Below are 281,308 nucleotides of genomic sequence, written 5' to 3'. Positions count from 1 at the left end.
GGATCACCTCTTCGGTCACCTGGTCGTAGAGCTTTCTCTCTCTTCTGGATTTGATTTGGGTTTGTTTCATACGGCTGAATCAGAGAGAGATGGTGTGGTTTCAGTGCGAGGATTGCGGAGACAACCTCAAGAAACCCAAGGTTTTGGGTCACTTTAACTGCTGCTCTGCTCGAAAGGTCTCTTCTTTCCCTATCTAAGACTCTGGTTGGTTGCCGATAAAGTTTGGGTTTTGACTTGTCGGGTTGCTAATATTGTCGCTGTTGTTGTTGTTGTTCTTGTTGATGCTTCAGCTTTCGTGCATTGATTGCGGAGAGACATTTGGGAGAGAAGCCGTTCAGGGTCACACACAATGTATGACTGAGGCGGTGAGCGCTCATTGTTTGGATTACGAATCGAACGGTTTGGATTAGGAAATATTTTGAATTCAAGGGTTTGGTTTCTTTGTTTTTGTTTGCAGGAAAAATACGGTCCCAAGGGGGCACAAGGGAAACCTTTGAATGGTGGGGGAGCCAAGCCCATCAACAACAAGGATGGAAAGCAGCAACCCGATTTTGATATTACTGTCGGGCTGACTAAGCGATTTCCATGGTTTTGTAGGTATGTTCATCTCATCCCAGTTTGTTCATAATCTTTTATTTGTGTGTTTGTTTAGAGGTCATATCAAAAGATTGCGGTGCATTTGAAATCAATGGTCCGAATTGATCCAACTAGTTCGATTGAAGAAATGCATCATCTGATCATATGTATGATATACTCTTTAGCGAGGTTTTCGTTGTTTGCAGTCAGTTTTCTTTTCGTGATTGGGATCTGATCATAGGTTGCTGGATATATATTTGTACTTTCAGTCTTTGCAATACTAAAGCCACTAGTGAGCAGACCTTGCTGCTGCATGCTGAAGGAAAGAAGCACAGGGCAAAAGCCCGAGCCATCCATGCAGCAAAGCAGCAGCCTAAGCAGCCGGAAGAATCTGTTCCGGATACAGAACCTCCACCCAAGGACACTCCCAAGGGTGAAGTTCTTGAGAATAAACAAATAGAAGAACCTAAATCGCATGATGCGTCTAGAGTCAATACCGAACAACAAAGTCCTGAAGCAGAGACTTACACCTTGCTGAAAAATAAAAAGAGAAAGCTTGATGCATCCAAGAACGATGAATCAAGCAAGAAGACTAAGGATAATACATCAGATGAAGTAGGAAATGGCAAAGTGGTTCAGAGTGGGAAGACAGAAGCAAATGGGAAAGAGGGAGAACTTACTACGAAAACAAAGTGGAAGAAGTTGATTACATCAACCCTAAAATGGGTATGAAATCTGAGTAAAATCGTTTCTTGCTTTACGCTAAAATTGTGCAATGCATCATGCTACTTTTAAAAAGAGAAAAAGAAAGTAAGTATTCTCCATTTTTCATTTATATGCATTTGTTTTACGTCATTGCCAGTTTTTCAGTGTAAATTTGATCTGCGTTATTATTCATGGGTGCAGAACGATGGAGTCCTGAAGATGAGGAAATTGAAAAAACTTGTGCTGAAGGCTCTCGAAGAATCCGGCATAACAGATGACGAAACCAAACTGAGTAAGAAGCTTGAGCACAAGGTTTGCGGCCAATCCAATGTTTATTTGTTCATCTTTATTCATGATCCGCAAACTAGTAGTATCAACTTGTCTTCGACGCATCCCTTACATTATTTTTTGGTGCCAGATCAATTCGAGCTCCAAATTTAGAGTCGACAACAAGTATGTTCATTTGGCTGCCAAGGATTAAAGTGCGTCAGTTTGAAGCGGAGTGTGACTAGGGGATTTCAGCGTAGTATATTGGCCTTATCCCTTCATTCAAATTCAGATTCGAACGCAGAGTCACAAGTATAGGACGCGGAGGAGCTTAGGTTACATCTACATTTTCTAATCATTTCTTCCGTTTGAAAAGTTTTCGGAAGAAATATCCCTGTCATTAATTCTTCAATTCTCTATGAATCGACATTGTGATGATTGTCCGTAGTAAAAGATGCGTTCTTAATTTGTTTTGTGTTTCGGAGAGAAAGCTTAATCTAAAACTTAATGTTTATCTTCACCAACAAGGTCATGAAATAACAAGAAGATGGTAAAATACCAGTCCTCTGTACTTAAGGTACTATGTTTTCAGGCAACGGGTGATGATAACTGCGGCGAGTGTAGAACGGAAACGCTTTGATTCAGCTCCAACTCCCCTCTACAGTCGACAAGGTTGATGCCTTTGGAATGAGACTGATTTGCAATCTGTTCCACTCCGGTCATCTGATCATAAGACTTCACCTTCCAAAGTCGAGAGTCAATCAAATATCCCATGTTATTGGTCACCTATGTTGCACAACGACACGTGATACGCCAACATAGCGACATAAAAATTTTCAAAAAATGAAGACATGAACACGGTTAGAACACGGCAATTAAAATATAATGAACTTATTATATATATATATATATATATATTAAAAACAATACTTTGAATTCATAATATAATTAAACGGATGCGAATGGAGAGAAAGAGGACCTGTCAACAAACTTTTAGGTTTTAGAAAAAGGACTGAAGAGTAGGTCGCAAACTTTAGGTTTTAGAAAGTTTCAATATTTACAAAATTATCCCAAAATGTCTTTGACGTTTACAAAAAATCTCCGTGTCTAAACCTACTTTTTGCAGCCTTCACAGTGGATAGAGACCTTCAACCCTATGTCTGTAAAACAGAGAAGAAGATGTTATAAACATGTGAAAGTTGTAATCTTTTGTAATTGGTGTTGTTCCCGGGCGCGTCCGAGGCATGTCGGGTGTCAGACACTCTGGAGAGAAAAATGGCGGAAAGCGCCAATTGGTTGAAGGTTATGTTCATTCGCTCGAGTACTAACTCAACCACAGATCGAATTGGCACTCGGGAATGAAGAAGACGAAATCCTCGGTGTGTCCGTGCAACAGTCAGTCATAAAAAACGAATAAGTCTCATGTATGTTGGTTGCAAGCATGACCAGACATGTCAACAAATCAGATTTTGATCCGAATTCGATACTAGTATAAACGGATCCGAATTAATACAACATAGTGGGTAGTGTGTCCTTGTAATGGGGGCTCAGGGCCTTGGTTAGGCTCTGTCATGTAACCATAACTTTAATGATGTGCTTAATTACAAATTCACGCTACTAGGCTCGTTAAGTTTGTCATTTAGTGAGCTAAGCTGATGGAAAGCTCGTACAAAGGTCAAGTTCTGGTTTCGGCAACTGAAATGCGTTCAAAGTTTAAAGATGACACATATCTGTATTTCACCTCCATAAAATTCTGTTTAATTACAAAGTTTACAAACACAAATACTCGTCTCGCCGCCATTTGTTCATACAAATATGAATATACAAATACGGTAGCTCATAATCATCCAAATCTTGTACTCTTGATGTCTAAAGAATTGTATGGGAAGTTCAGGTTCTTTTCATCTATTCCTTTCCTTTTTTTCATTTACCTCCCTTTCCACCGGAAAAAAACAAAAACAAAAAAACGTTAGTATTTGTGTCCTTACGGGGCCCTTCCAATCCCACTGATTTCTTCATGCTTGTGAAGATGTTGCTGGCACGCTTCCGATTGAGCAAATCTAGAACATCCGAAACAATGCTATGATCAACAGCACGACAGCACAAACTAGTGCCTGCAACAATTGGATAATTATGCCAATTAATTATCTGATACATGGTTGAAGATGTAAACTTTAAACTGCAGAAACACTCTAGAATGGAAACACGTAATCGAAAGAAAGAGAGAGATATACAGCAATTGCAGAGGCGGCTAGTCCTGCTCGCTCCCTAGGATCCTTCCGATAGTAATTTCCAAAATAGAGAACTGTGGCATAGTACCACATTAATGGGAATACGAAGCCTAAAAGAAACCTGTGGTGCAAGATACAGGAGTGAGACAAGGAATAATGAAAACAGAGGAGGTATAGAGGAATTAAAGATACTCACGAAAACCATCCTATACCACAGCCAAAGCATGGAAGCTGTTTCTCGTATATTCCTGACGGAAAGTCCTCTGCATCTCTAATTAGGGAATATTTGCCTTTTTCAGGATCTGCAGCATCTTTTGCTTGCCCTACCATGACCATAATATCCCTCACTTGTCTGGATAAACAGTTGATATAAAAGATCCAGTAGCTATAAAGATCTTGTTTATCGACAGAAATAGAAATTACATGTATCCGGGATCAGATTCATGACACTTTAAAATTACAACTGCATGCCAGCCCAGTATTTGATCAGGAAGTCTTTTAACACAATCATCAATTCTAGCATGCTGATACATTCTCCCACTAATAGGTTGTAACCAAGCTGATTAGTGCTGGAAGTTGATACAACTAGAGGCATTCCAGTTTAAGTACAATGTTAAAAATTATCTATACAACAAACTATCATGGATGGAAACAGTAAATGAATGACTAAAAATACAATTCGATAGAACAAACACATTCCATAGTCCATGAGAGGAAGATTGATCCTTGTCACAGATAATTCTGAAAGCACTTATAAGTTATAAGTTGCGAAACCCAAATAGGCTTCGCTAAAGAAAATGTGAAAACAAGATCCTACCTTTAAATATTGAATAATATCGAGCTGATGGTCTCAAACGTTCAAGATGCTTTTCGGATGGTGATTTCACTAGCTCAAGGTCGTTTCTCAAACCTACTGCTGAAGCATCTGCAACACCAATAAATCTTGTATCAGAGTAAGGAAGTAGTAAATTCATGACTGGTCATGTCAACTTAATCGTTTTAGTTCTGAACAAGTAAATATAGTCATAATTTATTATATGCAAAGAAGATTAAGCCCGAGGAATCAAGAGAAGTTTGCATACTTTGATCCATGCGTCCTACAGCAGAATTGCAGATGAATACGAGGAGTCAAAATCCTGAATTCTGTTACCACACCTTTGTATGCCTGTTCCACAAAATTAGAACTTCAGTTCATATCCAATTTATCCCGGATTTTTATTTTGGTCATGATCTTTGAGAAAACATTCATCTTTACTTGCTCGCATAACAAACATAAAACTTGAACTAAAGTTTGCAACTGCTTGGAGCTAAACAAGCCCTCCCTTATATGCTTAAAAATAATTTAGAAATCACCTTTCTCATAGCATGCAAATTCATTCCATACAAATTAAGGCATATTACGGGAATCGGGATCATTAGCTTAAACCGGAATTGAGCACAAGCAATTGATTGTGGCTAATCAAGCACTCCCCTTATTATGGTTAAAAAGGATTCACAAATCACCTTTCTCGGGGCATACAAATTCATTCAGTACAAAATTATAGCCTACTAAGGGATCGTTCACTTAAACCGGAACTGAACACACGGGTGGATTGGACCCAGCAACATTGCTATTCTCCAGCTCAGGTGGACATACGACACAGGATTTACATGGTACTATGATGGACAACTACTTGGAACAACAAAACCTTAGTTCTTGTGAGTGGTGTCCTAAAAAATTTCATTAACTATTAACCCATATCTAATTATCTATGCAAGTGCTGCAAAAACTTCCACAATTATTCCAAATCACCCCAATTCAGCTCATAAATCATTGAACTAAGAAATCCAAAATTCAAGCACACACAATCATATCAAGACAAATTATTGAATACCCATCAAGTATTAACAAGAAAGTTAGGCAAAGCTTTGAACTTTATGCAAATCCCAACAAACCCACAAGAGAAAAACAGTTTATTCAAACAAATCAATCATAAAAATTGAAAGAAAATCTGCAGATAGAAGAGCTGGAAGAGAAGAAGGAACTTACCCAATGATTTGCAGGAACTGGGGAGCAAAATTCCAATGAATTTTGTCCTCCACAGATCAAAAATTCAGAGGGGATCTTTGTGAATTAGAGAGAGAGAGGGAGAGAGAGGTCTTGTATATGTCAAGCAAGGCTCCCTTCAGCATTAAACAACTGAAAGCTCAGAAAAATTGACTACTCCTTTTTTGGTCTATTGTCTTTTGAAAAATAGAACAAATAAATTACAGTTACATACTTATCAAAATATTAAAAGAAGTTTTTTTTTAATTTTTTTATATATAATATATATATATATTTTTTAATTTTCTTAGGGTTTTGGTTTTATTAATAAAGTTTTTTATTTGCAGAATGGTTGGTGGAGGAACCAAAGATTTTGATTGGATGATAGTCAAAAAGACACCTAAGCCCATCGTATTTGACTCTCAATTTTCTGCGGAACTATGCAATATGATTGGTCGGAGGCTTCAGGGCCTTAGAGCTCCCACAGTTGACATGTCATTTTTGCGTTGTTTTTGTTTTTCTATTTTCCGGTTTATGCGCAGGCAATGATTGGAAAGAAATTATGCTACTAACCCAGATTATCTTTAATTTTAAAATTTAAATTTGTAAAAAATACTATGTTGGATAATCTCTGAAGTCCAAGTATATGAATAACGATTTAAAACAAAATTGCACCTTAACCTTTTCATTAAAATTTGAAACTTCAAAAAACTAGTGTGCATAGAACTTTATTGACTATGTTCAAGAATGTAATGCATACACGCGACATTTATTAATTTACGATTATCATTGCAAATGTCAATTCGACTAGTTGCTTGAAGATATATATATATATGGGTGAACTGCTAATTTTGTTTTTGAATTATTACATCAGTGAAAATTAGGTTTTTAAACTATTTTTTCAGAAAAATCAGTAATTAAATTACAAAAATCTACAAATTATACCCTTAATATTATTTGAAGTTTCTATATTCAATATTAACAATTTAAGTCACGTTACTTACATGTGATTCATATTGGATTGTAGATTAATAATTTTTCATAAAGAAATAGTGTATGGAGTTAACTTTGGAGAATAAATTGGTAGTTTTTCATATGAAATAGTGTAAGTTAACTTTGGATGATAAATTAGAATTCGCAACCTATATGAAATGTTAAGGATTTATAGGTGAGAAAATGACAGTATTACACTCTAAAGTGTGTCAAGTGTTTTAAGTTGACGAAAAATTGGATATAGCTTTAATTATGATAGTAGGGATGAAATTAACAATTTTTGATAGATTTAGGGACTTATTTTATCACAAAAATTTCACTGACCTAATTTTCATTGAGATGATAGTTCATGAACTAAATTGAAACTTCACCCTATATCTATTGACTATGATATGGATGCTTATATGTATTTATTGACAATGTTATGGATGTTTTTTTTTCTTCAAATTTTTAAATATTTTTTAAAAGGACAACTGGTGGCAAGCGACAGTTATCCACCCATTTTGGGGGCTGGAAAGACTCACAGAGACATTTTAACCTCCTCCTGACCACATTCAAATAGATTCATCAGTTTGGAGTCTCGAACCCGAGACCTCCTTGTTGTTTTTTATGTTATGGATGATAACCTCTTGTGAGTTGTGGCGTATATTTTTTACCATGTATGAATAAATAAAGCTCTAAGAATATGATACTACTTTATGGTTTTCTTGTTTTTACAATAATTTCATTACTTTTAATATCAATTTTGATTTTTTGACCTAAATGAAATTAGTCCATCAATATTATCAAGGTGGTTAATAGGCTCACACCATATGAACACATCAATATGGGATCCACCTTTATATGTGTTACTACTTAAAACATCTCAAATGACGATTGATTGTAGGTTTTTTTTTGTTTTTGTGAACCGAATATTATATATAGGTTTTGTAGTTAAAATTGTCTCTATGATTAACATAACTTCTCACTTTGATTTCTGACAATAAAAATCGATAGAAATGGTCCCTGAGTTTGTCCACCGTAAATCATTTTGGTGATTTCGTGAAAAATCTGTCATTAAATGAAAATAGTGGTTTGACAAAATTACCCTTAAAAAGATGGTCACATAGCCGTTCATGTGACAATAAAAAATTACATCATGGTTACATGACAGTCCAACAACTTTCAATATAAAGAGGAAAAATTTTAGAGTAGTAAACTTGAATCAATGGGAAGAAGTAGAAGGAAGGCCATTTGGTTTGGCGGTTAGCTTGCCCAACAAATTAAAGGATGATTATACAATCTAATGGTCAGAATTTGGTTGTTGACTTTTTGATTGATCAACAGATACAATTTCCTTAATTAATTAACCTTCACCATCTAAAGCAAAGGGGGTATGCATCCTTCAAGTTACTTAGGTTGCAAGTAACCATGAATTAATTTGTTTAACTATTCATCATACTTTTGAGGTTCAATGATCGCTGATTGACCTTGAAAGTTGGTGTGATCTGATTGAAAAGATATAATCTCAAACCATCAATTTATAAATTTATAAACTTGTCTCGTATATAAGCATAAATCTATTCACGTTTTTATTTTGTCATTTTAAATTTAAAATTGAATTCTACTATCATTTTGTTCTTTCATATAACTTGAGTTAAGAATTATGCTTGAATTTTATCAGTTATCTTTCTGCGCACTTTCTCTATTCGCGTTAGTTAAACTTCGTCAAGTTTTACATCCAATATAATAGGTAGCTTTTTCATTGAAGAAATTTAAGAATGCATAAAAGTTACAATTGTTTGTGGCAAAATAAAAAACGAAATTTACATTTGTTGGTTGAGTTTTATTGGGTCACCAAGCAAATCAGGCTTTTGAATGGACAACAAAACCAGTTCATATTTGAATTGAAACCTACAAAAAAACCGATAAGCACATTTAAGCCCATGAAAAATCAACCACCACCTTCCAACGTAATACGGATATACTGGTACGGTGATATTTATTAAAAAAAGACACGATCTTTCAAATGACACGTTTAGTATACTTCCGTGCTAAGAAATAAAAGATTATAATTTGAACAACGTCGTTTAAAATTGACACGAAACGATACGGTGCAGTATAACTCGGTGACTCACCCCTGCAAGTTGTTCTCACACTAGTTAGAAGCCAAGTAGCTAAATATCCAGGTTTCTCTAGAACGCCAAACTCCATACCCAAGCCACGTTTCCTCTTTCTCTCTCTCCTTTCCTATTTATTTCTCCTCGGCGCCTGAAATTTCAGTTCTTCCCTTCCTATCAGTGCTTCACTTCCCAAGAATTTCCAGGGAGGAGGGAAAGTTGAAAAATGGGGGATGAAAGGGGTTCCTTACACGTGTCAGACAGTAACAGTCTCGACCACCACGACAACGATGATCAGAGCCGTACGCTGGACATATACCCTCTCAGCAGCTACTACTTCGCTTCCAAGGAAGCCATTCCTGTCAAGGACGAAACTCCAGCTGATCGTCTTCGCAGATTGAAGTCCAAGTACTTATTTTTTTTCTTGGGTTTTTATTTATTAATTTGTGTATTTTCAATTGGGTTTCCTTTATTTTTCATAAATTTTTGCTTAAAAAAATTGAAATGTTAATTTTGGTTTTGTGGTGGTTGAAATATAGTTATGCTGCTTATGGACTGAGGACTTGTGTGGAAGCAGTTATTCTGGTTGGTCCCTTGTCCTTCTGAAGCAACCTGTTTTATTATTTATTTATTTATATTCGAGCGATATTCTAATTAATCTAATCTAATGTAAACTACGGGGGGAGAGGGATTTCGATATCTAAAATGCGATTAAATTTGGAATTGGCTTTCACCATAATTCAGGTTGAGTTGTTCAAACATCCTCATGTGCTGCTCTTGCAAATAAGAAACTGCATTTTTAAGCTTCCCGGGGGTCGCTTAAGACCCGGCGAATCAGGTGAATTGAACTCATCAGTTTCGTCGAAATAAGTGCGAGATTTCATGTGAGGTTACGCTAAAATGGGATTTGTTTGAACCCGCAGAGATCGACGGACTGAAACGGAAGCTGTCGAGGAAGCTTTGTATCAATGCAGATGGTGATGGGATTCCTTGGGAGGTAAGGAAAATGGAATATGTTTGTTTTGTTTTGGGGGTGGTTTTCAGATCGAAAAATTGGTGGTAATTGTTGCTTCATTGTTTAGGTTGGGGAGTGTCTTGGGGTATGGTGGAGGCACGACTTCGAAACATTGCTCTGTCGAGACTTGCCACCTCGAGTTGAAAACCCAAAGGTAGCTTCTTTGGTCTCCCTCTCAGTCTCATATGTGTTAATAATGGTTAACTAACTACACGATGTGGCAACCGATCTGTTAATGCCCATCCTAATTGATGTATAGAAGAGTGCTAGGATCAGTTGCCTGCGCGGTGGTGCTGATTTGGCTGTGCTTTGTGGCTAGGATCAGCCCGCCTGGGTGTGCAACTGATCGTAGCACTCCCTTGATGTATAATATATTATGTCATCGACTCATCAGTTAATGTGTTATGAAAATATGGTATTCCTAACAAGGCTGCTTCAACTGGGTAGCCAAGAAGTATGATTTCTTATGTTTATGTCGTTATGTAGGAGTGCACCAAACTATTCATCGTGAAGTTACCAGATTGTCGGAAGTTCATTGCGCCAAAAAACCAAAAATTGCTCGCTATACCCTTGTGCCAGATCGCCAAAAACAACGAGGTAAATGATCTTAAAATTTGTGTCCGTACATGTTTATGAGTGTGTACGAGTGTTTGAACATGTGATGGAGATTGAATCAGATCAGTATATTGTGTTGTGTTCCACAGACTTATGGACCTGTAATATCAGGTGTTCCGGAGATGCTATCAACGTTTACCATCAACATTATCGATGATTAAGATCGTTTTGATCGCCATTGTAGAGTATGCGGTGTGGTTTGCAGACAAGGATTGGCAGTAAAAATGTGTGTTGGAGAAAGTTGTTCACTAGGAAGCTAGCTATCTCTCTGTAAATCTTGACAAACGTTTGTGTATGTATTTCGTGTGTAGATTTCGTAAAGGAGGAGGTGTTGAAGACACCAATATAAATGATACTTGTTATGTTTGGCCTGAGTTTTATTCCTTCTTCAACTTCTATTTCTGACGACGGCTTTCTTGGAGAATTAACATTTAAAAGAAGAAAGATTGTCGTCTATGGAAATCGGAAGTTGAAAAATGAAGGTTACCTCTTCACTGAACTGAAATTTCACGACTACGCGATTGTACTCTGCCCTGGTGTGTGATGCAGTTTTCCCCCATCAAATCTCTTAACTTTCTCAACTTCATCCCACCTGCCTTATTCTGCATAAACACTTGACAGCAACGCATAATTCCTCGAATTCCATGGTTCGAGATTGATAAGCTCTTTAGCTGCGAGTTCCGCGAGCTCTACTTCACCGTGAGTAGAGCAAGCACCTAGCAGTGCACCCAATAAAGCAGCATTCGGTTTCGTAGGCATACTCAATTAAACTCATGAGCCTCCCTCACCCGTCTGCTTTGCCCGAGACATCGACCACACATCCGTAGTGCTCTAGTTTTGGATCAATTTGGTGAGTTATATTCATTGAAGCAAACAAATCCTTTCCCTTCTCCACCAAGCCTGCATGAGCACAACATGTTAAAACCCCCACAAATGTTGCATCGTTAGGTCTCTCACCTTTGCTCATCATCTCCTCGAACTAGTTGATGTTCGCCTTTCCCATTAAAAGCGTATCCCCAAATCAGAGTGTTCCAGGAAACAACGTTTCTCAAAATTTGGCGAAAAACACTACAAGCAGCATCCAAGTCTCCTCATTTACAATAGAAGTTTATATGTGAATTCCCCCACAGATGCAACTTTTTGCAGAAGTCCTTTAGAATCCGTATAAGTGTATCCATTTCCCTACATCAACAGCTCCCAAATGAGCACAAGCAGGCAAAACCGAAACCACAGTCGCTTCACCTGGGATCTCACGAAAAAGTTACAAACCCTCGCTATCTCGTCCACTATGCGCTAAGCACGAACTCATTGAGTTCCAAGAAACAACATTCCGTTCACCCGTCTGACTAAACAAACACAACCCCGTACTGACATCACCCGTTTTGCAAAACCCACGAACCATCAAATTCCAAACGATAACAATAATTTCTCTGAGACAAAGCATCAAACACCTTCAGTAACCCCAATCGAACTAAAACATGCAAACCCAACTCTCAGAATCTGTCCATGGACACACTGGTGTAATCGCAAATGTTGGAGCACGACTTGAGCAACGGCGCGTAAGTATACTCCTCGGGGCGAATTCCCCGGTCTTTCACGAGAGAGAAAATGTATACGGATCGTTCAAAGGGTTTGCAGAGTGAGAATCCTTTGATCATGGAGTTGAATAGGAGGATGTTGGGGTAGCAGATTTGATCGAAAACGCGATTTACGTAGCTCATTTTGTTGAGTGACCAACAAACGGAGACGAAGTGGGCGAGACTTGGTTGACTTGGCCAAGGCCATGACGGAGGAGGAGGGCGTGGATTTGGTGGAGACGGGTTCGGGTTTTGTGGCAGTGGAGGAGGCGGAGAACATGCCGCTCCGCTTCACGGCAAGCTCTGCTCATGGTTGTAGAGTGGAGCTCAGGAGTACTTGGGTGGGTGAAGTTTGAGATGGGGAGTTGGCGGGAACCGGTAGTTAAACGGTAACTGTAATTCAGAAGGGAATGCGGTTTTTGACGACAACTCAAAGGACGTCGTAGAAGAAATAAGGCCAAGGGAATCTCATCAATTCTAGCATCCTGGGAATTACACTGGAAAACTATGTGATGAGATATGCGCCCTAAAGCTTAAATCCTAAGCCATGTGTATCATACAAATTATGATTTTGATGTGCGGTGTCATTCTCTTCAAAAAGACGCGTCATAAGCTAATACGCACAGTTTTATTCCCGTTACTCAATTTGCGTATTTTGATCGATCTTCAATTCATTCCGTCATCTGGTTAAGTTCATCATCTTGTACAGATAAAAAAGTATGTCGCAATGAAATTATTAGTGTGTTTAACATCTTACCAGCTATGTATTGTGCTTCTAGTGGCATCGTAGTTTGTCTTCTTTCATGACATGGTGTTCTTGCACATCAACATGGTGGGAGCATCATAAAAGTAACGTTGTTTCTTGTTGATCATGTTTACCAATCATTTATCTTCTTCTGCCGACATATTTTCTATCCTCATCCTAAGTAGAAAAGGCCAAAAGTCACAACTAAAACGACGTCGTGTACTCTCTTCTATTACAAAAAAATATCAAGCCACACAAGGCAAGACTTCAAGTCCTGAGGTCCATGTGGTAGCTCCTTGAATTCTTTGGCCCCTACCACTTACAGTCACATCAGCTTTCTTATATGACAAGCCATTGGGGCCACGCGGTCTGTATCACTTACCCTCCACCAAGTACATGCACCAAGGTTAGTCGTGTTAGTGACACTCGTTTATGTACGTTTTCGTTAATGGTATGCTTGAATAGTTATTCATCTGTTGATGTCACGCTTGTATAGTTATTTACATCTGTTTACGAATTGTTTATACTCGCTTGGATATATAGTGAATTAACATCCATTGACAAATTTTAAGGGTTACCTCCCACATACAAGTGCATGCACGAATGTCAGTTTTAAACTGTGTTAGCGACAATCATTGATGCACGCTTAGATAATTGATTACATTATTCATAAATTGTGAAAGTCAGTTTCAAAATTATGTTAGCAACAATCGTTCATGCATGCTTAGATAATTGATTGCATTATTGACAAATTGTGAAATCTGCTTTCATCAATAACCGATCATCTACGTGGACGAGCTGTAAATGAAAGTAGTATATTTGTCATGCATGACACACCAATCCTACGTAATTCATAAAAAACTATTACCATTTGTATTCTGTGGCATCACAATTACCAACTAACAAACAACTATTCAAAGCAAAGTGTGAACGAAAGATTTGTCAACTTCTATTTTCAAGTCTATTTCAAGTTAGTCAATTGTGTGAATTAGGAATGAGGATCCCCTCCGGATCCTCTTTGTGAGTATCCCAAAAATCCTCAAATTGTGTCTATTCATCATACATCATACGATCAGAAATCATTTTATATACTTTATTTAAAATTAAATATGAATAGTACTTGACAAAAATTGACCGCACGATATACAATAAACAGACACGATTTAAAAATCTCACAAAAAAGATCCGGAGAGGATCCTCGTGAATTAGTTCATCTACATTTCATATATTATCATCATTTTCACGTGCCTTGACTTTTCTTTTTCATTTTTCATAAAATAAAAGTTATGCAATCTTCCTCTCATTCTCGGTATGCGGCTTAAGGCTAGAACAGCATGCGTGTCTTGTACATTTAAGTTAAAATTTTACTTAATATTTAGATTTTTTTATGTAATCAATATTTTATTTTAAACTAATTTATATTGTGTAAAAAACTTTGAAGTCGAATGCTTGAAGGTTGACAATAAAGTTATTTATTCGAATGTTATTTAAATTGTTGTTCAAGGGTTTAGATTTGTTTTTTGGTCAATATTCAACAGTTTAGATTAGTCATGTGAAATCATAATATATGATAAGATTGTTTTAAGAGATCGAGTTTCAAACTTTACATCTTAGTCAAAATTAAGAGCATCTATCCTAAGCAGTCGAAATTTCGAGTTTCAATTTCCTCTACCCTTATATCATCTGTATTAAAATAAAACTACATTTAAGTGAGAGTTAAGAATTTAAGAATTGAAATTAATATAAAATATATAGTAATATTAGGAAGATCAACTTTATAGACTAAAATTGTAAACTATATGATTTGACACTAATATAAAATAGGGAACTTTCATGAAAATGGTTTGGGTTAAGTTTATTTTAACCAAAAACCATGCTATAACTTTATTTAATGAAAAAAATTAAGGGTTAATCTCAGTTTTACTACTATGAAGTTTCTTGGTTTTTAACATTTGTTATATAAAGTTTTTTTCATCCTAGAGTGGTACCTAAAGTGACACACCCCAACCGAGATCGAGGCATGTTGACCATCACATGAGAGTGACGTAGCCATGTGTACAGTGCAAAAACAATAATGATAATAGAGAATGAAAACCAACTCATAAGAGTACTAGTTAAGACAAGTGCTAGAATATGTGTGAATACACAATCAGAGCGTAAGTAGCCTAAGTTCAGTCCAAAAGACAAATACTAATTAAACGACACCCAAAGATGCCCTACATTTGTGATAGTCTGTCAGAACCTCCAATCAATCCTCGTGAGCCACCAACGAACAAGCTTATCTAAAACTGGAGGGGTACAAAACAGAAAGTGTGAATGGGCAAAAAAAAGCTTTTCAAAATCATTTCATTTATCAAATACTCTAACCCCTCGCCGTAAAACATGTATAACTTTCCCAGAAATAGAATATATATATATATATATATATATATATATATATATATATATATATCAATTCATGCTTCACATATCCATAATTATAAGTATGTCATGCCAAATATAAAACAGAATAAGTAACTCAGGTGAAAACATGTTCATGGGAAATAACATATTAGCTAGAACCCCTGCATGGGTTTGTACGGCTGAATTCATAGCTCATTAGTCAATCTAGCCGGAGTCACCGTAAGTGACCTATACGGCACTACACTGCACATGAGTCGGAACCACTGTAATGGTCTATACGACAGGATTTGGTGTAATATAATTATGCTCATTGCTACGTTCTCATTATAGCTGTGCGATAAATCGCTAGTCACCTACAAGTCGGAACCACCTATAATGGTCTGTACGACAAGACTGTGCACTTAAATTTGATCCAATGTGAGCATATGGTGCGGGAGGTGACATCATAAACAGGCATGTACCATATCTCTGGCTAAAATCACAATCACCCGGGGTGCAGGTTTATGAGCTCTCAATCACGTCTCACATTATCAATATCTCATATAATAAAACATAACTCACCTGGTACTTACCTAAGCGTCCACAACACCAATTCATATTATGCATCATATACTAATTCATATGCTGATTATAAATTTAGATGCATGGCATTTCAAAGCATACTTTCATTTAAACACATTTTCTGGGAAAATATCAAGTATATAAATATATACTGAAAACCAAAAGCCCACTCACTAGTATGTCGAAGGGTTGTAGCCCCCGAGTCGTCCTTGACTGCGCTCGTCCTCGAGATAAGTCTCCCCTATATGCGAAACAACTATAAAAACATTAATTTAAAGCACATAACAAAAACTAGCTAATAATTTCTCATTCATTGCTCAAATGGGGTGTTTAAATATACCAACGTGATCTACACAACCTCACAAACATCCCCATATTTTTTGAAAATTTTTCCGACGTCCCACGTGCCGGCGAAGGCACGCCCAGACGCGCCCCCACACGCTGCCAACCCTGACGGAATCCTTAACCACCGTTAGGGAATATTCCGCTAAAAATTAGAATATTATGTTAAAACTAACCTGACACCGTTAGTTGCCGTTAGGAATATTCTGTCAACTATGACAGAATATTCTTCTTTATTCTCCGGTGAACCTCGTCGGTCGCCGTCGTCGTCGAAAAATTGGAAAATGTTTAAACCTTCATTTCTCTTCCATTTCTCAACCAAATTTCATGAAATCTTAACCAAAATGAAGCTTAGGACTAGAAGAACACAATCTTACCAATTTCAAGCTCCAAAAATCATGGGATCTCGCCGGAGAAAGCACGATACTTCCGCCCAAATTTCAAACTCGCCAAACTTGACTTCCCGACATCCAAAGCACCTCGTTTTTCTTCTCCGAGCTTCGTGAAGATGTTCTAAAGCTTCCTAGAGGCTTAAAATCTTAAAAAACTTCACATTTATGTGTGCATGAACAGTACCTCGAATCTGGGTTCTCGGGAAAGCGAGGGTTTCACGTCTAAAGAAAGGTATGGTTGTGATCCTTAGCTTGCCAATAACTCAAAGACATTAACTTTAGCCTCGATCCGTGAGTGATCAAGGGGTTTTGAAACTGGTCCGTACGTTGTACGGAAAATGGAAAGAAACCCGGAAGGAAGGAGAGAGAGAGTGTGTGTGTGTCCACGTGGGTCACCAACAAAATCTTACTTCTAATTGGGTCCAATTAATTAGGAATAGAACTAATTGGTCCTCAAGCTTAAGTCTAACTCACACTCCACAATAAAACTCAACATCCAAAGGTATATAAGTAATTTCACGCCGTCGAAAATAAATATTTCGGGACGGGCTATCACATAAAGTCATAATTTTGAGACACTTTCATACATCCATTAAGGTTGATGTTAAATGGTGACATGACGCCTATATGGACAATGACTGGGTGCCACGTGTCAATACAGGGCCACATGAATATTAAAAAAATTTAAAAATAGAAAGAAAAAAAAAATTGGGTTAAATCTCTATCCACTCCTCACCTACCCCACCTTCCCCTTCCCTGATATCCACCCGCCACCATCCCTTTTCCCCTTCCCCTTCCCAAAACCCCCCAAACAACCCTCTCTCCATTCTCTCTCCACGGCCGACACCCAGAATGCGAACCCGGATCAGGAAACTCTGCCTGCCGTAAGCTCTTGTTCGAGCCACCGCTTACATCGTTGTCTCTCCGGAGAAGATGACAGAGTTTCTTGATCTTGATGAGAGCTTGGCACACGCACAAGCCGACCCACCGCAAGAGAAGTTCGATTTCATAATGCAGTTGAGGATTGACGAAATCAATAGCAGTTTGATCCCTATTCTTCCGCGTGCTCATCTGGGTTCAAATTGCGATATTTTCTGCAAAGATTTCCTTCTGGTGTTCGTGCATCCCACCTATTTGATCCAATGTATAAGTCAAGATCTTTTCCTGAGGTTATAAGTTTCTCTGAAGATTTTCTTGTCTTTTTTCTTCTCATTTGGTGATTTGGTGAAATGGGTTATGGTGGAATTTTTGTTTAGAAGAATGATTGTTACAATGAAATGGGTTATGGTGGTTCGACAAAAAAGAAAGAAAAGGTTATGGTGGAATTTTGGAATGGAGAGAGAAGGGAGGAAAGATTGTTTGGGGGGTTTTGGGGAAGGGGACGGGGAAAAGGGATGGCGGCGGGTGGGTATTAGGGAATGGGAAGGTGGGGTGGGTGAGGGGTGGGATAGAGATTAGCCCAATATATTTTTTATTTCTACTTTAATTTTTTTAATTTTTTAATATTCACGTGGGCCTATATTGACACGTGGTGCCCAGTTATTATATACATGGGCTCCGCATCACCATTTAACGACAGATTTAACAGTAACCTTAACAAATGTATGAAAGTATCTCAAAATTATGACTTTAGGTACCACTCTGGGATGCAAAAAACTTCATGTACCAAATGTTAAAAACAAAAAAACTTCAGGGTAGTAAACTGATATTAACCTTATTAATGAAAAACAATTAAATTTTAATGAAAAGAACACAATTAATTTTTTTTATTTTAAAAAAAATCAGACGTGTGGACCTGTGCGTCGATCACCAACACTGTTTATGAAACTGAACAGTACTACACTATTTATTGGTCCAGTTTCATAAATATCGTCTAGTTCTTGATCCATTTCCATAAATAGTGCATAGTTCTTGGTCATGTTTCATAAATATTGCCTAGTTATTGGGTCCAGTTTCATAAATAATGTATAGTAGTTGATACAGTTTCATAAATAGTATCTATTTCTTGGTTCGGTTTCATAAACAGTGCCTAGTTGTTGGTCCACTTTCATAAATAGTGCCTAGTTCTTGGTCATGTTTCATAAATAGTGTATAGTTCTTGGTCCAGTTTCATAAATAGTTTCCACCTATTAGTTTAGTTTTAGAAATAGTGCCTAATTCTTGATTTCGTTTCATAAATAGTGTCTACTTATTGGTTTAGTTTTATAAATAGTGTCTACTTATTAGTCTAGTTTTTATAAATAGTGTCTACTTATTAGTCTAGTTTCATCAATAATGTCTACTTATTGGTCAAATTTTATAAATAGTGTCTAATTCTTAGTTTAGTTTCATAAGGTTTGAAACTTAGACCATTTTTGGTCCTGTAAAAGCACCAATTGCGATAAAAGCGATGAATCTAGAAGTGATCATTTAGATCAAAACCTTGAGAAGATTATGTTATGAGTAATTATATTTAAAAAGCTGTTTTCAATTACCAAATTAAAATTCTCTCACATTTTTTACATGGCTACAATAATAAATGTAGCTCTCCATTCATTATTTTTTGAGCTTGTGTGTCATTTTGGAAAAAAAATTCCCTTATGCCCGTAACACAAGTGGTACTCCACGTATTATTATGTAATTGGTGGGAAATTTTATTTTGTATGTTATTAATTTTTTAATACAAGAATCTCACCACTTGTATAGAGACACGTGGAGTACCATCCCGTGTTCTGAACAAATTGAAAAATCTTTCGTCATCTTGACTACTATTGGGAAACAACACCACAAAAATAAAAATGGGGAATGTAATTGAATTTGAAGTTTTTTTCTTATTCTAAGCTAAAAAAATATCTCTTAATGTAGCTGACAATGGGAGAAAAAAGGGGAACGTACCCAGCTCAAGTTGGGTTTTTTGTGTTTTTTTATTTTTATTTTTATCATTAAATAAAATTAATAACTGATTTTTTATTATTATTAAAATGCAAAGATTTAAATTTTTTTTATTTATTATTTTATAAAATAAACATGTTATCCAACACTTAATAATAATGCAACCATTATCTTTACAAAATTTGAACTAATCTTTTATTTTAATTTAGAAAAAAAGACCGAAGGGTGAAATACATTAAGGAAAAGTCAACGGTCCCCATCTTCTTCCCCATTTGCTCTCTGAAGTTTTGAGGAGTCTCCACCAAAATTTTCCAACAGTAGAAACGCCAGTACTCGTCCAAGAGGGTCCTACCTTTATTACCTTAGTTTAAATAAAACAACTTAGGTCGACATTCTGTAAAATTCTAAGACTGCCTTCAAATCAGAATCTGTCGAGACCAAAAGCAGAAGCACCAGAAGAAGTGCTTCGATCAACAACAAGAAGCGAAAACAAGGAAATTTCAAATAGTCATGAAGAAAGGAAGCTTAGGATCCAACCTCAAGCTCACTCTCCCTCCTCCTGATGAAGTTTCCATCTCTAAGTTCTTGTAATTCTCTCTCTCTCTCTCTCTCTCTCTCTCTCTCTCTCTCTCTATATATATATATATATATATATTGTATTTATATATTATGGGTTTTGTGGTCTGGCAGGACACAAAGCGGTACGTTCATGGATGGGGATCTCCTGGTTAATAGAGAAGGGGTTCGGATCGTTTCTCATAGAGAAGTTGAAGTTGTAAGCTACTTTTCAAATATCACACCTTTAATTTTGTGAAATGTAAAGATTGAACCTTTGAACTGAATTGGGTCGGAATTTTGGCAATTTAATGAGCATTGTTATGATTAGGAAAATGGGATTTGCTTATTATTCAAATTTATGCACTGTGATGTTGTGAATTGTGAATTTCATATAAGAATAGGTTTTTGATGTGTTTTTGGTTGTGAATGTGAATTTGAATGCAAATGCTCAGCCACCACCTATTCAAGCATCAGACAACCAGATGATTTTAGCCGATCTCGACGCGATTAAAGTTATTGGCAAGGGAAATGGTGGGGTTGTGCAACTGGTTCAGCACAAATGGACTCATCAGTTTTTTGCATTAAAGGTATGGCGGAAGGCCCTTATGATTTTCAAATAATTTGTTCTTGTTTTCCCTATTCAAGTAAGTCCTCGTGACCGTAAGAAGGTTGGTATCGTTTTGTGGTCTTCGTATGATTGTGTTGTGCCTTGACACCATTTTGATTTACCAAATATGTGTGCATGCGCGTGCGTGTGTTAGCCTGAAGATAGATTTCCAAAAGTGAAGCTGTAAGCTGCAATCATGTGTTCGAGTCTTGAGATGGGTAAAGTTGAGTAGTGGAGGTCTCTTATAGAGCTATTTCAAAATTCTTACTATTTCAGAAACTTCTTTGAATTAAGATTTCTTAATTATAAACACCATTCCTTACATGTTTGAAATTCACACTATTAAGAATTATCTTCATGCTTTTGTAGATTGTAGAGATATCCACTGATATGCCTTCGAACGGATATTTCTGCATATTGTGTTGTATTCTTTATGTTGCCCTTGCTCCAACAATGTTTTATGCTTTATCCCAATTTCAGGTAATTCAGATGAACATTGAAGAGTCTATCCGCAAGCAGATTGCACAGGAGTTGAAGATTAATCAATCGTCACAATGTCCAAACATTGTTGTATGTTACCAGTCCTTCTATGAAAATGGTACCATTTCAATCATCCTAGAGTACATGGATGGTGGGTCTTTGGCAGATCTTCTGAAGAAGGTCAAAACAATTCCAGAGTTTTATCTTGCTGCCATTTGTAAGCAGGCAAGTTACCTCACATTTATGATGCGACCTGAAACTCTCCGTCTTTGATATATACTAATTAAAACATGTTGTTTTCTCCCGTCTTGTTGGTGCAGGTGCTGCAGGGTTTGTGTTACCTTCATCATGAAAAGCACATCATCCATCGGGACTTCAAACCCTCTAATTTGTTAATCAATCATAGGGGAGAAATTAAGATAACAGACTTTGGTGTGAGTGCAATAAAGGCAAGCACGTCCGAACAGGCAAATACATTTGTTGGCACATACAACTATATGTCGGTGAGTTAATTAGTTATATCGTATAACAAGAATTTATGCCTTTCAGGGCTATTGAGGTGTAGGCACTAACTGTTTCTATTAAAATTTGTTTTGCAGCCAGAGAGAATTGTCGGTAGCAATTATAGCTACAAAAGTGACATTTGGAGCTTGGGGTTAGTACTGCTGGAGTGTGCAACAGGTCAATTCCCATATACACCACCAGATCAAAGTGAAGCATGGGATAACTTTTTTGAGCTTATGAGTGCCATTGTTGAACAACCACCACCTTGTGCACCTTCTGATCAATTTTCTCCAGAGTTCTGCTCATTTATTTCTGCATGGTAAGATCTTACATTTGCCGGTTCAGTATTAAGTTTGTGATGTTCTGAGGAAATTCTTTTGGTTAAGGTGTGTTTCATTAGCTCAATTGAAGTTTTTGGTGTACATTATCACTTGTAAGTTGTAACACACGGCTCCTTATCTTCTTATCTTATAATTTAGGTTCGTAATAGAATTCAAGAACAAACAAGTGTATTCTCTGTCATTGTTTAATTTATTTTCAGTCATTATTTGTTTTTTCTTTTGTCATTTCTGTTCATTTCCAAATTAAAACTTGGGTTTCTTTTTCACTTCTGCTGTTATTGATTTCCAGTCATTGTGGTGTCTGTCGATGAAGTTGCTGTTTTTAACTTTGTTGACGTTTATTTCTTGTTTTCCTGTTTATCTCGAATGTTTTCCCCGTTCTATTTCTAATTCTTTGAGGTTGCTAACGCTACCTTGGGGGCCTCTTCTTTATCTCAGTGTACAGAAAGAACCTAAGGATAGATTGTCGGCTCAGGATCTCCTGGTATGACCTGTGAAACCCTTTTTCTTTATGTACAAGTTTTCTGGATTTTGTGGATACTTCCAATCTAATGTGGTGTTCTTCTATATTTTCTCTTTTTGTTTGATTTCAGAGACATCCTTTCATCAGCATGTACGATGACGTGCATATTGACCTTTCCTCTTACTTCACCGAAGCAGGATCTCCCCTTGCAACATTTTAAAACCTAGCCGGTATGTGCAAATCTGAGTTTCAGAACATATCTTGGACTCACTATTGAAACTGAAATACAAAAATTCCTTGCTTTTCTTCATAAATGTAATTTGGTCTCGTGAATGAAGACCATCGCGGAAATGAAGAATCACTGCCATGATGTGTCATCATTAGTATTTTGCTGTGCTGTGAATTTCTTTTTGTATGGTAGATGAATATGAAGCTTCTTTTTATGACATTTTATGTCCAATATTTATACCATACTCATTTTTTTTCTTGAAGCTCCTTTACTTGAGATGTTTGAAGTTTCGTAGTGCTTCTAGCCTCTAGAAAACCCACCAAGATTTTTAATTATTCAGAAAGAAACAGGAGTAAACTACAGAATCTAAAATTGAATTAGAACTAGATCTAATGTATGCCTAGACACCTTGTTCAACTAAAGATTGGCTTGTAGAATGACTCTTCTGCTCTCTGCTTGCCTATTACAGGATGTGGACTGCCGGTGTTACGGTGTTAGGGGCCATGGATGTACTGTCACGAGTAAACTTTCTTTCGATTTTAGTTCCCTCGGTAGCATAAGCGTGGTTTTGTAATTGACAAATTATTTTTACTTGGAATTTTGGATTTCCTTGCAAACTAGTCATACTTCTTCCTGCCACACTGCAAACTAGGCAATTTAACGCCTGAAAGCGAGCAGCTTTCCCTAAATTTGAGGTTTATACCGGATCCAGAAGTAGTATTTTATGTTCAAATATTCTGTTTGTTACTCGTCAAATGCACTTGAAAATCAGTTCATCTGTCTAGCGTCGAAAGCATTTGTTCGTCCTTTACGATTGCAAATTCATTCATCTATGTCTTGTAATTTACCTTCTGTGCAAGCTCATTTCTTATGGATTGTCGTTAATGCGGTTGAATTGTTAGAGAGATTATCAAACAAGAAGGAAAGGAGAGTAGAAAAACACCATTATAATTCATTAGACTTCTGTGTCTGTAGAAATTGATAATATAGTAAGAACAAAGCAAAGGAGGGCAAAATAATTATTGTAGGGCTATAGTTGTAGAGAGATTTTTCGATGTGATTGTCACACCGTCGTATGATATTAGCAATCAATCTATCGTTCACACAATTAACAACGCAATGTGACGGTCACATTCAATATTTTCTCCACGCATCACTAAACCCAGGTGAAAAACTTAAAAAAGGGTTGAGTCGTTTGAGGATTATATAATATTGTAATATACTGGCATGAATCTCAGATTACCAAATCATAGTTCGAATTAGGGTTTTTTCTTAAACTTCCTTGTGGATTTCAAGTCTACTACTACAACAGTGATGTTGTCCTTGCTCCCCTTTTGCATGGCAAGCTTTGAGAGGTACTCTGCTGCAGATTGGGCAGCAGGATCAGCTCCCTCACCCCGTTCCGTTGACATGGTATCACTGTACTTCTTGTGCCACAGAAGGATCCGCCTTCGTGCAATGTCGCAGGCCTCCTGGTTTGTGATGAAATCCCACAGCCCGTCGCTGGCTAGAATTAGGCACTCGTCTTCTTTTTCTCGAGAAACAAACACCACTTCTGGATCAGGTATAATCCATGGTTTCATGTATCTGTCACCTGATCAGATTAAATACCTTCATCAACAAGAGATCCAAATACAAATGGTGCAATGCATTCAAAATCAAACTTTCGAAAACTCATACCAATTGACCTTGACATCGCAAGAACACCGCAAACACGAGAACCATTCCACTGTATGACCTTGCCTCCTGCGGCCTCTATCCTTGCATATTCATCTTCTCTATTTGGCTGAAAACCAGAACAAAACCTAATCAGTTTTTCTAGAATGTCAACTTCATAAGAGAAACTTAGGTGCGACCGGTAAACCCTTGTGACTCTCTCTCCCCTCACATGACACATGCATGAGGGGGGAGAGAGGCGCAAGGTGATAAGTATCTGGTTGTACCTATGATTTTGCGAGATGCAAAATGGATGAAATAATGGAAAACTAAAAAAATTAAAGGCCTTGCCTTGTGGTCTACTGACAAAGGCACAGGAACTTTTCCTCTGCACAATACTGCTCTCGAATCGCCACAGTTTGACACGATAATATGCGTTGGACGAATCACTGCGACTACAGCAGTTGATCCGACGGTTTCAGGAGCTATAGGTTGGAGAAGGCCTCCTGGAGCTCCCCCAGAAGAAGCATCAGTTTTGCTCACATCTGTGCCTCTTGGAGCTCCTCCAATCTCAGCATCCACTTTCAAGAAACTATTGGAGAAGGCCTCCTTCCACCTCTCCTGCCAACCCTCCTCCGCATTGCTTCGGTCATCTAAGCCTGTTTTCGCGACTTCTAGCTCTTCGGCCAATGCAGAATGCATGCGTTCGCGACAATAATTAGCAACCTGCAGAATTGAAGAAAAACCAAGTTGAGGATTCGACACGAAGCTCTTGATGAAAGCAAAAACAGAAATACTATAGGATAAAAATTCGAATTTCAGTGAAGTCAGCATACCTGAGAACCTCCATGTCCATCATATACTCCAAAAAAATGAGCAGTTAAGTCACTTGGGTTTTGATTCATGCCATTCAAGACACTGTCATCCATCAGCATTTGAACCGGAACCTGGGAAAATCGTGGTACAACTGCAACGTCATCTTCCATCTCCGGTCTCCTTCCAATGATAGACGTGTAGCCCCAAAGGGGTACACGATCCAAATCCAAAACTCTCCGACTGCAGCTTGTTCTGCACATTTTCTCATCCCCAGTGGCCGAAAAAAGCGAGGTGGATGCAGCACAAGTACTCGATCCATCGCCAACGCGATCACACGTTGGCCTGAACTTATTATATTCCTGACTTCCCCGATTCACGACTTCCACTCCCCGTTTTTCATCATGAGGACTATTAAATAACAAGGGTGAAGCATTTGCTATTAGTTTGAGGCCCGTAATTTCCATCTGGGATTTTACTGCTGACTCCTCATGGATCAAATTACCTAGCCTGTATGGAACAGCAACTGCCTGAGCTAAATCGTCCATGGATTTAACCTTCACCTTCCAAACTCAACTTACAAAATTACCAGTCTTCAGTTACCGCCTTCAGTAAAAATCAAATCTTTTGTGATCTAATTCAAAAACATGAACATTTAGAAAATGGGAAGTTGAAATTACAGAATATACATATATATAGAAAAACTTGAGAAATCTTTCAACTTCTTCAAGTCTCTAGAGAACCAAAACCTTCAAACTTTTTACCAACCAACTGATCTCACAAGAAAAGAAGAAAGCTTTGTCCTATTTATAGCAGACAAAAGTCAGAAAAAGAAAAACCCAGAAAGGAAAGTGATTGAAAAGCTCAGTTCCCTGGATCAAAAGCAACTCATATCAGCCTCTTGAAACTTGGTTCTCTCTCTCCGGTGGAACTTTCATGTTTAACCAACTTCAACAACTTAAATAAAAAGCAGATGAAAAAGTTAAGCTGAGTCACCAACTACTTTTATTTCGATCTCTCTCTCAACGATTCTCACTTCGGCACGAGACTGGTGGCTCATGCGATTAATAGCATTTACCCTTGCACCCCAAGAGTTTTGGAAACGTATCAGAAAATACTAGACACAAGAAACAAAGGTGTTCGATGGTGAGTTTCTTCACTCAACTATGTTCTCAGCTCCGTAACGACTTGTAGCTCAAGCGATTAGGACAGCTGGCACCCGAATAGTTCTTGACAAAGAAACAAAAGGTGTTTGATCTGATGGGCTTCCTCGCAGTTTTCAAAACTCTGCATGCAGATTTCAGGTGGGAAGACTGAGGGGAAAGTGGCAAAAAGAAGAAGAAGCGTAAAAGGAAGGCGTGAAAATGCAGCGTGTTGGATTTATATATAAATAACTTGGAAAAATTATATTAAAAAAAATTTGGAAAAATTTGGAAAGGAGAAACACACACGTGTTCATGATATGCCAAAGAACGGAATTAACCAAAGCAAGGCATCTATACTTTACACCTTTTTCCAAAAAAAATTACACACCTACCTTATCAACTTAATAAATAAAATAATAAATAAATAAAATATCCCAATATACAAGAATCATATCTTTCAAAAGGTGATTCGTAAGACTATTTACCTAGAATAATTATTAGAAAGACATTTTACCAAAGGATAATATTAGGTAGACTAAAATTATAGACTAAATTTGAAAACTAAATGATGTCACAAATAAGAAATAAGCACGTTAATCAATATTTAAGTAAGGGTAATGCTAAAGAGACTAGATTTGGAGACTAAATTTGCAAACTAAATGATGTGTCACCAATAAGAATAAGCACGTTTATCAACGTTTAAATAATAAACTAATCATCAACTTCTATGTCTTTTAGTTTCCAAAACTTTCTTTACAAATTTAGTCTCTCTAGCATTACCCCTTAAGTAATAATTTAATCATCAATTTTCATGTCATTTAGTTTACAAAATTTAGTCTCCTAGCATTACCATTATCCAAAATGATCATTGAGATTGACATGACCCTTACTTTGGTCCATGATTTTGAAAATCAATAGAAGTGGTCCCTAAGTTTGTCCACTGTCAATCGTTTTGATCATTTTGTGAGTCTCCGTTAAATTGAGAGTTTTTTTGTCCAACAAACCCCTCTACTTGCTTTTCCATTTAACCGAGATTTTTCATGGAATGACCTAAATGATTGGCAGTAGACAAACTCAGGAACCATTTTAGTTAAAAAGCCCATAAGAAATGTTGACTCTAAAGGTGACCTCACAGTTCAACGTCAATTTTCGTGCCAACATTATTATAAAATATTGTGCCAAAAACATGAGATGGCAGAGAGTCTCACTTTTGAGAGATTCTTTTGGACCATATTTACAAATTATGTGATACGCCACTAATAGGAAATAAACACGGTAATCAACACTTAAATAATAGTTCAATCATTAACAATCACGTTGTATGATTTACAAAATAGAATTTAAATAAATGATCTCTCTAGCATTACTAAAAAACAAAAAGAAAATATAAACAATGTAAGACCATCCCAAGGAATTGTGTTAAGCATAAACAATGTAGTAGTTTGGCATCCTAGCAAAAGACTCCATTATTTTAGCATATTTATAAGACACGTATGTGAATAATGTATCTCTATATTATAATATATCTATCTATCTATCTATCTTGGAAGGGATACAATCATACAAGAGTGATGAAATATTCCCTTAACTTGCACAATACGGTGAGTTGAATATTTAAGAATCAATATATCCCTTATTTTCTTTGAATTAATTGGTTGAGCAATTGAATTGGGTGGATCATTTAATCAAATTAAACTTTAATCAAATTTAAGAACTAAGGGGAAGAGTTCCCCGTTTTAATAAAACCGTAAAAGAGTTTTGAACGCACGATCTATTTTAACATTATGGAGACGTAAAATTGAGTTTGTTACATCGATAAATTAATGGATGAAATAACCGAATAAAAACACAAAAAGCAGAATCTTTACACACAAGTCAAACCGATCAGGACTGTTAAGCAACTTTTAAAGAAAGAAGGGAAGTTCGAACCTTCGCCACTTGATATTCCAAAAAATTAAGAAAAATAAGACCGACTTATCAACTCACATCCTTTTTTTTATTACCACACAAAGACTCTCGCATGCGTTAATTTGTTTTTAATAGTCGACAAAGAGTCCAGGTTCTCTTGGAGGCATAAATAAAACTAAACAACCAACCCCAAAGAAGTTGCATTGTGTAACACTATATCCAAATGGATAATGTTTGGCTCTCTCGAAGAATTTACTTGTTTCTTCACTTACAATTAGCGCATATTTATTGTCTGAATATTATAATAAAAATCGTTCATTATTTTTATCATCATATAAAGATCATAAACAAAAATTATTCAATTTGAAACAAATGAATGTTATAAAAAAGATGCTATTTGCTATCAAAATCATTGATTGATTTAATCTTTGGATGATGATAAAAAAAAATTGAACGCTTTCAAATATTTTATTCAGATGATAAATATTTGTTAATTGTAAATGACGAAACAAGTAAATGCCTAGTTAGAATACAATGGGGATACAAGCATTATCTTATTAAAATCCCGTGACTGAAAATTAAAATCCATTTTCTTTTTCCATGCACTATTAACCCTGTCACGTCATGACTATGAAATTTTGGTTTTCGGAAATCTGGCTCTGAAATTTGGTTTAGGGTTTGGAGTGCAAGGTGACGCGGCAGATTACGGTGGAGTGTTGTGTTGCGTTGGGGGAGATGTACAAAACTCTCTCTCTCCCCCTTTCCTTTCTCTCTCTACATGTTTTAGACAGGGATGGGTTCGTTCATTAATGCTGAGAATCCTTTAATCCTGTGCGTTTATCGTTCATTCTACAGTCAATTTTTATCAGATATTATTTATATTCAATTTTAAATAATGAATTATAAAATGACAGAATTAAAGAATTCTCGAAATTCTTACAAAGAGAATCCGATAAGGATTCTATTGTGTGTTGTGTGACACGTGCATTGGAGAACACACACACAGAAAATTACCAATCTTGTGGGGGGTTTTTTTCTTGCCACGACTTCCGTGCCAAAAAACCGTTTGACACGAATTGGAACATGGAACCGACACGCAAGCAGCAGAGTGTCCAAGCACAAAACTTGGTAATCCGTCTCGCTCAAATAAAAGTTGGTAGAAACGCCGATTCTGTGGGCTACGCTGGAAAATGCATTTGAAAACAGCACAGTAAATACAAGACGCATTTGATGAGTGGTTTTTATAAATGATTTAACTTCACCCGTGCAATTTCAACTACACGTCTACAACCCCAAATCTAGGCAGATTCGTACGCGTTTCGGGGAGTATATCACTCGTCACGTGACATGATCCTTGATTACATCAAGTGTTATGCTCATATGGAATACGCAATTTACCGTATCATAGTGACAACACCCGCCCCGCCAAGGCCCGATGCCAAAAGTAATCGGCCAATAGACCCAACCGGGAAGAACATGGGTGGATGAAACATTAGTGCTTCATCTCCACCCCATGTTACCTTTCTGATATCTGAAAACCTGGCCAGAAGCATGCAAGTAAAACTTTCAATTTTCGGATAGAATGATAGAGTTGACGAAATAAGAATTCGATCAAGTCCCTTCAACAACTGAAACAGTATAAATCAAAGGTTCCCGACTGTAGAATACACCATGGGTATGATACTGCTAAACTAAGATACTTTTGGAGGCCGAAACGCACAAGCGACACGTATGAAGCGTTGCCTAGAAAACCATCTACTGAAGAACTGCAGATTAGACTCAATGATCTCTACTTTACATATCTCTGATCATCCTAATGTTTTATATAAGGGGGGAACCACAGGGCTGCAGCGCAAGCGCACATATCAGTAAGATGGGAACAAGAAATGAGCCACCTTGCAAAGGAAACTAGGCCACAAATCAACATGATTCAGGAAACAGAGACACTACCAGATTCAAACCTGAGAACAACGTCTACAACAACAACAAAGCCTTTTCCCACTAAGTGGGGTCGGCTATATGAATCCTAGAACGCCATTGTGATTGGTTTTGTGTCAGCTATATGAAACTTGAGAACAACGTCAAAAATAAAAAAAAGCTCTATCTCGTTAAAAGCTTTTACTATTCCCCTTCCAACACAATAATTACTATCTACATCAACGAAACACCAAAAAAGATTGGATAATGAAAGCACTGGGAGACAATTAAACATTAATTTGGGTTTTGAATTCTTAAATTCACTCACAATAATTGAATGTGTAGGGAATGAAGTAAACACAAGGTATAAACACATTTCAAGTTTCAAAGTTCAAACTAAATAAAACCAGAATCAAGTAAGCGCAAGGCATAACGCAAGCCTGGAGGAGTGAGCCGAGCATCATATTTGAGATGATACAGCAATAAACCTCGAACAAGTTGAGCACCAATGCGGTGCAAAAGCAAAGAAATCTTAGGAGTAAAGACTTACCTCAGCTGTCTGAAATCAAGGTCCACAAGAGCACTTCTCTTGAAGTTCATCTAAGCATATCTCCAGGTACAGTATATCATATCAAAAAGGTATACCCAGTCTACTGAATTGAAATCTACAGAAAATGATGTCCGATTAGAAGCATAACAAAAATGGGGAAGGAAACTTTTATACCATCAGTAAGGCTTGTCGGTATACTCACCAAAAGTAATAAAGTGTGCCGGAAACTGTGTTAGAGAAGACCGGAACCTCAAAGGGGCATTCTCCGAAGATATCTGTGGAACAATCATAAACCAATAGAGATACAGAAGGCCAAACCTCAAATAATGAGTTTGTCAGCTAGAGAGTAATACATTAAATTAAGAGCTGATTTTATTAGGAAAATAAAATGTATGTACAAGAGGGCGTTGTTCTCTGAACGCTACAGGCAGGATACACTGTTTGCTAAGATATAATCACTAAGCCATACTAACTGGTGCCTTGAACAAAAAGATCTTTACAGTCAAAGACACCAACTTAATACAAGAGCAAAATCCAAAACATCCGAAAGGTTCACTCAAAATTAAACTTGTGCAGGAGCCTACAAAAGAATCTATATAACCTAACTGTGGACCGATAGCCAAACGACTATGCATGTGTAGCGGGGACTGTGGATAATCCAATGACTATTCTTATCACTGGTCATTTCTTGAAACAGTAATTTTGTTTCATTTGTCAATAGTATAATGAACAAGACTATACAGAGAAAACTTCAAACCATCATATTTAAGTCTGAGAGGTCATCCATTGGAATTTCAAGACCCATAAAATCATGATCTTGTAAATTGTCATCATCGATATTCAACCACGAACCCAAATCCTGTCCTTGGCCATCAATATCATCAGGGCCACCCAATACATCCATTCCCGGTAATTGCAGGTGAGACAGGTCAATGGGGTCCTCCATTACATCCATGGCAAACTCATCCTTATCCTTGGCATTGTTACTGGTAGTCATTTCACCTGACTTTGATCCAGATGGCAATGCTGGTTTAGGTTGCTCTGATGGCTTGCCAAGGAGGCCATTCACTGAAATAGATAGTTGAGTTTTCTGCTTAGGCTTCGTCTTTGACTTTCTTTCCCCCTTGACATTAGATACCGCTGGCCGACCACTTTTTGTAGTTCCATTTCTAGACTGCACCTCCCTGTTGTGCCCTTTTCCGTCTCTATCCCTCTCACTCCTCTTTCCTTTTGCACTGCTCGTTAAAGAACCTCCCATACCCGATGCAGCATTTGAAGTTCCAATATTATTCCCTACGGCATCAAGTGATAATTCCCTCTTCTTGACCCTGTTGGACCACGTCTCTTCTCTACCAGCAGTTTGTTCAGTTAAGTTATTTAAAGGTTGAAGCACATCTGAAAGGATGACATTAAGATTATCCACATTCTGACTAAACTGTGAAATGCTTGGCTGGGAACCCATGGAAGCTGCAGAAGAGACAATAACAAATATATAAAAAATGACACTTCAATCAATAGAGAATGAAAAAGAAAGGGAAGAAAATATCCAGAGTGCAGAGTCCTTCATCCCTTTATGCAATTGATTACACAAGTAACAGAAGAAAATGCATAAAAAATATCCAGAGTGCAGAGTCCTTCATCCCTTTATGCAATTGATTACACAAGTAATAGAAGAAAATGCATCGGAAGATAATGGAACAGAAAGCACATTCACAAATATTAATTCAGAGGCACAAGAAGAAATACCGGAAACTCTGGAGGCACTACCACCCTCTGCAATAGCCTCTGCTTGTCCCGTGCCAGAAAGAAGTATATCCCTATATAAGGGTTCACTGAAACAGCTTTTCCCTGTCTTTTCAAATTCATGACATCGGTCTAACGTCCGCTTAACAAATGCTAAGGAAGCTTGCTTGGCCATTTTATTACTGGAGCTTTTCCCACCAGTAGCATTAGGACCCCAAGAATTCTATCACAAAAATATATATGTTAAAGACAGCAAGCCAGAACTTTGACAAATAAATCAGAGCTACATCCCATACTAATAAGAACTAAAAGACAGCAAGCAAGAGTTTTGACAGTAAAGGGCAGTAGAGGGCCATCCTAAGAAACAGTCTTTATTTTTATGGATCTTATGGATAAGTTAGACGTTACAGCTCTAGGCCTCAGTTACTACACCTAAATTTGCAACCTGAAAACCTTACAAGGAGTAATTGCATGGCAAGAAAATATGACGATGAAAGGAGTAATTGCATGGCAAGAAAATATGACGATGAAAGGTCAAAGAAATTACCATATACTTTTCGTAAGCCATTCCAACAAGTTTGTCAAGGGCACGCTGTTCAAGCTCCCTATAGGAAACCAAATTGAATCGTTATATCATTATGAACAGAAGGTTAAGCAAAATAACCACAGGATAAAGGATTAATTACTTTTCTCGGAATTCTTCTGCTATGGAGGCAGACCTCATCAGTCTATCAAGCAAGCCTTTCTTCATGGAGACCTGGTACATAGGAAAAAAAAACATTAAATGGAAACCTTAACAACAGAGTTCATAACAAAATCAAATGCGCAGCAACTAAAAACTGTTCCAATACATCCAAAACGATTAATTTCTTTAAGCTCCTCCTATCCATATCCATTCCACAATTCATTATAATACAGAGTCATTCTATATATGAAAATACCTGTTCATGGTGCTTCTCCTCTAGTTTCCTGATTTCCTCATCAATTCCTTCATCCTCCGTCTGTGTCATATCAGGCTTGACAAAGATTATGCAAAAACATGTATAATTAATAAACCATATTACAGGATAAAATATATAATTCTGAAACATTTCAGCATAAAAGGAGCGATGCACTTCTAACCCCATCAGCAGAAGGAAATGATAAAAAAAAAAAAAGCTTCAAAAGGAAAAGCTTGTTATGATACGTCAAGTAAAACCAAAGAAAGCAAAACTAGTGTCTTCTAGAAGCATACCTCTAGTTCAGGAAAAATTCCAACACTTTGAACCTCCAGGAGAAGTTTTTCATCAAACGACATGTTACCATACTGAAATTCTGAACAGGACAGTCCAGGCATCACTGCTGGGTCTGAAAGGAAACCATTTCGTGAATGACCAAAGTCCGAATTGATTGCTTTGTTTGGGATGCCCACTACACCTGGCTCATCATATTCTGGTTTCCCAGTAATCCTATAACCATTAAAAGCAGTATGCCCAGCAAACTGAATGTTATCTTGTGATTGATAATCCAAACCATTGGATTCCACCTCTGCATCCAGATCGAAATCAACTCCATATGAATCAAATGTAACGTCTTCATTTACACTGCTAGAATCCTCCTCTGCAATCAACGCTGCTAAGAGTCTCTGACAGAGGGGAATTGCAGCATGATCTCCAGTTCCTGGGACAAATTGTTCTGGACGAAAGTCACCTCTCCTTGGTTCACATTCAACTCTTTCATGCCCATTAGCAACAGTAGTGCTACCATCTACACTAGAAGGAACTTGAGCTGGAGTTGTCACATAAGATTCAATGTTGCCCTGGTAAATCAATAGAAAATTAGAAGTCCTCATTATCCATAGCAGAGACGGGCATTGCTGACTCTTGAATATAAATGCCAAGTAAAACATCTCTGTGAAATGACAGTGTTTACAGACATCATTTTTCAAGAAAATAATAACATATATTCCTTTCTCCCCCCTAATTAAAGCAGGCTATCACCTGTTGCTTCAGGAAAGCTATGTCGGCATCAGATAGCAAACTAAAATATGGCTCCATTTGCGTCCAAAATGTACTGGAGAAGCAACGAGCTGCAGCAATAATAGAACTATTAATTCAACAAAAATTAAATGTTGGAATAGGATAAAAACAAAAGTTATCAATGAGAAAGGCACCAGAATTAACAACAGCATTTGCAGCAGCCAAAAGCTCTTCATGACCATCACCTGATCCAACTTAGGAAATTGAAACAAGAGTGAATAAGGAACAAAAACACTAAAGTAAACAAAGATAAAGTCAAAAAGTTATTCCTTCAGAAATTTAAAAGTTTCCCTACCGACAAAATCTGCCGCTGCATTGATTGCTGTGTGCTTTTGACGTGTATAGGGCTTTCGATCAGAGAGTCTCCTAGTTGGCGGTCGGCCTGCCTTGCTGTGTAACAAGTTATATTTAAATATGAGTCAATCCCAAATACTAACTGTTCAGAATAAACAGGATATCATTTGACAGTCAGAAAAGTATACAGAAGTACAATATTTAAACCTTTCACTCTTGTCAAAACCAAGTCTGGAACTTCTTAGCTGTTTTGCTGTTCCAACATTTCCAACCTTCTCAACCGTCATTGGCATGAGAGTCCTTGTGGAACCAAAACCTCGCCCTGTCCTCCCTTGCCTCCGAACACCATCTCCAAGGTCTTCCCCAGTAACCAGCTTATTCTTTCTTGATGGCAAGACCAGAGTGGACACCTTTTGAACATTCTGTCCAACTTTCTCATCTATCTCATCAGTCTTTTTGCCTTTATCTCTGGATTTAATCTCAGCAGCTCCCGACTCCTCGCTTTCGGATAGTGCAGCAGAAGACAAAGGATCAGCTTTTAACTTAACCTGCTGAGTAGAACTTCCAGGCAGGCGTTTGGTAAATCCCAGCCCAATGTCACTACCAGTAACATCAGATGGACTATCCATAGGAGTGGTTTCCTCATTACTTGAAACAATAGGAACAAAATTTGATCGCCTTGCAGTACGGGAGATCTTTTGTGGTCTCTGGCCAGCCCATTGAGCAACAGGTGGAGATGAAGATCGTGCTGATGACATGCGTTTGCGATTGTTAGCTCCAACGGCAGCAGGGGGCTTGTTCGTACAATGAGAAATTTCCCAATCATTAGGAACATTTGCTCGATTAACAACTGGGGACAACTTGGGTGCCACACCTGAGCCTGATCGTGGAGCCCGAACAGAAGCATTCATCTTTGTGCTTGAGGTAGGACTCGCTGAATTGAAATCATCACGGACACTTGCCCTGAAAGAAATACAGTATAAAAGAAAGACATCAACACAGTCTTATAGAGGAAAGAACACAAATTAGTAAATAAATAGGAGGAACTGAGGTATAGATCTATAAGCAGTTTTAGGCCCTTAACAACCACCAGAACACCACTCCAAAAGATAACCACACAAGAAAATACTATGGATGATATGCTTACTTATTAACAGCTCTGTGGTTCGCCCTTTCCTTATCTGTACCAATAGGGCGATCTCTCTTATCAGTGATAAGGGAAGGGTTGTCTGGTTCAGTCTTAGGGATGGATGAACGAAAGCCCAAGCCAGTTGGTTGCAAGATTCCGTCTAACTTTCCGACTCCAACAACTCCATTAGTGACTCCTGGCCTATAAAAATACAAGGTGTTAGCATTTCCTCTCAGGCAGTATATCACAAAAAGCAATCATCAACATAAAATAAATATGCAAAATTTCATTGAAATAACATGTCAACAACAAGAAGATTGATCCCTCGAGTCACCCAATTTAGAAAAAGTTTTCATATGACAGAAAAAACCTTTCGCTCTCTGTACTATGAGTTGAAAGCCCAGAAGAGAGTCCTGGGCTATCCATTCCAGCTCCAATCATGGGGTTCATTCTAGTCAATAATCGCAGAAGTTTAAACAATCACTACTGGTAGACAAAGGACTCCACAATGATACAGATATCCTTCGGGCAATTGTTAACACCAAGCACATCGCCCTTTTTATCATCAAATAAAAGGCATAATTTTCCCAGAATATCTAAACACGGTTTTTCAGATTCAGAGAATTGTGAGTATTTTCATATCATGCACTAACATTTTTTTCCTCATTTGACCGAAAAATATTAACATGTTTTCCATAAATAATTGGACAATACAACTCAAATGGAAACATGAAAAGGAAGAAATAGTATGCATTTTACATATGGGAACAAAAACAACTTAACCATACAATTAGGTGTCATTCTTTTTTCTGATTCATCCTACCCTTTTACAACTTTAGAGGGTGCTGTCAAGTTGTGTCTACAAGTTCTCTCTTATCATCAATATCCAAATAGAGATGGTGGAAAAAAAAAGTGTAAAATTAAACCTGATATTTGCATAACCATTAGGTGCATAAAATACAACCTTGGCACTTTTAAATTCTACATATGTTGTGCAACTTCAATACAGAAATGGTGATTGAATGGTAACAAACAATAACTTGCACAACGTATAAAGAGCTACTACATCCACTATGGATCCTCAGTGGAAGTATATAAACAATAAGCATAAGGTTGTTAGCATTGAAAATCACTGAGACTTTTTTACCAGTAAGTTGACCTAAAAGGAATTACTTGTTCCAAGTTCCTTTTAGAAATAAAAATCTAAATACTGCGAAAATGCCTATCAAATTAACCTAAAACATGGAGGGATACAATATTTTAGGCAGTCTGTCCTTATGGGAAGAGCAAATTGTTATTTAAGAAGTCCTACCTGAACCCATGGGAGTCAATATTTGACCTTGAACGCACATCATTCACAGGCCTCTGCTGCATTCCCTGTTTAGTTTCACGGTAGCCATCAATTGGTTTACTGGATACCATACTTGGAGAAGCATCTGGCTTTATCCCAGAACGCTTCTTCTTCATTTTTGACTTTTCCCAGCCATCAACACTATTAGATAAATTTCGATCCTCTCCCTGAACTGCACCACTACTTGCAAGCCTCAGCATTTCCCTATCCCTGTCTACAATCACGGATGGCCGCACAAGAGAAGTACTCCGCACATCCATCTACAGTTATCATAATTATGTCAGTCTTCCCTTAGAGGAGTTACAATGCAGCAAATACTAATAGTGGAACTTAAAGATCACAACAGACATTATCAATCAAACTTGCATGGATTACCAGGTGGGATGCACATGATTAAAAGCACAAAAAACCAATGCAATGTGCAACACAGTCCACAGCTTGAGAACAATAAAACAGTGCTAACTAGCATGCATAATCATAATTATATGCAATCATGTATGCACTACAATGCCGAGAAAAATGAAAAAGAAGTAGACGACATATCAAAACCTACTAAAATGCACAAAAACAAACTACCTTTCAATACCATGTCCCCACTCATTCAAGTAAAGAAATCTTCCCATGCATGACATTTCAAGTGATATTTAAGTGGAAGAAGTTCCATATTAGATCAAGGTTAACCATCCGAATAAGCCCATAAACCCAGTAGCAAAATACAGTAATCAAAACAGCTTACGATGATTTCTAAGGAATCTTTAGACAAAATGCAGTTTAGTCAGAACCACAACTACAACAGTTCCTTGAAGCTAATTCTAAACAAAACATTCATTACAGTACTCAAGATATTATTACTATTATAATTATTATTATACGAACAAGGCGAGGGAAGAAAGCAAATGTAGCAGAATTTTTCCAAAATACAAACCCTCATATCCACCAAAGCAGTACGAGTGCGTTTGTTCGGGATAGAGTTCTTAGTCCTTTCTTCAGACTTTTGCTGCTCAAGTTCGAAACCACCAGTGACAGTATGACTCTGAATACCAATCTTGCCCATATTTGTCCCCAGGACTGACCGATCACTCGATAACACTGAACTAGAACGTTCATTAGAAAAGCCTTCTGTTCTTGATCTCTTCTTAGATGGTACGCTTGGGAAAACCTTGTTGAACGCAGATAAGTATTCATTGAAAGTTTTTACACGTTCCCTGTAAAATTATTTGATGTTATGCAGTAGTTAAAAGTTACAACTACAAACCAAACTGCAAAATATACACAAATATACCTGGCCTTAATAGAGCTTTCACGCAGACCAGCCTTAACTCGTTTTATTTCCTCCGGAATAGGAGATGGTAGCAACTTTCCTTTTACTGAAGCAGATGGAGATTCATCAGGTGAAACATTAAGAGCGACACTCACAAATCTTTTCAAGTCCCCTTGTCTGCTAGACTTGTGCTCTGGAGCAACCAACTTTTGATCAAAGCGCAAACACTGGAAGAAGTTCGTTACATCTCCTTGTGTTATTGCAGACGTGCTTCTTGACATGTTTGGAAGTGAAGATAAAATTGGATTTTCAATGCTTTCACGAAAGCTACCAGATCTATCCAATGCAGTAGCTATGTGGGATCCTCGCTGTCCACTGGTGTATAATGGTCTATCCGGGCTACCAGACGAGAGATCAAACTTGCTAGAAGTTGCCATCGCATCAATTTCCACACTCTATCCGTATCACAAAGCCATAAAATACAGAGGTGCATGACAATGACAGGGCGCAACAGCACATAAAACCCAAACTCTCACCTGAAACAGATAAGGATCATAAGATAAGAAGCCAAATCCCTGTTCTTTTTTTCCAAACTAATGATTTCAGCTATCATAGGATGGGTAGTCATTTTAAATCCTTAATACTGATATAAAAGAAAGAACGATGGGAAACATAACACGAAGTAGCCAATTGCGAAAAGTATAAACAAGAAACTGGACTGAGATGCATAAACCATACAGAACATTTATTGTGGATTTCTTCGTTCAAGGGTAAAACAAGTCGAAAAGATCACAGTTAAAAGTAAGAGTACATTTAATTTCAGAGTACTGGTCCACAGACTACTAACCTAAACATAAAGGATTAAAACAATCTTGCAAGCTCCACAATCCAAAAGGAAGAAGGAAAGAAATTAAGCCTTACATTAGAAGTTCAATCTTGTTACATCCATAAAAGCAAATTCATAAAAGCAAATTGGCACATTAGAAGTTCAATCTTGTTACATCCATAAAAGCAAATTCATAAAAGCAAATTGGCGAAGCAACCCACACGAGAAGGTTTATCAACATATCCTAATATATAAGCAACCAAGCAATTAGCCGAGAAACCATGAGACCATCATAAACCGGACACACAGTGAACAAAAATAAATGCAACTGATGTGTATGCCATTTGAGAATTTTGCACAGGAACCGAAACCTAAGAATATCATTATGGGGTGCAGCTCCATTAATGTTAACATTATTCCGATCAACACAATGATATTTGATTAAGATCAATAAATTCATGCACAAAACTTGACATGTTACATATATACCAAAGACAATTACTACCTTGTACTCAAGAATTAACTTTTTAGAAGGAGATCAAACACTTACACACACAAAAATAAATTTAAAAACTAGACTAGCAGAATCAGATAAGTTGACAGTAAATAGAAAGCATTCTAACTTCAACCATGCACAATTTACTGTACTGGGGTAATATTCCATTCCTGGGAGTTTGACAATGATTTGGTTAAGCTTCTTGAGGTATGGCTTCTCCAGGTAACTCCTTAGTTACCCAATCAAACAATCGCTAGAAAGATTATCCTTTAGTCAAACTCCTCCCAGGTCTATCCCTGTACTTCCACAGTTTGCTACTAATGTTCATTAGGATAAGAACACACCAAAGATCTAAGGAAAATCATATCAGCTAACATTTAAATGAAGTCATTGCTGATACCATTTAATTATGAGTTTCGAAGTTCCGGTTGACCCTCCATAAGCAGCTCATTGACCAATAAATAGTAACTAAGTTAATGAACAAACTAAATGGAACAACACATGATATCACCAACACCCATATGATGGCTCAATTAACATTCGTCATGACCTTAGAATAATCAAAATCGACTCATCATTCTATTTAACCTTAAAAAAAAAACTTGAGATAATTAAATTAGTACAGCTATCTCGAAGTGACAATGTAGTCACCATAGGTACCTTTTACATTTATCATCTTCCCTTCTTTGGAAATAAAAAATTCCCTGACTACACTTTTTTCGGAGGCGGATTATTCCAGCTGATGTATGATTCGGAAGTTCAATGCCTTTCGCGCTAAAATTTCACTCAACGAGACAACTATTTCCTAATATGTCTTCAATTATTCTCCATTCTAATCAACAAAATGTACCTGTCAAAACAGATACTCGGTCACATAAAATTTTCAAATTTTGGTCTACTCTTAAGATTTTTGAGCTTCATTGCTTTCTAAGCTCAAATTTATCTATAATTTCACTTCAATAATAAATAAATAAAACCTTAAAAACCCCAAAAAAATTTCGCAGATAGAAAATGGAAACCCTAAAAGTTGAATGCACGAAACCCTAGATAAATTAAGCATTACAAACCTTCAATCACACTTCAAAAATTAAACCCAAAATTCGACACGCATAACTTAAATCAAGCAAAACTAAATCGAAACCGAAGTTCAGAATTCAAATCTTATACCTTTCAAAAATCGGAGACAATGATGTCCAATTGGCGGCCAAGCAAGCGCGATTCTTTGATTTGGGGATTCGTCGATACGTCCGGAATCGAATATTCCAAGGGTTCTAATTAGAGTTCCGAGCTCGAAATCGAAGGTTCGTACACAGCCAAGGAGGACGAAGAAGAACCCTGTGTTTTGATCGGCAATGGAAATGGGGGACGGTTAAATTACTGTCATACCCATGTTTCGTTTTACCGATGAGTTAAAGTGGGCGTTGGGCGGGGGTAATTTGGGAACAATGATGTTGTCAAAACAGCTACAGAGAGTTTTCAATGAATGTATGTAAACATATATGTAATAATATATGCATGTATGATTGTTTGTAGGTTTATATATATACATATAGGCACATGGGATGAATTTACAATTTAGGAAGCGACAATTATTGAGCAATTTGAAGAAACAAAATATTAATTTATGAAAAGATATAATTAAAATCAAGTTTTTACAGTTAAAAAAAGTGATGTAATTATGGTTTTCGATCATGATGTTGATTGAGTGATGGTTAACTAAAAACGTTACAGTATATATTTCGCTCGACTTAATAGCACATCACATAGTGTCAGAGAGTACCAAAATATAACACGTATAACCAATGTTACACAATATGTACGGGTTTTTCCGTACGATTTAGGATTGAGATGTTTGTGCATTTATTATAATTTAAGTTGATTTGTTGTTGTTACACAAAAGGTAAAGAAATTTCACATCCTAATCTTTATAGTAATATCATTAAAATGTTTACCTAGTTTTGGACAAGTTTTCTTATTTGGTTTCATTGGTACATCCCCCTTCAAATGGTAAAATATGCAGTTTCACCATCACTGCTATTTTATCGCTTTAAAATTATCCTTACACCGCCCAAAGTAGTTCAACATGAAAAATGACCGGGACATCTAATTACAACAAAACAGACAAAAACGTTTCAAATCGTTGCAAAACAATGTCAGAGTAGTTTAGCATAGGAAATGTTCTTTTTTCATTCATTCGTACAAGAAGTAAAGGGGCAGTTCAGATTCATTTGGACTTTAAATTGTCCTAAACTAAATAAAGCACGAGTCCCTTTAACTCGCGATAGGCTGTGCCATCCGACCATTACAACGTGACAAGAAACAACGTTTGATGTTTGCTTCGAATGTCACTCTTCCTATCTAACCGTGTCATGCAATGGAGGACTTGCATGAAACAAGGACGCTTGGATCGCTATGTGTCAAACTAATCATATGAATTCAAATGAAAACGTTAAAATATGTGGCAACATGCAAAAAATTTGGAACTCAGCCACCTTGTCAGTTCCCGCCACTCTTTGCATTAGTCTGGTGGTTTGTTTTGTTCCAAAAGAAAAGCATTTTGGCGGCGATTGTTGTATTGAATCTTGGTTATCTACGATTTGGTAAAAAAAGAAAGTTATATATTGAGGACAGGGGAAAAGTTTTTCTCTTGTACCGTCGAGGTTTCCTAGAAAGGAAAAAAAAAGGGCATAAAGAAGCCAAACTGCACTCAGCTGCAATCAATTTTATATGAAATAAGAGATATAAGTATTGGGAAGATATGGGACTATAAGATTTCAACATCAATAACATCCTCAAATTTAGGACTCAAAACCTCAGTTTTTTCATGTTTCGGCAACCGTAATTTTCTATAGACAATCAAGAGAAGAAAGATCGAAAACTGCCACAAGCGAAGGCACATTTTGAATGCCAACCTGGGTAGCCAAGACCTTGACAAAACTCTCACACCTACTGGGATACAAAAGGCTCTCAAGATCTACTAGTACTACTCCTACAAAACCAACCCATCCAACGGGTCATCTTGAAGCGTCTTCAACATTACTACTGTACACTGTTCTGCAAGATGTAGCTGTCAACTGTGTTGATCATGTGGGTGAAAACCTAACCGGAAAAAACAAGCAGGTGTGCCCAGCATGTTCCTAGAAGGGCTCTATCCGCCTGTCATACTAGATGCTACGAGTCACTCTGACATGACATCCTCTGATGCAGCAAGTACCTGAGCTTCCATGTCGTACGAGGAATACTTAGTGGAGTAGTCCAGTACAGAATCACCTGGACAGGTACACAGTAAATTATTACGGGCACATTACAAACAAAATTTACAGTCAATGAGACCAGTTCGGGTCAGGATTTATTACTTTGAGAAGAGTCAACAGATGTCCGGTTCAGCGATGTACTTCTCTTTAGATCTGTAACAGTAATGAGCATAATCCAGGAAATTTAGCAGATGAAGTTGGTCATTAAATTAAAACTTGGTAGCATATTGCGCATAGAAAGACAAAGGCAAAAAGAGATGTGAAGAAAATTGTACTGCGGTACAATGCATACCAGATGAATGATGCAACCCTTTGACAGCCTCAAAATTCTTGTATGTGTAGCCAACAAAACTGAGATCTTTAGGAGTCAACAACGTCTGCAAAGAAAGATACAGAACAAGCACAAAGTGTCACGGAAACTACTTTACATAAATCAAAACTAATATAACACAAATTTTCTTTCCGTGTTTTCCCTTCTCCAAGAGTAAAAATGTTCCTTCATACAAGATCATGAAAATAAGCACACTGGGCCTCCAAAAAAAGATTAGTTGATATTTTAGATAAGTTCAAACCCCCAAAAATATAAAGAAAATTTGTTTTATTAATCTAGTATGTCAAAATGTACCCTTTTACACGTTTACATTACAAAAGCCATCACCAGATTATGAATTGACATTGCACCACTTTAAGTCTCCGTTCTCTTTTGGCTATGAGAAACATACCTTTCTCATTGGTCCAGATCCAGTTCTTCCAGGTGCTGGTGGATCCACCTGCAGCACAGTTGAATTTTAGACACAAAGGCACAATCCAGTACCTCACTACTAGCGACTAGTATAGGTTGGATGTTTTCGTGAGCAGTAAGCCAACAGGAGTATATTTGACACCTTACCTCATCATACTTCATAAAGTTTTGAGTATCAAGTTCATCATTGACCTCTGGTTTAAATGCTGCCTCCGTCTCGTAAAGTCTGTCCCATGCAATATCTCTAAACCAAGGATGAGCCTGATCCATTTAAAATACGAGGACTTATTTCATTAAGAATGGCGTAACAATGTGAGGGTAAAACCATAAAAGTCATCGGAAATAGAGGGGAAATACCTTAATTTGGTCTGCTCTACAAAGTCTATTTTCAACATCGCAAAGGAACCTACCGATCAGATCCTTTGCTTCAGGTGTCAACCTTGCCTCGACAGGAAATTTCAAGTGATTTTTCCAATGTACAATCTGCATACATTCTTCCATATGTCAGGTTATGCACGAGATATGAATATATCAATAAAACTTCAGTAAGAAATGTAGAACTCCGCAAATGTTACTGCTTCAGAAACAATTTGTAAATTCAACTTTCTTGAGAAAAACATGTGAGACAAACGCAACCTGGCGAGTTATGTTGAAATTAATCTTACTGCAGTCTAATTATTGTGAAAACCATGCAACAATGAAAACTATGAGATAGTATACACTTGAATCAGAAAATATAAGCAAAATATATGCTGACTACGTAACCTTTCTGCATGTTGTGACTGGATCATCAGAGTAAAATGGAGGATAACCAACCAGCATCTCATACATTATTGCACCAAGTGACCACCTACAAGCAGGAATTGGGTGAGAAATAGAATTCACAAACGAACTTGCTCACACATATTTTAGCTACTATAACAATCCAATAATGCTCCAACATCGTGGACTCACCAGTCACACTCCATGCCGTATCCTTTCTTCAACAATACCTCTGGAGCGATGTAATCTGGAGTTCCAACTGTAGAAAATGCCTACCATTGAAACAAAGGAAATGGCATTAAACATTGCATCTTAAATCTACAAAGTGTTAATTATATACAAATAGCAAATGTTTGTTGCTTGCACTTTATCCAGTCAAGAATCTAAGAGTAAGACTGTAAGAGAGGTGAAATTCCACATTAGAATATAAAGGAAACGATCATTTGACTACCAATTTTCTCCTGTTTATCTGCCAATGCTGAAGTTGCTCAAGCGGGCTTTTCCAGCGCCTCCCATTTTTGGTTTCTGGGAAGGATTCATCAATATCCATTGTCTCATGCAGGTTCTCATCATCAAGCACTTCATTTTCATTTATGGAAGATAAATTTGAGCAATCAAGAGGCTTGCAAAGACCAAAATCAGAAAGCTTCATGTGACCATTTTTGTCTAACAGAAGATTGTCTGGTTTTATGTCTCTGAAAAAAAAACATAGACGTAGCAAATGCAAGAGTTACATTATGTTATCTTGATGTACCATTTATTAATATAACACACTTTAACAGAATGCAGCTTCCAATGTTGGCAAGCCTGTGACCAAAAGGATAAACCAACCTGTGAATGTAGTTATGTTTGTGAATAGATTCTATGGCCAGAACACATTGCGCAATGTAAAATCTAGCAATAGTTTCAGTCAAAGACTCTTCTCTGATAAGCAAAGTCATCATGTCACCACCAGGTAGATATTCCATGACTAGATACAAGTATTCAGCATCTTGAAAGGAATAGTAAAGTTTCACAATGCAATGACTGGCAACCTCTGCAAGCAAATTCCTTTCAGCTCTAACATGTTCAACCTACATTGTGGATAGACAACCAGTGAGTACAAGATTTACACTAGAAGTAATGGATGAAAATTTGAGAACCTTAAATCGAAGTTCCTCTTTCCCTTAAGGTAAAAGAGGTTAAAATTAAATCAATTCTTGATGTGCAATATAATTACCTGCCCCCTACTGAGCATTTCTGACTTCTTCAACTTTTTCATGGCGTAAATATTGCCAGATTTCTTCTCCCGGCACAGTCTAACCTGCAAAATATTAATAGAAATATTGTATCAAGAAATTATCAAACATAAACCAAAGAAAAAAACTACAACAAAGAAAATGAAACAAATAACCATCATATTTGTTTTAGAAGTAATCAGCATACTGTAACAGTAAACAACTCGAGGTCAAGGGTAACAGAAACAAGCTTATACTCACTTTCTCTGTATATTAATAAGTTGACAAGGAAAATAAAAATCTTTTAAACCTAGCACCTATGCAAGTTATAAGAGATGCATATATCTACCTCTCCGAAGGCCCCTCTCCCAATTATGGCCAAAAGGTCAAAATCATCTACACAAATCTTGTGCCTTTTAAGGCGAATGTATTGAGTCTCTGTGCGCTCCAAATCCTTCAACAAATTGATCTGTTCCTCCTCTGGTACATGTTCAGATGCCAACTTCTTTTCCAGCACCGAGCGCCTGGAAACAATGAACACATTTGAGGGCACATATCAAGATCAATGACAGAACCTTTATCCTCTAACCATTGCCAATTTCACTTTAATTACCAGTGGTGGAGGCACATCACAACTAGTGGACTCTAAAAACATATAAAAAAACAAGAACATATTCAGCACTAGCGATATAAAGTTTATGTGGCATGAATGCAACAGTGTTTGAAGTAAAACTGCCATAATGGACACTGGAAACAGAACAGACCAGGCATTAAAGATAACATTGATGAAAAACACTGCAGAAATAACCATATTAACAGGCGATTCTATTGCCTAAGAACTCAACATTTTAGCTTTTTCAGCAGTCTCTTCCAGTGACTCTACCATGCGCAAGTTGAAATATTAACACAAATTATACCTGATGGAATGGCATGAAAAAAACACAAACGAGAAACAATCCAAACAATCCATAAAGAACCAATGACAACCACCACCCATTTTATGTTATGAAACATGTCTCTCGCTTATTGCTAAACCAAAGGGGCTCAATCACACAGTCAACCGCCAAATAATGCACAATAAATATCTTTCTCAATTTGTTCACAGTTGCACCCAGTTTAGTTCTTCTAAGGTGATTAAAGTCATAACAAACCAATAACAAAATACTTTTCCAACTAAGGATTTGCGGATAATATAATTACGAAGCCTCAAAACTATAATTATTCATCACTATGCAGTTCTTTAATAATTTGCAAATGTCATTCTGCAAAATCAGCACCCAAAATCTTATCATGTTTGATATTCCTTATAAGGTTGCTATCATCATTAGCTCCCCTGGTAGAAAAAATCTAAACACAATTCGACTCGGTGATAAGCATAACTTAACAATATTTACTTCCACTTCATGAAAGCATATGCATTCCAAAAGCACAATGATTTGGGAATTTCCAATGAACCCCATTTCCCAAAAAACCAATCAAATTCCAACTCTTTCCAGGAATGCAATTCCAGGGCAGTCAAAGAAACACCGTCATTTCTCAGGAAAATCAAGGCTTTCCATTCCAAACAAAAGAAAAAAATCAAATACCCAGAATAAAAAACAATTCTGATCGCAAAAACACCAGCTGAAATTGCAAAAACAAGAACTGGGCAAGACAGAAAGATCCTTAAAAACATTAAATTCAACAAAAGGAAATGTCTTTTTTCCCTACCTCTGTTTACGGTCCTGGATGTGCTTCATCTGAGCCTTGTAGTGGCTCTCTATGAACTGCTTTGCCGCAGCCACCCTCTCCAGGGTCAGGCTGGACCCCACCTGCCCGTTCTCCTCCTCCTCCGCCGCCTCCACCGCCATGGGCCCCGCCTCGTCCCTCTCCATCTGCTTATGGTTCTCCATCCTCTCCCTCTCTACCTCTCTCTATGGCTTGAGAAATTTGGATGATTGTGACGAGTGACAACGAAGCGAAAACCCCGGGACGAATGAGAATACGAGACCCCTCCAAAAACAGCTTCTACAACCAATTTTTATATTTCTCTCCACCAACGTCTAATTTGTCTGTCTGACACGTGTCCATGTCCAGTTGGCTGTTCCTGGGTTCCTACAGTTGGACTCTCTTTGGTGGCATTTCTCAGGTGGTACAGCATGTTACAACTAAATATATTCTCTTTATATTAAACAAAAGGAATTAACCAAATTTTATTCCTTAATTGACAAATAATCATATTTTGGAAAGAAAAAAAAAATTATAATTAGTCATATACTTAGAAAGTGATTTGTAAATTCATGTTCTTAATGCTGCAATGGCAGCACAAGATTTCCATATGTGAAAGTCTCGAAAAGAAAAATTCACATGTGAAAAGATGCACTGAGAAATTTCTAAAAATGGAAATCAAATGTTTCACAGTTGTTGGTAGGCAGGTTTCGAAGTGAAAGACTAAATCTGCACAGTTTTTAGCTGTCGTAGTCTTATCTGCTGCCTCACTAATGAAAGAAATCCAATCTGTCAACATGGTTGGAGATTGCCAGAGTAGAATTTGAAACCAAACATTTTGCAGGTGCAATGAACTTTCTTGATGAGAGTCATTTAATAAAAGGAAAACATGAAGGTTCATGAATTAGGGGAGGTAATGGAAATGCTCCCAAAATGTTATAACTTGCATGTCAAGGATGTATATGCATGTCCGTTCATATGTATTTGTCTTTACAGGTGGAATGTATACTTTTGTGTCGATCTGTATCATTATGGAGGAATGTATACATATTTTTGTCTATCTGTATCATCACGGGGGAAATGTATATACCTTTATGTCTATCTGTATTGTCACATAATGAATGTATACACCTTTGTGTCTATCTGTATCGTCACGGGAGAAATGTATGCACATTTGTATTTATATGTTTGTCATGAAAGGAATGTATTGCACTTTTTTCTCTGTCTGCGTCCTCACGAGAGGCATGTATGCACTTTTGTGTCTATTTGTAACATCACGAAAGAAATGTATACACATTTGTCTCTATTTGTATTATCATGAGAGGGATGTATACACCTTTGTGTCTATCTATATCACCACGGAAGGAATGTGTACACATCTGTCTCTATCTATATCATCACGGAAGAAATGTACACACCATCTCTATCTGTTTCATCACAAAAGGAATGTATACACCTTTGTCTCTATGTGTCATCTCACTCATCAACTTGATTACGTAAGTGAGGAGAAAGATCGACACAAAAGTGTATACACCTGAGACACCAAATTAATTTCCGAATTAGAGAGAAAAATCTACTTGTGCCTTGATGTTACCATGTTTATAGTTAGTTTTATAGATTTTACTTTCTTAATGATAATCTTCTCTTCAGTAAATGATAATCAAGCAAAAACAGAGAAGCTCTGTTAGATTACTGCAAATGTATTGAAAGACTCAGATATTGTAAATCGACTTCAAAATGCAGACTAGCAAAAATCCAACTGGCCAAAAACATCTCACAACAAGGTTTCCACCACTCCCTAAACTACAAGCAGAAACTCTTACCGATCCACGGTTGATATCTTTGTCTTTCTCATCACGATATAAGTGAACAAACAACCGGTTACAAAGCCGATTCTACCCGAAACAAGACTAATGGAAATTAGAAAAATCTAGTGAAGGTGATTAATTAGTTGATAAAATAGACTTGTAGTCTCCCCCATCAACGCCAACTTGCCAAGAAAGAGTTGGTTAAAGTCAAAGAGCAGAGGAGACCAGGCAAGCAAATAGTTCAAAGGTGAGAGGAAAGTGGGGGCGGAGCAACACAAACCATAATTGTTGTTGTGACAAAGTAGGGGAAACCGCGTTGCAATCAGTTTGTTGGACAAAGAGTTGATAAAACCTATGACTGCAAAAGAGATTGTAAGGTTGAAAATTAGGAATTTATGATGCACCATCACAAATTCTGTGGAACTTGGTATTTTGGGGCCTGCCTAGTTTAATAGCCTGATATGGCCAAGATGTAAAAGTTACATGATTGACTACGGGAAGAATCTTACTTATCTTCCATTGGATTTTTTTTCTGTGTCTATCTCTCGAAACATGAACAGCTGAGCACAATACGAGAAGGATGCAATGTTGTACACAATTGGTAACATAAGTGATCAAGCACGTGACATGAAAGATGTGAGGTTGTATACAACCGGTGATACAAGAAATTGTCTCTTGACAACCTAATTTGAAAATTTTGAGTAGGATTATAGTTATTCAAACTTTGGAGTAAAAGAGATATGTGCACAATTATATACAATTTGTGATATGACATATTTCCTCTTCAATAACATAATCAAGAATCGCATCTAGTTATATTGCTCAAACGTGCATCTTAAAGAGATAGGTACAAAGTTATATACAACTAGTGATACATCAACTTTTCTGTCGACATCATAATTAAAAATGTCAGTTGGTGTCTGGTGACACGACAATTATCTCTTCGGCAATGAATCATAAATGAAAATCTTGACTAGCTTTATAGTCGCTCAAATTTCATAATCAGAGGGAAAGAAGCACAATCACAATGATAAACATTTGGTGATACGACAGATTTCACCTTCAACAACGTAATAAAAGGTCTCAGCTAGTCTTATGGTCGCTCAAACTTCAAAATCAGATTTAGAATTTCAGATAGCAAAAAAGAAGGAAATATATTTAGAATGGTTAAATAGACAGAAGGTGGGTAAATGCTTATATACACAAAGCTAAACAAAGCCAAACTATATATATCCCTATATCATCTTTTCCTCTATAATATGACTAGAACAAAAGCTGAACTCAAAACCCCCCTATAGAAAACCAGAACCGGTGCCTGCAGCAAGGCCATGGTGCAACAAATTATGAGCAATATGATCCCTCGCCTGCACCGATCCCGCCGACCTCAGACTATTTTCCGGCGTTGCCACATCGTCGAAGAGCTCGAACTCGAACTCGGGATCGAGCTCATCATTCCTCATTGCACAAATATTGTGCAAAACACAGCAAGCCCCAAGCACAACAGGCAAGTCCTGCAGCTTGATCTCAGTCCTCTTCTGCAAGCAAGACCACCTCCCTTTGAGGTTTGCAAATGCATCTTTAGCCACCCTTTCCACTTCTCCGATTTTCTCATTGAATGCGTGCTGGGTCCACGTCAAGTTCTGGTGGGTGTAAGGAACCAGCACCCAATCCATCAGTGGAAACCCAGCATTTCCCACAACCCACACATCCTTCAAGAGTCCTCTGTTTGCTCTCTGGAACAATGCAGACTTCTCCAGGACCTGATCGTCCGGCATCGAACCCGGCCAGCCGATGCAAACGTCGGTGAAAACGCCTCTCGGATCGACAACCCCTTGAACCGTGACCGAATACGAAGTTTTCTGGTTGCGTTCCGTGTGCCGCTTGTTGAAATACGCAGCCACATTCACCTTTGGAGCAATAATTGATATGTGGGTGGTGTACATAGACCCAGCAACATTTGGAATTCCGGAAGTGGCCTCGAACTCCTCCTTGATCTCCTGCATCCTGCCCTCGTCCGGCCACTGGAGAAATTTGTGCATCAAGACAGTCTTGATGGCAACGCAAACTTCCAGAACCAGCTTGTGGCAGGTGGAGATTCCCAGCCCGAAACGTCTCGAAACCTCCCGGAGCGGCTCCCCGGTGGCAAGCCGATATATGCACACCGCCACGCGTTGGCGCACCGGAATTGCCTCGCGCAGCATTGTGTTCTTCTTAAAAACCGCCGACTCCAGCTCCGCGCAGATCATGTCGAACGTCCCCTTGCTCATCCGAAAAGCTTTTCGAAACTCCTCCTCCGAAACGTCTGGGCGGCCCAAATTCTCCCACCACACCTTGGGCCTGTCCTTCACCCAAAGCCTCCGGTGCGGACCCGGGATCATAGCACTCGAACTCGGGTCCGGACCGGCCGCGGAGGCCTCAGCTGCAGCAGCGGAAGAGGACTGTCGACTCCGTTTCGCCCTAGACAGGTCCGATTCGTCGGATTGAGAATGGTGCTGCTGAAGATCAGAGTAGTACTCCTCCATAGCTCGAGTCTTCTGCCTGTGATTATCTTCAAGCATCGATCTTTCCTGCTGGGCTTCGACCAAGTAGCTCTCCTGTTCCAGCTTCTCCTCCTCGTCCAGCAGAATCAGCGAGGCAAGTATGTCGCTCATTGCCCCCGGAGCAGCTCCAGCGCCGCCACCATGGTTGTTTCCATCGTCCTTTCTCCGCTTCTTCAGGGTGTGATTCCCGCCAATTATGTCGAATTCGTCCATGTCAGACAACAGGGTATAGAAATGGGAGTCATCTTCTTGACTAAGTAATGGGAACGGAGTAATTTCCATGAAAGGTCTGAACTTTGGTGGTGGGATGAAAGGTGTTTGATGAAATGCCTGTGTGAACTTGAATTTCGAGCTTGGAGGTGAACTGGTAGATATGGAGATGTTGGCTGGAGGAGTTGAACTGGAGGGGAGGCATATTTATATCTGTGCGAGGCGTGTATGCAGGTGTGAACGCGGAGTGGGGGACCTTTTGACTGAGACTTGACCTTTTTGGACGAGTGCTTTTACGCGGTTGGGATTTTGGGGGGACGGTGGTTTTTTGTATTGACGTTGGGAATTTGGAAGTGGGGAGGGAAGGAAATGGGGAAGTTTCGTTTTGGGGGAAGGAAGAAGGAAAGAGGGAAAAAGAGGGAGAATAAGTGAAATAGTGACTTTGCTTGTACCCAATTGCTAAATGACTTTTGTTGCCAAAAAGCTCCCCCAAAGATTCACTATTTTGTGTTTTGGATATGCTTCAGAGTTTTCCTTCTCAATGAAATCTGTGAAAAGCTAGTTCGTAAACTTAAATGGCTGTAGTCGTTTACAAGCTAACGATGAGGCATCGAGTGAATTTGAATGTTTCGCGCCAAAGAAGGTTTTTGAATTAAATTGTTCAGGTTTTGTCGTACGTATATTTATAGAATTCGTAACGGTAAAATTAGTAGGGTTATTGAGTGAACTTTGAATACACATGTGATCATCCGCAAGCAATGAATATGAAAATAGTTTAATTGTTTTGCGCCAAAGAAGGTTTGAAGTAAACTGTTTTGGATCTTTTGTTTTACGGTATTAATATTTTATGGAATTTGTAACGGTAAAAGCAAAAATGTTATAAACTAATCATTTGCAAGCCATTAGGGATTGTGAGAAAATTTGAATCTTTTGCGCGAAGGAAGGCTTCCAACTAAACTATTCAGTAAACGCTCACTACATGTAATCATTTGCAAGCGATGAGCTATCGAGTAAATGTACTTAAGATTGGGTTTTAATTTTTTTTTTTTAGGGAAGTTTGATGTAACGTGAAAATTTAATTAACTAAGCCAAAAAAATTGACGTGAATTGTCGGCCCCAAATTTATTGAAGGCATTTGCTTACTCAAAAACACAAACTCATATAATTTAAATTTATGTATTTACTAAATTCATAAACATAGTCGCTGTTATTTTACTAAGAATTTTTTGAAAAATAGCAAAATGATGAATATTAATGTTATATCCGTAGGGATTTTGCACCGAACATCCTCTATTTTTAGTTAGGCGTTTATCATGGTGTCTGAATCTAAAAATTTGATGAGAAATAAAAAACTATCAACCTGTGCCTCATTTGGATACTCAAGAGACGATTTCATGTTCAGATTCGTTCAATAATGGAAAATACTAGGTTTGAGAGCTTAAAAAAAATGATGATGAGTGGGTTTAGTTATTAAATATGACATTTGGTGGTGGTTAAAAAAGTGTTTAACATAAATAAATTAAAATTTAAAGGGACAAACTAGTTATTTCGTATTAAAAGTTTAAAGGGATTAATTTCAAAAGATTGAGGGGTGGGAACCGAATTATCCTAAAATTAAAGGACAAAACCATCAACCATCATCTTTTTACAATGTACTATAAATGAGCGTTATTACGGTGCTGTTAAAACGTCATCTGCACGAATTAGTACTGACACAAAAGGATTTTCGATCCATTCTAATGAAACCCTACCTCACAATTTACTTTCACTTTTTACTTTTTATTTGCGATTGTTTTAGTCAACTTCTCTTTTATTTACAACCAACAATTTCGAACCATAAAAAACAACTACCAGTAAGTGAAACAGGGAGCTATCTTGTTTTTTATAAAGCGATATTCTAACTAAAATTGCTATTTACACATCTATTTTTATTTTTTTACATATCTTTATTATTTTTTTATCGTTGATCTTCAATTTATTCGATCCAACGATTGAAAATTGAGAATGCTGTGTAAGAAGTAGAAATAAGTATGTTTGCAAGTGGTCCAATATTCTAATTGATGCAATTGGTTGAGTGACTCCCCTGGTTTCTATCTCCATCGTCCTCCCAAGACCCATTGGCTCCTCTTACATCACCAATGGATAGGATGTTGTGTTTCTACCAACATGTTCCAGGTTTGAAATTTCTCCTCTCCTAATTTATTGTAATAGTTTTAAACTCTTTTCATCCCCTTAATGATAATAAATTTTAAAAAAATGGATGGGTGGATAGCACTACCCAATTCTAATTTATGAATGAAGGAGAATAAGATATGTACAAAGAGCAATGCTAGGGAGACTAATTATTTAAATTAAAATTTGTAATCCATATAACGTGAATGTTGATAATTGGATTATTATTAAGTATTGATTAATGTGCTTATTTACTATCAATGACACATCACATGATTTATAAATTTGGTCTAAAAAGTTCATTTACCTAGCATTACTCATTTACAAAAGAGGAAGTACATTTTTCTAGCCAACTTGGCTACACTCCGATATGTCTGAGAACTACTATATTAAAACTAAATTCAGTAATTTTTTTTTTGCCATTTAACTAATAAATGCATGTCACTGTTAAATTTAGCATAATATTTTTTTTTAATACTGACATGAAAAATGTTAAACTATAAAATAACATAAAATCATTGAAGATTTCCACTTTAAAAACATCTGCTTAGGATTTCCTTTACATGAAATTCATGTTCTTTTTTTTTTTTTTTGGAAACTGAAATTCATGTTCTTTGTTGTTAATGAAGTTCTTTCTCTCTAGGCTTTAGCTTTTAGTTTCTATAGACTTCGATTTATTTCCAAGATTAAAGTGGCTTATTTTTAAAGGAAAACTAATGAAAAGGGCTTGAAAACTTTGAGTTTTAATGATAAGGACAAAATAAAGGGTAAAGTGAATAGTACCAGGATTGACTTTTTAGTGTAAAAATGTGGTTTTTCGTTAAAGTGAACAGTACCGAGTGCTTTTCGTTAAAGTTCCCTATTTTTAATCACATTGACCCAAAAACTATTGGTCAACGTTGTTAATTTCAAAATTACATGTGATTGATAGTTACATAATTGTTTAAGTACAAGTCTGAAAGAAGAACAAAACGGTACATGTTTGAAGACTAGCATGCGGTACGTACGCCATGACTCACACACCTACATCATCGGCTGTTTGACATTTTACATGTCGACTTAAAACATTGCAATCGCAACCCAAATAAATTATAACCATAATTATTTACATGTATTTAGCGTGAATTATTTTGCAATCCAACACAGTTCACCAAAAATATAAAAATGAAATCAAATAACTCAAACGCCAGTTCGCTATATTAGTTTGACCGTCTCATTCCACTTGAGATTGAATTCGTAAGTTAAAGTAATTTATAATTCAAATTTGCAACATTTTCAATAGAGATAAAAAAAAATTAATAAAAAAGACTTAGAAATTTTAAGTTTTAATGAAAATGATAAAATAAAAGGTAAAATGAATAGTATTAGAATTAACTTTTTGGCATAAAAATATAATTTTTTATTAAAATAAAAAGTACCGTAAATTTTTCGTTAAAATTCTCTAAAAAAATAGTGACGACTAAAGCATGATCTCATTCGCTGGCCATCCCCCTTAGGTTTTTGAGTTTTGTATTGTTTTATTAGCAGCTTGACTTGCATGTCAGTTGTCAACAGATTTTATAGTCTTCTTCCCTTTGGAATTATTGACTTTTAATTTATTTGTGATATGATATCAGGCTTATAATTAATTAAAATACCCATATATATTAGTCTCTATTTTTTTATCAAGTGGTTGAAAAGCCAGCTCTTAGATTGTTATAATTATTTTTCAATGGCCAATGCAATTTTATTCATAATTAACCAAATTAGGCACGGACATAGGACCTTACCGTGTCACGATGAGTGAGATACGAACATAAAAATATTACAAAATTGTAGTAATGATCTCTCGATTAAAATTTAATTAGAGCAATAATTTCTTAACAAAAAATCTATAATTATTGGTCCCTTAATTAGGGGTGGGTTTGATTCCTTTCGGTTCGGTTTGATTTTTCCTCGGTTTTTTTCGGTTTAGTTTTTTTCAGTTTCGGTTTTTTCCGGTTCGATTCAGTTTTTTCCTTTAAAAAAAAAATAATATGGATATTGGTAAATTAGCCCAAAAGAGGACCTGCCAATTTAGCCCAAAAGACCCAACAAACGGTAAAGGCCCAAGCCATAAAATACAAAAAAAAAAAAAACTGGGCTTCTACTGAAGCACTCGCCGCCACCAACCAACCGATGCCTCACCGATTGCAACATTCAGCCATGAGCACCTGTCCGAACACAGCCAAACAGACGAGAACCAAGGGTTTTAATAAAGAGTAAATACCCAAAAACCAAAGATCTTTACCACATAGACAAATCCAAGAACAACATCAGCAAATTTTTGTTCAAAAATTCATCACTTAACCTCGAAAATAAACAATTGAGACTTGTTGGTTTATTCGGATACAAAATTATGAAATGAACTAATACTAATCTTCCATAAGAACAAGCAAAGTAAAAGTGAATGCATAAGCAAATTTCAGAAAAAACAAAGCAAAAACAGAACCAAACCTGCAATGCCGGCAAGGCTCACTTCACCGCACCATCCAGCGTGTGCCGCGTGTTGATGAGCGCGCCTCTCTCCTCCGACCTCTGTTCCCTGTGCATAAGGAAGACGAGGCCCATGTGGTTCGCAGGACCTTCAAGAGCCACGAGGGCAAGGTCGTCCAGGTCCACCGCCGCAAATGGGTCATCCACATCGAGCGAATCACCCGCGAGAAGGTCAATGGCTCCACGGTAGGAGAGAGAGAGAGAGAAAGACTGAGAAGACAGAACTAGGAGTAGATGAAATGGGAGAGTAAATGGGGCAGCTAGGGTTTTGTGTTTGGAAATCTTATAATGAATTAAAGATCCAGAATCAGTATAAATATTTTACTAGTACAATTTTAGCAACAGAAAGCCTGTTGTCAAGTTGGCTGAAACAAACACTCTCAACCAAGAGGTAAGGAGTTCGAAACACCTTGCCTCTAGGTTTTGAGTATTTATATATGATTTATATAATTAATATATATTAAATAATTATATAAATCGGTTCGGTTTGGTTCACTTAGTTTGGTTTGATTTTTTTCGGCTTTGGTTCGGTGTTCAGCTTGGTTTTTTTTTAGTTTTTTGAACCCATCCTTACGCTTAACTCCTCAAAACGTGCAATTATGATCATTTTCATCAACTCCGTCAAAATGAGTCATCTTAGAAGAATTATTGCTACAGTTGGGTTAAAGTTAATATACCATTGTTCCAATTGGGTTAAAGTTGAGGGACCAATTTCTCCAATTGGTTTAAATTTGAGGGATAATTTCTCCAATTTTTCTCATTTAGTCTCCTATATTTGCCCTTTAATTCAGTCTCATGTGCGTGGCACGTGACTCATTTTAATGGAAGTTTTAACGGAGTTGACGAAAAAGATTATAACTGCACGTTTTGATAAGTAAATAGATCAATGGTCATGAATTTTTAGTTGATAGATTATTACTCCAATTGAGTTAAAGTCTTTCACCATTGCTACAATTTTCTGAAAATATTATTTTCGTGACACATAAATCATCAATACTACAATCCATAACATGTTTAGTTTAAGAGTGAGGTACTACATTATTACAAGTTATTATAAAGGGAACTTTAACGAAAAGCTCATGGTACTGTTCATTTTAACAAAAAATCACATTTTTACACTAAAAAGTCAATCTTGGTACCATTCACTTTACCATTTATTTTGTCTTTATCATTAAAACTCAAAGTTTTTAAGCCATTTTCTTTAGTTTTCCTTATTATAAGGGGTGTGATATCCACACACCCCATCTTACTTCTCACACATCTTTTTAATTTTCGACCGTCGGATCGGATGAATTGAAGAAGATCAACGGACATAAATTATCAAGGGGTGTGTGGATAGCACACCCCTATTATAAACCCAAGAAGTTTACCTAAGCCTTAAGAAGAATATGTGTTTTTACTGAAACTCGGTGATATTACTTGTCTTTAAGCACTTAGTACAATTGGTGTACCTTTCTTTTTTATTTATTTATTATTTTTAAAACATGTGTTCACATTATACAAGTGTTTTGCAAGTGATCATATATGTTTTTGAGTACATTGATATTTTTGCACTAAGAAGAGGGGAAGTTTGGCAAATATGCTCAATGGGCAGCCTAATTTGGTATCGAATTCGTCATTCACGAAATTCGAACCTAAGACCTCTCACTTTCAAGTGAAGAGGAATACTATCAGATCGTAGTACTGAGTGACATATATATGTTACTATATCAATCATAACAACTGACAAGAAGTGAAGAAAATGACATGTAAAAATTATTCTCTTTATTAGAACCAAGCCTAGAAATTAAAAGCCATCATGTGGGAAAATCAATTCTTTATGGGGGGCAAATGTGAAATTTAACCTCTCACAGTTTCTCTCTAGAAACCTAGATTTAAACCTTTTATTCGGCTTCAACTTTCAGCCGCCGACCCTTACTCTTGCTTGGGGTAGGTAGCAACCCGCAACTTCCTAATTTTTTCAGTCTCATTCTTCCCTCTTATTCCCCTTCTTCTCCCCTTCCCTCATTTGCCTTTTTCTTCTTTTCCTCCCCCATCACTTCCTCTGCTCCACCCATTCCCTGCATCCATCTCTTATTCTCCTCTTTCCAGTCTCTTTCTTTTGTTTTATTCTTGATTCTTTCTGAGTTTATCTCAGTTTTTCCTGAGCTGGATCTCAACTATCCCATGAGCTTGTTTTAGATCTAGGCTTCTTGCCACTTATCCGGCATCTTTTGCCTACTTTTACTGTTTTCTGTCTTTTAACTTTCTGTCATCCTTCCTCCTTAGTTATGATCACACCCCACCATGTACTCGGATAGGCGGGCTACAATTAGGAATGGGATACCAAATCCACTTCCCTCCTTCACTCCCTACCCTCCCTAAACGGCATACATATGCCATAACCCTATTGAGGCCAAGTGTTGGGTATTTTACATACCCCCTTAGCCTCATCCTCTACCCATATAATACTTTGTTTGTATACATTTGCAAGGGCTCGTGAAGGAGAATTGGATTTGGTGTCTACTTTCTTGGTTCGGAGTTTGGCCTACTCCGAGGACGTGACGACAACAACGACATGGTATTTGTTGATGGAGATTCGGGTTTTTTTATTGTCTGTTTTCTGCTGCCTTCGTGTCTAAGCTTATGTGGGCCTCGTGTTGTACTACATAGTATTACGGTCTAATGATACTTATCTTCACTTGTAAATTAGAGGTTTGAGGTTTGATTTTAAACCATATTATTGCTAGCCTATTGTGAGGCTAAGCTCACCCATCTTTTTTAACGTACATAATATCATTTGTTAAAAAAAAAAGAGGGAACTGTTATTAGCACTCTAAAAATCTCATTTTACATTTCTCACAAATGTATTTTTCTAATTATAGAAAATTTGGAGTACCAAATGAGATTTTTGAAATGATAATAACAATTCCCAAAATAATAACCCCAAAACATAAAGTAATGGCTCGTGATTTTTCTAATATTTTCTAATTTATTTATTTTATTAGTATATCTGCAAAAACATTGCGAGGTAGGAACTGTAGGGAGGGCCTGGCCACAAAGAACACAAGAAACAGACAAAAACCCAGATGAGCAGCTGCTCTTCCATGGCTTCCCTTCTCATCCCACCTCCCACCCTTCCCCTCCAACTCAAGGTAAATTTTATTATATCACGCATTTTTCATTCTTCTTTTATTTATTTATGATTACGATTTAATTTTACTTTATTTAATTTGGGTTTTGTTTATTTGATCGATTGCAGGAAGATGGGATTAGAGTCAGCACTCTACTTACGAACCCATCATCTAAAATTGACCGGACCGGTCTGAGAAGTTGCAGGCGTCACGGACGGTGTTCTGTGGCGAAAGCTAAGGCGACCGTTGAAGAAGATGTACTGGAGAAGCAATCAGTCGGTGCTCAGGACAAAAATGGTAACTCTTCTTATTCTTTGGTCACTTTTATTTGATTGCCAAAAATTGTCTTCTAAGTTGGGTCGTGGAAATTTGGGAATTTGGTGTGACTGAGACTTGTAAAATGATAAAATCCATGGCAATAAAGATAAATTTTTTGTGATTGTTTGTTGTTTTAAGAAAAGATACGAAGTATTTGGTCTTAACGAAAACTTGACGCAAAATCGAGCGTAGTTACGCTCTAAGGTTCATACAGCCTAGCTTAGTAAGATAAAACTTTGTTGTTGTTGTTTATTGTTTTAAGAACTTCAATTTCGTGTTGCATCCCCAACCTCATACTACTTAGTACTACAGTCTAGTGATATTCCTCCTTTCTTTGTAAGTGAGCGGTCTTAAGTTTGTTGGCGGGTTTGAACTACATTATTACTAGCCTATTGTAAGGCTAAACCCACCCCTCCCTACGTAGAGAATATTGTTTGTTAAAAAAAAAACCTTTAATTTCACGTTTGAGTTTCGGATGAACCATTTTAAGTTATTTTTTGTATGATCGTACAATGTTTTGAACAAGATTCTAAAAAACGCTAGGCGCTAGTCGGACGGTGGGTTAGCGCCTAGCGCCTAGGCGGATTTAGGTAATTTTTTTATATATTATATGAATTAATTAAATTTACTATATCAGATGTAAATAATTATTGAATAATATGTTATTTCTTATAGAAGAACATACATATGTGAATGTTTTATGTACATATCTAATATGTTTGCCTAGGAAAAAAAAACAAAATATTATCTAAATGATTTATAATTTATAATTTATATAACATTTATATACATATAATATACATCCCAAACTTTTAAAACTAAAAGAAAAAACCCATGGGTGGTTTCATATTTAAAACCATCTGATGAGTGGGTGGTTTCATAATTAAAACCATCGGACTCTTTCACATCACCCAAGAACCCATCACCAGCTTTTGAATTTCGTTTCTTCTTCTTTACCCTTTCATAACCTAATCTTTTAGTCTCTCTCTCTCTATCTCTCTCTCTCTTGGCACTCTCTTCCCTTATGCCTCATCTTCGTTCTTCTTCTTCGGCCTTTCACTTTCAGAACCTCAAAATTGGATCTCAAATCCAATTTGCGCCACCACAGATTGAAATGTTTAATACTCTCTCTCTCTCTCTCTTCCCTCATCTTCACAGAGACACAGAAATTCCCTGAAGCTCTGCTGCTATGTACGAGATCGGAAGTTGTAGATCCGGTTGTGAAAATTGCAGCGAGATTCAAACCGTCTAGAAGGCCGCCTAGCGCCACCTAGTGAGCGCCTAGGCGGCCGCCTAAGTCCTCCCCGCCTAATTGAATGTTTTGGTCTAAATCGAGTTGGAGCTCCGCCGCCCAGCGCCTAGGCGTTGCCTAGGCCGATTTTTAGAACACTGGTTTTGAATAAAACATCCTATTTAAACAAAAAGTGAACTTTAATTGCATGATGTGATATCGTTTCACACACTCTAATTTGCGTGCTTAACTCAATCTTTGGGACATGTTTGTTTTGAACACTGGTTGCCTCATTACATGAAAGGACCAACCTTTCTTATGTATCTACAAATCACAGTTTAACACATATGTTACAAAATATTCTAAAAGTTAGTTTGAAGCAGTGTGCTCCCTCTCCACTCTTTATTGTAGACTATGGCTCGAATCACAGAAAGACAAGTTTTTGTATGCGTGTCAAGTTTCAACTGTGATTTGTCTATAAGGAGAAACGCATGTCGCTCATGTTACCCTAAATTAGATTTTCCTTGGTAGTGCTGCATATGCATTCTCTGATGCGTCTTACTTGTTCATCTTTTGATTCTCATGCAGATTTTGGAGTTGTTAGTGTCCACCATGTCGGATTGCTGTGTGAAGACCTTGAAAGATCTCTCAGCTTTTACCAGAACATTTTGGGTAAAATTTTCAAAATTCTCATCTTTTACTTGCATATTAAAAGTACATGATTTGACATCATTGATGGATAAAAAAAAAATAGGGCTTGAAATAAATGAGGCAAGGCCACATGATAAGCTCCCCTACAGAGGTGCTTGGTTATGGGTTGGTTCAGAGATGATTCATCTCATGGAACTTCCAAATCCCGACCCTTTGACCGGAAGACCAACGCATGGAGGCCGCGACCGCCATACTTGTATTGCAATCCGGGATGTGTCTAAGCTGAAAGCAATCCTCGATGATGCTGGTAAGCTTTAGCTTTCCTCATCTGCAGTTCATATCATTTTCAATAACATGTCGGACGGATGTTGATCTATGGAAGGAATGTGGGCGACTTATACTGCTATCTGCTTCTGCAGGTATCCCCTACACGCTGAGCAAGTCCGGGAGGCCGGCGATTTTCACTCGAGACCCGGATGCAAATGCTCTGGAGTTTACTCAAGTTTAATAGCTGAGAATTGCAGCATCCATATCGTAACCAGCTTTATATGTTGATCCCAGCTAATAGAGATTATAGAGTGTGTACAGATTGTTTATACATTTGAAAGCTGATTGTTATATGGACTGTTGGCGTAAAAAGCTACACTATCAGATTATGATCATATAATAAAGTACTTAATTTGCAATGTTTGAATGGTTGGAGTAACTTGGTAAGTAGTCACAGCTTTTCTTTCTTCAAAGAGATGTATGAAGTTGCTGGTCGTCGGGGTCTTGGAATGGACGGTAGAGGAGTCCATGCCGCCATCTTCCAAGATCGAATTCTAGGTGGTTGTCACCCACAGGGAGTGGCGGCTAGAAAAAAGAAATTGCCTAGGTCGAGGGGTAATTCGAGATCGAATTCTAGGTGGTTGTCACCTAGCTCGTTTGGTTGTGCTTTTGAAAGAGTCAAAATCGTTTCCTAATGAGTAAAAGCGCTTTAGTTTTAAAAAATGATCGTTTGGCAAATACTTTAAAAGTACTTTTAGTTAAAAGTAGAAGCACTAATAAACATTTTCTAAGAAGCATTTCCTAGGTGCTTCCTCCTAAAAGTGCTACGCATAGAAAACAAGGGAAGCGCTTTGCTTCCTTTAATGATTTTTATTTAAATTTCCGAATTATCCCTATTTTTTAATTTGCAAAGTCTAAAATGTCATTACACTTGGAAAAAAACATCAAAATTGCCATCACCAATTTTTTCTAGGTTTGCACGTTAAAAACCTAGAAGTCTTTTTATTTTCATAATATTTTGGTGGCTAGAGAAGTGATCTTGGTCTCCATCTTTTCCTCTCCATCTTCCCCAAATCTCTCTACATCTCCATCGCCTGAAATTCTTGTGGAGGTATGTTTGCTATTTCTTATCTTAAAATTTGTATGTAGTGTGTGAATTTGATTGTTGGTATGTATTTTTATCAAAATTGTTGTGATTTTTGAACTACACAAAAATAATTTTAGGGTATAGTGATTGTTCATTGACATTCCAATGCTATTTTCTGCATTTTTTTATACATTCTTCAGAGTCACTCTAGGTACGGGCGGGTGATCTAGTTTGTTGCTAGGTATCATTGTGAACATATATTTACAACTTAGTTTGCTTCGAAAATTAATTTGTAAATACTACATGAAAATTAATTTGTAAATACTACATGCATTTGAGCAAGTTAAATATTTCTAATCAGGTTATTGTTAGAGCGAAATTTCCTACGGGAAGAAATACCTCTACAAATTTGTTGTCCGCAATCCTCACGTTCGCCGAATCCTTCGTTAGAGGTGTCCTCGAATAGTCTTCCTCCATAGCTTGCCTGTGTGGGGTTGCAAGAGATACTCCTACGGTCAAGTTAGGCAATTGATTTTCTATTCTCTGGTTTCTCTCGAGTTCTCCTTACGTCCCTTGTTCTTTGGCTCCTCTCCCTATTTATAGGATTACATGATTGAGGATCAAGTACCACGACCTGTCCTCCTTTCCCACTTCCTTCGTGGTCCTCCGTCATATGACTGTGTGCTTTGGGAACAAGTACCATGACCTGTCTTCCTCTCCCACTTCTCCTCCGTAGTGGGAGCAGTTATCTAGGCACGTTCCTCTTGCGTCTGTAGGGGTAGTTATCTAGACACATTTCCCTTGCGTCTGTAGGGGTAGTTATCTAGACACGTTTCCCTTGCGTCTGTATTTTTCTTGTGGGCTTTCCTCACAGTTTATCTTGCACAACACCTTCTCCTTAGACGATTGGTATTGGCCCATGAGTCGAAACCGAATTTTATCCTCCCACAATGCCCCCCTTTTCCTTTTTTTTTACGTTTGTAAAATAGGGGAAAACTAATTTTTTCGATCATGAGGCCTTGAAACTATATTCTTTAAGCCAAGCTAAAATCATTTCTTGCTAAGGCCAAATTTGTAGAAGTTATTTTTTCCAAAGGCCAAATTTACTGACGCCTAAACCATAATTTACGACCACTGCATAACTTGTTAAGGCCGACAGACATCTTTGCATGCTTTATGAACGCCAACCGACATCTTACTACGGTTTACGAAAGTGGACTAATATGATTTACGAACGAGGGTTGACACCTTGTTGCGAAAGTGGACTAATATATGATTTAAGAAAGTGGACCGACACTTTTGTGTGACTTACGAATGAGGGTTTATGAAAGTGGACTGAACACATTCGTATGATTTACGAACGTGGATTTACGAAAGTGGACCACTTTCGTGTGACTTATGAATGAGGATTTACGAAAGTGGACTAACATATGATTTAAGAAAATGGACTGACACTTTTGTATGACTTACAAACGAGGATTTATGGACTGACACGATCTACAAAAGTTGAAAGTTGACATCTTTGTATGATTTATGAACGAGGATTTACGAAAGTGGACTGACACTTTTGTATGGCTCACGAACGAGGATTTACGAAAATTGACTGACATCATATATTTATGTATATTTATTATATAAATATCTAGGAGGAGGATTGTCTGCCCTCCAAGTTTCGGTGCCCTTCCATGCCCTCCTGTTTTGTGTGGTCACGGTTAGGCCACATTAATATTTTATATTATTTTTTATAGAGATAATAAGACAAAAATGAATAATAATATAAAATATTAACGTGATTTAACCGTGACCACACAATCAGGAGGGCATGGGAGGGCACGGGAACTTGGAGGGTAGACAATCCTCCTCCAAATATCTATCCCATCTTGTCAGCACACCTAGTTTGTTTCCTTCTCACACGTATGATCCATAATGCTGTTTCCTCCTCACACATAGCTGCACACCTAGCCTGCATGTCTGCATCTACACACACACACATATATATATACACACGTGTGGCTCCAAAGCTTGGTTGTTCACCTGCACATAGTGTGCTTTATCTGCACGCCTAGTTTGCACATATATATCTACACACGCGCGCGCGTGCGCATATATATATGTGTGTGTGTATGTATATGTGTGTATGTATATGTGTACACACATATCTGGACGCCTAGTTTGTACGTATATATATGTGTGTATGTATATGTGTACACACATATCTGGACGCCTAGTTTGTACATATATATATGTATATGTATACGTATATGTATATGTATATGTGCGCTCGTGCATATATATATATATGTGTATATGTATATGTATACACACATATCTGGACGCCTAGTTTGCACCCATATATATGTATATGTATATGTATATGTATATATGTGTGGCTCCAAAGCCTGGCTGTTCACCTGCACATAGTGTGTTTTATCTGCACGCCTAGTTTGCACATATAGGCTCACCGACCGACATTTACACACACATCCCGCATGTGCATATCTTTGCTCAACAACATGCGTATCTCTGTACACACTTTTTCGTACCTTTATATATATATATATATATCTCCCTCTCTCTCTTTCTCTCTCTCTCTCTCTATACACACACATATATACATATTGGTGTGTAATTACTTGGGCTCAACATATTTCATATCTCTAACTTTGGAACATGTGCTTCGGAACAAGCTTTTTTCTTTCGCTCTCGTTGTCAAATCTACGTCTTCCGTCACCTAGATGGTGACTACACATTGAAATATATATGAAAAAATGACACCTTACTTTCACGTCCTATCCCATCCATCAGGTTGTCTATAGCTTTTGTCCTCTAAATTGGAGTTTCATCTATCCTATAGGGTTGGAAATTTACATCCAAACTTCATATGCCCTCATTTCTCTTCTTATAAATTGAATTTCTCCAATCCTGGCTTTTCTTCACTTCCTTTGCTCAGTTATCCACCAAGTTTATGATTTCTCGTTTCAGATTGGCCTATTGGCTTACAGGTAATTTTTCCATTTCAAACTCCTCCTGTGGGAATCTTTCAAACATTCCACTTATGTTTATAGGTACAAATTCCTCTTCTTGTCTTCTCGAATCAATTTCGGCCGGCAAGTCTCCCATCCCATTCCTCATGTTAGGACGTACACATTGGTCTAAATATGGAGTATCACCACACTTTGAAATCGTCAAGGTTCGTGACCAATGCCACGTTCCAGATGACATGCACATCAGCCCACTTCCCACCGGAGCCGACATGTACTCGGGCTCCGGTATCCCAATTTAATCTATCGTTTGTCTCTAGACCATTTGGGGACCATTAGTTTTCCACTCCACCCCATGATTCATCTCATCTTATTCTTCACAAATACTCACCCTATGCAACTGAACCCGAACTCTTACTTGGTTATGTCGACCTTCCTGGCATTGGGTCTGAAGCTAGGCGTATCCTTAGGTTTGAAAGACTTCCTCTATCTTTTCGACTTAACCACCATTAAGGGCGAAACTAGTTTCTTTAATTTTAAATTTAGGTATCGCAAGAAATTCTTGTCATTGGATCCCTCGAAAGCCAGAGATTGGAAGAACCACCCTCTTCTGATTTTAGGGAACTGGAAGGCTCCTGAGCTGTCTCAACTATTTATCTATTCTACTTTTGGTCATAAACCTGGTATATAAATTTACTTTTGCTATCAGTTTTTCGACAGATATGTAAACATAACTTACCATGAGTTTCTTTTGCAGCTTTATCGGATGGTCCCAAACAAATAATCTCCAAAGGTCAAAAGTGTTGGCTAAAGAAGTTTATGACGAAGAAAATATGGAGCTCTAGAGAAGTTGCTAGCACTCTTACTCAAATCACTTCTTTCCACAACTCTTTCATTTAGTTCCCGTATTGCTTAGTTGATCGGTCGTTGCCCCCAGATCCCTTGCTTAAATCTATCTTCGTTCTTGATATTGAGCTTCAATTTAACATAGACTCTCCCATACTTATGACCGACTCCCAAACAGAGGGCTCAGAAGAAGGAGACAAAGGAGAAGAAGATGAGGAGACATGGCAAACAGACACAGATTCTGACTCGAATTATTCTCCCATAATGGCTTCACCACCTTCTGACATTCCACTACCCCCCTGCATTGCATCGCCTCATCGTGATCTTCCAGTGCCCAGAATTGCAGGCAGGTCAGATAAACGTCCTCTGGCGGATAGGCCCAAAAAGCCTAGGCGTGGTTCACCGACTATCTTTGGTACAACCCTTAGACCCATGCAATGGCAATCGGTTCCTCCCACATTCGGCTCTGCTAGTGGTGATGGTTCCAACAATTCATCTCAAGCTTGGAGGCTTGAATTCACAAAAAGAGATGGGAGTTTCGTCACCCTTGGCGATGATCTATTGGGTAATGCAAACGCCACTACTGCTGTGGCGAGAGGCTTACTCATCTTAATGATGCCAGTCGCTTTGAGGTAATGCTCGATGACGATGTCGACTCCTATGAATCTCATTGTCTTATGAAGGTATTCTCTCATTCTCTCACGTTTCATCATTTTTGTGACCTTTAACCCTACCGTTGTTTTCAGATGGCTCTACTTCAAAGGGAAAAATTAGATAGACTGGCTGCTAGGTTGGAATCCTTTAGCCTTAAACAGTAGTAGGTCAGAAAGTGTCAGGCTAGACTTTACGAATATGAGGAAGAGATCACAGGTTTGAAGGGAGCTCGCGATGTTGTGACGTCTGAAGTACGCTGCACGAAGAAAGAGTTGGTTGAGGTCAAGCAAGCGAGGGCCACTAAGCGTGAGATGAACATGCAACAAATACGCAAAGAGATGGCCTCTAGCTTCATATTTAGTTGGGTACAAAGCCAGCAATGTCCGAAACATCGATTTGTAGCTGATCTTGACGTGTATGAGTGGTACGAGGCGATGGATCCTAAGGATTGGAGACCCTCAAACCAACCTGCTTCTTCTGATCCTATCCTAAGCAGCGGGTTTAGGCTTTGGAGGCTTTCAATTTGGCTATCGTTTTGGCGCTCAGTAACTCATGCAATCGCGTGATCTATTCTTATGGGCTAAAACCCTATTTGTGTTTGTGATCCATTCTCATGGGCTAAAACCCCATTTGTGTTTGTATTTACCGTATTTTACTTATTATATCTGTTTGTATTTTTGCGTAATTGTCGTTCGCAAGTTGGGCATTCGCCCTTCCATTGCCCCAACCCTTCATAGCCGTTTCTTTTGATTTTCAATTTTAACTGAATGTGATCAATATCATTTATCCTTAAATTTGAGTTTTCAAACGAGAGATTAACTTATCACAATAAGATACGATCATCTTAGATTTTGAATTCTTATTTCTAGCAACCTCGAATTGTCTATATATAAAGCGGTGTTTGAGAGCCAGTAGGTAGTATCTGGATCACATGGTTAACAATTGAAGAGTGAAGCTCAACTACCGGCTCTATGCTGATGTCCCAAAAAAAGAAAGCTCCTGGAAGGGTTCTAGGAATGTTATCGAGCTATGTTATAATTCATCTTCTCGTTCGCCAATGAGGGTTTCTCACTCTTCTGAAGTCCTTAACACTTTTTGTGAATCCACGTACCGGTCTCGAACAAGGTCGGGTGGAAAATAGGCTTTAGACTTCGTTGTCGGTGGAAGGATTTCTCCAAGGCTGAAATATACCACTCGAGCTCATAATTCTGTTATTGATAGAATGGTCTCTTCGGGAAGGAGTTACGCGACTTGGGCTTTTGACTCTATCGCTCATTCTCCTGACCCTTATGCAAGAGATGAAGCGGGCCCTTCTCGCGCACATTCCCGTCGCCACCTATGCTATCCCTAGTGCTTCAACTATTCCTTGCTATTGGACGAGCGTGAAACTCTGAAGGGATACTTGCAACACGTTGAACACCAAGTGGATTGTCTCAGGGGGGATTTGATGGTTGCTGATCGTGCCGTGTCTGTTGCTCACTCACATGGCATACATGATGGTTTTAAATAGGGCATTCACTATTTTTGCTCCAAGAAGAAAGAGGCATTTCCCTCCGTAAACTGGGATAGTCTCTCCACCTCGTTAGACTAGATGTCATTTTGCTTGTAATAAGTTGGGCCCTTAGGTCCAACCACTACTAGGATATCTAGTAGTGATGTTGTCTTTGTTTTCACCTTCTATTAGTAGGTTTACTTCTTTTTTCATTCTTATCTTTTATCGCACTATGTATCCAACATCCAAGAGGTTTTCCTCTTTTAAATAAATGATATTCCCTTTTACGGCAGGAAAACAATGTCCCATTGCTTGAGCTTTTACTTTTGCACATGTAATGCCTCATTCACGACGTGTTCGAGGAGGAAAATCGGATTTATTAAATTCGCCCTTTCGTTATCGATCTCAAAACCGTTCAACCTTGAATTCTACTCTTAATCAGTTTTTTACCTATTTGATCTTGGATTTTCGATCTTGGTCGACCTTTGCTCATTCGATCTTTGTTTTCTTTTCCCGCTCGATCTTAGATTTCGATCTTGATTGGGTCTTTGCCCATGGGCTTTCCTTTCCTACTCGATCTTAGATTTTTGATCTTGATTGGGCATTTGCCCATTCAATCTTGGGCTTTCTTTTCCCACTCGATCTTAAATTCTCGATCTTGACTGTGTCTCCGCCCATCCGCTCTTAGGTTTTCTTTTCCTACTCGATCTTAGATTCTCGATCTTGATTGGGACTCCTCTTATCCAATCTTGGGTTTTCTTTTCCCACTCGATCTTATGTTTTTTATCTTGATTCAATCCCAATCCATGGTTTATGCTCTTCAGCTTTAGACTTTAGTCGAAGATTCGAATGAAATGCAACTTTATTTATCATACAATAAGGAGATGTTAAGAGACATCTAGGGATACACTATTTAACATGCAAGGAAGACAAGAAGGGATTTATCCTTCAACATTGCTGGAAACAGAAATTTAAATACAGAAAACATAAACACAAAAAGCTAAATGTGGTACTTTCTCAAATGAATTGCATTCCATGGGCGTGACACATACTGACCTGTTTCAACATGCCTGAGTTTATAAGTTCCCTTTCCGAAGGTTTCGGTCACCTCATATGGTCATTCCCATATGCGTCTAAGCTCCATTGCATTTAAATCTTTTGTGTTTTCCATGACCTTTCTCAATACCCATTCACTTACCTTGAACTTTTTTTACTTGACCCATTTGTTGAAGTAAGTGGCAACTTGGTTCTGGTAGTTCGCAAGTCGTAGTGCGGCGATTTCCCTTTGTTCCTCGACTAAGTTAAGGTTATGGGCTAGTTGTTGATCGTTCTGGCCATTTTCCACAACTGATGTTCTAATCGTAGGTAGACCGACTTCTGTGGGGATAACTGCTTCAGTGTTATATTCGAGAGAGAATGGGATTTCTCTTATTGGTTTCCATTTTGTGGTACGATATGCCCACAATACATTGGGGAGTTCCTCATGCCACTTTCCTTTGCGATGTTCCAACTTTTTCTTTAAGCAATAAGAAATCGTTCGATTTGTCTTCTCCACTTGGCCATTACCATGGGGATAACTTCTAGAAGAGAATTGTAATATGATTCATTTCTCTGTGCAATAACTTCTAAATCTTTGATTGTCGAACTGTGTCCCATTATCCATCACAATCGCCTTTGGTATGCCAAACTAGCATATAATGTTTCGCCATACGAATCTTACAACGTCATCTTGTGTAATAGAAATGTACGCTTCTGCTTCCACCCACTTAGTGAAGTAGTCTGTGGCGAAAAAGACGAACTTGTTATTCCCGGACGCCCTTAGCAACAGGCCTACGATGTCCATTCCTCATTTAATGAATGGCCAGGGTCCTACGATTGGATTGAATTCTTCGGCAGGTTGTCTAACAACTGGTGCATATTTCTGGCATTTGTCGCACTTTCTTACATACTGCTCTGCGTCTCAAGCCATGTACGGCCAGAAGTAGCCTTGGGTTAATGCTCGATGCACTAAACTTCTTCCTCCAAAGTGATTCCCACACATTCCTTTATGTAATTCTCTTAAGACCCATTCAGATTGCCTTGGATTTAAGCACCTGAGGCATGGTCCTGAGAATGACCTCCTATAGAGCGTGTCATTAAGGATTGCATATCTTATTGTTTTTATTCGGAGTTTTCTCGCTTCCACATGATTTTCTGGCTGGATCCCTTTTGTCAAGTAGTTTATGATTGGTGTCATCTAACAGTCATCATCTTCAGCTTGAGCCTGCTCTAGCAACGAGTTATCAAGTCTCGCCCCTTGCCCATCTACCTGCATCACATTTGATCTCACTACCCCGATACTCGGGGAGTACAAACATTCTACTTTGGTTACCCGTAGGTTCTCTTGTACGGTAAACGCCGCACACGCTAGTTGATCCATTTTTTTGTTCATTTTTCTAGGTATTTGCTTCAGCTCGAAATACTTGAATCCATTCGCCAGCCTTTTAACCAGCTACTGATATGCTTCTATCCTCGCATTTTTAGTTGTATACTCTTTAGTGGCTTGGCTGACGATAAGTTATGAATCATTATGCACGGTGATACGATTTATCTTCAATTGTTTCGCAAGTTTGAGGCTTAGTATCAGAGCTTCGTATTCCGCCACATTGTTGATGCAGGAAAATCCAGCCGAACCGAACGCTCTGAGTCTACACCTTCAGAAGAAATTAAAATGATCCCTGCCCCAGCTCCTACTTGATTGGATGACCCATCCACATACAGCTCCCACTTGGTCTCATTAAGGTCGACTTCCGTAATTTCCTCGCATTCACCCTGCAAACTTTCACGAGGATAACACTCTACAAGAAAGTCAACAATTACCTGTTCTTTAGTTGTGCTTCGAGGCCGATACTTTATGTCAAATGAACTAAGGTCGATGGCCCACTTCGTAATTCTTCCCGATAAGTCCAGTTTAGATAAGATAACCCTGATTGGTAGATTAGTTAACACCACAATGGTGTCTGCCTCGAAGTACTGACATATCTTCTTCTTTGCGGTTATTAAGGCCATCATCACCTTCTCAATGGGTGAATACCTCTTCTATGCATAAATTAAACTTTTGCTCAAGTAAAATATGGGTTGTTGAACTGAGCCTTCTTCTCTGAATAACGCAGCACTTACTACCCTTTCGTTTATGGCCAGGTACATGCACATCGGCTCACCTTGCTTGGGGATAGTTAACAATAATAGGCTTGTGAGATACTTCTTCAGTTGTTCGAAAGCTTCCCTTTGCTCATGCCCCCACACACTTCCTCTCCTGTTTTGTATGGCTTGAAAAAAAGGTTCACATTGATTGAATGATCGTGAAATGAAACGGATAAGGGCAACAACTCGCCTAGTTAACACTTGAATGTCTCTAGGTGTTATTAGATCCGACATGTTACACAAAGCTTCAACTTTCACTGGGTTTGGTTCAATGCCTCGTTTGTTCACTATGTGCCCTAAGAACTGCCCAGATGATACACCGAATGCACATTTTTCCGAGTTTAGCCGCATGCGATATCTTCTCAATACGTTGAAAATGTTGTGTAGATGATCGATGTGTTGGCACCTTTCTCGGCTTTTGACAACCATATCGTCAATGTAAACCTCCATTGTATTTCCAATTTGATTTTTAAACATCTTGTTCACTAACCTTTGATAAGTCGAGTTGGCATTCTTGAGTTCAAAAGGCATGACGATGTAACAATACAACCTACGCTTAGTGATAAAAGCAGCTTTCTCTTGATCTTTAATAACCATAGGAATTTGGTTAGAACTGGAATAAGCGTTTAAGAAAGACAACAATGCATACCCGGCAGTAACATCCACCATCTGGTCAATTTTTGGAATTGGAAAACAGTCTTTCTGGCATACCATGTTCAGGTTGGTGTAATCCACATATACGTGCCATTTTTCTTTTTCTTTCTTGCCTACCACCATGACATTTGAAACCCAAGTTGGGCACCAGACATCACGAATGAATCCAACTTTGAGGGGTCTATCGACTTCTACACTGATAATCTGATTTCGCTCTAGCGTAAATCTCCTCTATTTTTGTCGGTGTGGAGGACAACTCGTATCCACATTCAGCTGGTGACATGCCACTTCCGGGTCAATTCCTGTCATGTCCCTATGGAACCATGCAAAAACATTAGTGTTGCTCCTCAGAAATTTCAACAACTCTTCGACTTCCGTATCAGATAGAAGGAAGCCCACCCATATTTGTTTATCAGGATCGGTTGAATCTAAAACCTCTTCCCTCAGTGGTTTTATAGTCGGGGGTTCTTGATGGTCACTTTTCTGATCTTGTTGTGGTGGGTCCTCCGCTAATTGCTATAATGGTTTATTCTCATGAAAGTCCAAGCTCTGTTGTACTTCCCTGGTTATCTTGATGTTTGTTGCCATGCTGTAGCACTTTCTGGCCTGCAGCTGATCCCCTTTAATGTCGATTGTTGTTTGACCATCTGTCGACAAACACCTCATTACTTGACATCTGGTTGACGCTTCCCCATCCATTCGATGGATCCAGTCCCTTCCCATAATGGCATTATACGCACTTGGTGCGTTGATGATGACAAAAGTGACGAAAATAGTCTTACCTACTGCAGTGACGGGAAGAGTCACGTCTCAAATGGGCTGGGCTTTAGTTCCTTCAAACGCACAGATGGGAGTTGGATTTGGCCTTATCTTTTTCTCGGTTAATTCCATCATTCCAAATGTGCTCCAAAATAAAACGTCTGTGCTGTTCCCCCCATCAATCATTATCTTTTTCACTCTTGAATTGGCAACGCGTAGCGTCATGACCAGTGCATCATTGTGAGGGAATTAAATTCCTTCGAGGTCTTTTTGGCTAAAGGAGATGACTCTGAAATTCTCTAATGCTTTGGACGCTTCAGGGGTTGATGTTATGCTGTGCACGCGTCTAAACTTCTCAGCTTCTCGACTTTGCGATCGAGAGCGTGCTTCGCGTCCCTTAGGAGGTTGAGGTCCACCATGTATGACATTGATGTCCAACAACCTTTCATCTGCCCCGATGTTTCCTATTATTGCTTTAAGTCCTTTGTGAACGATGATTTGTGGATCTTTCTGGCCGTTTCTAAGGCAAGTTTCACCGGGGTCTATGGTTTGTATCCCTTCACAATCTTCTCAATTTGTTCTTACAGATCAACATCTTTTACTTTTTTCGATCCTTTTCCCTTATGATCCTCTTCGCCCTGATTTTTCATCACTTCATCACAATTGCTGGATGACGCGCTACTAGAGCTACCCTCCTTATCTTCCTCTTCTGCACGCTATCTCTTGGTGCCGATCACATCTTCCACTATGTTTCTCGTTTCAGCCTTCTTCAACGCCTCATCTGTTGTTTTTTTTTATTTTAGGCAATTCCCTTGTTAGTTTTCTAAATTGTTCCATGGCGAGACTAGGTTCACTATTTTGGGATTGAGACCTCGCATGCACGGATCGAGTCCCTGCATCTCTAGAGGGATCTGGAACTTCTTGTGTGGATCTAGTCATGTTTGTAGCTTGATTTTGTTTCGGTTCCTGCAGACAGCGCCAACTGTTGGAGCGAAATTTCCTACTAGAAAAATACCTCCACAGATTTGTTGACCACAATCCTTACATTCGTCGAATCCTTCGTTAGAGGTGTCCCTGAATAGCCTTCCTCCATAGCTTGCCTAGGCGGGGTACCTGCAAGAGATACTCCTACGCTCAAGTCAGTCAATTGATAGGATTGCATGATTAAGGATCAAGTACCACGACCTGTCCTCATTTCCCACTTCTTTTGTGGTCCTCCGTCATATGATTGCATGCTTTGGAAACAAGTACCATGACTTGTCTTCCTCTCCCACTTCTCCTCCGTAGTGGGGGTAGTTATCTAGGCACATTCCCCTTGCCTCTGTAGGGGGTAGTTATCTAGACACGTTTCCCTTGTGTTTGTATATTTCTTGTGGGCTTTCCTCATAGTTTATCTTGCGCAACACCTTCTCATTGGACGATTGGTATTGGCTTATAAGTTGAAACCCGATTTTATCCTCCCACAGTTACTCAAAGGCCTTCATGTTTGAAGGCTTGTATTGCTGTCGAGATTTGATGCCGCATTAACGATTGTAGATACTACTAATAGCAAATTAACTTCCACTGATAACAGAAAGCAACACTATGAATTTATTGTTAATGGTTACATATCATGCATTATCTATACAAATACTAGATACATATTCAGTGGTGTTAGCAATGGTGTAAGCAGTGGCGCACTGCAGTCTTGGAAGCAACGGTGTAGTGCATTATTATATATAACAAATACTAGTTACAAATCTTGCATTATTGCTTTTAATTTACTTTTGTGTTGTTTGCTAGGATGTAAGTAGTGGTGTATGCTCTTATTATGTGCTATGGTTTTTTTTTTTTTTTTTTTTTTTTTTCCACTTCTCTTTATAGATATGTCTAATAATATAGCTAAAGATATACAAGATCATGGAGAAGGTAATGAAAAAAAGAGCAAGGCAATGTGGGATGATGCAAGTGTTGGGATATTTACAAGTGTTTGTGTAGCTGAGACATTAGCCGGAAATCAAATAGGTGGTCATCTTAATAGAATTGGATGGAAAAATGTTATTAAAAAATTTAATGACCTTACTCAAAGGTCATATGTTCATAAACAACTCAAGAACAAATGGACTGCACTTAAGAAAGAATGGCAATTGTGGGCATCATTAGTTGGAAAAGAGACTGGCTTAGGATGAGATCTTGTGAAGCAAACTATCATTGCAAGTGATGAATGGTGGGAGAAAAAAGTGAAGGTGAGAACTTATTATCTCATATCCATGGAAATCTAACTTCATATTTATGTTCTTTTATCATAATTTGTTAATTGTAGTTGGTCATATTTAAGGAAAATTCTAAAGTTGAGAAATATTGAAATAGTGGACTGAAAAATGTTGACTAACTAGACATTTTGTTTAAAGAATGAGCTGTTACATGTGTAGGTGCATGGGCACCCTCACAAGGGTTGATGAGTAATAATGTCCAGAAAGCTCCAACAGGTGAACAAAATGACGGTCAAGATGATTTGGAGAATGACATAGATAGGGGCTTGACAACATAGCCGATGAAGGAGCAAAAAGAACAAGAGATTCCAAAAGAGTTGGAATTGGGGCCAAGATGATAAAACAATTAGATGGTATTTTAGAAGTTGTAAACAATTGTTCTAAGAGCACAGATAAGCCTGGTTATAGCATTGAGGAAGTGATGCAAGTTTTGGAAGGAATGCATGAAGTTGTGCATGATGATGAGCTCTTTATGAAATCGGCTGATATCTTCACTGAAAGAAAAATAGAGAGATGTTTGTTGCATTGAAGCAATCTAACCGACAAATCATGTGGCTCAAGAGCAAGAAAATTTGATTCGTCACATTTATCTTAGGATTATATTTTTCGACATGTTTTTTTTTTGGGTGGTTGAATAAGTATTTATTATGTAATGAATTGGTTTTATTATGTAATGGATTGGTTACACATATGTGCCTTTAATATCTTTAATTATATAATTTTTTAGAACTTTATTCAGAATGTGATCTTTATTTTTGCCATGATTATATATTCCTCTTGTATTAAGATTTTCTTTTATGTTTACAGATATGAGTTCTAGTAGCAATGACAGTAACAATACAAACAACTCTACTGATGGAAGTGATGATGAATTTTATCAACTGGTTTCTGCAAGCTGTGTCACGGCTGTCTCTGAATGGTTAAAGTAAGTTGACAAAGAATCTTGTAGGACTTCTTCGTATATGGGATATAGATGGGTAATGGAAGTTTTAAATGGTCATCCTATAAGATGCCATGAACAATTTAGGATGGAACATGTTTTTAAGGACTTGTTAGAGACTTTGAAGCGTGATTATGGCTTAAAAAGAATTGGAGATACAACACTGGAAGAAGCATTAGCAATGTTTCTTAGCACATTAGTTCATGGGCACACTAATAGGATGGTCCAAGAGAGGTTTCAACGCTCTGGAAAGACTGTTTCTAGGTGGTTTGGGATACTATTAGATGTTGTTTCTCACTTGGCTACTGATATTATATGTCCACATGATCGGCAATTCAAGAGAGTATCAAATAAAATTAAGGATGACAATCGGTATTGGCCATATTTTAAAGGTTGCATAGGGGTAATTGACGGAACACATGTCCCAGTTGTGGTGCCTAGAGAAATGCAAGTGCCATAAATAGGTAGAAAAGGAAATACAACTCAATGTTATGGCTATATGTGATTTTAATATGTGTTTTACATTTGTCTAGGTTGGATGGGAGGGTGTTGCTCATGATTCACGTATATTCATGGAGGCCTTGAGAAGACCAGAATTGAAATTTCCTTATCCCCCTTCTGGTTAGTAATCAACCTTAGTCCTATATGAATGTGTTTATTTATTTATTATCTTATGAACACAAAAATCTTTATATTTTTCTTTTCAATTATGGTGTAGGCAAATATTATTTAGTTGATCTTGGATATCCACATATGAATGGATATATTGGACCTTATAACGATGAACGATATCATCTTCCTGAATTTCGACGTGGGAGTCAGCCAAGAGGGAAAAAAGAGATATTTAATCAGAGGCATTCATCCCTAAGATGCACAATAGAAAGAACTTTTGGTGTTTGGAAAAATAGATGGACAATGATTCGTCTCATGCGTAACTTCCCTTTTGAAAAACAGGTACAAATTGTTGTTGCTTCAATGACCTTACACAATTTTATTAGGAAGCATTCCATGACAAATCAAGAGTTCCAACCTTATGATGATGATGATGAGCTACTTCCGCCTAGACATGAGGAAGATCATAAAGATGAAGAAATTGTTGATAAAAATTTTACTCATAGGCGAGAGATGGATGTTGAACGAAAAAAGGATTGCTAATCTTCTTATATCTAGTTAATGCTTATTTCACATTTGATTGTCATGCAACTATAACGTGTCATTTTGTTTTTAAGAAACAAACATATATTCTTAATAAGTATGTATCATTTTGTTAGTGATCGTTGTTTTTTGTAATTGAATTTTCATCAACCCTTAATCAAGTTGTATGCTAATTATATACAAAAAATACTTATGCAAAAATTATTGAGAATTATTAATGAAAGCGCCTTTTCATTTTGTTGATGCACAAAATCAGTGAGGACTTTGGTATAACAGAAAGTGTTAAGTTTGTGACCTTCGCTAGATTGCTCCGGTCACTAGTGTGGATAAGTATTTAAATGGATAGAGACAGGGAAGCAAACACAAGATGTACGTGGTTCACCCAGATTGGCTACGTCCACGGAGTAGAGGAGTTCTCATTAATTGTGAAGGGTTTACACAAGTACATAAGTTCAAGCTCTCCTTTAGTGAGTATTAGTGAATGATTGAGTACAAATGACATTAGGAAATATTGTGAGAGAATGATCTCTATTTATAGAAGAGAGTTTATAGTTTCATTCTAACATTGACACGTGTTGTGATTGGCTTCTGATGTTAACACGTGTCGCGCTATAATTGGCTTCTGATGTCGACACGTGTCGCGCTGTGATTGGTCTCCTGGTTGGAGGGAAACTCTTATGGGTCCTTGATGGTATAACGTTGATCGGTGCTCAGTAGTTTCGGGATTGGTCAAGTATGATACAAACACATTTGACAATCAAACACACTATTTAATATAAAAAACGCTTCTATCCAATACAAAAGCGCTTAGTTGGTTACATGCCAAACAACAAACTACTTCCTCATAGAAGCGCTATTGAAAAGTGCTACAAACAAAAAGCGCTATTGAGTAATAGTGCTTTGTAGAGTAGCACATTGAAAGAGTCAAAAGCGCTTCCTAATAAGTAAAAGTGCTTTAGTTATAAAAAATGGTCGTTGGGCAAATATTTTAAAAGTGCTTTTAGTTAAAAGTAGAAGCACTAATAAACATTTTCTAAGAAGCACCTCCTAGGTGCTTCCTCCTAAAAGTGCTACGCAGAGAAAACAAGGGAAGCACTTTGCTCCCTTTAATGAATTTTTTTCAACTCCCGAATTATCCCTATTTTTTAATTTGCAAAGTCTAAAATGTCATTACACTTGGAAAAAACATCAAAATTGCCATCACCAATTTTTTCTAGGTTTGCACGTTAAAAACCTAGAAGTCTTTTTATTTTCATAATATTTTGGTGGCTAGAGAAGTCATCTTGGTCTCCATCTCTTCCTCTCCATCTTCCCCAAATCTCTCTGCATCTCCATCACCTGAAATTCTTGTGGAGGTATGTTTGCTATTTCTTATCTTAAAATTTGTATGTAGTGTGTGAATTTGATTGTTGGTATGGTATTTTTATCAAAATTGTTGTGATTTTTGAACTACATGAAAAATAATTTTAGGGTTTAGTGATCGTTCATCGACATTTCAATGGTATTTTCTGTTTTTTTTTTAAATTCTTCAGAATCACTCTAGGTACGGGCGGGTGATCTAGTTTGTTGGTAGGTATCATTGTGAACATATATTTACAACTTAGTTTGCTTCGAAAATTAATTTGTAAATACTACATGAAAATTAATTTGTAAATACTACATGCATTTGAGCAGGTTAAATATTTCTAAGCAGGTTACTGTTGGAGCGAAATTTCCTACGGGAAGAAATACCTCCACAGATTTGTTGACCGCAATTCTCATGTTCGCTGAATCTTTCGTTAGAGGTGTCCCCGAATAGTCTTCCTCCGTAGCTTGCTTGGGCGGGGTACCTGCAAGAGATACTCCGACACTTAAGTCAGTCAATTGATTTTCTATTCTCTGTTTCTCTCGGGTTCTCCTTACATACCTTGTTCTTTGGCTCATTTCCTTATTTATAGGATTACATGATTGAGGATCAAGTACCATGACCTGTCCTCCTTTCCCACTTCCTTCGTGGTCCTCTGTCATATGACTGCATGCTTTGGGAACAAGTACCACGACCTGTCTTCCTCTCTCACTTTTCCTCCGTAGTGGTGGCTGTTATCTAGGCACGTGCTCCTTGCGTCTGTAGGGGGTAGTGATCTAGACACGTTTCCCTTGCGTCTGTAGGGGTAGTTATCTGGACATGTTTCCCTTGCGTCTGTATATTTCATGTGGGCTTTCCTCACAGTTTATCTTGCACAACACCTTCTCCTTGGACGATTCGTATTGGCCCATGAGTCGAAACCGGATTTTATCCTCCCACAGTGCCCCATTTTCCCCTTTTTTACGTATGTAAAATAGGGGAAAACTGAGTTTTTCAATCATGAGGCCTTGAAACTATATTCTTTACTAAAATCACTTCTTGCTAAGGCCAAATTTGTGAAAGTTATTTTTTCCAAAGGCCAAATTTACTGACGCCTAAACCATAATTTACGACCACCGCATAACTTGTTAAGGCCAATAGACATCTTTGCATGCTTTATGAACGCCAACTGACATCTTACTACGGTTTACGAAGTGGACTGATATGATTTAGGGTTGACACCTTGTTGTGAAAGTGGACTAATATATTATTTAAGAAAGTGGACTGACACTTTCGTGTGACTTACGAACGAGGATTTACGAAAGTGGATTGACACTTTCACATGATTTACGAATGAGGATTTGCAAAAGTGGATTGACACTTTCGTGTGACTTACGAACGAGGACTTTCGCATGATTTACGAATGAGGATTTGCAAAAGTGGATTGACACTTTCGTGTGACTTACGAACGAGGATTTACGAAAGTGGATTGAACACCTTCGTATAATTTACGAAAGTGGACTGACACTTTCATGTGACTTACGAATGAGGATTTTACGAAAGTGTATTGAACACCTTTGTATGATTTACGAACGAGGATTTACAAAGGTGGACTGACATATGATTTAAGAAAATGGATTGACATTTTCGTATGACTTACAAACTAGGATTTACGAAAGTGGACTGACACAATCTACAAAAGTTGAAAGTTGACACCTTCGTATGATTTACGAACGAGGATTTACAAAAGTGGACTGATACTTTCGTATGGCTCACGAATGAGGATGTAGGAAAGTTGACTGACACATACACATACATATACGTATATATGTTTATTGTATAAATTTCTATCCCATCTTGTCTGCACACCTAGTTTGTTTCCTTCTCACACATACGATCCATAATACTGTTTCCTACTCACACATACAATCCATAATACCGTTTCCTCCTCACACATAGCTGCACACCTAGCCTGCATGTCTGCATCTATACACACACACACACACACACACACACACACACACACACACAGAGGGGCGGATTTACAGAGGGATCCGGGTGGTCCCGGGACCCTCCAAAGTTCTGGAGAAAGGCTTGAGAGGACCTTCGAGGACCCCCCGATAATCTGGGCAGTTTGTGCTGGCTGGGTTTATATGCACAATCGACGGTGCGGTGGCTGCAGCTCGCGAAGAAGACGAGTCCTCTTGTTTTCTCTGTTTCTCTTTTAACCTAACACGTTGTCGTTTTTAAAATCTTGACTTTAATAAAACGGTGCGTTGCTGTTTTTTTCTTTTGGGGAAAGGTTGCGTAATTGTTTGCTTTCCCTTTTTTTTTTTTTTTTTTTTAGATCTGATTTTTTTTCTCCTTTTTTGGGTCAGATTTTTTCTCTTCTAAAACTAAAACCCCACAAACTCCAACATATCTTTACTGTTATATAGAATACTCGTGCCCTGATAATTTTATTTTATCCTAAAACCAAAGCAACTCATCTAAACACTACATTAATGAAATCCTATTTATCGATCAAAAGAAGGTAAAAAGATATGTTCTACCACAAAATAAAATCATGGGTAGTAAATTAAATTCACACAAACTAAATTTTACAGTTTTTTTCAAAGCCTCACCCAAAGATGAACTGCCGTGGGGCATATGCTAGTATTAATTATAAAAACACTTATTAAGGGCAGTTAGATAACCATCTTATTTTTAGTTTTTATTTTTTTTACACTTTTTTAATTTTGTTTTACTTTTTTTCTCTACCATAGGATTAAAATTAAACGATGAGTGAATGTGATTTTCTTGAACCCTAGAGTCTAGGAGAACAAGACTTGTGTTGTTTGTACCAACATTTATAAATGAAAGTGATGGTTTAATGTTTCAATGTTGTTTTCATCTAATTTTTTTTTTTTTTAACATTTACTTTAGGACCACCCGAAGTTAATATCTTGGATCCGCCACTGCACACACACACACATATATATACAAGTGTGGCTCCAAAGCTTGGTTGTTCACCTGCACATAGTGTGCTTTATCTGCACGCCTAGTTTGCACATATAGGCTTACCGACACACACACACACACACACACATGTGGACATCTTTGCTCACCAACATGAGTATATCTGCACACACTTTTTCATACCTTTATATATATCTCTATACACACCCATATATACATATTGGTGTGTCATTACTTGGGCTCAACATATTTCATATCTTCAACTTTGGAACATGTGTTTTTCGAAGCTTTCTTTTTTCGCTCTTGTTGTCAAATCTATGCCTCCTGTCACCTAGATGGTGACTACACATTGAAATATATATGAGAAAATGACACCTTACTTACACGTCCTATCCCATCCATTAGGTTGTCTATAGCTTTTGTCCTCTAATTTGGAGTTTCATCTATCCTACTTAAGCCATCTCCAACTGAAGGGTCCAGAGGGCCGAAAATAGCCTGAAAACTGTCTCTAACCTAGGGCTAGGACAGAGGGCTGTGGAATCTGAGAGGGCCCCACGGAATCCGAAAGGGCCAAAGGCCTAGAGGGCTAGCCACTTCCAGCCAACCCCAGGCTGGCCAGAATTTTTTTAAATGTGTCGGATTTCCTGTCGATTAAAACCGATAGGAATACATTCTATTACTTAATATAAATGACCGACAGTAATACATTTATACTAAATAATATAAATGTAACCTAACCGACAACAATTCTTAATAAAAAATTCAAATGCAACGGCTAGTCATTCAAATGCAACAGCTAGCTGACTAGCCGTTGCATTTGATTTTTTTTTTACAGTTTTATTATTATTTTTATTTACAAAATTTTTCATTTAACTTCTATTTTTTCCTATAACTTTTATTTTACAAAATTTGTTTCATATTTTTTTAAAATTCCATTTTTTCCTATAACTTCTATTTCACAAAATTTGTTTCATTTTATTTTAAATTCTTAGCCGTTGGATTTGAATTTAAGTTGTAGTTTTTAAAAAATAAATTATGTTTGGCCTTATGGCCCTTTGACCCTCGGTTAGAGACGGTTTTTTGTGACATGGCTAAAACGAGCCCTCTGGCCCTCTAGCCCTTGGTTGGAGACGGAGGCAAATATGACCATGTATTGTTCATTAAAATATTAATATCTTGGAAGATCTTGGAGGGCTAGAGAGCTAAAACGAGCCCTCTGGCCAGCCATCGTTTGGAGATGGCCTTAGGGTTGAAAATTTACTTCCAAACTTCATATGCCCTCATTTCTCTTCTTATAAATTGAATTTCTCCAATCCTCGCTTAGGCACTTGGGTTATCACAAGAGGTTGGGGCTCGTCGGAGCAAGAAAAAGCTCTGATTCCGCTCGTCGGATTTCACCAGACTAGCCATGTTAGACTTGAAACTCGAGAGGTCGGGGCTCATCGGAGCAAGAAAAAGCTATGATTCAGCTAGTGAGACCAGCCTAATCCTACTTAGGCACTTGGGTTACTTCCAGCTTAGACACATCCCGGATTGCAATACAAGTATATATGGCTGAATTTCGACCTGCAAAATTTGGCATAGAAATAGGTATCAAAATTTCAGATAAGTTAAAAGCAACGAGAGAGCATCCATGACAAAAAACCAATGCAATCAAAATTTCTTATCAACTGCATCAGCTCATATTCAAGGTAGTAACAAAATTTGTTACATTTCAGTTTGTTAAAAGGAATTGCCACTCGTCTAAAGTCATAGGCTAGATTAGATGGATGGCAAGGATTATAAGTTGTTAGTGTGCGACTCTCTCTCCTCGTGTAACCGATAGTGAGATCAGATCCCTACCGGCTGGCTCTCTTCACGTAATATGTGTATGAATGAATGAATGTGTGAATGAGGTCATGGCCTCTGTAATTCTCTCTGCAATTCTCTTCCATTTCCAGCTTCTTTCTTCTTCATTGCATTCATCATTTTTAATCATTCTGTGTGTCTAACTCTCCGTAAAACTTCACTCACAAGTTCAAATACACTAACATGGCCTCAGAGTTAGGTTGCATTTCTGGGCGTCAGAATCTGTGAAATCTGACGCGCCCCGACCTCTCGAGATTCAAGTCTAACATGGCTGGTCTGGTGGTAGAGAGCAACGAGCTCCGATTTTCAATGGCAACAGCTTCGACTTCTGGCAAATCAGAATGAAGACCATTTTCCGATCCCATGAGCTGTGGAATCTGGTTGAGAAGGGTTTTGCTACTCCAGCGAAGGAGGAAGAGGTCACATATGTTGATATATAACCCTTGAGCTAATATCTTGGAGCTAAAGTTACAAATTTTGATTTTCCTTTTATGTGCTTTATCTTGCTGATGTAATCTGAGCCATTGGATCATAGTCCAAGTGGTCTCTTCTCTAGCATAGGATCTAAGTGATATAACAAGACAAGTGGCATCATCTCATAGGATGATAGCAATGTATGGTTGAGATTGTGTTGTGTATTGGTGAGTGAAGGATCTCCCTTCCTCTACATACATAACGGTTACAAATGTATTTTTGGATATAGAGTGAAATCGAAGAGACACATTTCGATCTTCTTTTCTCTCATTTCTCTGTTTTGTTCTTCAACCTCCAACACAGAGATCTCCATTGAAAAACACATAAAACACAAACTCTAATATGGCCTCAGAGCCAGGTTCGGTTATCTAAACTGGGCGTAAATCTGTGAAAAGAAAACTGGAATTGATTCGAGCTGCAATCTAGCTCATACGACGATCGAGGTGGTGTGATTTCTTGAATCCGATGTCTAACATGGCAGGATCAGGCACTGCTGAGCTTCGCACACCAGTTTTCAATGGAGAAAATTATGAGTTCTGGAGCATTCGAATGAAAACCATTCTGAAATCTCATGGGTTATGGGATCTCGTTGAAAATGGGTTCGATGCTTCAGATCCAAAGAAGGAGAAGAAGAAGATAGAAGAGATCGAGGTCACGAAAGTGGAGAAGTCGACGTTAGCTGAAATCCTGATGAAGGATGCTCGTGCACTTGGGTTGATCCAAGGTGCTGTCTCAGACCAAATTTTCCCCAGAATTGTGAACGAAGAGACCTCAAAGGGTGCTTGGGACATTTTGAAGCAAGAGTTCAGAGGAGATAAGCAAGTAAGGAGCGTAAAATTGCAAGGTTTGCGTCGAGAATTTGAATATACTCGCATGAAAGATAGTGAATCCTTATCTGTATATCTCACTAGATTGTTTGATATAATGAATCAAATGAAGAGTTATGGTGAGGATCTGTCTAGAGAGAGAGTTGTGCAAAAATTGTTGATTAGTTTGCCTAGATCATATGATCCTATTTGCTCCGTAATTGAACATTCTAAGGACCTTGAAACTCTTGAGATTCAAGAGGTAGTTGCTTCTCTGAAAAGTTTTGAACTCAGATTGGATAGACATGCTGAAAATTCTACTGAACGAGCTTTTGCTAGTCTAAATGTTGGAGGTAAAAACTCTAAGGGAATAGGTTATTCTGGAAATCAAAAGTTTCAGAAAAACTGGAAATTCAAAGGAAAGAAGTGGGATAATAAGCCAAATTTTGTTCAAAGACCAAATGTCTCTAATGATGGAAACAAGACAGCTTGTAGACACTGTGATAAATTGCATTATGGCAAATGTTGGTTTGAAGGGAAGCCAAAATGCACAGGTTGTGGGAAACTTGGGCATGTGATCAGAGACTGCCATGGAAACAAAAATATACAGAAGGTGAACTATGTAAACCATGTTGAAGAAACTGGTACCCTGTTCTATGCATGCAATGCTATGACAGATGTGAAGGTGAATCATTCATGGTACATTGATAGTGGTTGTAGTAACCACATGACAGGTGATGAAAGGTTACTAATCAACATCCAAAGGAATCTGACTTCCAGGGTGAAGATGGGAACTGGAGAGATTGTTCAGGTTGCAGGAAAGGGGACTCTTGTTATAGAGACCAAATTGGGAAGAAAGCACATTCAAGAAGTGATGCTTGTTCCTGGACTTGAAGAGAATCTGCTAAGTGTTGGACAGATGATGGAGCACGGGTACTATCTATTGTTTGGAGGAAATATTGTGAGTATCTTCGATGGTTGGTCAATGGATAATCTTGTGGTTAGAGTGCAGATGACAAACAACAGGTGTTTTCCTCTTACAATGATGCCAGCAAATCAGATAGCCTTGAAAGCAAGTGTGACACACTGTATGCAGATATGGCATAAGCGTTTGGGGCATCTAAATAACAGAAGCATCAAAATGCTTGAAGATCAAGAAATGGTTCATGGATTGCCTCATTTGGAGAAAACCTCTGTTGTGTGTGAAGGCTGCATGCTAGGAAAGCAACACAGAGAGTCTTTTCCATCAAAATCAGCTTGGAGAGCAAAATTTCCTTTGGAATTGGTTCACACAGATATCTGTGGACCAATGCAAACTGAATCTATCTCTGGAAATAAGTACTTTCTGTTGTTCACTGATGATTGTACTAGGATGTCTTGGGTATATTTTCTCAGAAACAAGTCAAGTGCATTTGATTGTTTCAAGAAGTTTAAAGCAATGACAGAGTTGCAGTGTGGATATAAGGTGAAATGTCTAAGGAGTGATCGGGGTGGAGAGTTCTTATCAACTGAATTTGATAGTTACTGCAATGAGCTTGGAATTCAAAGGCAATTAACCATGGCATATTCTCCTCAACAGAATGGAGTAGCTGAGAGGAAGAATAGGACTGTGGTGGAAATGGCAAAGTCTATGATGCATGAAAAGGGTCTTTCTTATGCATTTTGGGCAGAGGCTGTGAACACTGCAGTCTACATACTTAATAGATGTCCCTCAAAGTCCCTCAAGAAGATAACTCCATTTGAAGCATACACTGGTAGAAAACCAGGCATTGCACACTTGAAGATCTTTGGGTCACTATGCTATGTGCACATTCCCTCAACACTAAGGCATAAGCTTGAAGAAAATAGTCGCAAGTGTATTTTTGTAGGCTATGGAATCTGTGAAAAAGGGTACATAGTGTTTGATCCAAGTTCTAATAAGATCATCCTGTCTAGAGATGTACACTTTGATGAGAATGCTTCATGGGAGTGGGAGAACACTGATAAGAGTGAAATACAAGTTCCCATGATTATTGAGAATCAAATGGCAGATTGTAGTGAAGGACAGAATCAAGTGGAAGTATGTGAACCAAGATAATTCTTGGATACATCAACTCAAGTGGAGGATGTTGTTGCATCACTAAGTGAGAATGTTTTCGAAAGTTCTCAAACAACTGATCACACACCACAGAAATGGAGAAGTGTAAATGAGATCATGGCTCAGTGTAACATGTGCATTGTAGAACCTGAAAACTATGAAGATGCTATTCTAGATGAGTCATGGGAAAATGCAATGAAATCTGAGCTTGAAATGATTGAGAAGAACAACACATGAGAGCTAGTTGATAGACCATTTGACAAGCCAATCATTGGTGTTAAGTGGGTCTATAAAACCAAGTTGAACCTTGATGGATCCGTGTAGAAAAACAAGGCCAGACTGGTGGCAAAAGGTTATTCCCAAAAGCCTGGGATAGACTACAATGAAACATTCGCCCCGGTTGCAAGATTAGATACTATTAGGACCTTGATAGCACTTGCTGCACAGAATGAATGGAATCTATATCAGTTGGATGTAAAATCTGCTTTTCTGAATGGAACTTTGAATGAGGAGGTTTATGTTGAGCAGCCACAAGGTTTTGTGAAGGAGAAGGAAGAAACCAAGGTGTATAAGTTGAACAAGGCTCTGTATGGGTTGAAGCAAGCTCCGAGAGCTTGGTATGATGAGATAGATTCCTATTTCGGCAAGGCAGGTTTCAAGAAGAGTTCTAGTGAAGCAACACTTTATGTCAAAACTAGTGAAGCTACATGTATCATTATTGTTTCACTCTATGTGGACGATATTGTATATACTGGAAGTTGTCCAAAACTACTCGAAGAGTTCAAAAATGACATGATGCAGCATTATGAGATGACTGATATGGGGTTACTTCATCATTTTCTTGGCATGGGAGTAGTGCAAACAGATAAAAACATTTTTATCCACCAGAGAAAATATGCAATGAAGCTTATTGAGAAATTTGGGATGAAAGATTGCAAATCAGTGGCAACACCACTGGCTGTGAATGAGAAGTTATGCAAGACAGATGGTAGTGAAGCAGCAAATGAAAGTGAATATAGACAAGTTGTAGGTAGCTTGTTATACTTGACTGCTACAAGGCCGGATATAATGTTTGCTTCTAGTTTACTTGCTAGATTCATGCATAACCCCACAAAGAAACACATAGGAACAGCCAAAAGGGTGTTGAGATATATTCAGGGCACTCTTGATTTTGGAATTGAATTTGTAAAAGGGAAGACAACTACTCTGATAGGGTACTGTGATAGTGACTGGGCAGGAAGTGAGGATGACATGAGAAGCACCTCAGAATATGCATTTACACTTGGATCCGGTATGTTTTCATGGGCATCAATCAAACAAAACACAGTGGCACTGTCCACTGCAGAAGCAGAATATGTCAGTGCTGCAGAAGCAACATCACATGCTAAATGGCTAAGGTTTGTGCTTGAAGATTTTGGTGAGGAGCAAGTGGAAGGCACACCAATTCTGTGCGACAACACTTCAGCCATAGCAATGGCAAAGAATCCAGTTCTACACCAGAGAACTAGGCATATCAGTAGGAAATTTCATTTTATCAGGGAAGCTATCCAAACAAAGGAGATTGAACTTGTCTACTGCAAAACAGAAGACCAGATTGCAGATATACTGACCAAGGCTCTGTCAAAAGATCGATTTGTCTACCTAAGAGATCTACTTGGTGTGAAATCAGCTAAAGGGTTAGAAGGGAGTGTTGATATATAACCCTTGAGCTAATATCTTGGAGCTAAAGTTACAAATTTTGATTTTCCTTTTATGTGCTTTATCTTGCTGATGTAATCTGAGCCATTGGATCATAGTCCAAGTGGTCTCTTCTCTAGCATAGGATCTAAGTGATATAACAAGACAAGTGGCATCATCTCATAGGATGATAGCAATGTATGGTTGAGATTGTGTTGTGTATTGGTGAGTGAAGGATCTCCCTTCCTCTACATACATAACGGTTACAAATGTATTTTTGGATATAGAGTGAAATCGAAGAGACACATTTCGATCTTCTTCTCTCTCATTTCTCTGTTTTGTTCTTCAACCTCCAACACAGAGATCTCCATTGAAAAACACATAAAACACAAACTCTAATAACATAAGCTAAGAATAAGCTCTTGCGAGAGAATCTGATGAAGGATGCTAGAGCACTTGGCATCATTCAAGGTGCCGTTTCAGATCAAATATTCTTGAGAATCGCTACCCAGGAGACTGCAAAGGCAGCTTGGGGTATTTAGCAAGCAAGAATTTATTGGTGATAAACAAGTAAGATCCGTAAAACTTCAAGGTCTTAGATGAGATTTTGAATATACTAGGATGAATGATGATGATTCATTGTTTGTGTATTTGGCTAAACAGTTTAATTTGATTAACCAAAGAAGAAGTTATGGTGATGATTTGAGTAACCAACGAATCGTTCAGAAGTTGTTGATTAGTCTACCTCAAACCCACGATGGTGTTGCCTCAGTCTCCTTTAATGTCTCCAAATGCTTTGCTTTCTCTTCAGTGGCAATTTTTCTGTGTTTCCTCACTTTTAGGGTCAGCATTCACTCTGCTTGTTTCATCAACGCATTCACAAGAAGAAAGTAATTGCACCTAGAAGTATAGAGAAGATAAAGATAATGGATTAAAGAAAAGACAAATTATAATATCACATCCAACATCATATTCATTTTAATCGTCTTACACCGTTGTAGTTTTATATAAAAATTTACTAAACATAAACTGCTTTATTGTACAACTATTTATTCTTACAACGCAGTCGAATCAATTTTTATAAAAGCACACCAATAAAGACCGTCACATAAAATATCCAAAGTTGATTAAGTTGAAGCGGGCCAAGTTTCAAGGACCCGAGTGAACTCGTCCAAGCACTTTTTGTTCAACTCTACGTTGCCAAATATCTCCTTCATGGCCCGTGCATTTGCCCGTACTAACTCGCCCTCTTTCTCCACCATCACTCGCCTAATCAACTCGGCCACCGAGTCACTCGTAAACGACCCATCTCGCTCGTCCCTCGGTATCTCCAACCCAACCTGCTTTTCGTGCATTAGTCTCGCGTTCAACCCTTGGTCCGAATTTGCACCCGAAAACAAAATCAAAACCCTCCCAAACCCTAATGCTTCAATAATTGAACTCCAACCGCAATGAGTTAGGAATCCTCCAACTGAGATATGACCCAAAATCTTACGTTGTGGGGCCCAACCCCTCCACACAAAGCCCCGACCGTCCACTCGGGTTTCAAATCCGAGTGGAAGGATATTAGACCCCAACGCGCCCTCCACTAACGGGCGATTGTTGACCACCCAAATAAAGGGCAACCCCGATTTCTCTATCCCGTGAGCCAACTCGTGCATAAGCTCTTGACTCAGAGTCACCTCGGTGCCGAGTGCGATGTAAACCACCGAGTTCGGTTTCTTATTTTCGAGCCACTCTCTCAACACTTCCCACTTCTCATCCGCTCCATCGTTAGTGCCGCCGGGCTGATGCGGTGCTGAGCTGGTCGGCAGCAGCCCGAGTGGAACAACGGGTTTGCCGTATAAATTTCTGAGCAGACTCACCGCGTCAGATTCAACCTCGGTGCAGCTCCGTATAGTCACAAAATTACAATCTTGAACCGTAACCGCGAGCCTCTGAAAATCGGAGACATTGTCGTCCATGCAATCCCAATGACTCACCATCTCGTGCAGCTTATAAGCGACGGTGGAAGGATAGTCGAACCACTCGGGAACGACCGTAAAGTCCTCCGGCCGCCGGCGTTTATCGCCGAGTAACTCAGACGGAGGACCGCCGAAAGCTAAGGAAGTGGCGTTGATGATGCTGAAGAAGACCGAATTGACTCCGAGCTGAGTGGCGACTTGGGGCAGCCAGTAGCAAATAACGTCGTGGACGACCCAGTTGACGCCCGAGTGTTGGACGAAATGCGTGACTGCAGGCTTGAGCAAGTCGTAGGCTTTTTTGAGGTAGGGCACTTTGTTGATTGGTAGCTGGGAGGTGGACTCGACGGATTCAGGTAAGCCGTCGACGGCGGGGAGAGGAAGCTCAACGAAATCGATGAGTAGGGAAAGGGAGGATGACCGGAGGCGATTGATGTTTTGGGGGGTGGAGATGAAGGAGATTTGGTGACCTTTTTGAGCTAAGAACTTGGAGACCTCGAGAAATGGCATCAGGTGGCCGTAGGCTAGCCATGGGAACATGGCGATGTGAAGTTTCTTCTCATCTTTGCGCTCCATGTCTGAGAGGAGGGACTCTCAGGCCTTTGATATCAGAAGTTGTAATTAAAGGGGCAGTAAGAAAAGGTACCATGTTGGCCAATTTATTGGATTGGTTATGATGGGGGTGATTAATTAGCCTCTAAACACGTAATTAATCACTCATGGTGCCTGTGATTAATATTTTCATGGCTAATCTTTAGCCGCGGGTCTAGATGGTGGTGATGATGATAAAACAGTAATCCACACTTAAACTTGTTGGATGGTTTGACAAGGTGGTGGTGGCGACGTGATTCTACGTAGAATTATTGACATGGTGATACTATGCATGCAGAAAGGTTAGGTGGTTAGGGGCCCACGTGCAGAAATGCGAGTTGGCGTTTTCCAATCACACCCACGTGCAGAAATGCACGTGCAGAAATGCGAGTTGGCGTTTTCCAATCACACCCATGTGTAGAAATGCGAGTTGGCGTTTTCCAATCAGAGTTATTCAGCTGTCAGGTAGCTTATGGCCAATTTGAAGATGTTAGGTCATTTCCAATTGAAAGCTAGCTAGATTGTCAGTTTTAGCCATCTGGTTCTCAAATATATTAATATTTTAATAAGCAATACATGATCATATTTGTTTTCATCTCCAACTGAGGGCCAAAGAGCTATATAATTCATTTTAACTCGGTCACAAAAAACCGTCTCCAACCGAAGATCAAAAGGTCATAGGGCTCATTCAAGTGGTAGTAGGCTAGCCGTGGAACATGGCGTTGTGAAGTTTCTTCTCATCTTTGCGCTCCATGTGTGAGAGGAAAGACTGTCAGGCATTTGATAATGCCATGTGTCTATGGGTTTTCAATGGACTGAGTGGGTTTGCATGAATTTTAATCATGGCTTTTTATTAATTAAAGTAGGAATAATGTTATTCATAACATGTTTTTGTACCACATTTTCAATCTTAGGTGATATTTGATGTGGATAGCCACATCATTTGAATTAATCAAAATTTTAAATTTAGTTCATTATTTAATAAACTAATAATTAAGAAAAACTAGTTAATTAAATGATGATTGTAGTATACGAAAAGTCTTTCTCCTTCATTTCCTTGGGTTTTGCAAAATTTTCAAATGATATGACTGTTCACATCAGATGTCACCTAAGGTGGTATAGAAATTTGGTATAAAAACATGATATCAATAGCATGACTCTTAAAGCAATAGTCCATGTGAACATGGCCTTCTAAAGCGATGGTGATGTTATTGATAGGTGGTCAAAAATGGATTTGGATCCTTTCCTGAGCCAATGGAGAGGATCCTCCTGACCAACCATTGTGGGCTGTTGGATTTTTATCCAACGGCTACAAACAGGGGGGGTCCCTTTAAAGTTATAATAATTATAGCCGTTAGATTTTCATCCAACGGTCCACAATGGTTGGTCAGGAGGATCCTCTCCATTGGCTCAAGAGAGGATCCAAATTTGTCAAAAATGACATTGAAATTAACAAGATGGGGACTTAGTGTTGTCAGGTTGGTAAAGAATTGATGATGGGATTAGTAATTTGGGTAAAAGACTGTTTACTACCCTCATGTTTCGTGGTTTTCAACATTTAGTACATCAAGTTTTTTTCGTCTCAGATTCATACCTAAAGTGTAAATTTTGGGACAGTCTCATACATTCGTTAGTCAAACTGTTAAGTCTCCCGTTAACTGTGACATGGCGCACTAACTGGGCACCACGTGTCATCCACGTTTTTTTTTTCTTTTTTTTCTTTTCGTCTTCCTTCTTCTTCTTCTTCTTCCTCCGACTGTAACTTTTTTTTTCCTTCCTCCTTCTCCTTCTTCCTTCCTCATTCCTTCCCTTTCTTCCCATTCTTCCTTTTTCCTTCTTCTTCCTCCGAATCTACCCAGATTCAGTTTTTTCCTTTTTTTTTTCTTTTTTTTCTTTTTTTTTCTTCTTTCTTCTTCTTCTTCTTCCTCCGAATCTAGGGGAAGATGAAAGTTTTTTTTTTTTTTTTTTTGAGGAAGAAGAAGAAGAAGAAGAAGAAGAAGAAGGAAGGAAGGAGGAGGAAGAAGGGGAAGGAAGAAGGAGAAGAAGGAGGAAGAAAAAAAAAAGTTGCAGTCGGAGGAAGAAGAAGAAGAAGAAGAAGAAGGAAAAAAAAAAACTTCCCTAGATTTCGGAGGAAGAAGAAGAAGAAGGAGAAGAAGAAGAAAGGAAAAAAAAAAAAAAAACTTGCCCAGATTTCGGAGGAAGAAGAAGAAGAAGGAAAAGAAGAAGGAAGAAGAAGGAAGAAGGAGAAGGAGGAAGAAAAAAAAAATTGCGGTCAGAGGAAGAAGAAGAAGAAGAAGGAAGAAGAAAAGAAAAGAAAGAAAAAAGAAAAAAAACGTGGATGACACGTGGCGCCTAGTCAGTGCGCCACGTCACAATTAACGGGAGACTTAACAGTTTGGCTAACGGATGTATGAGACTGTCCCAAAATTTATACTTTAGGTATGAATCTGAGACGAAAAAAACTTGATGTACTAAATGTTGAAAACCACAAAACATGAAGGTAGTAAACAGTCTTTTACCCTAGTAATTTAGTATGCATGCAGAAATGTGAGGTGGTTAGATGCTTTAAAGGGAAGGGGATCATTTTCAAATCCCTTCCACCTAATCCCCTTCATCAAACAATCCGGATTCTTGAAATTTGATTTAAAGACTAAAGTTATTTTAACTTTTAAAGTGGGCCTTGTTTTTAGCGGTTTGATCAAATTTCAAGGGTCCAGATTGTTTGATGAGAATGATTAGATGGAAGGGATCCAGTGGATCCCTTTCCCTTTAAAGGAATATTCAGGGTGTCCATGACATTAGATTGTCTCCCATTATAGCCAACTTTGGTGACTCATTTAAATGTCTTAAAGGAATATTCGAGTTTTTAAAATAATATTGTCTGTAATGAAAAATTGTTATAGTATAATCTTCAAATATAAACATGCAAGACTCATTAAGCTTTGTAAAAACCCTTTGAAAAACCATGCAACTCTTAAGAGGGTGATGTTTGCCTTAAGTGAAATTACAATTTCTAATCACAAGAAGCACTCCTCAATTTCAGGGTGATGTTTCCAACAAAAATTGCATCAAATTACTTGTCTAAATACTCTAATGGTCGTGAATCATTAAGATGATTAGATAGTTTAAACACGGTGATTAATAATTCAAAACAAGCATGTATCCATTCAGAAGAAATTAATAAAATCACATATTCATGCTAAGGCTCATGGCTTCGCCCTAGCAAAAGAACTAGTTACGAACAATCATAATAAAAACTAAAGAAAATATCATTACCTAGAAAAATGATTGAAAACACCTTGTAGGTAAAAAGTCTGTAATTCTCCAACCATAATGCGTGTGTTTTCCCCCTCTTAGCTAAGAAGCTTTATTTGTGCTACTACAAAGTAAAACCCTACCTAGAGAATGTCTTAGAATAAAACTATGAAACATAATAAAATAATAAACTAGCAAATAAAAGATTTCCTATTTGAACTGAAATTCATACTTCTCAGAAAATCAGACTTTTGACCAACCAAATTAACTCCGATTTGATCCCAAAAGGTTTATTTTGAAAGCTTAAGTCGCCCCCAACAAATCATTAGAAGGAATCTTCTTCAAAATATGACATCTTAACCTCCAAAATGTCCAAAACGTCCAAAAACGTCAATATGGAAAAGCTGCGCATTGGGCCTTTATTTCATTGCCACGGTCAAACGGTTCAGTAGAAAAACCTGAAACTTTGATACAATTATCTTAACACACTCACAAACATCTTCCAATTAGAATTGCTCCACAATTCGTCTGCTTGACTACTTTATGCTCAAGAGGAAGTTGAATATCCTACTTTAGAAATATAGTTCAAAGTATCAAAATCTCACCAAATTAATCAATAAAACTAATAATAAAATTAGAGTAAAATATACAGTAAAATATCGGCTCATCAAACAGTATCAAACAAATTGCCCCATCTACTATATCCTTAACCAAACACTCGATTGTAACTCTTAGGAACTAATGTGTCATATGCTTAGGGGGCATTCTTTCAAGTCTTGAGGTGACTTGCGAGGGCCTTTTTGCAGTCCAATGGGCTATACATGATCCTATCATGTCTGCTCTCATCCCTTTACAATTTAAGGCTTGGATCACTTCGATGAAATGATTTATTCGAAGGAACAAGACATCTTCAAACCACCAAATGTCAGCTGCATCTTGAAACCTCGAGTTCTCTGCATTGTTTGGCAGAACATTGAAGCTCTGTACTTCATCAGTTTCAGAACTAAATGCATTAAGGTTTGTACAAGTTGTTGACTTTGTATTTTAGGTAGGATCCCTAATTGATATGTAATCACTTGTAATTAGTTTTCTTTCCTTTTATGTTAGGGTTGTACACCTATAAGTTCCTCTTATAGAGAAGAATATCATAATTAAAAGCTTTCTCTTCTTGGCATCAGAGCCAGGTCGAAAAAAGGAAAAAAAAAAAACCCCATAGCTGTGATAGCACTGTTGCGGCTCAGCCGTGTGTGGTGCGTCGACCTCGATCAGTGAGCGACTGTTGTCATTGCTACCCTCTGTGAATTTGAAACGAACAACGAGCGACGTCGTTGTTGCTGACCCGAATTCATCAAATCGTTTCACTTTCTGATTTGATTTGAAGCCGTGAAGGATTGCACAGATTGCAACCCAACGGACTTGTGTTGTTGCGCCGTACCCGACTTAAGGTCCGACTGACCCAGGATTGCATGCCCGCTACTCATCACATTCTTGTTGCACTGTTGCACAGACTACCACCGGACAACCGCAGTTTCTGACCCACAGACCCGCTACACCATAAACCAGACCTCGATCAAACCCGCTTGCATCCACATCTGAACCCAAATTTGTAGCCGCTGTTGCCCTACGTTGCTGCAGTCCAACCCGTTTGCATCTAGACCTTGTTCCTGCATTCGCACAGTTGCACCTTGTTTCTGCACTCGTGTTTTGCAGGTTCTTTCTGGAGCAGCCCACGTAGAAAGGAGGGAAAGAATAAAGGAAAAAAGAACAAATAGAAAAGGGCAAAAGGAAAAGGGGAATCAGAATTAGTGGTGTTGAAAAAAGAAAAATTGGGCTATTTGATTAAGGCCCACACGACAAAGAAAAATTGTGGTTTTTTTTTAGATTATTATTATTTGTAATTGTTGTTGGGCTATCCTTCTTGTTAGCCCGTGCAAATTGACACTTCTTGGGCTTGGTTTGCTTGGAAATTTGGGCTTTATCAATCACCGAGTGACGTATTGATTGAAGTTGCTTGGGAATGGCAGTTTGGACTTGTGATTATACTAATACAGGTAACAATGGTACGGCTTTAAAGGTTTCTACCTCTGTTACGAATAATACATGGATAATTGATTTTGGTGCTACTGAACATATGACTTGTGATCAATGGTACGGCTTTAAAGGTTTCCACCACAACTGTCGTCAGTGTCGTCAATGGTAATCCTGCCCCTGTTATTGGGGAAGGAACCGTCTCCCTTTCAGATACCCTTAGTCTTGATACCATACTTGTTGTGCCTTCTTTTGACTATAATTTATTATCTGTTGCTCAAATAACTGTCGTCCTACATTGTCTTGTGATTTTTTGGCTTTTTTTGTGTGTTTTTAAGGACATTCGGACTTGCAAGACGATTGGTTATGGTATTAGGAAAGGGAAGCTCTACTACTTGGAGCTGACATCAAACAGTTCTCGAATGTTGACTCAAGCTCTTGCAATGGACGGAAATCCGGGGGATAGGAATAAAGCTTCGGAGGTTTGGTTGTGGCATCGTCGACTTGGACATGCTTCTTTCGGCTATCTACGGAGGTTGTTTCCTAGCCTATTTGTTAAGCATGATGTTTCTAGTTTTAAATGTGGTGTTTGTGAACTAGCTAAAAGTCATTGTGCTTCGTTTCCATCCAGTTTGAATAAAAGTTCTGTTCCATTTATGATAATTCATTCTGATATTTGGGGTCCATCTAAAACTGCTACATTTGGTAGTGCTCATTGGTTCGATACTTTTATTGATGACTGCACATGTATGACTTGGGTTTGTTTGATGAAATCCAAATGTGAAGTTACTTCTTTGTTTCAACAGTTTTACAAAATGATACAAGTACAATATAAGTCACAAATGCAGGTTCTCAAGAGTGATAATGGTGGCGAATACGTTAACTCTGAACTTCGTGCCTTTCTTGATCATCATGGGATTGTTCATCAAACTACATGTCCATACACTCCACAACAAAATGGGGTTGCCGAACGCAAGAACCGTCAGCTTCTGGAGGTTGTTCGTGCCTCTTTACTTGAGGCTTGTCTCCCGTTATCCTATTGGGGAGAAGCTCTCACCTCAGCTGTGTATCTCATTAATCGTGTTCCATCCCGATCGGTTGATTTTCAGACACCCCTTCAGGCACTTTCTTCACATGTTGATGCTCATGCAATCCCTAATCTTCCACCTCATGTGTTTGGTTGTGTGGCCTTCGTTCATCTTCATAAACAACAGCGAAGTAAGCTTGAACCTCGAGCCTTACGATGTGTGTTTGTGGGGTATGCATCAAGGCAGAAAGGATACCGTTGTTATCACCCACCGACGAATAAGTTGTTTGTCACTATGGATGTTGCGTTTCATGAGAATGATATGTACTTTGCCAATCCCGAGTCTTCATTTCAGGGGGAGAATTAGAAAGAAGTTCAAACTCTTAATTATACTATTCCAGATATAGATAGAGTGAATGATTTGGATTTAAGTGGTGACGTCTTGGAAATAAGTGGTGATCATTCACACGAAAATAATGATGTGAATGAATTGGAATTAAGTGGTAATGTCTTGGAGACAAGTGGTGATCATTCACATGGAAACAATGTTGAAAACCTTGAAAGGGACGAGTCAACATCGCTAGATAACTCACTGCCTGATAGCTCACTGCCAGTTTCCTCACCACCGGACAACCCTGTGTCGCCAGCTACCTCACAGTCGATCTTGAGTCCCAATAACCATAATCAATCGTCTTCGATCCCGGATGCACCACCACCACGTCGTCTCCCTGATCACATCAACTGAGGTATTCCTAAACTTACTTATGAAGCCGACCCTAAATGTAAAACTAGGTATCCGGTGATTAAGCCCAACCCTGAGTCTAATGTGTTATACCCGTTAAGTAATTATGTGTCTACCAGTCACCTGTCAGAATCAAATAAGTCGTTTATGCATTAATTATCTACTGTATCTATTCCTAACAGTGTGCATGAGGCTTTAACTGATCCACATTGGCAAGTAGCAATGAATGAAAAGTTGAAGTCTTTGAAGAAGAATGTTACCTGGGAGATCACAGATTTGCCAGCTGGCAAGAAACCTGTAGGATGCAAATGGGTATATACTGTGAAATACAAAGCAGATGGGACGGTGGATCGTTTCAAGGTAAGACTGGTAGCAAAAGGATACACTCAAAAATATGGAATCGACTGCACATATACATTTGCACCTGTAGCCAAGATCAACACAGTTCGTGTTTTGTTGTCCTTGGCTGCAAATCTTAATTAGTCCTTACAACAGTTCGATGTAAAGAACGCCTTCTTGCATGGAGACTTGACAGAAGAGATTTATATGGATCTTCCACCGGGATGTAATGCTCCAGATAAATACAAAAGAAAAGTGTGCAGGTTGAAGAAATCCTTGTATGGCTTGAAGCAGTCCCATCGAGCATGGTTCGGAAGATTCACAAAATCTATGAGAGCATTTGGTTACAGACAAAGTAACTCTGATCATACTTTGTTCTTGAAAAGACAGAATGGGAAGCTTACTGCACTTATTGTGTATGTAGACGATATGGTGGTAACATGTAATGATTCGGAAGAATGTGCGGCCTTGCAAAGATACCTGTCTACAGAATTTGAAATGAAGGACCTTGGATCCCTGAAATATTTTTTAGGGATTGAGGTGTCGAGAAGCAGTTCTTGAATTTTCTTGTCTCAGAGGAAGTATATTATTGATTTGTTGCACGAAACTGGCATGTCAGCTTGTCAGCCAGTAGCTACACCATTAGAAGAAGAATTGAAGCTTAGTGTTGATCCTAATCAAATACCAGTTGACAAAGGAAGATACCAAAGGTTAGTAGGCCGTTTGATGTATTTGGCACACACAAGACCGGACCTTGCTTATGCCTTGAGTGTAGTGAGTCAATACATGCATGATCTTGGAGAACAACATATGAATGCCGTGATGAGAATATTGCGATATTTGAAGGGAAGTCCGGGCAAAGGAATTTTGTTTAAGAGGAATAATCACTTTAGTGTTGAAGGTTATACTGATGCAGACTGGGCAGGTTCCATTGATGATAGACGATTAACATCAGGTTACTTTACGTTTGTTGGGGGTAACTTGGTTACATGGAGAAGTAAGAAACAGAATGTGGTTGCCCGTTCTAGTGCAGTAGCAAAATATAGAGGTATGGCTTTGGGGATTTGTGAAATTTTGTGGCTTAAGCTTCTGTTAAGCGATTTGGGTATACAACATGATCAGCTCATGAAATTATTTTGTGATAATAAAGCTACTCGTGACATTGCACATAATCCGGTACAACATGATAGAACAAAGCATGTTGAAGTTGATCGGTTCTTCATCAAAGAAAAATTGGAAGGGAAAATAATTAAAGTACCGGCGATAAGAACAGAAAATCAGTTGGCAGATATCCTCACGAAAGCTATTTCGAGTCACAAGTTTTCAAGTTTCTTACACAAGTTGGGCATGAACGACATATATGCACCAACTTGAGGGGGAGTGTTGACTTTTGTATTTTAGGTAGGATCCCTAATTGATATGTAATCCCATGTAATCACTTGTAATTAGTTTTCTTTCCTTTTATGTTAGGGTTGTACACCTATAAATTCCTCTTATAGAGAAGAATATCATAATTAAAAGCATTCTCTTCCATCCAAGCAATGGCTTCCGTGCTCCATTTTGACATTTTCAACTTTTTAGTGAACAAAGAGATCGATTCTTAGCTTCTCAAAATCTGGAATGTGTCTTTCCAAGAAGAAAATATCAAAAAGCTCGAAAAAGTCAAAGTTTTGGAAATCAGATTTCCTTGTTCAAAATCATCACTCATTTCCAAGAAATGTGCAGCGCAATACAGCGGATCTATGTTGGCAGCGGTTAGATCAACCTTCCAACCATAACAGAACTTGACTACAAATTCGAAAACTTTTGCTTCGCCTGGAAGATTGTCTAACTGGATTCTGGGGCTGGCATCTCTCCCTACACTAATTCTTTAGAATACTATTTGATTCAAGTAACCACTTCTCATGACCATGGGAAACTTGTGCAAGTAAAAGTTGGAGTCACCAACTTGTATGATCAAATCATTTGCCACTTTTGTCCTAACAAACCTTAATACCATCTTATACTCAGATATGATTGAGTACCCTCCACCCTTGTCTCGAATTCCCATAAGGTAGTTGAATTCAAAACCAACAACAACAATTGCATCATTATAAAAACCACCTAAAATCTGCAGTGCATCAACCAGTTGAGCAGTAGCATTTGTTTCCACCGAAGTGGTTTCAACTTCCCTTGAAGATTTCAAATTAAAGAGCCCTTGAATAGTTGTTCCGCCTTTGTCACACATGGACACATGGAAGCCAAACTCCAAAGAAACAATTTTGAATGTTTGCTGCATTCCAACAAACACATGGTGGGCATACATTCCAACCGATTCTTTTTGGCATTCATCCTTAAGTATTGATGGCTATGCTTTCATAAACTGATAGGAACCCACAAAACCCACTACCATTATCTTGGATTCATCATTTTTTTTATCACAAAATTATGAACAACCAGTTCAATTTTGTCCCAAGGATTCGTGGTACCAGTTTGAAAAATTCACCATTACAAACAAGAAATGTAGAATTGTAAGCATCTTTGACCTGAAATTTGGAAGTAAAATGCCCAGTAATAAGTGTACCCCTCGAGTCAGAAATCGGCATATGATAGCCAAATTAAAGAACATAAGTATTTGTTGAGTGCGGCAATTCGTCGAACATGTTGTGGCCCAAGCAAACGCCAACTACTTCTGCTAGAATTAACATCTGTTTCGCAACAAGAATGAAACCCATGTCGAAACGGATCTGAAAATCTATAATAATTCCATCAGATATAGAAAAATTAGGAGACTTGAATCTTTCTTTGATAGAATCAACCATTTCGTACCCATGATCTGTGAAATTCGACTTTTGCACATTAGATACAAGGAATGCAAAACCCAGAATGCAAGTAGAATCAAGAAGTAGCCTTGTTGCTGGTAGTAATGATTGAAAGCCAAGAATTGGTAAGAGGCTTCGCGTTGCTTGTCGTTGTGGTATTTGTTGCGAACCTTCTTGAATTTCTTCAATGTGGGTCGCAAATAAGGACAGCTCTTAGGCTTGTATCTCTGACGAAACTGAGAGAAGAACTCGTCTGCTTTCTCTCGGGCCTGAATCTTTTCCTCGTGGAAGGATTGAAGCTTGAGAATGACTTGATTCAATTTCACAAGGGAGATAGGAGATGTCATCTTGATGAATGGCTGATGCACCGGTGCAGCTGTAGAAGATTCACCACTATATTTCGCCATAAGCAACTACAATTGAAGAAGAATTAAATCCTGGGTAGTCCTGAATTCATTCCGAAATTTGGCCCGAGAAGTCTTGAATCCATCGAACTTGGTTTTCAGATTGGAAACTCTTGATTCCATGGTCTTATATGATGTTTACCACGTTATACAATAGAGAAGGATTGAGAGGAACGAACGACTAGCTGATTGTACAAAAAGAAGGTATAACAGAACAACAATACAATTCATTAACTGCCTTTCTTCTCTTGGCATCCTAACAGAAGATACTAAAAATTATGTCCGAGCATTACTGTAGAATTTGAAATTGTATGAATAATTATGTTGGAAAAACTACCAAAGTGAAATCTAGTACAATTTGTAGATTTCTTACTCTGCATTAGTATTTAAATTTGAACTAATGAATGTATCTATAACTTTCTAGAAGTGTTTAAATTGAAGATAATAGATATAAAACTCAGGTTTCAAAGTGTACTAAAACATTGATTAATCTAAACAGAACTATCTGAGCAGAGCAAACAATAGTATTTCCTCTTGAAATATCCTTGTCTTGTTACTTTACAAAGCTAATTTGTTCTAAAAGATTGAAAGTAAGTGGCTTTCATTTTTGAAATGCCATAACATGAGTAGATTAAAGAAAGATCTTAGGAAAATTCGTTTATATCTTGACCTGAAGTTTAAGAGTTGTTCTAATAGTATTCTGGTCTACCAGTCGAACTACACCCCGAAGGTGTTACCTTTGAGCATATCTATAATCTTTCATACGCTATATGCAAAGAAGACCCTTGAAGAGGTTATGGAATCCGAAGTTCCATATTTGAGTTCAACTTTGCGCTTTGTTGTATTTAGCTCATTGCATTAGACATGACATCTCTTTCGTTGTTGATCTATTGGTAAAAATGCAGCACATCGCCTACACGCATTCACTGAATTGATATTAAAGACGTTTTCAGGATCCTCAAAGGTACTATGATTTGGGCTAATCCCAACGCATCCTGAGCGGATTCGACCCCGTTGATCCTCGAAACGATGCTTGCCTTATTTTTTATGTTGATGTAGGTTACTTATCAAACCCACGCAAGGCACATCCCCAAATGGTTAGGCCATCTCCAACCGAAGGGTCCAGAGGGCCAAAAGGCCGAAAATAATCCGAAAACCGTCTCCAACCGAGGGTTAGGCTAGAGGCCTTGTGAGCCCCATAGAATCTGAAAGGGCCAAAGGGCTGGCCAGAAATTCCAGCAATCCTGTCGGATATAACTGACATGAATATATTTCATATAATATAAATATATTCTTGTTGGTTATATCCGACAGGAATGCTTAAACAAAAATTTGAATTCTAGCCGTTAATTTTGATTATATATATATATATATTTTTTTTTTTACAGTTTTATTTAATTTTTTTATTTACAAATTTTTTTCTATAACTTCTATTTTACAAAATTTGTTTCATATTTTTTTTAAATTCTATTTTTTTCCCTATAACTTCTATTTTTCAAAATTTGTTTCACATTTTTTTTAAATTCCATTTTTTCCTATAACTTCTATTTCACAAAATTTGTTTCATTTTTTTTTTTAAATTCTATTTTTTTTCCTATAACTGACGTCACTTAACTGTTGGATTTGAATTTAAGTTGTAGTTTTTAAATAATAAATTATGTTTGGCCCATGGCTCTTCGACCTTCGGTTGGAGACTGTTTTTTGTGATAGAGCTAAAACGAGCCTTATGACCCTTTGACCCTCGGTTGAAGATGGAGGCAAATATGGCCATGTACTGTTCATTAAAATATTAATATCTTAGAGGCTAGAGGGTTAAAACGAGCCTCTGTCGAGCCTTCGGTTGGAGATGGCCTTATGTCTTTACCATTAAGGATATCATAATATCTTAGAGGTTCACGATATGACCTTAGTTGCGAAATCTTCAAACTATTCCAAGACTCACCTAACTTTAGTACGCCACACATGAGGCATGGTTGAGAGCTCTTGTTGAGAGGAACAAACAACTGGCTGATACCTATGTTAGAACTCTGCTCTACATCTTCTATGATTGTACAAAGAGAAGGTATAACAGAACAACAATACAATTCATCAACTGCCTTTCTTCTCTTACAATGTACTATTTATGCTAATACCCAACTCTAACTGTCAACGCAAGATGAGCATCCTAACAGAAGATACTAAAAGTTATGTCTGTGCCTTACTGTAGAATTTGAAATTGAATGAATAATTATGTTGGAAAAACTACCAAAGTTAAATCTAATACAATTAGTAGATTTCTAACTCTACATCAGTATTTAAATTTGAACTATGTTGTGACATATGTTCTAATACATATTGTGATTGTGTAAGTCCCAAGTAGAGATAGATTAGGAATCCTTTGGGATCTAGAAGATCTTTCCTAATAGACTTTGTATTACTTAGAGAGCAAGTTTTTCTCCTCTTTATTACTATAAATAAAGGCACAAAGACTGGGGAATCAACACATAATTCCTCAAGTCTATTCTCCACTCTCTTTCTCTTTATGCCGCACCCTTTAGTATAGGCCATAACATGTTATCAGCACGTTCGTCGCGCTGTGCTAAAGAGAATTTATTCGTCTTCAATTGGATGAGTATTACGTTTCAATTATTTTAATTGATTAAATTTTGATTTTCTTGAATTCATATACTTTTATTGATTCAATTTATTTTCTTATGTTGAAGTGATGCAAGCTTTGGAGATGGAAAGCCAAAATTGAAGGAATAATTTTTTGCATCAAAACAGTTCACCAATATTATCACGCAATCAGGTTCTTCCAAAACAACGGTTTTTATCTCGATATTTTTGCAGCCCTGATAGCATGAACATTCACCATAATGCATGACCCAACTTTACGTTTTTTGAATTCTAGATTCTACATAAATTGTGTATGCATTATATTCATAATCTTGTTGAATTATGTGAATTGATATTGTGATATTACTATGAATTATTATATGCAATTGAATTTAATTGAATTGAAAAAACTAAAAAATTAAAAATATGCTAGGGTTTTGGTGGAAATCCAACGAGCAGCTGAGTTCCCTTATGCCGAGCCACAAGCCATAAGCCAAGAAGGCCTGCAGCCCTCCATTGAACCCAGAATGTGACACCCATGGCGTCATCCATGTCTTTTTTTGGCTTAGACTTGTGCACGACCCCACAACCAACTCCAATGACCTGCAGTCATCGTTGATGAAATCCCGATTTCGAATCCGTGGGTTTTTTGCTCTTCGGCGTTAAAAGTAACCATTTCCATCACTCATGCATGGCTCTCCGTTGGAACCTGACTTTCTCTGATGGTCCCGACCCAGAACATAACTGCCAGAAGCGGCAGCGCTTGTCTTCCCTTCCTGTGAGCTCACCCAACAGCAGTTGGGATGTTTTCTTGGTCCACCCGAGCCCAATTGGGCCTTAGTTCTTCCTAGCCTGAAAAAAAAAACAGTTTTTTTTTCATTCCTTTGGGCTCATTGCTTTGGCTTGGCCCGCATAACCTCAGCTCGTGGGGCTATGATGTCTTAGTACACAGCGAAACACACGATCGCTGCCGTTTTGGATTGTTGGATCTTGCACAATTCAAGGCCTACTTCTTGTACTGCTCGGCCTGAATTGACCCCAGCCTAATTTTTTGGGTTTGGGCTTCCCGATTCTATTTTTTTTAAAGCCCATGTGGGCATTGGTCCAGCTTCGGCCACCAATTGTATTGCCTATTTTTTTTTAGGCCTTATGGGTTTTAAATTTTTTCACCCAACTTTTAATTTTGGCCATTAAGGCCAAATAATTAAATTATAATTCTAGACATGAAGATTTATTTGCACAGTTTTGTATATATTACGTTTGTTTGCATGTATTATGAACTTGAAGTTCATATTTCCGAACCCGAAGTTTCAGAAAAGTACCATAGAAACCTGAAGTTTCTTAATGCGTAATACTCATGTTGAGACCCGAAGTTCTCCATGCTTAAATCTGTTTAAATCAAACCATGTCTCGAATATCATCTTCTACCATATTAAATGATTTTTGTTTATGTGTGTTGTAATTATAAAAAATATCTTGGTTAGTTTTTACTTGTAATGGTGATCCATAAATTGAAGAGTACTTCTTAGTTTCATAATTTATAGATTTATATGCTAAAAGATCATATCCATATTGTTTTTTATAATTATCCTTTTGATTCAATAATAAATCCGTTTCAATTTTTGTTTTTTTTTCGTAGTGAATTAATTCATCTTTTTCATATAAATCACACAAATCTTTATATAAATCTTTATTTTGAGCTATACAGTTCAATATATTTCGCCATTTTTGTGGTACTACTCTAGACCATTTAATTTGAGATACATCACATTGATATTGATAATGACTCCTTAACCAATTTGTCCATTGATTCATTCCAGAATTGCGAAGATTCTTAGGTCTTAAAAGACGTGACACCTTACTTGACTATGACTAGTTGCGCAACCATATCACATAATAAGAGCATACACCACTAATTCCATCCTAGCTAACAACACAAAAGTAAATTAAAAGCAATAATGCAAGATTTGTAACAAGTATTTGTTATATATAACAATGCACTACACCGTTGCTTCCAAAACTGCAGTGTGCCACTACTTACACCATTGCTAACACCACTGCATATGTATCTAGTATTTGTATAGATAATGTAGGATATGTAACCATTAACAATAAATTCATTAGTGCTGCTTTCTGTTGTCATTGGAAGTTTGCTATTAGTAGTATCTACAATTGTTAATACGGCATCAAATCTCGACAGCAATAGAAGCCTTCAAACATGAAGGCCTTTGAGAAACTGTGGGGGGATAAAATTCGGAACTCATGAGCCAATACTAATCGTCCAAGGAGAAGGTGTTGTGCAAGATAAATTATAAGGAAAGCCCACAAGAAATATATAGACGCAAGGGAAACATGTCTAGATAACTACCCCTACAGACACAAGGGGAACATGCCTAGATAACTACCCCCACTACGGAAGAGAAGTGGGAGAGGAAGACAGGTCGTGGTACTTGTTCCTAAGGCATGCAATCATATGCTGGAGGACCACGAAGGAAGTGGAAAAGGAGGACATGTCGTGGTATTTAATCCTCAATCATGTAATCTCATAAATAGGGAGATGAGCCAAAGAACAAGGGACGTAAGGAGAACCTGAGAGAAACCAGAGAATAGAAAATCAATTGACTGACTTGAGCATCGGAGTATCTCTTGCAGGTACCTCGCCCAGGCAAGCTACGAAGGAAGACTATTCGGGGACATCTTTAACGAATGATTTGGCGAACGTGAGGATTGCGGTCAACAAATCTGTGGAGGTATTTCTTCTTTTAGGAAATTTCGCTTCAACATTTGGCGCCATTTGTGGGAACCGAAACAAAATCAAGCTACAAATATGATTGGATCCGCACAAGAAGTTTTGAATCCTTCCGGAGATGCAAAGACTCGATTGGTGCATGGGAGATCTCAATCCCAAAATAGTGAACCCAATCTGGCCATGGAACAATTTAGAAGGCTAACAAGGGAATTGCATGAAACAAAAAAGACAGTAGATGAGGAGTTGAAGAAGGCTGAAGCGAGAAACATAGTGGAAGATGTGACTGGCACCAAGAGATAGTGTACAGAATAGGAAGATAAGAAGGGCAGCTCTAGTAGCGCGTAATTCAGCAAATGTGTTGAGGTGACGAAAAATCAGGGCGAAGAGAAACACAAGGGAAAATGATCAAAAAAGGTAAAAGATGTTGATTTGCGAGAACAAATTGACAAGATTGTGAAGGTATACAAGCCACATACCCCGACAGAACTTGCCTTAGAAGCGGCCAGAGGGATCTGCAAATCACCGTTCAAAGATGACTTAAAGCAATAGTGGACCCCAACCTCCTAAGGGACGTGAAGCACGCTCTTGGTCGCAAAGACAAGAAGCTAGAAGTCTAGACTCGTGCATAACATAACATCAGCCCCTGAAGTATCCAAAGAATTAGAGAATTTTAGAGTCATCTCCATTAGCTTGAAGGAATTCAATTCCCCCACAATGACGTACTGGTCATGATGCTATGCGTTGCCAATTCAAGAGTGAAAAGGATAATGATTGATGGGAGGAGCATCACATACGTTTTATTTTGGAGCACATTTAGAATGATGGAATTAAACAAGAAAGAGATAAGGCCAAATCAAACTCCCATCTATACATTTGAAAGAACTAAAGCCCGGCCCATTGGAGACGTGATTCTTCCCATCACTACAGCAGGTAAGACTCTTTTCGTCACTTTTGTCATCATCGACGCACCAAGTGCATATAATGCCATTATGGGAATTGACTGGATCCATCGAATGGATGGGGAAGCGTAAACCAGATGTCAAGTAATGAGGTGTTTGTTAATGGATGGTTAAACGACAATCAACATCAAAGGGGATTAGCTGGAGGCCAAAAAATGCTACAGCATGGCAACAAACATCAAGACAACCAAGAAAGTACAACGCAACTCGGACTTGCATGAGAATAAACCATTATAGCAATTAGTGGAGGACCCACCACAATAGGATAAAAAAAGTGACGATCAAGAACCCTCGACTATAGAACCACTGAGGGAAAAGATTTTGGATCTAACCAATCCTGCGAAACGAATATGGGTGGGCTCTATCCTATCTAATATGGAGCAACACTGATGTTTTTGCATGGTCCCATAGGGACATGCCAGGAATTGACCTGGAAGTGGCATGTTACCAGCTGAATGTGGATCCAAGTTGTCCTCCACATCGACAAAAGCAGAGGAGATTTGCACCAAAGCGAAATCAGATTATTAGTACAGAAGTTGATAGACTCCTCGAAGTCGAATGTCGTAGTGGTAGGCAAGAAAGAAAAAGGAAAATGGCGCGTGTGTGTGGATTACACCAACTTGAACAGGGTATGCTGGAAAGATTGTTTTCCAATTCCAAAAATTGACTGGACGGTGGATGCTAAGGCCGGGTACGCATTGTTGTCTTTCTTAGACGCTTATTCCAGTTATAACCAAATTTCTATTATTGTTGAAGATCAAGAGAAAACTGCTTTTATCACTGAGCGTGGGTTGTATTGTTACACCGTCATACCTATCAGACTCGAGAATGCTGGCTCGACTTATCAAAGGTTAGTGAACAAGATGTTTAAAAATCAAATTGGAAATACAATGGAGGTTTACATTGACGATATGGTCGTCAAAAGCCAAGAAAGGTGCCAACACATTGATCATCTACACAACACAACGTATTAAGAAGATATTGCATGCGACTAAACCCAGTAAAATGTGCATTTGGTGTATCATCTAGGCAGTTCTTAGGGCACATAGTGAACAAACGAGGCATTGAACCAAATCTAGCGAAAGTTGAAGCCTTGTGTAACATGCCAGATCCAATAACACCTAGAGACATTCAAGTGTTTATACCGTGAAGCTGTTGTTTATTTATATAGTCTTGTTGACATATACTTAGACTTTGTTTCATGTTGGAAGCATTCATGTTGAAGCTTTGAACCCGAGTGTTTCATTGCTAGGAATGTAAGAGGACTAGGCTGAGTTGTCTAAATCACCTCTTTATTGAATTCATGCCAAATAGTCTTCGTTACATAGGATGTCGAACGGCTGAAGCTTAACACTTGTACAATGTGAGTTTACTTGTAATAGTACTTCAAGTGATCAGCGTTCCATGGACGGCCAAGGGTCTTGCCATCGGATCTTTTAAGCTTGTAGGAGCCAGGACGACTGATGCCAACAACTTCAAACGGTCGATCCCAGTTTGGACAAGTGTTCTTTCACTCGGGACTCTGTCGCAGAGTAATCTTTTCTTCAATACCCAGTCCCCCACTTTGAAAGAATGAGGTTTGACCCTTAAGTCATAGTAGTTAGAGATGTGCTGTTTGTAGACGACATTCCTCAAGTGAGCCTGGTTTCTGTGTTCCTCAACTAAATCTAAGTTGAGGGTAAGTTGTTTGTCATTTTCACTTTGCACGTAGTTTTGGACTGGGAACGTTGCTTGCTCAAGCTCAACTAGGACAACTGCCTATGTACCAAAGGCAAGTGAGGATGGGGTTTCTCCTGTTAATGTCCGATACGAAGTGCGGTATGACCAAAGAACTTAGGGTACAAATTCTGGCCAATAACCTTTAGCCTTGTCCAAGTTGGTTTTCAAAGTTCGCTTGATTATTTTCTTGATGGCTTCAACTTGTCCATTAGACTGTGGATGAGCTGGGGAGGCAAAACATAAGTTGATGTTAAACTTAGAGCAGAACATCCTGAACTTATTATTGTCAAACTGTCACCCGTTGTCAGTGACTATCGCATTGGGAATGCCGAATCTGCAAAAGATGTTCTTCCATACAAAGTCTTCTATTTTTGCCTCAGTAATGGTTGCTAAAGGTTCTACCCCACTTTGTGAAGTAGTCAACTGCAACGATTGCATAGTGAACATTGCCCTTCCCTACAGGCATTGGACCGATCAAATCAAGTCCCCATTGGGCGAAAGGCCAAGGGCTAATCATAGGAGTGAGCGGCTCGGGAGGGGAGTGAGGAATAGTTACGTAGCGTTGACACTTATCACATGAGTGGGATATTCTGGTGGCATTTTGGTGGAGTGTTATCCAGTAATATCCTTGGCGAAAAGCCTTGTGTCCTAGGGATCGAGATCCAGCATGATCTCTGTAGACTCCTTCATGTATTTCCCGAACGATAGTTTCCGCCTCTGCGGACGTAAGGCATCTTAGATATGGTAGGTTAAAACCTCGCTTGTAGAGTTAGTCATTAATGATCAAGTAACGGGTAGCCTTGTATTGAATCTGCTTAGCTTGGACTTTGTCATTTGGAAGGGTGCCATGAGTAAGGAATCTATAAATCGGGGTAATCCAACTATCCCTCTGTTGTAAGTTGCACACTTCCGCAGCCATGGTGCTTGATGCTGCTAACAATTCGACCTGAATTTTTCTCCCAATCTTGTCTTCCACCGCTGAGGCGAGGCGAGCCAAAGCATCTGCATGACTGTTTGCCGCTCGAGGAATTTTGGTGATCTGGTAGTGGAAGTGCTGGAGCAACAATTGTGTTTATGCCAGATATGCTGCCATGGAGCTATCCTTAGCGTCAAAGTTGTTGGTGACTTGGTTAACCACCAATTGGGAGTCACTGAAGATATCAATTCATTTAACCTCAAGGTGTTTGGCCAAACGTAAGCCTGCTAGGAGGGCTTCATATTCGGCCTCATTGTTCCACTCCTTGAATTTAAAACGAAGAGCATACTCCATCGCCATTTTGCAGGGGTCGTAAGGACTAGTCCTGCTCCACAACGCTGTTGGTTGGACGAGCCATCAACATATAGACTCCATGTTGGGGATGTTGGTTCTATTTTCTGAGCTTTTGAGGGTAATGAAACCACTTATTTAGGCGTACAAACAATGTCAACAGGATATGTGAAGTCGGCGATGAAGTCTGTCACTGCTTGGCCCTTCTTAGCTAGCTTTGGTTGGTATGAGATGTCAAACTCACCCAATGCTATCACCCATTTGACCATTCACCCGAAAGTGTCAGGACTTTGGAGTATCTGTCGAAGAGGATGGTTGGTAAGCACGATGATGGAGTGTGCTTGGAAGTAAGGGTGAAGTTTTCGAGCAGACATGACCAATGCTAAAGCCAATTTCTCAATGTTAGAGTATCGTGTCTCCGTATCTTGTAAGGCCTTGCTAGCATAGTAGACAGGCTGTTCGACATTACCATCATTTCGAATGAGAATGGAACTTACTGCTGAAGCCGATACCGACAGATAGATAATGAGAGTGTCACCAACCTCAGGTTGGAGAGCAGAGGGGCTTTACTCATGTAGTCTTTGAGGTTCTTGAATGCCTCAGCACATTCATCAGTCCATGTAATGTACTTCTTACTTCCCTTAAGTGCTTTGAAGAAATGAGCACATCTGTCTGTGGCTTTAGAGATGAACCTAGTTAAGGCTGCCACCTTGCCAGTAAGGCTCTGGATGTATTTCGAAGTTACTGGTTCCTTCATATCGAGGATTGCTTTGATCTTCTGAGGATTAGCCTCAATGCCTCGTTGGCTTATCATAAAGCCTAAGAATTTACCAGAGCCTATGTCGAAGGCACATTTGTTGGGGTTCAACCTCATTCAATACCTCTTCAAAATGGTGAAAGTTTTAGATAGGTTGGTGATGTGCTGGTCAACATGTTTGCTCTTGACTAGCATATCATCAACGTAAACTTCCATACTCTTCCTAATCTGTTCGGCGAACATTGAATTGACCAGTCTCTGATAAGTCGCTCCTGCATTCTTTAGGCCGAAGGGCATGACTTTATAGCAAAACAGTCATCTGTCAGTAGTGAAGGTTGTGTGTTCTTGGTGCAGAGGGTTCATGAGGATTTGGTTGTATCCTGAGTAAGCATCCATGAAGCTCAGGAGTTCACACCCTGCCGTAGAGTCTATAAGTCTGTCTATGAGAGGGAAAGGAAAGCTATCATTCGGGCATCCTTTGTTTAGGTCGGTGTAATCGACACATATTCTCCACAAGACCTTTTGGAGCAGGAGACTTTCCTTGGTCGGATTCTTCTTAACAAAGACAACATTTGCTACCCACGTTGGATAATTGACTTCGCGGATGAAGCCTATGCTTTTGAGTTTTTCAACTTCTGCCTTCATTACCTCATACCATTCAGCGTCATAAGATCTTCGTTTCTGTCTCACTAGCTTAGTTTTGGGGTCAATACTTAAGCGATGACAGATTATATCGGGAGAGATGCCTGGCATGTCCTCGTATGACCAGGTGAAGACCTCAGTGTTCTCTTGAAAAAAAAAAGATCAATGCCAACCGAATGGGTGGTGACAAGGTGGTACCAATCTTCACCATGCGATCTAGATAATCTTTTGAGATAGAGACCTTCTTCAACTCTTCAGCGGGTTGTGCTTGCTGGGTGAAAAAGTCATCTCGAGGATCGTCAGGTTGATTGTTGCCACCGTGAAGATCCAAGTTGGCTTCGTCTGGGCTGGTCTTTATGACTTGGTCATGTATAGAAAGGGTTTCCTTGGGCACATGCAGGTGCTATTGCTTGACCAAAGTGTTGTAACATGATCGTGCACTAAGTTGATCTCCTTTGATGTAACCATTGCCATAGGGGGTTGGAAATTTCATCAACAACATATGTGTGGATACCATGACCTTGAGATCATTGATGCCTGTGCGTCCGAAGATGTCATTGTATGCCGTTGGGCAATCAACCAGCAAGATGTTAATTGTAATGGTAGCTGTGTAAGGGCCTATACCAATGGTGAAAGGTAAGTGTATGCTCCCCAAAGGTTGCACGATATCTCCGGAGAAGCTCATCAGAGGGGAAATCGAGCGGTCAAGCAAGTGTTCAGCTACATTAAGTGCCCTGAAAGCTTCAGCAAACATGATATTGACCGAAGCCCCCATGTCTACCAGGATTCGTCGTACTTCAAAGTTGGCTATGTGAGCTTCCACGATTAGTGGGTCATTGTGAGGGTAGATGATACCTTTTTCTGTTGGAAATGTGCCCTAAAACCAATCATGTGATGATACTTTACGAACATTTCACATGTTAAACTAATCTAGTTTAATATCAAGGGCAAAGATTATTGTTTTAAGCCGTCTCATATAAATGTTCTATACTTAAACGATAAGTCCAAGGAATATGTAATTAGGAGAATGTAATTTAAACAAGTTAGATTTATGAGACCATTCTCTTTCGTATACATATCCTAAACGTTCTTGATCATAGGATTGCCAATTGGGCATTGACAGTCCGTTAAGATCAGTATGTGCTATGTCTTCTCTTAGTGAGAGTGACTGGTCTCGAGTCATTGGTATGACTGACACCAAGACAAGTACGTAGGTGCTCAATAAGGAATGAGTTCACTGAACACGATCAACGAAGAGTTCTCATACTCATGTCACATGAGAACTCATGGTTGGGATAATGCAAAGTAGTCCTTTGACCTGAGGCATCATAGTTGTCTTGTGGTTAGGTCCTTGATCTTTGATTATGTCAAAGTCACTCCATTCGCGGGTGTCCACGACATAGTTGGGGTTAAGCCGCTTAGCCATGGAGGCAAGTGAATGCACAACAAAGGATCTCTAACCTTCAAACTGTTTAAGGGAGAATACTCTATGATGTGATTAAGAATCTCTGGCCAGAGTATGAATGAGATTTAAGAAGTCGTTCCAAATCACATTCAAGGTAATCATATAAGTAAATGAATCACATTGGATAGTTGACATGAATAAACTATCAAACCAAACAATGTGGTCAAGAGTATTGTATTAGAGAAAGACCGTATTGCATTGTAATCCTAAACTGAATAGGTTCTCCACCTCTTCTGATTAGCTTGGGTAACCATGATATACTGCTAGGTGTCACTCATGGTTTGTGAAAGCCCTAAACGTGTATAATCACTAAAGGGAGAATTGAAAGTAAGTTTCAATTCACAATCGATTTGAAAGAGTTCTAATCGCCCACTGCCTCGCTAAAAGGAACCTAATGGATCGTACACCGTGTTAGGTAGAGATTGAAGAAACAAAGGAGGTGAGTAAGGATAATTAAATGGTTTAATTATTTATGGCAAGGATTAATTAATATGTTAATTAATCAAACGAATAAAGTTCGTTAAAAGACCACGGGTTAGTTTTGGGCCTCAAGGCCCAATGGGCTTCGAACGTCAAGCCCATTGACTTAAGTTGTATGACAACTTAATGACAAATAATTCACAAAGGCCTAAAAAGCCCAATGAAACCCTATGGCCGGCCATATTGATAAAGGAGTGGGTTTTGGACTTAATTACAAGTTTACCACTCCAATGAATATAGGTATAAATATGACTTTATAGCTAAAATTCATTTAGGGTTTCTTTTGGAGAAAAGATGAGAACATAAGCTCTCTTTTCTCTCTAAGAGGCCGGCCACCCTAGAGGAATTGAGCTAGCAATCTTACTTCCTCTAGGTCACTCATTTCTTCATCAATCGTTCCTTGGTGTGGAGACTTAGAGGTTTTCAACTTTGAGAACTTGGAGAAACCAATTCTTCCATCCAAATCCATGGAGATAAGAAGCAAGGAATGAAGGCCCTATCTCTTGGGTGATTATCCTTTGCTTATGCAAAGAGGAATCAACAAAGGTATAAATTTCTCAACTCACTTTGTTTTGAGTTGAGTCTTGGTTCACCTAACTACTAGGCTTTGAATTTCATGGGTAATGTTTTGTTTTTGAGTGCATGCAAGCATGATTCCGCCTTTAATTGTTAATTGCATGCTATATAGATGTTGCTCAAATGAACATGTTTTTCACAAAATTTCTTTCGCTTTCTTCCTCAGGGTAGAAACATATTGGATCCCAATTAGGCTTTTGATACTTACCTCCCTTGATGTCTTCCACATGAAACATTTGGTGGCCAGACCTTAAAGCTCGTTCACTATTTTTCATGACCTTGTTGGAAGATTTAGATATGGGTGTGCCACCACTTATGGAATATATCACATTTACCTGGCATTGGTTACGGTTACCCCTTGGAGGGTGAATGAGGAATTGATCAATTTTTCCTTCACGTGCCAAAACTTCAATATGATCACGAAGGGTAATACACTTCTCGCCGTCATGGCCATTATGCTCGTGGTAACAGCAAAACGTGCCCGTATTCTTCGTGGGCTTGTAATCCGGGTGCCTCGGCTTTGGCTTTGGTATCAAGTGTGCTATGCTGGGGTAAATGGCCACACATGTGGCATTCAAAGGTGTGTATACCTCATACCTCGGGGTAGGGGCTGTCCTGACACGTGTTTGACCCACTGTGTTGACTACCTGGGGTCAGGGATTATCATAGTGATACCCTTTGTTATCACGGTAGTGTCCCTTACACTTTTTACTAAAATGAGACTGGTGAGGATGGAAATCTTTCCTTTTGCCTTGAGATTGATATGTCTGTTGACTTGGCAAAGTATTAAGTAAGGCAAGGGGAGGCACCGATGTCGTTTGGAAGGTTGAGGTCTTCTCATTTGGTTGGATCTAGCTTCTATTCCCTACTTGCTGATAAGGGGTGGTTGTGGGGGGTTTCCCTTGATATGTCCTTGCCTCGGCGGAGGCGTGGTTGTAAGCATGTGCCATCACCTCAGAGTAAGTCTTCCAAGTGTTAGCATTGATCATGTACTTGAAGAAACAATCACGTAGGCCTGCCGTGAAGGCTTTGAGGGCAGTCTTGTCATCTGCCTTAGCGCAGCGAGAATACTCATGGCTGAAACGACTAGCATACTCTCGTAGTGACTCGTCCGGTTTCTGGCGAATAGTGTACAAGTCATCTGCAGAATGTAAACGATCGGTCTGGAAGATGTGTTGAGAGACAAACATTTTCCTTAGTTCCTCAAATGAGTCTACTGTCTCAGGTGGAAGACGACAATACCAGTTTAGAGCTCCGCCAGAGAGGGTGGAAGGGAAAAGAAGATATCGTTCTTTGTCGGTGTGCATCCGATATGCCATGGTGGACTCAAAGAGGTTAAGGTGTTCAATTGGGTCCTCCCTTCCAGTATAGAGTTGTAAACCAAGCTTTTGTTTTGTCTTCGCTTGAAGGGGGTGTCAAGGATCCTCCTTGTGAGAGGGCCAGGCCTGGGTTGGTTCCAGTCAGGTATCTCGGCCTGACGTGCGGCCTTCAACTTGTTTACTTCCTCAAGGAGCTGTAAGACAAGGGGGTCTTGAGTGGAGTCCTGTACCACTGAGATTTTCTTTTGTAAGTCTCCATCGCCTCTTTGAAGTAGGAAAGTTTAAGCAAGGGCGTGTGATTTTTCCTTGGACTCGCCGTACTGACTTCTTGGGCGAGTCTGTCGGAATACCTCAGAGTCCTATGTACCTTCATGTTCCTTTAGGACATGTCGTTCCTTCCCTAGATTGGCAGCTAGCCTGGGTCGTGGGAGGGGACCGAGTCTTTCAGAAACCCTTGGGTCATTGATCTTCGAGCATATATGGAGGGGATTCTCTCGATGTTGCTTTAGGAAGTCTTGGCAGTCACGATAAACGGCTTTCGATCCTTCCAACCCTTTTGCAATGAGGTGTCTTCCTCTACTTCTCCTGCTTCGGGTCGAAGCAGCTGGGTTGAGAGAAGTCTCATGTTGATCAATGTTTTGATGATTAGCTCGCTCCTCATCAAGGATACCCATGTCGAAGGAAGATGACCCTCCGTGTTGGGGGGCACCCAGATGATGGTTGATGTCCACAGAGGCAACAAGCTCGCGTGTTTGAGTACGCATAGTTTCGTGGAGCGTCTCAAAGAGATTCTCATACTGCTCCTGGAGGACCTCATTCTTCATTGCTATTTTGTTGTTTTGAGCTTCTAGCTCATCGACTATAGCTTGAAGAGCAACCCTCTTTCCTTCCTTCTTTCGTTGCTTCACACTAGGTGCAAGAGGGGTGTCATTCTGTGTACTGTGGATTTTGAAGAGCAACCCTCTTTCCTTCCCTCTTTTCTTACAATTTCCGTGGTTTTTATTCAATTTTTATTGATATCGATTATATCCCAATATTTCCATCGAAATTTCCGTGTTTTTGGACTACCGATATTTTCGATATCATCGATTTTTTATACCTTGCTTTTGATCACCTGGTTGGTGATAATAGCGGCAAGCTGCCGAATAGTTTATTTTGTAGTACTGGACGTACTTTTGATCACCTGGTTGGTGATAATAAAGGGTCTGGCTCTTTTGGACATATGGGCCTTCGCCCTCCACATAACATTCCAGCCCATTATTTTGAGCTTGCCCTTTTTTTTTTTGGATTACCCTATGATGGGGTTATACAGATGTCTCCGAACAACAACAACAACAACAAAGCCTTTTCCCACTAAGTGGGGTCGGCTATATGAATCCTAGAACGCCATTGCGCTCGGTTTTGTGTCATGTCCTCCGTTAGATCCAAGTACTCAAGTCTTTTCTTAGGGTCTCTTCCAAAGTTTTCCTAGGTCTTCCTCTACCCCTTCGGCCCTGAACCTCTGTCCCGTAGTCACATTTTCGAACCGGAGCGTCAGTAGGCCTTCTTTGCACATGTCCAAACCACCGGAACCGATTTGCTCTCATATTTCCTTCAATTTTGGCTACTCCTACTTTACCTCGGATAACCTCATTCCCAATCTTATCCTTTCTCGTGTGCCCATACATCCCACGAAGCATCCTCATCTTCGTTACACCCATGTTGTGTACGTTGATGCTTCACCGCCCAACATTCTGTGCCATACAACATCGCTGGCCTTATTGTCGTCCTATAAAATTTTCCATTGAGCTTCAGTGGCCTACGACGGTCACACAACACGCCGGATGCACTCTTACACTTCATCCATCCAGCTTGTATTCTATGGTTGAGATCTCCATCTAATTCTCCGTTCTCTTGCAAGATAGATCCTAGGTAGCGAAAACGGTCACTTTTTGTGATCTTCGCTAGATTGCTCCGGTCATTAGTGTGGATAAGTATATAAATGGATAGAGATAGGAAAGCAAACACAAGATGTACGTGGTTCACCCAGATTGGCTACGTCCACGGAATAGAGGAGTTCTCATTAATTGTGAAGGGTTTACACAAAAGCAAACACAAGATGTACGTGGTTCACCCAGATTGGCTACGTCCACGGAATAGAGGAGTTCTCATTAATTGTGAAGGGTTTACACAAGTACATAGGTTCAAGCTCTCCTTTAGTGAGTACAAGTGAATGATTTAGTACAAATGACATTAGGAAATATTGTGGGAGAATGATCTCGTAGCCACGAAACTTCTAAGTACCGGAGTGTGGTATCGTCTTGACTTGCCTTATCTGTCTCATAGGTAGATGTGGCATCTTCTCTGGAAGTACTCTTCCTCCATCCAGGGGTGGTATCTGTAACTGGTGGAGATGCACAAGGTAATGTATCAATTTCACTTGAAGCTTACTTGTAGTTTCATGCTTGGTCAAGCGCGATACAAACCATGTAGTAGGAGTCCCCCAAGTCGCCGAGCTAGGGGATCTGCTGAAAGAGGTGACAGACAAGGTAAGCAATCAGAGCTCCGGCTGATTGTTCACATTCTCCCTATCTTGCAGGCAGCATGAAGGATAAATAGAAGAAAAATGAGGAGAGATGATATGGGATACTTTTGCTTTTGAAGAAGTAACTTTCCACAGGCTTATTCTTGAACTGGGCTGGAGGGTTTTCTGGTTTCCTCCAAAGTATAAGGCCGACTGAAGAATTTGAGGGTCAAAACAAGTCCATCAAATCTAGAGTACGTTCGACCCTGCTGATATGGGATACTTTTGCTTTTGACAGAGTAGTGGATGTATCGACACGTGTGCTGTTACGCTTGTCTCCACATGCTTCCTTGTATCCTTCTCACTTGCCCTATCTGTTCCTCAGGCAGATGCGGTATCTTCCCTGGAAGCATAAGATGTTGAAGATGAGTACTCGAGAGCAATGCCAGGTAAGTAATCAGGTAAGGGGTTCCACGCAGTCAGTTCCTGGCTGGAAGCTTGATTCCAAGTGCTGACTGATTGCTCTCTTTCTCCTTGTCTTGCAGGTAAGAATAAGGCCAAAGGAAAAGACAGGGAAAAAGCATGATATGGGATACTCTTGCTTTTAACCCTGATGATATGAGATATTCTTGCTCTAGTATAGCTTGTTTACAGAGGTATTATCGGGGGGAAAGAAAGCTGAATATTTCGAAAGGCTTCGTTGGGAGTGCCCTCTCAGATAAGAGAAAGGGTTGAGCATTTTTGCAGGTCTGCCTGTCCGTTAGGGATAGAGGTCGACATATATAGGAGTCTCCCTAACATCAAGTAATAATGCTATTCCTTTACCCTGCTTGGTTATAGCACGGTAGTGGGAGCTGCCAGCTTCACATGTTTTAACTCTGTCAGAGCACTTTGAAAAAGTGGTCTGTGGTATCTGGAAAGCTGATGTTGCGTGTGAAGATTACAGACAAGCTTTATCCAAGGAGATCCAGCTCTTGAAGTTGGGAAAGTGGTGCCTCTTCGATTTTCGAACAAGCAATCCTGTCGGGGATCTGGCTCTCGAGATTCGGAGAACGATGCCTCTTCGATTTTTGAGAAAGCAATCCTGCTGGGGGTCTGGCTCTCGAGATTCGGAGAGCGGTGTCTCTTCGATTTTTGAGAAAGTAATCATGTTGGGAGTCTGGCTCTCGAGATTCGGAGGGCGGTGCCTCTTCGATTTTGGAGCAAGCAATCTTGTTGGGGGTGTTTTCTCGAATGTGAGTAAAGGTTGGGCGTGTTTGCTAGTTTACCTTGCCACGAAGCAGAGGTTGACACACAGAGACTTTCCAATTATCCAGCAGTGGTACTATTCCTTTACCCTCTCTTCGATTTTTGAGAAAGTAATCATGTTGGGAGTCTAGCTCTCGAGATTCGGAGGGCGGTGCCTCTTCGATTTTGGAGCAAGCAATCTTGTTGGAAGTGTTTTCTCGAATGTGAGTAAAGGTTGGGCATGTTTGCTAGTCTACCTTGCCACGAAGCACAAAGGTTGACACACAGGGACTTTCCAATTATCCAGCAGTGGTACTGTTCCTTTACCCTCTCTTCGATTTTTGAGAAAGTAATCATGTTGGGAGTCTGGCTCTCGAGATTCGGAGGGCGGTGCCTCTTCGATTTTGGAGCAAGCAATCTTGTTGGGAGTGTTTTCTCGAATGTGAGTACAGGTTGGGCATGTTTGCTAGTCTACCTTGCCACGAAGCACAGAGGTTGACACACCGGGACTTTCCAATTATCCAGCAGTGGTACTGTTCCTTTACCCTTGTGGGTAATAATATGGTAGCTAGATCTTCAAAATTTATGTGTTTAAACTTTGTTAGTGTTGTTTCTTTGCAATTCTTTTACCCTTCTTGGTCAGAGCGATGTAGTGGGAGCTGCAAGCTTCACGTGTCTCAACTTTGTCAGAGAACTTTGGCAAAGTTATCTGTGGTACCCATGAGCTACTGTTGCGTGTGGGAAGTGGGTGATTGAACAGTGCGATTCATGTGCTTTCTACTTCGTCAGAAATCTTCGACAGAATGCCCATAATTTCCACAAAGCTGAGTGTGCGTGTGACAGGTGCTGACAAGGCTGGGAAAGTAGGTGCCTCTTCGATTTCTGAGATCGGCCCTCGTGGTCTCTGAGCAGCCCAGCTTTTGAGAAAGCAAGCCTCTTCGATTTCTGAGATCGGCCTTCGTGGTCTTTGAGCAGCCCAGCTTTTGAGAAATCAAACGCCTCTTCGATTTCTGATATCGACCCTCGTGGTCTCTGAGCAGCCCAGCTTTTGAGAAAGCAAACGCCTCTTCGATTTCTGAGCAAGCGCCTCTTCGATTTCTGAAGCTTCGTCGAGTGCAGATTTTTATAGGGGCTGACATTAAGTTCCAAAGCACACTTGAATATCCACCAGTAGAAGCTCCATTCTTGCACCTCTAAGATCTTGATTTGTCCGACCTCTTCTCTCTTCAACACCTTTGAAAATGTCTGGCCCCTCCGACCGTCGTTTTGACTTGAACCTTGTTGAAGAGGCAGCCCCGCCTTCTCCAGACAACATATGGCGCCCATCTTTCGTCTCCCCTACTGGTCCTCTTACCGTTGGGGATTCCGTGATGAAGAATGATATGACCGCTGCGGTAGTGGCCAGGAACCTTTTCACTCCCAAAGATAACAGACTACTTTCCAAACGGTCTGATGAGTTGGCTGTTAAGGATTCTTTGGCTCTCAGTGTTCAATGTGCAGGTTCTGTGTCTAATATGGCCCAACGCCTATTTGCTCGAACCCGCCAAGTTGAATCATTGGCGGCTGAAGTGATGAGTCTCAAACAGGAGATTAGAGGGCTCAAGCATGAGAATAAACAGTTGCACCGGCTCGCACATGACTATGCTACAAACATGAAGAGGAAGCTTGACCAGATGAAAGAATCTGATGGTCAGGTTTTACTTGATCATCAGAGATTTGTGGGTTTGTTCCAAAGGCATTTATTGCCTTCGTCTTCTGGGGCTGTACCGCGTAATGAAGCTCCAAATGATCAACCTCTGATGCCTCCTCATTCTAGGGTTTTGTCCAGTACTGAGGCTCCGAATGATCCCCCTCCGGTGCCTTCTCTTTCTGGGGCTCTACCGACTGCTGAGACTTCTCCTAAGCAACCTTTGTGAAGGCTCCCTCTTGTTTGTTTAATTTGACTCCAGTATATGTACATATTTGTAACTTATCGGGGATATCAATAAATAAGTTTTCCTTCATTTCAACGTATTGTGTTAAATACACCAAAGCCTTCTTCGCTAAGTTCTTTGAATTTTCTTTTGTTGAAGCTTGTATGTTGAAGCTTTGTGAGTGGAGCATATAGGTTGAGGTAGTGTTCCCTTAATTTCCCGAATGAGGAAAACTTCTCGGTTGGAGACTTGGAAAATCCAAGTCACTGAGTGGGATCGGCTATATGAATCTTAGAACGCCATTGTGTTCTGTCATGTGTCATGTCCTCCGTTAGATCCAAGTACTCTAAGTCTTTTCTTAGGGTCTCTTCCAAAGTTTTCCTAGGTCTTCCTCTGCCCCTTCGGCCCTGAACCTCTGTCCCATAGTCGCATCTTCTAATTGGAGCGTCAGTAGGCCTTCTTTGCACATGTCCAAACCACCGTAACCGATTTTCTCTCATCTTTCCTTCAATTTCGGCTACTCCTACTTTACCCCGGATATCCTCATTCCTAATCTTATCCTTTCTCGTGTGCCCACACATCCAACAAAGCATCCTCATCTCCGCTACACCCATTTTGTGTACGTGTTGATGCTTCACCGCCCAACATTCTGTGCCATACAGCATCGCCGGCCTTATTGCCGTCCTATAAAATTTTCCCTTGAGCTTCAGTGGCATACGGCGGTCACACAACACGCCGGATGCACTCTTCCACTTCATCCATCCAGCTTGTATTCTATGGTTGAGATCTCCATCTAATTCTCCGTTCTTTTGCAAGATAGATCCTAGGTAACGAAAACGGTCGCTCTTTGGTATTTCTTGATCTCTGATCCTCACCCCTAACTCGTTTTGGCCTCCATTTGTACTGAACTTGCACTCCATATATTCTGTCTTTGATCGGCTTAGGCGAAGACCTTTAGATTCCAACACTTCTCTCCAAAGGTTAAGCTTTGCATTTACCCCTTCCTGAGTTTCATCTATCAACACTATATCGTCTGCGAAAAGCATACACCAAGGAATATCACCTTGAATATGTCCTGTTAACTCATCCATTACCAACGCAAAAAGGTAAGGACTTAAGGATGAGCCTTGATAATTCCCTTTTCTGCATGCCATCACCACCGCAATTATGTCTGCTTCTTTTTATCTTCTTTTGCTTTCTGCTTTTGCTTTTTGCTTTTACTTTCTGCTTTTCTTTCTGCTTTTCTTTCTGCTTTCTGCTTTTGTTTCCCACTCAATTTCCAGACATCCTTTTGCTTTTTCTTTTCTCTTTCCATTGCGCCTCTTTCTCTCTGTTTCTGTCTCTGTCTCTGTGTTGCTGTCCATTTGTAAAAAGCATCTTTGGAGGTCATCACTCATGAGCTCCGCAACCACTTCTTTGAAGGTCATCAACCCACCTGTGCTTGCATGCACCTGATCCAAACCCCTTTCATCCTCAACGATGGGTAGATTACGAGAAATGGGTTGATCCCCACTGGTAAATTGAATAAAATCGGATAAAGAATAAGAAATGGACAAGAAGGGCTAGGAATGCAACCCAGATACCATATTCACCCTTAATCCATGAGATGACGGCAACCGGCGCTTGTAGAAGAAATAAGGGAACAAGAAATGATTTCTGAACAGCAGTCCCTTTTGCAAGCAACAAAATCGCAGTAGAAATGGTGGAGATAAACTAGAGGATGTTGACAGAGAGAGGTGCAGCGTAAGTGTAACACATCACACCTGATCCCCTCCTCTTACCCTTCATCACCACAAACTCTTTCTTTCCACTAATCGAAACTTTGATAGGGTTGCGGTGGAGTGAGCTCAGACGAAGATAAGAGCGCTTGGCCAGCCTCGGTTGAAAGGCGGAGAATTTGGAGGTGGTAACGCCGTTGTTGCTGACACTGTAGAGAGAGACAGTCGGTGGTGAAGTGGAGGAGAGTGAGATCAACAGACTTGCAAGAAGGAGAAGCAACTGCATGCTCAGAGGCCTGAGTGTTCCTCTTCTCCAACTGAGCTGTTGGCTTTGGCGACAGAGGAACAGAAGAAACCTCATTTTTGGCTAATGGAGAACTCAAGCCTACTGCTTTACCCACATCAACCTCAGATCCATTAGTCACGGTAAAAACCCATTTCTTAGAACACCCATCAATGGCGTCAGAGAATCCTCTTTTTTCCCCTGACACAGGGTTCTTTGGAGGGTTTGGAGAAAACCCATTTGTCTTGTTCTTATTCCTCTGGTTCTTCTAAACGATGTCTGGAGTCTGGCCACATTGGGCTAATCTTAGAGAACTAGCCGGGAATAACAGCGGAGACAGAATCCGGCTCCTTGCCACCGTCAGTCTCCATGGACACGGCTGAAGTAGCATCTTCCGCTCTATTTTCTTCTTCCTCCCTAGGCCTCTTCACGGGTAAATTAGCGGACCCCACCACAATCTCGTCCGCCATAGCCAAACGCACCAAATGAATAAACCAACGAAACCTAAGAAGGCGATATGAATGAGCGAGCCGCCAGCGAGCGAGTTTCCAAGCGGTTTAAGGACACTCTGAGACAGAGAGTGGTAGAGAGAGAAAGCAGAGTTAAAGAGAGTAAGGTAGAGAGAGAGAAAACAGATAAGAGATGGGGGATTGAAGTTGGAGGTTTAAAGCGTGTACGACAGTTTAGCTGGTGGTTCTTGGATGAGAAGGAAGTGTTGGAAATGTGCCCTAAAACCAATCATATGATGATACTTTACGGACATTTCAAATGTTAAACTAATCTAGTTTAACATATAAAGGGCAAAGATTATTGTTTGAGCCGTCTCATATAAATGTTATATGCTTAAACGATAAAGTCCAAGGAATATGTGATTGGGAGAATGCAATCTAATGAAGTTAGATTAATGAGACCATTCTTTCATAGACACATCCTAAATGTTCCTGATCATAGGATTACCAATTGGGCATTGACAGTCCGTTAAGATCAGTACGTACTGTGTCTTCTCTCAGGGAGAGTGACTAGTCTCGAGTCATTGGTGTGTGTGACATCAAGACAAGTACGTAGGTGCTCAATAAGAGAATGAGTTCACTGAACGTGATCAACGAAGAGTTCTTATATTCCATGTCACATGAGAACTCATGGTTGGGATAATGCAAAGTAGTCCTTTGACCTGAGGCATCACAGTTGTCTTGTGGTTAAGTCCTTAATCTTTGATTATGTCTAATTCACCCCCTAGGGGTGTCACGGCATCGTTGGGGTTAAGCCACTTAGCTATGGAGACAAGTAAATGCGCAACAAGGGATCTCTAACCTTCAAACAGTTGAGGGAGAATACTCTATGATATGATTTGGAATCTCTGGCCAGAGTATGAATGAGATTGGGGAATGCGTTCCAAATCACATTCAAGGAAATCATATAAGCAAACGATTCACATTGGATAGTAGACATGAGTAAATAAACTATCATACCAAACAATGTGGTCAAGAGTATTAGATTAGAGAAGGACCGTATTGCATTTGTAATCCCGAACTGAATAGGTTCTCTAACCTCTTCTGATTAGCTTGGGTAACCATGACATGCTGCTAGGCGTCAACCATGGTTTGTGGAAGCCCTATACGTGTATAACCACTAAAGGGAGAATTGAAAATTGTTTCAATTCACAATCGATGTAAAATTGTTTTAATCGCCCACTGCCTCGCTAAAAGGAACCTAATGGATCGCACACCATAAAAGGTAGAGATTGAAGATTAAACGGAAATGAGTAAGAATGATTAAATGGTTTAATCATTTATTTATGGCAAGGATTAATTAATATGTTAATTAATCAAACGAATAAGTTCGTTAAAGACTTCGGGATAGTTTTGGACCTTAAGGCCCAATGGGCTTCGAACGTCAAGCCCATTAACTTAAGTTGTATGACAATTTAATGAATAAAGATTCATTAAGGCCCAAAAGCCCAAAACTCCCTAAATGGCCGGCCATATGTGTATGAATTAGGGTTTTGGTTGTTTAGGTCACTTAAAGAAGTGACTATATAAATGACTTTATAGCCAAATATTCATTAATGTGATTAAGGGTTTATTTTGGGTGAAAAATGGGTGAGAATTGTCTCTCCATTTTCTCTCTAAAGAGGCCAACACCTTGGAGGGTACATCTAGCAATCCTACTACTCCAAGGTCACTCATTTCTTCTACAATCAAACCTTGGTGAAGAGACTTAGAGGTTCTCAATTTTTGGAACTTGGAGAACCTATTCTTCCATCCAAATCCATGGATCTAAGAAGCAAGGAATGAAGGCCCTATCTCTTTGGGTGATTAGCCTTTGCTTATGCAAAGAGGAATCTACAAAGGTATTAATTTCAACTCACTTTGTTTTGAGTTGATTATTGGTTCACCAATCTACTAGGCTTTGAATTTCATGGGTAATGTTTTGTTTTTGAATGCATACAAGCATGATTCCGCCTTTAATTTGTTAATTGCATGCTATAGATGTTATTCAAATGAACATGTTTTTCAAAATAAATCCTTCAGGAAGTAGATTAGAGGTACTGATTCTGCTTCTCAAAGAAACTGGTGGGACGTTTTTCGGTGTATTTTAGGTTTTTTGCAGATTCACAGTGGAGGTGAAAAAATGAAAGAGAACAGACATAGCTTTTCGTGTCAATTCCCACAGACGGCGCCAAATGTTGATGCACAAAACTGGAGGGGTCTGGGAACAACGTAAATCCGACCGTGAATCTGCAAGAAAGTAAAGAACACAAGATGTATCGTGGTTCACCCCAATGTTTGGGCTACGTCCACACTGATGTTGATATTGTTTCACTCTGAATGGTGAACATACAAGAAGGCTAGAGGCAGTGTGCTCTCTAGCCTATTTTCTCTCTTCCCATAGCCTAAATCCTGACCTCAATCTTGGTCTCCCCCAAATGAGGAGAGTGAAGAGTCCTTTTATAGAATAAGGGCTCCTCACTTATTACATATTTGCCCCTTCATTTATTACATAATTACATTTAAGTCCTCCGAGTATTTATACGAAGTCTAAATACAGAGGCTCTAAGTATGGTACAAATACATAGCATTACTAATCCTAACGCACCACAAAGTAGCACACAATAATCCTATTAATTTTCCTTATTAACACTAAAATTTGTCGATTGTAGCATATGAAAATAAGGGTCTTTCCCGCAGAAGATTGTTTTATCCAAATACTTAAAAATGTCACAAAAACAGGGTGGCTGTCTCCACTGACCAGCCACCGAACAATAATTATTAAACTAACTTACACTTATCCAAATGCAACGAAATTTTATACACATAAACTAGACACACAGTACGACAGTCTCACAAATGTTTGGGATTTTTGGAGTTGATTTGCTATTTAAATTAAATCGTACAAAAACAGTACAGAAACAGATTTTAAATAATACCAATAGATTTTAATTCACAAGTTAAGAAAACGAGTTAGGGGACATGCTATCCACCACCAAATAATCATGTAAGTATGTTATGTTTCATTCAAATCCCTTTTATTTCCGGATGAAGATGCTCAAGTTGGCTCACTGTTAGAACACAACCTATTACTCTTTCTTACGTAGTATGTTAAGAGAATGGCGTTTTCAACTTAACTTAGTCTCTAGCATGCAATCTAGAATGGTGTGTTCATAGATTTAACAAGTAGAAATCATTAAGAATAAAAAGAGTTTGAGTCATCACAAGGCATCGTAAGTACTGGCGTTGTCTTACTTATCCTAGAAATCGGTTCACATGTTAACCACAATTAACAAGTGCTACTCTAGAACATATGAAGGTCCTCATTCAACAAGGGCAGGCATACATATATTCATAACATTAAAATCCTAGATATGCTCATTATGTATGCATCCATAGAAACACATAAAGAATTTATCAATGACATAAGTAGTGAAACAATTTTCATCCTTTCATAAAAGTCATTCAAACAAAATATCACAACAAACTTACAATCATATTCGGGGCTTCAAAACAGCCCCTAACTACTAAAAATTAGTTACACATTATTATCAAATTAAACCAAAAGTTAAACATGGGTTTGAGAAGATAAAACCAAGAAAAATGGAGTGAAGCTTCTTCTCCCTGCTCTCTGCCGTTGTCTCTCCCCTCTCTCTACGCTTCTTCGCACTGCACTCCTGACTTTCTTTTCTCTTTTTTTATTTTCTTTTCAGTCAGCCTGCCCTTCTTCCCAATCAGTGCTGCTGTCTCTCTCTGACCTGCGTCTTATTCCCCCATTTCCTGCGCCTCTCTCCCCCTCGGTTTCTTCTCGTCTCCCCCCTCTCCCCGTGTCTTTTTATTCATGCGAGCTGCCTTTTTTTCTTGCTGCAAGAGGCAGCTTTCCTTTTTTTTTTTTTTCTTCCACGCTGCCAAGCAGCTGTTATTCCGCACCTTTCACATTGTGCTTCTGCTGCCTTCTTTTCTTTTTTTATTTCCCTATGTCAGTCCCACGTGCCTATATCCTTTCTTTCTGCGCCTGATTCTTGCTCTCTGCCTTCCTCCAGTTTTCTGCCTTGCGTTTTTTTTATCTTTCTTTAATCCTCCATCATTCCCTTGTTTATTCCTCCATCATTCTTTTTTTTATTCTATCTTCTCACTGCTCTTTTGCTTTCACGTTTTCTGCCTTCTGTTTTCTTTTCTTTCTGCCATCCCCGTCAGTCTCTCCACTTCCTACAACCATTTAAATTCACAATTAGTGCTCCACTTGCTCCACTTTAATGAAAACAATGCTAAAACAAAAATAATTGTATATTAACACAAGGTAAGGTAAAATGCCATAATTTTAATACAAAAACATCACAAAGACTTTAGAAATGGATGGTATAAATGCACGAAATATATGAGTTATCAGAAATACTAATCCTAAACGTAGTTAAAAATGTTTATGGTTGTCAAGAACCACTTTTGCTTCCATTGTAAATCAAATCTATATTCAGATCAACTTTGCATTTGAACTACCAACATATTCCACATGCATGCATTCTTGCTAACCCTAATATCAGTAAACCCTAGTTTTTTCAGAAACTAACAGTGCACTTGCAGTCGAAGATACGTAGTGTCATTTAGTAGATATTTAGTGTTTTATTTGCGGTTAAAAATTCTGTAACCATTCGCCCATATTTCACTAAATACACATACAATAAAAAGCCACAGAGCCACAGAGACAGAGACAGAGAGAGATAAACCTTGTCAGCGAGCTTGGGCTGCTTCGCCATGGCCTTGTTTTACAGCATTTGATCTAAAAGTAGCTTCGGCCCGCCGCTCTTCATCCAAATCCTCCCCATCTGCAAACCCTTCCTTCACCGTCATGCTCACACCGGTGCCTGCCCCTCCCGCACAAGCTCTCACTCGCAGAAGAGAAACCTTGTTGCACAACCCATAACGGAAAAAAGGACCTTCCCTTCTACTCGTCAGTCCTCATCTTCTCTTCACCCTCCAGGTCGAGCAAAACGACGCTGTCATTGCCGCAACGCAGTCCATGGTACCAGCTTATATATCTTCCTATATGTGCCTCAGAGACCCTTGCAACTCTTATTTCCTATATAAAAACCCACCTAATTATAAACATCCAAATAAAACCCAAATTTAAAAATGATTGTCATGTAGGAAAGTAATTGACCTATTAATACAAAATATTTACAACTTGTACCACAAATTCAAAATAAATCAATAAATATTATTACTCACCTTAATTACAATGAACAAATAATTTATTGCATATTATTACCCCTAACACACACATATATATGTTCAAATGTATATAGTACTACCATAAACTCAATATATATATATAGTTTACCTATATATATATATATAGTACTACTATACGTTCAAATATATATATATGTGTGTGTGTGTGTGTGTGTGTGTGTGTGTGTGTGTACAGTTGTTGACCCTAAAAACTACCAAGCCTATGTGGTGCACAGACCGAGTAATCTATGAGCTAACTACGTCCTTCAATTGAATGCGAGGCGTGCCAACTCGTCGGCCGAGCTCGGCCAATGAGTAAATTTGTTGATGTTGCGTTGGGTACGCAGCTGACTTCTAAGTCTTGCGATTGCGGCCGAGAAAGGAACACGTCTCGGCCTCTTGGGTTCTCGAACTTGAAGACAAGGCTACTATTCTTACGAAGTTCATGAATCGTCGTCGTTGGATTTGGTCACAATGATGGTATTCGTCAGAGTAAACTCACGCCGAATCGACACCAAAGTGTAAGGGCACAAATACTCAAAGCAGATATGAGTCTTAATAGTGAACGTGGTTCAGTCGTCTGAATGCCGAACTCTAAATCCTACTTGAGAATATCCAATCATAAAATAACTCGACGTACAATGCGTCGAGCTCAGTAAGCTATAACACCTCACTTCACCGAGAAGGCTAATGAGATGACCTCAATCAATAAGGATTTGGAAACCCTTCTCGACCGAGACTTGGATAGGTAACCAACCGTCCTCGCCGCAGTGCTGTTAATGACAACGGAAGATGTTGCGAGATCGGCTGATTCTACGGCGACAGAGCTATCTATGTCGACTGAAGATATCACCAGTTGCTTTCACAGTGCTGTTAATGCCAACGGAAGATGTGTCAGCGAAAAGAGAAAATAAAAAATCTCAAGTTGTTGAGAGTTTGCGCAGGGCAGTTGTGTGTTGAATTTGAGGGCTTCTCACACTGCACAGCGCCTTGTATTTATAGTAGTAATGTACCTTCTAGGTCGAGTTAACAACCTACTCGGATTAGGATTTCTTCTTCTAATCAAACATCCCCTTGAGTACTCCTACTCCCATCAGGATTTTGAACCTATCCCTTCATCAAGCCGGATTCACTTCCGGGTTATTAATCTCGCCGAGACTCCTTATTGCGCCAGGATTCGACTCATCTTGCAGTATGGCTTAACCGATCTAGGTTTGAAAGCCCACGAACTAAACGCTCCATGGTAACCTTGTCGTAAGGCCTCCTGGGCCGAGAATGACTCTACACTCGGCCCAAACTAATATTTTGGGCCCAAACAACAGTACTACATATATGATCAAACATATTATACTAATTAATCTACCTATATGTAAATTTATGATGAGCAAATAACATATATTTTGTAGGTATTTTATTTTGTATGTATCATCATATATATTGGGCACATTTTATTATTATATGTACAAAATAATAGGTAAAATAATATTGAATAAAGTAATAATATTTTTTTATGTAGGTACATTATCTTGCATACATTGGGTTTGCTATATTATGTAGGTAATTATTTTGCATGTATTTTACATATAGTGGGGAAATTATTTTGCTTTTTTTAAGCAATCTAACATTTTAAAATTCGAATAGTAGGTGCACTGAATCAAATAACATTTTTTGTAGGTAAATTATTTTGCATGAATTTTTACATATACCAGGCTTCTTTTTTTCTTTTTTGTTATATATATGTGTGTGAAATAATTTACCTACATTTATATGTAAAATATAATTTATTGACTTAAATAAGCATGTATTATTACATATATTAGGTGTAAGATCCCAAATCGCCCAGGGAAATGGATCATGTAAGCCTTATATGTATATTCTCATCTCTACCTAGCACGAGGCTTTTTGGGAGCTCACTAGCTTTGGATTCCATCGGAACTCCGAAGTTAAGCGAGTTCGCGCGAGAGAAATCCCATGATGGGTGACCCACTGGGAAGTTTTCGTGTGAGTTCCTAGAAACAAAACCTTGAGGGTGTGGTCAGGGTCCAAAGCAGACAATATCATGTTACGGCGAAGTCGAGCCCGGGATGTGATGGGGGCCCGGGCCGGGATGTGACTTAGGCATGTTTTGTTGTTATTATATATTAGGCAATAAATTTATTATTTATTATTTTGGTAAAATCATTAATTCTCCCTTACAATATGTATGGAACTACTTGTGTATATCAAACATTCAAATAGGGGTGTTTTGGGCATCGAAAATTTTTATATGTGTAAAGTCAAATATAATTAATGAATTTGCTGATGTGGAATCTAGTCAATAGGATTTATTTGAGTAAAAAACTTATGACGGGTTTTATGTGGAGAAAAGTAAATTTCAGGGGCTAAAGTCATATTTGTTAAATAGTTTTAAGTTGAATGCTCACGTTCTAATTAGTATTGAACATGTCGTGAGAATGGGGATGACAAGGGTGTAAAAGATTGAATTGGGAACTAAATTCAAACTTGGAACATCTTTTCACGTTAACATTTACTTATATTTTTGGGAATTGGAGTGATATGGGGTAAAGAGGGAATGACACCTAAATTGTTCAAACATAAGATAAACATATCACTACTGGTAATGATACTTTATTAAAATTGAAAATGGGTACATATTTTAAATTAAGACTCACTTATTTATTCATTTTTGTGTGTTAATAAACAAAAAAAAATATTAGAAATAAATTAAATACTCATACCTTATATTCTCATTCTTATGAGTAAAACATACCATAAAAAGAGAGATAGGATGGTAGGAAAGAAAGCCGGCAGCCTCATCACTCCAGACATGTTCCCTTTGAAACTTCCTTTTTCTGATCATTTCATGTGGAAAGCATCTTTACTCAAAACAATATATTAATATTGAAAATAAATACTTTAAATACTAGAGGCTCAATTCTCTTTTGTTATTGTGAATAGAAAAAATAATTTAAGTACACGTTATTTGTAACGTACATTTTATAATTTTTTTATATTTTCTTTCAGGTCGGACTCCACACATTTCTCATATGATGTAAGAATTGTCCTCTTAACTAGGCTATCCTATCGAAGTTGATAAGCGCAAATTATTCTACCTACTTTACCCCGAGAATAACATTTTCCTGTGATATTTTTTATTTAAATGAAAGGAATTGCATGTTTCTTGTGTTTTGTGGCTAGATTAATGAGATGGAAAAAATCATATTAAAATTCTATAATTGCTAGTCAAGTGAATTTGGAGAATGTTTTGGTTGTCATTGATCCCTTGCTCTAATTATTAAATTATTTGTCTGTTGACATATTAAGAGCTGTTACATGTGCAACTGGATTATGTAATACATTTCTATCATTTGAATTTTATGAAGGATGATAAAAGAGAGAGGAATTGCATTCATAAGAGCTTTGCCCTTATCCTCCCATTAGTCACATGACTATTTATAAGAAAGTGAGAAGGAAAACCCTATTCTTTTCAGCGCAGCTAATACAAATATTAGTCATGCCTTTCTCTCGCAAAGACCATGAAAGAAGCCAACGACATATTACAGTGAGTAAACTGAAAAGGCACAAGATCGAGAATACGTTGGTGCTAAGCTTTCGTCGGTTATATCAAAGGAAAAGAAAGAGGAACGGCTGGAGTGCTTGGAATTAATTCATCAATAGTGGGGCTGATCATTATTGATCATTGAAGAAAGGAAATAAAGGGAAGAAGCAAGCAGATAAAAATAAGATGATGGAAGAAAAAGGTTGCGGCAGGTAGAGATCAAGGGGAAGAAGGCAACAGCAAGCAAGAGATTTTCAGGTTTTTCTAAACTTATTTTTTTTCCTTTTAATTTTATGAATTATGTTGATGCATAAAACTGGAGGTCTTGGGACAACGTAAATCCGACTGTGAATCTGCAAAAAATGTAAATAACATAAGATGTATCGTGGTTCACCCCAATGTTTGGGCTATGTCCACACTGATATTGTATTTCTCTGAGAGGATTGTGATGGAGAGAACCTCTGTAATGTGAGAGGGGATGTGAGAGGGTGAGGGGCCTTCAGGCCTAAAAGTTGGCCTCCTCAATTGTGAGGGTAAGGGGTCCTTTTATAGAATAAGGGCTCCTCACTTATTACATATTTGCCCATTCCTTTATCACATAATTACATTTAAGTCCCCTGAGTATTTATACAAGATCTAAATACGGAGGCCTTAAGTATGGTACAAACAGTAGTCCCCCAAGTCTTCAGTCAAGAGAGTCTTTTGGCTAGAGACTTGAAATTCAGTCTATGTGTGGGCCGAAGTAACTAGATGCCGTCTTGAATTGATACTTGATATGAGGCGGTGCTCAAAGTGAAATGATGCTCAACTAGAAGTAGCACATGTTGTAAGGCTACTCGGTTTATGGCTTATGTTGTCTTGGTTGGCTCGGCTTGCGGCATTTGAGGGTGAAAGAGTCCATTTTATAGAATAAGGGATCGCTCCTCAATACATAAATATGGGCTAGAGTTGATGCTCGCGGCGAGGTGGTTGCTCAATAGGCGGCAATGCTCTCTAATGATGGTGAGGTAGTCCCTTTTATAGAATAAAGGTTCGCTCCTCAATACATGAATAATGGGCTAGAGTTGATGCTCTCTAATGATGGTGAGGGAGTCCCTTTTATAAAATAATGGCTCGCTTCTCAATACATGAATAATGGGCTAAGTCCCCCAAGTATTTTTTTATGAGACCCACTATATAGTACATAGTGTAATCCCCCAAGTCTTCGGTCAATAGAGTATGTTGGCTGGAGACTTCAAATTGAATCCATGTATGGGCCGAAGTAGCGGTTGTTCGGAGGCGGTATTTGTATATCCTGCACTGAAGCTTTGTAGGTGAAGATTTGCAAGTGAAGCTTTGAAGCTGGAGCTCTGCAAATGAAGCTTTTGAAGCTAGAGTTTTTGTAAATGAAGCTTTTGAAGCTAGAGCTCTGTAAATGAAGCTTTTGAAGCTAGAGCTTTTGTAAATGAACCTTTTGAAGCTAGAGCTCTGTAAATAAAGCTTTTGAAGCTAGAGCTTTTGTAAATGAAGCTTTTAAAGCTGGAGCTCTGTAAATGAAGCTTTTGAAGCTAGAGCTTTTATAAATGAAGTTTTTTGAAGCTGATTGACATGAGTGATGCTCATGGATGTTGACATGAGTGATGCTCATGAATGTTTATGTATGATTGATATGAGTAATGCTCATGAATGTTTATGTATGATTGACATGAGTAATGCTCATGTATAATTTGAAATACTGGACGTACTTTTGATCACCTGGTTGGAGATAATAGCGGCAGGCTGCCGAATAATTTTGGAGTACTGGGCGTACTTTTGATCACTTGGTTGGTGATAATAGCGGCAGGCTGCCGAATAAATTTGGAGTACTGGGCGTACTTTTGATCACGTGGTTGGTTATAAGGGCGGCAGGTTGCCGGATAATTTTGGCGCCATAGGGCCTAGCTCTTTTGGGCATATGGGTCTTGGCCCTCCACATAACATTCCAGCCCATTATTTTGGGCTTGATGTTTTTTTTTTTACCCTCTGATGGGGTTTATACAGATGTCTCTAAAGATAAGAAAAATAAATCACATCAAGAAAAGTAAATCACATCATTCTGGTGGGGTGTTTAATCCTTCATTTTGCTTTCTCTTTTGCTTTTGTTTCTCCACTTGCATGTATGAAAACGTGGGTGGCTGCCTTATGCCAGAAATTTCATCATGTGTGACCAGACATAAAGTGACCATGGTACCTGTAAATGTCCATTTCAAGAATAATGGGTCCATTTTTCAGAGCATGCTCCTTTGCAGATTTGCATGCCTACTTTACAACAAACACACCCATACCGTCCACCAGTAAGATTCAACTCAGCTAACTAAAAAGTTACCCTTCTCTCATGGCTTTCCTGGTCGACGGTATGCCATGTCTGGGCCTTCTCCACGGTGACTTGATCCGCCTCTGCCGCTGCTGATTCTAATTAGGGATCATCTTGCTCTTGATGGGCTTCAGAACCGTTATAGCTTGTATCAAAATAAAGATCATCGAACAGAGACCAAGAACAATCATTTACAGAAGAACCCACCTCATGATTCACGTCAATTTGGCTCGAAAGCTTCATGTTTGTGTTGGTTTTCTGCAAACTTCATTAAGCACTCTTCGCAACGAGATCCTCAATCAGATCAGCTGCATCTTGAACAGTGGCGATGGTTTGGGCATTTTCTTCCTCCACGGTGATGCCAAATGCCTCATGAAGCCCTATCACAATCTCAACTGTGTCAAGAGAATTGGCACCAAGTTCTGAAAACTTTGAGCTAGCAGACACATCCACATCTTTAGCTAAAGCCAGCTGCTTCTTCACTATGTTACACACCTTTGTGATAATCTCCGGTTTGGCCGCACAAGAAATTTGGAGGCGCCCAGGTTGAGAACTCAGAGATGGAAAACGCTTTCCAGTGACGAAAAAGGAAACTGATTTCAAACCAGAGCTCCTGCTGCTAGGTGCCAAAGCGGGCTTGAAAGAGGTGGAAAGGGCAGCAGAAGCTTGGGCGAGGGAAGTCATTGTCGTCGACAGATGAGATCTGGTATCGAAAGAAGTGAGAAATTGAGGAGAGAATGGGAGCGGAGAGCACAAAGAGTGTCTAGAGAGAGAGGAAATGGATATGGTGTCCCTGTGTGGGTTAGTAAGAGGTCGACAAAGGATTGGTTAGTATTTGGTCAACCATTCGCAAATCGAGTTGGCATGCCAGCTGTAATGGGAAGTGGCAACATGCCTTTTGAATTAATGAGGCAGGCCTCTGCTCCGGTTCTCCAGTCATCACCCAGTCGCCATTTTCATGAGGGCAGACCCTTCATCTGATCCAAAGCTTCAATCGTCTTCCTCACCTCTAATCCCTTCACCTTCTCTCTAAAATCGCCGTATTTCGTCGGCATATCCTCCAACTTAAATGGCAAATCCTGCGCGTGGTATAGAGTGCTTCCCCAAAAGTACTTAACCTCCATATTCTCCTCTTTCATTGCCGCCTCGATCTTCTCCTCCTCTTTAACTTTAAACCCTGAAACCTCTATGTGCGCATAAATGGTGTCGGCACCTATGGCCTTTGCCAGCTCCATCAGAACAGTATCAGGCTTCCCGATTCTGATTACCAGACCGGATCTTCTACCCATAAATGGTGTCGGCGCCTAGAGATTCTTCCGGAGGTCCGAGTGGGTCTCACTTGTTGAAGAGGCGGAGACTGAGGGTGAGGCTGAACTGGCGGCAGCAAGAGCAGATGATGATGTTGTGATGGGGGTCCAAACGTTTCTTCTTGGATTTGAGAACTTGGTGTCGTCTTCGATCTCGAGGCTTATGTGAGTGTCTCGGCACCAAGATTAGAAGGTTTGGGATCCTGACTTGCACGGCTGAGCCCGATTTATGAAGAGCAACGAAGGTGGAAGGGCTCGGACCATGGCGATGGAGATTCTGTGCATGCTTCTGATTCTAAATCGTACCTCTTCCTTCTCTATGTGTGGAGAGCCAGAGATAGTTTGAGAGACTTTTTGAGGTTTTCTTTTTGTTTTTTGTTTCTATGTATGACTGACCGAGAGAGGAGAAAGAGAGAGATTTGGTTTCTTGGGTTTTTGTGATTTTGCAAATTCACGACAAAGGTGAAAACTTGAAAGAGAATCGACGTAATTTTTTGTGTCGATTCCCACAGACGGGGTCAAATGTTGATGCACAAAACCAGAGGTCTTGGGACAACGTAAATCCAACCGTGAATCTGCAAGAAATGTAAATAACACAAGATGTATCGTGGTTCACCCCAATGTTTGGGTTATGCCTACACTGATATTGTATTTCTCTCAGAGGATTGTGAGGGAGAGAACCTCTGTAATGTGAGAGGGGATGTGAGAGGGTGAGAGGGCTTTAGGCCTAAGAGTTGACCTCCTCAATTGTGAGGGTAAGGGGTCCTTTTATAGAATAAGGGCTCCTTACGTATTACATATTTGCCCCTTCCTTTATTACATAATTACATTTAAGTCCCCTGAGTATTTATACGAGATCTAAATACGGAGGCCCTAAGTATGGTACAAACAAATTCAATAATATTTCCGATTAAGTCCCCTGAGTATTTATACGAGATCTAAATACAGAGGCCCTAACGATGAATTCTTAATTTCTCAGTTTAATTATTTATGAATTTTCATTCAAGTTGAGTATCATTTTGTCGTGCTTATGAGCTTGATTTTAATCTTGGTGATTGGCCACCACTTTGGTTTGAGTTGAGTGTATTTGATGCAAGTTAACACAGATGCCATGTTGTTAATTCGGTTTTAGTGTCTTGCAAATGGTACCATGAATTCCTTGATGTAGATGTCATACACTAGGTTTTATGCGGTCTCTTAAGTAGTTCTCAAATCGTTAATGAACTCGTGTGTGTTTAGTAATCTAGATGCCATACATTGTTAGCACATATGAGTATACATAGTAATCTAGAGGCCATGGATACTATATGAATTAGAGGAACTAGACTGTCAATTTGGATGGTTACTCATTAATAATTAACTGTAGGAATTGAGTTGGATTGGTTATGGTCAATCAGATGTTCTAGTGTCTTTTACAATTGATTTATAATTTGATTTCTTTGTTGTTCTTGTCATTTATTTAAGCTCATTTGATTTTTGTTTATGTTTACAATTTCAAAGTTCTTTCTCAAATCATCAATTCTTCCATTTCAATTCAAGTGCAATACAAATTAAGTTATATTATTAGAATTGTTTCAATCTTAATTGGAACGATCTTGTGCTTGCCTACTATACTACTTAACGATTTGTACGCTTGCGAGCATTAAAATTTGGACTTAATTGGGTTGATTTCGGTTAATCTAATTTTGGCAACAGAAGTCTCTTGGTAGAAGTATAATTACAGAGTAAAAAACAAGGATGTATTGATAAAATTTCTCGGTGCATTTAGGCCGTGTTTGGCACACCGTATAAGGCACCGAATAGTACTAATAATACGAAGTACAGTGTTTGGTGTCCGTTTGGATTAAATAAGCACCGGGTTAAATAATCCGGACCCACCTTTTTTATACGGTCTTCACCCTCTTCCTTATACCGTCCAAAAGCATGGTATAATTTAGTCGGGCTTCTCTCGCTCTCTCATTCCTCTCCAGACGATGGTCTCCAGACACTCTCTCTTCCTCTCCAGACGCACTCCTCTCTCGTCTGAATCCCAGGTTCGTCTTCTCAAATTCTTATTCTTCGTTTGCATCACAGTTCGTCTTTTCATTTTTCTTATTCTTCTTCCCTGGCTTCTCTCACTATGTCCTTCCTCTCCAGACGCTTTATCTTCCTCTCCAGAAGCTCACTCACTCTCTCTCTCTCTCCCCGCCACTTGCCCCCAACTTTCTCCTCGTCTTTATCGTTACGCTGCTGCTTTTTTCCGGCTACCCAAAAACTGCAGCGCTCGCCTGGTACGCCTCTTCAATTTTGGGTATAAAGTTCCAATTTTTATTCATATGGGTTCTTATTTTTGCTATGTATGTTTAAGATTTTGCACCCACCAGGATCAAATTTGGGTGGGTTTTGTGAATTGGGCATCGAGTTTCTGATGCTTTTAGAGAAATGGATTGTCAGTGATGTTTTGATATTTCAATAGTCGGACTTGTGTGGCTGCATGCGTTTTTTGATTTCTACTGGGTTTAGCTAACTGGGTTGTGCGGTTAATCTGTTTGTTCTCCAACTTTCTTACGATTTAAGTGCTTTTAGGTGAAGTACTTCATGTGCCTATTTGTTCTTTCTTAGTAGCTCAGAGGTATGAAATTTGATAGTATTTCGTGTTAATTTTTAATGGAACTTGAAGAATGAGAAATGCATATCTTGCTTGTGAAATTTGATACTATTTTTCTTTGTTATTTGAAAATTTATGTGGTTTTCAATAGGTATAAATATGAGAAAAGTTCAACAAACAAACAAAGATTTGTCATATATTTTTTTTCCTTGTCCTATCCGGTTCAATATCAAACACGGTATAAATAATACAGCCATTAGTCCGATACTGCACCAAACACCCGACTAATTTAGTCAGTACTATCCGTTGGCTATTTATCCTATCCGACAGAAATAGTTAGTACAGTCTGAGTTGCCAAACGAAGCCTTAGAAGCCTCTGCCTTGGTCATGGACGCGGCCTTTCTTAATGGGCCAAAAGTTACGGAACCGGGCCTATAAGATCTGCACAGAATCCAGTTCAAACGACGCCGTTCAAGAACCGTCTTTGATTCAATATGTAGTTGAAGAAGTGGTGCGGAAGCCAACCCTCGTTTTTTGAGAAAGAAAACGTGAAAGCTTCTTCGCGGCAGTCACAGGCTCTGTGCTGCTGATACAGAGAGAGAGAGAGAGAGGGAGAGAGAGAGACGGAGGGAGAGAGAGATGGGTAATCCGAAGCAAAAATGGACGGTGGAGGAAGAAGAAGCTCTGAGAGCGGGGGTTAGGAAACACGGCACTGGCAAGTGGAAGGACATCCAGAAGGACCCCGAGTTCAACCCCTTCCTCTCCTCTCGCTCCAATATTGATCTCAAGGTCTCTCTCTCCTCTATATATTCATATATATCGATGTGTATATGGAAAATCCAAAATTTGAATTTGCTGTATATTGTGGTGGTTGTTTTTGAATGTTTTGTGATATTGAAATAATGGGTTTTATTTGTTTTGGTTTTTTTTTTTTTTTTTTTTTTTAATCAAATGCGAGATTAGAGAATGTAAATTGCCTGGTTTTGTGATGTGATTAAAGTTAATTATAATGATGATGCATGGCTGAGTCTGGATTAGTGGAGTTTTGGACTAAAATGGTGTACCCATTAGAGCTACAAATAGCTAAATGTTTCTGGCATAGTGTTTGTTGATTTAGGACTTAGGTTCGAAATTCGCCCGCTTATTGGATAGTTGGGAGCCGCTCTTTGAGTTACTTGATTTTCAATTTTCCCTCATCAGTTGGCTACATGTTATATAGGCATGAAAATAATTTTGAGAATGGTATGAAAATCGTGCGAATGGTGTAATTTTGTATGAAAAGCATTTGAAATCGCCAATTTGACCGCCAATTGCAAGATGTTATTTGAATGAACTAATCTTGCTTTATATCAGAACTATTGGTAGACTGTATCTAATGTGGTATGAAACATTTTCTAGATGATTACTATGTCTATGGTCTGTTTCAAATTGATTTTTGCTTGTATAGGACAAATGGAGGAATATGACTGTTAGTGGCACGGGTCCCCGGGAAAAATCAAGGCCAAAAACAAGAACAAACCAAGATGTTACTGTTGCTCCAGTGTCTGTTCCCCAGACTTCTGCTGCTGCTCCAGTTAGATGCGATTCACCAGCAGCAGCAGCTCCAGTTAGACGTGATTCACCAGCAGCAGCTCCAGGCGGACGTGATTCACCAGCAGCAACTCCAGTCAGACGTGATGCACCAGCGGCAACTCCTGTCAGACGCGATGCACCAACAGAAACTCCAGTCAGACGTGATACAACTCCTGTTGCGGATGATTCGACTACCGGCTTATCTGATGCAATTCCTGCACCAGTGTATGATATTTGTTTCTCCTTGCCTTGGTCTTTTATTAATACATTAGAAAAATATGCAACTAGTTACCTGGGTTTTTCACAGAATATATTTGCAGTGATACTGCGTGACTGGAATTTGCTCAGTTTCCATGTGAGAATGATGAGTGGAAAAAAGACAACTGGAATGCGGAATGATATAGCTCTTTAGACTCTTATGAATTGGCAAAGTTATGGGGAGGGGCAGCCTAACTAATCAGTGAGGGTGAAGGGGAGAAGAAAGGAGTTAATTGTTGATGATGCCAAAGTATCTTCAATTAGAAACTGTCAGGTTTTAAAATTATAGTCATAATATGTTCTTAGACAACCCCAGTGAAGAAATACCCCATCCTAATAGAAACTGCAATTCTGGTGCATAATCTGGACTATTAAGCTATTTTCTGCAACAATTTTTACTTGATGCAACAATTAGCCGAGTGGGCGGCTTGCATTGCTTTATTCCGGAACCATATTGTATGATGGTGTAGTCCAGGGTTAGCCATAATTTTTTGCTTTATTAATTTTTAGCCTGTCAAACTTAGGATCTGTTGATTACAATAAAGAAACATAGTATATTGAATGATTTTTTTTGTACCTTGTTTTATATATACCTACATTTATCCGTTGCATATAATAAAATTCAGTACCTCCAATAGCCAGAGTACTTTTATCAATATTAGTATTAGTTTTTAATTTCATTTTGGTCAATATATTAGGTGCAATGCAATGATTTTTGAAGCTCTTTCAGCCTCAACAGATCCAAATGGATTGGACACTAGTGCTATTGCTAGCTATATTGAGGTATGCTTGAAATTTGTGATGTCTTTTTATTTATTTATTTAAGAAAAATGAAATAAAAAGAATCTTCTAAGTTTTTATTAATTGGTTGTCTCAGTAGGAAGCTGTATATTCTCATGTTGACTGGAGTGGTAAGGTCATGAAATGATAATTGCTTGCGTGAAGGATAATAGTTTGCTCATATATAAACTCTTGTAGATTTATGTTCCAATTAATCATGGTAGGGAATTGTTATTGGCACTCCAAAATCTAATTGTGTACTCCAAACTTTCTATATTTAGAAAGAAAAATACTCTTATGAGGAGTGCACAATTAGATTTTTGGAGTGCTAATAAAAGTTCCCTTATGGGTAAACCTATTATTTCTCATATTAGCTACTTGATAGATAATACCTAAATCGAAGTTAGTATTTCAATACCCTTCGAGCTCATTATATTTTTCGGTTACCTTCAGATATATTTTTTATACTTGTTTGCTGGTGAGAACGAGATTTTCCAAAAAGAATTTACAAGGAAAAGCTTCCAATTCACTGTTGATGTCTCTGATGATGTATGAAGTGCTAATGTTAGATACTAATTTTCGCGTTTTATAATCACTTGACTTCCATGATAAAATTACTCCTGCAGCAAAGGATTGAGGTCCCCCAAAATTTTAGAAGGTCATTAACAGGTAGGTTGAGAAGGCTGGTTCTGCAAGACAAACTTGAAAAGGTGATTGCTTGATATTTCTAATATTTTTCATCTCAAGTTATTCACTCGATATTTGTAACCCAGGATTTATCTGGCTCTATCGATGTTTGATTCACAAGCTTTGTTTTTTATGAAATCGATATTGAATATCAGCTTATATAAATTAATATGTCATCCTAATGTAGATTCAAAACTGCTACAAGGTGAAAACCGATTCCTTGAGTGTTAGTAGTGATATGTTAGAGGAATCAGCGCGGGCTGCTGCACATAGCATTGCCGAAGCAGAATACAGATCATATTTGGCAGCAGAGCAAATGAAAGAGGCAGAGAGGATTTATTTTATGGCTGAAAACACAGAATCAATGATGCAGTTGGCTAACGAGATTTTGGAGCAATGTAACATCCAAAATTCCGAATTATTTGCATCCATTTGCATAGATTTCCCACTTCCATATGACTATATGTTGAACGATTTCCAAATTTGACAGGTTCAGAAGGTGAAGTCCTGATGGTGGCGTGAGATATGAATCATGTGACTAGAGCTTGTAAAGTTTCTTTGCTATACTTCCTTTCGCTACTGAGGTGCAACTGAAGCGAAATTATCTTTCGCTCATTTTGCTAATAATAGTGTTATACAACCTCTTCAGACTGGACCTGGTGTCTGGTGATATGGAGAATTGTTTTTGAATTATCTGTCTATCAAAGATCACACGCTCTTATATCTTTTTGGTTGGAAAATGTCACTGGTTTAGTCATGTAGTTTTATGATTACGTCTATTGATTAAGCTACAGCTTTACACTCATTAAACACTTACATATCGTGGATTTGTTTGTTTTTAAAATTAATTGCGACGCCACTGTAACACTACAGTTTAGTCCTTCTCACCTGTAAGCGGAAGGTCTTGTGTCCAATCCACATGAATGACGAGTTTGAGCCTAACTCAGAATGACTTTCCGGGACTATTCGTCATAGTCCCCCGGAGGTCCTAGGCTTGATTTCCTCCCCCCACAGTCAACGTGCCTTCGTGTTGCGGGGAAGGATAGATGAAATGCAGAAACATGCAGGTAAAATAAACAGTGATCCAAATGAAGAGGCTAAAAAGAATCAAATAAAATCTTCAAAATTCAAGCTCAACTTTTGCTCCAACATAACCATTTCAATTGCAAACACCTAAACCCTAAGCATTGCAGGTAAAAAAAAAATGCATTGCAAAATCTCATATTCTTTGATGATAATCCAAAGGAGCAAGGGCAAATGAAAACAACAGCTAGCCACGAAAAAGGAACCGAAAAAAGAAACAGAAATGATTTGTCAAGTTCAAAGTGCAAAACCAAGACCGGAAAATTATAAGAGTACAAGTCCAAGCTCCGAGGGTTTCAATGCGTTCCTCATCCGGTAGTTGTAGAGATAGTAGTGAAGTTGCCCATCGCCAGGTCCAAATTTCAGCTCCTTCAAAAACGACTCATTCTGCATGACATCCAATGCATTGAAAACATCGAAATCCTTCTGTTTTGCGACAATGAGTGCATCATTCATCAGCTGAAGCAATGGTGTCTTTGTGGAGACGTTATAATAGGAGTATGCAGCCTTCAAGATTGAGTACGTCTGATTGCCGAGGATTGAGGAAGGAAGAGTGTAGAAGCTGCAGAAGTCAGTGATGTCATGATTCTCTGGGCTCTCAACCAAGTAACTGTCCACCACATTCTCCTCTGGAAGAAGCCAATGCTCGACGTCGTTTTCATCGAAATCTGGTGCGACCACAAACTGGCTCAAGTAGTTCCTTAGCAGCCGAGTAACAGCAGGAACATCACGAAGTTCCATTTTTCTGAATCCAGGAGTAGCGGGTGAATCTGGCAGCTTGTATAGTTTTATGGTTCGGCTCATAGTCATCCTCGCACCAAGCCTTGAAAACCCAACATCAATAAGCTTCTTTGGGTTCAAAGACCTATGCCAGTACTGGCAAGTTGTTATCGGAGTTGGAAGAACAACTCCAGCGGTGTAAGCTGCTTGCCATATGTTCTCCAAATGCACCCTCCTCGTGACCTCCTTGATCATAACTGGTGCAAGTCTCTTCGACCTCAGCTTCTTATGCACACATAAGAAATTAATCTCAGCCATTTTCACGATTGCATCACGGACCCGGATTCTAGCAGGAACACCAGTAATGAAAGCAACCAGCTTCTTATTAGTCTTTGCACGAACCCCGATATGCCAGCTCTTGTAGTAACCAGGAGGGTGCAAAGCCCACCTAAGAAACTCCTTCGAGTAGTTGAACCTAAACATGTTCTCATCATCCTCGACATAATTGTTCTTCAGCAGATTGTAGACCTCAGTGCAGGTGTCTTCCGAGTCCAGATCACACGTGGTCCATTCATACTGAGTTGGCAGATTGTACGGCTCTTGCTTGACCTCAGACAGCGGGGTAGGGGGCTCAATCGGTCCCTCAGGCAAACTCACATCCCCAAGATCCTTAAACTGCCCAACCGGTTGAGTCTCCCAAAATGTGTGCTTTTTCCCAACCGACATCGAATCTTGGAACTTTCGGACTATGGTTTCCAATGAGCTATCATCCTTAACAAGTTGGTTTGCATCAGAATCATGATCTGCCTCCTTAGGAGACCCAGGTGGAGAATTGTTATCACTCATTGCAACTACTTAATCGAATCGATTCCTAACCGAAAATCTTTGCTATCTGAATAAAAAAAAAACAACAGATACAAATCAAGAGCAAGCACACCAAATCCAACCGATTAAAAAATGGGGGAAAATTTACCATACCAACATTTCAAGAATAGCAAATTCCACAGAAAACCCCCCAATATTAATCTTTTCTAATCCAATTCCTATGTTAAAACCGACCCATGACAGTAAAAATCCACACGAACAATCAATTGATCAACTCAGCAGTAAGCTAACAGATCTGTTAAATCTAACGCGAAGAGCGAGAAATACACTCACAGTTTCAGCTGACGGAGCTCGCGATGCCGTGAGATTGCCGCGATTAGGGCTTAACAGATCCTGATTTCGATTCGGGTTCGTCGAAAAGGAACGAGAATCGCGTAGGGTTTATGGTGGAAGCAAGCGGCCTTGAAGTTGCCGCAGGGGTTGGGGAGAATACAAGGAGCTGCGCTGCTGTATGGATTTCTGCAGCGTATTCGCCAACGAGGGACTTTACCATTTTATGATTTTCATCGACTAAACTTTATTTTTTGCTATCCATTTTTCTTTTAGTGACATTTGAGGGATTCAACCCTTTGTTACATACAAATACCGCGGTTTCACTGTCACGTATTGTTGTCAATTAACGATATCCACTTAAAAATTTTATTTTCATTATTTTAAGTTAATATAGATAATAATTGAAAATAATTTTAGAAAAAATATTTTTAAGTTCTAAAAGCACTTAAAATGCTTTTTATTTCTTAAAAGAAACACCAATTATTTAGAAAGCACTTATTTTTCTAGAATTGTCGTTTTAAAAACACTTTCAAGCAAATTTATGTCGGGTACAAAGTGTTTTTGAAATTTCTATCCCAATTATCTATCACGTGAGAGCGAAGATAGAGAAGGAAATGCAACTAGGATTTATTGGGGGAGTTGCATAAAATGTTACAAAAACAAATTAAATGCCATTTCAAGTTGGATTCCACCCTCCCTATTGGATCCAAACGTCGGCCTCAATCTCGTGTACCACTACCGAACCAAAGCTTGGGCGATGGGCCTACAATACACACGAGAAAAGACCATTAAAATGTGTTCTTCCATATCCAGCCCACTTATGATTTGCGCCTAACCGGTTAGTCCATGTTTGATTTCCGCTCCACCAGAAGCCATGGCCAAACACTGAAAAATGCTCAGAGATTTTCACCAAGCTCAGCTGAATTTCCTGCCTTCCGCCACCAAATCAACCACCAGGTGCGGTGACGCAACGAACTGGGACGAAGAAGTGTACAGAGAATCCATATTAAAGGAGAGGGAGATCCAAACCCGAAGCGTTTGGGCTCAGTCGCTTAACCCTAGCCCCGAAACCGTCGTCGTCGCCTCCAGCTACGGATCGGTTTCCTCCTACTCCATCCCCTTCCTCATCTCCAAGCTCGTACGTCCTCATTTTAAATTTTTTAATTTTAATTTTTTAATTTTTGTAATTTTTGTATTTGGATTTTGGGTGCAGCCACTGGGTTTTAGCAATGTGAAAGCTCCACAGTAAGTATTGCCTGACCTTTACATTGTTTGTGCTTCTTCGACGTTGTATTGACTGTTGATAGCAGCTGATTTTTGCTTTACTTGTGGTGGAATTTGAATTTTGGTTGTAGGTTGTTAATGGCGGAACTTACTTGCTAAGCGCATGAAGGGCCTGCTTACGGAAATGGTGAAGATTCTGTTTTGCTGAGGTTGGATTGTATGTTCATACTAAATTGACTAGAAATAACTATTTTCTTTTAGTAATTTCTTGGTTTCAGCATGTTTACACCATTTGATTTTTTTCTCGGAGTTTTTACATGTAGTTGCGGTGACGACGGACAGATTCAAAGATGGAGGTGGAAGGATTGCGAAGAATTATGTGTGCCTCTTCATTTGCAAGGTGATTTTGGTTTTTGACGGCTTAAATACTACCTATTTCACTAACATTGCATTGCGTTTTTTAATCCGATATGTTGTTTTTGTGTGTGAATTTTGAATGTGGTTCTAACTCCATGGATTAAGATTTACTTTATTTATATTTGTTTTCCTGTTTATGTAGGAAAGCACGTGAAGCCAGTACTTGACCTTGTGAATCCTCAACATAAGTAAGTTACTGAAACGAAAAAAACACGTGGTGGCAAAGCTTTTGTTCCCCTGATTGTGTTAATATTGATTCGAACATGGGTTATGATAAGTCCCCAGCATTACTTCCTTTGACATTACTCCCTGGTGGCAAAGCTCTTGTAAATTACTGCCGTCTTTTTAGAGGTCCATGGGGGGCTTTATCTCCAATCCCTGAAAACAATGCTCTTGCTGTTGATAACAAGGTATGCAGGTTTTCTAGTCCTATGTGTGTTTTTGTTTTATTTTTTAAGTTAATTATTTTGATGAGTATAGAAAGGAGTATGTTTTCAAATGAGTGCGTTAACATCTCTTTGACAACGATAGGAGGGATGCATTTTTTCTGCTGCTGGTGATTCTTGCGTCTATTGCTGGGATGTGGTATGCATTTGTTCAAGGTGAATTTTCCAATCGTGTTACGAAGTGTCTGTCGAGAAACATTTTTGCATATTACATTGTTCTCGATCTAATTTCCTAGATGACTGATCCAAGGATGATTTGTATCAGTAATGTTTCAGGAAAGAGGTCAAGTCAAATGACTTTCAAGGGGCATGCATACTACGTGCATTCTGTCGTTGCTCGGAATTCTACCAATCAGGTCAGGTCATATTCTTCTTTGTCTTCAGTTGATCATTCCTGTCACTTCTCTTTGTTCTGAGTTATGTTAATTGTTATGCAAACAACCACCCCTTTTAGTACAATTGGAGTGAAGTATCAGAATTAACAATTACATTAGTAACACTGTGTATTGAGGTACTAGATTTGGTGCAGTATTTTTCTCTCTGAATGTGATTCTTTTGATCTTTGCATCAGAAACTTCAACAGAAGGTTCCAAACTGATAAACTCTGAACCAGTTATGATCTGAATACCGGAAAAGATCAAAAAATCACATTCAGAGTTCAGAGGATGGGGCAGCACGGATATGGGGTAAAAACCTAGCCTTTTTTTTTTCAATTTTGAAGGATTGTGGCAGAAAATTGTTAAGAATTTATTGTTTTCCTTTACAGTTAGTATGATTTTGTATTAAGTCACATGAACTTGTTCTTAGAAGCATGTGTTTATGGTTTCACCCAGATTGCAAAAGTGGAAAGTGCGTTCAAGTATATGAGCCAGCCAAGGGTATTAAATTGAAAGGATTTTTTTCGTCCGTTAGTTGCATTGCTCTTGATGCAAATGAAAGCTGGTTGGTAAGCATTTATGTGATGAGAATGTAGTTGCTTCAGTACCATTAACTAATTCTGTTGAAGTTTCTTGCAGCTATAACCTACTAAGTTTTTTTTCTTCTGTAGGCTTGTAGTAGTGGTCAGAGTTTATCAGTTTGGAACCTTCTTGCTTCTGAATGCATTTCAAGGGTTTCAACACGTGCATCCATACAGGATGTAGTATTCGACGAAAATCAAGTGAGATCCCCCCTCAGCCCTCTATTAATTAATTTAGTTAATACTGTTGGCATCTAGTGCTATTAACAAGAAATATTTTAGTTTAAAGGGGAGTGAATTTTCTAATGGTGCCATATCCCGTTTCCAAGCAAAAGGGTGTAAGCAGTAACTCTGTTGGTTTTCGTTTGTTAAGGATATTAAACTAAGTTTCTTAACGGGATAAGTTGAATTGGTAAGATATCAGCAAATGAGCGATGATTTCTCTTTAGATTATTAGATGATGATACAGTGATACTGTCCCTAAATCTTCAATGCCAACGAATGGGGCTGGAAGTAACATGTTTGTATACTCTTAGTGATGGAAGCAATAAGTATAAGAATACATTATGCCTGGGGCCTGTTATAACTTGTAAAGAAATGCTAGTTTGTAGAAAATAGGCACGAAGGAAATCCAATATCCCAAGTTCACTGTTGCTTCTCGTTTCCAGGTATTAGCAGTTGGAGCAGAACGTCTACTTTGCCGTTATGACATAAATGGGGCAATTCTATCAAAAATGCAATGTGCTCCTCAGTCTGCCTTTTCCATCTCATTACATCCATCTGGGGTACGTTTAACTTAATGTCTCTTTCCCCTTTATTATTTGTTAATAACTTACACTAAGGCGTTTTCTGTCTTAAATGTTGGTCTTACCAGCATTATCCTTGGATTTAAAAGATTATGCATGTCAAGGTAGGTCGATTGACACGAGTGATAAAAATCATCCAGCTTTTCAAATCATTTTGCATAGCTTTTGTACTCGACTCAACAACTATAAATAGTCGGCATGGCTAGCATAAACCTTCAATGTTCTTACTTAGCTGCTAATGCCAATATTACAAATGAAAGAGCATGCTGAGGGTCATGGTATGGGACTCTAGGTTGAAGTTAATACACAGAAACAATAAGAACGAGAAAGAGATTTCTAGCTTCATAAGTTACCAAAATCCGTTTTTAGTTCTCACGTCAATGAACCATTGTTTTGTCCAGGTTATCGCAGTAGGAGGTTACGGTGGTCTTGTGGATGTTATGTCGCAGTTCGGAAGTCACTTGTGCACATTTGGCTGCCGATGTGTTTAAAAAGAGTTCACTTGTCCTGCAGTTTTAAGAGGCAGTTGAAAGATGAGTATTGCGTGGCCACTCTGGAAAAGTTTTTGTGGGTAAATATTGTAAAAGCATGGATCTGCCGAGAGTACCACATTTTTTCAGAAGCTGTAAAATTTGTTCCGACCTTGTTTAAACCGTAAAGGTTGTAAAATTACTAATTGGCCCAATTTTTTAGCTTCTTAAGGAAAAAAGTATCCAGACAGTAAAGATGTAAGAAGTAGGGTGGCGCGATCCACCCACTTTTTTTTTACCTTCTATGCGCTTTTTTTCGATTTTAGGCTGTCAAATCGAATGAACTGAAGAAGATCAAAGAACATAAATTAACAAAGTGTGTGTAGAACGTCAAAATGAACATGTGAGACATTGTCTTGTTTATGTTAAACTGTAATTTGCAGTTAAAGAATAATAGATAACGTCTGGTACCGATTTTTTCTTTTCCTTCCATGTTTTTGAGACGGATTTGATTTAAAAAACAAAATTCAATTGGGCCCTAATCTTTTATTTGAGGCCCATAAACACGTGCAAATTTGTTTCAGTTCGTTTTATTCTCCTATTCCACTCCCGCCAATCAATGCCCGCCACGTACCCGAATCGAATCTGGAGGAACGCGAAGACCGTACTCCCTTCGAATTGCAATTAACCCTATACAATCACAAACCCTGTCTGGCACGGTTTTCACTTCTCTCACTCGTCAAACGCCCAAACCCTCTCTCTCTCTCTTCCTCCTTCGCGCATTCCTTAACTCCGCGGCTTAGATCCGAGGAGTTTGGGAAACCCTAATTTCCAGAAAAACCAGTACAAAGCTCTCTTCCGTTGCTCTCTATCTCTCTTCGCCTTCAACTTTCTGACTCATCACCCGCAGGTCTTCCTCCCGTGCCTTTTCGCTTTGTATTTTTTGCACTCGTGCCGTTGTTCGATCCTGTTCTATCTGGGTTGTATTTTCGTACCGAAAATATATAGATTCTGAATCGGCATGTGTCCGTACTCCGTTGATGTTGATTTGTTGTGTATTTTTGTTGTTTGATTTGATTTTTCCTAAATATTCAGTAGGATAATTTCTGCTTTTTTTTTTAATTGTTTTAATCTACTTAGATTTGAGAATTAATTTTGCATAAATCTTTTAGTTCGGTGTTTTTATGGGTACGTTGCGTGTTTATCCTATATTTTGATGTGAATCTTGTCGTTTTGTTATGCCTGTGAAAGTTTGGAATTCTCGCATTATTGCTGCTAATGCTGTTTAAGCCTTGATTTCTATGATATTCTCGTATTAGTGGTCCCAAAGAGAAGAGTTTTTTTATGTAAAACTTTGTTTTGAGTTCTCAATTTTTTGATACAAAAGTGCTTGACGATGGATATATCTGTAGAATTTAGCATCTTTGAATAGATGTCTGAACTGGTTGTGAAGATTTGTGGAGTGTTTTTCTTTTAAATATATTTTTGTTGTAATTTGCAGTCATGGCAGCAGCACCTGAAGGATCGCAATTTGACACTCGTCAGTATGATACCAAAATGAGCGAATTGTAAGAATTCTCTCAGTTTATACTTATTAACTGCATGTTTTGGGTGTCTACGAATACTGCTCTTGGATGTTTTCTTTATTATGTTGTTTAATATAACTTGTCACATCAATTTGGCAGCTAACTGTTTCTCTTGTGTTTGGTAAATTGTTGTATGCAGACTTGCAACCGATGGGCAGGAATTCTTTACATCATACGATGAAGTTTATGATAGTTTTGACGCTATGGGTCTTCAAGAGAATCTTCTCAGGGGAATCTATGCTTACGGTAGATACAACTAGCCTTTACTCTTTTCTCTTTTTTTATTAGGTTATGTATTTTATGGTATCAGGAAAAATTGTAGAACTTTTCTATTTTAATGTCTTCATGAAGTTTTTTATTTTTTCTTCTGTGTTTTCTATGGACTGGTGAATGATTGAATGAACGATAATTCTTTTTGCAGGTTTTGAAAAACCCTCGGCTATTCAGCAGAGGGGAATTGTTCCCTTCTGCAAGGGTCTTGATGTGATTCAGCAGGCTCAGTCTGGAACTGGAAAGACAGCAACTTTCTGTTCCGGTATCCTTCAACAGCTTGATTATAGTTTGACAGAATGCCAAGCCTTGGTTCTTGCACCCACTCGAGAGCTTGCTCAACAGATTGAGAAGGTTATGAGGGCTCTTGGAGACTATCTAGGTGTAAGGGTGCATGCTTGTGTTGGTGGAACCAGTGTCCGTGAGGACCAACGCATTCTGTCAAATGGAGTGCATGTTGTTGTTGGAACTCCCGGTCGTGTTTTTGACATGCTTAGAAGGCAGTCACTTCGTCCTGATAGCATCAAGATGTTTGTTTTGGATGAGGCTGATGAAATGCTTTCCCGTGGTTTCAAGGATCAGGTCTGTTTTCAACTTAATTGTGTCCATTTGTTTTATGTGTTCCCTTGATTTTTATGGATGCATTATGTTCTGCATAATGATATTTTAGGTAAATAATGTTCTTCTCATGTGCAGTGATGAAACAATAAATAGTATATCTTGTGACTAAGTAATTGCTCTGTTGGGTTGTCGGGTAGGAAAAATTTTGTAACTGCGCTTTTTCTACTTTTCATGTTTCTCCCTACCAGGCGTTTTAGAAATATCCATTTAAATTTCAGAATATGAAATATGTTGAGTGGCTGAGCTGTCCTCTTGTTCTGTATAGATACTTTCTTTTTATATGTATGATTGCACTACAGCTAGCAAGAGTAGCCTGCTCCACCAATACGTTGCTTAATTATTTGGCTTGGGCTACATTGAGATATTGCATCCATTGGAGTTCCTTTTGGTTTTCTGAAATCAATACATTTTTGTAATTAAAGTTCTATCTAATACGAATTCTTTTGGGTATCTAGATCTACGATATATTCCAGCTTCTTCCATCAAAGATTCAGGTTGGTGTGTTCTCTGCGACAATGCCGCCTGAGGCTCTTGAGATCACAAGGAAGTTCATGAACAAACCTGTGAGGATTCTAGTGAAGCGTGATGAGCTCACCCTGGAAGGTATAAAGCAATTCTATGTCAATGTCGACAAGGAGGAATGGAAGCTTGAGACTCTTTGCGATCTTTATGAGACCTTGGCCATTACCCAGAGTGTCATTTTTGTCAATACTCGACGCAAGGTTGACTGGTTGACTGACAAGATGAGGAGCAGAGACCATACAGTTTCTGCCACCCATGGAGACATGGACCAGAACACCAGAGACATCATCATGCGGGAATTCCGTTCTGGGTCATCTCGTGTGTTGATCACCACTGATCTTTTGGCTCGTGGTATTGACGTGCAGCAAGTCTCCCTTGTTATTAACTATGATCTGCCCACCCAGCCCGAGAACTACCTCCACAGAATTGGTCGTAGTGGACGTTTTGGAAGGAAGGGTGTTGCCATCAACTTCGTAACAAAGGATGATGAGAGGATGCTGTTTGACATCCAGAAGTTCTATAACGTGGTTGTGGAGGAGCTGCCATCAAACGTCGCTGATCTCCTCTGATGAGATTTTGTCTTCTTAATTACTCAAGGAAAAATCCGGTAGTAAGTGTTGATTTGATTGAAGTTTATTTTCTGTTTTTCGTCCATTGAGGCCGCCACATCCCGCCATTTTGTGTCTTCTCTTATATTATTATAGAGTCTAGTTATTTAATTTACGGTTGTTGGATTAATTTAATTAAAGTCGCACAAGTTAAACTTGCAATGTGAAAACCTTCATTGCCTTAATTGGTTGTGGTGGCCAATCTGTTGTTGCATACTTTCTACCATATTATTAATGTATGTATTTTTTTGAGCTATGAATTTTTCTATGCTTTAAATTTGGTTTTGAATGTTCTTTGTGCCGTTGTATGTTCCCATCAGTCACAGTACAATGTCACAGTTGCATCCCATGCCTAATGATACAATGTCATGTTGAGAGAAACAAGCACGTCGAATCATTGGCATAGGGGACGCCAGTGTTGGCGTACCCTTGTCATGCAAGTCTTTCTGTAACAATGACTCCTCCTAACCATCCGTGCAAATTATGGTGATAATGTATTGTCAAAGCGGGTTGGGGTAATATATATTACACCGGTTGGCTCTTTGCATGAGAAGAGAAGAATTGTTTCTTAATTCTTCGTACTTTTAAATCAGTCTTAACACGTGCAAAGTGAAAGCATTTTCTTTGTTTCCTTAGAGCAGTTTCACCGGGGAACTGATAGGCCAGTACCCAGCCAAAAAACCAATTCGGCACCCAGGCTATCCACTCCAGCCGAGCATTTTGACCGGCACCTAGCCCAAGCCAAGCAAGAGACCGGCCTAAAATCGACAGACCCACATGCCGGGCCATTTGACGTCAGCTGGGCCATCAACCTCCCGCACGATCAATGCATCGCAGAGCTCCTTGGGGCTGAGGTTGATTCCGGGGCGGAGGGAGATTCCGAGGCCTTGGTGCATAGCAACGTTTTCTCTTCCCCTCTATTTCACATTTTATATGTTTTCGCGTTATTTGTTTTTTTGTAATGCTCTCAAGAGGAGAGAGAGAGAGAGAGAGAGAGAGGAGAAGCAGAAGCATTTCAGACCATTTTCCATTGTTTCCGATGCTCGCTTTCTCTCTCAGGTACCCACCATCACACACACCCTCCCTCTCTAGAATTTTTTTTGTTGATATGTTTCTAGGGATTTGATTCTTGAATTGGGGATTTGTTATATTTGTTGAATTTTTGTTGGTAAGAGTTCTAGTGGAACCGGAGGTTCCTGACTTATCCATTTTCTTTATAATAAAATTATTATTTTATTATTTTATAATAAAAATAATAATATTTTAATAAAATTGACTAGGTTATTTTTTGTTAGGGATGGAGATGCTTTGGCCTATTACTGTTTACTAGGGTCTATTATTGTTTACTTGAGTGGATAAATACGCTGGATGCTGACGCAAAGTCTTTAAAGGTGGAATTACTCTTAGAGAAGAAGTAAGAAAAGATTATGGGGAAAATTTCCTTTTACTTAATCTTCGGCATCCTCTTATTTCCTTGTTTAATTAAGGAAGAAGAAAGACTGTTAGTCTGTCTTTAAGCTTTACCATAATTGTGGAGTCAACATCTAGTTTGCGGTGTCGGCCTTTTTAACATGATTCTTGGAACCGGGCGCCTTTGACCCTAATATGAAACGACAATGACATAACCGCGTTTTGAGTTGACATGCCCCTCCCCTTTGTTGGATTTGGATCCTCTCCTGAGCTAATGGAGAGGATCCTCCTGACCCATCATTATGGTCAAATTCAACGGCTATAATTATTATAACTTTAAAGAGATTCTCTATTTGTAGCCGTTGGATAAAAATTCAACGGCCCAAGATGATGGATCAGGAGGATCCTCTCCATTAGCTCAGGAGAGGATCCAAATCCCCCTTTGTTAAAGTCTCTTTGTCGGTCAATAATGTATTAGGATTAAGGCATCAATTGGATGGAAGGCAATGCGATGACGAAATGAAGACCCACAAAAAGCATTGTTCCTGGGTTTTTACTCTAAGATTCTGCTAATTTTGCTAAACCACATAATTGTCTAGTCATTATCATTGCTATAGAACTGACCATGAAGGGTAGAACCTTAAGAAAAGGGATCCTCTTCGGATCCTGTAATTACAAGTAGAAAAAAATATTACTAAATCATAATCTTGTGGCTAATATGCATTTAATTTTCACATGTCCTCAAAATGAGAACCTAAAGAGAGCAAGATTGTAGTCGGACATCCTTGCACAAATATTTATTCACATCTCAGGATGTACTTTCCCATATAAAAAAAAAAAAAAATTCAGCATCTTTTAATTGGATGCTACCCTAAAAGTGTTTGAAATATGGATATAGTAAAATATTAACATGCAACTTTATGAAAATATTGATGGATATAATTATATATGTCATTTTCGATGAAAATTGACAATCAGGTGTGTACATCAACTCATTGATATAGAGTTGTTTGCATTCACACCTTCTAATCGACCCTTGATTTTATTTATTTTTATTTAGAAGGCAGTATTGACAATTTCGTAAATATTTTGAAGATTGACTTAAGCTAACCTATTTTGTTAAGGTTAATGTTAGAGAGACTAAATTTTTAGATAAATTTTTTTAAACTAAATGACATAAAAGTTAATAATTGAGTTAGTACTTTTTTCGAAGTATAAATAATTGAGTTGAGTTAGTACTTAAGCATTGATAAATGTACACATTTTTATCAATGACAAATCATATAATTTATAGATTTTGTCTAAAAATTTAGTCCGATGATATTATCGGTTTTGTTAATTTAATAGTTAAATTACTTAATTTGGGTTGGGAAGTAGCGGGAGCCAAGGAAAGGAAGGACCGGGAAGCGGTTTGTATGCACAAAGCTCCACGGGACCGGGTCTGCAGCTTCCTGCCTTCCTCCCTCTCCCGCTGTCACACTCTTACACGACGATACTGTTTTTCGTTAACCGCCCGCTTGTCGTTTTTCCCCCTTCTACCGGCCCTCCTCCCTCCCTCCCTCCCTCCCCCACTCTGACATCATCGCTTCGTCATCATACCTGCAATCGCCAGCTCTCTCTCTCTCTCCTCTGTGTGTTTTTGGTGCTTATTATATAAAGACCGCTCAACTTTCCCAGTCATTCACCGCCACTTCGCGAATTTTCTCGCACCCCATTTATTCTTCCTCTTTATCTTTTTCCATTTGAAATCTCTCTCTCTCTCCCTCTCTCTCTGCATGAACTCTCTGAAATCTCGCACCCCATCATTTATACTCTGAAATCTGTCTCTCTCTCTCTGTTCTCCCTCTTTCTTCATCTCTCTGGGAAAACATATATTACATATAATTTACATATATATTGGCGGTTGTGTCATGGCGACGGCGGATTCGCCTGAGGCAGTAGTCATCGCAGGCGCCACCACAAGCCCCCGCGCGGACTCAGATCTCAACCACACGCTACGCCGCAGACCCTCGGCCTCCACCGTGGCGGAATCCGATTCCTTGAACGATTTGGTTAGGGACTCCGGCGGTGATGACTCGGTTGGCGCCAAGCTCGGCGGCGGCGGCGGCGATAACGGCCGTATTGGAGGCTCTGACGGCTCGGCTGAGTCCGTCAATGCTGTTCAAGACAAGAAGGGACTCGGCGAGAATGATCGGGGCGGTGATCCCTCGGCCGTGAAATTTGCGTATCGGCCGTCCGTTCCGGCTCATCGGAGAGTTAAGGAGAGTCCTCTCAGCTCTGATGCCATCTTCAGACAGGTATTTAAGCCTTGCTTAATTTCACTTGTAATTAGTGTCGTTAATCCGTGATTAATTACCAGTAATGAAAATGTTTGCTGGGTAACAAGTTTTTGTCTTTTAGCGTTCTGTGGAGCTTGAAGGAGATGCTAATTGCAAGCTTTGATCTTTTTTGTTTGGTTTGCACTTTTGCAGAGCCATGCCGGTCTCATCAATCTGTGTATAGTAGTACTTGTTGCTGTAAACAGCCGGCTAATCATCGAGAATTTAATGAAGGTTTGCCATGTGCCCGCGTCCTTTGTTTTTTGGGCTAACTTTACGCCCTTTGATAATGTTGTTTTACGGACATTTATAGAGATTTCTGACTGTTCAATTATTGTTGCAGTATGGTTGGTTAATTAAAACTGGTTTCTGGTTTAGTTCAAGATCATTGCGAGATTGGCCACTTTTTATGTGCGGGTAATGTTTCCTTTTATTATGCTTCGATACGGTGTTTGGTTTAAGATACTTAGTTATCGTTACCATCTTTGAATTACAAGTGGTGGGAAATTTATTCGGCTTCTTTGTTCTTTCACTTGCAGCCTTACTCTTCCTATCTTTCCACTTGCGGCCTTTGTAGTTGAGAAGTTAGCGCAACAAAAGTGTATATCTGAAGCTGTGAGAAACTCATTTTGTACTGCTTTAAAAAATAGGTCTCCGCAACTCTGTATCTGAAATCTGAATTTCTTGTCTGGCATTGCAGGCTGTTGTTTCTCTTCATATAGTCATTACAACAACTTCAATTTTGTATCCGGTTGTGGTGATTCTCAGGTCAGTTTGAACTCACTGCAAATTAAGTTTCCATTAGTTGCATTCCCCGATTTTTGGTATTAGTAGGAGGTGTAACTAGTTATTGTATCTTGGCCATGGTGCTGATTGGAGGATTTGGGTTTGAACTCTCACTGTTACGTTCTCGTTTCTGGTCCATGACATGTATTTCAGTGCTTTTCATTTATTAGCGTATTTTCTGGATTTGCAATCTTGTCCCAGTTCTTGAAAGATGCTTGTTTCTGTGGAGATCTTAGAAACTTCATTGAGGGGATAAGTACTTAAGCTGAAATTGACATTGGATGGAAGTACTGCCTGAAAGATTGTGTCTTTATGTAATAGGAAAGGCTCTTTAAAAAGAAATTGATTGATGGCATCTTTTAGCTGGCTAATATGTGAATAGCAGTGAAAATTTTGCGTTTATTTTATTTACTTCATTTCTGCAGGTGTGATTCTGCAGTTTTATTTGGTGTTGCATTGATGCTCTTTGCTTGCATCGTATGGTTAAAACTCGTATCTTATGTACACACAAACTATGATATGAGAGCACTTCACATAGCAGTTGAGAAGGTAACTATGAACTTGTGAATAAGGTTTTTATTTAACAGTGAATATTGTCTTTTCCTTTCCCGCTTTTTAGATTAAATATGAAGTTTGAAGAAAGTTTAAAAAGGTCCTAAATCTTAATAGATGTTTTCTTCCTCGAGGAGATGTTTAATGTTCGTCAACAGTTTTTTCTTAATAAATGATTGTTTTCTAATTCTTGAAGTCCTTGACTGATTGCAGGGGGATGCCACACCTAGTTCTCTGAATACAGATTACCCTCATAATAACAATTTAAAAAATATGGCATACTTTATGGTCGCTCCAACATTATGTTACCAGGTAATTGCACTACTATTTCATAAATTAACCTAGGTTTTCTTATCCGTCAATCCTTATTCAGAAAGTACAAATTTATGAGTTTTGATGCTTTAGTCAGTTTAAGTCACCTGTTCTTGTATGTGTTTGCCTTTCCCTTGCCTGTTTTAAAAATGAAAAAGAATATGGCATTTTTTACAAACTGAACAAATATTTTCCCTCAGTTATAGACTGTCATGCGGTCTCTTAAACTTCATATTTGCTCCAACCTGGTGTTGTGAGTTTTGCCGTTACAAGTTTGAATTCTGCTTTAATTTTCTTTATAACTCTTATATTTTCACGACTCATTATTGCTTAATTAGTATGTAGGTCGAAGATGGCTAAATTATTTTTTTTTCATTTTAAAATGATATTAAATGAATCATCGGAAAACAATATGATTATTTTCTTACGGTATATTATTGGCATCCTTAATTAAAAGAATGGTAATTCATGTTTTAGTCTTTAATTTGTGGTTCTTATCATATGAGATTAACTTGTACATTACATGATTAATGGAGAACTGAATTTAATTTTGATTTATCTGACCCTTGTTTCAGACTAGTTACCCTCGCACAGCATGTGTTCGAAAAGGTTGGGTGTTTCGTCAACTTGTGAAGTTGATCATTTTTACTGGAGTGATGGGATTTATAGTAGAACAAGTAAGTTGGTATTTGTTGTTTTCAACAAGCTTTTAATGCTCTTTTATTTCATTTTGATTATTAATGAATTCTGCCATGTGTATTTATATGCAGTACATCAACCCTATTGTCAAGAATTCAAAACATCCTTTGAAGGGGGACTGGTTATATGCCATAGAGAGGGTTTTGAAGCTTTCAGTTCCCAATTTATATGTGTGGCTATGCATGTTCTATTGCTTTTTCCACCTCTGGTTCGTCTTGTTTCATCATCCTCCTTTTTTTTTCTTTCTGATGTCTCTATAGCTGCTTGGAAGATGCTTGTTATACTAAGTTTGCACTTTCATTTCAGTTTTGAGTTTAAGCTTACATCCAGTGTTATAAATATAGGTTAAATATTGTTGCTGAGCTGCTTTGTTTTGGTGATCGGGAGTTCTATAAAGATTGGTGGAATGCAAAAACTGTTGAGGAGGTGTGTTTTATGTTATATGCAATTTATTCTTAGGTTATGTTATTACAGCTCCTTGCTGAATTACAAATTTTACTGTTTACTTTTGTTGCATGGCTCTTCTGGTGGCTGTCATCAGTATTGGAGAATGTGGAACATGGTATGTATGTTTAACTCTAATTCAGTTGTTATCTTTTCTCATATATTTAAAGTACTACGATAAATTATTGTTTTGACTTCCATTCGATATCATTTTGAATCTAAGTTGCTTATGGGACTCTAGTGAGTTTGGATTTTAATGTGTGTGAATTTGTATCAAAGAATAGGTGTATTAGCATTATCGTTTAATAAGGGTTATAACTTATAAGCCTGAAAAGAGGCTGTATAAGCCCAATTTCATGGTCATCAAAGCTGCCATGTAATGACAAAACGCAGTTAGATGGTATCTGTTGTTTACATTTTACAATGATAACAACCCTCTCTATCCCGCTTGCCTTATTCACGAGGCAGCTGGATGCAGTGAAGACTTGAAGTTGTGTATATAACTATATATTGACTTATTTGAAAGAGCACTTGTGGCCTTGTAGTTCTTATTTATGCTAATGCTCAAGTAAAAGTGTAATACTGATTGGGTGTATTCATTTCAGCCTGTTCATAAATGGATGGTTCGCCACATCTATTTTCCATGCCTACGTCACGGAGTACCCAAGGTATATAATTTCTCTTTATTTCAATATTAAGTGATGCGTGATGGATGTACCTTTAATTTGTTTTAGAAAGTAGTAAGTACAAAACTAATTTGTTTTTAATTCAGGGAGTTGCCATCGTAATCGCCTTCCTAGTATCTGCCGTATTTCATGAGGTATTTTCTTTGTTTCTGTGAGTTTAATGTTGCTATTTAGTGACCCTTTCCCTCAGGATAATGACTATTCTATTGCTCCTCCCTTCATCATATTCTATTGTCCATAATGAGAATTAGCACTCTCTCGTTTTGGAACGCGAGTGTTGGTAGAAAGTGGGATTCTGGAATTTGATAGAGTGTCATGATTATATGAACGACTTATAGGATTTGAAACTGAAAGAATGGCTTTGAAGCATGTCATTTGAATCAAGCGAATCATCATCTTAGTACTAACCAAGACTTAAGCTATTTAGATGTACACCACCCTGGAACGTGCACGCTTGGTAATTTGCTTTTATAAAGTAATTGTTATCAAGCACAAACTTGAAGGGTTATGCTACCATTGTTTGTCGAAAGGTATTGCTGATCAAACACTCCTGATTACCTTACAATAGTAGAATACCCATACACGTAAGAATGAATTCCGATGTCTTTAGGTAATCGCAATATGAGCTCTTAACATTTGATTTGGGCCAAAAGCTAAAGACTAAGTTTGAGCATGGAAATATATAATTATATTAGAACCAGAGCTCCTCATCGTGATCACCAATGCAAACTCCACGTGAAACATTATCTGGGGGTCATCTGGTCCTAATTTCCCCCTTCTGTTTTGTGTCTTACTCGGATCTGAATTCTCATGGCTTGTTTCTACAATGAACCTTGCATAGCTGTTTGTGTTTCTATTATCTTATCCAATATTTTTTTACTTGTCTCCAGCTATGCATAGCTGTTCCCTGCCACATTTTCAAGTTGTGGGCTTTTATCGGAATTATGTTCCAGGTAAGAACATTTTAGTTTCCTTCCCACATTTATGAGTCCTACTCATATTGATGATCAATGGTCCTAATTTTCTTTTGTTGCGTTTTCGTCACAGGTACCACTTGTCTTGATCACAAATTACCTGCAAAATAAATTCAGAAACTCGATGGTATGTCCTTGTTTTAAAACATACTATTGCAGAAAACTCATATTATTGTAGCATAGTTTTGCCTACTCAGTTGGGCGTTAGCCACCAGTTAAATATTTAGTTTATAGAGAGAATTAAATACTTGGAGCGGTCCTGCTGGAGGGATAGGGGTATAATGCATCGTTCTTAGTTTCTTCTAAGGAATTTCCATGAACCCCAAATTCTACATTTTTCGAAAGTAAACCCCGCAATAATAGTACCTGTAGGCCTTTAATTTTTTTTAACTAGTTCCGGTACTCTATTCGTGCTCTATGGATTGTTGAGGGCAGATATACTTTCGACGTGTCTGAGTTCTATTCACCCACTTACGCCATGCTTCATGATAGATCCAAATTCATACCATTTCGATACTGGTAATGTTTTAATCACGTTTTTGAATCTTATTTCCAGGTGGGAAATATGATCTTCTGGTTCATCTTTTGCATTCTTGGTCAACCGATGTGCCTGCTTCTGTATTACCACGACTTGATGAATCGGAAGGGGAAACTCGACTGAAGTTTTAGTCTCTGTCTAAGTATGGATCGAACTCTGGAAGCGGTGTTGCCTTCCGATAAGCCGGCTTTCCTCCTCCGTCCGAGGCAACTCTAACTTATAGCTGCTTCCTCTGGTTTCAACGTTTTCATGTTCCATACGTTTTTCATCTTTTTTTTTATATATATATATTTTTGTTAATTCAATTGATTTTACATACAATTTTGAATATCTTTCTCTAACAGTGAGCTTGTCCTGGTTTAGTTATTGCGGTATATATTTAGTTGGGAATTTTGAGGAAATGGTTTCATCCCCCAGTCCCCACCCTTTATATCATATACCCCACCTTGCAATGTCTACGTCTCTTTTTCTTTTCTTTGGGTCGAAAGAAAGGTCTACATCTCGATTCTTGATGTAAAGCGACTTCAACATGATTTTCACGATATTCTGCGTGCGCACTCGATAAAAAATTAAGATTTGTTTAGAAGTGTTTTTAAAGAGGCTGAAAGCACTTATAAGTATTATTCGAATTAATCTTTAGTAAAATTGTAAGTGAATTTTGAAAAAACAATTAAAGTGCTTTCTGCAAGAAGTAATTTGTGCTTCTTGCAGGAAGCGTTTTTGAAACTCAAAAACTAAAAGCATTAAACGTAAACATTTGAAATCAGTCTTTTGATTTATTGATTCACACTTTTAATTTTAAGAATTGTTATAAGCACTTTAAAATAGTTTTTTTTATTATTTATTTTTGGGTTGAAAACAAAAACTTATCTAAATTAGTTATAACAAATTTTTGTGATCATGATGATAACAAATTTATATGGAATGGGGTATATAGCTATATAGCGTTTTAATTCAATAATATATATCATGTAAACAAAAAAAATTTAATATGATAATGCATTATTAAAAAACGAACCTCACATGACGGTTAACTTATTTCATGTAAATTATTTCCATAGTCATGGGAATGCCTAAAATGAGTTTTGAAAAAAGAATGGTATTTATTTTTTCTTTAATTATTAATGTAACACTAATGAATGAATGATTTAAAAAAAAAAAGAATGGTACAAGAATATCGGCGTCAAGTTAAAAAAAAAAAATTTTTAACGAAAAGCACCTGGTACTGTTCACTTTAACGAAAAACCACATTTTTACACTAAAAAGTCAATCCTAGTACTATTCACTTTACCCTTTATTTTGTCCTTATTATTAAAACTCAAAGTTTTCAAAACTTTTTCATTAGTTTTCCTTAAAAAAAAACCAGTGCAGAGAGAGGCCAGTAGTAGTACACCATTCATTCTTTAAATATAATAAGAAAGTAAAAATATCATTAAAATTTCCTAATAAATAAATAAACATTGTTCTGCGACAAACCACGATCCCAAAGATTCTCTTCCCTCCTCTCTCTGCCAAATTCAAACAATCTGTTCTCCACTGCAGTGGACGAGCTCCAGACTCCAGAGAGAGAGAGAGAGAGAGAGAGAGAGGAGGGAGAGAGGGACAGTGTGAGCTAAGTGAATTCTCAATGGAAGATTTCAGATCCAGATCGTGCGGTCACGGAAGGTCGCAGCTGGAGAGCTACAATGTCGGCAGTGGGTCGGCGGGACCCGCTTCGTCGGGGGTCAATGGGATGCAGGATCTCAGGTGCTACAGCGCCTCCTACGCGACCTCTGTGAGCCCGCAGCAGCAGCAAACCCAGGCGGGAAACAACGGCGAGAAGATCAGGAAGGGGAAGTCGGCGAACGGGTCGGCGACGAAGAGCTGGAGCCTGAGCGATCCGGAGCTGCAGAGGAAGAAGAGGGTGGCGAGCTATAAGGTGTATACGGTGGAAGGGAAGCTCAAGGGGTCGTTCCGGAAGAGCTTCCGGTGGCTCAAGGAAACTTGTAATAGAGTCGTCTATGGCCGGTAATCATCATTTCTGAATATATATTATATAAATTAGTACCATTATTTATTTTAATTGTTTCATTTATGCTCGGTGTTATTAATTTGTAAAATTGGAGTGTTTGTGTTGGAAATTATGAAGTTGTAATGTGATTTGTTGATGAATATTTGTATATTGTGTATTTTTGGTAATCTGAAAATTATATAAATAAATGAAACGTAAGCCTTTTTTGGTGGTTCATAATATTTTTGTAGGAAATTAGTTTCTAGGCATCATATAGCTAAATTAGTGTTGCTAATCTCCCATGTACCTCAAGGAGGAGGTGTGAATGAGGTTCTAAAATATGAATTCCGTATTCGATTTCCGGTAATATTATGATAGGTTTTTAGTCAAAATAGTCTCTGAGATAGGCATAAAGTCCTCATTTTTTGTCCATGAGATTTAAAATCAATAGAGTCACTTAATACTACGGTCTAGTGGTATCCTTTTTAATTGGTAAGTGAGAGGTCTTAGATTCGATTCTCGTCAAATGCGAATTTAAACCACATCCCATTGTGAGGCAGCCTACTCCCCCAACTCTCTTATTGTGGATGACATCGTTTGTTAAAAAAAATTAAAAAAAATATAAATGGTCTGTGAGATTGTTCACTATCGATGATTTTGGTCATTCTCAGAAAAATCTCCGTTAAATTGAAGAAACCACAAGTTTAAGTAGAGATGTTGATTTGACAAAAATACCTTCAATTTAACAGAAATTTTTCACGGAATGACAAAAATAATTGACGTTAGACAATTTCAGGGACCACTTCAATCGATTTTAAATATCAGATATCAAAGTGAGCAGTTATGCCAATTTAAGTGACCATGTTGACTAAATAGCCTATTATTATTTGTTGGTAACTTGTATGATCCTCATTACCGCTTTCTTTGTCATGCATTTCGGAACTATTTTCGATTTCCGACATGTATGCAAACCCTTGCTGAAGGCATTGTCTGAATAAAGATTTCCGGGAAAATAACAAAGAAATGGCGTATAGCAGTGCAAATTGGTTTGTCATTGATCCTGTTCGGTGGCAGTGAGTAAGCTTTTAGCTTTCCGGATACATTTTCTCGTACCAACTGGGCTCAGTTGGCTGCCTCCCTGTGACATCCTTGTTTCCCCAATTAGGTCATCGTTGAGATATCTCAGAGCGTCCCTCAATTTAGTAATTCAATTTCATGTTTATCGTAGTTATGTTCGAGCGTGACAGAGCAGCCGGGCAAAGGAGAATATCGACGATTGTACAATTTAGCGATGACCGTTCCGCTATTCTGCATCCTTAGCTAGCTAGCTTGTCGTCTCTCGTCTGTGTGCCGATGCATTGAGTGTGCTTTGGGGGAAATGGAAAAGGGCAGGGAAACTCAAAATTGTGCCATTGTTTTGAAGCAAAGTGGAAAAGTCCATGAAAATTACCAACAAAGCTTAGGTGGTAGAATTTTGTACGTGAATTGGCAAAAAATTTGAAAATATTCAAAAGCCCAACAAAATTGGGCTGAGAAGCAACATAAATTTAGAAGCCCAACAAATATGGGCTGAAAAAATGGGCCTTTACCGAAACTGACCCAAATTTCGGTAAACTAAACTAAAATAATCGGTGCGGTTTCGGTTTTTTTTACCCTTCCCTAACTGTTCGGTTCGGTTTCCAGTAAGGCCATTTCGGATCAGTTACCAAACCAAAACCACCCCTATTCTAAATGCAGACCTTCGATGCCTTTAACGGTAGTCTCGTAGTTCCCCGTTTGCGATGTATGTCTACGGGTGGGGTCCGATGACTCGACTGGTGAACTTCTTCGACCACTTGAAATTCTGTGTCCTCCAGGGCTAGCATCGGTTGTTCGAGGGCGAATGTCAGACTCACTTCCGCCAAATGCATCACGGCTGCCAGAAACAGCGACTCTCCTTGATGATCCGGCTGACAGGCCATACATATTGCTATTTGACGTCTGCAAGGCCCAAGCATGGACGAGATTTTTGTCACAAGGCATAAAAGGCGCGCAGGGACGTCCTTAAGAGGCTCAAGACTCGAGACATACGAATAAACACTCAACTATTCCTGTTTCATATAACCCCGCAAAAACGATTGCAATTCCATAAATAATGCATTCCAAACATCTCACCTCTCTAGTTAATGAAGCATCATTAGCAATTGGATTCTTCTGCCTCGAAAGGCTCAAGGAATTAAGCGCCGGTCCAGGTATTCTCCGCTGAGAGGCATCCAACGATCTTAAACCAGTTAGCCGCCCATCTTCCTCACCTATATCGAAGCCGTGAAGCAAAATGTTAGAAAATGCAACGCTAATATAGGAGAAATGACACCCAGATATCAGAAAACCTTTAGTAATAAGTTGTCGAACCCGAAAGTGAACAGAGAATTCCTTAAATTTATATATTAACATACAGACAAGTCAAATTTTAAAATAAACAAATAGGAGAGAAAAACATGTGGTAATCTCCAACAGCACCATCCTCTAGCTGTGACGAATAAACTTACCTATAAGAATGCTGTTTAAATTCATCTAGAGCAATGCTAAACAACATACCTGCCAGTCTGTCCGCATTAACAGCGACATGGGGCATCCCAGAACTTGTTCCAGCACCGGGAAGGGCACGGGTTGGAGGAACAGCCAGCTGTGACTGCTGATACTTCAAAATTGTCCAGTCAAACACATAATCAAACTGGAAGCCTGAAGCAAAATCCAATGGATACAATCAGTGTAAATAGAATGCTCACTGTAATGTGGAAATCCGCTTACAATGCTCATTGTAATGACAATAGAATTCAAACCTTCACGAATGAAGACATCCCGGAATATTTTTTTCAAATAAACATAGTCTGGTTTATCATCAAACCGTAGTGAGCGACAGTAATGGAAGTACGAAGCAAACTCTGTCGGATAACCCCGACATAACGCCTGCAAAATCATTAAATTCTTTAGTCAAAATATGCGACACATGAGGCCTGAATTGTATACAACCACATTAACATTCACAAGCATCATACCTCAATTGAAGTAGAAACCTTTTTTTCACTAATTTTTTCATACTTCTGTTTCTTAGTTCCCGCTTTTAGTCCCTGCCAAGGAAGACTAAAGGCAAAAAGAATTATTAAACAAAACATCAACAGATAGCACTACAACAACAAAAGAAAAAAAAAAGAAAAAAAAAAGGGACTTCAGAAATAATCACCTTCCTCTAAGGAAATACATAAGGACATAACCAAGAGATTCTAAATCATCCCTCCGGCTTTGCTCTATAAAGCGCAGAATGTCATAAAAGAATTTCTAAATCAATGTCAATAAACCAGATGGTGGATTTAACTGGAACAAAAGTACATTAAAAGGGATACAAATGGCAAAAACAAAGACTAAAGTCTTAAGACATACCAATTCCAAGGTGAGTATTCATGCTTGCATATCTTGCAGTTCCAGTCAGATTCTTGTTTTCCCTGCACCATTCATGCCGATGTACAATGATAATATGACAGGTCAAGTTATAACATCAACTACAAATCTTGTAGTGCAAGTCCATTTCTAGTATACTGCTATATTTCTCTAGAATCATATTCGGAGAACATATTAGAGAACACAGAAAAACAAGCATCATCTCACCTATAAGGAATATGCTGACGGGTTGAACTATCTCTGTATTTCTTAGCCAGACCAAAGTCTATCATGTACACCTACGTATAACGAAAAATCAATTACCGTATTAATATAGATTCATTGGCATATGAAATATGTGCATTGAAACACAAGCATATACAGACCTACAAAACCATGTACACCAAATTAAGATAGAAAACCTGATTTGCACGCCTTCCCAAGCCCATAAGAAAATTGTCTGGCTTGATATCTCGATGTAGAAATGACTTACTATGGACAAATTCAACACGACTGATCTGAAATAAATGTCAAGCACAGAAAGAGTCAGTATCTTCCCCACAATATATTAAACCAATACGATGAAGTGCAATTGTGCATGGACTCACACCTACCATTTGATCTGCCAGCATAAGAACGGTCTTCAAAGAAAGTTTCCTACTACAGAAGTTAAACAAGTCTTCAAGACTAGGGCCCAGTAAATCCATCACCAAAACATTATAGTCTCCTTCAACTCCAAACCACCTCACATTTGGAATTCCAGCTGCAAGAACCAAATTTAGAAAATCAGAAAACTTGCACCAGAAACTGCTGATTAACTAGGAAATGCAGCAGTTTCACTTACTTCCTCCTGATAGGATCCTGTATAACTTGGATTCGTACAGCAGCTGAGGGTGTTTTGTCTTCACATTTTCCTAAGTATAAGAAACAACAAGACAATTAGCTTCATACCGCACACATTCATCACGCTAATAACAGTTCATAAAAGGAAACTTCAACACCACCACCAAAACTTGAAGACCTCTATTTACAAAAAAAACACGATCCTCCTACGATAATTTTCTAGATACTAATCAATCAATCAAACACATACATTGATACAAGGACTAGTCGTTCCACAAACCTCTGATTCCTAGGCATTTCTAACGCAAGGTGAATGCCGAAGCACGAAAACTAGACCATGAACTTAAAGAATCATTCTTACCAATTCTCAGGCCACGGATTAAACTTAAATTAACACATAAGTAAAAAGCAAGCAAATGGGCATTTAAATCACCCAAAAATAAATAATAAAAAATCACAACTCGTAGCTGAATTGGAACAACGAAAAACACTCACAAGCTTAATCGCAACCTCTTCATTCGTCTGAATATTTGTACCTGCAAACAGGCAATTCAAATCCACAATTAACCACCCAATTACATACATAATTACATACAAATCCACAACTAACAGGAAGATGAAGAAGCAACAAACCCAGATAGATCTCTCCGAACGAGCCGCTACCGATCTTCCGGCCGAGCCGAAACTTATTCCCAACGCGAGGCTCCATATCTTCCAGAGCAGCCCAAATCGGTTGAAATCGAAACCCTAACCCTAAAATTACAAAAACTAAAAAAAAATGGATAACAAATTGGACGATGATTCCAAAAAATCAAAACAACAACAACGACCCCGCATCAGCAGAAGGCAGTCGGCCGACTCAACCGCAACGACATCGGATTGTCCATCCAATAAAAGCAAAGCAAGAAAGAAAAAAAAAATTATAATGCAAAAGCAAAGCAAACGAATTTTGTACGGACAGCTATGCGCTGGGCCCTCTCTGGGTTCTTTCTTGTTGGAGATCTAGGTTTGGATTCTCCTTTTCCTTTTTTTTTTCGTTTTCCGAATTATTATTTTTATTTAATTTCTTTTATTTGTTGGGTTACCGTTAAAAGCACTTTTGGATTAGAAATTACAAAAGGAGAACGGGAAAAGCAAAAGCAGCAGCTGGGCTTGTTGGCTTGTGGCTATCCATACCCACCCACCAGCCACCATCTCTCCCTTGTTTCCTGCTTTTGATTCACCTGCAACCTAAATTTCGGTAGATAGATAATGCCTTTCGCAATATAAAAATAGACGAGTTCTCAATCAATTCATTTCTTCTTCTTCTGTAAATATCGTTGTATAAATAAAATAAAATAAAATAAAATATAAATACTTGAATCAATAGCGCTGTAGAATTTTTGTGTTTTTTTTTATTGTTTGGGAGTGATATCACGTGACTTTTTTCACACAAAACTGGAGGGACCCTGACACGTGGTCCAACTGCGTGTGATTTGAGTCGGACGTTCTTTATTTTCAAAGACGGACTGACCCATGAAAAACGTGACACCCACTCCATTTGCTGAGTCTTTCACACTTTATTTTCTTCGAATATTACATAATCTATTGTGTACACCGATCGAACTTACTAAGAAAATGTACGTCATTTTTAATACAAGCGATCATAGATGGGCGGAACATAATGTTCCCAACCACTTGAATTCTGAGTTCACTTGAATTATCAGTTACTCACATGCCAGCATTTGTTATTTGGCTTTGTATATGTGGAACTTGAGAGACACTTTAGATAAATGTCTCGTATTTGTCAAGTGTGTCACATAAGCAGTGACAGATTCAAAATTTGAATCTTTGGCTCAATATTCAATACAAGTTTTTTAGATATAAACAGGTACGAAGCGTGCAAAAATAAAAAATAAGTTTATTCACTTTGCGGGCTTGTTGCGCACATTGCAACAAATATCGCCATATGCCGAAACAATTTAATGAGTGATATAAAGAGAGAATTTGTCGAATGATGTCGACGCAACAGATCGAGATATATTTAGCATGCATTACATTATACATTTTAGTAAGCATAAAAGGGACCGTACCCAGGGCCTGCCCTAAGGGTAGCCCAAGTAGGCGCCTGCCTAGGGCCCCACTTCAGAAGGGTCCCTAAAAAATTTTATATTCTGTAATTAATATATAAATACAAAAAAGTAAGAAATATCATAATTCATTTGTTTGTGCAGTGGAAATGTTGGCTTCATTTTTCTTTGGGATGTTGAGCTTGAAACACGAAGCTGCCTTTCAGTCACTAGATTTTTCTTAATTTTTCTTGTTTTTCAAATTTATTGTTGGTCCATCTGTCTAACTCTCAAGCCATCTATCCAAATGCATATAAAGTTATAAAACTTAAGTCTATTTGCAATCTTTTTTCTTTCAACTTCTCGTTCTCTCAATTTCTATCGAATATTTATACCAACTTCCTATTCTCTCAATTTCTATTGAATATTTAAACCAATTATAATATGGTCTTAAAGATTATACATTAAGGTAATCAAAACTTTGAATTTTATATATTTCTTTTCAATCACTTTTTATTCAATGGATTATTTTAATATTCAATTCGTTAGTGTGATGTTGATTTTAGAAGGAAAAAAAACACAACAAAAACAATTGGCGTTGAATTTATTATATTCGTCAATCAGGTTTTATTGTCATTTACTCTCGTGATCATCAAGTTTTACCGTTCTTCACTTTCAATCTTAAACTCTTGACTACAAACATTTAGTACATTTGTGTCTAAAAAAGTAAATCATGCAATGTTTAAATAATATTTGTATATTTATCTTCTTTTGATATTAATTTTTAATGATATTTGATGTGAAAATAGAACTTTTTATGTATTTAGCGAATTCTTTTTTATACAAATCAATATACAAAGGACTGGAGATCAAAGAATTTTAGGACCCCACTTCAAATGCTCGCCTAGGGCCCCAAATTCTCAGGGCTGGCCCTGACCATAGCAACACTCGAAGGATCGTCAGAAAATCTTCACATGTATATTTTTCATACATAGATGGTCCTAAGGCCATCTTGGTTCCTTTTTCCATCCGCCCTTGCACACAGGCACGTAGTCAAACACTTGTTTTCAAGCTTTTCATATATGACACTTTTTTTTTTACAAACAAATAACAGTTTGACGTATTCAAATAAAAGTTCTACTTTTACATTTTATCACGCAAATCTATATATGTTAAACTGTAATGTACAGACAATAAAAAGACAAGTACTGTTACGCTAAGACATTTTTTTTCTTGTTTTGGAATTAGTTTTCTTTAAATTCTAACTTGTTTGGAGGGTGAAGAACATTACTACCAAATGCGTACTGGTAATTTTCAATGGCAATAATTTCAGTGAAAGAAAGGTAAGGTTATACCTTACATGGAAATTAAACTAAGGGAAAATTAGGTTCACATCCTTATTTTTGTTATTCCATTGATTAAAATCCTATTCATTTTCAATTTTTGATCAAGGTCCTTGGGTATTAATAATAACATCATTAATTATTTGAATAATAAAATATTTTTATTTTTAAATATATTCCTTTAATGTTAAAAATGTTACAATTAGTATATTTATATTTATGGCTAAATTTTGTATCATATATTTTTATTTTTAGTTTGTACCTATTTTTAATTTGCAAATATTTTTTAATTTGTATCAATTTTCTTTTCATTTTTAATTTGTACCCATATATTAGTTTCTTTTTGTGCCCATGTTTTTTAAAGTTTTATTTGTGTTTGTACTCATGCGTAGACCGTTACGTGACATTGTATATTTAATCAATAATAGAAAAATAACATATGGTATATTTATGTTTTATGCCTAAACCTTGTATCATATATTTATATTTTTAGTTTGTATTCACTTTTAATTTGCAACATTTTTTTTTAAATTTGCAGTATTTTCTTTTTAGTTTTATTTTGTACCCATGTATTAATTTCTTCTAACGCCTATATTTTTTAAAATTCGTTTGTACTCATAATTTTTAATTTTTTATCTGCACCCTAATTTATTTCTAATGTCCCCATTCTTCTTTATTAATGTACCACTTTATTATATGTGAAATGTACCAAATTTTTTAACACTATGGATACATTTTTTTGCCATTTTTTATTTCTTACTTTTACATAGTTTTTATCCATTTATTCAGTCAAAATATTTGAATTTTTTTATTGTTACCGTTTCTAATAGTATTATAATGAGAGATTTTAAATTTATAGGATTATAAATCTTATAAAATATCAAACAATTAATGTCAAAACTATAAAGATATAAATATTAATAATAATATAATTAAATGTACAAAATCAAGAGATCTTGATAAAAAAAATGTTAAGGACTAGAAACCACATCCAAAATATCCTTTAAACTAATTATATGGGAATTGGTAGGTTCCATCTTTTATTAAAAGTCGGGTTTGTACTGTTATCATTGCTAATGTATTAATCACATGTTAATTGATACATTTTGTTGTTGACAAGTTAATTGACAATAATGTCAATACCTCATCGATATCAACAGTATATTTATTAAATAGCATTGTGCATAAATCATCTCAGGTTCTTTTTAACACAATAATATTCTATTAGATCAGTTACAATTAGTAGATATCGAACTCCGAACTCGTCGTAAGTTTTACCGTGTGATTATAACTCGAACCTCAGAGCCCGTGCCCAGCTAGACTCCTAACTGTGTAAAGCTTAAAAAAAAAAAAAAAAAAAAAAATCAAAAACGAAATTTTCGGTTTATAGATCGCAAGCCTCCTAGCAAGAGCATGAAGTTTGAAATAGCTAGCGAAAATTTTACTATGTTCCGTTGAAAGCATGTATCCTATGTCCCGGAGCATATACCGGAAAACCGCTTGCAACAGAACAATTTTTTTTTATGGAGTGAAGAAAGTAGAGCCACATTTGCATCTCCAACCTTCAGGCTCATAATTTGCATATTGAACTCCAAAGTGGTCAGTGGTTGTGGGTGTCTGAACTGGAACACATGGCTCGCAGCTTCCACATACGTGCTTACAATATGGTGGTCTTGACCCCAGCCTACTCAGCCCTCTGTACTTTCTTTGTTCCATGCCTTCCTCAACTCCCTAAAGACAAACCCTAATTATCCGTACACCCAAACACATACATATATATACACAAAAATATTATAATATATGTTATATATACACATAATATCCAGAGATGGAGAACCAAAGATGTACCTGTTTTGAGTGAAAGGTAGCTCCTGGGGAATATTGGTTTCTCTCTGTTTGATTAGCTATAAGAAAAGGTATTTGGGTAAACATATAACTATATGAAAAGACTTGATTCTAGCATACAACCGAAAATATAGTGATGAGAAATACAGAGATATGGTGATAAATTCACGGAAACAGCTGAGAATCTCCCAAGAGAAATATGGTACAAGTAGCTTTTTACCTTCTTGATGGGGAACGTCATAGGATGCAAAGGGCCTGCTTGTAACAGAAACCCAACACAGAAGAGTAACCACTACAGTAATGCAGCATGTCCTTCTCTTCATTTTTGTTGGAAATATCCAAATGGCAAAAGTGATGACCTGTTTTGTGAGTGGCGGGGGGACAAAATGCAAGCAATGCCATATATGTGTGTGTATATATATATATATATATATATATAGAGAGAGAGAGAGAGAGAGAGAGAGAGAGAGAGAGAGAGAGAGAGGTTGGAAGACCAGTGGAAGAAGACAAAATATACTGTTTCTTTCTTTCTTCTTGTGGCAGTGATTCTGGTGCACTCTGGAGGGGGGAGATTTTCTACAGAGGAAAGAGAGAGAGAGAGAGAGAGAGGAGAGGTGAATTTGTTCGACCTTCTTGTCCGCCTTCTTGTCAAACAGAACCCTAAACCAAGAAACAAAATGACATGGAGAAAATTGGAATTTGGGGAATGCTCCCTTTGGTTGTCTTTCTTTTGACAACTCAATCAGTCCTACGGTCTGATCAATAAAAGAGGGAAAACAATACATAGAAAACGTGAAAACTGTCTGATTTATGTGAAGATATGGACTCTGACCCTGTCCCTTCGGACGGATTGGTCAAGGCCACAAGAAATTTCGAAGTTGAGAGATCTATTTGAAACAAAAAAAAGGCTAAAATAATAGTGTCCCAAATGTCATGTTTTATCATATATTTATTGGAGTTTGAATGAAATTTCAACTCAAATATGGGGTATTGTTGAAAATTTGAGTAGTTTGAGTAGAAATTTATTTATCCCACATTGGTCATTCCCAAAAGATTTTATCACTTTATAAGGCTTTGTCCTTTATAGAAAGTGATCGGAGTAATAGGCCTGGAGACTAAAATTGGGCTTACCTTTGGAGTTGAGCTTTGGGGTGTACTAATTAATTGGTAATTAATATATAATTAATATATATTTAATTGTCAATAGATGGACCTTGGGCCTTTAATTAATTATTTATTTTTACCAACAGACTCATCTGAAAAGATGAAGTCTGAAATGTGAAAACGCAGAAACAAAAACACCCTTTTTCAGCAGATGTCTCTCAACAGATGCATCCCTTCCTCATACCTGTTGCGAACAAGTATAATCACATTATATATACATTCATCTGCATGGCATTTAGAACATAGAAAAATCATAAACATCCTTTCTGAGAGAACCACATTAATATTCACTAGAAGTCAATTTTCTGGTGCTGGAATTTCTAACTTAGATAGTTGAATCCTGGTGAAGCAGACGTCCTTAGAACTACAAGCACTGAGTAGGGACAAAATTTCTGTTTCAAGGACATTGCGGTATGCAAGCCTAGATCTTCAAGTTGTCTGTTTTTATAATTCGTATTCTAGTTTATATTCTGTTAATTCCTATTACATTTATTGTTTATTAGCATATATATTTAAATCACAGATTGTTAACTTATATCCAACAATATTTACACATTTTCATACACCGTTGCATAATTAGTTTAAGTTACCGTCTTTTTAGCGTTATGTTTCGTGTTTTGGAGCTAGTAACTTAGCTTAGGTACTCTCTTATTCAGAATTTCAACCATATGACTAAGTACCTGAGACACCAATCAATAAGATGCTCTCTGATTTAATTAGCCTACTAAATAGTAAATTAAAAAAGTAGTTGAAGTCTGAACTTGGGATCAATTTTCAAACAGGAAGGGTTGATGGAGAACACACAGTCCATCTGGCTGTGCCCTCAAAAGTCTGAAATTTTCAGTGAATTGATGAGTCAAAAAAGATTTTATTGTGTTGGGATTGATGCTTTTCTTGCATATAGTCATAATGCTGTTGCAATAACGACTTATTCAATTTCCTGTGAGTAGCTCACATCAAAATCTCATTTACTATCTATCGTGAAGTTTGTTGTCATTCACCCTTTAATTTAGTCCAACTCATAGCTAGCTATTAGCTACACAAGCTTTATTAGTGTTAACGCTCAAATTTGAGAGTTTAACAAAGACCAATGTGGTCGGTTTAAGGTGTGCTCGAAGTTAATAAGAACTTGATAACAAGATTTAAGTGGTTTACATTTAAAAATTGGATTATAGTAATTGTGGTGCTCGGATATATTGAGTATAGGTTAGAATAGGCGCTTAATATAATCTAGTCTATTTTTGCACAATTTCTTGTTCGACCCGTTACAAAGAGTGCGTATACTCGTCCTCCTTATATAAGCCCTCCATGTGCCTCAAGTCTGGCTTGAGTTTTCCACTGCTTTCGCATTTATTAAACCAAGGACGTTGACGTAATCTGCTAGTTGCCCATTTTTCTTTAGTGCACACGTGGTGGCAAAGTGACACTTGCTCAGATCCACTTGCACGTTTTATGAAGGCAACACATAACGAGCTCCTTGCTCAGTCCTGGAGTTGGTGGAAACCCAAGCCAAGTGATTGATGTCTAAAGAAGTCTACTCCTAAGACTTTGTTCTATGAAGTTGTTAGTATGCCAACTTGCTGCCAATGGTCAGTAAGTACCTTATTCGGATGTGCTCGGCTTGGCAAGCAAACCATACTATTGAGCAGTTGTTCATAGCGCTCGGGATTGTCCATCCCAGTTCTATTGGGCCTTGGCCTCCCCTTCTTTGGACGTTTATCTTCATTTCTTCCTCCAGGTCCCCCAATAACCCTAATATCATGTTATCAAACCCAAAAATGAAGTAAAAGAGGAAATTGTGAAGGGACTCTTGTAAATTAGTACATGCATGCAATCATGCAAATGCAGTCTCCAGAAACGTAGGCCTCAACATACACAGAGACTGCATGTGGCTACTACTAGACATGAGCCCTACGGGGGCTACCCTATAGACCTGCCTTTTCCTGTTTTCCATATGTAGAGGATGCATGACATGTTGACACGTGACGGTGAAAGCAATTACCATACAATTATCATATATTTAGGTATATTTAGGTACACAATTTTTGATACATTTGTGTTTTTGTATAATTTCTTATGTACCAGTAATTCACTACAATATATTTATGTACGAATATTTCGGTACATTAATTTGGTAAATTATATTATGATACAGACGTTTAGGTACACTAATTAGAGGAAGTTAAATAAAATTAATAAATTCAAATGTATATAATATGAATTTGAATTAAGTACTCATTAAGAGACTAAAATCACTATTCAATATAATACCAAATTTTTATTAAATTTTAATTTTCTTCAAGAATTAAAGTTCAAAAGTACATTGACATATCCATAAAATCTAGTAGTTATTAAACACTTGTTTGTTTATACTTATTTTAATAACTAAAAGTAATATATTAAGTAACAAATAGTGTCTTTATAATATCGATTTAAATATGACATGTATGTTGGCATGTTTTTTACTCACATACTCACCTTATAAATAAAGAAATCTCAAATCCGTGAAAATTGACCAACCCAACTTGTCTTGTAATGATTTAGGTAGGTTTGTTTGCCTTATTTATTTATTTATTAATGAAAATGTCAATCCGAATGTATTAGATTTGACAACAATCCTCTCCGGATTCTAGTTGTGGGAATCATAAGAATTCCCTAATTTTAACTGTTAATTGTATATCATGCGATTAGTTTTCGTTAAATATTATTTGTGTTTAATTTTAAATAAAAAAATCAAAATAATTTTTTACAGCATGAATCAACTGTTAAAATGTGAGAATACCATTTAGAATCCGAAGGGATCCACATCCTATTAGATTGACCAACAAATTTAAATCCGGACCCGGCTTCTTTGTCCTCTCAGTGCCCATATATTCTCATTCCTTTCTATTTTGTGCAGTCACGGTTAAGGCAAATCAATATTTTATATTGATTTTTTTTATAGAGATAATTAGATAAAAAATAATAGTGATATAAAATAATAATGTCGCTTAACCGTGACTGCACAAATAAGTGAGGATGAAAATGTATGAGACCTGGAAGGGTAGAGAAGTCCTTTAAATCCAACCCCACAAACCCACCCAATGTTAACCCCTACTAGCATCGGTAGCCAAGCTATCATATGGTTATGAATGAGGCCGTACTCTTAGCATCTATCGACATCCAGACCGTGAGAGAGCGAGATAGAGGGGGATGGGGATGGGATTCTGCATTGCATGACATGTCTAGCTAGCTAGTTTAGGGTGGTCTATGACTATATATGAGACTGATGAGAAAATGGAATTTAATTAAGCAGAATGCTTCTCTCTCTTAAAACAGCATACCTAAGATATCAAAGAAGCTTTAATAATTACGGTTTAATAATATTTTTTTTTATTTGTAACTTTATAGATAAGATGTTTTAAACTCGATTTCTTTCAAAGACGAATTACTAGTTCATTTTGAAACTCAATGCACTCTTCCACCCTTTTAACATAAATACTATTGCTAGTGAGAAACGTATATTCGTCATCTCCATGGAAGTTTCACTCCTAAAATAGAACAAAATCTTGTGTCCGGGCTCCCTTAAAGGGACACTGACAAAAAGAATTGAAAGGTACCAAAATATTGCAGTAAACCGCTTAAGAGAGGATTATTAACAAAAAATTAATGCGTCATTTATAAAAGTTAAGCATCAACTTGGAGACAGTTTTGTTTTTCAATTTCACGTCAAACACTCATATATTCACAAAAAATTTAGAGAAAGACTTGCATAACACAAGTATATCGTTTACAAAGTTCCATACTAATAACTTAAAGACATGTGTTAGCTTTTAACTATATCATCTTATATTATTAATAGAACGCTACTGTGATGATGTAACCATTTCTTGCTAATTGTTCTCCAAAATTTGGGCGATGAGGAAGAGAGATCTGGTCAAGCGCAGTACAGTGCAGGCTACACAAACTCTAGGTAGGTCTGGTGACTCTGCATTTTCATCTTTTTGTCTTGTTCTGGAGTGTGTCAGCGAGGTTTGATTGAGTTGAGTGATGGATTGATTACTCTCTCTGCCTCTCTTGTCTCCCGAACCAGACGCAACCATATGATGTCATTGAAAATAACATAATATAAAATCATAATATATTCCTTCTAACTCTCTGTCCATCTTTTTTCTTCATACCAATACAAAAATTATGTATCATTCATTTTGTTCCTAAAAAAGAAAAAAAAGTCATGTATCATTTCGCAAGTACTATTGTAGATTTTTTTAAGGAAATTTTAGCGAAAAATTTGTAATACTGTTTATTTAAACAAAAAATCATATTTTTACATTAAAAAATCAATCATGGTATTTTTCACTTTACTATTTATTTTATCCTTTAAAATTCAAAATTTTCGAATCATTTTTATTAATTTTCATTTTTTTGAATGCTTGCCAAAAATAAAAAATTATTGTTGACGCTCTAAAATAGAACAATTACTAGACGAAAATTTTGAATATTACATTTCATTCAGTGGCCTCGACTTCCTGGTATACAAATAATGAATAAATTAAACCCGACCCGACCCAAAAAATACATGAGTGAAATCAGTAGAAAATTTGACAGAAAGAAACCACTTGGTTTACAATGCATGTACAAAAAATCAAATGATCGAGATCGAAGGAACGAAAAAATTGGGTTAGTTCCCTTAACTCCTCCTTATTGGGCTTAGCGAGAGGCCCACCATTCTTGTACGGCTGCTTTGGCCCATTATTAACCTACTGCTACCTAACCCAGCCCACGAGCCTAATGTTCCCTTCGGCGAGCTTAGTTGGCTGCGGGGATTGGGGTCCTTGGGCTAGGAAGGCCCATATATGAGAGCCGGGGTGAGAGCCAGACGTTTGGGCTGGGCCTTGGAGAAGGAATTGGGCCATAACGTACTGACGGTCCAGGACCGACCCGGGGAGATAGGTTAACGTGTTCAAGTGCCCTGAATTGTAGCTCGGTCGGGTAGTCCCGGACACACCCGATTCGGGGTCCAGTTGCTGTAGTCCATTTGCATGACAAGCGCTTGGACGCGTCAAAAACTGGTGGCTTGGCATTGGCAGTGGCACTATCAACCTTCTTAGTTTGTTCTTGAACGGTTGTGATTGGAGCCTTGCTGGCCAAGCCATGTGAATCAGTTTTGTTTGCACCATCCGATTCGGTCGATTTGAACGAACCCTCCCTTGTTGATTCCGCTTCAGTGGTCTTCGTATAAGAAGAGTCATCATCAATTGCGCACCTCTGAGGAAAATCAAGAGAAATATAAGTTGGAATGTGAACAAACAAGCACACAACCGTGATCATTTGAGCTAGTGACCTCTAGTTTTCACTTTATCTGACGAGGTTCTGAGTTTAAATTTCATAAACAGCAGTTATTGGATAAGAAATAGACACGAAGCATTTACCTTGACATTGGAGAGGTCGACGTGATTATCTTCTAGGAAGCTGACAAATTCCATGAAGTTCTCTTCTGTTGGGTGGTAATGACCACTGTATGGCCAAATAGCCTGAAATTAACAGTTGAAATTAAGTTAAGAAATGACATCAAAGTTACTTGGACCATAAGAAAACACACAATGCATTGCTAGCCTCTTGGCCTGCGCTCACACGTATGTAGGGATAAATTTCGTACCTCAAGAATCCCGTCACGGGCAACCAATCTTCCAGCTGCTGTGGTAGCACCACCTGCTAGAAAACTCGAGTGTTGGAACTGACCCTTCTTCTTCTGCCCAACATACAAAGACCTTGTCGTGCTGAGGACAAATATCCATTTGGAACCTTCGCTTGTGTTCACAAGCACCCCACTTTGCCTGTATAAAAGTTTTCCATTTTCCAATACTACTTCATATGCTTCTCTTTCAATCTGAAAATATTGCAGGCACAAAAAAAACACAATTAAGTATGCAATTAACAAGCATTATGTTGGTGGTAAACGAAATTCGGGTTTAGGGTATGACTAACCGGTCCAAGATACTTGATGCATTGACGTTGTAGAACCGTCCTCGAGCATTTCTCGAGGTTTATTTCTTTCCCGTCTCCGACATCCAGCCTGCATTACACAGATAGATCAGTAATTGAGATATGAACCATCTTAGAAAAAATGAACAATATAAACACTACTACTTACCAGTAGAAGAAAGGTTGGCTGCTCTCACTTTCAAACCAGAGATCATAGTAGAAGTGTAAATTGTGTCCATACCGATGTCGTGGATCAATCTGCATAAAACATCAAGAAACATCTGAATGTTAGATCATGAATCCCATAATCTTTTTGAATAAGCACGAAAAGTCATCGATTTTTTTAAGGTCAGAGTCAGATAAATCGTTGTTGAGTTTTCGCAAGACCTTACCGCTTCAAGCCAGTGTTGAAGAGCCAATTTTTGTGCCTTCTCATCCTTGGACAAACCCTTTCCAACCTTGGCTGCTCTAGTCCTAGCTCTTGCCCACCGCGAAACAGCGGTTTCCGGCTTCTCAACATTGAAGAACGACACAGAACTCCTCTTCAGAGCTGCAAAATCTAATGCCTTCCACCTAAAGGTTTCGAAAAAACGAAAATTAATCAAACCATTTTAAAATATTGAAAATTTGATCAAATCAATGGAATGAAATTGCAAAAAGACTCACCATAGCTCCTCAACCACCACAGCACAATCTGCAAGGTTTCTTCGGGTCCGGTAACTCTTGTAAACCTTCTGAAGCTTAACAGCAGCAGCATCAAGCTCGCTAACCGGCCTTGGCGAAGAAAAAACCGGCGGCTCAGGCAGAGCAAGTGCAGGCATTGGTTTGTGCTTCAATTCATTTTTGCCTTTACAAAAATCTAACCCCATGTCTTGTTGCTCTTGGACAAGACCTTTAAACGAAAGATTCTTGTCGAGTATCACATTTTCGGGTTTGTATTCCCTCAAGCGAATCGAATTGTTAGTCCCCGACTTACTAGAACTGTTTGAATTAACTGTCATGGATTCGGATTCTATTTTCTTAAAGCTGTGTGTTCTTCGAATAACTTGTGCTCCAATATCTCTGGGAGTTAAACTGATGTTGTAGGTCAACTCGAAGAATCTATGCCTCACAATTTCTTCCCAGGCTGAGGCAAGTAGTGAGAATGATAGCCCCATAAGAATTGCTCAACAGGTTCAGGTTGAAAGGCGCAAAATCGTCACCTGCTAATTAATTAACAAGAACATAATTAGACTAAAGATTCAAACCACCAAAGATTTAATCAAAATCCCATAAAATTTAATCAAATCTACAACATGGGTTGTTAACAGAATTGAGAGATGAAACATTGCCTAACCTGAAATGGGATTTTTCACAAAGTCCTGAAAAGTGCTTTTGAAATTCCAAAACTCCAGAGAGATGTTGAATTGAATTGGAAGATGGGATTTGAGTGAGTCTGACTGCTATATGCTTATATATATATATATATATATATATATATATATATATATATATATATATAAATTCGCCTCAGCAAACAAACAACTAACCCCACTAGTCTCCTTCGAATACGTGTCGAAACGACGGAATTGGAAATTTGGAAGATGGAAAAAATGGAAAACGATGAAACTTTGAATTCAAGGTCAATAAAAAAGTTTTGGGGATTTGGTTGCCGTGGAATTGGAAGACAGAAGAGGGAATGGTGGGGGGAAGTGTTTTGGATTCAACGCTTGAGTTTTCTTTCCCTTTTTTTATTTTCTTTGGTTCAAAGCCCACGAGTTGTTGATGTATTCAAAGCTTTGAGAAAAGCATTTACAAACTGCTTCTCACAGATGTGAACAGGCTACTTGTAGAGCTTGTGTTGTTCATAACATACAAAACATGGGCATTAGCAGCTGTAGAGAGAGAAAGAAAGAGGGGAGATAGAGAGAGAGTGGGCGGTCAAAAAAGTAAGCTTGGAGTTGGAGAGGCGGTTTCCGTGAAAAAACACAGAAGTGCTTATTTTCCAAGAGGAACACAGACGTGCTTCTAACTCTACAGAAACTGGGATTTTTGTGTGCTTTTTTGCTGAAATCTCAACAGTCAACAAACAACAATCAATTAAGAAGTCGGATGGATTTGTCATCGACGCGGATCTTTTGTTGGAGTTACTGGATTTGAAGGTTTTTTGTCCCTTACTGTTTGTTTGTCGCTGCCCTGCTTTTATGTCCTTCTTCTACGGACAGATCGAGATTACCATAATGCCCTTCCTTTTCCATTTTCTACCGGGAAGTGAAGTGATGGTTGTTGGTGGCGGCAGCACGCGCCAAATCTCCAAACCCTATAAAGGTATTTGCCGTAGTTACTATTGTGGTCAAAGTTCTAAGTTTCATGATCAAGGGTAAGTTTTGAAGATCAAGTTTATGTTTTGTGCTTAAATATTAAATATTGGGGGTTCGGAAATAATTTTTCACACAAACGATGTTCTAAACTAACTAGAGGGTCGAATCAATTTTGAGCAAATACATTTCTTTGGAGAAACAATATATCATGTAGTCTCCGTTAATGATTTGTTGACCGTCATCTTATCCATGTATGGAAGAAACACATTCATTCTAGAAATGTGAACATGTCTACTTCTGTAAAGTAAGATATTAACAAAACATTTTATTATAAATGTTATGTGGTCGTCAAGTCTAAAAAAATTCTCTGTGAGGGTGTCCTGATTCTCATCAAATAGTTTTTTTCACCCTTCAAAGATCAAGAGCAATTTAGTTGGGGAGCAAAACTGCGTGACAAGTAATGTGTGTATACTACTCGTAGTAAAATACGTAGAAAATTTGAAATTTTTGAAATAAATATCTTGCTAAACGTAATACTTTCATGCAAGTGTTGAAAAGTATATTAACAGATGATACTACGAGAAATACCAGTAGAGTACTACAAGCGAAGTGCAACGAGAATGTACTAAGATGTTGAACAGGAATAATGTTGGTGATATTGGAGCTAAACAAGTCAACAACCGAGAAAATTAAACAAGATTATGCAGAGGAAGTGGAGCATGTGGAAATTGGCATTGGAAAACTTGTCCACAAGAGAGTGTGTGCCTTTGAATTGATGCTCTCTACAATTGTGATGCGGGAGACGCGTTTGATCACTGCACATAGACACATTGAGTCCCAATAACACAGAGTCAAAAGTCAAGATTAAGGAATCCATATATTTATTCAATTTGCTTGTCAAACAATCAAATGCAATCTTTCCCACTCATCTCAAAGATTCAAGACATCCATAAACCAAATTAAAAAAAAAAAAATCTGTGAATTCATTAAGATAAGATTATAGTTAAAAATAAAGGAAAATTAACGAAAAATAATTTAGTTTTAATGAAAAATGACAAATAAAGGTGTAAGTCAGTAGTACCAAAAAAGGAAAAAATGTGGTTTTTCGTTAAAAATGAACAGTAATGGAAGTATTTTTTTAAAACTCCCAAAAAATAATTGATACCGTTCTGGAGTTTTAACTTAGTAAATTTACGCCCATGAACGACAAGAAAATTGGTTTTGTAATGAAGTATATTTTGTTATGTTTGTAGGGTTCGTCACGTGACTAAAAAAATATTAACTCATTTGAAAGTGTTTTTAATATGGTTAAAAATGTTTTTGGTGAAAATATTTTTGAAAACAATCTTTAATAAAAATGTAAGTAAATCATGTAAAAGTGATTATTGGAAGAAGCACAAAACTAGTTTGTTTTGCCAGTGCGTAGCAAGGATTTTCAAATAATGGGGTCATAATATCAACCAAATAAGCTTCATCGGGCCATTTCGTCAAGCACCTAATAGGCACCTGCCAATTCTTATCAACATATGCCGAAAGTTTATGCCAACATATGTCGACAACTACTATTATTTGTAGAGGCTTGTTAAATGTGGAAGCAGGATAGTAATGTTGAAGGATGCCAAGGCTTTTCAACTAAAGTATTTCATACAAGAAGAGAGAAAAGGAAGACAAATACGATAGAAGAAAATAGAAGAAGTAGGAGAATAAGGTTGTAATTTAGTTTGCCTTAGGTGTTTATAGGGTCAAATACAATATACAACACAAATATATATGGGGCTTTTGAAGTTGTTGGGGTCAAGGACAACCAAAGAACCCATGTTGGCTCCACCACTATGTCTTGCAAAAAGCACTTCAAGTGCTTTTGCAACCCAAAAACATATTCTTTAAAAGCGTTTTCGGTCATTTCAAACACTTCCAACACTACTACAAAAGGGGACATCACTAGCGGTGTAAAACCGACAAGAAACACCAATTAATGTCGGATTTTTGGTAAAAATCCGACATTAAATAGTGCAATGTTGGATAAAAGAACTGTAACATCCCACATTGCTCAGGGGAGTGGATCCTATAAGCCTTATATGTATATTCCCATCTCTACCTAGCACGAGGCATTTTGGGAGCTCACTTGTTTCAAGTTCCGTAGGAACTCCGAAGTTAAGCAAGATTGCGCGAGAGCAGTCCCATGATGGGTGACCCGTTGGGAAGTTCTCGTGTGAGTTCCCAGAAACAAAACCGTGAGGGCGTGGTAGGGGCCCAAAGCGGACAATATCGTGCTACGGCGGAGTCGAGCTCGAGCTGTGGTGGGGGCTTGGGCCGGGATGTGACAATTTATTATAACATCCCACATCGCCCAGGGGAGTGGATCATGTAAGCCGTATATGTATATTCCCATCTCTACCTAGCACGAGGCCTTTTGGGAGCTCATTGGTTTCCAGGTTCCGTAGGAACTTCGAAGTTAAGCGAAATCGCACGAGAGCAATCCTAGGATGGGTGACTCACTAGGAAGTTCTCGTGTGAGTTCCCAGAAATAAAACCGTGAGGGCAAGGTCGGGGCCCAAAACGGACAATATCGTGCTACGGTAGAGTTGAACCCGGGATGTGGTGGGGGCTCAGGTCGGAATGTGACAATTTGGTATCAGAACCAATCCCTAGCCGGAAGTATGCCGACAAGGACGTCAGGCCCCTAAGGGGGGTAGATTGTAACATCCCACATCGCCTAGGGGAATGGATCTTGTAAGCCTTATATGTATATTCCCATCTCTACCTAGCACGAGGCCTTTTTAGAGCTTACTGGTTTCGGGTCCCTTAGGAACTCTGAAGTTAAGCGAGATTGCGCGAGAGCAATCCTAAGATGGGTGACCCACTGGGAAGTTCTCGTGTGAGTTCCCAGAAACAAAACCGTGAAGGCGTGGTCGGGGCCCAAAGTGGGCAATATCGTGCTACGGCGGAGTCGAGCCCGGGATGTGATGGAGGTCCGGGCTGGGATGTGACAATTTGGTATCAGAGCCACTCTGCCGTGTGGTGTGAGTGTGCCAACAAGAACGTTGGGCCCCTAAGGGGGGGTGGATTGTAACATCCCACATCGCCCAGGGGAGTGGATTCTTATAAGCTTTATATGTATATTCCCATCTTTTCCTAGCACGAGGCCTTTTGGGAGTTCACTGGCTTCGGGTTCCATCAGAACTCCAAAGTTAAGCGAGTTTAGGCGAGAACATTTCCATGATGGGTGACCCACTGGGAAGTTCTCGTGTGAGTTCCCAGAAACAAAACCGTGAGGACGTGGTTGGGGCCCAAAGCGAACAATATCGTGCTACAGCGGAGTTGAGCTCGGGATGTGGTGGGGGCCTGGGCCGAGTGTTGGAAATGTGCCCTAAAGCCAATCATGTGATGATACTTTACGGACATTTCACATGTTAAACTAATCTAGTTTAACATATAAAGGGCATAGATTATTGTTTGAGCCGTCTCATATAAATGTTATATGCTTAAACAATAAAGTCCAAGGAATTTGTGATTGGGAGAATGTAATCTAATGAAGTTAGATTCTTGAGACCATTCTTTCGTAGACACATCCTAAACGTTCCTGATCATAGGATTGCCAATTGGGCATTGACAGTCCGTCAAGATCGGTACGTACTATGTCTTCTCTCAGAGAGAGTGATTAGTCTCTAGTCATTGGTGTGTGTGACATCAAGACAAGTACGGTAGGTGCTCAATAGAGAATGAGTTCACTGAACGCGATCAACGAAGAGTTCTCATATTCCATGTCACATGAGAACTCATGGTTGGGATAATGCAAAGTAGTCCTTTGACCTGAGGCATCATAGTTGTCTTGTGGTTAAGACCTTGATCTTTGATTATGTCAAAGTCATCCCACCAGGAGGGTGTCCACGGCATCGTTGGGGTCAAGCCGCTTAGCTATGGAGACAAGTGAATGCGCAACAAGGGATCTCTAACCTTCAAACCGTTTGAAGGAGAATACTCTCTGATATGATTTGAATCTCTGGCCAGAGTATGAATGAGATTTGGGAATGCGTTCCTAATCACATTCAAGGTAATCATATAAGCACAAGACACACATTGGATAGTAGACATGAGAAAATAAACTATCAAACCAAACAATGTGGTCAAGAGTATTAGATTAGAGAAGGACCGTATTGCATTTGTAATCTCGAACTGAATAGGTTCTCTAACCTCTTCTGATTAGCTTAGGTAACCATGATATGCTGCTAGGTGTCACTCATGGTTTGTGGAAGCCCTAAACGTGTATAATCACTAAAGGGAGAATTGAAAATAGTTTCAATTCACAATCGATGTAAAATGGTTTTAATCGCCCACTACCTCGCTAAAAGGAACCTAATGGATCGCACACCGTGAAAGGTGGAGATTGGAGATTAAACGGAAATGAGTAAGAATGATTAAATGGTTTAATCATTTATTTATGGCAAGGATTAATTAATATGTTAATTAATCAAACGAATAAGTTCGTTAAAGACTTCGGGATAGTTTTGGACCTTAAGGCCCAATGGGCTTCGAACGTCAAGCCCATTAACTTAAGTTGTATGACAATTTAATGAATGAAGATTCATTAAAGCCCAAAAGCCCAAAATCCCCTAAATGGCCAGCCATGATGAAATGAATTAGGGTTTTGGTTGTTTAGGTCACTTAAAGAAGTGACTATATAAATGATTTTATAGCCAAATATTCATTAAGTGTTAAAAGGGTTTATTTTGGGGGAAAATTGGTGAGAATTGTCTCTCCATTTTCTCTCTAAAGAGGCCAACACCTTGGAGGGTACATCTAGCAATCCTACTACTCCAAGGTCACTCATTTCTTCTACAATCGAACCTTGGTGTCGAGAATTAGAGGTTCTCAATTTTGGGAACTTGGAGAACCTATTCTTCCATCCAAATCCATGGATCTAAGAAGCAAGGAATGAAGGCCCTTATCTCTTTGGGTGATTAGCCTTTGCTTATGCAAAGAGGAATCTACAAAGGTATTAATTTCAACTCACTTATGTTTTGAGTTGATTATTGGTTCACCAATCTACTAGGCTTTGAATTTCATGGTCATGTTTTGTTTTTGAGTACATACAAGCATGATTCCGCCTTTTAATTGTTAATTGCATGCTATATGATGTTGCTCAAATGAACATGTTTTACAAAATAATTCCTTCACCGAGATGTGACAAGAATCGACACCAATACTACCGTCACCAAAAGGGTAATGACGTTGCTTAACCCCCTTAATCTGCCACCAAGAAGCAAAGTAATATAAAATAAAAATGAACAACACCGCCACTTAAAAGCGACATCGGCTTTTACATCGCTTATAAGCGACATTAAAATCTGATATGATGGCGGTCAAAACCAACATTAAGTAACAAATAAACAATAAAAATATCACACTTAATGTCAGTCCAAACCGACATCATGTAAGTTAAATAAATAAAATAGTTGAGCTACTGTCGGTCGTAACCAACATTACCTAACATCTCCATAAATAAAATAATTATGTTGTTGCCGTCCATAAGCGACACCAGATATATAAAAAAATAATGGGTTAAACTCTGTTTACTACCCTCATGTTTCATGGTTTTCAACATTTAGTACATCAAGTTTTTTTCATCCCAAAGTCATACCTAAAGTGTTAGTTTTGGAATAGTCTCATACATCCGTTAGTCAAACTATTAGTTCTCCCGTTAAGTGATGAAGTGGCGCCCAGGTGGACAATGATTGGGTGCCACGTGTCATTAAAAAATATTAAAATAATTAATTAAATAAAAGTTAAAAAAAAACCGAATCTGCAACCAAAAAGAAGAAGAAGAAGAAAAAAAAAGAAAAAAAAAACAAATCTGCAACGCAGAAGAAAAAGAAGAATGAGGAGGAAGAAGGAGAAGAAGAAGAAGAAGAAAAAGAGAAAAAAAAATCGAATCTGCAACCCAGAAGAAGGAGGAAGAAGGAGAAGAAGAAGAAGAAAAAAAAAAAGAAAAAAAAAAACCGAATCTGCAACCCAGAAGAAAGAGAAGAAGAAGGAGAAGAAGAATGAGGAAGAAAGAGAATTAGAAGAAGAAAAAAAAAAACCGAATCTGCAACCCATAAGAAGAACCTTCTGGGTACGCGTTTGCGGTCGCGGTGGGGGGGGGGGGAGGACGAACTGGGTTTGGGTTGTTGTTTTTTTTTTTTCTTCTTCCTCCTCCTTCTTTTTCTTTTTCTTCTTCTGGGTTGCAGATTCGTTTTTTTTTTTTATTCTTCTTCTTCTTCTTCTTCTCCTTCTTCCTCCTCATTCTTCTTTTTCTTCTGGGTTGCAGGTTTGTTTTTTTTTCTTTTTTTTTCTTCTTCTTCTTCTTTTTGGTTGCAGATTTGATTTTTTTTTTCTTCTTCTTTTGGGTTGCAGATTCGTTTCTTCTTCTTCTTCTTCTCCTTCTTCCTCATTCTTCTTCTTCTTCTTCTTCTCCTTCTGGGTTGGGGGGAGGGATGGTTATTGTTTTTAACTTTTACTTAATTATTTTAATATTTTTTAATGACACGTGGCGCCAAGTCATTGTCCACCTGGGCGCCATGTCATCACTTAACGGGAGAACTAACAGTTTGACTAACGGATGTTTGAGACTGTCCCAAAATTAACACTTTAGGTATGACTCTGGGATGAAAAAAACTTGATGTACTAAATGTTGAAAACCATGAAACATAAGCGTAGTAAATAAAGTTTAAACCAAAAATAATATATTTTAACAGAACTTCCTCAGTTTTTAGTTAATAATAATTACAACAAATTATATCAAAATAATTTCAACTATATTTCATACATAGGCCGAGGTAACCATTAAAAAATACTCATAACAAACATTTTATATTTTACATAACATACAAAAACTCATCCGTTATAACAAACATTAAATCCGACATTACAAATACAACATACAAAAAAGAAAAAGAAATAGAGACTATAAATGCTAGCACAAGTGTCATACATAACCGACAAGAAAGCGAACCACATACACTACTCAGCAGAACTGGAGCCCGAATGTGACCCAGTTCCTTCCCTGGATCCTTCTTCAGATCCTCCTTGTGATCCAAAAACCTTCGCCATGTCAACATATAATGGAGCACATGCGAGCATTCCAGAAAACACTCCAATTGGAACATCCAGGCAAATCCCATAAGAAGAAGGCATCTTGGGTCGATATAAAGGCATTTGATATGGTGGTTGCTGCATGTAAGCCATGGGTGGCTGCTGCATGTATGTCATGGGCTGTGTCGGATACATCGGATGTGAAGGAGGTTGCTGATTATAGCTTGTATACGGATACACAGGTGCATTAGCAGAAGTTTGACTTTAGGTTGACTGTTGGGTTCCTATACTAATAAAAAAATTCAAGCAAATTAATTATTACTATAAACATTGACTTATTCTACTCTCTTCAAGTAACAAAAAATATTTATACCTTTATTCTATTCCAAAAAGCTTCTCTGCCTTCTTCCTTGATCATACGCCAATCTCTCACCAATGGAATATTTCTATAATTTCTAACCTCTGCCACTACATGTTTGGAAAAAGCACTTGAATTTTCACTAATACATTTTCTAGAAGCATCAAAAGAACAAGGATGTTCCTTCCAATTGGGAATTGAGGGTCTTCTTCCTCGTTGAGTTGATTCTTATAAATACAGAAAAAACAATAAAAAACCAAGGAACAAAAATCAATTTTCAATCTAGGCATGATACTAGTTAGAATACAAAACAAAAAATGAAAATTAAAAACCATAATAAATTAAAATTGGACCACCTTCGACTTCTTCCTCATCAACATGTTCATCTTCAAAATGATGATCCATAGCAACAGTTTCTGGAAGGAGAAGTACAAAAACTGAAAAGGGAGAAGAAATGGAAGTACAAACGAAAATGGGAAGGAGAATGAGAGACATAAATTAGGGAAGAAACGAGGGCACATATGAAATGGGGAAAGAAGGGGTTTAAATATGGATATTGAGTTAGCGTCGGCTAAAACCGACATTAAGTCACTGACATCGAATTAAAACACACGAGTGTCGAAATAAGTGAGGCTTGGTGTCGATTGAAACCGACACCAACATCTGACACACATTACGTCGAGTTAAATCTAACCACTTCTGACAACAATTATTAAGCTTAACGTGGCGTTAGTTTAGTTACATTTTGTGTTGGTTGAAATTGACACCACCTTCTGACATACTTTACCGATATACACGTCGCATCAAATCAAACCACCAGTTTCTAACACAGTTTCTTGAAATTCATGTGGCGTCGGTTTAGTTAACCTTGGTGTCGATTACAACCGACACCATTTTCTGCCTAGCTTTACTAAGATGCACGTGGCGTCGGTTTAAAACAACACGATATCAGACAACTGACCTCCCCCTTCCCAAGTGACTGATTGAAATTCCCATTCCGAAGTGACTGATTGAAATTCCTCTTCCCAAGTCAACTTCACATCCTTTTTAACTGACACTACCCACATGACATTGAAATAAATGAAGCTAGCGTTGAATTAAAAGACACTAGTGTCGGTTCCAAGCAACATTACTTACTTGACATCAAATTTAATATAACTCGCATCGAATTCAATGTACTTGGCGTCGGTTAAAACCGATACTGACTCATGCAAAACAAGTGGGAAAGTTCCTGCCTAGTGGATTTCAAATTATCTGACCAATGTTGTCGCCTAAAAGTGACAGGAAAATAGTTTTTTTTTTTAAATGTTTAACCCATACCAAAAAAAATAATGAGTTTTTTTTTTTTGGTTATCTCATATAACATTTTAAGATTTTAATAAATAAAATTGAACTTAAATAAAATACGTAATAAAAAACAAAAAATATAGTCTAATTAATACTTAAAACACATAAAACAATTAATATATTTATTCCATGTCATCATCCGTTGTGTCGTCGTCGGCATTGGCATAACTAGCGAACTGGGTAAGCAACGTTAATGATTCATGAAAAGGAGTCTCTTCCGCGCCAACCCTTGTATGAAAATTTTCATGGTCAAGTATCTAATCATCCAAATTTGGTATGGCATAATCATCAATTGCATCATTATCCTCTAATACGTCAAACAAATCCCTGGCTGCATTCGAACAACTATGTGCCAATCCTTTTCAATTGTGTCCTCAACGTAAAATGCTTGTGATGCTAATATGAAGGGATCCTCTTTAAATCCTAATCGATTGAAGTTCACCATAGTAAATCCATATTTATTAGTCTTCATTCCTCTTGGACTTTCACTATTAACCCATTTGCACTTAAATAACATCACAGTTCGACCCATATCTTCATCCTCATCATGACCACAATATTTAACCTCAAACATATCTACAGCTCTGCCATAATAATTCACTTGCCCAATTGCACCAGGAACATTTGCAGGTACAAAGACACCACAATTTTGATTCTTATGCTTATCATCCATAGATTTTATACGAAATATGAACCCATGAACAATGTGACTTTTATATCTACTCACAACCCTGCTAGGATAATTAGCTAGCCAATGCAAGTCTTGAGATATCAACGTGTCATTAGGATGACATCTTGAATTCATCTGTAATAAGAATGAAGATAAAAGTTGACATGATAACTATAAACATGTTATAATTAAAGTATAAAAATGTAAATAAATAATGCGATTGTTGCATCAACTCACATGTTTCTTGAACCATTGTGGAAATTCTTTCTTGCTTAGCTCCTTGATTTGTCGCATAGTTAACCTTTCTCGATGATGTTTAGTTTTCAAGAATTCCTCATGTTGCCTGGGCATTTATGTCCAAATTTAGATAATTAATTATTCAAAGTTAAGAAAACCAATAAAACATTAAGACGTATGATTAAACGTTCTTACCTTCTAAATGGGTAAGAACATTTAGATCGAGCTCCACATTTTCTTCCGAACACATATAACATCATTTGGAGTAAAAAATTGATAACCCACCATACACTCCACGTCTAATACCATCTTCATTTCGGCCTCTACGGGTGTGACGAGACTCGATATCTCTAAGATACATGGAACAGAAGGACAAGCACTCATCCACCAAATATGCTTCAGCAATAGAACCTTCAAGATGACCCTTATTATGAACATAGCGCTTCAACGTTTGCAAATACATTCAATTATAAATGAAACACAAATTATTATAATTATAAATTAAAGTTGTGACTACAATTGTAAAAAATTTATTAATTACCGTTCAATTGGATACATCCATCTATATTGAACAGGCCCTGCAAGAGCTGATTCATCTCCCAAGTGAAATGGAAGGTGCACCATTATATCAAAAAATGCAGAAGGGAATATTTTTTCAAGTTGACATAATGTCAAGGCAATTCTTGACTTCAGTTGCTTGAATCCTTCCTCAGACTCTTTCCTACTACACAACTGTTTGAAAATTGCACTCAACTGTAATAATACCATAGTAACAGCTTTAGGCAAAACCGGCCGTATTGCAGGCGGGAGTAACTGCTGCATTAAAACATGACAATCGTGATTTTTCAACCCATGTATATTTCATTCATTCACGTGCACACATTGCGATAAATTTGATGAATATCCATTCAGGACCCAAATAGTAGACAACACTTTGCAAAACGCAGTTTTTTCTTCTTTTTTTCAACGTGAACAATGCTGGAGATAGAAATGTTCTATTTCATTCTCTACTTGGGTGTTGACTATGTCTTATGATCAAGACTTCAAGATCTGCACGTGCAACCAATCCATTTTTAGACTTTTCTATATCTAGCAATGTTCCCACCACACTATCACATATATTCTTCTCGATATGCATAACATCAAGATTGTGTCTAATCAACAAATGCCTCCAATAAGGTAGTTCATAAAAAATAGATTTCTTCTTCCACTGACTGTTACTACTTATACTGCTCGAAGTTCTTTTTCTGCGTTGCCCAACTGAAGCATATTTCTTTAGTTTTCCAAAAGTAAATCTCAATGTAGAAAGTTCTTTGAGACGTTGTAAACCAGTCTACTGCCTTGGTGCACTACGATGCTCTTGACAACCATTAAAAGTTGTGGTTTGCCTTCGAAACCTATGATTATCTTCAAGAAAGCATCGATGCCCCATATAACAAATCTTACGACTCGCCGGCAAGTAAATAGATTCTTTATCATGCATGCAATGGACAGGCTTTATAGCAATGTGTACTCCATCCTAACATCATTCAATAAGCCGGAAAATCACTTATAGTCCATAAGATGGCAGCCATCATCGTAAAACTTTGGTTGGAATATGCATCATAAGTGGGGGTGCCCACCTCCCACAACTCATTCAACTCGTCAATCAATGGACGCATATATACATCAATCTCTTGACCAGGACTGCAGGGTCTTGGTATTAATACAGACAACAACAAATCTGGTTGCTTCATGCACATCCAGGGCGGCAAATTGTAAACAGAAAACACCATAGACCATGTGCTATGGTCATGCCTCATTTTCCCAAAAGGATTAAATTCATCACTGGCCAACCCTAATATATGATGTTTTGAATTTCTGACTCAAAATCTAGATATAAATTATCCAAATGCTTCCATGCTGGAGAATCTGAAAGATACCTCATAAACTCATCCTTAGGACATTCAGTTGTGTGCCACCTTATATGTTCAACCGTATGCTTCGACATAAAAAAACTGTTGCAATCGTGCTTTTAAAGGAAAATACCACATAACCTTAGCTGCGATCTTTTTTCTCGAGCTATCCTCTGCGTTGGTAATTTTATATCTTGATTCACCACAAACCGAGCACACGGTCAACTCTGAAGTATCTTTCCAATAAATCATGCAATCATTGGGACATGCATCAATTTTCACATACGTCAAAGCCAAGTCATTTATAAGTTTTTTTGCCTTATAACATGATTCAGGCAAACAATCCCTTTCAGGCAACATTTTTTTAATTAACTCCAGTAAAGTGGTCAAGATCTCGTCTGGCATTTCCGCTAAACACTTGATCTAATATAGTCTTACAACAACTTTTAATGTCTTAAACTCTTTACAACCTAGCCACAAATCTTGATCTGCCTCTTCAAGCAACCTAAAATAAGTCTCCACCTCTTCTGGACGCCCTTCCCCAATAAGGGGTTCAGTAGACGGCCTAACACCTTCTTCATCTCATGTTTTACCACTTTACGAGGGCAAAATATTACGTTGACACTAAGATGCCTACAATCTTTCAATCCCTATCATGTAGGCATAACTATTAGAATTTTCAATTTTTATCTTTCAACCCTCCAACTCTATCACGATTGCAATCTTTTAATTTTCAACCCCTATTATGGTAAAAACAAATTGAAATGACAACAAAAAGTTATCAAAGTTATCAAAATAACAACAAAAACAAATTAAAACACAATTAGAGTGCAAAACAAATTAATTTAACATAATATATTCTTATATTATTAAATATTATAAGTTTATGTTATATTTAATATTGTTAATTTAACATGAATGCTTATAAATATTATTCATTTCCATTTTCTCATAATAATTCAAGTGACAAAATTAATTAATTTGACTAAATATTTATTAATTTAACATAAATAATAGAATTTATCTAAGTACTTAAATTAGAATTTTTAAATAAATAAACTTGTGTATTATACAATTTAAAAAATAAAGAATTCATTGATAGAAACCTGAATTATGGAAGAATTCCGTCATCCATCAATTCTTTATGTACTCAACCAGCTCAAATAAATTCCCTACAAAAATAAATTATAAATAAAAATTAAACATAAGAGGAGAAAATAAAAATATTAGAAGCAAGAAAAACTTACTGTGGTGAAGAAGGAATTAATGAAGTTAGAAGAACAAATAAGAAAGACGAGAGAGGAACAAGAAAACACCGGGGGAGGGTTTATAAATAGGAAAAGCAAATAAGAAAGATGAGGGAGAGGAAAATGAAAACACGGGGAGAGTATATAAAGGAAATCAATTTGTTGCCTACAACCGACACTAGATTTCAAAATATTTTAAAAAATTAAAATTTATGTCGATCAGAATCGACGCAGGCTTTAAAATATTTAAAAACAGTAAATCCATGTCTAGGAACACTAAGAAATTGAATATATTACACAGTACATTTTGTTATGTGTACATGGCTCATCACTAGTTGCACGGCGGATTCTGTCCCTTGACAACGCATACAAAGTGGACCATAACTACAAACGGGTCCAGAGATTTTGTTGTTGTTTAATTACAACCAAGGATTTAAATATCGAAAATATCGGCGATATTTCCGTTTTTTTCGGTTACCGATATTTTAATGAGTATCCAATGAGTTTTCGTCAAAATATCGCGATATTATCGATAATATTGCGATATTATCGATAATATCGCGATATTAGTTATAATATCGCGATATTAGTTATAATATCGCGATATTTTCGCGATATGACATCCAAAAATTCTTAAAATTTTCTGAAAAGTCTCAATTTTGAAACTAAAGGGATTCGAACCCCCTCCCATTTGACTCTTAACACCTTAACCACCATATCACTTATGGTTGTTGTGATAATATGCTACTATATTTATATATATTGTTTTGTTTTGAATTCTTTTTACAAGAAACAAATTTGCACATATTCCAAATTTTTTGTGGTATTATATTTTAAATTGTGTCAATTAATTACTTAGTTAATGGCATGTGGTTTTTAATTTTTCTATTTTTTATTTGGTCACTTACATGGTAGGGCTGGAAAAAATTCTCGAAAATCCCAAACCAAACCGAAAAATCCCCAAACCGAAAAATCCCAAACCAAAACCATCCTGAAGTTCGGGAATCCCATCCCGAAAAATACCAAAATTTTCGATATGGGATTGGTTTCCAAATCCCATTTGTTTGGTAATCCCGAAAAATACCGAAGTATTCGGTTTTCTATTGACTTTTGGGTTTTGGTTCTTGAAAACCATTGTCATGGTTGCTGACTACTCTTCACAATACACTTACTCTACAAATAGAGATGATGAAGATAGTGAAAATTTTGAACCTCACAGGAACTCTATGTGGTACTAAGTCACTCATGTATCTTACCATGCAATGTATAAAGTGTAAAATATTGTACTAATTCATTATATATAAATAATTATGGTGTGTTTAAACTTCTTTCATTAATTACTACATATTTTCTACATTCACAATGTTTGCCAGTTCGCTATATAATCAACTTAAATCAGTTAAATCCATCATGCAATGCATTTCCTTCCAATTTTTTGTGATAAACTAATAGATAATTGACTAAATAAACATCCTGCAAAGTTTCAATAAAAATTTCCAAGTTTTTCTTACAATTTCCGTGGTTTCCATGTAATTTTTATCGATATCGATATTATCCCGATATTTCCATCGATATTTCCGTGTTTTCAGACTACCGATATTTCCGATATTACCGATATTTTCTTCCTTGATTACAACTTGCATGGCGGTCTTTATTCCCAAAATTAAATCAAAAAAATAAAATGGTCGTTGAACAGTCAAGGTCACGATTCTTTTTCCATGAAATTTCCCAAATTCACAACCATAAATAAACAAATAAATTATGGCACGACGTTCTTCCTCACGAAATCACGAGGTAGTTTGATGCAAGATAAATAAATTTGGTTTTCACACTTAATTTTCTTTTTATAATAATAGTTGAACGTTATGCAACCCAATCAAAATGAAAAAAACGTTATAAGATTATAAAAGAAACTTAAAAATAGCATCTTATTAAGAAAATGGGCTGACGTAACACAACATGATACAAAAACAAAAATTGGTCGAGAAGAGAACACCAATCGGTCGACTTTAAGTTTAAGACATGTACTGTTTATCAACGTGTTAGACGTAACAAATAAATTATAATTAACAAATGTTACAATTGATAATTGGGAGGTATAAATTATTAACAAATTATCGCTTACATTAGTAAACACAGTCAATCTATTTTATAATTATTTTTCATTCATGCCCCGTGTTCATGTGACATATATATGCAACTTGTACGAGTCACCTAATCACAAAATTCCTTATTATTCATTTGACCTACACATATATATTGTAGGGTTAATTTATAAATTATTTATCTTATTTAAAACGACCTGTTAGATGAAGAATTGAGTACCAAACATTTTCTTTGTATTGTCGAAGTTTTTTAAAATAAAAAAAATATAATTCACACTATTTATTTACACAAGTAAAAATCATACGATTATGAAAATAACACTTATATATGTATATATCCATGATCGTAATTTTATTTTACGTATCACCGACAAGCATTTCACACTTTTCACATAATGAGATCCACACTCGTACGTACGCGACATATTGACTGACCGTACGGTTCAAATTGAATTTTTGTTTTTCTTTGTTGAAGAAACAAATCCAAGGGTTGAAGAAAAGTAGGCAGACGGACAATATCCAATTATCCAGTGGGTCAATCATAAAATTTCCCAGAGGATGTATTGGGCATTTATGTAAATTCCTCTATGGACTGTCCCCACATTCCCCAGGAACCTCTTGACCAACATACAAGAACTGTTAGATTTTGATCTAACGGCTATCATGAATCTAATCTCAGGAGAGGATCCAATTCCATCTACTTGCTGCATTGCATGGTTGCTGGTTTAATAGTTAATTAATATAATATATTAAACTTAATTAATTAAGGCTTAATGACGTTCTGAAACTATGTTTTTGCCACGCGTTTGGATAAAATATTACAATTTGCTCACACCCCAAAATGGTTGATTGATCGATTTATTCATCTCTTTTCATATTTTGTGGGATTTAGGCATCGACTATCGCTTTCAAAAAATTTCATTAAATAGATGTTTTCATTGTATTTCTGATGCGTTTTTGCTCTTTCATGATCGCTAGATTAGTTGAAAGAAGTGCTTAAAGATGATGCAACACATTAATGAAAGGGTTTATGATCATTTTGATGATTAAATGTCATTCATGCATCTCATTAATCATCCCTATTGTAATCGCTAGTGCATTTATCTTAGATTCATGCATTACAATTGTGTAGTCATTATTTTGCATTTATGCAGCCACTAGCCATATAAGGGAGGCTTGTTCCCTTAACTTTTCCGTATTCCAATAATCAACTTACAGACTATCTAAAGTCTCTCATTGAAGAGTGCTAATTTCCTTGTGGATTCAAGGCTTCCTAGTAGAATACGAAGATATTCTTCTAGTTTTCGCTTCCGTTCTACATCAGTTGGTACCAGAGCCAAGTTTTTCCTTGGGCTGATGACCAATTCCCCTAATGGCAATGAACGTCAGGAAGAGGCTCTTACAAGAGCCAAATTTTTGGCGTACCAGAATAAAACCCAGTAGACGTTGCATGAAATCTAAACAGCTCTTACCAGGTTGATGGTGCAACCAAATGTTAACAATCAGGGTCCAAGACGAGAATGTGCTTTAAAGTACCAAGATTGACGTCAGGTAGCCAATGAAGATTCTAACGATGATGAAGAACATGTTGATGAGATATTCAGAGGGCTAGGATGAGATAATGGTCCTCCAAGACGACATGATCATGATGTAAACAGAGATTATCGTATGAAGATTGATTTACCAAGCTTCAATGGTCATCTTCATATCGAGGATTTCTTGGACTGGCTGAATGAAGTAGAGAGGTTCTTTGAATACATGGAGATTCCTGAAGAAAAAAAAGTCAAACTTGTTACCTACAAGCTGAAAAGTGGACCTTCTGCTTGGTGGGAGCAACTTCAGATATCACAAACTCGTCAAAGAAAGACCCATGTGCATTCATGGATGAAGATGAAGCAGTTACTGAAGGCAAGGTTTTTACCTCCTGATTATGAACAAGTTCTTTTCCAACAATACCAAGAGTGCAAGCAGAGGAGTAGAACTGTCCAAGCCTATACAAAAGAGTTGTACAGATTAGCTTCATGCAATGATCTCATGGAAACTGAAGCGCAACAAACAGCCAAATACATTGGTGGATTGCGACTAGCTATTCAAGATAGGGTTTGTATGCAATTAGTATTCACCATGGTAGAAGCTGTTAATTTAGCTACAAAGGTGGAAGCTCAAATGGACAGGTCGAAAAATCAAGCAAATCGAAGTTTTACTTTTGATTCGTTGTGATTTGTAGTAAGCAAAGGGAAACAAACTTTCTTATCACAGCCAACAATTGGAAATATTAGTAATGAAATTCGTGGCAACAATAGTTCTTCACAGAAACCAGAAACAACCAGAGGGCGTAAAGATGTTCCCTAAGATCCCTATGCAAAGCCTAGGGAAGATAAATGTTACAAGTGTGGGCAACATGGGCACTTGTCCAACAATTGTCCTAAAAGGAGAACGGTGAATTTGTTAGGAATAGAAGAGACAAGTGAAGAGCAACCAATTAAAGATTTGGAAGGTGCTGCACTCACTTATGAGGAAGATAAAGTTATTGGAGGAGATGATGGACAATCGCTTGAGAGGTATTTGGTTATCCAATGGCTGTTATTAGCACCAAAATGTGAAGAACCTCCTCAACATCATAACATTTTCAAAACTTGATGCACAGTAAATCAGAGGTTTGCGATCTGATCATTGATAATGGCAGTAATGAGAACGTTGTTTCCAAGAAAATGGTAGAAAAGCTGGGATTGAAAACAAAAAAGCATCATGCACCTTACAAACTTGGGTGGATCAGGAAAGGTGTGGAATCAAAGGTGATTGAAACCTGCCCCATTACTTTTTCAATTGGAAACAAATATGTTGATAAAGTAATATGTGATGTGGTTGACATGGATGCATGCCACGTGATCTTGGGGAGGCCATGGCAATATGATGTTGACGCAACTCACAAAGGGCAAGACAATGTGTATATTTTTGTCAAAGGATGATGGAAAATTATTTTGGGGCCAATGAAAGAAACCGAGAAATCAAATCCATCTGGAAAGACAGTATTTCTGGTGAACAATAATGAGGAATTTTGGCATACTGAAATGAAAATAGGTGGACAAGTTTATGCGTTTGTGGTACAGGAGAACAAATCTCACAATCTGCCTATTCCAAAAGCAATTCAACCTTTGCTTGCGGAGTTTGATGACATGAAATAGACTTTATTTCGGGAGCTAGTCTTCCTAACCTTCCTCATTACAGGATGAGTCCTAAAGAGAGCAAAATCCTATAAGACAAGGTCGAAGACTTGATGCAAAAGGGGTTCATAAGGGAAAGCATGAGCCCTTGTTCTGTCCCTGCACTTTTGGCACCTAAAGGCGATAGTTGAGCCATTAACAAAATCACAGTCAAGTATTGCTTCCCAATTCCAAGGTTAGACGATATGCTTGACAACTTGGCTTGAATTTGCTTCGAACAGTCTTGAATTTGCTTCGAAGGTTTGAGAATTGTAGTTGCCCTCCATTAATGAAGCTTTTGTTAGCACCATGAATTGGTTTTGTTTCACACTGTCTTGATCAAGAGTGTGTGAAGCTTTTGAGAATTGTGGTTGAACTCCTTTGATGAAGCTTTTGTTGGCACCATAAATTGGTTTTACTTCACACTGTCTTGATCAAGAGTGTGTGAAGCTTTTGAGAATTGTGGTTGCCCTCCATTGATAAAGCTCTTGTTGGCACCATAAATTAGTTTTGCTTCATACTGTCTTGATCATGAGTGTGTGAAGCTTTTGAGAATTGTAGTTGAACTCCTTTGATTAAGCTCTTGTTGGCACTATAAATTAGTTTTGCTTCACACTGTTTTGATCAAGAGTGTGTAAAGCTTTTGAGAATTGTGGTTGAACTCCTTTGATGAAGCTCTTGTTGGCACCATAAATTGGTTTTGCTTCACACTGTCTTGATCAAGAGTGTGTGAAGCTTTTGAGAATTGTGGTTACCCTTCATTGATGAAGCTCTTGTTAGCACCATAAATTGGTTTTGCTTCACACTGTCTTGATTAAGAGTGTGTGAAGCTTTTGAGAATTATGGTTGAACTCCTTTGATGAAGCCCTTATTGGCACCATAAATTGGTTTTGCTTCACACTGTCTTGATCAAAAGTGTGTGAAGTTTTTGAGAATTGTGGTTGCCCTCCATTGATGAAGCTCTTGTTGGCACCATAAATTGGTTTTGCTTCACACTGTCTTGATCATGAGTGTGTGAAGCTTTCTACGAGTTATAGTGTTTGTATTGTTACAGAGGGGAAATGTTTGAAGCAGATGCAAGAGGGCTGAATAACTTGATCTTCGTATGCCATGCACTAAAGTTGTTATTGGCTTGCAATAAAACTTTGTTGGTGACTATAACTCTTGTTGGGCATAAGTGCTCCCCTAGTTGAGTTGTCAAGCTTGAGGGTTTTTGATTATTTGTGAATGCTAGGAGTTCACATGTACAAGTTGTATCACTCGTCTTTTGGTGGTACGAATGTGAGTTCCTTCATCACCTTTCATCACCTAGTTGGTGGCACGAGGATGAGTTCCTTCTTCCCCTGGTTGGTGGCATGAATGGCAAGTTGCCAAATGATATTAGAGTACGAGTTGTACATTTCATCACCTGGTTGGTGGCATGAAGGAGAGTACAGGTTGTACGTTTCATCACCTGGTTGGTGGTATAAAGATGAGTTCATTCTTCACCTGGTTGGTGGCATGAGTGGCAAGTTGCCAAATGATATTAGAGTACGAGTTGTACATTTCATCACCTGATTGGTGGCGTGAAGGAGAGTACGGATTGTACATTTTATCACCTGGTTGGTGGCATGAAGGAGACAAGTTGTACATTTCATCACCTGGTTGGTGGCATGAAGATGAGTTACTTTTTCACCTGGTTGGTGGCATGAGTGGCAAGTTGCCAAATGATATTAGAGTACGGCTTGTACATTTCATCACCTGGTTGGTGGCATGAAGATGAGTTCTTTCTTCACCTGGTTGATGGCATGAGTGGCAAGTTGCCAAATGATATTAGAGTACGGGTTGTACATTTCATCACTTGGTTGGTGGCATGAAGGAGAGTACAGGTTGTACATTTCATCACCTGGTTTGTGGCATGAAGACTTCACATTTCATCACCTAGTTGGTGAGAATAAGGGCAAGGTGTCGAGGCACATTGTAGCAAGTGTCGAAGACACAAAGTATGTTGAACCCTTTCGAAACACAGTTGGCTTATGTATGGATGTGTTGGAATGTATGATGTTTATGTATGAATGTGTTGGAATGTATGATGTTTATGTATGAATGTGTTGGAATGTATAATGTTTATGTTAATTGATATGAGTGATGCTTATGAATGTTTTGCTATGCATGAAGGGATCCATGCTTTTGATATGTGAACCATGTTGGTTGTAACACTTAGTATCACATACTTTGTGTCAAAGTACGCATGTTGAAGCTCTGAGTTGGAGTATAAGGGTAGGTCAGCGTAGACCAAGTGTTCCAGTGCTAGGAACACAAAAGACTCAGAAGAAGTTGTATGAATTCCCTCTTCTTTAAATATTTGTCGAATGGCTTGTGTGACAAAAGACCTCAAGCGGTTGAGAGTCAAAACATTTGTAATGTGTAAGCATTCTTATAATAGCATTTTCTTCAGTACCTAGTCCTTCACTTTGAAAGAGTGAAGCTTGGCCCCATAGTCATAATAGTCAACGGTACATTCACCCCTGGTTGTCCTGATACGAACTTTTATCCCTCTTGTTGTAATTGGCTTGCTAAGAGTAAAAATCTTTCATCTTACCAAGAGACATATACGTTTGGTGACTTAGCGAGTAGCTACATGAGGCAAGAAATGATGCAATGGGTGTCTGAATGGCCAATATCTCCTCACTTGGTAGAACTTGACTTCCACTTCCCATTTGTTGATAGGGGTTAACCATATGGGGGTTCCCTTGGTATGTCCTTGCTTCGGCGAAAGCGTGGTTGTAAGCCTGTGCCATCACCTCAGAGTAAGTCTTCCAAGTGTTGACATTGATCATGTACTTGAAGAAACAATCACGTAGGCCTGCTGTGAAGGCCTTGAGGGCGGTCTTGTCATCTACCTCAGCACAACGAGAATACTCATGGCTGAAGCGATCGACATACTCTCATAGTGACTCGTTCGGCTTCTGGTGAATAATGTACAAGTCATCTGCAGAATGCAAGTGATCGGTCTGGAAGATGTGTTGAGAGAGAAATAGTTTCCTCAATCCTTCAAATGAGTTTACTGTCTCAGGTGGAAGACGGCAATACCAGTTTAGAGCTCCGCCAGAGAGGGTAGAGGGGAAGAGAAGACATCGCTCTTCGTCAGTGTGCATCCGATACGCCATGGTGGACTCAAAAAGTTTAAGGTGTTCAATTGGGTCCTCACTTCCAGTATAGAGTTGTAAACCAAGCTTTTGTTTTGTCTTCGTTTGAAGAGGGGTGTTGATGATTCTTCTTGTGAGATGGCCAAGCTTGGGTTGGTTCCAGTCAAGTATCTCAGCCTGACGTTTGGCTTTCAACTTAGTTACTTCCTCAAGGAGCTGTAGGACAATGGGGTCTTGAGTGGAGTCATGTACCACTGGAATTTTCTTTCGTAAGTCTCCATTGCCTCTTGAAAGTAGGAAAGTTTGAGCAAGGGCGTGTGGTTTTTTTTTGGACTCGCTGTACTGACTTCTAGGGTGAGTCTGCTGGAATACCTCAGAGTCCCCCGTACCTTCATGTTCCTCTGGGACCTGTTGTTCATTCCCTAAATTAGCAGCTAGCCTGGGTCGTGGAAGGGGACCGAGTCTTTCAGAAACCCTTGGGTCATTGATCTTCGAGCATATGTGGAAGAGATTCTCTCGATGTTGCTTTAGAAAGTCTCGGCAGTCACGATAAATGGCTTTCGATCCTTCCAACCCTTCTGTAAGGAGGTGTCTTCCTCTACTTCTTCTACTTCGGGTCGAAGCATCTGGGTTGAGAAAAGTCTCATGTTGATCAATGTTTTGATGATTAGCTCGCTCATCATCAGGGATACCCATGTCGAAAGGAGGTGACCCTCCGTATTGGGGGGCACCCAGATGATGGTTGATGTCCACAAGGGCAACGAGCTCGCGTGTTTGAGTACGCCTGGTTTCGTGGAGCGTCTCAAAGAGCTTCTTATACTGCTCTTGGAGGACCTCATTCTTCAAGTAGAGGAGTTCTCATTAATTGTGAAGGGTTTACATAAGTACATAGGTTCAAGCTCTCCTTTTGTGAGTATTAGTGAATGATTTAGTAGAAATGACATTTTGAAATATTGTGAGAGAATGATCTCTATTTATAGAAAAGAGTTTCTAGTTTCATTCTGACATTGACATGTGTCGAGTTATGATTGGCTTCTGATGTTGACACATGTTGCGCTATGATTGGTTTCTGATGTCGACACGTGTTGAGCTATGATTGGCCTCCTGGTTGAAGGGAAACTCTTCTAGGTCCTTGACGGTATAACGTTGACCGGTGCTCAGTAGTTTTAGGATTGGTCAAGTATGGTACAAACATAGTGGATACCACCAAATCCGCATACGACCTGGCGATGAGTGGAAAATGGCTTTTAAAACAAAAGAATGGCTACATGAATGGCTAGTAATGCCGTTTGGGCTTTCCAATGCGCTAGGCACTTTTATGTGGCTAATGAATCAGGTATTCAAACTTTTTACTAGAAAGTTTGTTGTTGTATATTTTGATGATATCCTAATATATAGCCGAGATGAAGATGAACACCTAGCACACTTAAAAAATGGTGCTCACTGTTTTGCAAAAGAATAAATTGTATATTAACTTGAAAAAGTGTAGTTTTATGACCCATCGGCTAGTGTTTTTGGGATTTGTTATTAGTGGAGATGGAATACATGTTGATGAAGAAAAGGTCAGAGCAATTCGTGAGTGGCCAACTCATAAAACTGTGCGTGAAGTTCAAAGCTTTCATGGTTTGGCCACCTTTATCGGCGATTTATTAGAAACTTTAGTAGCATCATGGCTCCAATAACTAAATGTTTAAAGGAAGGAAAGTTTCATTGGGGTGAAGAAGCTGATCAAAGCTTTGCCTTAATAAAAGAAAAACTTTCAACAGCTCCAATTTTGGCATTACCAGATTTTGACAAGTTGTTCAAAGTGGAATGTAATGCTTCAATTGTTGGGATAGGACATGTTATATCACAAGAGGGAAGACCAGTTGCATTATATAGTGAAAAGCTTAGTGAAGCACAAAAGAAATGGTCTACTTATGAGCTAGAATTTTATGATGTTGTTCGAGCTCTTAAAGTTTGGGAGAATTACCTAATTCAGAGGGAATTCATTCTTTATATCGATAACCAGGCCTTGAAGTTTATAAATAGCCAGAGTAAAAAAAATCGCATGCATGGTAGTTGGATCACCTATATACAACAATTCACCTTTTCTTTAAAGCACAAGGCAGGAACACAGAACCGTGTTGCTGATGCTTTGAGCAGGAGATCATCATTACTTATGCATTCCTAAAGGGTCGCTAAGAGAGCATTTAATTCAAGAGCTTCATGGTGGTGGGCTGTCACGCCCCAACCCGCGAATAAAGACTATTCACGAGTTAGGGTGTGAGTCATATCTTAGCTATAGAAATAAATTCTACAACCAAGATATGGTGGAAAATAAAATAAAATTATAACAATTACACCATACATCAACAAAATTTTACATAAAAATTTAATGAATACGCAACGGAAATAGAATAGTACATAAATTAATTCACAAAAAAAAAAAACTACCAACAAAATAATAATTAAATTGTAACAATTCTTTCAAATGCATGAAATATATGCAAATGGAATGGATGAATGTACTCACTCCCTTCTAATCCCGTCAACACATACCTAAGGCACCTAAGCCTGCACGTCCCATACCATGCTTATACCACTTGGCTCCGAGTACGTTAGAATATGAGTTAACTCCCATTCATCCCTTAAACCTAATTTTTGTAATTAAATTCTCAGTTTCCACTTTATTAAACAGGCACTTTACCCGACGCCCAAATGTATATTCAAGCCCTGCACCCTACGCCTGACATATACAAGATTTCATTATTTTTAATCAACCAATTGTATACTCAAGCCTTGCACCCTACACCTGACATATACACGATTCATTATTTTATATTCAAGGCAAACTTTAGCCCTTGAATATCCTCACAACTTAAACACTTGCCTGCAACTTCAACATAAATCAAATTGATTAGTAACAAGGGTAATATAATCATAATATTAACAAAATAATAATCTATAATTCATCATATAAAATGTTGCTCATGGACCACTCCATATATATTTGTTCATCGTCTCGTCCATCTTGGTCGGGCAACCTGTTTTTATTAGAAAAGAATAGGCATCCATGTTAGAGAAAATAATTGTTAGAGTGAATTATATGTTTCAAAGGCCACAAGGCATGAAATTATGTCTCTAGCTTTTCCCTTTCCAAACATCATCTTTTATTTTTATTTACCACTTCTACTTCTTTAATATATAGCTGAAACTATCAGCTGTTCAAACTGGGATATAAGTCAGCACATAGATTAGAGTGTCGTGGTTTTTGGATATGTTATAGAGGAGATGATAAGGAACAACTTTTGTGAAGGAAATGCTTCGATTCGAGTTACGAAAAATGGGGTTTTCGTGCTCATAACATGACTCTCCAGTTTTCTGCGGGATTAGAGATATGAGTTGGTATTTCAGACATATTGGACGATCACACCGTTAGATGTTTCTGAAATTTTGATATCACGGTAGAGAGACAGACGAACAACTCTCATGAAGGAAGTATTATAATATAATATATGGATGATGGTGTTTTGATCTGTTAAATAGGCTGGACGAATTTCTAGTTTTTTGGATATCTTTCTTTTTATAGATGAAAATGATAGTAGTTTGATGGAGAGATTTGTTGGGTAAGGTCTCATGTGTTTTTCTGGGATTTGTCCCCCCCTCTTATTTTACAACATTCTCAAGGGAAGTAAATGGATATTTTTGATGGTTTAGCGGGAGTGCTCTCTTAACAATGATCTCAAAATGTAAACAACACAAGATTTAAGTGGTTCACCAAATCGACTACATCCACTGGGGTTTGCTTTCATTGTATTTCACTATATCTGAGGGACTTACAAATACAATGAAAGATGGCTTAAGGCCTTAACAATATGTAAAAGAAAGGTAATTGGGTAATATGAAGGGGAGGATGGATTTTTATTGGAGTTGTTCTTTTTCTTTTCTTCTTCTTCTTCTTCTTCTTCTCTCTTTTCTCCTTCTCTCTTCTCCATATCCTCCGTTGGTTCTTTGCTCCTTCCTTTATAGAGATTGCATGAAATCTTCCTCTCCAAAGAATCTCCACAAGTGTGCCAATAGAAAGAAAGCAAGTTTAATGTCAATCATTAAACATAAAATGTGTTCCAATAGAAACACACCAAATGTTAACCTAATCATCACCATGAAATGTGTTCCAATCACAAGGCAACAAATGTTGTCCTAATCCTTAGCAATGAAATGTGTTCCAATGGAAAAACAACAAGTGATAGATTAATCATGAATTAATGAATATCATGCAAGGTGTTCCTTGCACCCAAAGGCCACTCCAAACAATTTGGGGAATGAATCCTCACCAATTATCAACCATGATATGTGGTTCAATAGCAAAACGACAAATGTGAAGTTAATCAATATCATGCAAGGTGAACAAACGCTCAAAAGCCACGTTCAAAGTCTAAGGGATATGCATCCCACCCGTTATCATCTCATTTGAAAATTTGGAATGATAGATTGAAGCATTGAAGAGAGAATATAGACAATTAATTGAAATTCCCCTAGGCTAGAGAGTACGCATTCTAAAACAACAACATATTGCCACATGCATGCCAATACATAAACATAACTAGTCTATGGCACCTCTCCAATGTTTAGGGGTGAGTAATCTCTCTACATTAACTCAACTTGCCAACTCACTCCTACTTGGTAAAAATATCAAACCAAACTCAACACTTAGCCACACATATAAGCCAAAGGCTTCCCACCTCCACACCCTAATTATTAGCTTCTATTAATTACCAACTTCCACCTTAACATATCTAGAGTGGTGACTAACCACTCCTCTTTATTCTCTAATGGTTGGCAAAACTCTACTTAGTCTTTGTGAGAAAATAAAGCCAAACTCATGCACTTAGACACATGCACGTATGCTATATAGACTTCCACTCCACATTTAGAGTGGTGAGTAATCACCAAATCATTAACTCCTAATGTTATAAACTCTCCACCTCATCTTTGAGAGAAAATATCAAGATAAAATTACTCACTTAGTCCAACCTCAAACTCTCAGCCCTTTGTGAGGAAAATCAAACCAAACTCATTTAAATCTCCCCTCTCCAATTCAAACTAAAAATATCTCTAATTACATATTAACATGAAATAGCTAGTTTTTGAAATAATTTGTAGCAAAAAGGATTTTACATTGAAACTATTTTACATAATGAAAATAGGTTCTTGTAAAAATAAATCTAATAAAATCATTACGTAAAAATAATTACCCACACACACACACATATATAATCAATTTTTTTTTTTAAATAAGGGGTATTACATGGGCTTGGTGGACATTTGGGTAGAGATAAGACAGTGGCACTTGTAGAAGAAAGATACTATTGGCCACAGTTAAAGCGAGATGTTGGAAATTTTGTGAAAAGATGTCAAGTCTGTCAAGTAGCAAATGGGCAATCTCAAAATACAGGTCTCTATATTCCATTGCCCATTGCAGAGGCTGCATGGGAGGATTTGTCTATGGATTTCATTTTGGGATTACCTAGAACTCAAAGAGGTGCAGACTCAGTGTTTGTTGTAGTTGATCGATATTCAAAGATGGCTCATTTTGTTGCTTGTAAGAAAACTGCTGATGCTACCAATGTTGCCAATCTTTTCTTCAAGGAGATTGTTCATCTGCATGGTGTTCCTAAATCCATCACTTCTGATCGGGATACTAAGTTTTTGTCCCATTTTTGGAGGACTTTATGGTGACGGTTTGATACTTCTCTCAATTTCAGCAGCACTAGTCATCCACAATCTGATGGACAAACAAAAGTTGTCAACTGAACTCTTGGAAATCTCATTCGTTGTACCTCCAGAGATAAGCCAAAACAATGGGACGTGGCATTAGCACAAGCTGAGTTTGCATATAATAGCATGGTTAATCGTTCCACCGGAAAGTGCCATCTAAAGTCTCTCATTGAAGAGTGTTAATTTCCTTGTGGATTCAAGGCTTCCTAGTAGAATACGAAGGTATTCTTCTAGTTTCGACTTCCGTTCTACATCAAAAGATCTTTAATAGTGCAAATCTTGGTTGACTTCATTTGACTTTTGTTGTGTTTACGCTCTGTAGTAAACACAATTCTTACTTCTATGTCATATGTTCGTGAAATCACAAAGTGCCATTGTAAAAGCGCCAATAAGCATGATGTATACTGTTTTAATAAAATAGTTAATATATTCACAGTGGCATTACTTCATAAACGGTTTTTGGTATTTACTTTAGGTGAATGTACTATCCTTTTTTTCGACAAAAAAAAGAAAAAGATTGTACATTCTCACTGAAGTAATGCCAAAAACCATTTTTGAAGTGGTAGTTGTGCATAAACCTTATAGTGTACATAGTATTTATGCACTTTTCCCTTCTTTTTTTTTTCAAAAATTCCTGCGTATATGTAATGTTAGGCATGGTAGCTTATTGTTATAGCTAATTAGTAATTATTGACTAATTATTTGTACATAGAAAACATTATCCCTAATTGTGCACAGGGGTATACTTGCATAACTTCACACGATAACACCTAAGGCCATCTCCAACCGATACGGCCAGAGGGTTGAAAATAGTCTCAAAATGACAAGAAAACCGTCTCCAACCGAGGGCCAGGCTAGAGGGCTCGTGGGCCCCACATAACCAAAAAGGAGAAAAGGGCTAACCGGCTAGCCCAAATGAGCCAGCCAGCTAGCCCCTGGCCGGGCCATAAGGCCATCTTTAACCGAAGGTTAGCCTCTGGCCCTCCAAGAAATTAATATTTTAATAAACAGTGCAAAACCATATTTCTTATCATCTCCAACCGAAGGCCAAAGGGCCATAGGGTCAAACATAATTTATTATTAAAAACTATAAAAGAAGCATGGAGTAGGTGTTTAAGTTTTATGTTGTTAAATGTTTTTTAAAATGTTGTTTAAGTTTTATGTTGTTAAATATTTTATTTTTATGTTGTATAATTTTTATGTTGTTTAATGTTATCTAGTGTTATTTAATATTTTTTAATATTATTTAATGTTGTTTCATGTTACTTAATGTTATGTAATGTTTAATGGTTTAGGAAGTTATAAGGGGTAAAAAAGAATTTTTACAGATTTTAAAACATATTTAGTAAAAAAATTAAAAAAAAACTATAAAAAATTAAAAATAACGGCTAACTAGCGTCAGCAGCTAGCTGTTGCAATTTGAATTTCAACCCGGCCTGGGGTCGGCCGGTTGGCCCTTTGGCCCTTTTTTGTCCAGTGGGGCCTACGAGCCCTTTCGCCTGGCCCTTGATTGGAGACGATTTTTGGGCTATTTTCGGCCCTCTGGACCATTTGGTTGGAGATGGCCTAAATTTGAAACCAACGACTAGCTGATGTCAATTACCGTTGGATTTGAATTTTTTTTTTCGGTCAAAATTTAAAAAAAAATATTTATAGGCCGATAAAGGTATGATTAGTTCAATGTTGGGGTGTTCCTTTTATAAACTACTCAATTCTCTCCCACGACTGATGTGAGACTCCATATAAACTTGACAAAACATTATTATCATCCAAATTAATGCTATTAATTGGACACTTATACATGTAACCCCAAATATAAGCTTCCAATTAGAGATGGTAAATGTGCATTTATACATGTAACTATCTCAAACTAAGTTGTACTAGTAATTGGACACTTAAATTAAAAAAATTAATTTAACATACAACCGTTAATCGCCGCAAGTAGACATGAAAACGACGCCAATTACTACGACGAAGTAAGTGTTTTCACAATTTATTTTAAATATTTAATTATATTACATTTAATTTGTTGTAATTGTAGTTTTTAAATTTAAGTTGTTGTAGTTTTAAAATTTAAATAATAAATTATGTTTAGCCCTATGACCCTTTGATCCCTTGGTTGGAGATGGTTTTTTGTCACATGACTATGTTTGGCTTTTGACCCTCTGCCCTCCTAGAAATTACTATTTTAATGAACATTGCAGACCCATATTTCTTACCATCTCTAACCGAGGCCAAAGGGTCATAGGGCAAAACATAATTTATTATTTAAATTTAAAAACTACAACTTAAATTTAAAAACTACGACAACTTAAATTTAAAGTATATAATCATCATCATCTTCATCATCGCCATTGTATGAGTATAGTCGGAGGTAAACAACTGCCATTGGGCCATAATTTCCTTCTTTTTCCTATCAAAATAGGTCTTACTCATTGGAGTGTAATCCGAAGTGTTCATTTGCATATTCCTATCGTCCATCTCTTCTTGTATTTGTTTAGCCCGTTCTTCATGCCTATGGTTTCTTTCTTCCTCAGTAATGGCATTTTGCTCCGCCATGAATCACAAAGAGGTTGCCATTTCATGTTGAAAGGCGATATCATCCCTTGCCTTGCCCTTTTCCTTCAATTTTCGAGTTTTGTTTCGTCCCATAAATCTAGGTATGGAACCTTCACCCGAAGACAAATTTTCTACCCTTGTTTCTTGAATGGTAAGAAATCTATCTTTATCCTCATCTACAGCTGAGGATGCAGTTCCGAACACCAGCGTATGACCTACTCTATGTTGAGGTGGATCTTTAAATAACACCCACCTTTTATAAATTTCTCAGTAACCATGATGCTGAAAGGGTTTTGAGTTGCCCTCCATATACAATTCCTCCACTTGGTGTACCTAGAAAATATAATTACAAAAATTAAGGGAAATTAATTTATGAAATTAAATGTAATATAATTAAACATTTAAAATAAATTGTGAAAACACTTACTTCATTGTAGTAATTGGCGCCGCCTTCATGTCTACTTGCTGTTGTTAACAGTGCTTGATGCCATTTATTCAAACTTGGATGAAGATGTTTCTTCCATCTTGAAGAACAACTCTCGTGATTTCAGGTATTCAGTGGAGTGGTGCCTTCATAGAACTCCAAGTATTTTTTTGGACATACGAGTCCAAACACCTTTACTTGTTTGAGAAGTCCCCTTCACACTTCCGAGACCCATTTATAAGCCTTGCAAAGAGCTTCATCTTCTTTTTGGGTCCAAGCCCTACCTTTCATTGTAGATATGACCATTTAAAATTATTGAAAAAATTGATGGAAAGATTATTGGAAGAGGTAAGAAAATAGAATGTGAAGAATTGAAATAGAATGAAGTGAGATAATATGGAATGGTGAAAATTATGTGAGAAATGATGTAGGAATGGCTTAGGTATTTATAGGAAAAAATTGAATCCAACGGTAACTGATGTCAGCTAGCCGTTGCTAGTTAGCGTCATGCTGATGTCAACTACCTTTGGATTCAAAAAAATTGGCCATTCTTAGGCCGGCTGGCTGGCTGGGTTGGGCCAGCCGGTTGGCCTTCTTCTCCTTTTTTGGTTCGATGAGGCCCACGAGCTCTTTGGCCTGACCCTCGGTTGGAGATGGTTTTCATGCCATTTCAGACTATTTTCGGCCCTTTGGCCGGATCGGTTGAAGATGGCCTAAGGTCTTAGGATTCTAATGGCTCATTATTTGTTTGGAACCATTATTGGAATTCAAAAAATTTAATTGTTCCTTTCCAATAGTATTTTCCTCTTTACTTGTAAGTGAAAAGCCTTAAATTCAATTATCGCCAAAGATGAATTTGAACTACATTATTATAGCTAGCCTAGTATGAGGCGTAGGCCACTCCTCCACTCCCCGTTAGGCCTCCTCTAACCCTGGGCTAAATGCCAAATTACCTCATTTATCCCCCCCCCAAACACCACCCAACCCAAGCTAAAACATTAGGCTAAAAGTCAAATGCTAAAGCTCGGCCAAATACCCCCCCCCAAATTCTCCCTCCCCCCTCCAAAGCGTGGACTCGCCTGCATTTGGGCCGCTCACGGCCCGCCCACTCGCTGACGTGCCTCACGCGGCCCACATTAATTCAGCTCCCGACAGCAGGGGGCCCACTGCCAGGGCCCCTGTCGGCCACTTCCCCGACCCAACAACTCTTTTTCGCATTGAACGACCACAATTTAAGGATCGTTGGTTGATCCGACGGTCCAGATTTAAAATCTATTTTTTTTAATATGTTATTTTAAAATACATTGAATCCAACGGTTGAGATCAAATATAATCAAATCTAACGGTAAAAAAAAAGATCTAATGGCCCATATTTAAATCCAATGGCTAAAATAATTAAAAAAATTATTTAACTCAAAATTCACCCAAAAACTCTATAAATACCTATGTATTTGTTCAAACATCCACACAAAACTCAATTTTCTCCTACAATTCTTCCAATTTATCTTTCTACCATTTCTTTCCATTTCCAAATTGTTCAACATGGCAAGATAACGTATTAGAGGTCGTAATTGGACCTGTGAGGAAGATGTTGCTTTATGCTTGGCATGGGTTTCTGTTAGCGAAGATGGTGCAGTTGGCACAAATCATGACACAACCCGACCTACATCGAGGCATGCTGGCCGTCACGTGAGGGTGACGTGGCCATGTACACAATGCGGAAGTAATAAAGATATAAGGAAAAGCGAATAAATAAAAACCAACTAACTAGAGCATTAGATAAGGTAAAGAGCAAGTGCGACATTAAGTGTGAGTTCACAATCAAAGCATAAGTAGTTTAAGTGCAGTCTAGCAAGACGAATACTAATTATACAACACCAAAGATAATCCTACATTGGTGATAATCTGTCAGAGCTGCCGTGAATTCCTCGTAAGCCACCAACAATCACTCCTAACTAGAACCTGGAGGGGTGCAAAATAGAAAGTGTGAGTGGGTAAAAACAAAGCTTTTCAAAACCATTTCATTTAACAAAAGTTCTAACTCATCGCCGTAAAACGTGTATAATTTCCCAAAAAATAGAATGTATATAAATACATATCTCAAAATCATGCTTAGAAAATGATAATCATAAGTATGCCATGCCAAATATCTCAAAATAACAGAATAAGTAACTCAGGTGAAATAACATATTAGTCAGATCCACCTAAAGTGATTTGCACGGCTGAATCTATAGCTCAACAAGTATGCCTACACACGAATCGGAACCATCTAAAGTGCTTTGTACGACAGGACTAGGTGTAAATAAATAAATACGCTCTAGTGCTACGATCACGTGAAGACTGTGCGAATAATCGCAGGTCACCTACGAGTCGGAACCACCTATAGTGGTCTGTACGATATGACTGTGCACCTAACTTAGATCCAAGGTGAGCGTATGGTGCGGAAGGTGTACATCATGTGAAGGTCTGTGCCCTAGCCATGGGCGGAAGCACTAACACCGAGGTGCAAGTTTATAAATTTTCAACACATCTCCCATCATCATCAAATCACATATAAATATAGTCTACAACTTACCTGGTTCTTACCTGAGTGTCCACATCGTCAAATCACATTTATGCATGCTATACTAATTCATACATAGGCATGGCAATTCAAAACTTAATTTCATTTAAACACATTTTCTAGGAAAAATACCAAGTATATAAGTATATACTGAAAACCAAAAGCCCATTCATTGATATGTGGAAGGGTCGTAACCCCCGAGTCTTACTTGACTGCGCTCGTCCTCAGGATAGGTCTCAACTATATGCGAAACAACTATATAAACGTTATTTAAAGTATATACACAAATCTAGGAAACAACTTCTCATACATAGCTCAAATGGGGTATTTGAATATACCACCGAGACCTACTCAACCTCAGGAACACCCCTATATTTTTAGAAATTTTTTTCGAGCTCCCATGCGCCTTCACGCTACAGCTAAGTCACGACCAGACGCGCAAGCACTTGCCTGGCACACTGACGGATTCCCTAACGGCGTTATGGAATATTTCGTTAAAAATCAGTATATACCGTTAAAGATACCTGACGCTGTTAGCATATTTCGTCAACTTTGACGGAATATTCTCCTCCTTCTTCCTTGCGTCCGCCGGAGTCCGGTGCCGGCCACTGCTGCTATCGCCGAATTCTGGAATAAATTTAGAACTTCATATCTCTTCCATTCTTCAGCCAAATTCAATGAAATTTGTACCAAAATGAAGCTTACAGAGAGTAGAACACATTCTTACCACTTTGGGACCCAAATTCAAAGGAAACTCGCCGAAAAAAACTTGAGGAAACTAGCCAAACTCCGCAACTATATAAACCCGAGTGTTCTTACGTCAAAAACACTCCAAAATTGATCCAACGTGCTAGAAAACTAAGAATAATACCTTCTTAGGTCTTAAAACAACTTAAAAACCTTCGCGATCACGTCAGAGGAAAAATTACCCCTCGTTGGAGTTCGGATATCTCGATTTCTATAGGTCCTTTCCTCAATCAAAAGGTATGACTTTGCTCCTAAGCTTGTAAGGAGTTCAAAAACGTCCTTATCTAGCTTGATCTGTGAGTGATTAAGCTAGTTTAGAGGTTGACCGTACATATTGTACGAACAATGGAAGGAAATCGAGAGAGAGGGAGAGAGAGAGAGAATCAACGGGATTGGTTGGTGTGTGTGTGTGGTCCAGATTTGTCACCAAACAAAAACAAACAAAATCTTAAGTTCCAATTGGGTCCAAATCTTTAGGAAAGGAATTAATTGGTCAAAATATTAAGCTCAACACACAACACAACTCAACGTCCAAGGGTAAATTAGTCAATTCACACCTACGATAAAATATATTTCGGGACGGGCTTTCACAAATCAAAATAAAAAGGTTTTGTGGGATAAAATCATTGCAAAGTTTCAAGAAAACTGCAACGGCGGCGGGGCGGGACGGTGGTGATATTTATGATCAGTGGAAGACTATCAACAAAGCATGCACTTTATGGAATGGAAGCTTGGAGAGAGCCGTGGTTGGCATGGCTTGTGGAAGGAGCGCCACATAAGTTGTGAGTTTTTTTCTTGATATTTTATTTGTCATGTACATAATATTATTTTGCAATCTGCATTGGTATTGTGCCATCTGCATTGCCCTACTACTCCTTCTTCTATCATCCATTGATGAGATATTGAGGATTTTTAGGAAACAAAAACACTTTCAAAGTTGAAATATTGGTGAATATAGAGGATGATTGAAGGTTGAAAGATCGTATGATCAACTAATATTGAACCTGTATTTATATAGAGAATGATTGATGAAAGTTGAACGGTTGGTGAAAGTTGAAAGTTTGGTGATGAACGGTTAGTGAAAGTTGAAAGATTGGTGGAAGTTGAAGTCTTGCTTTGTGGAAAATTTAGTGATTTTTCAATATTTATTTGAATTTAAATATTTTTAGATTAAAATGTTCATAAAATTAATTTACGATAATCAACATATTTATTTTTTTTAAATTTAATTTAAGAAAAAAATTAGCCTAAGTTCATTCTTTAATAATTCCGGGCTAAAATTTTAGGCCAAAATGGTTGAAGCAGAAAAAACTGTTTCTAGGCTAAAAAAATTGGCTTTTAACCCAAGGGGTGGAGATGGTCTTAGTGTAAATAATATCGTTTGTTAAAAAAAAATATTTTTCTTTCTAAATATAAAAAAAAAGTGCAATGTTAAATTTTTAAAGTGTTAATAATATTTTTTATATTTTTTCTTTATTTTTATATTATAATTTAAATTTATTTGACCATTAATGATGGAGGTCCACAACCCTAAATAAATATCTAGATATTCAGACTCATGAATGTGTCAAAATTATAGTTTGGGGCACACATACCTCATATTTTGTTACGCTGAATTAAATACCTCACCAACTCGGATTTTTCAACTGCTTTCTATTGTCATATTTATAAAACTTCAATAAAAAAATGCCTATAGAAATATTTAATAAGTTAAAAATATGTAATGGGGTCGGATTTTCCAAACTGATTGCAATGAATTATCGTACTTCTGTAAAAAAAAAAATGTATCCTGATGAATGCGTATTCGATTTCTATTGATTTCTCTCTCATAATAATTAATAACTAACTTTATTCCAAAATTAATAACTAACTATTTAACTTACTAATCAATCTAGTAAATAAATGATATAAATAAATACAAGAAAATTAGGTTGACTATTTGATTTCAATTAGCAGCCCACAAGGCACCCAATTTTTTCCATGAGCTCAATAATTTTCCATTTTAAAAGTATTTTATGCAAATGCTGCAGTCTGCAAGTGCATATAATTTAGGCTAATTAATGCAGACGTTTGAAGATGTTTATTGACTTGACCTACAAGGTAGGGCTTCTAAGTTATGTCTGCAGCCTTCAATTTCAAACCTTTCAATTTTCTGAACAATCGATATTATTTATACTAAAAGGGAGGAGGTTGGGTTTAGCCTCATAATCAGCTAGGAATAATTTGATTTAAATTTGTCTTTGGTGATAATCGAACCTAAAATCTCTCACTTACAAATGAAGATGAATACTACTAAACCGTAGTACTAAGTGACCAAACCTTTCAATTTTGAGTGGTCAAACTGACGCCACCAAATGCAATATTATCATGAAACAATTTAAGACTTCATAAAATCAAGTAAAAATTAAAATTGAATGAAAAAAAAGAGAGAAAAAAAAAGTAATGGGTGCTGCCAAACTGGGCCTTGAGTATTTAATGGAAGAAAAAAAATATGGGCCTGATTATTTGAGTCAAGTGGGCTGGGCCTATCTTAGCTATTACCCAAGTCCATGGACCCAGCCTTGTGCAGATGCAAGATCTCTCTAACAAATTGGTTATTAAAAGACCTGTATACAGCTTTTAATAGGTTGGGCCTGGCCGGCAGCGACATGGGATTTAGGAGAATTAAACCCAAAATTTCAAGTTCAAGGTGAATGTCTTTACCTAATTGAAATAGGAAATTGTTGTTAGCACTCCAAAAATTTCATTTAACACTTCAAACTTTTTATAATTAAAAAGAAAAATACACTTGTGATGAGTGTAGAATGAGATTTTTGGAGTGCTAATAACAATTCTTATATATTAGTCTCTTACATAAACTCAAGAAAAATGGCATTTTCTTAATTTTTATTCAAGGACAAAATACGCGTAGGAGATGATTTTTTAGGAAAGGAATCATCTCCGGATCCCTTCCACCAAATCCACCAATCCGAGCTCTTGAAATTTGATCCAACAGCTAAAAATAGGGGCCCACTTTAAAAGTTATAATAACTTTAGCCGTTGGATCAAATTTCAAGGGACTAAATTGGTGGATTTGGTGAAAGGGATCGGAGAGGATCCCTTTCCGATTTTTTGTACTCACTTTCTTTATTGTGCTTTTATGTTTAGTTCAAACATTTAAATTGAATTAACTAAAATAAATAAATGAATAAATAAATGGAAGAGTGAAAAGAAAAAAAAAGCATGTATGTGTGTGTGTGTCTATCTATATACAGAGAGAGAGAGAGAGAGAGAGAGAGAGAGAGAGAGAGAGAGAGAGAGAGAGAGAGAGAGAGAGAGAGAGAGAGAGAGAGAGAGAGAGAGAGAGAGAGAGAGAGAGAGAGAGAGAGAGAGAGAGAGAGAGAGAGAGAGGGAATAGTTACACACTCATTTTTACCCCTTGACACCCTTGTTAATATTTTGTCATTAGAGAGGGAATAGTTACACACTCATTTTTACCCCTTGACACCCTTGTTAATATTTTGTCATTAATCTTCTTCAATTCGTTTAATCCGATGGTCGAAAATTGAAAGGGTGTCCTATTCCCCAACTAGAAAGACGAATTTATATTCATTAATTTAACTAGATCACCTTAAGCCTCATTCTTTTCAAGCAAAAATAATCTTAAATTAGATTTCTTGTGAGGATGGATCTTCTCTTCTAGCACCAGATTCTCTCTTAAGGTTGAAAAACTGAAATCTTTAATTGAGCAATCTAGCTCATCTTCTTCTAAAGCAGACCTGAAAGAGGTTTTACAAATTCTTGAAGACTTGGTAGATGATAATGGAGACGGCCGTTATGGGATTCTTTCGCCCATTCCTTAAGGCAAAAAAGCATGAATTGTTTTTCTTATGAAAACAAACAAGATAAGAATAATTGAAATGTTGCTTGATATCAAGACAAGAAAATAATTATTCTACTTTTGAATAATTTGTTACTTTTAATGCAGCTATGTGCGTCTGTTTGATTCTTTATTTAAGAGTTTTTTTTTTTTTTTGTTCACCTATATGAAGTTGAATTAGGTCTACTGAATAAAGTGAATATATCGTCCACTATGTAAGGCTGCTTTATGATGACCCTTTACTTAGGCAACACCTAGAAGATTATTTCTTTATCGTTTTGATTTTAGGTTTTGTTATAAGAGCCTTGGTGCTCAGTTGTAAACAAGTTTTTCTTCAAATTGTAAAATTGTAGTCTAAAAGTATGACAGTGCTTTCGCGTCTGTTGTAACTACGTTGTGTGCATCTTTCTGACTGAAGATATATTAAATGTGAGGGTGTTTTATTATTTTCTTACATCTTTAATTTGCTTTATGCTTCTTTTAACTATTTTAATTTCCTTTTACTTTATATTTGTTTATTTCAATTGTTATTAATAATTTTATTATGTTCATACATATATTCTGTCACATCCCGGCCCGGGGCGGACCACTTCTCGGGCCCGCTCCACCACCGTAGCACGATATTATCCGCTTTGGGCTTACCATTCCCTCATGGTTTTGTTTTTGGGAACTCACGAGCAACTTCCCAATGGGTCACCCATCCTGGGAGTGCTCTGACCTCCTTCTCGCTTAACTTCGGAGTTCCTACGGAACCCGAAGCCAGTGAGCTCCCAAAAGACCTCGTGCTAGGTAGGGATGAGAATACACATTTAAGGATCACTCTCCTGGGCGATGTGGGATGTCACATATTCTCTTCCAATTACAAATTTAAACAAGATTAGACGTCTTTGAGTCATATATATAAGCCTTTTAAGGATGATTAACACGTGATTAGAGTAAAGTTGCTTCAATATTTGACGACAAAGTAGATGAAATTTCATCGAATCTGTCAATGAGAAGGTTAATTGGCTAATTTCAAATAGTTCAGGAGGTAGGAATTGACATTTTACCACAGTGATAGAAATGTGTTAAAATTATTGCATGATGGCGTGGGTTCAAACTGTGGCAAAACTAATCTAACAAAATATATTGTTTGAAAAAAAAAATTAGGAGGTTAATTTACCAGAAGATTAGTTTACAAGGTCATTTTCAATTGGCTAATAGCTCAGAAGGTCGAACGGCAATTTATATACATACTAGGTCTGACAACTTCTTACACGACTCGTTAATCTGACACCAAACGACACAAAAATAACACATTTTGGACCAAGTTGTTAAATAGTTAGGTTGTTATTAGGTAATCCGTTAACATTTCGGATCGTTATAAGGTTAGCAGATAAAAACCCAATAAACTATTATAAATGCTTTAGAACCTTGTGATAGGGGACAACCGGTCCTATCTCGAATCGCATTCTTTTCTCTGTTATAGCGGGTCCAAGCCGCCGCAATAGACTTAACAGGTAGGCCCTTTGTCCAATCTGGCATCTTACACGTTTTGATTCGATTCTATTTTCTCACTTGTCATCCTCTCGTTTCGCCAACTGATCTTCTAACCATCTCCATCTCCCTCTCTCTCTCTCTCTCTGACAAGCAACTCCAATGGCAGAATCCAAACCTGGAACAACGCAAGCTCCGCCTGGTACGATTTTTTCCAAATATCTAATTCTCGTTTTACTCCCGAACCCCCATTTGTTAGATAATCCAATTTGATCATTTTCTGGATCTAATTATTGTTTCGGATTCGATTAGTTCTGCTGAATTTCCTTAAAGTTATCTAATTTTGGTAGATATTAATGTGTTTGTGTAGAAAAGAGGATTATCGTTTAATTAATGGGATGAATTTCTTGTAAATGTCGAAAATTCGTAACAGATAAGGAAGTAAAGGCACCTAATTTGCTTGAAAGAGCAAAGGAAGAGATTGAGGCAATGCGGCACACAGACAAATCACATCATGATCACAAGGAAACTCATGGATTGCGAAATGATATCGATGAAAACACCCCGTTAGATGGTGTCAAAGCTCCGAATATGTTCGAGAGAGCGAAGGAGGAGTTTGAGGCCATAGTTGAAGCAATTCATCCCAAGAAAGAGTCTCCCACTCATGGAAAAAAGTTGGTTTTTATTTTCCCGTTAATTTGAGCAAATTGAAAAGTTGAAATGTAGGATCAATTTGGCCTTTTTGATGTGCTTAAGTTTGTGCCTCGTCGCGTTTGTTGATTTGATTGCAGGGACGAAAGTAAAAAGGAGCCGAAAAAACAGGAGAAAGCTGTTTCTCTATCAGGTATGACATTCATTACAATGTTGTTGCATGTATGAGATGATTTCTCGGAACTTTTGCATCGGTTCGGTTTCCATTAGTCGAACTAGCAGTTTTAAGAAGATAAAGTAAGGGTCAAGAAAAACAATACGCTGTAGTTGTACTTGTAGTCCTCTATGCTCACCTTGAAGGTCTCATTGGGTTTCCCCAATTGGTGGTTTTGAAATTCGATCGTAACCCTATTTTCCTCCATTTTCTTGAGCGTCCCAGGCTTCGTCTTGATTGGATTGTGGTCCAAACTGTTCTGTGTTTGTATATAATTTTGCCTCTGAGTCTTCGATCTTGTCCATTATTATTTGTTATACTGCAAACGCTAAGTTTAATATTCTAATTGTTAAGGTCCACGCGATTGTTTTCATGTTGCTTTTCCGACTCACATGTTTATACTATAGTCTATATATCTCAAATTTTGTAATCTTCTCCGTTTGACCAAAAAGAAAAAAGAAATCTTTTCCATTTGTGGCATGCTGGCCGAATGCTGTTTGTGGAGGATTCTTGAAAGCCAAAGTTTGTGTCCTCTTAGTTTTTAGTTGATGTTTGCAGAAAATCATGTCAAGATAGCCAATTTGATTGGGAAAGCCAAGGAGAAGATTGAGACAATGATGCACCATGAGAAGTCGTTGAAGAATCATGATAAAGAAACACACGAGAAGTCACCAAAGCATCATACCAAAGAAACTCACGGAAGGAGTAATGACATTGACGAGAGTATCCCAATCGATCATGTTAAGGGTCCGAATGTTTTTGAAAGAGCAAAGGAGGAAATCGAGGCCATTGTCGAAGCGATCCATCCCAAGAAAGAAGAGAAAAATCCGGTTTCCACACCTAAAAAGGAAGGTGGGTTTGGGGTGTCAATAGGAAGAGGTTTGGAGAAGGTGTGCTCCCCTCATGGAAACAAAGATTAGTTGTGAGTTTTTTGTCAAGTTGTGTGATACTTCATCCTCATTCTTTTCTGCCTGATGACAAATCAGGGGATATACATGAAAAATTGTAAGATTTTTTGGTTACTTAAGTTTCTGTATGGCATTCATGTGCATTATATATCCTTCTTATCACTTGATGGCCTCATTTGGAGTCCAGGATTGGATCGGAATGGATAACTTACTATAAATAATCCTTGCACGTTGAAGAACAAAATGAAAATTTTGGGTCCAATTTGAATCGAGAAGATAGATTACTCGTTATGGAAACTTGTAGGTAGGATTAGGAGGGATAAGTTTCATTTATGTCCAATCTATCTCCTCAAAAAATGAAATTCATTCACCTCTAGAGCTTAAACAGAGTGGTTTATCAGTTCCTATTCAATTGTAGAGGCCGATATGTCTCTTTATCTTCATCCACAATAGAAACAAGACGTGGGATCTCTAGCATGAATTGGCCATTTATCCGTTGATGATCGTTGATTGCTGTGAATCTCACACGTGGCGGGGCTCCCCAAATCTTGCAAAAACAGGTCTCACAAAGCAACGAGACCTTGCCTTTTCATGCATAACTGAGCTAGAGTGTTACACCACTACTTTTGTAGCAATAAATTAGAGCTAAAAAACAGAGGCATGAGTATGTGGAAGGTCAGGAAACAGAAGCCTTCACAGTGAAGGCAGGGCAAATTAGTCACTAGCAAAGCCTGCAGAACGGTGGTCATGACGATCGTCCGAAGACTCCGACCCCATCAATGATGCCATCGGTGACATAAAACCAAACCCCTAAAGGCGAAATTGGGCTTCAAATTCGAGAATCTTATCTGCATCGGGATGACACCGCGATAATATTCTAAGTTGATCGAGAACTGCATTACAATTTGTTATTGACTTGAAAAACCGTCGGAGTAGCATACGTTGTTCTCATCGGTCACAGTCCCAACACAGAACAACTCTTTGCATACTTCAACCTGGAACTTGTGAATTGTGATTGATCATAATTTACGCAAGGACAAACAAGAAATTGTTAATTGTTACAAAAAATTTAATTTTTAAAATTTGATCAGCAATTTTTGCGTAATTGGGATTTTGTTTTCACTGATCGTCACCCATGTCCTCTCTCTGCTCTGACTTCAAAACTCATGTATTTAAACAACTTCGAATCGACCCGATCAACCCACCAACTCACAAACTCGGATCACCCGACTCAGTTCTCTTGTTCCCGATGAATTTTATGAAAATCAGCTTCTCGGACTCGAACGACGTTGTTAGCAACAGTTGTAAGAATATGAACATAAGAAAGCCTTATAGGAAGATGAATGTGAGTTCTTGTTGATAGAGGAATCTATCATGGAGATGAACTGATATAGATTAGGAAACATGAGTTGTTTCCTAAGCGGATTGTAATAGGAAATCCTCATTAGATTAGGAGAGGTGTGTGTGTGTGTGTATATGCTGTAATCTCTGCTCTCACAGACACATGCTCAATTAAGAACTAAGCCTTATTCTTAGTAAGAGCATTAAGAGTTCTGCCAGAGAGGAGAAGAGTTGCAACATACAGAGTTTGGACTGCTGCAGCCATGACGTTTTCCAACGGAGGTTCATCAGGTTAGTGTGAATGCATTAGTTCATATGGAAAAGACTTTGTGCTTTCTTGGTTGTGTTTACTGTGGCTTAAATCTTGATCTTGGCTATTTAATTCTTACAACAGCAACTCCAACAGCAGCAACATCTCATGCATGGCATTACACCACAACCCTCCCCCACCCGAATTAGCCCTCAACCGCCCCTCCGACAACCTTGAATCGATCTTCGACTCCACTCACTTTGGCTACTTCGTCGACGCCAATATCATCGTCAACGCCACCTTGGAAGTTCCCGTCCACCGCTGCGCCTTGTCGGCGAGAAACTCGTTTTTCAAGAACGTGTTCTCGGTGAAGGACAGAGGGTCATCGTTGGTGGCTACTCGGTTTGAATTAAAGGAGTTCGTGAAGGAATATGATGTCGGATTGGACGTGCTCCTCACTGTTTTGGGGTATTTGTACAGCGGGAAGCTTAGGTCATTGCCCAAAGGCGTTTGGGTCTGCGTGGACGACGCTTGCGCTCATGTCGCTCGCTGGTCGGTGGTTGATTTCATGGTGGAGATTCTGTATGCTTCTGCAACTTTTCAAATCTCCGAATGGGTCTCACTTTATCAGGTAAAAACTTCACTAGTATCTTTTTGGGTAAAGTACAAAAAAACTACCTCAACTATTAGTGTCACGACACTTTCATACCTTATCTTTTAAAATTGACAATGTCATACCTTATCTTACGAATTTGATCCAATGTTTTACTTGGCACTGAATTTTTCAGTTGAATGCTGACGTGATTTGATTCGGGACCCACTTTTTATTAAAAAATTAATAAAATATAATTATAAACTAAAAAAATTATTTAATATTATTAAAATATTAAAATAGTACATAAAAGTTAAAAAAAAAACCCCTCAGTTCGTCATCTTCTTCCCCCTTCTCTCTTCTCCCCCGTCATCTATTTCCCCCTACCTGCTTAATCTTCAACAACAAAAAAATAATAATTTGAAAACCCATCAACCCCATCCCCCCGCCCAGATCCCGTCACACCCTCCCCCCCCCCAAAAATATCATCACCACACCAAACCCCCCAGATCCCAAGATCCCATCACCCTACCAACCCCCACCCCTTCCCAAAACCTTGATCCCTCCCACACCTGCAACCCAAGTCAAAGGAGAGAAGGGGGAAAGAAAAAAAAAAGAAAGAAGGAAACCCAGTTCGTCTGTCCCCCCTCCCCAGCCCAACCTGCATAAGAAGAAGAAGAAGAAGAAGAAGAAGAGAAAAAAAAAAAAAAAACAGGAAACCCAGTTCGTCCCTCCCCCCCAAGCCAACCTACAACCCAGGAAGAAGAAGAAAGGAAAAAAAAAAAAAGGAAATCCAGTTCATCCATCCGTCCCCTCAACCCCTCTCCCCTTGCCCAGATCCCGTCACACCCCCCCCCCCAAAAAAAATATCATCACCGTACCAACCCCTTCCCCCCCCCCCCAAGATCCCATCACCCCCCCCAGCTCCCAAAACCATGATCCCTTCCACACCTGCAACCCAAATCCACCACCCCCCAACCTGCAGAAGAAGAGAGAGAAGGAAAAAAAAAAAAAAAAAAAAGGAAACCAGTTTGTCCGTCCCCCTCCCCTAACCCAATCTGCAGAAGAAGAAGAAGAAGTAGAGAGAGAGAGAGAGAGAAACCCAACCTGCAAAAGCAGAAGAAGTAGAGGGAGAGAGAAAAAAAAAAAGGAAACCCCCATGCCAACCTACAACCCAGAAAGAAAAAGAAGAAGAAAGGAAAATAAAAATGAAAAGGTCGTCCATCCCAACCTGCAGGAGAAGAAGAAGAGAGAGAGAAAAGAAAAAAAAATACTTTTCTTTATTATTTTAATATTTAAAAAATATTAAATAATTTTGTTTTAGTTTTTAATAATTTTTTAATAGAAAATGGGTCCCGAATCAAGCCACGTCAGCATTTAACTGAGAAATTCACGACCAAGTAACGGAAGGTATAACATTGGCACAAATTCATAAGATGAGGTATGACATTGTCAATTTTAAAAGATGAAGTATGAAAGTGTCGTGACATCAATAGTTGAGGTAGTTTTTTTGTACTTTACCCTATCTTTTTTATACTTACACGTGCTTACGTCGTCGGACTGCGACTTCAACGTCATACTAGTTATTCGCCTGGTACATGATCAAAATCCATAGTATGACGATAAAACATATTACGTTAGGTTTGTTTTTACAGTGATTAGTTTGAACTTTGAACGATATTTTCCAATAATTATTCCGACTTCGACGAGATGTTGAGATTCACATAATGATAATAGAAGATTATTATGTTGTCGTATCATTAATTTGAACTCTATATAATTAACCGGGCTAATTATTATGATTTGCAGTCAGACAATGTAGATATCTTACATTCTTTGATAGTTTAGCAGATGAACAAATTTGGATACTTTTTAGTGTTTGTATACGTGCATAATAGTGAAAAATAAGGGTAATGTTGTGTACGATAAATGTTTCCCCAATCTTCATAAGGCCGAAAGCCTTGTTAGCTTGGAGCTGCCATTTTTATATACGTGCATAATAGTGAATGATGTTTAAATTGTTTGCTATCAGCTTTCTAAAATTTCGTTTATATTTTTGTTGTTACCATGTTCGGTTAACACCTAATCACAATAAAGATTGAGATCCATAGTTTGAATAAGTAAACATCTTAAATAGTTTGACGAAAGAACATTCCACTTTCAGCGTTCATACGTGTGTTTATAGTAGTGATTGATGTTTATCAACTTTCTGAAACTTTGTTGTTAGTTTGTTTTGTATTGATGATTAATTTCCAGAGGCATCTGCTAGATATTCTTGAAAAAGTTGCCATAGATGACGTACTGGTGGTTCTGTACGTCGCCAACATGTGCGGCAAACCGTGCGAGAGATTGGCGGGGAGGTGCATTGAGATGATAGTGAAGTCCGATGCCAATGTTGTAACTCTGGAGAAAGCCCTGCCGCAACACACTGTGAAGCAGATCACCGATACCAGGCTTGCATTCGGCTTGGACAGCCCTCAGCAGTGCTCCTCTAGTGCTAGTACTAGTCATTTCCCAGATAAACACACCAAGAGGATACACCGGGCTTTGGATTCGGATGATATCGAGTTGGTGCGAATGCTGCTGAAAGAAGGGCATACCAATCTTGACGATGCCTTTGCGCTGCACTATGCTGTGGCGTACTGTGATGCAAAGACCACAACGGATCTGCTTGATCTTGGAATCGCAGATGTTAATTGTAGGAATCCGAGGGGGTATACTGTGCTTCCTGTTGCGGCGATGAGGAAGGGGCCTAAGATCATTGTGTCCCTTCTCACGAAGGGTGCTCGCCCTTCGGATCTTACGCTGGATTGGAGGAAAGCGGTGCAGATCACTAAGCGGCTTACCCGGGCTGCAGTTTTTTAGTCTAACGACGACGGCAAGTCTTCTTCCAACGATCGCTTGTGCATAGAGATTTTGGAGCAAGCGGAAAGAAGGGTTCCGTCACTTGGAGAAGCCTTGCTTTCGCTTGCTATGACCGACGATGATCTGCGCATGAAACTCTTGTACCTTGAGAATAGAGGTAAATATTCACTCTTGTTTGTGTTTAAATTAGAGCATATAAGTGTGTTCGGGTTAAAACTTAAACTTTGGGCTCAGAAGGGAGTTGGCCCAAAAAGAGGAGAAAAGCCCGAAGCACAGCCGAAGCCCAGAAGGCATAAAAGGCCTTTCCCGACTAGGTGCAGATCATTTGCACCACTTGTTCAGATCATTTGCACCACTTGTTCACCTACCCAAGGGCCAAGTGGTATAAACCAGCCAGCTAATCAGCCCAAAAGTACTTTATAGTGGCAGTACAAGTAAATAGCTAATGAGTCACTATCCTTCAAACTGCATTTGGGCAAGATTATTGCTACAGGAGGCCAAGCCAGTGTGTCTATAAAAGGAGAAAGAGAAATAAGAGTTAAGGACACTCAAACAAACCAACAAATACAAGCACAAACTCTGCTCAAAGCCAGATTTGCCTTCAAAACGAAGCTGTAGTCAGCCCAAGCCTTCATCCCTTTCGGGGTAAACCCTTTGTAATAGCTCTGCTACCCTGTTCAACTCTTGCTGTAGTATCGATTTCTTCCGTAAACTCACCTCCCAACCCTTTTTCTAAGCTTTCAAACCTCCTGATAAACCACAAAGATAGGAAGTTGCAAGACGATCAGCCTTGCCCGACCTTCTTTGTTTTTGTCTTTTCATTCATTAGCCTAGCAATATGTTGTATACTACAAGTTCTATCCAAGTTATTTCTAGTATGGCTATTAAAAGACTCTCTCAGCGCTTGAATCCGATTTGAATATGTCTTCACAGTTCAAGCCAGATCTAAGTTCCAAGCCCTCGGGCATGTAAGATTTGATCACTTAAAAAGTCCTTGGCCTCAAGGCATAAAAAAAACCTGATATGGACTTAACCCATCCACGACAAGCTTTGGTAATAAGAAGTCCGAAGTTACTTGAGGCGCAAGTAATCGACCTGTCACTTAGTTTTATTTCTATTATATTATGATTACCATAGAACGTTCGAGTACGGAATGAATTCTGATGGGAAGCCTCAAGGCCTATTCAAGGCCCTACAAAGGCACATATTTGGATTCATCCTGTTCCTCGGGCTAGAACATTGAGTATAGAAGAAGTTCTGATGGGAAGCCTCAAGGCCTATCTAAGGCCCTACAAAGGCACCTATTTGGATTCATTCTGCTATTCGGGCTCAGGTACTCAGAAGTATAATGGTTATAAGACTCATATAACCAAGAAAATGAACCTTATGTATTCGAGTACTAAGTTAGTTATTAACGGGAAGCCTCAAGGCCTACACCTAAGGCCCCACAAAGGCACCTATCAATAACTAACATAGTCTCTCGAATATATATATAATTAAAACTCAACATCCATTCTACATCTGCCATGTTGAAGATGGCAGTGGCAAGCCTGAGCACTTAAAAGTTAATCTTGATTGTGAGCCTCAAGGCCTACACCTAAGGCCCCACAAAGGCACATTTCAAAGTTAACTTTGTCCTTTTCTTTCAGCCTTGCCCGACAGGCTTTGCCCGACAAGCTCGCCAGTAAAGCAGAAGCCCGATAGAAAGCCTTAACCGGTGCCGACCTCTCGGGGAGCTGTGTGCTCGTCGGCTAGGAAGCATCCCCGATGAAAATTCCTGCCACGAACATAGTTTTGGCACGCCCGGTGGGACACTTTGATCAAAGAAGTATGTCAAAGGGATCAGAAGATTTGCAAACTGCTTTGTTGCACATGCTACAAAGACTGGAGAACACCTCCGCAGGCTCCAGAAAGGAAGATGACCCAGTTCTAAGACCACCTATTCCTATATCTTTACCTCACCTTGGAAAGAAAGATGATAGGGAGAAGAGGGGATTTAAAACCAACCGACTAGAAGAAGCTGCGGTGACGGATAAACATACGGATCCCTTCTCAGATGCCCCTATAAATATGATCAGTATGGCTTGGGCGGATAAGGGGAAAGAGAAGGTCACAAGAGAAGAAGAAAGAAGACTGGTTGACAAACCCATAAAAAGGGTGGTTAACTTGCTCGAATATCCAAGAGCCGCCATAATCAAAGGGAGGATGCTGTGCAGTAAGTGCCAATGCCAGTGTGAGCTCAAAATACCGCCCACAGGAGCCCTCATAGATCATGAACTGATCAGGAGGAATGAAGAACAAAAGAGAAAAGAGGCACAAGAAAAAGCTCGGCGGACTGCAGGAAGGGATACCTCCCGAAGTGTCTTTCAGCGGTTAGGAGGCGATTCCCAACCGAGGCTTTATCAGAGATATTTCGTAACCATGAAGTTTCTGAGGAGGCAGAGGATAAAGATGCCAAGAAGCCGAAAGAGAGAGGTGTAGAGCACTCTCAGTACGGCCATATGGGAAGAGAGGTCAGGAGGAATGACAGGATAACAAACTCTGTCAAAAAAGATAATCCTGCCCGCCTCGGGCAAAAATTGTATGTGGTTGGGAAAAATAGACAGCCCGTTAAGCAAATGAGAGCCTCCATGGTCAAAAGGGTTCAGAGGCAACACAAAGCCTACATGAATTCCTTAAAAACCCCTGCGACGTCGGAAGCATCCAAAAATCAAAAGTTGGAGAAAACGTCTTCTGGGGGGAGTAGTCAGCTCCGTTGGAGAAGTAAGAAGGAGGTGGAAAAGGCTAATAGCAAGACTGAAGGCGAAGGAAACCATGTGCCACAAAGCCTACACCTTGGGAAATATAGAATCTTGAGGAGAGTTCAAGAAGATATGGTTATGGTGCCAACTCCCGAATGGAAGACAAAGCAGCCTATTTTTTTTTGAACTGTCTCACCTGAGAGAAAACAACATTCTCTATCATTAGAGGATCCCTTCGGGGAAGTTCCAAAGCAAACACCATATTCAGGTGTGAATCAACTAGAGGGGGCACCAGAACCACTGCTTCCACTAGATGCGATGGCTTGGTTGGATGAGTTCATGGACCAGATTGGGAGCAAAAAAGAAGAACTGCCAGAGCCTAGCAACTTTCATATAAACATGGCGTATGTGTTATCTGCCATGTTTGTTGCCCAACCAAATCAGCCTGCCGCCATGGAAGGAGATTACATAACAACGGAGCCGATGATGACTCATGTCAATGTGGAGATAGCTGAAGAATGAGAGTTGGGAAAAGTTGAATCATCTGAGGCATCCAAAGAGGGTCCTTTAAGGATCTATACAGATAAGATGATGTTCAGTCGCCCGAACATTTCACTTGCCAATCATCTGAAGCCCATATATGTGACAGCTCATTTGGAAGGGGTGTCATTCAAAAGGATTTTGATTGATGGAGGGGCGGCTGTTAATGTACTGCCGGCCAAGCAGATGAAAAAGTTAGGGAGAGGCACATATGATCTTATTCCTACAGACCTCACAGTTTCTAGTTTCTCGGGCGCTAGCACCAAGACTCATGGGATATTGCCTTTAGAAGTAGATTTGGGGTCTAAACAGATCATGCTGGCATTCTTTGTGGTGGACTGCACCTCCACCTATGGAGCCTTGCTCGGAAGAGATTGGATTCACCAAAGTCTTACTATACCCTCCACCCTACATCAACAAGTGGCTGTTTATCATGAGGCAAGCGCAGAAGGGCCAGGCTTTTGGGAGATGGTAAAGGCCGAATCACGGCCATTTCTTCCCACAGCCAATGTAGCGGAAGCAAGTTTCTACAATCCCAACGTAGGAATCTTGAAATGTTCGGGAGCAGATGAGAACGGCCGCCCTACTAAGGTGACGGCCCAAAAGCTTCTAGAACAAGGAATGCTCCTTACTAGAGAGGAGTAGGATAGACCTTGTATCGTCCCAACACCCCTACACCATCAATGACAGAACAAAAAAAGAAAGATAAGGTAATGGCAGTCAGATCCTTGATTAAACGACTGTTTGTGTATAGGAAAGGAAGAAGACAAGAAAATGAGCTCTTAGACAGAGAAGAGCAGGAATGGCAGGTAGGAGCTTCAACCAGCCAGGATGAAAGCAAGGAGGAATCTTGTCGAAAAGAATTGGAAAGGGCCATTCAAATGGTCGAGTGCATATATGACCTAGATGGGCCAGACGACTTGCCCGAGAGCCCGGAGCTAGTCGAATTTTTGTGTGCAGAACCTGATAAGCCACTACCAGAGGTCCAAGATCCTTTGGAAGTTATTGAGCTAGGAACAAATGAGGACCCAAGACCAATACAAATCAGTGGTTTATTGGAGAGTGAGGATCGGCCACAAATTATCTGTCTCTTGCAAGAATTCAAAGATTGTTTTGCTTAGCATTACACTGAGATGCCAGGTTTAGATGCAACCTTGGTGGAACACAGAATGCCCATCAAGGAAGGATATAAGCCGGTTAAGCAAGCACCACGAAGGATGTCGAAGGAGATAGAAGAGAAAGTCAAAGAAGAGATTGAGAGGCTCGTAAAAGCCAGATTTATCAGGCCAGCCAAATATATGGAGTGGTTAGCCAACATTGTACTCGTTTTAAAAGCCATAACAAAAGCAGTACGATGTTGTGTTGATTACAGAAATATTAATGGCGCTACACCTAAAGATGAGTATCCCATGCCCATGGCAGATCTATCTATAGATGCAGTAGCAAAACACAAAGTCTTATCTTTTATGGATGGAAATGCCGGGTATAATCAGATAAAGATGGCCCCGGAAGATATACATAAAACAGCTTTTAGGTGCCCTGGGCATGTGGGGGCATATGAATATCTGGTCATGCCCTTCGGGCTCAAGAATGCTGGTGCAACCTACCAAAGGGCGATGAATGCCATCTTTCATGATCTGATTGACCATAATATGGAGGTGTATATTGATGACATCGTGGTGAAATCCAAGACAGAAGATAAGCATCTGATAGACCTCAGGCAGGCATTGACAAGAATGAGGATCCACAAATTGAAGATGAATCCAAAGAAGTGTGCGTTTGGAGTGAGAGCGAGCAATTTCTTGGGATTCCTGGTTCATCAAAGAGGTGTAGAAGTGGACAAAAACAAAGCGCGGGCAATAATGGAGTCGCCTTCACCCACCAACAAAGTGCAACTCCAGAGGCTGATGGGCAAAATTAATTTCTTAAGAAGATTCATTGCCAATCTAGCAGGCAGGATCCAGCCGCTGACTCCTTTATTAAGACTGAAGGATAAGGAGAATTTCGAGTGGGGACCACCACACCAAGAGGCTTTCGATAGTATCAAAGCTTATTTGACTTCTCCGCCAGTGTTGGTACCACCTCAAAGGGGAAAACCCTTAAAGCTATATATCTCCGCTTCAGATAAATCAATCGGGAGTTTGCTAGCTCAAAATAATAAAGGTGGGAAAGAGCAGGCAGTGTACTACCTCAGTCGAATTCTGACCGAGGTAAAAACAAGGTATTCCCTAGTATAGAGATTGTGCTTAGCTCTGTATTTTACTGCCAATAAGCTGAGGCATTACATGTTACCTTGTCACGTGCACATCATCGCCAAGACAGATGTGATAAAGTACATGTTGTCAAAGCCAATGTTAACATGAAGGATTGGGAAGTGGATTCTAGCATTATCAGAATTCAGCTTTCAGTATGTCCCCCAAATGACAGTAAAAGGCCAAGCAATTGCTGACTTCTTGGTGGGGCATCAAGAATCTCAAGATGAGATAATCAATATATCAGGAACCCTGGAAGTTACTAATGTTTGGATCCCGCTAGGCAAAGGGATCTCGGGCAAAGAAGAGTGGATCCAGCAGAAGATAAGAAAAGTGGCTGGTCTGTGGATTACTCCTTGGAAGCTGTATTTTGATGGTTCTTATACTCAGAAGGCTTCAGAAGCTACGATTGTAATTATCAACCCTCAAGGGATTTATCATTATTACTCATTTCTCTTGGATTACCAAGGGAATACCAACAATCGGGCAGAGTATGAGGCCTTAATAATTGGTTTGGAAATCTTGATGGATATGGGAGCAATGGACTTCATCGGGCAGATCTACCCGGCTTCTAGCAAGGGGCACACTTTCATAATTGTAGCAACGGATTACTTTACCAAATGGGTAGAGGCCTCGGTTGTAAAATCTATAACCTCAGCTGCAGTAAAAAATTTTATTGAGACCAAGATTCTGTATAGATTTGGGGTGCCCGAAACCATAATGACGGATCGAGGGCCATCTTTTATTTCAAAAGAAGTTGAAGAATTTGCAAGCAAATACAAAATAAAGATGATCCAGTCCAGTCCTTACTACCCGCAGTCAAATGGCCAGGCAGAATCCAGCAACAAGATTTTGGTAAACATTATCAAAAGAATGGTGATAGATAATCCGGAAAAGTGGCATGAAAAGCTGGGGAATACTTTATGGGCATACAGAACTTCCAAGAGGGCAGGAACAGGGACAACTCCTTATGCTTTAACTTTCGGGCAAGATGCAGTGCTTCCTATGGAGATCAATGTAAGTTCTGTCAGAATTCAAAATCAGTTTGGATTACACAACGAATAGTATATCGAAGCCATGTGTTAAGGGATTGAAGACTTAGATGTAGCCCGAATTGAAGCTCTGAACCAGATTCAGGAATGGAAGAAGGCTGTTGCCCGAGCTTATAACAAAAAGGTGAAAGTAAAGTCTTTCAAGGAAGGAGATTTGGTGTGGAAGACAGTCATTCCTCTAGGAGCTCAACTTAGGGGCTTTGGAAAATGGAGCCCGACATGGGAAGGTCCTTTCATGATTAGTCGAGTATTAGATAAAGGGGGATATTACTTGGCGGACCTCGAAGGGAATTGGCAGAAACATCCTATTAATGTTAAATTCTTGAAAAAGTATTGTCCTACATTATGGGATGTTAGGGATTGTTATATTGAAGATGATGCAAAGTAAAGCAGGTTTCAGGATGCTAAAGTGCAGTGTATATTCATCAGTCATTCCAGAAGACAGAAAGACATAAGATTGTTAAGATAATGTTTATTTCATTTCGACAAATTGGTGAAATTTACAACAAATTCAATTCAATTCCGATGTGCTACGTTCGACTCCTTCCAGGTGCAATGGTGTCTCAACTGGTTTTCTGATGTCTTCATGGATAGAATCCGATCAGGTGATCAGGTTGTGCGGCCAAGATGCGCTTGGTAGAGGATCATCAGGCAGAGTCATCACCATGTATGATGGTGAAGCCTGACTTATCATGACGACGAGCGGGAAGGCAAGTTTTCATGAGGAAACCGTCTGACCAAGGGTGTTGGAGATAGCGGGGTGTTTGACCAAAGGTGTTGGGGATAGTGGGTATCTGATGAAAACTCTTTTTCTCACGAAAAGAGAGTTTTAGGAAACCCCACTTGAATCCTAAAGAACTCATTTCTCAGTTTTGGGAAGAAAACTAAGAAGGCAAAAGTACTCATGGTTAATAAAAACGAAGGCTGGAGAAGGTTTGTTGGTTGACCAAAAGCAAAATCAAGCCTGAATTTATAGAAACCTCAGAGGATAACCCAAAGGTCGTGAGAAGAGCAAGAGACGTAGGGTCGTAGGCATCCTGTCTAAAAAACACAAGTTCCAAGAATGGGTATACAAGCATGCAGATGTTCAATCAATATTGGCGCCTAGAACTCCAGTTTGAATATTGATTGAAGGGGGCACTGTTCGGGTTAAAACTTAAACTTTGGGCTCAGAAGGGAGTTGGCCCAAAAAGATGAGAAAAGCCCGAAGCACAGCCCAAGCCCAAAAGGCAGAAAAGGCCTTTCCCGACTAGGTGCAGATCATTTGCACCACTTGTTTGTTCACCTACCCAAGGGCCAAGTGGTATAGACCAGCTAGCTAATCAGCCCAAAAGTACTTTATAGTGGCAGTACAAGTAAATAGCTAATGAGTCACTATCCTTCAAACTGCATTTGGGCAAGATTATTGCTACAAGAGGCCAAGCCAGAGTGTCTATAAAAGGAGAAAGAGAAATAAGAGTTAAGGACACTCAAACAAACCAACAAATACAAGCACAAACTCTGCTCAAAGCTAGATTTGCCTTCAAAACGAAGTTGTAGTCAGCCCAAGCCTTCATCCCTTTCGGGGTAAACCCTTTGTAATAGCTCTGCTACCCTGTTCAACTCTTGCTGTAGTATCGATTTCTTCTGTAAACTCACCTCCCAACCCCTTTTCTAAGCTTTCAAACCTCCTGATAAACCACAAAGATAGGAAGTTGCAAGACGATCAGCCTTGCCCGACCTTCTTTGTTTTTGTCTTTTCATTCATTAGCCTAGCAATATGTTGTATACTACAAGTTGTACCCAAGTTATTTCTAGTAATATGGCTATTAAAAGACTCTTTCAGCGCTTGAATCCGATTTGAATATGTCTTTACAGTTCAAGCCAGATCTAAGTTCTAAGCCCTCGGGCATGTAAGATTTGATCACTTAAAAAATCCTTGGCCTCAAGGCATAAAAAAAAACCTGATGTGGACTTAACCTATCCACGACAAGCTTTGGTAACAAGAAGTCCGAAGTTACTTGAGGCGCAAGTAATCGACCTGTCACTTAGTTTTATTTCTATTATATTATGATTACCATAGAACGTTCGAGTACGGAATGAATTCTGATGGGAAGCCTCAAGGCCTATTCAAGGCCCTACAAAGGCACCTATTTGGATTCATCCTGTTGCTCGGGCTAGAACATTGAGTATAGAAGGAGTTCTGATGGGAAGCCTCAAGGCCTATCTAAGGCCCTACAAAGGCACCTATTTGGATTCATTCTGCTCTTCGGGCTCAGGTAATCAGAAGTATAATGGTTATAAGACTTGTATAACCAAGAAAATGAACCTTATGTATTCGAGTACTAAGTTAGTTATTAACAGGAAGCCTCAAGGCCTACACCTAAGACCCCACAAAGGCACCTGTCAATAACTAACATAGTATCTCAAATATATATATAATTAAAACTCAACATCCGTTCTACATCTGCCATGTTGAAGATGGCAGTGGCACGCCTGAGCACTTAAAAGTTAATCTTGATTGTGAGCCTCAAGGCCTACACCTAAGGCCCCACAAAGGCACCTTTCAAAGTTAACTCTGTCCTTCTCTTTCAGCCTTGCCCGACAAGCCAGCCAGTAAAGCAGAAGCCCGACAGAAAGCCTCAACCGGCGCCGACCTCTCGGGGAGCTGTGTGCTCGTCGGCTAGGAAGCATCCCCGACAGAAATTCCTGCCACGAACAGAGTGTTAGTTTGCTCTTCTTTTTAACTTGCATTAGATTGCATTTCCTTATCAAATCTGATTGTGTTGTTGATTGATTGTTTCTTGTCAGTTGGACTGGCAAAGTATTTGTTCCCCATGGAAGCCAAGGTTGTAATGGATATCTCCTAAATCGATGGCGGCGCTTCTGAGTTTCCAAAGGATCTGGCCAGTTCTCAGATGACGACTGTGGACTTAAACGAGGCACCCTTCAAAATCAAGGAAGAGCACCTTAACTGTCTACAAGCTCTATCTCGAGCTGGTATAATCTTGTTTCACAGTACTATCCATCACTTTTTTTCTTTGTTTGATAAGACGATTTATTAAATCAATCTAATCTACGAGGAGGGGATTTAAACTCGCCTGACCCACGTCTGCTAAAGTTTCAGTATCTGAAATTTTTCATTGCTTTGCAGTCTTTCCTCGCTGCTCAGAAGTACTGAATAAGATCATGGACGGTGATGACATATCACAGCTTCAATACACGAGGAATGACACGCCAGAGTTGCGGCTCACGAAGAGACGAAAGTACATGGAACTCCAGGAAGTACTAACCCAGGCATTCGACAAGGACAATGAGGAGTTCGATCGGTCCGGGATATCTTCTTCATCGTCGTCCACATCGATAGGCGTGGTGAGGTCTAATGGTGGTAAGATCACCATCAAGAAATAAGATAGTTTTTGCCAAACCAAATAGGTAGAATGTTCATTCTCTCTCTCACCTTCTCTTCATTTTTTTCTTTCTTTCTTTTGATACATAGATTATAGGAACGCTTCTTGTAGCGATGATTTCGCGTTTGTATACTGTTCGTTTTAGATCGTAATTCTATGTTAAATCATGTACCTTTGTTAATATTATAATCACGTTCTTGGTTAGTATGAGATGAATTTTGTAGCAATGGCTCTTTAACTATGCCCCGAGTTGTTGTATTTTCGTCTCTGAACGTCTCTGAACTCGAATAGCAATAGGAGCAAATAATGTATAATGTTTTGGGGTTAACTTATCTCTCCACACTATTTGTGCTTTATCAAGAAAAGTTTAGGTGATAAAAGGCTACCCCATCCTAAGGCCAGGGAATACCAAGTCTCTTCAAAGACTTACAAAGGGGTGTTAGCTCAATTTTGGTTCTTACGAACTTGTGTTAGCTCAATTTTGGTTCTTACAAACTCAATCAATCCTCATTGACAAAAATAATGTCATTTTAACACACAAACTTAAAAATATTTCAGCAATGTGATCAGTTTTATGTGTCTAAATAACAATATTGTTTTGTAAAATGTGGTTCCAAAGGAGTTTCGTATTGTGTTGTATTAGATATGTTCACCGATTGGCGATTGTGTCCCAAAGATGAGACAATTTCCAACAGAAAATACTTGACTCTTTACCCATAAAATGTCAAATATTTAAATCAAAATTTGATTTGCGTTACACTGTGATTTACATTTAAAGAGGAATGTAAGGAGCTAAGCAGTGTTCATTTCCGAACCCCTCATGCGAACAGAATGAACATATTTGTACTATGCAGAGTTTACGTTCTTAACCAAGCTGTGCAAAATCAGTACAACAGAGAGAAATGTTTAAAACTTAGGGATTAATACAGCAAAAGTACAAAACATTACTCCATAACTCAAAAAGTCTTACAAGATTGAGGAGTTCTTGATTCACCTGTGGTTGCATCTTCTTTCTTAGATTTACACTGTAGAAGCGAAAAACCCGAAAAACCAGTTATATTGAAGAGAAGATAAATGAATTCTACCTGTGAAATTCAAGGCACTGAGCCAATGCAACCAACTTGCTCCACCAAGGAGTTACTCACATATGCGCTCCAATCGCACGGCTTGACAATCAAATCCTCCAATTCTTGGTATAAACTGGAGTCGTTCAGTGCACATTCATCATTGAAAACTATATACTCCTCCAGAAATTTATCGGACATGTCATCATAAGCAGAGGGCACATCCTCCGAGCTGCTTGTTCCGGCCATCACACAAGGATTTAGATCTTGACCTGCATTACATGATTTATCAACTTTGGGAGATGATAACGGGGTTTCATTTTGTTTGGAAGCAATTCCCTCTGAGATTTGTTCAGCAAGTGCAGACTGCATAGGCACCAGTTCTTCCTCAATTTGGCCTCCACAATCAAAACTGAGGCTGGCATTTATCCACTCATCAAAGCTTTCGATGTCTTGGGCCGGGGACAATCTCCTTCTCTTGCCTAGATCACCTCCATCCAACTCTCTCTTTATCACTCTCTTCAGCATTAGCTGCTGCACAAAAATGGGATTCATGGCGGTTTTGGTGAGGAAAAAGAGCATACTTTGCTGCTTACACACGGAACTTCGAATTCGTTGTTCAACCGCAGTCAGTTGATGCTGAGAGTACTTTTGCTGTTGTCTGAGATTCAAGATTTCCAACCTCAAAAAGTCCTGGTCTTTTTTTAGGGACTCAATTTCGGCTTCCAACCTGGCTTTGGTTGAATGGGCAGCGACTGGGGTCGGCTTCTTGTTATACCTTCTTCTTCTCTTGATGTTCTTCAGCAAGTGCTTCTTCCCACCCTGGAACCCTTCACTTGCAAACTCCCACCTGTCCGGATCAACCTTTTTGAATCCCTAAAAACATAACATTCAACAAAATCTTTCAAAAACTCAAAGATTACGAAAGCTCTAGCATAAACAAAGGGATCCGCACACCCTCATCTAATTTCTTTCATTATCTACTTCAATTTATTCAATCCGATGACCGAAAATTGAGAGGTGTGTGAAAGATAAAAAAGAAAAAAAATTATAAGGTGTGATTCAATTCGATGACCTAAGCAAATCAAGATGACAAACAATTTATAAGCATTCAAGCAAAAATAACAAATTAGTGGGGAAAAAAGGCCATGCAACAAACAAATCATGTAAGAGTAAGAGTTAGACACCCTATCCTAACCAACTGGTCTGAACTCTAAGTCTATCAACCCAAATAATCATTGAAATCAGAAACATTCATACAATTTGAAGCTGAATTCAACTTCTTTTTTTCTTTCATATGTTAGTAAAAACCAAGTAAATTAGTAAAAAACAAGATAGAAAATTTACGTAAGTGTTGAGCTGGCGAATAAAGCTTGAGATATTGTTGTGCTTGAAGTATTTGGGCAGGAGAGTCCTGGAGAATTCGTACAAGTCCCAAACAATGAAGCTCTGCCGAGTATCACTCCACGAAACGACGGAATCGGTTTCCGGGTCGTCCACCATATGAAAAGTCTTTTTCAAGAACGGCGGTGGGCCCACCTCGCGCAAACCCTCCATGGGTTTAGGCAGCTCCATGGAAGAAGACCCAAAATCACCACCACAGCCGTTGATGGTGTTGAAGTGGTCTCCACCGTCGAAGTCATCATCCTCCACAACCACAACATCTACTGTTTCTTCCTTCACGTGGAGCAATTCCGCCGCTGGGTTCGGCGGAGCGGCGGAGGAAGGCGAGGAAGACGAGAGGTCAAAGTTTCCGCCTTTGGAAGAGGTCAATGCCTTTAGCTCTTTTTTCAGTTCGGTCACTTCTTCTTTGACTTGATCAAGCTCGTTCTCTGATTGTTTCAAACCATTGCTGGTTTTTGGAAACTGGGTTTTCGACGACAATGGCCGGGAAGGCGTCCCATCACCGTCTCCACCGCCAGAACTCTCACCACCGTCGGGAACCACCATTTTTCTCTTGAATAAAAAACAGGGTATTTTGCAAGCCTGAAAAAATCGACTCGGGTGGTCTACTGGAGGTCGTATTTTTTTAATTTTTTTTTATTCTTTCGATGCTTTACAAATGAATTGTGGCGGTTGGTGAAACATTTCAGAGTTTTATATGCATACGGAAACACAGAAAATCATGTACCAAGAGGCAGAGATTTCTGTTTTATTTGGGGGTTCTTTTGTCCTCTTCAAATCTTGGGTATTTTTCTTTTCTTTAAATTTTTTGGATTTTAATTGAATTTGCCTCTTCACTCTCTCTGGGTTTTCAGTCGGTATCCGAGTGTGTGTGTCCACGTCTCTGTGCTTATTCCATTTTTGGGTTCACTAAATTGACCCCACCTACTCACAGTCCCTGCCTCTACTTTCTAGAAACTTCCTATTTACTCCATCTTTTTATTTTCTAGTGCATCACCAGAACCCTAATTTCAAATTTTAAATAGAGCGGTGAATCATGTGTTGCACAGCTTAGAGCAACTCCATCCCGTCCTATCTTCTTGTAAATCGGGTGGTTCAATCCCGCTACCCTAACAAAAATTGCTCTAGCTCACCTAAATCCCCGTTGTTATTCAACGGGCCCAACCCCAACACACCAAGCAATAGACCATTATCACCCGTCTGTCTGCCTGAGTAGGTCTGACGTTAGCCACGATCACATGGCCTTCATGCACGAATGGGGATTGAGCCAACTAAAAATTGTTGATGGGACCCGCGCTGCTAGCATTCAGTTTCTATTCAAACCTGGGCAATTGAATTTCTTAAATTCGATGATCCACATTAATCAACAACAACAACAACAAAGCATTTTCCCATTAAGTGGGGTCGGCTATATGAATCCTAGAACGCCATTGCGCTCGGTTTTGTGTCATGTCCTCCGTTAGATCCAAGTACTCAAGTCTTTTCTTAGGGTCTCTTCTAAAGTTTTCCTAGGTCTTCCTCTACCCCTTCGGCCCTGAACCTCTGTCCCGTAGTCACATTTTCGAACCAGAGCGTCAGTAGGCCTTCTTTACACATGTCCAAACCACCGGAACCGATTTTCTCTCATATTTCCTTCAATTTTGGCTACTCCTACTTTACCTCGGATATCCTCATTCCCAATCTTATCCTTTCTTGTGTACCCATACATCCCACGAAGCATCTTCATCTCCGCTACACCCATTTTGTGTACGTGTTGATGCTTCACCGCCCAACATTCTGTGCCATACAACATCGTTGGCCTTATTGTCGTCCTATAAAATTTTCCCTTGAGCTTCAGTGGCCTACGACGATCACACAACATGCCGGATGCACTCTTACACTTCCTCCATCCAGCTTGTATTCTATGGTTGAGATCTCCATCTAATTCTCCGTTCTCTTGCAAGATAGATCCTAGGTAGCGAAAACGGTCACTTTTTGTGATCTTCGCTAGATTGCTCCGGTCATTAGTGTGGATAAGTATATAAATGGATAGAGATAGGAAAGCAAACACAAGATGTACGTGGTTCACCCAGATTGGCTACGTCCACGGAATAGAGGAGTTCTCATTAATTGTGAAGGGTTTACACAAGTACATAGGTTCAAGCTCTCCTTTAGTGAGTACAAGTGAATGATTTAGTACAAATGACATTAGGAAATATTGTGGGAGAATGATCTCGTAACCACGAAACTTCTAAGTACCGGAGTGTAGTATCGTCTTGACTTGCCTTATCTGTCTCATAGGTAGATGTGGCATCTTCTCTTGAAGTACTCTTCCTCCATCCAGGGGTGGTATCTGTAACTGGTGGAGATGCACAAGGTAATGTATCAATTTCACTTGAAGCTTACTTGTAGTTTCAGGCTTGGTCAAGCGCAATACAAACCATGTAGTAGGAGTCCCCCAAGTCGCCGAGCTAGGGGATCTGCTGAAAGAGGTGACAGACAAGGTAAGCAATCAGAGTTCCGGCTGATTGTTCACATTCTCCCTATCTTGCAAGCAACATGAAGGATAAAGAGAAGAAAAATGAGAAGAGATGATATGGGATACTTTTGCTTTTGAAGAAGTAATTTTCCACAGGCTTATTCTTGAACTGGGCTGGAGGGTTTTCTGGTTTCCTCCAGAGTATAAGGCCGACTGAAGAATTTGAGGGTCAAAACAAGTCCATCAAATCTAGAGTACGTTCGACCCTACTGATATGGGATACTTTTGCTTTTGACAGAGTAGTGGATGTATCGACACGTGTGCTGTTACGCTTGTCTCCACATGCTTCCTTGTATCCTTCTCACTTGCCCTATCTGTTCCTCAGGCAGATGCGGTATTTTCCCTGGAAGCCTAAGATGTTGAAGATGAGTACTCGAGAGCAATGTCAGGTAAGTAATCAGGTAAGGGGTTCCAGGCAGTCAGTTCCTGGCTAGAAGCTTGATTCCAAGTGCTGACTGATTGCTCTCTTTCTCCTTGTCTTGCAGGTAAGAACAAGGCCAAAGGAAAAGACAGGGAAAAAGCATGATATGGGATACTCTTGCTTTTAACCCTGATGATATGAGATATTCTTGCTCTAGTATAGCTTGTTTACAGAGGTGTTATCGGGGGGAAAGAAAGCTGAATATTTCGAAAGGCTTCGTTGGGAGTGCCCTCTTAGATAAGAGGAGGGGTTGAGCATTTTTGCAGGTCTGCTTGTCCGTTGGGGATGGAGGTCGACATATATAAGAGTCTCCCTAACATCAAGTAATAATGTTATTCCTTTACCCTGCTTGGTCATAGCACGGTAGTGGGAGCTGCCAGCTTCACATGTTTTAACTCTGTCAGAGCACTTTGAAAAAGTGGTCTATGGTATCTGGAAAGCTAATGTTGCGTGTGAAGATTACAGACAAGCTTTATCCAAGGAGATCCAGCTCTTAAAGTTGGGAAAGTGGTGCCTCTTCGGTTTTCGAACAAGCAATCCTGTCGGGGATCTGGCTCTCGAGATTCGGAGAACGATGTCTCTTCGATTTTTGAGAAAGCAATCCTGTTGGGGGTCTGGCTCTCGAGATTCGGAGAGCGATGTCTCTTCGATTTTTTAGAAAGTAATCATGTTGGGAGTCTGGCTCTCGAGATTCGGAGTGCGGTGCCTCTTCGATTTTGGAGCAAACAATCTTGTTGGGAGTGTTTTCTCGAATGTGAGTAAATGTTGGGCATGTTTGCTAGTCTACCTTGCCACGAAGCACAGAGGTTGACACACAGGGACTTTCCAATTATCCAGCAGTGGTATTGTTCCTTTACCCTCTCTTCGATTTTTGAGAAAGTAATCATGTTGGGAGTCTGGCTCTCGAGATTCGGAGGGCAGTGCCTCTTCGATTTTGGAGCAAGCAATCTTGTTGGGAGTGTTTCTCGAATGTGAGTAAAGGTTGGGCATGTTTGCTAGTCTACCTTGCCACGAAGCACAGAGGTTGACACACAGGGACTTTCCAATTATCCAACAGTGGTACTGTTCCTTTACCCTCTCTTCGATTTTTGAGAAATTAATCATGTTGGGAGTCTGGCTCTCGAGATTTGGAGGGCGGTGCCTCTTCGATTTTGGAGCAAGCAATCTTGTTGGGAGTGTTTTCTCGAATGTGAGTAAAGGTTGGGCATGTTTGCTAGTCTACCTTGCCACGAAGCACAGATGTTGACACACTGGGACTTTCCAATTATCCAGCAGTGGTACTGTTCCTTTACCCTTATGGGTAATAATATGGTAGCTAGACCTTCAAAATTTATGTGTCTAAACTTTGTTAGTGTTGTTTCTTTGCTATTCTTTTACCCTTCTTGGTCAGAGCGATGTAGTGGGAGCTGCAAGCTTCACGTGTCTCAACTTTGTCAGAGAACTTTGGCAAAGTTATTTGTGGTACCCATGAGCTACTGTTGCGTGTGGGAAGTGGGTGATTGAACAGTACGATTCATGTGCTTTCTACTTCGCCAGAAATCTTCGACAGAATGCCCATAATTTCCGCAAAGCTGAATGTGCGTGTGACAGGTGCTGACAAGGCTGGAAAAGTAGGTGCCTCTTCGATTTCTGAGGTCGCCCCTCGTGGTCTCTGAGCAACCCAGCTTTTGAGAAAGCAAACCTCTTCGATTTCTGAGATCGGCCTTCGTGGTCTTTGAGCAGCCCAGCTTTTGAGAAAGCAAACGCCTCTTCGATTTCTGAGATCGACCCTCATGGTCTCTGAGCAGCCCAGCTTTTGAGAAAGCAAAGGCCTCTTCGATTTCTGAGCAGGCGCCTCTTCGATTTCTGAAGCTTCGTCGAGTGCAGATTTTTATAGGGGCTAACATTAAGTTCCAAAGCACACTTGAATATCCACCAGTAGAAGCTCCATTCTTGCACTTCTAAGATCTTGATTTGTCCGACCTCTTCTCTCTTCAACACCTTTGAAAATGTCTGGCCCCTCCGACCGTCGTTTTGACTTGAACCTTGTTGAAGAGGCAACCCCGCCTTCTCCAGACAACATATGGCGCCCATCCTTCGTCTCCCCTACTGGTCCTCTTACCGTTGGGGATTCCGTGATGAAGAATGATATGACCGCTGCGGTAGTGGCCAGGAACCTTCTCACTCCCAAAGATAACAGACTACTTTCCAAACGGTCTGATGAGTTGGCTGTTAAGGATTCTCTGGCTCTCAGTGTTCAGTGTGCAGGTTCTGTGTCTAATATGGCCCAACGCCTATTTGCTCGAACCCACCAAGTTGAATCATTGGCGGCTGAAGTGATGAGTCTCAAACAGGAGATTAGAGGGCTCAAGCATGAGAATAAACAGTTGCACCGGCTCGCACATGACTATGCTACAAACATGAAGAGGAAGCTTGACCAGATGAAGGAATCTGATGGTCAGGTTTTACTTGATCATCAGAGATTTGTGGGTTTGTTCCAAAGGCATTTATTGCCTTCGTCTTCTAGGGCTGTACCGCATAATGAAGCTCCAAATGATCAACCTCTGATGCCTCCTCCTTCTAGGGTTTTGTCCAGTACTGAGGCTCCGAATGATCCCCCTCCAGTGCCTTCTCTTTCTGGGGCTCTACCGACTGCTGAGACTTCTCCTAAGCAACCTTTATGAAGGCTCCCTCTTGTTTGTTTATTTTAACTCAAGTATATGTACATATTTGTAACTTATCGGGGATATCAATAAATAAGCTTTCCTTCATTTCAACGTATTGTGTTAAATACACCAAAACCTTCTTCGCTAAGTTCTTTGAATTTTCTTTTGTTGAAGCTTGTATGTTGAAGCTTTGTGAGTGGAGCATGTAGGTTGAGGTAGTGTTCCCTTAATTTCCCGAGTGAGGAAAACTTCTCGGTTGGAGACTTGGAAAATCCAAGTCACTGAGTGGGATCGGCTATATGAATCTTAGAACGCCATTATGTTCTGTCCTGTGTCATGTCCTCCGTTAGATCCAAGTATTCTAAGTCTTTTCTTAGGGTCTCTTCCAAAGTTTTCCTAGGTCTTCCTCTACCCCTTCGGCCCTGAACCTCTGTCCCATAGTCGCATCTTCTAATCGGAGCGTCAGTAGGCCTTCTTTGTACATGTCCAAACCACCGTAACCAATTTTCTCTCATCTTTCCTTCAATTTCGGCTACTCCTACTTTACCCCGGATATCCTCATTCCTAATCTTATCCTTTCTCGTGTGCCCACACATCCAACGAAGCATCCTCATCTCCGCTACACCCATTTTGTGTACGTGTTGATGCTTCACCGCCCAACATTCTGTGCCATACAGCATCGCCGGCCTTATTGCCGTCCTATAAAATTTTCCCTTGAGCTTCAGTGGCATACGGCGGTCACACAACACGCCGGATGCACTCTTCCACTTCATCCATCCAGCTTGTATTCTATGGTTGAGATCTCCATCTAATTCTCCGTTCTTTTGCAAGATAGATCCTAGGTAACGAAAACGGTCGCTTTTTGGTATTTCTTGATCTCCGATCCTCACCCCTAACTCGTTTTGGCCTCCATTTGCACTGAACTTACACTCCATATATTCTGTCTTTGATCGGCTTAGGCGAAGACCTTTAGATTCCAACACTTTTCTCCAAAGGTTAAGCTTTGCATTTACCCCTTCCTGAGTTTCATCTATCAACACTATATCGTCTGCGAAAAGCATACACCAAGGAATATCATCTTGAATATGTCCTGTTAACTTATCCATTACCAACGCAAAAAGGTAAGGACTTAAGGATGAGCCTTGATGTAATCCTACAGTTATGGGAAAGCTTTCGGTTTGTCCTTCATGAGTTCTTACGGCAGTCTTTGCTCATTCATACATATCCTGTATAGCTTGGATATATGCTACTCGTACTCCTTTCTTCTCTAAAATCCTCCAAAGAATGTCTCTTGGGACCCTATCATACGCTTTTTCCAAATCTATAAAGACCATGTGTAAATCCATTTTCCCATCTCTATATCTTTCCATCAATCTTCGTAAGAGATAGATTGCCTCCATGGTTGAGCGCCCTGGCATGAACCCGAATTGGTTGTCCGAAACCCGTGTCTCTTGCCTCAATCTATGCTCAATGACTCTTTCCCAGAGCTTCATTGTATGACTCATTAGCTTAATACCCCTATAGTTCATGCAATTTTGTACATCGCCCTTATTCTTGTAGATAGGCACCAAAGTGCTCGTTCGCCACTCATTTGGCATCTTCTTTGTTTTCAAAATCCTATTGAAAAGGTCAGTGAGCCATGTTATACCTGTCTCTCCCAAAACTTTCCACACTTCGATTGGTATATCGTCTGGGCCTACTGCTTTTCTATGCTTCATCTTCTTCAAAGCTACAACCACTTCTTCCTTCCGGATTCTACGATAAAAAGAGTAGTTTCTACACTCTTCTGAGTTACTCAACTCCCCTAAAGAAGCACTTTTTCATGTCCTTCATTGAAAAGATTATGAAAATAACATTTCCATCTGTCTTTAACCGCGTTCTCTGTAGCAAGAACCTTTCCATCCTCATCCTTGATGCACCTCACTTGGTTTAGGTCCCTTGTCTTCTTTTCCCTTGCTCTAGCTAGTTTATAGATATCCAACTCTCCTTCTTTGGTATCTAGTCGCTTATACATATTGTCATAAGCTGCTAACTTAGCTTCTCTCACAGCTTTCTTCGCCTCTTGCTTCGCTTTTCTATACCTTTCACCATTTTCATCTGTCCTATCCTTGTATAAGGCTTTACAACATTCCTTCTTAGCCTTCACCTTTGTTTGTACCTCCTCATTCCACCACCAAGATTCCTTTTGGTGTGAGGCAAAGCCCTTGGACTCTCCTAATACCTCTTTTGCTACTTTTCGGATACAACTAGCCATGGAATCCCACATTTGGTTAGCTTCCCCCTCTCTATATGAAAAAAAATTTAAAAATTATTAAAAAACACAACAACAAAAAATGGAGAAAAGTTAAAACTAACAGATTTTGAAATTAAACATAATATTTTTATTTTTATTAATTTTAAAAAATAATAAATTGTTAATGTCAATTGCCTGGTACGGAGTGGAGATGTGCTCGGGCAATTACATTGTATTATTGAATGGAATCGCTTAACATCACATTTATATTTAATCAAGATGTCACATACTGATGAATTCGTTTTGTATAAGTTACTCTTCAACATTTAATTTTGTTAAAGAACCCCATAATCCAAAGTCACATACTGATGAATTCGTTTCATATGAGTCACTCTTTAAAGTGTAAGTTTGTTAGAGGATCCCACAATGCAAGTGCCAAGTGTGAGACTTGATCAATAAGTCTCAATAAAAATAATTTCAAACTAGAGTCCCACAACATCTAAGCATAAGAGTTAAGACTTAAGATTAAGTGACACACCCCGATCTGGAATGTCCACTTGGATTCCGAATCGAGCTGTGTTGACCGACACCTGGAATGTGACGAAGCCATAAAATGTAGTGATGTGAAAAATGTGAATAAATTTAAATCTAAAAGTCCCTAAACATAAGAGTGCGTTGGTGAGCGGGAATGAACTCATTTCACATGTAATGACAAAGCATAAGTACAATACAGAAAGATAGGGTGAGAATTATACCATTAAAGGTAATCACCAATACTAAGATTTGCCAAAAGTCCTCGTCGATGCGTAAGCTTAGCTACTGAAACTTGGAGTGGCGAAAAATAAGGGTGAGTAGGCTTAAAAATAAATTTTTTAATAAAAACCTTTGAAAATGTTATAACCCATCACCGTAAAGCATGTATATTTTTCAAAATATACATATTACGTATAGTATGAAAATACTTACCGTAACCTGCAAAACGTAAATAAGGCATGACATAACAAAATCACAAAATCTCAACAGTAATATAAGAAAAATTAGGTGCTCAACAACCTATGCTAGCACACCAGTTAGAGTCACCTAATGCGACATGACATGTACGATTGAACATATTGCTCATCAATCTATGCTAGCACATGAGTCGGAGTCGCCTAATGCGACATGTACGACAAGACTGGGTGTAATCATAATATACGCTCTAGTGCTACGATCATGTGAAGACTGGCTATAATCGCAATCACCTATAAGTCGGAGTCACCTAATGCAATACGTACGACAGGACTGACACCTACTTGGATCCAAGGCGAGTGTGCAGTGCTAGAGGTGAACATACACGTGAAGGACTGACCCTAGCCCGGGGCGAACACTAACACCCGGGTGCAGCTATGATGAGCAGACTACATGAATATAAGCTTGCCATAATGATGCAATAATTCTAATCAACATAATAAACTTACTTGCGCATCCTGTAGGATTATTTTGGCATTTCACAACAGTGCAACATATCTTATAACATTATTTAATCATGGCATGATATGCATAAATCAATTCAAAAGCATTTGTGAAAACTATAAATTATATATATATACTATAAAAATAAAAAGACCCACTCACTTGAAGTCCGCACTACAATTCCCTAACACGAATATCGAGGCATCACGAACGATCGTTGCCAAGAACAAATATCAAATCACGTCTCAGAGTTCTTTTTGATAGAACATGTAACTTACATAAAACATATCCCCAAGGACGTTCTAGAATGATTTGAAATCCATTAACCAAAAGTTAACCGTCGGTCAAAGGTCGACGGTAAGGTCCATAACCCTACGTAACTCGATTCGAAAGATCTACACCTCGGATTTCCAATCTGTAACTTCTCAAGGGTTTCAATAAGCTTCTAGAACAACATTCTAAAGTTTCGAAACGATCCAATGGTCAGATCTCCGCCGATTGCTAAAATTAAGTGGCGATCAACATTTTATTTACGAACTTAGGAATCCAATTCGAGAACATCCGTAAGTCGGATTCCCGATCCGTCAGTTCCTATTGTCCTCAAATATTATGTACTATAATGTGTTAAAGTTTAGTGACGATCCAATGGTCAGATTGTCGAAACATAAAATGGTCAAGTGACATAATAATCCATACTAGGTTCAAACTATAACAAACGGTTATCAAATTGACATCAGAACATCAAATTTAACTAAAAAAGGCAGCATCGACCCACTGGCCACGCGTCGCCGTGCATGGCGATCGGCCGCCCCGACTAGCCGGAAAATTCAACTATTTCCAAAAATTCTCAAATTTTACATAAATGAATATCTCAACGATTAGAGCAAGTTTTATACCTGTGACCAAGTCCAATTTGGCCGGAAAAAAGCTCCAATTTGTCTTGAACCCGCTGAAAACTCTAAAAATGGTGGCCTTCAATTCGGCTTCTCCGATGCTCTGCCACCTCCAAGGTTGTTTACGGTTTGTTCCTGGGCTCAAGGAGAGTCTAATAGTGGTGGTGGTGGTTGATGGATTTTGTTTCAAAAATGGCGGATTGCCACCGTGGGTGCTCTCGAAGCCGTCGATGCGAAATCACAAAACCTAGGCTTAAAATCCACCAATTAATAGATAAAAATGGATGAGGGGAGGTCGTGGGATGGTTTTCAAGTGGTGGCTTGGGTTAATTTGGTGGAATTTGGCCTGAGGAACCAACGGTTCCATTGTTTTCAACCAAATCGGGTCGCACGGTTTGGGAGAGGGATCCATGATCTCTGTCCTCACTCTTCTCTCCTTTCCCCTCATTTCTTCTTCTTCTGATTGGTCTTTCTCTCTTCTCTTTCTCATTGATTGGGCAGCTTTTCTTCCTCTCTCCTCTTCCATCTTCTCTCATTTTTCTCCTACCACTATTTTCTTTTCTTTTCTTTTCTGATTGGGCAGTAGCCCCTTCATTTCTTCTCCCTAACTTTCCATTCACAGCCACGCACGTGGCTCCCTAAAACAAGTCACAAAAATATCTCCCAAATATGAAATTTATCAATTTGTCTTCGGTACTCGATGTTTCGTAAAATTTTAACCGTAGGTTCGATTCTGATTCCGCTTGCACCTACACGTTTGTATTGTCGAGTACTTTGAGAATACGATAAAATAATAGCTTGTACGAGTTACTAAAAGATGGTCAACTAAAGTCAACGATCTCGCTTCTAGGGCATTATCGTCAATTCATCCATTTAAAAATTAATAAAACTGTAAAAGTAGGGATGGGTTGTCACATTAAGTGCCCTTCAAGGATGTTGAAGTTTATTATAATAGTTTCAAATTCTCACTTTCTCTTTTTTAATAGTAATTTTTTTTTAAACAAAGGAATAATCGATATAGGTATTAGGTCGGCATTGTAGTAACTTCGAAATAATTCTTATGCATTTGAATAGGTGGGGCTTAGAGAGGTCCACAATAACGTTGTGAGGAGTCGCACACGATATAATTTGTCGGTCACTCACCTATACTACACGGTAGGGGTGGGCAATTTAGTGGGTCTACAGACCAACCCGATCAACCCATTAGACAAGGGTTGGATTGGGTTGGGTTATGAACTTTAAAACTTTAATTTTGGTACAACCGACCACACATTTAATAGGTGGGTTAAATTGGGTTAAAGTATGTTAGTCTGATTTATTACATAGATTTAAAAATAAAATTTAGTAACTTTTAATTGCACTTTTTTTTATAAAGGAAAACTAATGAAAAAGGCTTGAAAACTTTAAGTTTTAACGATAAGGACAAAATAAAGGGTAAAGTGAATAGTACCATGATTGACTTTTTAGTAAAAATGTGGTTTTTCGTTAAAGTGAACAGTAACATGAGCTTTTCATTAAAGTTTTCTTTTTATAATGCTTGATTTGAATAGTGAAATTTATTGTTAGGCTTGTTTTATATAAGTATTGATTACTTTGCTTTCATAATCACAATAGGAATAAGAAAGAAACTAATCAAGCTTAACCTTTGGAACCTGCCCAATCCAACCGTCTCTAATTGGATTGTGTTGCCAATTTTCTTAGGTAACAATGAGTTTGAACAATTCCAACCCGAGCCTATTGAGTTGATCAACGGATTAAAGTCCAATCAAACTAACCCACTAGACCACGACAATGTGTTTATGTTTTGAATTTTTTTTTTTTGTCTAAATTAGAGGATTAAGTGGCAATTTCTTGACTTTAGATTTGCTTTCAATAGTTTAAACCGTCAAGATTATGCGGTCACTTTTGTCGATTTTTTTCATTTGCATGCACTCAGTTGTTTGTCTTTATTTGCCAAGTATGGAGCTCTACTGACGTCGCTTGAATTCCCATAAACGTTATTCATTCAAAGTATCATGTGCCGTTGCGTGAATGAAGTTAAAGTTATAAAAGCAATATGAATGCCCACTAAAAAAAGTAGTATGAATGAAGACTTTGAAAGATGATTAAAGTTTACTATTCACACGATGACTTTGGTTCCCATTAATGTATTAAAATAAGGGGGTCTTAAGGAAACACCTTTGGTATTATTCATATTTAATCTTAAAAGACATTCTTAGTATAAAAAGTCCATAATTGATCAAACTTTTTTCTTTATTTACTCTTATGCCATTATTACATTCATCATGGTGGGTCCCACAATGATGTTTACCTGTTTGTTTGATGCTTGAATTATTGTACATAATTTTGCATGGTGTTATTGTGATTTGTTGCATTATTGTGCTACTTTTCATCTTTTGCTAGTCTGCTACCAGCTCTTTTATGCTTCCATCATGTTGTTGGTGTGTAGTTCCTCTTCGGTCATAATGTTCCAATATTGTTCATCTTCTTTTTCTAGTTCAACCTCTCTTTCTCTATTTTCTTTTATCTTGTAATAAGTATTTGCAGTTTCTCCTTTGAAATTTTGAGACTTCTAATAGGGCTGATGACGAGTTTTTGTTTTGTTGTAAATGTACATTTCTTCATCTTCTACTACTAATAACATATCATACTTAAAATTGACACGCCCCGACCCTGATATTCCCCGAATACCAGGATAGACACGTGCTGGCCGACACCCGAGGGTGACGAAAGCCATTAATTGATACAAAAGCTAAGAATAAGAAATAAATAAGGGTTAGAAATTAAAAAAAAAAACAAGGAGTTAATAATTTTAGGAGCGTGCTCAAAGCATACAACTAAACCTAATCACTAAAAAGAATTATGATAAAATTGAATGAATAAAGAGGTGGGTCATACATCAAGAGGATCTGAAGATGCTGCTGCGGAAGTGTCTTCACGTCGGGATTATGTACCTTGATTCTAAGTCCTGAATGGGGGCGCAAAACAAAGGTGAGTGGACCAAGTTTATATATATATAATAATGATAAAACAGTTATCAATGTACCAACCCCCACAGTTTATATATAATGAAAGCTACTAGCATAATAAGTGATGGATTTAATAGAAATCCTAGCATGCCAAATATCTCAAAAGTCATATCGCGGAAACGCATCGCGGAAATCAAAACAGTAAACGTATCGTAAATCATCTCGTATAACGCGATGTGCTGCTAGAAAGATCACTGAATAAATAATAACTCTCGGCCCCATGCCTGCACCTCAGTCTCTGTGCCCGTAGCCAGAGATAACTCCCTCCCGGCCCAATGCTTGTCTCCGTGTCCCTCAGCCTTTCGCTAGGGATTATTTCTCCCGGCCTACATGCCAACACCAGATCCTCGCCCCAGGCGGCATAGTGTCTACTAGGTACGCACAAATATTTACGCCTCTCATAAATAACCACTTCATAGCATAGATTACCGATCATCGTCTACACTATAAAGAGGGGTTCAAAAACATGTTCTAGCATCCTATCGTCATCTATCAGATAGTCTACCAGTTCATGGTTTTTATAGAAAATACAATGTATTAAAATATAGCTCAAAATAGGCTAACAATTAATTCCTCACCAAAACACGAGACGATAATCAATAAATTCAGTAAACAGGATTGATATAAATCAATTCACAAAATTCGTAGGCATGCTAATCATTTATGCAATTACTATAAAATCATGTAATTTTAGAAGGGGTCCACTCACAGTACTTCGCCAAAAGCTGCACCACTAGCGAAAACGGAAACATCACAATAATTGCCCCTTAGCACATTAAAAAGTCCAATAAATAAAACTATATAATAGCAATTGAATTTGGGAAAACGGACATTGGAAATGGGTTCAGAACGTCGAATTACCTTAAGAAGGGTCCCGGACGAAAACCCGAAAAGTCAACCCTAAAGTCAACGTTGACCGGAGTCAACGGTCAAATTAGGTCTAACGGGTTTTAGGCTTGAAATCCGGATTATGGTTTAGGTTAAATAGGGTTAGGACCTATTGGGTTTTGAAATTCTAAGGTTTTGGGTTAAAAGGGTTTAGGGTGAAAATGAGTGGTTTGGGCTTAAGCCCAAACTCACACACACACACTCACACACTACACAACCCTAAAACACACACACACACACACGGGCTGCACAAGGCAAGCCCTCACAACACACACACACACACAAAGGCCCAAAGGCCTCACAACCAAAGGGATTGGGCTCGGCAGAGAAAGGCCCAAAGGCCTTGGTTTTGGTGGGTCGCCGGACCCAATGGGAGAGGAAGCCGGAATTCGGCCGGAAAATCACCCAACTTTAAACGGCCATAACTTTGTCACTACTCAACGAAATCAAGCGAGACAAAAACGAAAGTTGTAGCCCTGGAAGAGAGGAAGATAATGTTACCTGACACGATGTCTAACTCGCCGTTGTTTGGCCGGAAAATTCCTCGAAAGCCGTCGGACTCGCTGGAAACTGGGTAAGATTCAAATGCGTATAACTTCTTCAATACTCAACGAAATTGAGTGAAACAAAAAGGAAAGTTTTAGTAATCAACGAGACGAAGAGATTGATACCTTACACGCCGGCCAACTCTCCGTGGTTTGGCCGTAAATGGCCTCGAAAGGGGCGGTGCTCGCCGGAGCTCGTGTACGGGTTTTGCTGTCCTTGCAACAACTGAGAGAGAGGGAGAACGAACTGATGATGATGATGATGATGACTCCGTTGACGTCAGAGAGGGTGGTGTGGTGATGGGTATGTGCTCATGGAAGGATGAGAAGGAGAGAGACGAGGGAGAGAGCTCGGGTGAGGGAAGAAGAAGAGGAAGAAAGAGAGAAGAGGGCTGAGAGAGATGAGGGCTCGGGGGACAAAAAAAATCAGGGGGGGTGGGCCCCTTGGGCTCACCAATTTAGGCCTTAAAACAATTTTTAAAATAAAATGAGGTTGGGGTGTTTCAAAAATCCTCAAACTCGTTTAAGGCTAATATTTGGATTCCTCGATATCTCATAATAATTTGGTGTAAAGGAGTCCATCTGTAGGGTGCTATGGAAGACAATTCATTTAGTATGACATTATGCCTAGCTTCTTCCTTATACATATGCATATACCAATCCAAATGACTACGAATAAAACTTATACAAATATCTTTCTATTCGTCTAAGTAATCTTGCACTGCTTTCTTAAGCTTATTAGGGAATAATTCTAATAGGCGACTATGGTTAATAAATATTTTATCAAGATAGCCAAACTATAATAGTAAGGTTGGGGTAACTTGTACTATGTTATGCTTCTTCTGATACTTATAATTAAAATGTCATAGCCTAAAATCTCTTATGTTAATCCTGGTCCAAGCTATGCTAACTTTTGATTTACAAATACAACTCTATGTACTATCACAAAGATATGGTGGAGATATCTTTGTAATAATATCTATCTCTGGTTTGGGATCAAAGATGGATAGATATATAGCACATTGTAATTGTAATTGCAGTTCTTACATGAAATGTGATGCTTTGTTTAAGATCTCGTACTACATATCTATTGGCATTATACAAAGCACATTGTAATTGTGATTGCAGTTCTTTCATAAACTGTGATGTTGTGTTCAAGATCTTATATTCCATATCTATGGACATTATTCTTAATTTTGCTGTTGAAATTCCTTCTAATAAGATACCATCTTTTATTAAGTCTAATGGTATAGTCCTAATAAATCTTTCATATTTCTGTTTTTCTTCGCTTGCCTGATGCTGCTCCATTTCAACATCTCCTTTTAAAAGCTTAATCTTAATCTATCTCTCTTTAATGGGCTCATTAGCCACTTGTTCTTTATTAATGGGTTCAATAACTTCTTTCTCTTTATTCTCATGCTGATCATATTATGTGCCAATTTTCAATTCTCTTTTTAAGGTGTTACTTGTCGTTTTCATTTCTCTTTTCAATGTGTTACTTATCATTTTCAATTCTCTTTTCAAGGTGTTACTTGCCACTGCATCTTGGTTTATTTTGGTGAATTGGTTAATTAATGCCTCATGATCTCCAGAAAAGGGTTTGGATGTTGTGTTCAAGAGAATGAATATGGTGTTGGCTTTGATGAAAATTAAAATTAAACTATCAAACTCTTGCTTTAAAGCTCTAATTAATTTTGTATGACCTAAGCTCATACTTGGTTGCTTAATTTGAACATTCCAAAAGTTATCTAAGAGAACCCCTTACTTATTAGTAAGTCCTGATACCTTTGACCTATGCCTCATAGTAGGATTTTAATTCTTTCAACTACAGGGCCAATAAAGTTAAAGGTGGGTATTGGTGGTGATGCTGGTCTACTTATGCTATTTTGGAATCCCCTGAATGATGGAGGTCCATGATGCATCATTATGGTATTGAAAGGTTCTCTTATGCCTTGTGGTCATATGCTATTTGAGGATGATGGTCCACGATCTTTCATTCATGTCCAATGAATTAGTCTTGATAAAATATCAGCTAATGTATTATCACCAAGGAAGAAAATATCGATAATATCGGAAATATCGGTAGTCCGAAAACACGGAAATATCGATGGAAATATCGGTAAAATATCGATATCGATAAAAATTACATGGAAACCACGGAAATTGTAAGAACAACTTGGAAATTTTTAATGAAACTTTGTAGGATGTTTATTTAGTCAATTATCTATTAGTTTATCACAAAAAATTGGAAGGAAATGCATTGCATGATGGATTTAATTGATTTAAGTTGATTATATAGCGAGCTGGCAAACATTGTGAGTGTAGAAAATATGTAGTAATTAATGAAAGAAGTTTAAACACACCATAATCATTTATATATAATTAATTAGTACAATATTTGGAGGTTTTATTTAGGATATTAAAAAAAAAAAGGGAAGTCAATAAAATGATGAAGAATAATGTGCCGAATTTGACACTTTAAATTTCTTACACATAAGAATAAGACTAAACTTTAATTTGGATGCCGATTATGTTTTTTCAAGTTTATATAAAGTAAAAGAATTGAATTTTGGAAGCCAGGAGTGTGTCAATTGAATTTTGGCCGGCGTGCAACGTATCAATCTCTTCGTCTCGTCGAGTAGTATAACTTTCCTTTTTGTTTCACTCAATTTCGTTGAGTATTGAAAAGTTATACTCATTTGAATCTTACCCAATTTCCGGCGACCTCAGTGGCTTTCGAGGCAATTTCCGGCCAAACCACGGCGAGTTGGCCGGCGTGCAAGGTATCAATCTCTTCGTCTCGTCGATTAGTACAACTTTCCTTTTTGTTTCACTCAATTTCGTTGAGTATTAAAAAAGTTATACTCATTTGAATCTTACCCAGTTTCCGGCGATCTCAGTGACCTTCGAGGCATTTTCCGGCCAAACCACGACGATTCAGACGTCGTGTGAGGTACCATTCTCTTCGTCTCTTCGAGGGCTACAACTTTCGTTTTTGTATTGCTTGATTTAGTTGAGTTTTGACAAAGTTATGGCCGTTTAAAGTGGGTGTAAATTTTCGGCCGAAATTCTGATTTTCTTCCTTGGTTGAGTGACTGAGTCCCACATCGCCCAGCGAGGGCAGTGAGCAAGCCAAAAACGCCTATAAAAGGCACATTCACATCCTGAGAAAGCTTGTCTTCATGTCTTGGTTGACCTTTGGGCTTTGATCAAGTGTAGTATGTGTTGAGATTTCTCAACATATTAAGTATTTTTGAATATTTTATTGCGATATTATCGATAATTTTAAAAATATCGTGATATTATCGATAATATCGTGATATTTTGACGAAAATTATTTGGATAGTTAAAAAAATATCGGACCTTTAAAAAAACTATAATATCGGCGAAATATCGCCGATATTATCGATTTTTTCTTCCTTGATTATCACTACCTTTAACATGTCCAAAAATTATTTTAAAACCATTCCCAGTAATCACTGTTCTAAAAATCCCTGCCTAGCGCCGCCTAGGAGTTAGGTGGCTGGCCACCGCCTCGATTAATGTCTAGGTATTTGAAAATTAAGAAATGGTACCTAGACCTGTTGAGGCGCCCACCTAAACCATTTGGGCACCCGTCTAGCCCGCTTAGACCTGCCTAACCCGCTTAGACCCACATATGTTGCGACTTACTTAGATAAAAAAAAAAAACCTTTCATTTTGTATTTTATTTTTTTAATAAATTGTAAAAGACTTGTTGGATACTTAAATGAACACATTTTATATGCTAGTTCCCCATGTTTTCATTACATTCCAATACTTTATATATATATATATACATATGTATATATATATATATATATGTCATTCTATGTTGTAGTTATGATGTAATTACATATATTTATAAACACATTTATTTACACGAAATATAATAGATTTACTTAAATCTGCCCAAACGCCTACCTAGCCAGCTAGGCACTAGGCCCCAACCCGCCGCCCGACTAACGTCTTTTAGAACCTTGCCTGTAATTGAATCAATGAAATCGATCCATCTTCGGTCTCCATTAGAAGATTACGTGGCAGTTCCTTGATTGTTAGATATTCTTTCAATAGTTGAAATCGTCATGATTATGCGGTCACTTTTGTTGATTTTTCTCATTTGCATTCAATCAGTTGTTTGTCTTTATTTGCCAAATATAAAGCTCTACTAATGTCACTTGAATTTCCATAAACGTCATTCATTCAAAGCATCATGTGCCGTTGAGTGAATGAATTTTCTTTTAAATTTTAAAGTGTTTATTTACTTTATTTATTTGGTAACATGTTATTAAAACACTTAAAAGTGTATTTACTTTATTTATTTAGTAAAATGTTATTAAAACACTTTAATTTTAATAAAATATTTCCGTTATAGCAGAAGACAACCTAAAATGTTTTTCTGATGTGTAATTTATTTGCAATATAGCAAAAGACCATTATATATATATATTATAAATCGTTTGAAAGTGTTTTTAAAATGACTAAAAACATTTTTTGTAAAAATATTTTTGAATCCAATTCTTAGTAAAAATGCAGGTGAATCCGAAAAAACACTTAAAGTGGTCTCTGAGATTGTCCACCATCCATGATTTTGGTCCTTCCGTTAAAAACCATTTGAGCAATTTTCAAAGTTTCGTAACTCAATCGATTCTTAACCAAATTCAACCCATAATATATCAAAATGAAGATAAGAAAATGTAGAACAAGATTATACCTATTTGGAAGCCCAATGATTGCTGGAGATGGCCAGAAAATAGCCTGAAAGGTGACTGGTCCACGGGAAAACTAGAAAACTCACCGGAAACTGGGTAAACTTTAAACGTTCATAACTTCTTCAATACTCAACGAAATCGAGTGATTCAAAACGAAAATCATACTTCTCGACGAGACGAAGAGAATGACATTTTTCTTGATTGCTAACTCACCGTGGTTTGGCCGAAAAACTGCTCAAAAGTGGCTAACTTGAAAATGGTTATCCACTTTTGAGCCGTTGTTCGACCAAACCACGACAAGTTAACCTCCGAAAAAGGTACCATTCTCTTCGTCTCGTCAAGAAGTATGATTTTTGTTTTTGAATCACTCGATTTTGTTGAGTATTGAAGAAGTTATGAATGTTTAAAGTTTACCCAGTTTCCGACGAGTTTTCCAATTTTCCCGCGGACCAGTCACCTTTAAGGCTATTTTCCGACCATCTCCGTCAATCATTGGGCTTCCAAATACATATAATCTTGTTATACACTTTCTTATCTTCATTTTGATATATTATGGGTCGAATTTGGTTAAAAATCGATTGAGTTAAGGAACTTTGAAAATTGCCCAAAGAGTTTTTAACAGAATCACCAAAATCATGGATGGTGGACAATATTAGACACCATTTCTATTGATCATGCAAATCTCAGGACTATTTTGTATAATAAGCCTAAGATTAACAAAGTTGCAATATGTTTAGTCTAACATCTGAAGATTAAATAAGTTAACAACACAATAGCGCCAAATATCTTACATACAATCCAATAGCTACTGCATTACAAAAGTTCCCGCGTAATTTGACTAGCCCAAGTTACGTGCTGGATGATCTTACAGCAATAACATGCCGAAATTCAAGAGTCTAAGAGAATTTAGCGAGTCGATCTGAGTCACTTAAAATGCAATGTATGCTACACGTTCATGTATAGTACGACTCCTTGGATTATTAGAAAAGAGCAGCAGATTAGTAAGTAAATCCGATACCTAAACGATCTGTTTTCCAGCAGTGGCGGAAAGTGGGTGGATTTCCACTTTTCCAGAGTGATGCAAAAGAATGTTATCACGAACATCTGTTTTACACAAATATAGCACATAAGACTTTAGGTTTTTACTAAACCGAAGCATGAAAGCAACAAGAACAAAGTTGCAACCGAAGAAGCAAATAACTAAAGAAATTGCTAGGGAGTGGGAACTCAACTTTAAGAATGCAGCCACATGAGATTGGTATTCATCGAGTATCGATTTACAAAATTTGGCCAGGATGAAATTTATTCAATGAAGAAGATCCTGAGTCGCCAAAATCCATTATATTTGGAACCATCAAATTCCTTAAGTTTACTTTTAATAAAGAAATAGAAACAACATAAAATTAAAAGAAGCCTTTACCTGTTAAACCACAGTGCCAAATTACTACCTCTTCAAGAACATGTAAGGAAATATTACTTACATCGGTATTTGAAAAAATGCAAACTGTACCTTGTTGACAGCTGAATTTGTACGAATGACTTACTACTTGTGCAGACTAAGAGCACGTGAGATGCCGCCTAGCCTACTACCTTTCTATATTTCACGGTATATTTGACCAATCTGAACAAACAACAATCTCAGTTCTGGCAGCAGTATCCCCTTCTTGCAACTCAATCCTGTCTACAGAGCCATTCACTGTTTAACACCATGCAACACACTCACCGGTTGGTTTTACTACCAATATGAGACAAGAAATCCAAAATTTCAAAAGCTTTTGCTGAATCATTCTGCGAACCTGTAGCTGATGCTGCTATTCTAGTTTCCTTTATCGACTTGAGTATCAGTTGAACCAATTGACTGGTTCATGTTTTGAGCTCTATACTTCGCTGCAAATGCTAGGGTAGAAAAGAGTCCCCTCTGGAATGAATTTGCTGTACCTTTACAAAACTTGGATGCTACATGATCTGAAGATTGACCTGAAGTAAGTGGAGAAGGTGGCAGCCTCAATGAGACCGCACTTGAATTTTGGGGTTTATCAGCTGTATTTTGACTCTCACGGGAATCCCTATTGCTACCATTACCCCAGCAGGAAGTCAAGCTATCTGGATTTACTGTACTAGAACTAGATACCGAAGATTTCTCGAAAGGATTGAGGCTTGTTCCCTGTGATGCTGACGGTTGATGAGCCTGTAGAATCCCTCTCAAGTTTTGGTCACTACTAAAACTAGTTACAGAAGATTTCCCGAAAGGATTAAAGCTTGTTCCCTGCGATGCTGCTGGTTGATTATTCTGTAGCATCCCATTCAAGTTCTGGTCGCTACTAGAACTAGTTACCGAAGATTTCCGGAAAGGATTAAAGCTTGTCCCCTGCGATTCTGCTGGTTGAATGCCTTTCAAGTTTTGGTCACTACCAGAACCAGCTAGCGAAGAGTTCCCAAAAGGATTAAAGTTTGTTCTGTGCGATGCTGCCGGTAGATTAACCTGTAGCATCGCATTCAAGTTTTGACCACCAGTAGGACTAGCTACCGAACATTTCCCAAAAGGATTAAAGCTTGTTCCCAGCGATGCTGCTGTTTTATCAGACTTAGGAATCCCATTTGAGTTTTGTACAGTCTCTGACACACCTGGGCTGGTCTGATGGCTGACTTGGCTTTTACCTCTTGCAGCATCTGGTGAAGCCTTGGCAAATGATAAAAAATTTATTCCTTTAGGAGTGGTTACTGGTGTTCTCTTTAAAATCTCATTGGAATTTTGAATGGAACTGAATGGACTTTGATCTATTTGGCTCCCAGCTTTGGTACCCATATTCCTATCAGGGGTTACGCCTCCTTGCTTAGACATACTAGAATGAACCAATGATGAGTTCTCAACAGAGGGAAAGCTAATCCCTTTGGTAGCTAGTTCAGGTTTCTTCAAAACATTCTCCGTCACATTCTGTTTAGTATTATTGCGAGAATGGATTCCCGTTGAGAAGCCCAAGGCATGGACATTCTGCTGGGATGCACCGCCGATGTTTACTTGTTGAGACCTGGAATTACTCTGTACCATGGGAGGCTTCAATTCAGGTTTACAAGCAGTAGTTTCACTCTCTTCCTTGGATGGCATCTGAGAAACATTGTAAACTTGATTAGCGATTAAACTTAATTTAGCAGCAAATGTACTAGGTAAGCTCTAGTGATAACTATTCAGGATAGATAGCTGGCAAAGATAAAGATGTAACATAGTGTAATGATATACCTTTCCATTACATTGCAAGTGACTGAAATTAACAGATTATAAAGACAAAGTTTACCTTGTGTGAAAACAGACAACTATCACCTCTGCCGCAGAAACCATTGTCTCTGAAATGGTGACAGAGATACTTAGAGAGGTCATGATCATATCCGCAGTCATCCCCTTTCATGCACTCATTCCGTGCAAATTTTCCACAGGGCTGAAGCACCAGAATAGAAAATAAGGAAAATTCATTAGACCTTTCATGTATCTTCAAAAGGGCAGTGGCTTAGCAAATAGGGCGTATTAAAAACACAGTCGAAGTGGGCGTACCGTGGATTTTGTTAACGGCACTGTATCATGTGAATACTTGCACTGGTCACCCTGTTAAACAAAGATAAAATATGATAACAATAAGTCAATAAGCAATAAGCAACAAGAATGCACCCTGCTCTAGGAGATTCGTAAAGTGAAACTCTAGTCAGTTAAACATTCAGTATAATGAAAAAACAAATGATATAACTGAGAACACAATACATACCAGATTGCACTTTCCATTCAGGTAATGGCGGCAATATGCTACAGGCTTTGGTTTTTGTAATGGTTGCAGTTTCAGCCTTTTAACACCAAGTTCCCTGTTCTTCTCTGCTCGTTTCTTTCGTTCTTTTGCCTGTACAATGCGTTGTTCATAAATGAGATATTTATATAAGCCAACAAGGTATTGGAATGCGTCAGGACGAGTTCTTACGAATATAACAATAAGATCTCTTTGAAACAAAGTAACAACTGCAAAATACCTTCTTCCTTTCTTTCTTTTCCTTATTTGGAGGACCGCGCTTTCTTTTGTTACAGGCACCAGCATCCCACTGCACACAATAAAAAAGAGACCAGTAACATATGGATCAAAATTTTGATGACGATCCAGCATTAAAAATACTCATTGAATTGCATACAAGGTCTAGAGAATGAAGCATTCAAACAGCTACAACAGTACGAGTATACAACAATGAAACAACAATGAAACAAAAACCATCCACATGTATGCAATCTTAGGGGAAAAAGAGTATACAAGTGAAACAATACCTTTTCTTCAGACGCGGTTCCATGGTTTCCAGCTCCAGACCAGTCAATACCCATTTCAACTCGATTATCTTTCATTTCAATTCTTCCACCATCTAGCAAAGGATGGGAGTCACTTACATTTTGACCCTGAACAACCCCCGGTCTACAAACCATATCAGTCCTTCTACTTTCCCTGAGTTCCACCCCTCTGCCAATTTTTCCATCCTCAACCACATCCACCAGAAAGGAACTGGAACCAAAATCCTTGTAATTTACTTCCTCGCAGAGCTGCTCTTTTCTATCAATTACATCTTTAGATATCTGCCCCTTGTGAACCTTCTGTTCCCCAAGTACTACTGTATCTTGCAAAAGCTCATCCCTTGGTCTGCCATCCATCCCATCGTCACCAGAAATTTCTCCCTCTTCAATATCTCCATCATCTGTATGGTTGGTAGAACTCATTGCCGTTATGTCACAAACTGGTTTCTCCGTTTCCTTAAACTTCTCAGGCATTTCAAGTACTACTTCTAAGGAATTAGTTTCTGGTAACAAACTTTTGTCTTTGCTATAATCAGTAGGCTTTGAAGCTTCAGCAACCATATCTTTATTCAAAGAAAAATCAAAGGCTTCAGGGACATTTTGACTAAAGATTTCTGTCTCCTTAATTGCTCCAACTTCAGTAATTGGAATAGACAATTCAATCGCACCCTCAGCAGAAACAGGAGTCTGTAGTTCCATTGATTCCAGTTGCATTATAGGCTCTACATCCAATGCGCTAGTCTTCGACAAGGAATGTTTCTGTTCAGTAGACTCTCTTGGATTTAAACTTTCAGTCAACTCAACAGTTTTTAAAGATGAACCATGGCTTACAGAAACCATTTGAACCGAATCTTGAGATGTCACAGTTTCTACATGTTCTTCTTCGTTAGTCAACAATGCAGCCTTATCACCGCCATTCTGGTTCTGGTCCAATGATGCGGCGGAGGGTTCACAATTCCCTTTCACAACCAACTCTGGCTCATCCACCAGCATTTGCTCAGGAAAATACCCCATATCTTTTAAATCAATGGCAAGAATATTTTCTATGCCTATCGTGTCTTCCAGTCCCGAAAAATCCTCATTTTCTTCCACGCTCAGTAAACTCTCTATCTGCTCTATCCTTTCTCGAAAACCATTACCATTACAACACTCATCAGCCACTCTGCCCTTCGCACCGTCAGGGCCAACCAATTCAACATTCTCCGGCACTTCCTTTTCAGCTTCTTGCACCGATTCGTTGTTGCCATTATCTTAATACAAAATCAAGAACACCAAAATCAGAACAAAAAAACACAATTAGAACTAAAGTTAGGTCCTTAATTAAAGAAAACCAAAACTTTGCAACTAAACCTAAACATTCCAATCGCCAAAAACCAATCTTTCACTTTTGGGTTTCGAGCAACCAAATGCTAAACAATTCAATTCAAATTCAACTAATAAAATTCATTTTCTCAGTAATTAAACAGAAATTAAAGACTGAGCTGTGAAAATTCAAATACCTCGATTAAGCTCTTGAGGCACATTTTGATCGGAAACTAAATGCTGGGACTCGTCGAAGTGAGAGAATATTCGAACCAATGTACGGTACGTTCCGCTGTTGAGGTGCCTTCGACGGCGAGGAGGGAAAACGATTGGAGTTTGGGAGGGCCTTTCGGTTTCGATTTTGTTTTCCTCCATTGTTAACCAACTTACAGGAGAAATTCGAGTTCTTTTAGTCAGAAACCCTAACGATCCATGAGGGTTTTGAAATCTCGTTCAGATATTCAGCCGGTAAGCGTTAACCGCCTTCATCATGTCACCGGGTCATGGGCCGGGTGTACACTCGATACTTCCGGCCCAAATGGCTAGTTAAGAGTTTTTTTTTTTTTGTTTTTTTTGTTTTTTCAGTGAACCAAGTTAAGAATTTGTTCGACACTTCAAAAACCTTAAGAATAACATTTGATAGGAAAACCTTAAAACGGCTTATGGGTCGAAGCACTTTTTATAAAAGCACTTGGTAAATGATTTTTCAGGAATAACTTAAGTATTTTAGAATTACTTGAAATTTTAATAAAAAATTGTCATATTTATTATAAGCATACCTCAATAATGTTCATAAACAAATTTCTTTTTTCTGAAATGAACAAAAATATTTTCTATAAATTCATAACGAGACCTAAGTACTTATCTAGAAAGTACTTATATAAATTTTTTTTCTAAACGATGTCACAAACATTTTTAGTTGGCAAATACATTTTGCTTTTAGCTTTTTCAAAATGGGTTACGATTGAGGGGATATTTATTTTTTAACACACATTAGACACCTATTTTGTATGATATATTTCGTAGCTTTATTTTTAAATCTAATCATTTATTTTTTTATTTATTATTTATAGATCATCTTTTTAAAAAATTAGATAAATAAAAAACTATTAAAACATTCTTTTGTAGTAAAGTTTATTGACGAATACAATTTTTCATTTAATACTAAAATTATTATCTTTTAATCTAACGGTTATATAATTTCGAATTTGAGTAACGTTTCGTAGTTACTGTATTTGAGAGAATATCTAAAAATAAACACTTGAATCGTGAAAATAGATATTACAAAATAGAATACGAATCCTAAACTTTCTAATTCTCAGTTCCTTAAACCCTAGAAAGCAGATGAGCGCAGTGTGGACTTACTGAATTTTCCCAGGCGATCGTTTGGTGGAGCTGAGAAAATGGTGGTCAGGATCCGATTGGCGAGATTCGGATGCAAAAACAGGCCGTTTTATCGCGTCATGGCGGCCGATTGCCGATCTCCGAGAGACGGCAAGCACCTCGAAGTCTTGGGCTACTACAATCCCTTGCCAGGTCTTCTCTCGCTTCTTTGTCTTTGTATTTGATTTCGTAATTTATAGTTTTTTTTTTTATCAAACATTTTCGAGCTTCTGATTGGGATTTGTTTAATGGAAGTAGCATATTTATGTTGGTAAAGCAGAATTTACTGAATTTTGTGCAAAATTCAGATGGATGGTGTTTGGCTGCGAAGAAAATGTTTGAAAATTATGTCTACCAGATTTTGAATGTGAATGGTCAGAGAAAGTATTGGGCTTTTTGTCATCTGAGTAATATAGTTAGTGATATGCTAATGCTCTGCAATGTTTATGGAATTTTACAGGCCCAGATGGTGGAAAACGAATGGGTCTGAACTTTGAAAGAGTGAAGTAAGTGTCTTTCGGCAATTCTCATTTCCTATGTTTAATTATCCGTGAATTGCCTGTAGTGGTACTTGTTTATCAGTTAAAATTCGATTTTTTTGTCCCCAGTTATTCAAGAATCAAAATCAATGTTTTTAGTTTTAACTTTGGGAAGTTGTGATGTAGTTGATTATATGCTTCTTAATGTTCCTCATGCATATCAGCATATACAAATTATTGCTCGACCCTAACTTGTAATGGCTTAAGTGCCAGAACTGAAGGGTGTGCCGTGTGCATGTTTATCACGCGTAAATCTTGACCCGCTAACGATGACGGAGGCTAGATGTTTTTCGAGTCTATACATATGGAGCATATGTGCTCAGTGCTCACTGAAAAGTTGTCACATTTTGATCAATGGACTATGTTTGTGGAAATTATTGTCAGTTATCTAGATCTCAATCATGGAGTTGCTTTCGTCCAAAAAAAAATCATGGAGGTGCTTGATTCTGTGCTTATTGTAATTCTGTGGCTACTTTAAGTCGAAAGTTAAGGAATTCTTTTGAAATACTGAGAAGCCGAAACAACTTTTTCTAGGAGGCTTATGAGATAGTTAATGTCTCCTGTCGAATTTTAGTTTTCTTTTGCTAGAGTATTAGCTGCTAAAGTTTCTTGTGTTTTGAAATTAGGTTTGTATACTGTATCCGATAAATTTTTGTTCACTCTTTTTGCAGGTATTGGCTATCTGTAGGAGCTCAGCCTTCAGATCCCGTGCAGCGCATTCTTTTCAGAGCAGGGCTGTTGCCTCCACCACCGATGGTGGCAATGGGACGTAAGGGAGGGCCACGTGACACACGACCTGTTGATCCTATGAGTGGACGGTTCGTGACTCCTGAGAAGCCAGCAGCTAGTGGTGATCAAGGGAAAGATGCGGAAAGCACTGAAAACGAGGGTTAAGACGGCCCAAGATCTTCCATTTCCCAAAATTTATAAGGTCGTTTCTTTGTATCTTTTTCAAGGCAAGAGGGGTTGCAAGAAACAATCTTTCATGTTGGATTGCAGGATAAGCGGCTTGGTATCGGTCAATTCTAAACGGCTTGTGAAGAGATAACAAGTACTTAACTTCAGATGTAGGCATAAGTGCTATCTAAATAGTGTTCCAGAATATTATTGTATTGAATGTTTGATTTTGTTTAGTTTGTGTAATGACCTTCAAGCTTGTTCTTGGTATCACCTCATCATCGTTGTCATTTTCTATTTTTCTAGGTGAAAATGCAAAGATAATTGAGGCTAGTTTGGGATTGCTTTTGTAGGAAGCACTTTTGCAGCTTTGCTAGAAGTACATCAAATTTTTTATTGAAACACAAGTGCTTCTTGAAGAAGCATATGACAAGTACTTATTCAGAAAATGCTTCCATGACCTAGATGATTTTAACTTTTTCTTTCAAACGCATCACGCTATTAGAAATTTTCTCAATACATTTTTGTAAGCAAGCATGCCATCCATGATATAGCTGAACGTTAAAACATGCCAAAAAAATCTTTTTAACATAAAAGCACAAGTAATTGGTAACGTATGGGCTCGTTTGGAAGTGCTTTTAAAATAGTTGAAAGCCTTTTGATGAAATGTTTTTGAACCAATCTTTAAAAAAAATGCAAGTAGATCATGAAAAAGCATTTGAAATGCTTCCCACAAGAAGCACATCACTGGTGTTTCTTGCATGAATCACTTCAAGTGCTTTTGGATCCCAAAATATTTTCAATCATTTTAAAATCACTTCCAACTATGTATGGAATTATTAATTAGCTAATGATTTTGTTTAATCGTTTGGTTCAAGACTGACGATCCAACGCAGCAAGATACCGCATATTTGAAAAAAGAACGTTACTCTTATACAAGTATAAACACTTGGTGAATATTTCCTCAATCGACCCAACATTTCCAGATTTTATACTAAGGAAAACTAATGAAAATGGTTTGAAAACTTTAAGTTTTAATGATAAGAACAAAATAAAGGGTAAAGTGAATAGTATCAGGATTGACTTTTTAGTGTAAAAATGTGATTTTTCGTTAAAGTGAACAGTACCGAGTGCTTTTCGTTAAAGTTCCCTTTATACTATTGTCAAAGATGACCCTAAGTTCAAATTTTTCGAACCACATTTTTAGAAGAAAGGAGATAAAACATAATTTTGGGCCTTATTGCCACCAAATCAAGCCCAATGTAAACAATAAAATTAGAAATATTTTAAATTTTGGACAGATCAGCACTACCATCCAGAATAATACCGAGAGAGAGGAGAGAGAAGGGGTTAGGTTTTTAAAGGGGGAGAGAGGATTTAACGGAGGCCACGTTTTGAAATCCCCATTACCCTTTCCTCCCCCTCCCACCGCTTCTAGGGTTTTAGCTTTGCCGCCTTCTTCTTCCTCCTCCTCCCTCCCTCCCTCTCTCCGCAAATCGGAATGAGCAGCGACAAGGATAACATTAACATGTCCGATCTCTCCTCTGGTGGTACTCTCTTTCTCTCTTCCCCTCTCTCTAACTTTCTAATGTTTGTATTATCCGATGCAGTGATCTTACTCGGCTTCTGTTTATTTTTTTGTTTTGTTTCTGTAGCTCTCAACGACGTGGATCGAGCCGGCCTCGTCAATGCTCTCAAAGTCAGTATTCAATTTTCTCGGCAACCAAACAGATTATTATTCTGTTACTATAGGACATTTCAATTTTATCGTTTGATTGAATTTCAGTCTGTTTGTTAGAACAAAGAAGTTAAGTGTTTGATTGGCTTATGGAGTTTGTTTTTCTTGTGTGTTTTGCAGAATAAGATAGAGAGTCTGGCCGGGCAGCACTCTGATATCCTCGAGAGCCTATCGCCTGTTGTCAGAAAGCGCGTCGATGTTCTTAGAGAGATCCAGGCATGATTCTCTCTCGCTCAGAAGCTTGTAGTTTAGTGCTTTGATATACTGGATTACTCATAGTTTCATGTCTTTACATACTTTATTTGATTAACTGATTGATAAGATTAAACCCTTATATCATTTATAATTTTATTTAGTTAGCATAATTTTGATTGATATGACGGATTTCCGCTACATATTATAGTTTAACAATTTTTTACGATTGGAGTTTTGGTTGACGTTTTACTTGGGTTTGTGCAAAATGTTCATTTTAATTGACAAATTGGTTGGAGTTGATATCTCATGAACTGATGGTGTTGTTTGTTGAGTGCAACTTCTTGAGCACTGTTTTAGTATTACGTGATGGGATATGAAAAAAAGTGTGTATATTACCCCGAGCGTGAAACACCCTGAGATTTTCTTTACTTGCAGACCCAACATGATGAACTTGAGGCAAAGTTTTTCGAGGAGAGAGCAGCTCTCGAAGCCAAGTATCAGAAATTGTATCAACCTTTGTATACCAAGGTATTCTACTGTTCTACATACCGCACTGATTATGTATCTTATATTGGAACATGAATAGTTCATCCTTGCTGCTTTATGTGGATTCTGTACGTCTATGTGGTTTAGTGGCTTGTCACAACTCTACTTGAGCGAGGTAGAAGTGGCACCCGTAGCCTGTGTTAGTGTGATTGATCTTATTTTTTACTGCATTTTAGGTTCTGTTTTGCTTATAGGTCTATTACTATATTGTGCATGAGGAGTAAAACTCCATTTCTTTGTATGTATTTGGTTTTAAAATAATTTGTACTGATCACTCTGCAGAGATATGAGATCGTAAATGGTGTTGTTGAAGCTGAAGGCGTTACAAATGAAGCAGCAACAGATGAAGAGGGTAAAGATTCCGAAGGTATACTCTTGATAGATATTCAGGAGTCAGAACCTATATAGGTTTTATTTATTGTTGGCAAATTTTAATTCTTTTGTTTGCGTATTTATTTTGCAGAAAAAGGAGTGCCTGATTTCTGGCTCAATGCAATGAAAAACAACGAAGTGCTAGCTGAGGAGGTGGTTATTTGTGCATAAAGTTCTCATATTTGATGTTTATAATTATATTGTTGTTGTCAGCTCAATTGTTTCTTATTTATTTTCCTATCATCAGATATCTGAGCGTGATGAAGGTGCTCTTAAATATCTTAGAGACATCAAGTGGTTTAGGATAGATAACCCTAAGGGATTCAAACTGGAGTTCTACTTTGACACCAATCCCTTTTTTAAGAACTCTGTCTTGACAAAGACTTACCACATGATTGATGAAGATGAACCCATTCTCGAGAAAGCAATAGGGTAAGTTCGGTTCCCGCCTTGCCTTGTGCTAAATAGTTCGGTTTCTTAGTTTATACTTCTGTTACCAAGGTGACTTATACGTGGTTGTTTGAACATACTTACAATATCTGGTACCTGGTGGTTTGTAGGACCGAGATTGAATGGTATCCTGCTAAATGCTTGACACAGAAGCTTCTTAAGAAGAAGCCTAAGAAGGGATCTAAGAATGCTAAGCCAATAACTAGAACTGAAAATTGCGAAAGTTTCTTCAACTTTTTCAGTCCACCACAAGTCCCTGAGGATGACGAAGATATTGATGAAGATGCTGTAACACTCTCTTCTTTACTCTTTGTTTGTCTTTTAAGGGATTTTGTTTGTCTTTAAGGCTTATTTTTTTGTAGTTTCTTATTTGTACCACTTTTTCAACAGGCTGAGGAACTCCAAAACCAGATGGAACAAGATTATGACATTGGGTGAGTTTATAACTTCTACCCGTAGACAGATTTCTGAGTTTGTTACTAGTGCTGCATATTTTGGTAATTTTCTAATTCAGTGCGTTGTTTAAATTGTTTTTTTTCTCACTCATTTTTGTGCAGGTCTACCATTCGAGATAAGATCATCCCTCATGCTGTTTCATGGTTTACTGGAGAGGCTATTGAGGGAGAAGATTTTGGTGACTTGGAAGACGAAGATGAAGACGACGAAGAGGAAGATGACGAAGAGGAAGAAGATGAGGACGAAGAAGACGAGGAGGATGAAGACGATGAAGATGAAGGCAAAACCAAAAAGAAGGTGCAGTGTTTGTAGAATTTGGATCATCTGTCTCCGCTTGCATTTTTCTCTTCCTTGTAATTATTGTAGTTTGAACTGACGGTTATTGTTTTTTATGGAATTGATTCTGATGCAGACATCGGCCAGTCACAAGGTATGTTGCCTAGTTGCTTAAATTTGTTTATAACTTGAAGATCTTATACGCGTCTTGTTGCGTCGAAAATAAACTATTTTACGCATATACTGATCACTTGTGTTATATAAATGTAGAAGAACGCAAGAGCACAAGTCGGGGAGCAGGGTGAGCGGCCTCCAGAATGCAAACAGCAGTAGAATATGATTGTTTCGGAAAGGCGGGCTAGTAGCTGCGAGTTCTTGTTGGACCTTGAGACTGTTTTGATAGAAAATGGTTGCTGGGCAGTTTTATATGGTCAATGTATTTTTTAACCTTACGCTATATGATGAGTGATAGTCGGAGTCATTGGTCTTTCTTTTCCATGTTGGTTTAGGGGGAATGTGACGAAGATGGTTTGGATGTCATTGTGATCTGTTGACCTAAGTTGGAATTTGATGGACAACGTTTTTTAGTAATCTATTAATGATTTGTGTATGATGACTTATATGGAATGGGTTCACCAACACGTAGTGACCCAATTCAGTAAACAATGATGTGTTGAAATTCAACACCCTACAATCGAAACGGGACACTGTTGGGGGTGAGTCTTGTCAATTCATTTCATACAAGTTGTACTCGAGATGTGGCCTTTATTCCCTTCCAGTGGATTGTTTAGTTGTTAGCGAGATAGCACCGATACCTAAAGTTTCATCATTTTTCTTTTAGGCGCCTGAAGTATTATTCCCACAACGGTAGAAATGCATTTTTGAATCTCAGAAAATGCTTTTTAAGTGTTTTTTCAAGATTCATTTATTTTTTACTAATGGTTCTAAAATCACTTTTCTTAAACGCGTTTTTTGGTCATTTTAAACGCACTCTCTTCAAACACACTTATTTTTAAGACTTTTGGAATTAGGGTGAGCACTTAGTGGGTTTACCGATCAACCCGACCAACTCAATCGAAATTCGTTGGGCAGGGCTGGGTTGTAAACTTTAAAAAAATCATTTTCGGGTTGAAACCGAACCACCCGTTCAATAGATTGGTTTGTTGGGTTGAGGTAGTTTTAATCCGATTGAAATTGACTCACATGAATATCAATAATTCTCACATGAATATCAACAATTCTTAAACCTAAATGTATTTACATGACATATACATAAAATTAATTGTTGTTTAAGTTTATTATGATGTGTATTTTGGATTATTTATCCTCATACTCACCTTAGGAATAAGAAAGAAAGTAAATAATTCACAACCCATTGAACCCACCAAAACCAACCCGCCTTTTAATGATTTGATTGAGTTGGTTTGTCAATTTTCTTGGAGGGAAATATGTTTCAATAATGTCAACCCGAGCCCATTGGGTTGGTTAACAAGTTGAAGTCCAACTTGACCAACTCACCCAACGTCCACCACTGCTTAGTAGTGTTCATTTAAAAACAAGTGGAGGAATCAGGCTTCCAATTTATTCGACTTCTGTTTTCAAGGAAATCCGAATGAACCTACTTAAAAGGCATAAATGCATTCTAAGTTGTATAGTGAGTCAATTTATTATTCATTTATACTAATACCATGAAATAATGTCATGTCGTTATTGAAGGAATGACTTGGCCTTTACAGAGCTGAACATTATCCGAGCATTTATCCATGTATTCGAAGTTTATAATAATGCTGTATTTTGCTTTTTATAATAAAAATAAATACAAAATTGGAAATGAGATTATGGGAAAGGCCCATTGTATTTAAATGGGTCGTGAGCCCAACAGTCAGGTCTCCACTCTCCACTCTGACACTCTTCCGCTTCTCACTGCGATACTCCAGCATTTCAAAAAGGAGGGAAATAAACCCCAAAACCCTAAAACCCAGACTCTCTTTCTCCCTCTTCCTCTGCCAGTGCCTTCATATGCATGGCTTCGCGAAATTGATTTTCCGGTCACCTTTTACCTCGCTCATCTCTTCACTAATTTGATTCCGGAGAGAAGCTTGGAGGTTGTCACCTATGGCGAGGCTTCTCCGAAACGCTTTTTCTATGAAACGTTTCCTATTCCCGCCACAGGTTTTTTTCCATTTCTTCATTTGTGAAACACGAAAGTTTTTCTTTCTGAATATTGTAGCTTTCTGTTTGGTTACTAGGAAAGTTTAGAAAAAATAGTGCCTGAATTAATCAAATTTATGATTTTTAAGTTTCCGGCATCTAATTTTTTGTTTGCTTTGTTTCGCAGGTGAATCAGAGAGGAATGTTAGGGACATCTACTCAGTTTTGCAATTTTTCTTCTAAAGGTGCTTGCTTTTAGTTTTTTAGTTTTAATTCTATTTTCCTTGATGCTTTCAATAAGTTGCATTCGGGAAATGTTAGATTTTTTGTATTTGTTTCGAATTAATTCGGGCATTTTATAAGGGAGTTTTAAGTATATCAAGGAATACTATATTTGATTGCTATCAGAAAATATGAGTGAAAACTGGACCGAAAAAGAGACAGTGTGATGGTATTAAGATGAGTTGTAAACTTCAATAACTTTGTGGCCTCGTCCGAACGATTGCATTGCATGAAGTGTATTCTGTATGGCGTGGAATTTTACTGATTGATTTACTAACTTTTTATAAAAGGACCGCTATTATCCATTATGTGTTGACACAACATGGTTTGTGCTCCTTGCGAGTTAAAAAATTTGAAATTCTTTCTGAAGGTAGAAAGAAATCTAAGTCGGATGGAAGTGATTCCTGTGATGAGAATCTGTCGAAGAAGGAGTTAGCCCTGAAGCAAGCTCTTGATCAGATTACATCCTCATTTGGAAAGGGATCTATAATGTGGCTTGGTCGGTCCGTCTCTCCTAGACAAGTCCCAGTGGTATCTACGGGTTCTTTTTCTTTGGACATAGCACTGGGAATTGGTGGATTTCCGAAGGTATCATGCTTACGTAATCAGCTGAATGTTTAGGGTCGTTTTAGCAGCTTATAAGCTGTAGTCTTGGTCATATGAATGTTTTTGTGCATAGGACGCGAGACAGATTTGACCTTGTACTTCACCACGGAATATGTATTTGCTTCTTTTGATTTTCATTCATTGAGTTTTGCAGGGACGTGTTGTGGAGATATACGGTCCTGAGGCATCTGGGAAAACTACTCTGGCTCTTCATGTAATAGCTGAATCACAGAAGCAAGGAGGTTAGACTGATATTTCTTACTATTATTTGGTGGTAAATTAACGTACTACACTACACATATAGAACATGGTATGGCTGTTATATGCGAAAGGCACTCTTACTTTTTCGTTCTTTGTTTCAGTTGTTCGTTATATGTTAACACGGTACTTCCACACACACACATCTAAAATGTGTTTCCAAAACATCTCGGTTTCTTGGAATTTGAACAGGTTTTCGGAGTTTTTATCCTGTAAAAAGTATATCCGATGCTATCTATCACTGTGTCTCTTCCCCTGCATCTACAGTTTCTTGATGATCTACTCTAGACAAATTAGTAAATTTCTCTTTCTTTAAGCTTGAAATGTTGAAGCGAGCCATGCATTGGACCTTTAATCATTGTGTTTGATGCACATTTAATGGTATGACTGGTGTGTAAAATGTAAATTCTTCATGTTTCAACATTTACTAATGAAGAATTGATGAGACCGTCTTTTGGTGCGGGTTAATCTGTTGATGTCAATTAACATATTAATAATCTTCCGTTGGTGATTTTTATATTGGCTGCTGTCTGTCATGATATTGAGTTTCTTATCTTATGCAACTTAATTTATGTAGGGACATGTGTTTTTGTTGATGCTGAGCATGCTCTTGATCCTACACTGGCTCAGTCTATTGGGGTAAACACTGAGAATCTGCTTCTATCACAACCTGATTGTGGTGAGCAAGCCCTCAGTCTTGTAGACACTCTAATCCGGAGTGGTTCAGTTGATGTTGTTGTTATTGACAGTGTAAGTAAGGTGCTTTTCAGTAACATTTTGTTTTCAGGGCAATTTATTCACATTAGCCTTTTCCATGTTCGTTGAGATGTGCTCTTATAAATTCTCTTTGGTTTTTGTTCTTATTGAATGTTTTTCACCTTCATATCATCTCATGAGGCTTTTGTATATGTTTTTAGACAGTGTTTGTCTTTTCCATTGTACGGTAGATGAATGCTTTCTATATGATTACAGGTGGCCGCACTTGTGCCTAAAGGTGAACTTGATGGCGAGATGGGTGATGCTCATATGGCAATGCAGGCTAGACTAATGAGCCAGGCACTTCGCAAATTGAGTCACTCTTTATCTCTATCACAGACAATATTAATCTTTACAAATCAGGTGTCAGTGCTTGTTCGATTTCACTATTATGTGTGATACTATTATGCAACATACAAATCTTTTCATTTCATAAAATTTATATGGTTTCACTTGATTTGTGTGAAAACTTTTGTGCAAAAACTTTCATTTTCTAAAATTTATGGGTTTCTTATCTGAAGATAATTTGATATTCACCATTTCATGAATATTGTTCAGAGCTTAGACATCTCTAATTATTTGTCTATTTTTAGGTCAGGGCGAAGCTTTCTACTTTTGGAGGATTTGGTGGGCCAACTGAAGTTACTTGTGGCGGCAATGCTTTGAAGTTTTATGCTTCAGTGCGCCTTAATATGAGGAGAATAGGACTTGTAAAGAAGGGTGAAGAGGTAGGTACCGGTACCATTTTCCTAGTTTGTTCATGAATTTGAACTTCGCTTTTTGGAGTGAGGTAGTTCGCCTTGTAGCCATTACCTATGCTTATTTGAAACTTTGAATTGTCGTCGAGTATCCATTTAATGAAGCCTGAAATTATCTTGGTTTTATTTAGGCTACTTTCAGTGACTATCCAGTCATCTGATAAAAAAAATTACCTGAATAGAGTAACATAGCCTATTTACATGTTCTTTTTTATGTATTTTTTTTTTTCGGTTTGAGGATTAGATGCTATGTTATTGATGCATCCTTTTGAAACAAGTTAATTTTCCATGCAGACTTTAGGAAGTCAAGTTCAAGTGAAGATAGTGAAGAACAAACTTGCCCCTCCATTTAGAACTGTTCAGATAGAGCTTGAGTTTGGTAAGGGTATATGTCGGGAATCAGAGATCATTGATTTGGGATTGAAAAACAAATTCATCACGAAAGCTGGTGCAATGTATGACTTAAACGGTCAAAGTTTCCGTGGCAAGGATGCTTTAAAAAGGTTTTTGTCCGAGAATAGTACTGCTCTGGAGGAACTTACAGCAAAGCTCACAGAGAAGCTAGTTGATGATGTGGCAGCCAGGGAAGCAGAAACAGAACTTATGGGTGAAGGTCCTGCAGAGGAAATTGTTTCACCTGATTCTACTGACGAAGATGCAGTTACTGCAGTAGGAGCGTAAAGTGTTCGGATGGCCTCAAACTGTGGAGATAAGTTTTTACCTGTTTTACCTGGCAGGGTTCGATGCTATAGGGGAGCGGCTACTGCATTCTCCCGAGCAGCTAGTAGAATCACCTGCTTTCCTTGGAATGACATGGATGTGGTGAAATTTTGTAGGTTCAAAGGGGGGGGGGGGAATTTGGGAAGGATGCAGCTTGTTATTACTTGTTCAGCTACAGTTTGTATGTCAGTGAGGTCAGTATTATATATCATTTGATTTACCAAAAGGAATGTTATATATTGTTTACTGAATTCTATTTCGAGCTCTCGTTGCCGATTTTTCTCAGCACTTCAGACTACTTGTTGACGTAGTTCTCACATCGTCCGACTAGTACATTACCGTCGGGGTGGTAATTTGGGAATGAGCAGTCGAACATTATCGCTGCACACGCACTACCACATCAATCATCAAAACTTTGAATCCGGCGCACCGCGACTTTAAGCACACACGACTACTGTTCGCACTCATCTGTTTTGGTAAATTCGGAAACGGTTGATCTCAGACCATCGCGTAATCATACCATCAGTGCAGATCAAAATCTGAACCCTACGCGATGGTCGGAGCTGGAACAACAAAACGTTTGGTGGTCTTCCCGTATACCGTATTCACATGTAAATTAACGACGGAAATAAAGAACCAAAAACGTGTAGAGCAATAAGAGTAGGCTTCCCACAAGCCTCTCAAGCCCATATATGATATATGTCCAGAACACGCCGGCTCCCGCAGAGAATGCAGTGAATGATAAATGAGTAAACTGTTTTATATATATATAAAAGTGTAATTGTGTAAATTCTAGATAGATTTGATTATTAATTATTTTTTTCCTATTAAAATTGTATTTCTTTGGAGGAAAATGATTATTCTTCTCCTTATTACTATAAATAAATGCATTAAAGGAATAACACCCTCAAAATATCACATATTTCTCCACCCCTCTCTGCCACGCCCCCTCTCCCTTGTTAGATAAATTACCTATAACACGTTATCAGCATGTTTCTCCGCTACACTAGAAATTTTTCTGCATCAAACCAATTTATCAATATCATTACGCAATCAGATTCTTCCAAAACAACGGTTTTTATCTCGATATTTTTGCAACCCTGATAACATGAACATTACCATAATGCATGATCCAATGTTTACGAATTTTAGATTCTACATAAATTGTATATGCATTATATTCATAATTGTTGAATTTTGTGAATTGATATTGCTATGAATTATATATATTGAATATGCATGAATTGAATTAAAATTGAAAAATTCATTAAAATTTAGGGTTTTGGCCTGCAACAATGCCTCTACCCAGGTCACCGTCCCCGACGACCAGAAGCTCGTCTCCGACGAGCCTTGACTTCGAATCTCATCGGAATTTCTCGAAAAATCCGATTTGATTTTTCTAGGGTTTTGGTTTTTGAAACATTGAGATTTAACCTTTCTCCGTTCACCACCGTAGTCGCCGTTGAACCACGATCTTTCCATGAGGTTTTCCCAACCAAAGCATCGCCGCCGGAAACGATGGCTCCAGTTTTCTTCCCCGGTGAACTCACCTAGCATGGCTAGGATTTTTGGTTGGACCAAACCACGGCCCCTTCGGCATGGATTCACCTTGGCCTGCAGTAGAAAAAAAGAGAGCCCACATGGGCTTTGGTGTCCTTGCCCTGCGCCACACTCGATCCCAACCCTGTGCTGGTGCATTCGTTCTCTGCACTCACGTGATCCCAGCCAGCAACTGGTGCTTCGGTGCACCGCACAGGATCCATGCCCATTTTGGGTCTCTGATCTCTTGGGCCTACAGCCTACCCCTTTGTAAAATTGGGCCTACCAACTAGCCCAACTTGATTTTAGCCTAGTTTTGGGCCTGGGCCTCACGATACTTATTTGTAAAGACCACTCGTGGGCTTTGGCCCATTTTTTATTGTCCAGTTTTAGGCCTTTTGGGTTTTTAATTTTTTCGCCCAACCTCTAAATTTGGCCCCAAGTCTAATATTTAATTCAATTATTATCGTTGGCCCCAA

The 281,308-nt window shown here is 38.4% G+C and overlaps 31 protein-coding genes and 3 pseudogenes across 46 annotated transcripts in view; 17 read left to right on the top strand and 17 right to left on the bottom strand.

Annotated features, from left to right (window-relative positions):
• The window catches only part of LOC126601412 (UBP1-associated proteins 1C-like), a 2,065-nt gene extending 51 nt beyond the window's left edge, over positions 1-2,014 (top strand). The window contains exons 1-7 of one of the 4 annotated variants that reach the window (XM_050268121.1): positions 1-176; positions 291-365; positions 458-597; positions 846-1,183; positions 1,235-1,302; positions 1,483-1,593; positions 1,700-2,014. The exon at positions 1-176 is cut by the window's left edge and continues 50 nt beyond it. In XM_050268121.1, the coding sequence (XP_050124078.1) occupies positions 90-176; positions 291-365; positions 458-597; positions 846-1,183; positions 1,235-1,302; positions 1,483-1,593; positions 1,700-1,762 (882 nt within the window). In that variant the 5' untranslated portion in view covers positions 1-89 and the 3' untranslated portion in view covers positions 1,763-2,014. Of the gene's footprint in view, positions 177-290; positions 366-429; positions 598-845; positions 1,387-1,482; positions 1,594-1,699 lie in introns of those variants that run through there. The other 3 variants (XM_050268120.1, XR_007615734.1, XM_050268122.1) reach the window with 3 other exon arrangements.
• Positions 2,015-3,260: 1,246 nt separating this feature from the next.
• LOC126605901 (uncharacterized) lies at positions 3,261-6,002 on the bottom strand. Its single transcript, XM_050273350.1, has 6 exons — positions 5,809-6,002; positions 4,862-4,944; positions 4,597-4,704; positions 3,976-4,102; positions 3,783-3,900; positions 3,261-3,662 (listed from the first exon to the last, which is right to left on the bottom strand). The coding sequence occupies exons 2-6, from the start codon at positions 4,869-4,871 to the stop codon at positions 3,609-3,611; spliced, it is 417 nt and encodes a 138-aa protein (XP_050129307.1). The 5' UTR covers positions 4,872-4,944; positions 5,809-6,002; the 3' UTR covers positions 3,261-3,608.
• Positions 6,003-8,864: 2,862 nt separating this feature from the next.
• LOC126605481 (pre-mRNA cleavage factor Im 25 kDa subunit 1-like) lies at positions 8,865-10,889 on the top strand. Its single transcript, XM_050272892.1, has 7 exons — positions 8,865-9,305; positions 9,437-9,482; positions 9,642-9,735; positions 9,821-9,894; positions 9,980-10,066; positions 10,399-10,509; positions 10,617-10,889. Exons 1-7 carry the CDS (start codon positions 9,124-9,126, stop codon positions 10,686-10,688), a joined length of 666 nt encoding a protein of 221 aa, XP_050128849.1. The 5' UTR covers positions 8,865-9,123; the 3' UTR covers positions 10,689-10,889.
• On the bottom strand, positions 10,859-13,164 carry LOC126605480 (pentatricopeptide repeat-containing protein At1g09190-like; annotated as a pseudogene).
• A 6,553-nt stretch (positions 13,165-19,717) lies between these two features.
• Positions 19,718-23,333, top strand: LOC126605972 (mitogen-activated protein kinase kinase 2-like). The gene is made up of 9 exons (XM_050273430.1): positions 19,718-20,005; positions 20,109-20,193; positions 20,429-20,563; positions 21,064-21,288; positions 21,384-21,566; positions 21,663-21,886; positions 22,347-22,392; positions 22,502-22,601; positions 23,070-23,333. Exons 1-8 carry the CDS (start codon positions 19,929-19,931, stop codon positions 22,589-22,591), a joined length of 1,065 nt encoding a protein of 354 aa, XP_050129387.1. The 5' UTR covers positions 19,718-19,928; the 3' UTR covers positions 22,592-22,601; positions 23,070-23,333.
• A 303-nt stretch (positions 23,334-23,636) lies between these two features.
• On the bottom strand, positions 23,637-26,426 carry LOC126605970 (protein phosphatase 2C 77-like). The gene is made up of 4 exons (XM_050273429.1): positions 25,093-26,426; positions 24,608-24,982; positions 24,281-24,386; positions 23,637-24,194 (listed from the first exon to the last, which is right to left on the bottom strand). The coding sequence occupies exons 1-4, from the start codon at positions 25,615-25,617 to the stop codon at positions 23,860-23,862; spliced, it is 1,341 nt and encodes a 446-aa protein (XP_050129386.1). The 5' UTR covers positions 25,618-26,426; the 3' UTR covers positions 23,637-23,859.
• A 4,517-nt stretch (positions 26,427-30,943) lies between these two features.
• On the bottom strand, positions 30,944-41,169 carry LOC126605967 (uncharacterized). Of its 4 annotated transcripts, XM_050273424.1 has the most exons (17): positions 40,875-41,169; positions 40,368-40,557; positions 39,365-39,455; positions 38,407-38,921; positions 38,050-38,329; positions 37,086-37,384; positions 35,792-35,974; positions 34,852-35,607; positions 34,646-34,740; positions 34,485-34,544; positions 34,312-34,400; positions 33,567-34,130; positions 33,274-33,348; positions 33,019-33,089; positions 32,880-32,937; positions 32,336-32,555; positions 30,944-32,056 (listed from the first exon to the last, which is right to left on the bottom strand). In XM_050273424.1, exons 4-17 carry the CDS (start codon positions 38,820-38,822, stop codon positions 31,341-31,343), a joined length of 3,882 nt encoding a protein of 1,293 aa, XP_050129381.1. In that variant the 5' UTR covers positions 38,823-38,921; positions 39,365-39,455; positions 40,368-40,557; positions 40,875-41,169; the 3' UTR covers positions 30,944-31,340. The 4 variants fall into 4 exon arrangements, with proteins under 4 accessions (XP_050129381.1, XP_050129380.1, XP_050129383.1 ...); XM_050273423.1 differs by lacking the exon at positions 39,365-39,455; XM_050273426.1 differs by lacking the exon at positions 39,365-39,455 and having other exon boundaries at positions 34,485-34,535.
• A 1,310-nt stretch (positions 41,170-42,479) lies between these two features.
• On the bottom strand, positions 42,480-47,686 carry LOC126605968 (uncharacterized). The gene is made up of 13 exons (XM_050273427.1): positions 47,393-47,686; positions 46,032-46,206; positions 45,685-45,768; positions 45,297-45,538; positions 44,917-45,160; positions 44,658-44,737; positions 44,469-44,553; positions 44,061-44,186; positions 43,851-43,964; positions 43,684-43,731; positions 43,254-43,338; positions 43,064-43,114; positions 42,480-42,977 (listed from the first exon to the last, which is right to left on the bottom strand). The coding sequence occupies exons 1-13, from the start codon at positions 47,572-47,574 to the stop codon at positions 42,886-42,888; spliced, it is 1,608 nt and encodes a 535-aa protein (XP_050129384.1). The 5' UTR covers positions 47,575-47,686; the 3' UTR covers positions 42,480-42,885.
• Positions 47,687-50,332: 2,646 nt separating this feature from the next.
• LOC126605969 (protein ALP1-like) lies at positions 50,333-52,147 on the bottom strand. The gene has a single exon (XM_050273428.1). The coding sequence runs from the start codon at positions 52,017-52,019 to the stop codon at positions 50,490-50,492; it is 1,530 nt and encodes a 509-aa protein (XP_050129385.1). The 5' UTR covers positions 52,020-52,147; the 3' UTR covers positions 50,333-50,489.
• A 7,457-nt stretch (positions 52,148-59,604) lies between these two features.
• On the top strand, positions 59,605-62,640 carry LOC126605973 (glyoxylase I 4-like). The gene is made up of 5 exons (XM_050273431.1): positions 59,605-59,767; positions 59,875-60,043; positions 61,884-61,967; positions 62,050-62,253; positions 62,366-62,640. The coding sequence occupies exons 1-5, from the start codon at positions 59,702-59,704 to the stop codon at positions 62,452-62,454; spliced, it is 612 nt and encodes a 203-aa protein (XP_050129388.1). The 5' UTR covers positions 59,605-59,701; the 3' UTR covers positions 62,455-62,640.
• Positions 62,641-66,352: 3,712 nt separating this feature from the next.
• Positions 66,353-68,087, top strand: LOC126606006 (uncharacterized). The gene is made up of 3 exons (XM_050273467.1): positions 66,353-66,964; positions 67,039-67,759; positions 67,874-68,087. The coding sequence occupies exons 2-3, from the start codon at positions 67,287-67,289 to the stop codon at positions 67,899-67,901; spliced, it is 501 nt and encodes a 166-aa protein (XP_050129424.1). The 5' UTR covers positions 66,353-66,964; positions 67,039-67,286; the 3' UTR covers positions 67,902-68,087.
• An 8,368-nt stretch (positions 68,088-76,455) lies between these two features.
• On the top strand, positions 76,456-77,521 carry LOC126602729 (uncharacterized). Its single transcript, XM_050269618.1, has 3 exons — positions 76,456-76,636; positions 76,929-77,046; positions 77,149-77,521. The coding sequence occupies exons 1-3, from the start codon at positions 76,456-76,458 to the stop codon at positions 77,519-77,521; spliced, it is 672 nt and encodes a 223-aa protein (XP_050125575.1).
• A 79-nt stretch (positions 77,522-77,600) lies between these two features.
• LOC126601418 (uncharacterized) lies at positions 77,601-78,259 on the top strand. Its single transcript, XM_050268126.1, has 2 exons — positions 77,601-77,682; positions 77,780-78,259. Exons 1-2 carry the CDS (start codon positions 77,634-77,636, stop codon positions 78,214-78,216), a joined length of 486 nt encoding a protein of 161 aa, XP_050124083.1. The 5' UTR covers positions 77,601-77,633; the 3' UTR covers positions 78,217-78,259.
• A 12,248-nt stretch (positions 78,260-90,507) lies between these two features.
• LOC126602728 (UDP-glycosyltransferase 91C1-like) lies at positions 90,508-91,917 on the bottom strand. The gene has a single exon (XM_050269617.1). The coding sequence runs from the start codon at positions 91,915-91,917 to the stop codon at positions 90,508-90,510; it is 1,410 nt and encodes a 469-aa protein (XP_050125574.1).
• Positions 91,918-95,577: 3,660 nt separating this feature from the next.
• Positions 95,578-101,628, bottom strand: LOC126602727 (root phototropism protein 3-like; annotated as a pseudogene).
• A 48-nt stretch (positions 101,629-101,676) lies between these two features.
• Positions 101,677-102,944, bottom strand: LOC126601908 (uncharacterized). Of its 3 annotated transcripts, none has more exons than XM_050268675.1 (2): positions 102,132-102,942; positions 101,677-102,049 (listed from the first exon to the last, which is right to left on the bottom strand). In XM_050268675.1, the coding sequence occupies exons 1-2, from the start codon at positions 102,529-102,531 to the stop codon at positions 101,895-101,897; spliced, it is 555 nt and encodes a 184-aa protein (XP_050124632.1). In that variant the 5' UTR covers positions 102,532-102,942; the 3' UTR covers positions 101,677-101,894. The 3 variants fall into 3 exon arrangements, with proteins under 3 accessions (XP_050124632.1, XP_050124634.1, XP_050124633.1); XM_050268677.1 differs by having other exon boundaries at positions 101,677-102,010; XM_050268676.1 differs by having other exon boundaries at positions 101,825-102,057; positions 102,132-102,944.
• A 15,440-nt stretch (positions 102,945-118,384) lies between these two features.
• On the bottom strand, positions 118,385-123,826 carry LOC126601113 (uncharacterized). Its single transcript, XM_050267778.1, has 2 exons — positions 123,113-123,826; positions 118,385-118,555 (listed from the first exon to the last, which is right to left on the bottom strand). Exons 1-2 carry the CDS (start codon positions 123,788-123,790, stop codon positions 118,475-118,477), a joined length of 759 nt encoding a protein of 252 aa, XP_050123735.1. The 5' UTR covers positions 123,791-123,826; the 3' UTR covers positions 118,385-118,474.
• A 12,727-nt stretch (positions 123,827-136,553) lies between these two features.
• LOC126604690 (acyl carrier protein 1, chloroplastic-like) lies at positions 136,554-137,025 on the bottom strand. The gene has a single exon (XM_050271978.1). The coding sequence runs from the start codon at positions 136,990-136,992 to the stop codon at positions 136,579-136,581; it is 414 nt and encodes a 137-aa protein (XP_050127935.1). The 5' UTR covers positions 136,993-137,025; the 3' UTR covers positions 136,554-136,578.
• Positions 137,026-137,264: 239 nt separating this feature from the next.
• LOC126602726 (blue-light photoreceptor PHR2-like) lies at positions 137,265-137,597 on the bottom strand. The gene has a single exon (XM_050269616.1). The coding sequence runs from the start codon at positions 137,595-137,597 to the stop codon at positions 137,265-137,267; it is 333 nt and encodes a 110-aa protein (XP_050125573.1).
• Positions 137,598-140,714: 3,117 nt separating this feature from the next.
• Positions 140,715-144,239, top strand: LOC126603621 (single myb histone 3-like). The gene is made up of 6 exons (XM_050270534.1): positions 140,715-140,991; positions 141,650-141,999; positions 142,731-142,815; positions 143,439-143,522; positions 143,687-143,897; positions 143,990-144,239. The coding sequence occupies exons 1-6, from the start codon at positions 140,842-140,844 to the stop codon at positions 144,019-144,021; spliced, it is 912 nt and encodes a 303-aa protein (XP_050126491.1). The 5' UTR covers positions 140,715-140,841; the 3' UTR covers positions 144,022-144,239.
• A 398-nt stretch (positions 144,240-144,637) lies between these two features.
• On the bottom strand, positions 144,638-146,728 carry LOC126603620 (glycylpeptide N-tetradecanoyltransferase 1). The gene is made up of 2 exons (XM_050270533.1): positions 146,461-146,728; positions 144,638-146,194 (listed from the first exon to the last, which is right to left on the bottom strand). The coding sequence occupies exon 2, from the start codon at positions 146,146-146,148 to the stop codon at positions 144,847-144,849; it is 1,302 nt and encodes a 433-aa protein (XP_050126490.1). The 5' UTR covers positions 146,149-146,194; positions 146,461-146,728; the 3' UTR covers positions 144,638-144,846.
• Positions 146,729-147,352: 624 nt separating this feature from the next.
• LOC126602725 (THO complex subunit 6) lies at positions 147,353-151,157 on the top strand. The gene is made up of 12 exons (XM_050269615.1): positions 147,353-147,598; positions 147,674-147,680; positions 147,845-147,893; positions 148,008-148,084; positions 148,244-148,289; positions 148,451-148,511; positions 148,633-148,703; positions 148,824-148,903; positions 149,381-149,493; positions 149,596-149,706; positions 150,174-150,290; positions 150,713-151,157. The coding sequence occupies exons 1-12, from the start codon at positions 147,353-147,355 to the stop codon at positions 150,800-150,802; spliced, it is 1,068 nt and encodes a 355-aa protein (XP_050125572.1). The 3' UTR covers positions 150,803-151,157.
• A 328-nt stretch (positions 151,158-151,485) lies between these two features.
• LOC126603424 (eukaryotic initiation factor 4A-11) lies at positions 151,486-154,644 on the top strand. The gene is made up of 5 exons (XM_050270266.1): positions 151,486-151,691; positions 152,283-152,349; positions 152,507-152,613; positions 152,789-153,219; positions 153,714-154,644. Exons 2-5 carry the CDS (start codon positions 152,285-152,287, stop codon positions 154,347-154,349), a joined length of 1,239 nt encoding a protein of 412 aa, XP_050126223.1. The 5' UTR covers positions 151,486-151,691; positions 152,283-152,284; the 3' UTR covers positions 154,350-154,644.
• Positions 154,645-157,179: 2,535 nt separating this feature from the next.
• LOC126604950 (diacylglycerol O-acyltransferase 1A) lies at positions 157,180-163,508 on the top strand. Its single transcript, XM_050272280.1, has 16 exons — positions 157,180-158,095; positions 158,270-158,350; positions 158,460-158,533; positions 158,656-158,731; positions 158,817-158,884; positions 159,328-159,451; positions 159,668-159,766; positions 160,342-160,443; positions 160,537-160,673; positions 160,810-160,891; positions 161,007-161,027; positions 161,515-161,577; positions 161,682-161,729; positions 162,486-162,548; positions 162,643-162,696; positions 163,126-163,508. The coding sequence occupies exons 1-16, from the start codon at positions 157,709-157,711 to the stop codon at positions 163,228-163,230; spliced, it is 1,584 nt and encodes a 527-aa protein (XP_050128237.1). The 5' UTR covers positions 157,180-157,708; the 3' UTR covers positions 163,231-163,508.
• A 954-nt stretch (positions 163,509-164,462) lies between these two features.
• On the top strand, positions 164,463-165,337 carry LOC126604951 (uncharacterized). Its single transcript, XM_050272281.1, has one exon. It carries the CDS (start codon positions 164,735-164,737, stop codon positions 165,116-165,118), a length of 384 nt encoding a protein of 127 aa, XP_050128238.1. The 5' UTR covers positions 164,463-164,734; the 3' UTR covers positions 165,119-165,337.
• A 1,224-nt stretch (positions 165,338-166,561) lies between these two features.
• On the bottom strand, positions 166,562-170,591 carry LOC126604979 (casein kinase 1-like protein 1). Its single transcript, XM_050272329.1, has 13 exons — positions 169,991-170,591; positions 169,853-169,893; positions 169,359-169,428; positions 169,129-169,277; positions 168,937-169,032; positions 168,743-168,813; positions 168,518-168,579; positions 168,321-168,384; positions 168,136-168,220; positions 167,920-168,046; positions 167,675-167,818; positions 167,252-167,388; positions 166,562-167,077 (listed from the first exon to the last, which is right to left on the bottom strand). Exons 1-13 carry the CDS (start codon positions 170,064-170,066, stop codon positions 166,820-166,822), a joined length of 1,380 nt encoding a protein of 459 aa, XP_050128286.1. The 5' UTR covers positions 170,067-170,591; the 3' UTR covers positions 166,562-166,819.
• A 9,627-nt stretch (positions 170,592-180,218) lies between these two features.
• Positions 180,219-183,801, bottom strand: LOC126601322 (IQ domain-containing protein IQM1-like). Of its 2 annotated transcripts, none has more exons than XM_050268012.1 (8): positions 183,058-183,801; positions 182,388-182,926; positions 182,114-182,294; positions 181,891-181,979; positions 181,725-181,812; positions 181,396-181,626; positions 181,169-181,270; positions 180,219-181,004 (listed from the first exon to the last, which is right to left on the bottom strand). In XM_050268012.1, exons 2-8 carry the CDS (start codon positions 182,876-182,878, stop codon positions 180,546-180,548), a joined length of 1,641 nt encoding a protein of 546 aa, XP_050123969.1. In that variant the 5' UTR covers positions 182,879-182,926; positions 183,058-183,801; the 3' UTR covers positions 180,219-180,545. The 2 variants fall into 2 exon arrangements, with proteins under 2 accessions (XP_050123969.1, XP_050123968.1); XM_050268011.1 differs by having other exon boundaries at positions 182,388-182,923.
• Positions 183,802-222,731: 38,930 nt separating this feature from the next.
• On the top strand, positions 222,732-224,594 carry LOC126601176 (uncharacterized). Its single transcript, XM_050267854.1, has 4 exons — positions 222,732-222,875; positions 223,107-223,347; positions 223,465-223,517; positions 224,097-224,594. Exons 1-4 carry the CDS (start codon positions 222,836-222,838, stop codon positions 224,456-224,458), a joined length of 696 nt encoding a protein of 231 aa, XP_050123811.1. The 5' UTR covers positions 222,732-222,835; the 3' UTR covers positions 224,459-224,594.
• A 1,101-nt stretch (positions 224,595-225,695) lies between these two features.
• LOC126601133 (BTB/POZ domain and ankyrin repeat-containing protein NPR1-like) lies at positions 225,696-239,718 on the top strand (annotated as a pseudogene).
• A 435-nt stretch (positions 239,719-240,153) lies between these two features.
• LOC126601134 (heat stress transcription factor A-2-like) lies at positions 240,154-242,687 on the bottom strand. Of its 2 annotated transcripts, XR_007615689.1 has the most exons (4): positions 241,880-242,687; positions 240,554-241,408; positions 240,439-240,493; positions 240,154-240,342 (listed from the first exon to the last, which is right to left on the bottom strand). XR_007615689.1 is itself a non-coding variant. In XM_050267795.1 (3 exons), the coding sequence occupies exons 1-2, from the start codon at positions 242,480-242,482 to the stop codon at positions 240,563-240,565; spliced, it is 1,449 nt and encodes a 482-aa protein (XP_050123752.1). In that variant the 5' UTR covers positions 242,483-242,687; the 3' UTR covers positions 240,154-240,493; positions 240,554-240,562. The 2 variants fall into 2 exon arrangements, 1 of the variants encoding a protein (XP_050123752.1); XM_050267795.1 differs by having other exon boundaries at positions 240,154-240,493.
• Positions 242,688-262,022: 19,335 nt separating this feature from the next.
• Positions 262,023-267,360, bottom strand: LOC126605112 (uncharacterized). 4 transcript variants are annotated; one of them, XR_007616845.1, is made up of 9 exons: positions 267,105-267,360; positions 265,588-266,855; positions 265,302-265,370; positions 265,046-265,174; positions 264,838-264,888; positions 264,584-264,724; positions 262,801-264,396; positions 262,523-262,611; positions 262,023-262,394 (listed from the first exon to the last, which is right to left on the bottom strand). XR_007616845.1 is itself a non-coding variant. In XM_050272470.1 (7 exons), the coding sequence occupies exons 1-7, from the start codon at positions 267,280-267,282 to the stop codon at positions 263,107-263,109; spliced, it is 3,126 nt and encodes a 1,041-aa protein (XP_050128427.1). In that variant the 5' UTR covers positions 267,283-267,360; the 3' UTR covers positions 262,023-263,106. The 4 variants fall into 4 exon arrangements, 1 of the variants encoding a protein (XP_050128427.1); XR_007616844.1 differs by having other exon boundaries at positions 262,523-262,986; positions 263,087-264,396; XR_007616843.1 differs by having other exon boundaries at positions 262,523-264,396.
• A 793-nt stretch (positions 267,361-268,153) lies between these two features.
• On the top strand, positions 268,154-269,999 carry LOC126605117 (30S ribosomal protein S16-2, chloroplastic/mitochondrial-like). Its single transcript, XM_050272478.1, has 3 exons — positions 268,154-268,443; positions 268,751-268,796; positions 269,501-269,999. The coding sequence occupies exons 1-3, from the start codon at positions 268,311-268,313 to the stop codon at positions 269,721-269,723; spliced, it is 402 nt and encodes a 133-aa protein (XP_050128435.1). The 5' UTR covers positions 268,154-268,310; the 3' UTR covers positions 269,724-269,999.
• A 1,071-nt stretch (positions 270,000-271,070) lies between these two features.
• LOC126605115 (nucleosome assembly protein 1;2) lies at positions 271,071-274,369 on the top strand. Of its 2 annotated transcripts, none has more exons than XM_050272476.1 (12): positions 271,071-271,276; positions 271,382-271,425; positions 271,585-271,680; positions 272,095-272,187; positions 272,488-272,572; positions 272,669-272,730; positions 272,825-273,009; positions 273,138-273,315; positions 273,418-273,461; positions 273,585-273,780; positions 273,896-273,913; positions 274,030-274,369. In XM_050272476.1, the coding sequence occupies exons 1-12, from the start codon at positions 271,228-271,230 to the stop codon at positions 274,090-274,092; spliced, it is 1,113 nt and encodes a 370-aa protein (XP_050128433.1). In that variant the 5' UTR covers positions 271,071-271,227; the 3' UTR covers positions 274,093-274,369. The 2 variants fall into 2 exon arrangements, with proteins under 2 accessions (XP_050128433.1, XP_050128434.1); XM_050272477.1 differs by having other exon boundaries at positions 271,072-271,273.
• Positions 274,370-275,653: 1,284 nt separating this feature from the next.
• On the top strand, positions 275,654-279,578 carry LOC126605114 (DNA repair protein recA homolog 3, mitochondrial-like). Of its 2 annotated transcripts, none has more exons than XM_050272475.1 (8): positions 275,654-275,931; positions 276,098-276,155; positions 276,563-276,780; positions 276,953-277,040; positions 277,634-277,806; positions 278,029-278,175; positions 278,406-278,540; positions 278,865-279,578. In XM_050272475.1, exons 1-8 carry the CDS (start codon positions 275,875-275,877, stop codon positions 279,249-279,251), a joined length of 1,263 nt encoding a protein of 420 aa, XP_050128432.1. In that variant the 5' UTR covers positions 275,654-275,874; the 3' UTR covers positions 279,252-279,578. The 2 variants fall into 2 exon arrangements, with proteins under 2 accessions (XP_050128432.1, XP_050128431.1); XM_050272474.1 differs by having other exon boundaries at positions 277,634-277,815.
• The last annotated feature ends 1,730 nt before the right edge of the window (positions 279,579-281,308 follow it).

This window comes from Malus sylvestris, chromosome 15 (genome assembly GCF_916048215.2).
Source record: "Malus sylvestris chromosome 15, drMalSylv7.2, whole genome shotgun sequence".
NCBI classification, from domain to species: Eukaryota; Viridiplantae; Streptophyta; class Magnoliopsida; order Rosales; family Rosaceae; genus Malus; species Malus sylvestris.
This window is presented reverse-complemented; position numbering and strand designations above follow the sequence as displayed.

Coding starts and splice junctions, on each gene's coding strand:
- LOC126605901 (XM_050273350.1), bottom strand. Junction 3,901..3,975: donor TGTGGTATAGGATGGTTTTC/GTGAGTATCTTT, acceptor CTTGCACCACAG/GTTTCTTTTAGGCTTCGTAT. Junction 3,663..3,782: donor TAGCCGCCTCTGCAATTGCT/GTATATCTCTCT, acceptor CAATTGTTGCAG/GCACTAGTTTGTGCTGTCGT.
- LOC126605481 (XM_050272892.1), top strand. CDS start 9,124: ATGGGGGATGAAAGGGGTTCCTTACACGTGTCAGACAGTAACAGTCTC. Junction 9,483..9,641: donor GTGTGGAAGCAGTTATTCTG/GTTGGTCCCTTG, acceptor ACCATAATTCAG/GTTGAGTTGTTCAAACATCC. Junction 9,736..9,820: donor CTTAAGACCCGGCGAATCAG/GTGAATTGAACT, acceptor TTGAACCCGCAG/AGATCGACGGACTGAAACGG.
- LOC126605972 (XM_050273430.1), top strand. CDS start 19,929: ATGAAGAAAGGAAGCTTAGGATCCAACCTCAAGCTCACTCTCCCTCCT. Junction 20,194..20,428: donor CTCATAGAGAAGTTGAAGTT/GTAAGCTACTTT, acceptor GCAAATGCTCAG/CCACCACCTATTCAAGCATC. Junction 20,564..21,063: donor ATCAGTTTTTTGCATTAAAG/GTATGGCGGAAG, acceptor TCCCAATTTCAG/GTAATTCAGATGAACATTGA.
- LOC126605970 (XM_050273429.1), bottom strand. CDS start 25,617: ATGGACGATTTAGCTCAGGCAGTTGCTGTTCCATACAGGCTAGGTAAT. Junction 24,983..25,092: donor ATGGACATGGAGGTTCTCAG/GTATGCTGACTT, acceptor TCAATTCTGCAG/GTTGCTAATTATTGTCGCGA. Junction 24,195..24,280: donor TGCGATGTCAAGGTCAATTG/GTATGAGTTTTC, acceptor TAATCTGATCAG/GTGACAGATACATGAAACCA.
- LOC126605967 (XM_050273424.1), bottom strand. CDS start 38,822: ATGGCAACTTCTAGCAAGTTTGATCTCTCGTCTGGTAGCCCGGATAGA. Junction 34,401..34,484: donor AAATGCTGTTGTTAATTCTG/GTGCCTTTCTCA, acceptor TTATTGCTGCAG/CTCGTTGCTTCTCCAGTACA. Junction 32,556..32,879: donor TGGCTTACGAAAAGTATATG/GTAATTTCTTTG, acceptor TTTTTGTGATAG/AATTCTTGGGGTCCTAATGC.
- LOC126605968 (XM_050273427.1), bottom strand. CDS start 47,574: ATGGAGAACCATAAGCAGATGGAGAGGGACGAGGCGGGGCCCATGGCG. Junction 45,539..45,684: donor AAATGCTCAGTAGGGGGCAG/GTAATTATATTG, acceptor TCCACAATGTAG/GTTGAACATGTTAGAGCTGA. Junction 43,732..43,850: donor ACTTTATGAAGTATGATGAG/GTAAGGTGTCAA, acceptor ACTGTGCTGCAG/GTGGATCCACCAGCACCTGG.
- LOC126605969 (XM_050273428.1), bottom strand. CDS start 52,019: ATGGAAATTACTCCGTTCCCATTACTTAGTCAAGAAGATGACTCCCAT.
- LOC126605973 (XM_050273431.1), top strand. CDS start 59,702: ATGAGCAGCTGCTCTTCCATGGCTTCCCTTCTCATCCCACCTCCCACC. Junction 59,768..59,874: donor CCCTTCCCCTCCAACTCAAG/GTAAATTTTATT, acceptor GATCGATTGCAG/GAAGATGGGATTAGAGTCAG. Junction 60,044..61,883: donor CGGTGCTCAGGACAAAAATG/GTAACTCTTCTT, acceptor ATTCTCATGCAG/ATTTTGGAGTTGTTAGTGTC.
- LOC126606006 (XM_050273467.1), top strand. CDS start 67,287: ATGACCGACTCCCAAACAGAGGGCTCAGAAGAAGGAGACAAAGGAGAA. Junction 67,760..67,873: donor ATGATGCCAGTCGCTTTGAG/GTAATGCTCGAT, acceptor CGTTGTTTTCAG/ATGGCTCTACTTCAAAGGGA.
- LOC126602729 (XM_050269618.1), top strand. CDS start 76,456: ATGATAAAACAATTAGATGGTATTTTAGAAGTTGTAAACAATTGTTCT. Junction 76,637..76,928: donor TGAAAGAAAAATAGAGAGAT/GTTTGTTGCATT, acceptor TTATGTTTACAG/ATATGAGTTCTAGTAGCAAT. Junction 77,047..77,148: donor GCTGTCTCTGAATGGTTAAA/GTAAGTTGACAA, acceptor TGAACAATTTAG/GATGGAACATGTTTTTAAGG.
- LOC126601418 (XM_050268126.1), top strand. CDS start 77,634: ATGGAGGCCTTGAGAAGACCAGAATTGAAATTTCCTTATCCCCCTTCT. Junction 77,683..77,779: donor ATTTCCTTATCCCCCTTCTG/GTTAGTAATCAA, acceptor ATTATGGTGTAG/GCAAATATTATTTAGTTGAT.
- LOC126602728 (XM_050269617.1), bottom strand. CDS start 91,917: ATGGAGCGCAAAGATGAGAAGAAACTTCACATCGCCATGTTCCCATGG.
- LOC126601908 (XM_050268675.1), bottom strand. CDS start 102,531: ATGGCGAAATATAGTGGTGAATCTTCTACAGCTGCACCGGTGCATCAG. Junction 102,050..102,131: donor TCGAATTTCACAGATCATGG/GTACGAAATGGT, acceptor ATAGATTTTCAG/ATCCGTTTCGACATGGGTTT.
- LOC126601113 (XM_050267778.1), bottom strand. CDS start 123,790: ATGGATGAGTTAACAGGACATATTCAAGGTGATATTCCTTGGTGTATG. Junction 118,556..123,112: donor GATGCGACTATGGGACAGAG/GTTCAGGGCCGA, acceptor TACGGGACAGAG/GTTCAGGGCCGAAGGGGTAG.
- LOC126604690 (XM_050271978.1), bottom strand. CDS start 136,992: ATGACTTCCCTCGCCCAAGCTTCTGCTGCCCTTTCCACCTCTTTCAAG.
- LOC126602726 (XM_050269616.1), bottom strand. CDS start 137,597: ATGGGTAGAAGATCCGGTCTGGTAATCAGAATCGGGAAGCCTGATACT.
- LOC126603621 (XM_050270534.1), top strand. CDS start 140,842: ATGGGTAATCCGAAGCAAAAATGGACGGTGGAGGAAGAAGAAGCTCTG. Junction 140,992..141,649: donor GCTCCAATATTGATCTCAAG/GTCTCTCTCTCC, acceptor TTGCTTGTATAG/GACAAATGGAGGAATATGAC. Junction 143,523..143,686: donor TGCAAGACAAACTTGAAAAG/GTGATTGCTTGA, acceptor ATCCTAATGTAG/ATTCAAAACTGCTACAAGGT.
- LOC126603620 (XM_050270533.1), bottom strand. CDS start 146,148: ATGAGTGATAACAATTCTCCACCTGGGTCTCCTAAGGAGGCAGATCAT.
- LOC126602725 (XM_050269615.1), top strand. CDS start 147,353: ATGCTCAGAGATTTTCACCAAGCTCAGCTGAATTTCCTGCCTTCCGCC. Junction 148,704..148,823: donor GTGGTATGCATTTGTTCAAG/GTGAATTTTCCA, acceptor GTAATGTTTCAG/GAAAGAGGTCAAGTCAAATG. Junction 148,904..149,380: donor CTCGGAATTCTACCAATCAG/GTCAGGTCATAT, acceptor GGTTTCACCCAG/ATTGCAAAAGTGGAAAGTGC.
- LOC126603424 (XM_050270266.1), top strand. CDS start 152,285: ATGGCAGCAGCACCTGAAGGATCGCAATTTGACACTCGTCAGTATGAT. Junction 152,614..152,788: donor CAGGGGAATCTATGCTTACG/GTAGATACAACT, acceptor TTCTTTTTGCAG/GTTTTGAAAAACCCTCGGCT. Junction 153,220..153,713: donor CCCGTGGTTTCAAGGATCAG/GTCTGTTTTCAA, acceptor TTGGGTATCTAG/ATCTACGATATATTCCAGCT.
- LOC126604950 (XM_050272280.1), top strand. CDS start 157,709: ATGGCGACGGCGGATTCGCCTGAGGCAGTAGTCATCGCAGGCGCCACC. Junction 159,452..159,667: donor TTCACATAGCAGTTGAGAAG/GTAACTATGAAC, acceptor GACTGATTGCAG/GGGGATGCCACACCTAGTTC. Junction 162,549..162,642: donor TTATCGGAATTATGTTCCAG/GTAAGAACATTT, acceptor TTTTCGTCACAG/GTACCACTTGTCTTGATCAC.
- LOC126604951 (XM_050272281.1), top strand. CDS start 164,735: ATGGAAGATTTCAGATCCAGATCGTGCGGTCACGGAAGGTCGCAGCTG.
- LOC126604979 (XM_050272329.1), bottom strand. CDS start 170,066: ATGGAGCCTCGCGTTGGGAATAAGTTTCGGCTCGGCCGGAAGATCGGT. Junction 169,033..169,128: donor TTATGCTGGCAGATCAAATG/GTAGGTGTGAGT, acceptor CATTTATTTCAG/ATCAGTCGTGTTGAATTTGT. Junction 168,221..168,320: donor ATGTATTTCCTTAGAGGAAG/GTGATTATTTCT, acceptor TTTTGCCTTTAG/TCTTCCTTGGCAGGGACTAA.
- LOC126601322 (XM_050268012.1), bottom strand. CDS start 182,878: ATGGGGCTATCATTCTCACTACTTGCCTCAGCCTGGGAAGAAATTGTG. Junction 181,627..181,724: donor GCATCAAGTATCTTGGACCG/GTTAGTCATACC, acceptor CAATATTTTCAG/ATTGAAAGAGAAGCATATGA. Junction 181,271..181,395: donor CCCGTGACGGGATTCTTGAG/GTACGAAATTTA, acceptor TGTTAATTTCAG/GCTATTTGGCCATACAGTGG.
- LOC126601176 (XM_050267854.1), top strand. CDS start 222,836: ATGGCAGAATCCAAACCTGGAACAACGCAAGCTCCGCCTG. Junction 222,876..223,106: donor AACAACGCAAGCTCCGCCTG/GTACGATTTTTT, acceptor AATTCGTAACAG/ATAAGGAAGTAAAGGCACCT. Junction 223,348..223,464: donor TCTCCCACTCATGGAAAAAA/GTTGGTTTTTAT, acceptor ATTTGATTGCAG/GGACGAAAGTAAAAAGGAGC.
- LOC126601134 (XM_050267795.1), bottom strand. CDS start 242,482: ATGGTGGTTCCCGACGGTGGTGAGAGTTCTGGCGGTGGAGACGGTGAT. Junction 241,409..241,879: donor TTCGCCAGCTCAACACTTAC/GTAAATTTTCTA, acceptor TTATGTTTTTAG/GGATTCAAAAAGGTTGATCC.
- LOC126605112 (XM_050272470.1), bottom strand. CDS start 267,282: ATGGAGGAAAACAAAATCGAAACCGAAAGGCCCTCCCAAACTCCAATC. Junction 265,175..265,301: donor AAAAGAAAGAAAGGAAGAAG/GTATTTTGCAGT, acceptor CGCATTGTACAG/GCAAAAGAACGAAAGAAACG. Junction 264,889..265,045: donor TGAATGGAAAGTGCAATCTG/GTATGTATTGTG, acceptor TTTGTTTAACAG/GGTGACCAGTGCAAGTATTC.
- LOC126605117 (XM_050272478.1), top strand. CDS start 268,311: ATGGTGGTCAGGATCCGATTGGCGAGATTCGGATGCAAAAACAGGCCG. Junction 268,444..268,750: donor CTACTACAATCCCTTGCCAG/GTCTTCTCTCGC, acceptor GGAATTTTACAG/GCCCAGATGGTGGAAAACGA. Junction 268,797..269,500: donor CTGAACTTTGAAAGAGTGAA/GTAAGTGTCTTT, acceptor CTCTTTTTGCAG/GTATTGGCTATCTGTAGGAG.
- LOC126605115 (XM_050272476.1), top strand. CDS start 271,228: ATGAGCAGCGACAAGGATAACATTAACATGTCCGATCTCTCCTCTGGT. Junction 271,681..272,094: donor ATGTTCTTAGAGAGATCCAG/GCATGATTCTCT, acceptor CTTTACTTGCAG/ACCCAACATGATGAACTTGA. Junction 272,573..272,668: donor AGAGGGTAAAGATTCCGAAG/GTATACTCTTGA, acceptor TTTATTTTGCAG/AAAAAGGAGTGCCTGATTTC.
- LOC126605114 (XM_050272474.1), top strand. CDS start 275,875: ATGGCGAGGCTTCTCCGAAACGCTTTTTCTATGAAACGTTTCCTATTC. Junction 276,156..276,562: donor TTGCAATTTTTCTTCTAAAG/GTGCTTGCTTTT, acceptor TTCTTTCTGAAG/GTAGAAAGAAATCTAAGTCG. Junction 276,781..276,952: donor GAATTGGTGGATTTCCGAAG/GTATCATGCTTA, acceptor TGAGTTTTGCAG/GGACGTGTTGTGGAGATATA.